Genomic DNA, 262,067 nt, shown 5'->3' with positions numbered 1-262,067 from the left:
ACAACGAACAAATCAGAGACCTCATATCAGGGACTCTCCCCGCTAAGAGAATACAGATCCTGAGACACACACTCAGAAATGTATCGGTGCCCCGAAATCCTGGGAAGACAGCCACACACACGTGGACAAGCAGCTCAGAGAGCCCACATTCTGGAGCACAGAAAACAAAAAGACAGACCAGAGACTTCAAATCCGCAATCAAGTCAGACACTCCACAAGCTGAAAAATGCACCCAGAAAATACACCGGATGGTAGACATGACATCTTACGACATAACCCACAAAGAGACCAGAGGATTCCTTGTTTCTGCTTCAAATCTCTTTCTTTCTCTCCCTCTCTGACCTCTGCTTTTGCCATCACATTGCTTTCTGTGACTACTTCCATCATCCCATGGCCCCTGTCTCAATGTCCATAGCCACTTAGTTTTCTGTGATTCCTAAAGGTCCTACCTCCCTCATATGAAGACATTTGTGATTAGGATGGGTCCTCCCGGGGAATCCAGGATAACTGCTCCATCTCACGGTGCTCCCTTAATACATATCTGCAAGATCCCTTTCTCCAGGTAAGACAACATATTAACAAGGTCCAGGAATGGGGTGAACACGTATTTGGCGATCCATTACTTGACGAGACAGAACACGCGTGCGCAAAGAGAAAGCTCACCTCCTGGGACATAGGCACATGAAGTGCTTGAAGACTTCACATCTGGAGTTCCACACCTCCAAAGAGATCAGAGACCTTCCACCCTGGGACATACCTGCAGACTGTGAGAGAGCTAGCTACATTCTGAGACATACACCAGATGATGCTTAGAGTCCTCACACTCTGGGAATTAAACCTACAAAGAGAGAAGAGAACCCACTCTCTGGGACATACACACCAAAAGAGAACAGGAACCTGATTATGATGGGATATACACCTACCCAAAGATCAGGGACCCACATTCTAGGACCCCCAAACAGACCAGACCTCTAACTCTGAGACACACACACACCAAAAGAGCAGAAAAGCAGCCCACATTCACACACACACACAAACACACACACACCAGGGACCTCACACACTGGGACACAGAAACACAAAGAGAACAGACCTCATGACCTTTACCAACACACTCAAGGAGATGACACACTCCCCTATGTGACATACACGCACCATTAGATCAAAGACCTGATCTGAGAAACACAACCCAAACCACACCAGACACCTTCCATCCTGCGACATGAATCAACCAACAGGTTATGGATTCCACATGCTGGTAAATGCATCCAGATAAATTTGGACACCTGAAATCTTGGGGCTTATAGTCCTCGAGATCAGAGAGCTCAGATCCTGGGATACGGGCCCACAAACAGAAATCCTCCCATAAAGAGGTGAAAGTCCTCACATGCACAGAAATACACCGAGGAACCTCAGAGAGCTGGCAAAACGTGGGACATGTACGCACCACCAGATCAGAGGCCTCCCATCTGAAACATACAACCAGAATGAGCTTAGAAATCTCAAACCCTGGATATATAGACCTTAACAGATAAGAATTGCACTTCGTGGCCTCTACACCAACAAACAAATCAGAAACGCTCGCAAATGTCCCCATAAGGCCTCAGACAACTGATGACCTGGAACATAACACCCACAAACAGCTCAGAGACCTAACACGCTGGGATGCGCATTCACAGAACATCACAGATCTCACATCCTGGGACACGCATCGAGAGACAGATCAAAGAACTCACCTCACGCATCGAGAGACAGATCAAAGAACTCACCTATCCGGATAAAAACACCAGAAACATCAAACAAGTCAGACACCTCATAGCCCTGTTCATTCACCAGTGAAAAGATCAAACGCTTCACACTATCAGACAAGTACCCACAAACAGATGAGGGAATTTCCATCATGGGATAGACACCCTGCTTCATTCATGCTTCAGTCACCAGCAAGCATACCAGAGGCTTCCACACCACGAGACAGAAACAAACACACGGATCTGGAAGGCTCGCATTCTAGGACATAATCCCAGAAACAGATCGAGCAAAGGGAAAGCCCACGCACGAATAGGTCAGAATCCTTACACCGTGAACACACTCATGACAGTCCAGAGAATTCACATCCTGGGCTCTGTCTACAAAAACCAGCTTCTCCTCTCCTACGACCATACACCCCAAAAGGGCTGGGCCCACCAATTCTGGGACACACACTATTACAGAGATCAGAGACCTCACACCCTGGTCCGTGCACCCGTACACGGAGCAGAGACCTTCCACCATCAGACACACGCTCACTAACAGAGGTGTTCACATTCTTGGATGTCTGCCGACAATCAGATGGAGACCTCACCGCCTGGGACACTGTAGTCCTTTCTTCCTGACACCCCCCCCCCCCGGCACCATTTTTTTTTTTTTTTTAAGAGAAGAAAGTTACAGGGTGCCTGGCTGGCTCAGTCAGTAGAGCATGCGACTGGGCTGGGGCCTACTAAAAAAAAAAAAAAAAGGAAAGAAAGAAAAGAAAAGAAGGTCATGTTTATCCCATTTCTTGAAAGTGCAGGCCTTTTTATCTCCTCAGGGCTCCGGACCTGCTTCTGTAACAAATCACCCCGATCTTACTGTCATAAAACAACACAAATTTATTATCCTATATTTCTGCAGATCAGAAGACTGACAAGGAGTCTGACAGGGTAAAAATGAGGCATCAGCAGAGCTGACTTCCTTCTGGAGTTCCCAGGGGAGAATCTATAGGACACCCGCATTTTCTAAGCTTGTGGCTCCTTGCTCCACCTTCGAAGTTAGCAGCGTTTCATGTTCCAATCTCTCTCTTTTTGCCTCCATCGATCTCCACCTCTGTTTCTCTTTGATTTCTACTTATGTCATGACGTCACTTTTTTTTTTTTTTGACTCTGCAGCTCTTCCTATACTGTGTTCTCGGACTCTTGCCTTCATGTGTCCCTCATATAAGGACACGTGTGATTACGTTGGGCCTACCCCGATAATCCGGGATAATTTTCCCATCAGCATGCTTAACTTAGTCATATCTGCGAAGTCCCCCTTTTCATGTAAATTAACGTAATCGTAGGTTCCAGGGATTAGGAAGTGGACATCTTTGGGGTGTTGCTATTCGGTCACCAGAGACATGTATGCCCAAACAGCTCACAGACCTCATATTCGGAGTCCTTCACTTCCGCATAAGTGAGACACCTTCCACCCTCTAACATACATCCAGAAAGAACACACACACACACATTTGGGGTCTTAGACCAAAAAATGCTCAGAGTCCTTGGAATTAAACTCACAAACGAAAGAGAACCCACCATCTAGGTTTCGAGAGCACCCTCGAACAGGTCAGAGGCTTCACACTCTGGTTCACTGAGCAGTGAATATATCAGACATTTCACACCACCAGATACTACCCACAAACACATCAGGAAATTCACATGTTGGGACATACACAAAGGGATTCCAGATCCCACAACTTGGGACACGTAGCCACAACCATATCAGGGACTTCAAATGCCACAAATAGCCCAAAGCCCTCACACCATGGGACATATACCATCAGATGGATCAGGGATATGAAATCCTGGGATATGCACCCATGAACAGATTAGACACCTCACAACCTAGACGTATAACCACAAAGAAACCACAGGCTTCAAACTCTGCAACACGTATCCACAAACAGATCAGAAACCTCAAGCCCTGAGTCATACATTATAAAGAGATCATAAAGCTCACATCCTGAGATATAATCCACAAACAACGCAGAGGCCATATGTACCCAAGGCGCAGACTCACACATGGACCAGAGACCTTAAATCCTGCAGTGCATAAGCATAATCAAATCAGACACCTCAGAGGCTAGGAAGATACCAGAAACAGATTATAGACCTGAAATCTTACAACGAAGATCCACAAACAGATCCGAGAGCTCATGTGTTGGGACGTTCACCAGCAAACAAATCAGAGGACTCAAGTCAAGGGACACACACCCACGAAAAGCTCAGAAACCTCACCCGTCCTGGACATACAAACCTAAATAAATCAGAGATCTAACATGCTGGCATATATACATGATCAAACAAATCAGAAACCTCCTAACACCAGAAATACACGCCCAAACAGATCTGAGACCTAACAACTGGAACATCAACCCACAAACATCTGGGGGACCTCAGAGAATAGAATGTATTCCCCAAATCAGCTCAGACACCTGATATCTTAGGACGTGCACACACAAACTGGAGGCCTCATATTCTAAGACATATTCCCACAAACAGCTCAGAGACTGCAAGTTCTGAGACATACCCCACCCCAAACTTTGTGAGACCTCTCATTGTGGTTCATACACCCGCACACGGATCAGGGACCTCCCACCATCAGACTCACGCTCGCAAACAAGACGGGGGAGTTCACATCCTGGGATGTGCACCCACAACCAGAAAGAGACCTCGCGACCTGGGGCACTGTATTCATTTCCCGTGGCTGCTGTGACAAGTCACAATTGTTACATGAAACAACACACATTTACTATCTTACCTTTCCACAGGTCGGAAGCTAAAAAAGGGTTTCAAAGGGCTAAAATCAAGTTGTTGGCAGAACTGCATTGCTCCTGGAGGCTCTAGGGGGAGGATCCATTTCCTTGCCTTTTGTAGTTTCTTGAGCTGCCTGCATTCCTTGGCTCGTGGCCCCTTCCTCCAACTTCAAAGCAGTGTTTCATCCTCAAATCTCTCTCTCCGATTTCTATTTCTGTCATCACATCTGCTTCTCCAATGGACTGTCCTGCCTCTCTCCTGTAAAGACCCTTGTGATTACACTGGACTCACCTGGAAAATAATCCAGGACAGTCTCCCCCATCTCAAGATAATTACTTTATCACATCTGCAAAGGACTTTTTTTTTTTTTGCAAAGGAACTTTTCACATGTAAGGTCCCATAGTCCCATGTTTCAGAGATTAGAACATGGACATCTTTCAGCGGCCCTTACCAATCTTAGATACACATACATGAGGAATTAAAAACATCCCATCCTGGGGGGTCTGGCTGGCTCAGTCGGTAGAGCGTGTGACTCTTGATCTCAGGATCATGAGTTCAAGCCCCACACTGGGCGTAGAGTTTACTTAAGAAACAAAAAAATAAAAACATCCCATCCTGAGATATACACCCATAAGTAGGTCAAAGACCTCACATCCCATATCATATGATTCCGAAGAGACAAAGAGATGAGAGACCTCCCACCCTTGGACATACATCCAAAAAAAAAAAAAAAAAGAGTGAGGTAGGTGTTCTGTGTCATATACCCACACACAGCGTAGGGACCTCTCAAACTGGGACACATAACCACAAACAGAAGACACCTCACACCCTTACACACACACACACACACACACACACACACACACACACACAGATCAGAAACTCAAATATTGTGATTAGAAAGGCAAAAACTGAAAAACAATAAGGTACCCACACACAGATGAGACACCTCACAGCCTGAGACACATACTCACAGATCGGAGATCTCAAGTCTTGCAACACATACCTACAATCAAGTAAGAGACCTCATAGTCTAGGAAAAATACCTTAAGACTGATTATGTACTTGACTTCTTCAGAAAACACCCACGAGGAGTTCAGAAAGTTCATTATCTTGGGACACAGACTCACAAAAAGATCAGAGACTTGAGCCAAATGAAAGACACCCCCAATGAGCTGCACACCTCACAGCTGGATATACGCATCCGAACAGTTCAGAGACCTCCCATCCTGGTACATATATAATCAAATGAATCAGAAATCTTGAAAATACCCATGAAATATCAAAGACCTAACAACCTAGACATAACTCACAACCACCTCAGAGACCTCACACGAAGAGACACACAAAATCAGCAGAGGGACCTCACGTCCAAAGACACGTACTCAAAAACAGACCAGAGACCACCCATCCCGAGACGTACACCCCACAAACCCCACAAATTTAGGGACACACACTCTCAAACAGGTCAGAGACTTCTTGCCCTGGCTCATACACCCACACACAGATCAGAGGCCTCCACCATCAGACACACTCACAAACACATTCCTAGGATGTGAACAGACAACCAGACAGAAACATCACAACTCAGGACACTGTATTTGTTTCTCATCGCTGTTGTAACAAATCACCACAATTTTAGGGTCATGGAAAAACACATTTATTACATTACATTGTGTAGGTTAAAAATCTGAAGATGGGTCTTACAGTATTTTTTTTTAAGATTTTATTTATTTATTTAAAAGAGGATGAGAGAGAGAGAGAGAGAGAGAGAGAGCGCATATGAGAGGGGGGAGGGTCAGAGGGAGAAGCAGACTCCCTGCTGAGCAGGGAGCCTGATGCGGGACTCAATCCTGGGACTCCAGGGTCATAACGGGAGCTGAAGGCAGTCGTTTAACCAACTGAGCCACCCAGGCGTCCCTGGGTCTTACAGTATTAAAGTCAGGTGTGAACAGAGCTGTGTTCCTTCTGGAGACTCTGGGCGGCGTGGGTGGGGGGGGGATTCATTTCCTTGCCTTTCCCAGTTTCCAGAGTGCTTGTGTTCTTGGCCCCTGGCCCCTCCTTCCACCTGCAAAGCCCACTGCGCTTCATCTTCAAATCTCTCTGATTTCTGCCTCCATCATCGCTCTCCTCCCTGATCAGGGCTCCCTGTTCACATGTCCTTCACTGGACATCTTCGGAGTCCTATTATTTAGCCAAGTACAGACACGGATGCACACCTGGAACTTTCACATCCCAGCACATACTGCCATGAATGGCTCAAGGCCTTCACAAGCTGGGACACACACCCACAAACGTCTCTGTCATCAGATCACTGTATCTGACTTGGTCTGTGTCATTACTTTTCGTTCAGTGACACTAGGCATCCTGTCCCCCTCATTGTAGGACTCTTGTGATTACACTGGACCCACCTAGAAAATCTAAGAAAATCTTCCCATCTCAGGATGTGTAATTTAATCACACCTTCAAAGTACCTTTTAACATGTAAGGTCACATCTTCACGCACGGTTTCCAAGGATTACGACACAGGCATCTTTAGGAGGCCTTAAGTCGGCAGAGACATACACACACAAACAAATAAGAGATCTCGAACCACAAAACACATACCTCCAAAAAGCTCAGAGACCTAAAATACTGGGACATATACTAGAAACAGCTCCCACCCCTCATCTGGAGTCATACATCTAGAAAGTGATCAGAGACCTCCTTCCCTCAGCCATACATCTAAAGACAGCAGAGAGACACACATTCTGGGACATACACCCACAAACAGGTCTGGGACCTCAAAAATTGGGACACATACCCACAAACAGAACAGACCTCATACCATTGACTAACAAGCAAAAGAGACCCCCCCAAAAAAGCCCACTTGCATACTGTGATATAGACACACAAATGGATCAGACTTCATCTGAGAAATACAACCAGAAATGGCTCAGAGACACCAAACCCTGCAACAAGAACCCACAACACATTAGAGACCTCATATCCTAGGAAATACATCATCCAGAGTAATTAAAGATGCTTGGCAGCTTGGGGCCCACACCCACAGGGAAATGAGAGAGTTCAAATCCTGGGGCACATACCTGCAAACAGATCAGAAGCCCCAACACATCCCACAAAGAGCTCAGAACCCTCAGACCTTGGATATGCACACTTGAACAAATAATAAACTCCACATCCTGTTACATGTCCAAGGATACAAATCAGAAATCTCATATACTTGCAAACAACACCAGAAAGCATCAGAGATCTAACAAGCTGGGACGGGCACCCTCAAACAGCTCAGGGTACTCGTGCCTGGGATGTACATCCCTGAATAGCTCTAAGACTTCACATCCTAGGACAGGTATTCTGGAACAGATCATGGAATTCACATCTTGGGAAAACACCCTGAAACATACCAGTCCTTTCAGCCTGGTTCTCTTACCAGAAAAGAGATCAGAATCTTCATACTATATACCCTCCCATGCACAAATGACCAGAGAGTTCACATCCTGGGATGCACTTCAATGAACAGATTAGGGACCTCGCAACCTGGACACATAACCATGGAGACCACAGACCTCAAACCCCGCAATATATACCGGCAAACAGATCTGAGACCTCACGCTCTGAGAAATATGCCAACAAACAGATTGGGGGGCTCACATCATGGGAGAGGCTCCAAAACGTATCAGAGACTGTATACAACCAGAGATACCCACAAATAGATCAGGGCTCTCAAATCCTGCAACATATGCTTCCAGGTACATCAGAGACCTGACATGCTATGAAAAAAGAGCCACAAACAGACCACAGAACTAATATTTTGTGCCATATATTCCCGAAGAGATCAGAGAGTTCACATCCAGAGACACATACTCACAAGAGATCAGAGGATTCGGGCCAAGGAACATACCCTCACAGCAAGCTCTTTCAAACCTCACACCCTAGACATTCACAACTAAACAGACTGAAGAACTTATATTCTGGCATATATACCACCAAAGCAAGTAGCAAGTTCATCATCATCGGAAAGATATCTGAAACACATCAGAGACCTAATAATCTCGAATACAACCCACAAACATCATAAAGACCTCACACACTGGATGTACACCCCAAATCAGCTCAGAGACCCCACGTCCGAGGACACGCACACACAAACAGCTCAGAGACCACAAATGTTGGGACACACACCCTCAAGTAGGTCAGAGACCTCACACCCTGACTCATCCACCTGCACACGGATCAGAGACCTCCTGCCATCAGACACGCTCACAAACAGATGGGGGAGTTCACATCCTGGGATGTTCCCCGACAACCAGACAGAGGCCTCGTGACCTGGGACACTGTACTCCTTTCCTATCGCTGCTGTGACAAGTCACTGCGATCTTGGTGCTATAAAACAATACACACTTACTACCTTACATTTCTACAGGTCAGAAACCCGAAAACTAGTCTTAGATAAAAACAAGTTGTCAGCAGACCTGCCTTCCTCCTGGAGGCTCCAAGACAGAATCCATTTCCTTGCACTTTCCAGTTTCAGGGGCTGCCTGCACTCCCTGGCTCGTGGCCCCTTCCTCCATCGTCAAAGCCCCTTCCTTCATCTTCAAATCTCTCTCTGATCCCTCTTCTCTCGGTTTCAGTTGTCACACCTCCTTCTCTCGGTTGGCTTCCATCTTTACATCACTGTCTCTGACGCGTATCACTCTCCCACAGCCGTTTCTGACCCTTACCATCCTGCCTCCCACATAGAAGGACAGCAGTCATTATGTTAGGCCTACCTGGTTAATCCAGGATAAACCCCCAATCGTAAAGTGTTTCATTTCATTACACCTACAAGGTCCTTTTTCCCAGAAAGTTAACATAGTCACAGGTTCTGGGGATTGGGACACAGATATTACTGGGGGCCAGTATTCAGCTAAACAGAGCACAGATGTGATGTACATGGCACCGACTGGTAGAGACATGACATTCTGGGAAATACACCCACAGACCAATCAGGGAACTCACACCTCACATACACACCCACAAACGGATCAGGGACCTAACAGCCTGGAAAGTCTAGCCATAAAGAAATCAGACTAGGGGGTGCCTGGTTGGCTCAATCAGTAGAGCATGCGACTCTCAATCTTGGGGTCATGAGTGTGAGCCCCACACTAGGGCTTAAAAAAAAAAAAAAAGAAATCACAGACTTCAAATCCTGCAACACAAACCTATAAACAGTTCAGAGACTTCATATGCTGGGTAGTACATCCAGCAACGGACTATGGTTCCCGCGCCCAGCACATATACTGTCCACCACGTGGGAGCCCCAAAGCCTAGAACATAGACCGATAAAGAGTTCGCATATGGTGCTTGCTGTCATTCACTCTGAAACAGATCAGAAACCTCACAACCTGGGATACACCCCCAAGCCCATTATAACCCTCACTCCCTGGGACACGGACACACACACACACACACACACACACACACACACACAGAGCTCAGACACCTCATACATGGGGACACTCACCACCAAGCAGATCAGAGACCTCATGTCCTGGAATATACAACAAACAGATCAGAGAACTTACATCCTTGACAAAATTCATGACCAGAGAGCGCATACTGACACATACAGGAAGGAACAGAGAAGAAGCCTCACAGCACACACACAACCACAGAGAAGTCGGAAACCTTACACTCTGGGCACACATACCCTAAAAGATCTAGGATTTCACATTCTATGACATACACCCACAAACAAATCAGAAACCTCAAATCTTGTCAAATAATCCCCCTAGCAGATCAGAGAACCTACAACCTGGGACACATACCTGTAAAAACTAAAGAGATGTATTCTGGGGACATGTGGGTGGCTCAGTCGGTGAAGCATCTGCCTTCGGCTCAGGTCATGATCCCAGGGTTCTGGGATCGAGCCCCGCATTAGGCTCCCTGCTCGGTGGGGAGTCTGCTTCTCCCTCTCCCTCTGCTTCTCATGATCTCTCTCTCTCTCACGTGCTCTCTCTCTCTCTCTCTCGAATAAATAAATAAAATCTTTTTTTTAAAAAAGAAAAAATGTATTCTGGGATGTACATCCACAAATGATCAGAGACCTTAAATCCTGGGAGTTAGACTCACAATAAGATCAGAGACCTTACATCCTGGGATATGCACGCAAAAATCTGATCAGAAATCTCACCTCCTGGAAAAACACACCCAAACAGATCAGAGACCTCACATCCTGGGGCATATACACACAAACATTACATCCTGAGGCATATATGCACAACCAGATCAGACCTTACTCTCAAATTGGGCCCCACCGCTCAAAAGAGAGGAGAGAGCTCCTCTATTGGGAATATACCTGCAAATAAATAAGAGGCCTCACACCATGGGACATATACCCTCACCCAGGTGAGAGACCTCACACATTTGGAAACACACAAGGAATAGATCAGATACTTCACACTGTGGGTCATGCACCCTCGAAAAGATCAGAGACATCACATCATAGGATATGAGACATGCATCATAGGATATAACACTTAACAATTTGACATTGCTGCTCTGTTTGCAAGAATTAACTCCACGAACTGATCAGAGACCTCACACCCAGGGCCATATAACCACAAATAGATCAAAGACCTTACACTTTCTATATACACCCATGTAAGAGACCTCACATCCTGGGATATACAATGATAAATAGTCACAGGCCTTGCATCCCGGAACATCCAACGATAAAAAAACATATGCCTCATATCTCAGTAAATAACCCCCAAACCAAATCAGAGACCTCACACCATGGGATGCAAACCCAAAAAGACCTCACAGACCTCACACACTGAGACATACACCCACAGACAAATAAGAGACCTCGCACCCACGTTCACAGAATCACAAACATATTGGAGAACTTATACCCCTGGCATACACCCATGAAAGACACTTCACACGTTGATAATTGTAGTAACAAGCATATCACAGACCTCAGATCCTGGGGCTTACATGCACAAACATCGGTGACCTCATGATCTGGGACATATACCCACAAACATCATCAGATCTCCCATTCTGGTGAATATACCCACAAAGAGATCAGAAACCTCACAATGGGAACATCCTTGCAGAAACAACGCAGACACATGATATTCTAGGACATACAGCCACAAACATAACACAGACAAGACACCTGGGAATTATAACCATAGGGATGAAAGACCTCCAGCTCCTGATACAGTTATGAGAAGATCAGAGACCTTACATACAGAGACATATCAGGGGCTTCTTACTTTGGAACATATACATAGAGACAGATCGGGGACCTCATACACTGAGAAACACACCCACAAAGAGACCTTGACGTACACCAGTGAAGACAGACTCACATATAATAACATATAACAACAAATAGATCAGAGACCTCATACCTTAGGATATACATCAACAAAGAGCTCAGAGACTTCAAATCATGGAACATACACACCCAGAGAGATTAGAGACCTATATGCTGGGCCATACAGACCTATATGCTGGGCCATCCCGGAATATACACCCATACTTGAGAACTCACATTATGTGAAATCCCCCCACCCCAAACAGCTCCGAGACCTCATTCCCCAGGAAGCACCAACACAACAGTATCAAAGAACTGGTGTCCTTGATCTATACCCATGCAGAGGGACCTCACATACTGGGACATACACACGACAGACAGCTCCGAGACCTCATGTTCTGGAACACACACTCTCACAAATAGACCATAGATTTCATTTTCTGGGACATACACCCACAAAGAGTTCAGGGAACTTACATCTTCGGAACCACACCCACAAACATTTTAGAGACCTCACAGTCAGAGACATATGCCCACAGACACAGCAGAGACCTCACACCTTGGGACATACACCCTCAGACAGAACAGTCCTTATATCCTGCAATACACACTCCACAAATGGACCAGAGTGGTCACACCTGCAGAACACATAACCGAAAAGGCTCAGAAACATACCAACCAGGAAAATATATCCACAAAGACCTCATATATTGGGAAATATACCCACAAACATGTCAGAGAGCTCACACATTGGCACATATACCCCCAGAGACCAGAGATCTAATATCCAGGGACATGAAACCAAAAACAGATTAGAGACCTCATACCCTTGACCTGCATCCAGAAAAGAGACCTCACATCCTGAGAAATACAATGACAAACAGATCAGAGACCTCATAGCCTGGGACATGTACCCACAAGTGGATCAGAAACCTTTACACCATTAGACCATACACCGATGGAGCAGAAACCTCACACCCAGGACATACACATCCAAAAAGATTAGAGAACTAACATCCTGGAATATACACCCACAAACAAATAAAACATGTCTCATCCTGGGAACCACACACCCAAACAGATCAGAGACTTCATAATCTCATGCACACACACTCAAAGAGTTTGGATACCCTGGTACATACACCTGTGAACAGAGACCTCATAAAATGCAACATACAGCTGTGAGCATGTCAGAGACCCCACACATTTGGGACACACACACTCACGAACAACTCAGGAACTTCGCATCTTGGGACATATACCCATAAACCGTTCAGCGAGCTGACACCCTGAAGCACAGATTTGCCCTGCCCTCAATACCAGAAATATCAATATCTGGACACAGACTCTCGAACACAGCAGAGACTTCGTATGTGGGGACTCACTGGCCCAAACTGCTCCAGCACCAATCAGCCCCGATGCAGATTCCAGTCACCTTCATGATACCTCTTCCTGGGACTTAAAACTCCATATACCTCAAGGAACAAATGGGATTCTCCAAACACAATCCTCCAAAGAGTTCATGGCTGTGAACACTGAGACACCCAGAACACTTCACACCTACAACACAGACTGCAAGGGAGCTCAGAGACTTCAAATTCTGGACCCAAGTACAAAGTATTTCAGAGACATCATACCTGGGGATTAAGGATCCCAAAAAGTTATGATCACATTCTGGACATGAACCCAAAACAGCCCAGAATCCCCACACTTTGAGGCACAGAACACCAAATAGTTCAGAGACCTAAAAATACAGATAGAGAGACCCCCCAAACAGATCAGAGACCTAAAAATGTGAAAGAGGGAATGCCCCAAACACCCAGATATGGATACAGGTCACAAAAGCTCAGAAATCTCAAACCCTAGACAAAGACCCTCAAAGAGCTCAGAAATGCCACAAATTAACCAAAACTTAGCAACTTAAAACAACAGCAAACACCAATCATCTCACACAGATTTGGGGAGTCAGGAATTCAAGAGCAGCTTAGCTGCATGGCTCTGGCTTTGAGTCCCTCAGGCTGCAGTCATCAGAAGGCTCAAGTGGGGCCGGAAGCTCGGCTTCCAAGCTGGATCACTCACATTGCTGGCAATTTAGCGATGGCTTTTGGCTGGGGTGCCTCAGTTCTTTGGTACATAGATCGCTCCATGCAGCTGCTTGAGTGTCCTCACAACATGGTGGCTGGCTTCCCCTAGAGCAAGTGATCCAAGAAAGAGCAATACAGAAGCCAAAATGCCTTTAAAACTGTCCTTTATATTAAGTACTGCTTTGCTGCATCCCACAAATTTGGTCAGTTTTATTTTCATTTTCATTTAGTTCAAACTATTTTTGGGGTGCTCGGTGGCTCAGTTGGTTAAACGTCTGAGTCTTGATCTCAGGGTGGTGAGTTCAAGCCCTGCCATTGGGCTCCGTGCTGGGCGTGGAGCCTACTTAAAAAAAAGAAAAGATACAAACTATTTTTTGACTTCTCTTATGACTTCTTTGACTCACCGAGGCCCTGCACCCTCCCCCAAAGCCTTTCTCCAGAGCTCAGACCCTGCTTCTTGCATAAAAGTACAAACCTGGGGGCGCCTGGGTGGCTCAGTCAGTTAGGCGTCCAACTCCTGATTTCGGCTCAGGTCATGATCTCAGGGTCGTGAGATTGAGTCCTGCACTGGGCTCTATGCTGGGCATGGAGCCTGCTTGAGATTCTCTCTCCTTCTGCCCCTCCCCCTCCCCCTCTCTAAAAAAAAAAGAAAACCCGTCTCTCTTAAAACCCAATTTACAGTTTTCACAAGAACAATGTTTTTTCTCACTGTGCACCCTTGCCTCACGATGCACAGCCTATTATGTATGTTCTCAAAGGAACACAGGAAGTAAAACTGTGGGTTTACTAGAGATGGAAACACAATTCTGGAGAATATTTACTCTTTATTGAACCCAACAGACATTTATATTAAGTGATACGTGCACATGACTCCCATGTTCCAACTGAGACAGTCTCAGACCCTGGACCCTGGCCAGAGACGGCATTTACCTGTATCTCATCCCTTTCCCCAGCCGTGAACTTTGCTTTCAGAAGGGATGTGTAATTAGAGGGGAGGGGGCTGAAATCAGGAGAGTGCAGGTGTGTGGACTGTCCTACACTGTCCTTCTGACTCAGAGTAGTCTTGCAAAACCTCAAGTAGGTCAAATTAAGGTTTAGAAAGATGCTCCAAAAAGCTGGACTCTCCTATCACCCAACCAGGACTTGGGGGTTCCAGGCTCTGAAATAGGTTCTACCAGGCCCCAAATACCCATGCGTACTGGGTGTGGACGAGGCCTGAGGGGAGACAGACTCCAACATCCATCAAGAGCAACGTCCATCCCAAGATAGGGCTCTCCACTCTGGAGCCACAGCCATCACCTCTCCACAACACAATCTCCACAAACGGTATCAAGGGAGACTCTGTGACCTCTAGAACAAAGGGCAAGACAGAGGTTCTGAAGGAAGTGGCCACCTGTATTTCCTGGTCTGGACAAGGAAGCTGGGGTGGCTGCGAGTCCATTTGGAGGCGTTCACTACCAATCACATGACTCCCAGTTCTCACTGCCTTTCTGAGCTGGTATGTAGCCAGGGCGGCGTGTGCGCACCATGGACACCTCACGTCCGAATTTTGGCAGGTGACGAGATCACTCTATAAGAGCACCCCAAAGAGCTTGGGGCTTTCAAACACTGGGGCAGAGACCTTGAGACAGATGAGTGACTTCACATCCTGAGAAACAGACCCAAACACTGTTCAGAGAACACCACGAACTTCAGACAAAGACCCCCAACCTGTCCAAACACTATATACCCTGGACCAGTAGTTCTCAACCAGAGGCAATCTGCCTCCCCCACCTCGGGAACATCTGGCAGTCCCTAGGGGACATTTTGGTTGTCACAGCTGGAAGGGGAGAGGTGCTATTGGCAACAAGTGGGTAGAGATCAGGGATGCCACTAGTCAGTGCCCTTTAGCCAAACCCCCCCCCCCAGGAACATACCTATAGTTGAACAAGTAGGGTTCATTATTCATTTCGGTGAGCGAGAATACACACCATGGGAGCCAAGGGATGTCTCAGTAAGAGGGTGTCAGGAAGAACCAGTTAGGGGTGCCTGACAGGCTCAGTCAGAAGAGCACGGGACTCTTGATCTCAGGGTTGTGAGTTCGGGCCCCACATTGGGTGCAGAGATCACTAAAAAAAAAAAAAGTAAGAACCAATGATAGGATCTGGGCTTCAGTTAAGTGGTTTGGGGGAGGCTACAAAGAAGGGGGGCTCCCTCTAGATTGGACACTATCAGAAAGGGAGGGCACTTTTATGACTGGGTATCTGCATAAATCTTATCTCTAGCGAGGGCCGACTACAAAAAACACAAAGCTGAATTTGGTGTAAAAAAAAAAAGCAGCAGTCACTCATTTTAACCAAGAGAGGCAGACATTTGGTACCTCGCAGGTGGCACAATGACCGGTTTTTGTTGGTGCTTAGACAACATTATAAAGTAGCTTTGCTTTGTCTCATTTTATCATGGTCTCAGAGTAAACTTGTCTGAGGTTAGTATTCTGTGAAGCCATTTATGTCTCACAGGAGAATGACATGGCTCAGCTGTAAATACCTGGACGACTCTGGGTGTTGGGGGCTGCTCCTTACTTTCCTCCCTCTTTCCTTTCTTGCTTATGCTAAACATCTTTTATGGGTTGATTTATATCCCCCCCCCGCTCAAATTCATATGTTGAAGTCCTAACCCTTAGGACCCCCAGAATGTGACCTTATTTGGAAACAGGGCCATTGCAGATATAAAAATGAGGTCATACTCCTGGAGTACAGTGGGCCCCTAATCCACTAGGACTGGTGTGTTTATAAGAAAAGGGACATTTGGACACAGACCCACATGCACAGAACACCGTGTGAAGATGAAGGAAGAAATTGGGGTGATGCAGCAGAAGCCAAGGAACGTCAAAGCCTGCCAGGAAACTACCAGAAGCTAGGGGAGAGGCATGGACAGATTCTCCTTCTCAGCCCTCAGAAGGAAAGAAACCTGCCAACACCTGGATCTCAGACTTCCAGCCTCCAGAACTGTGAGACAATAAATTTCTGTTGCTTAAGCAACAACCCCCCAACCGTTTGTGGTACTTTTTTTTTTTCAGCAGGCCTAGCTAACTAGTACAACATCCTACAACGCCCTCCATAACAAAAGAATTTTCTGGTCCTAAATGTCCACAGTGCTGAGGTTGAGAAATCCTGCCCTAGACACAGAATCCAAAAGTATTGAGTGACCTCGTTATCTCTGACAGAGACCAATAAAAACTGGCTGAGAGTACACATAGCTTTGAATTTAGACCCCCAAAGTGCTCAGAGACCTCCCACCCTGAACACAGAAGCCCAAACAGCTCAGAGAAGATATGCCCTGAAGAGACCCTAACAGATCAAAGATAACATTCTCTGGGACAGAAACCACCAAGGAATAAGAGACCTAGCATCCGGAAACATACACCAAATGCTCAGAGACATCACAGCATGGGACACAGAACCCAAGAGAGCCCTGGGTCCAAAAAGCTCAGATATTTCACACCTTGGTCACAGACACGAAACAGGTGAACAACCGCCCATGAACAATAGTACCCATTTCCTGGTTTTAAAGTCATCCTATGGTTATGTAAGTTCTTTACATTAGGGGAAGCGGGGCTAAGGGTATACAGAACTCTCTGCACTCTTTTTGCAATTCTAAGTCTAAAATGATGTTAAAATATTTTTTTTAAAAAGGAAAAAAGATCAAAAGATGTAAAAGGGAATTTAAGTTTTATAAACTTAAAAAACACATTCTGCCAACAAGCTCAGAAAACAGTGTGAAGCCCCTCCAGTGGTCAGAGAAGTGCCAATAAAACAAAAGGAAATTCAATTTTAAGGGAAAAAAACCCAAACCCTGCACATCCCAAGACAAAGACCCCCAAGCAGCTTAGAGACTTCTCACCCTGAGACAGAAACCCACAAACACCTGGAAGACCTACATCTCTGTGACACAGACCTCCACACTGCGAACAGCATGTAATAACTACCCTGGGATGTGAGCTGACTGACTTCAGAACCACTTTCCTCCTACTTACCTACACTCAGCCAAACACCTCCCCTGCCCGATGCCTAAAATCCCATCAGTAAGAAGTTGATCCTTGCAGTTACATCTTGCCCCCTTCAAAATTCCTCTTTTAAATGCCACACACCCCTCCATCCCAGAGCATGAAATCATGCATTTATGATGCATTTATGGCCCAAACCCTCTCCTTACTCCTCAACAAACACACACATACACGTCCACACACCCTTAATCAGGCCTGGTCCAGAGGGGGCAGGAAGCCTCCAAGTCATCCTGGGGGGGGGGTAGGAAGGGATGTCTTAGAGAAGGATCATAAGATCACCTTGAACCTTCTCTGCAGAACTCACACCCACAGGTAGCCTGAAATACAGATGTCAGGAACCCCAGTGAAGAATTTTTCTCAGTGCTGCTGTGAACAGTGAGTGGGTCCTGAAATCAATATAATGGGACACAATAAGCATTGTTCTAAAAAGAGTAAGAACAGGCAGAAGAGAATAGAAAAGGTTACCCGACACATTCTGTGCTAGCCAATAATGCCAGCTTCTTTACAGGTGGCGCAAATTGAAGTTCCCAGACGGGATTCGAACCTATGGTCTCCAGTGGCCAAAGCCCTGCCTCTGCAACCGCCGACGCCGACGCAGGGGCCATAGCGCCTGCGCCAAGTCAGCAGCCAATAGCAGCACGGAGCCAGCAGACCCGCTCGTAGCCTATAAGTGATTCCCGAAAACCTTGGTACCCTGGAAGAGCTTGGGTGGGCAGTCTTGCGACGACCAATCAACGCCCAGGACGGGGCTTGATCCCGCCCTACTCGCCGCGGAGCCAATCACTGCTCCGCAGCCTTCTGCCCCACACCACCCCTGCTGCTGATTCGAATCTTCAGAGCCAACCAGACGTAAGATCATGGTGGTGGCGGCTTCCAGATGGGTGGAGGCTTTAGGCCGAGGGTGGGGTCCACCATCCCTATCCCGGGGGCTCCGTTTGGTCAGGGCGGCGCCATTCTCTTCTCCATCCGGAGTGCGGCCGATGCACCTGCAAAATGAGGAAACTTTCACGTTCCTACACATACAGTGGTTTCTTCCAAAATACAGACCCCCACCCGTGGTACCTCCCGGCCCGACTGTTCCATCTCCATGTCGCACAATGGTATGTCCCCGAACGGCACTGTCTCATCATTAACTCTTCATTCCCACCCTTCCCGCTCTCCTTAGGTGTAAGAAGGGCTGTTTCATGCCAATGCCCCAGGAATCATTCCATCTTCAGTTCACTCCAACACAACGAAAGAGACCCTCATGTCTTCCTCCCCCGGCTCCCGTTCCATTCCAGGCTCCCCCTCACACATCCCCCAATGGACCGTCCCAGCCGCATACCCCGATGATCTAGCTGAAGGCGACGCCAAAGTGTCCCAACCCCTTGCTGCAGAGCCCCGGCCCGTGAAAAGGCATTCGTTCTCCTGATGCCACTGATGGAGGTGTGAACTTGTGTGGCAGCATCGATCAAAATAAAAATGGATATCCCTCCCTCCTCACTAGTACCACCAGAGTGTATGTGGATTTCTAGTCCCCTGTGTCTCCACAAGCACCTAAAAGTGTCCTGCACACAGTAGGTACTCAAAAGGGAGTTTGTTGAATAAATAACTTCTTTGACCCGGCAATTCCACTTATAAATATGTGCCCTACGGAAATACACATGCACTGGTCTGTGTGCAGAAGAAAGGGAGGAGAAAACCACTAGACGGTAAAGGGTAAATTGATCAAGGTGATTCACGTTATACCACGGAGTACAGGCTGGCTATGAAACAGAATGAGACCTCCCCACTGGAAGCACACCCCAGATGGCTCGGGGATGTCATATCACTGGACACAGGGCACCGAAAAGCTTGGAGACCTCGCACCATGGGACCCAGAGTCCAAGACAGTGCGGGGGGGGGTGGTTCTCATAGTGCGGACACAGATCACAAAACAGCCTAGAGACCTCACACTCTGGCCAAAGGCTGGCCAAAGGCTCCAAGGACTCACATAACAAGACATTGATAACCAGTTATTTTATAGATCTCATCATCTGGCCACAGACTACTACAAACATCAACAGGAACCTCACACCCTGAGACCCTAAAGCACCTCAGGGACCTTTCACACGGAGACACAAACCCAAACAACTTACATACCTCATACCGTGGACATGGACCCCCAAACAGCTTAGAGAGCTCACCACCTGTGGTATACATAAAACATCTGGGCAAAGACCTCACACGTTTGACAAAGATCACAGAACAATTCAGGGGCCTGGACACAAACAGTGAGGGTGACACACCTGTGTCTTCTGAAGGGACTGTCTAAAGGGCATACTGCTAATGGTGAGGGGAGCAAGTGGGGGAAAAATGCTCAAAGACATAAGATGAGCATCAGCCCTGCAAAGTATTGAGACCTCACACCCAAACAACTCAAAGAACTATGACATAAGCGTTGTGACCCATTCCCTGGGATACTGGCCCCAGACAGCCCAGAAAGGTGACACTCTGCACATAAGTTCCCAAAAAACTCAGGAACTTCACACCCTGGGACAAGACACAGCACAAAAATATTCCAGTGACCTCAGACTCTGGAAACATCTCTAAACAGCTTATGAGACTTTATTTTTTTAATTTAATTTTTTAAAAAAAATTTATTATGTTATGTTAGTCACCATACAGTACATCATTAGTTTTTGATGTTGATGTTGATCCACTGTTTTCGTAGAAAAAAACAGTGCTCCATGCAATACGTGCCCTCCTTAATACCCATCACCGGGCTAACCACTCCTCTGACCCCCCTCCCCTCTAGAACCCTCAGTTTGTTTCTCAGAGTCCATCGTCTCTCATGGTTCGTCTCCCCCTCCGATTTCCCCACCCTTCATTTTTCCCTTCCTTCTCCTAATGTCCTCCATGCTGTTCCTTATGTTCCACAAATAAGTGAAACCATATAATTGACTCTCTCTGCTTGACTTATTTCACTTAGCATAATCTCCTCCAGTCCCATCCATGTTGATGTAAAAGTTGGGTATTCATCCTTTCTGATGGCTGAGTAATATTCCATTGTTGAAGGCATCTTGGCTCTTTCCACAGTTTGGCTATTGCGGACATTGCTGCTATGAACATTGGGGTGCATATGGCCCTTCTTTTCACTACATCTGTGTCTTTGGGGTAAATACCCAGTAGTGCAATTGCTGGGTCATAGGGTAGCTCTATTTTTAAATTTTCGAGGAACCTCCACACTGTTTTCCAAAGTGGCTGTACCAACTTGCATTCCCATCAACAGTGTAAGAGGGTTCCCCTTTCTCCACAACCAACATTTGTGGTTTCTTGCTCTGTCCATTTTTGCCATTCTAACTGGTGTAAGGTGGTATCTCAATGTGGTGTTGATTTGAATTTCCCTGATGGCTAATGATGATGAAACTTTTTTCATGTGCCTGTTAGCCATTTGTATGTCTTCTTCAGAGAAGTGTCTTTTCATATCTTCTCCCCACTTTTTGACTTGATTATTTGTTTTTTGGGTGTTGAGTTTGAGAAGTTCTTTATAGATCTTGGATACCAGCCCTTTATCTGTAGTGTCATTTGCAAATATCTTCTCCCATTCTGTGGGTTGCCTCTTTGTTTTGTTAACTGTTTCCTTTGCTGTGCAGAAGCTTTTTATCTTGATGAAGTCCCAAAAGATCATTTTTGCTTTTGTTTCACTAGCTTTCGGAGATGTATCTTGAAAGAAGTTGCTGTGGGCGATGTCCAAGAGGTTACTGCCTATATTCTCCTCTAGGATTTTGATGGAGGTCTTTCATCCACTTTGAGTTTATCTTTGTGAATGGTGTTAGAGAATGGTTGAGTTTCATTCTTCCACATGTGGCTGTCCAATTTTCCCAGCACCATTTATTGAAGAGACTGTCTTTTTTCCATTCCATGTTTTTTCCTGCTTTGTCAAAGATTATTTGATCATAGAGTTGAGGGTCCATATCTGGGCTCTCTTTTCTGTTCCATTGGTCTATATGTCTGTTTTTGTGCCAGTACCATGCTGTCTTGGTGGTCATAGCTTTGTAATATAGCTTGAAATCGGGCAACGTGATGCCCCCAGCTTTGTTTTTCTTTTTCAACATTTCCTTGGCGATTCGGGGTCTTTTCTGATTCCATACAAATTTTAGGATTGTTTGTTCCAGCACTTTGAAAAATGTCATTGGAATTTTGATCGGGATGGCATTGAAGGTATAGATTGCTCTGGGTAGCATGGACATTTTAACAATGTTTATTCTTGGGCGCCTGGGTGGCTCAGATGGTTAAGCGTCTGCCTTCGGCTCAGGTCATGATCCCAGGGTCCTGGGATCGAGTCCCGCATCGGGCTCCCTGCTCCTTGGGAGCCTGCTTCTCCCTCTGCTTCTCTCTCTCTCCCTCTGTCTCTCATGAATAAATAAATAAAAATCTTAAAAAAAATAACAATGTTTATTCTTCTGATCCATGAGCATGGAATATTTTTCCATCTTTTTGTGTCTTCTTCAATTTCTTTCATGAGTGTTTTGTAGTTCCTAGAGTATAGATCCTTCACCTCTTTGGTTAGGTTTATTCCGAGGTATCTTATGGTTTTTGTAAATGGAATCGTTTCTCTAATTTCTCTTTCTACAGTTGCATTGTTAGTGTATAAGAAAGCAACTGATTTCTGTGCATTGATTTTGTATCCTGCCACATTACTGAATTGCTGTATGAGTTCTAATAATTTGGGGGTGGAGTCTTTTGAGTTTTCCACATAAAGTATCATGTCATCTGTGAAAAGAGAGAGTTTGACTTCTTCTTTGCCAATTTGAATAACTTTTATTTCTTTTTGTTGTCTGATTGCTGTTGCTAGGACTTCTAGTACTGTGTTGAACAATAGTGGCGAGAGTGGGCATCCTTGACGTGTTCCTGATCTTAAGGGAAAGGCTCTCAGCTTTTCCCCACTGAGGATGATATTTGCTGTGGGCTTTCCATAGATGGATTTTATGAACTCGAGGAATGTTCCCTCTATCCCTATACTCTGCAGAGTTTTAATCAGGAAAGGATGCTGTATTTTGTCAAATGCTTTTTCTGCATCAATTGAGAGGATCATAGGGCTCTTCTCCCTCCTCTTATTAATGTGTTCTATCACACTGATTGATTTGCGAATGTTGAACCTCCCTTGCATCCCAGGGATAAATCCCACTTGGTCGTGGTGGATGATCCTTTTAGTGTATTGTTGGATCCTATTAGCTAGGATTTTGTTGAGGATTTTGGAATCCATATTCATCAGGGATATCGGTCTGAAATTCTCCTTTTTGATGGGGTCTTTGCCTGGTTTGGGGATTAAGGTAATGCTGGTCTCATAGAATGAATTTGGAAGTTTTCCTTCTGTTTCTATTTTTTGAAATAGCTTCAGGAGAATAGGTATTATTTCTTCTTTGCATGTTTGGTAGAATTCCCCAGGGAATCCATCAGGCCCCGGACTCTTGTTTTTTGGAAGGTTTTTGATCACTGCTTCAATCTCGTTACTGGTTATTGGCCTATTCAGGTTGTCAATTTCTTCCTGTTTCAGTCTTGGCAGCTTATAGGTTTCCAGGAAGGCCTCCATTTCATCCAGATTGCTCAGTTTATCGGCATATAGTTGTTGATAATAATTTCTAATAATTGTTTCTATTTCCTTGGTGTTAGTCATGATCTCTCCCCCTTTCATTCATAATTTTATTAATTTGGGTCCTTTCTCTTTTCTTTTGGATAAGTCTGGCCAGTGGTTTATCGATCTTATTAATTCTTTCAAAGAACCAACTTTTAGTTTCGTTGATGTGATCTACTGTGTTTCTGGTTTCTAATTCATTGATCTCTGCTTTAATTTTATTTATTTTTTTTACTTTTTTTAAAGATTTTATTTATTTATTTGAGAGAGAGAGAGAGAACGAGAGAGAGAGCACATGAGAGGGGGGAGGGTCAAGGGAGAAGCAGACTCCCTGTCGAGCAGGGAGCCTGATGCGGGACTCGATCCAGGGACTCCAGGATCATGACCTGAGCCGAAGGCAGTCGCTTAACCAACTGAGCCACCCAGGCACCCTCTGCTTTAATGTTAATTATTTCTCTTCTAATGCGTGGCTTAGGCATCATTTGTTGCTTTTTCTCTAGTTCTTTAAGGTGTAGAGTTAGTTGGTGAATTTGGGATTTTTCTATTTTTTTGAGTGAGGCTTGGATGGCTATGTATTTCCCCCTTAGGACCGCCTTTGCAGTATCCCATAAGTTTTGGACTGATGTGTTTTCGTTCTCATTGGTTTCCATGAATTGTTTAAGTTCTTCTTTGATTTCCTGGTTCACCCAAACATTCTTGAGCAGAGTGGTCTTTAGCTTCCAAGTGTTCAAATTTCTGCCAAATTTTTTCTTGTGATTGAGTTCCGGTTTTAAAGCATTGTGGTCTGAGAATATGCAGAGAATAATCTCAATCTTTTGGTATCGGTTGAGACCTGATTTGTGACCCAGTATGTGGTCTATTCTGGAGAAAGTTCCATGTGCGCTCAAGAAGAATGAGTATTCTGTTGTTTTAGGGTTTATACTTAGGAACACAGACATTCATTCAAACCCTCAGAGACTCCACACCCTAGAAGAAAGGTTCCAAAACAGTGCAGAGACTTAACACTATATAACCAAGGCCCCCAAACATCTCAGACACCCCAAAATCTGCAACATGGAGTTCATAACAATAAAGATGTCACATCTTGGATGCAGACCTGGAAACATTTCAGAGAGCTTACAACTTGGCAAACAGGTTAAATAAATGAATAGATCAAAGACCTCAGGCCCTAGAAATAAACCCCAAATATCCTAAGAGACTTCATACTCAAAAACGCAGACATTCAAAAACGACACACAAAAATGCAGACACCTCACACCTTGGAAAAGGGACACTGAGGGGCAGCTGGGTCACTCAGCTGGTTAAGCATCTGCCTTAACATGATCCCAGAGTCCTGGATTGAGCCTTGTTGGGCTCCCTGATCAGTGGGGAGTCTGCTTCTTCCTCCCCCTCTGCCCCCGCTCATGTGTGCTCTCTGTCTCTGTCTCTCTCTCCCTTTCTCTTTCTCTCTCAAATAGTTAATTTTTTTTTTAAAAGAAAAGAGACACTGATACAGTTAAGTGACCTTGCTACCTGGAAACAGACCCTAATAGATCACATATATCCCTTGCTGGAACGGAGACCACCAAAAAGATCAGGAACCTCATGCCTGGAAACAAACCCCGAATTACTCAAAAACTTCACATCAATGGAACTTGGGATCCACATGAGCTGGCACAACTTGCCCACTAAGGCCAAGAACCCCAAACCACTCACAGATCTCCAGACACAGATACCCAACACCTCATAGACTTTACAAACTAGACACCGAACATCTAAAGCATTTCAGACATCGCACACTATGGGATACAGACCCACCAAGAGAACAGAGACGTCATACCTGTGACACATCCCACAAGTCATTGGAAACCGACTCCAAATAAGGCAGGGACATCACAATCAAGAAAGTAATCCCTAAGAGGTGAGAGACACCACACTCTGGGACTGACATCTCTGAAGGAAAAGCGATTTCACAGCTCAAGTGCCTCAACAAGGATAGCAACTCATAGAACTCAGAATCCAAAGAACTCATATACATCACACCCTAGAACACAGTCCGAAACTGCTGTGGGTACTTACACCCCAGACACAGACCCCAAACAGCTCAGAGATCACAGGTCCTGGGAGAGAGACCCCCAAACAGCTCAGAGAGCTCACAGGTCAGGACATGGAGCCGGAAACACCTCAGTGGCATCACACCAAGCCATACACACTCATAAAAGTATCTCAGAGATGTCAGACTCTGGGAAATATACCCAGAAATAAATAAAAGACCTCATTCTTGTAACCGAGACCCATACAAATGTCAAAGACCTCACACCTGGAAACATCTGCCAAATGGCTCCAAGACCTCATGTAATGGGATCTAGACCCACAAGAGCTATGAGGTCTCACACCCTTGATGGAGACTCCCACAAAGTTCAGAAACCTTAAACCCTGGACCCACATCCCCAAAGAGTTCAGACACCTCACATGCTGGGAAAAGGACACCCCAACAGCTTAGAAAATGTTCATTGAGCAAAAAGAAATAAAAACACCTCAGCAATCTCATTCTGTGGTACCAGACTCCAAGATGACAAAAATCTCACACACTTGGACACAGAACATAAAACAATTCCAAGGCTTCATATACTGGATGCAGATCCCCAAGGAGCTCAGAGGCTTCATAGACTGGAACAATGACCTACAAACACTGCAGATACCTCACACCCTGAGACACAGTGTCCCAAAGAGCTCAGAAATCTCAGACTCTGAGCACAGCACAGAACAATTCTTCGGCCTTAAGCTCTGAACACTGACCACTCCATACTACCCCCCACCCCCCAACAACTCCCACCCAACCTCACAGACCTCCTCAGAATAGAAAAACTCAAAAACAAAGAGATCTCACATCCTGTCACACACCTCAGAGACCAGAAGTGGCCACATGCCCCAGATAGCTCCGAAATTCTTATTCTAGAATGCACACCCCAAAAGAGCTCAAAAATTCACCCTGGGGCATAAACAGTAAGTACCTCAGAGATCTTATCTCCTGAGAGCTAACCAAAATAGCTCAGAGGACATGACACTTTGGACACAAAATCCCAGACAGCTCAGAAATCTCGGGTTCTGGAACCCAGATCCATGAACAGACAGTGATCTCACACAGTCACATGGATGGTTAAAGAGCTCAGAGACCCCACTCCTTGGAAACAGAGGTCAGAGACATTATAACCTTGACAGTGACTATCAATAGGGACAGACTCCTCACACCTGGAAACATATCCCAAATGGCCATCATGTGCCACAGAACCCAAAACAGCATAGAGACTTCACACCCTGGACACATACCACAAAATAATTCAGAAATCTCATGCCATGAACAGAGATGCCCATGAGCTCATAGATCTCACGTTTTGGGATTCAGATCCAGAAAAAAAACCCAAACTCGGAGATATCACACTTTGGGGTACAGACCCCAAAAAGAATCCTTGCAGCCTGCAAAGAGTTGCCAGTTACTCAAAGAGTTCACACACCCCACACCCTGGACTCAGACCACAAAACTAATCAGAAAGTCCCCTCTTGGTAACAGGTTTTGAACAGGTTCCTAAATAGCTCACGAACTCCATAGAAACCAATTAGCAAAGAAACCTCTTACCTGAGACACAAACATGATAAAATTCTGAGACCTTGTACCCTAGGAATAGACCATGAATAGGTCATAGGCATCACACCCTTATACAGAAACCCCCCAAAATGTGAAAGACCTCACACCCTGGAACAAACCCCAAATGACACAAGATTTCATGGCATGGAACACAGACCCAAAAGAACTCAGACATCTCATACCCTTCAGACAGCTCAGGTCCCTGAACCGCTTAGAGACCTCACTCCCTGGACACAGACTAAAAAAAATAATTCATAATCTTCACACCATGAACAAACATAATCCAGAGAAACTCAGGAACCTCAAATGTTAGGACATAGACACAGAACCACCTCCAAGAGATCACATGGTGGAACACACCCAGGGATGTAGTAACTCAAAACCAGAGACCTCATACCTTGGGACAGAGTCCCCACTCCCAACACTTCAGAGACCTCACACTCTGGGACAAAATCCTTACAATGGTTCAAATACCTCAAACCCTTGAGAAAAAAAAATGCATAACATTTCAAGATCTTATACCTTGGACACATGTCCCAAAAAAGCTCAGACACTGCATACGATAAGGCACAGAGCCAGTAAGTGTGTGTGCCCTCACAGCCTGGTCCACACAATCTCCAAAATGTCATATTCCAACCCTGGGGAATAGACCCCAAACACTTCATGTGATCTAGTTCACTGGGACAGCAACCACAAAGCATCCCAGAGACTTCACACCCCAGGTCTACATATATCCCAGAGACCTGATACCCTGATATACAGACCCCAAATATTCCAGAGACCACATAGCCTGTGCTGATGAACAGTCCAGATAACTAATATCCTGATTAATCACACAGCCTTGAATGAACCAGAGACATCAGCCCTGGAAGTGAGATTTCCCCAAAAGAACAGAAACATCATGCCTAAAAGCATACCCTTAATAGTTCAGGAACCTCACACCATGCAAGGCAGATGCCAAAAGAGTTCTGAGAATTTACATCCTAAGACAAACACCAAAACAGTTCAGAGACTTCACACACAAGTACACAAACTACAAAAACCTTAGAGATCTCATTGCTTGGGATAAATGGCTCAGAGACTGTAGTCACTAGAAACAACACCTTAATAAGACAAAAACGTCACATCTTGGGACTGATACCTCCAAAAGGAACAGAGGCTTCACACCTGGAAATATGCCCCTGACAACCTAGGGATCTCATGTCATGGGACACAGAAATCAAAGATTCTCAGAGACCTCACCCACTAGACAGACAGACAGACACACACACACACACAGACACACACACACAGTTCAGAGTTCTCAAATTCTCTGTCACAGGTGCCCAAATAGTTAAAATAAAGCCTAATTCAGATAAAACCCCCAAAGAGCTGCGAGACCACATATTCTGGGCAATGATCTTCAGACAGTATAAGGATCACCCACCCAAGGTGCTAGGCTGGCTCATTTGGGAGAGCATGTGATTCTTGGTCTTGGGGTTGTGAGTTCGAGCCCCACGTTGGTCAGAGAGATTATTTTTAAAAAATAAAATACTGGGTTTTTTTAAGGGAATATTATTCTTTTTTTAAAGATTTTATTTATTTATTATTTATTTATTTATTTAACAGAGAGAAACACAGCGAGAGAGGGAACACAAGCAGGGGGAGTGGGAGAGGGAGAAGCAGGCTTCCCACTGAGTAGGGAGCCGGATGTGGGGCTCGATCCCAGGACCACGGGATCATGACCTAAGCCAAAGGCAGATGCTCGATGACTGAGCCAACCAGGCGCCCCTATTCTTTTTTTTTTAAGATTGTATTTATTCTTTCGAAACACAGAGATACAGAGAGATAGAGAGAGCAAGCACACGAGCAGGGGGAGAGGCAGAGGGAGAAGCAGGCTCCCTGCTAAGCCAGGACCCAGACGTGGGGCTCGATCCCAGGACCCTGGGATCATGACCCGAGCCGAAAGCAGACGCTTAACTATCTGAGCCACCCAGGCGCCCCTAAAATGCTGTTTTTTTAAAGAACCAATTGGAAATTCTAGTACCCTAAAATATAACATTTGAAATAAAATATTATCCAGATAGGCTCAATAGCAAAATAGATATGACAGGAAAATATCCATGAACAATGAAGATAGATTAATAGAAATCATTGAACTTGTTTTTCAGAACCTGGGTGGCTCAGATAGTTAAGCATCTGCCTTCAGCTGAGGGTTCTAGAGGGGAGGGGGTGGGGGGATGGGTTAGCCTGGTGATGGGTATTAAAGAGGGCACGTTCTGCGTGGAGCACTGGGTGTTATACACAAACGATGAATCATGGAACACTACAGCAAAAACGAATGATGTATTGTATGGTGATTAACATAACATAATAAAAAAATTTAAGAAATGTTTAAAAAATTAAAAAAAAGAAATCATTGAACGTGAAGAACAAAGAAAAATATTGAAAAATGTGAGGAAGACTTCAGGGACCTCTTGGACAATATTAAAAGGTCTAATATTGATGCTACTGTAGTCTCAGAAAAAAAGGATAATATTGGCATGGAAAAAATTGAAGAAATAATGACCAAAACTCCTCCAAATTTGGGTGAAAGACATAAGTTAATAACTCCAGAAATGCAATGATCCCCAAGCAGCATAAACTTAAAGAAAATTATGCCAAGAAATATCATAAATCAATTTGCAAAAAACCCAACATATTCTTTTTTTTAAAGATTTTATTTATTTGACAGAGAGAGATACAGCGAGAGAGGGAACACAAGCAGGGGGAGTGGGAGAGGGAGAAGCAGGCTTCCCGCGGAGCAGGGAGCCCGATGCGGGGCTCGATCCCAGGACCCTGGGACCATGACCTGAGCCGAAGGCAGACGCCTAATGACTGAGCCACCCAGGCGCCCCAAAAAACAACATATTCTTCACAGAAGAAAAAAAATACAAATTCTACAATTTTCTTTTTCTTTCTTTTTCTTTCTTTCTTTCTTTCTTTCAATAGAGAGGACTTCCTTTTTTTTTCTTTTTTAAAGATTTTTTATTTGACAGAGAGAGAGACAGCGAGAGCGGGAACACAAGCAGGGGGAGTGGGAGAGGGAGAAGCAGGCCTCCCGCTGGGTAGGAAGCCCAATGCGGGGCTCAATCCCAGGACCCTGGGACCATGACCTGAGCCGTAGGCAGATGCTTAAAGACTGAGCCACCCAGGTGCCCCAACTTCCACAGATTTCTCATCATAAATATAGTGGCCAGAAAACAGTGAAACATTTTTATTTTTATTTTTTTATTTAAAAAAATTGTTTTTTAAGATTCTATTATCCATTTGAGAGAGAGAGGGATAGAGCACAAGCAAGGGGAGCAGCAGAGAGAAAGGGAGAAGCAGTCTCCCCATGAGCAGGGAGCCCGATATGGGGCTTGATCCCAGGACCCTGGGACCATGACCCGAGCTGAAGGCAGACGCCTAACCGACTGAGTCACCCAGGTGCCCCTGAAACAACATTTTTAAGGTGCTGAGAGTAACAGTCAACCCAGAATTCCAATCAGTGAAAAGAACTTTCAGAAATGAATATAAAATAAAAACATTCTCAGGGTGCCTGGGTGGCTCAGTCGGTTAAGCATCTGCCTTCAGCTCAGGTCCTGATCTCAGGGTCCTGGGATGGAGCCCCACATTGGGCTCGAGCCCCACATTGGGATCCACACTCAGTGGAGAGTCTGCTTGTCCCTCTCCCTCTCCCTCTGCCCCTCCCCCCACTCATGATTTCTCTGTCTCTCTCTCAAATGAATAAATAAAATCTTTAAAAATAAAGACATTCTCAGATGATGGAAAATGAAGACAATATGTCAACAGCAGATGAGCTGTGCAAGAAATTATAAAGAAAAATAATACCAGAGGGAAACAGAAAATAATAAAATGGTAGACCTAAATCCAGCCATATCAATAATAACATTAAATGTAAATGATCTATACCAGAGGTCAGCAAATGTTTCCTTTAAGGGCCAGAGAGTAAACTTTTTTTTATTTAAAGATTTTATTTATTTATTTGACAGAGACACACAGAGAGAGGGAACACAAGCAGGGGGAGAGGGAGAGGGAGAGGGAGAAGCAGGCTCCCCGCGGAGCAGGGAGCCCGATGCGGGGCTCGATCCCAGGACCCTGGGATCATGACCTGAGCCGAAGGCAGATGCTTAACGACTGAGCCACCCAGGCGCCCCCAGAGAGTAAAGAGAGGGAGAGGGAGTAGATTCCCCACTGAGCTGGGAGCTCCATCCCAGGACCCTGAGGTCATGACCTGAGTTGAAGGCAGCTGCTTAAACTGACTGAGCCACCCAGGGGCCCCAAAGATGAAACAATCTTAAGTACATATGTACTTCACAACAAATCTTCAAAATATACAAAGCAAAAACTGATAGAAATGTAAGGAGAATCAGGCAAATTCAATTATTATTGTAGACATCAATACCTGTCTTCTAGTAATAAAGTAATAAGAAGTAGGCAGAATATCAGTAAGGATATAGAAGACTTGAACAATATTATTAAACAATTTGACCTAACTGACATTTATAGAGTACTTCGACCAACAACAGAATATACATTCTTCTCAAATGAAATGCACATGGAACATTCACCGAAACAGACCATATTCTGTGGCCTGAGACAATCTTTAACAAACTTGAAAGGATTGAAATCACAGAAAATATGTTCTCTGACCGTAATGGAATTACACTAGAAATTGGCAACAGAAACGTGTATATATGGAAAATCTCAAAATATTTGGAAACCAAATAACACACTTTTAGGTAATCCATGAATCAAAGAGGAAATCCAAAAGGAAATTAGAAACTAGTGTGAATTGGATAAAAATAAAAATAAAATAAATCAAAATTTGTGGGATGCAGTTAAAGTGGTGATGAGAGAGAAATTAATAGCAATAAAATGCCTATAAGAGAAAACAAGAAAGGTCTCAAATCAGTAATCTAAATTTCCAACTAAGGAAACTAGAAAAATTATGCCCAAAGGAAGGAAATAATAAAGATACAAACAGAAATCAGTAAAATTGAAAACACAAAAAAAATAGAGAAAATCAATGGAACCAAATGCCAGTTCTAGGAAAACATCAATAAATTTGAGTCTCTAGCACCAAAAGTGGTACAATTTTTTTTCATTAACTCCTAAATCAATAAGAGATTATCTGTAGAAATTTTCTATTGTTTCTGAAATCTCAACTAGAAGGGATTTTACTCAAAGCAACCTAATTAGCAAGATATTTTCATGCAAAAAAATATTGTATAAGCAAAGGGAAATTTTTTCTCTGCATTGTGATTACTTGAATTCACAGTTATACCATAAAAGGTAAGGCATTTAGATTTTTCATAATATCTCTATAGTAAGTGGAGCTATTACATTCTTTTATTATTGCAGTAGATTTCATCCTGGCATTTGAAAGTTAGCTTGAAGTTTTGGAATCAGAAAATACTCTGCTAGCAATAATTTCAAGCAGTCATTTGAGCTGAAAATTAATGGTGATATAGTGTGGAAGGCCATTAATTTATTTTCTTCCACTTAATTTCTTTTTTTAAATTTATTTTTAGGGGCACCTGGGTGGCTCAGTCGGTTAAGCGCCTGCCTTTGTCTCAGGTCATGATCCCAGGGTCCTGGGATCGAGCCCGGCGTCGGGCTCCCTGCTCGGCGGGAAGCCTGCTTCTCCCTCTCCCTCTGCTGTTCCCCCCGCTTGTGTTCCTGCTCTCACTGTCTCTATCTCTCTGTGTCAAATAAATAAATAAAATCTTTAAAAAATAATAAAATAAAATTTATTTTTAACTAATCTCTACACTCACCATGGGGCTCCAAAGCACAACCCTGAAGTCAAGAGTCGCATGCTCTACCTACTGAGCCAGCCAGGCGTCCCTAAATTTCTTAATGACAATTTCATCATTTTATGAGTTTCTTTGGTACAAGTTGAGGAAACCATACATCTCCTATGCTTAGCTGTACTATGTTGGCTTATATCTGACTTCCTACCATTTTTTAAAAAGATTTTATTTATTTATTTGACAGAGAGAGACAGTGAGAGAGGAAACACGAGCAGGGGGAGTGGGAGAGGGAGAAGCGGGCTTCCCGCTGAGCAGGGAGCCTGATTCGGGGCTCGATCCCAGGACCCTGGGGTCATGACCTGAGCCGAAGGCAGACGCTTAACGACTGAGCCACCCAGGCGCCCCAGACTTCCTACCATTTTTGATATTGAATGAACAATTGGATACTGCTCAAAGAATTTCAAAAGGACTTTTCCTCATTTAGTGTCTACTGTTTAGTAAATTCACCACAAAATTTACACCCGTGTTTTAGCATTTAGGGGTTTAAACACATTAAAAATACATAACAATAAAAAAATTTTAAAAATACATATATATTATATTATATATATATATAACCACCACAACTGTAGTTGGATTTGATCATCTCACAGTGCGTCTGTTACACGTCAAATGCATAACAAACCATGAGCCATTGAAAGACCTGTGATCTAACAATAAATTGTGCTCGATATCTGCTGCAAATCAGGTGAACTTCACATTTACCTGTAAGGGTGAGCTGTACTTGTAAGGTGCACTTTTCCAGAACAAAGCCAGAGCTTTGGGAAGGTTTTGGAGACCCAAGCCTGCATGGATTGGTGGATGTAGAGAGGTAGAAGTGCAAAGACACTGAAGGACTTTCAGGGTGTTCCTGCTCTTGCTGGAGTAAGGCTGCTGTCAACCCCGGACTTTCAGAACAGGTGGCTAGAGTGAACGTGCTCTGTTTGGATGTCGCCTAGAAGCATGGGGTCGTCACTGATTGGCTGACTTTTCAGGAGGGCTTATCATTGATTGGCTGGCTTTGAGGACTAGGCATTTATCACCCAGGGATAATTAGATGTACCCCACAATTTGTCTATTCATTCTCTAGGGTACCTAGAGAAGTGGAATTTCTGGATTACACAAGATGCATATCTTTAAACTTTCTTAAATAATTCCAAATGGTTTGCCAAATTAGTTGAATCATTTTTAAAATATATATATATTTTAAGTAATCTCTGCACCCGACGTTTGGCTCGAACTCACAGACCCCACTGACTGAGCCAGCCAGGCACACCTAAGTGGTTGAAACACCTTATATTCTGACCAGCAGTGCATAAAGAATTGCCTTAAAAATAGTTTTTGTGGGCGCCTGGGTGGCTCAGTTGTTAAGCATCTGCCTTCGGCTCAGGTCATGATCCCAGGGTCCTGGGATCAAGCCCCACATCAGGCTCCCTGCTCCGCTGGAAGCCTGCTTCTCCCTCTCCCACTCCCCCTGCTTCTGTTCCCTCTCTTGCCATGTCTCTCTCCATCAAATAAATAAATAAATCTTTAAAAAAATAGTTTTTGTTACCATTCTGATATTATGGGATGTTCCTTAGTGGGATTTTAATTTGCTTTTCCCCAGTAAAAAATGAGGTTGAACGTCTTTCACAGTTTTTTAAAGATTTTTTTTAAATTTTGAAATAATCTCTACACCCAAGGTGGGGCTCGAACTCTAACCCCGAGTTCAAGAGTTGCATCTTCTACCGACTGAGCCAGCCAGATGTCCGTCTTTCACATTTGTCTTTCACATTTATCAAACATTTGAGCATCCTCTTCTTAAGTGCCTGTTCGGATCTTTTGCCTACTTGTCTATTGAATTTCACAAGCTTGAAGTTGTGGTTGATTTGTAAACTCTCAGAAGTGTAGTCACTAGAGTGAGGCTATCACCGATTGGCTGATTTTCAGAGCATGTATACAGATCCAAAGTTATCTCCAAATGGTGATTACTTGTTCACAACTTGGGACTTTGGCCATGAAACAGACTTTCACTTTCTTCAATATGTATGTTTAATTCTCAGTCACCCCTCTTGGTTTTCTCTCAACCAAACCTACAGGAGAGACATCCCAGTTCTTTATTTGAGGAGGTATGATTTTAAGTAGTGTTGCCATTTTAGTGATTTAAGAACCAGTTACTGTGGCAGAAAAATAGCTCCAACTGTCAAATTTTGGTAATTCATTGAAAAAAAATCTAAATACAGGATTTGGGGGCATCCTGACAAAGGTAATGCAGGTCATAGCACAAAATAATTAAATACAGGAAATGCCCTCTATATATTGGACACCTGGGAACACTATATGGGGCCCAGAGGGACACACACACACACACACACACACACAAATAGAATTGATGTACTATAGTATAAAGTGAACACCAACAAAACTGCCTCTCAAGTCAAGAAATAGAATAGGAGATACCAGGGTACATGGGTGGCTCAGTCACTTAAGCATCTGCCTTCAGCTCAGGTCATGAGCCCAGGGTCCTTGGATCGAGTGGGCTCCCTGCTTATAAATCCTTATTAAAAAAACAGGAGTTGTCAGCCAGTCTCTTCTGTAATGGGCCAGAGAGTAAATATTTTAGGCTTTGGGAAACATCATATGGTTTCTGTCACAACTAGTCAACTCTGCCATTGTGAAAGTAGCCATAGACAATACATAAATGAACAACAGTGGCTGTATTCTAGCCAAACTTTATTCACAGATCCTAAAATTTGAATTTTGCATAATTTTCACATGTCACAAAATATTTTTCATTCTTTTTAATCATTTTATTCTAGAATTTATTTTTTTAAGATTTTATCTATTTGAGAGAGAGAGAGAGCACAAGCCAGGGGGAGATGCAGAGGGAGAGGGAAAAGCAGACTCCCCGCTGAGCAGGGAGCCCGATGCGGGGCTCGATCCCAGGACCCTGGGACCATGACCTGAGCTGAAATCAAGATTTGGTTGTTTAACTGATTGAGTCACCCAGGTGTTCCAGAGCTTTTTACCTTTTAAAATGATTTTTTAAAGGTTTTATTTATTTGAGAGAGAGCGTGAGTTGGGGGGAGGGGCAGAGGGAGAGAGAGAAGCAAACTCACTGCTGAGCAGGGAGCCCGACACGGGGTTCCATCCCAGGACCCTGAGATCATGACCCGAGGCAAAGGCAGACGCTTAACCAACTGAGCCGCCCAGGCATCCCTAAAATGATTTTAAAAACACAAGAAACAACAGGTGTTGGCAAGAATGTAGAGATAAAGGAAGCCCCATGCACTGTTGGTGGGAATGCAAACTGGTACAGGCACTCTGGAAAACAATGTGGAGGTTCCTCAAAAAATAAAAAAAATAGAACTACCCTCCAATCCAGTAACTGCACTACTGGGTATTTACCCAAAGTCTACAAAAGCACTAATTTGAAGGGATATATGCACCCCTGTATTTTTTGCAACATTATTTACAATAGCCAAATTATGGAAGCAGCTCAAGTGTTCATTGATTGGTGAATGGATAAAGAAGATGTGGTATATTTTATATACACACAATAGTATATATACTGTATACATTGTATACACTATATACACACACACACACACACATACATACACACAATGGAATATTACTCAGGCATAAAAAAATGAAAACTTGCCATTTGCAACAATATGGATGGTTCTAGAGAGTATAACGCTAAGCAAAATAAGTTAGAGAAAGACAAATACCACATGATTTCACTCATATGTGGAATTTAAGAAACAGAACAAAGGAACAAAGATACAAAAAATACAAACGAAAAACAAGACTCTTAACTCTAGAGAACAAACTGCTGGTTGCCAGAAGGGAAGTAGGTGGGGGGATGGGTGAAATAGGTGAAGGGGGATTAAGAGTCCACTTATCTTGATCAGCACTGAATCATGTGTGGACTTGTTAAATTACTGTGCCCTTGGGTGTCTCAGTTGGTTAAGCATCCGATTCTAGATTTCAGCTCAGGTCATGATCTCAGGGTCCAGGAATGTAGCCCCACATCGGGCTCCTCGCTGGGCATGGAGCCTGCTTAGGATTCTCTCTCTTCCTCTCCTTCTGCCCCTCCCCCTCCTTGCACTCTCTGTCTCTCTGTAAATAAATAAACTCTCAAAAAAAAAAAAAAGGTAAAAAGCTCTTACCTTTCTTAGCTCAAGGCCATGCAGAAACAGGTAACAGGCTAGATTTGGCCCAAGGGTCGTGGTTTGCTGGCCCTGAAACAGAACATGGCCAGAACCACAGAAGCCTGAGGTGGGCCCCTTCCCTGGCATGTCGTTCTCTCTTCCCAGAGAGGACCACCCCCCTGACTTTCATGGTCATGATTTCCTTGCTTTTCTTGCTCTTTACCACCCACACTGTGAACCTAAACAGCAGAGTATCGCTTTGCCTGCTTTGAACAGTATATAAAGGAATTAAAATACATTATGCATGTTTTGTGTCTTACTTTTTTTCCTTAACATTATGTCTGTGAAGTACCTGGACGTTGTGTGCAGTTGTAACCTGCTCATTCTCATCACTTTGTAGTACTCTATCGGTAGATATCCCACAAGTGGTTTATCTAGTCTCTTAGGGTGCATCAAGGAGTGTAATTTCTGGGTCACAGAAGACACATACCTTTATGCTTTCCTAAAGAATTCCAAATGGTTTTCCAAAGTGGTTGCATCCATTTACACTCCCACCAACCGTGCATAAAGTATTACACTAAAAAAAATCATTTTACTAATACGATATTATTGTAAGTTTCCTCTTCATAGTTTTAATTTTCTTTTCCTTGATGAATAATGAGGCTGACCCAAACTGTGGAAAGAGCCGAGATGTCCATCGACAGATGAATGGATAAAGAAGATGTGAGATACACACACACACACACACACACACACACACACACAATGGAATATTAGGCAGCCATCAAAAAGAATGAAATCTTGCCATTTGCAACGACGTGGATGGAACTGGAGGGTATTATGCTGAGCGAAATAAGTCAATCAGAGAAAGACATGTATCATATGACCTCACTGATATGAGGAATTCTTAATCTCAGGAAACAAACTGAGGGTTGCTGGAGTGGTGGGGGGTGGGAGGGATGGGGTGGCTGGGTGATAGACATTGGGGAGGGTGTGTGCTATGGTGAGCCCTGTGAATTGTGCAAGACTGCTGAATCACAGATCTGTACCTCTGAAACAAATAATACATTATATGTTAAAAAAACAAAAGAGGAAGAAAAAGATAGCAGGAAGGGAAGAAGGAAGGGGGGGCAATCGGAGGGGGAGACGAACCATGAGAGACGATGGACTCTGAGAAACAAACTGAGGGTTCTAGAGGGGACGGGGGTGGGGGGAAGGGTTAGCCCGGTGATGGGTATTAAGGAGGGCACGTCCTGCGTGGAGCACTGGGTGTTATACGCAATGAATCATGGAACACTACATCAAAAACTAATGATGTAATGTACGGTGATTAACATAACATAATAAAAAAATAATAATGAGGCTGACCATCCACGTGTTTATTGGACATTTGGGCATCCTCTTCTGTAGTGTGCCACTTCAAATCTTTGCCCCCTTTTCTAGTGGCCGCAAAATAAAAGCTCCTCTAAATCCTAACATCAAGAAATAACCAAGTAGGACGCCTGGTAAGTTGGTTAAGGCTGAGCCTTCAGCTCAGGTCATGATCCCGGAGTCCCAGGATCGAGGCCCACATCGGGCTCCCTGCTCAGCAGGGAGTCTGCTTCTCCCTCTGACCCTCCCCCCTCTCATGCTCTCTCTCTCTCAAATAAAAGTAACCATTTTTTCTTACCATGTTCTTCTGCACATGTACAAGGAGGCAGATTGGTGGGTGGAGAGAATCAGCAAGGGGGAAAGAAACAAAAGCAGTTTCTGCGAAGGGGCTGGCACTATACATGGTAGTTTAAGTAAAAGGTGTTGAGCTTTTCTTCAATCAAATTAACAGAAAAAAGGGCGCCTGGGTGGCTGAGTCGGTTAAGCGTCTGCCTTTGGCTCAGGTCATGATCTCAGAGTCCTGGGATCGAGTCACGCATCGGGCTCCCTGCTCAGCGGGGAGTCTGCTACTCCCTCTCTCTCTGCCTCTGCCCCTCCTGCCTGCTCTCTCTCTCTCATGCTCTTTCTCACTCACATTCTCTCTCTCAAATAAATAAAATCTTTAAAAAGAATTAACAGAAGAAAAATAAATGGATGCTGTATTAGTTTCTTTTTGCCACTATAACAAATTACAGCAAATGTAGTGACTCAAAACAACACAAATTTACTACCTTCCAGTTCTGGAAGTCAGGAGTCTGGCACAGGTCTCAGTGGCTCCAATCAGGGTGTTAGCAGGCCTGGGATTCCCTTCCAGAGGCTCCAGGGCAAACTCTGTTTTCTTGCCTCTTCCAGCTTTGTGAGGCCTCTGCATCCCTTGGCCCATGGCCTTCTTCCTCCATCTTTAAAGATAGCAACCTTAGTTGGGCTTTTCTCATATCACATCTCTCCTGCCTTCCTCTTCCAGTTTTAAGGACCCTTATGAGTATATTGGCTCTACCAGATAACCCAGGATAATTGTCTTATCTTAAGGTCAGCTGATCAGCAACTTTAATTCTCTTTTGCAGTGTAACCTAACATTCACAGGTCTCAGGAATTAGGACGTGATCATCTTTGGGGGTCGGGGCATTATTCTCCCGGCCACACATGCAAAATGTAAAAAACTGCCAAACCTCCACTAAAGTTGTCATCACAACATCCTTTACATTTAAATTGTTCATAATTCTAAGCAAAAAAAAAAAAAGATTATGAAAAACCTTTATCAGTTAAGATGCTTTTGTCTGCAAGTAATGGAAATCAACTTGAACCACCTTGACCAGTTAAGAGAATAGATGGGGCGTGCCTGGGTGGCTCAGTCGTTAAGCGTCCGCCTTCTGCTCAGATCACGATCCCAGAGTCCTGGGATCAAGTCCCGCATCAGGCTCCTTGCTCAGTGCGCAGCCTGCTCCTCCCTCTCCCTCTGCCACTCCCCCTGCTTGTGTTCTCTCTCTCTCTCTCTGTCAGATAAATAAATAAAATATTTAAAAGAGAGAGAATAGATGAACTCACAAAAAGAGGAAGTGGTTTCAAGTTGGCTCAACGCTGTCTCAGAAGCCCCAGGTTCCTCCTACCCCTTTCCAGTGCAGCATCCTGAGGCTAGCAGTACTTCTCGGTGATTATAATAACTAACCTACTACCTCGAGTGGAGGAAAATGTGGGATGGGGGGGTGGTTCCAGGGAGGCCAAGTCACTGGCCCAAGGCCATCCCACCAGCGAGCGGCAGAGTTGAGATTGCAGGCCAGGCTGTCCAACCATTGCCCCGCCAGGCCCCTAACCATTGTCAGTCCACACTGACGTGTGCTGGTGGGGGCACTCTGGCCTGGAGGTCTGCCTTCCTGAGGGAGTGAGTGGGAGCTGGCTGCCCACGTCCCCAGGCCTGGCGAAGGGCTGCATTTTTCAGCCACAGGCCGGCCCTTGCCTGTCCATTCTGCATCACTAGGGAGCCGCATGGCCCGCCAACCACGGGCACATGGTCAGGCTGCCTTTTGCCTTCTCTCCCCTCTGCCTGGCTGGGCTAGCCTGGGCCTCTGGAAGCCAGAGTGGTGCTGAGGATGGAGCAGGCTCCACCTGGAACCTCGCCAGGCCCAGGGTCTAGAGAGGAGCTGGGAGGAGAAGGCTTGTACCCCCACAGGCCTCAGTGCAGCATCCTGAGCGACCTGCCCACCGATGTCCTGCCCGCCATCCTAAAAGTCTCGGTCACTCCCACATTGCTATTGTGCGTCCCCATCTCCAGGTGCTCTACACATGCTGTTCCTCCCTCCTGCTGGCTTATTTTGTCTTTTTCTTCTGCTCTGTTAACTCCCTATCCTTCAGATGTCGACTGAGATGTCACCGCCCTGAGGACTGCTTCCTGGCGCCCCCCCCCCCCGTGGTGGGCTGAATAGTGGTCCTCCAGAAGGTGTCTAGCTCCTCCTAGTCCCTGGAACCTGTGGATGTTCACTTATGTGGCAAAAAAAAAAAAAAAAAAAAAGACTTAGGTGTGATTAAGTTAAGGTTCCAGGGGCACCTGGGTGTCTCAGTCGGTTAAGCAACCAACTCTTTATCTCGGCTCGGGTCATGATCTCAGAATTGTGGGATCGTGCCTGGTATCTGGCCCCATACTGGGCGTGGAGTCTGCTTAAGATTCTCTCTCTCCCTCTCCCTCTGCCCCGCTCCCCCGAAAAAAGTTAAGGGTCCATGATGGGGAAATTATCTTGATTATCCAGGCAGGACCTAAATGTAACCACAAATGTCTTTGTAAGAGGGTAGCCGAGGGGGATTTGAGACAGAAGCGGAGAAGACGGGGCGCCCAGGTGGGTCAGTTGGTTAAGTGTCTGCCTTCAGCTCAGGTCATGATCCACCGCAGACCTTCCAAGCAATAGATCTTCGACGCTTCTCTTCCTCAGGCATCCCAGGTCCCCATGAAAAGAATCAGTCTATGGGGTTACGTGGCAATTAAAAGTGAAGCCCAGGGCGCCTGGGTGGCTCAGTTGGTTAAACGTCTGCCTTCGGCTCAGGTCATGATCCCAGAGTCCCAGGATCGAGCCCCGCATCGGGGTCCCTGCTCAGCGGGGAACCTGCTTCTCCCTCTCCCTCTGCCCCTCTCCTGCTTTCTCTCTCTCTCTCAAATAAATAAAATCTTTATATAAAAAAAGGTGAAGCCCAGTGCTCACTTTGGTGGCACAGATACTAAAAGTGAGGCCCGCATTTGAGAGCCTGTCCTGTGGGTGGCCCAGGTGTGTTAAAAGATAAACTGATAAACTGAGGCACGCTTAAATTTTCGGTTTCTTGGAGCCTAAGGCAATGGGAACTGGGCAGCGCCAAACCGGAAGTGGTGAGGAGCGCTCCGGATAGGAGCTGGGGGCAAGTCTTTCCTAGGGCAGATGGGAAGTGAAGGGAGGAGATTATTTGATTGGCTAGAGCTGAAGCGGTGGCCTTACTGGGAAAGCCTAGTTGGCTGTTTGTGATGGGTGTTCTGACATTTCGATTTCTTGGATACAAGTGCATTGCTCTGGCTTAGGTTTCGGTTTGCTTACTGAGGATACTGAGGTATCAGAACCACTTTGGTCTCATGGCCTCCTTGTCTAAGTACTTTTAACAGGTGGTATTCGAACTTTGCCCTCTTAATCAGAGTCACCAAATGGACACCTCTAGCATCATTCAGTCCCCGTCCTGTGTGACATCATGAACGGGCACACCCTTGTGTGTGATGCCAGAAGCATCCCCATCCCAGTGTATAACCCCAGGAGTGCCTACCCCCCAAGTGTGTGACACCAACAGTGTCCACACCCTAGACTATGATAGTGAGTGTTCAACGTGAGTGACCCCAGAGGTGTGTGACCAGCGTGTGTGACCCCAGTAGTGTCCAAATACCCATTTGGGTGACTGCAGGGGTGTCCACACCCAGTCTGTGGGACCCCAGAGATTTCTACTCTCCAGTGTGTGTGATGGATGCCTTGGAGTGTTCATACCTCTGCATGACCCTGTGTCTGTCCACACTCCAGTGTGAGTGACTCCAGGAATGTCCAAACCTCCATCTTGGTGACCCCATGTCTGTCCACACCTGCTCATTCTTACCTCATAGTTGTCTACACCTTAGGCTGTCTGAACCCAGAAGGGCTCCCGTCCCCGCCTGAGTGATCCCAAAAGCTCCACAATCCAGTCTGCTATCTGACCCCTGGGATGGCCACATCCTGATATGTGTGACCCTGTGAATGTCTACTAGCCAGGCTAGGTGACTCAGGAGTGTCTCCTCCCTAGCATGTGTGACTCTAGAAGCGTCCACACACAAATCTGTTTGACTGTAGGACCGCCCACACCCCAGTTTGTCTGACTACAATAGTGTCAACACACTAGTCAATCTGACTCCAGAAATGTCTACTACCCACTCTGGGTGACCCCAAGAGTGTGCAGTCTCCAGTGTGTGTGATTCAAGGAGTATCCACTCCCTAGTGCGTGTGACTTCTGGATTGCCCAGACCCCCGTTGGTGTAACCCAAGGCTGTCCACTCCCCAGTGCATGCTACCTCGTGTGGTGGCCACATCCCTGTCTCTGTGACCCCCCCCCCCCCAGGGTGTCCACAAAACAGTCTCACAGTGGTATATTCCAAGACAGTACTGGATTCCTCAGTGCCGCTGCTCCGGCCCGCCCTCTGTGGGTGTGACCTGCCAGGGGCTCTTCATGCCTAATTCAGTAGACCATTGTCCCTAGCTCCCGCCCACTCCATTAAGTGGCTTTTCTAATCCTATTTCCCCTCACTCTCTCCAGGGGACCATTGAAATGCCATATCCTCCTCCCCGACCACACACACATCTGTCCACATCCCCAAAGAGACCTTCCGAGCCCCAGACCCTGTGGATCAGAGAGAGAGCCAAGGCCAATGCAGCCGGCCTCCTGCCACAGACTCCGCCCCGCAGGGAGGAGTGGAGAGAAAGCCAATAAGTCACCGCTGATGGGAGTAAAACCTTCCAGAATCTTGTGAAACATCTAGGGAAAGCAACTTTTTACACCCTCTTCTTCCCCAACTAGAATGTAGGCTCCACGTGGGCAAGGACACTTGTCCCATCCAGGTCTTTGATGTCTCTCCAGCACCTACGCTCCTTAGGTGTTCGGCGTATGAATGAACCCTCTGACGCAGCAATTCCACTTCTAACTCCACCTAACACGTACACACATTCTCCGAGCTGTGTGCACAAGGCTGGTAGGAGCGAACAATTGGGACAACCTTATAAATCTGCACATAGAGCCGATGCCTATTGCAGAGTGAAAGAAATGCTGGGGGTTAGTGTTCTACCACAGGGCACCCACTGCACATGAGGCAGGATGGGTGGGACGTGTGGGTGCTTATGGGAGCGGGGGTGCCTTCTGCAGGACAGGCCATTGACAAGGAAAAGCAGGTGGGAGTTGGTCATGGTGGTGTGTGTGTGTGTAAGGAAACACCAGAAACTGACCTCAGTGGTAATTTTTGGAGTCTGGAGGTGGAAATGACCTTGTAGTCCATATACGGATATACTGTTAAAACCTTTTATTCAAACCTATATTCATGTGTTATAAGGGAAAATCATATGCCAAAATCAATATGCATAGCATAGAGAACTTGTATGTGTGTGTGTGGGGGGGTACTTGGGGTGTGCCTAGGAACAAGAATCTCAAACTCACATGTCCCAGGGGCTAGACCAGTAACCCCCAAGAGAGAGGGAACTCAGTTCAGGGGAAGGTCAACAGCAGTGGGACTGATGAATGGTCCCTGCCGCTCAGCAGTGCAGGGAGAGGGCGTGGTAAGGGGTGGATGGGGATGGGGAAAACCTCAAAGCTCACACCCCAAAAGAACTCAGAAACATTGCACCCTGGGACACAGAACACTTAATAGCTTAAGAGATCTTGGCTCAGAAACAGACCCCCAAGTCAGTGGTCATACCCTAACTCAGACAGCTTTCAACTTCACACCCTGGACACAAACTCTGACTCCCAAACAGATCAGCGCTCTCACACTCTGGGAACACAAGCCTACATAGACCAGAGGCCTCACACCCTAGAATAAAGATCCCCTCGCCGTACCTGGGATGGGCAGGTTTTTTATTATTACAATGTAAGCCCTTACACACACACCTTGTAATGGACTGTTTGTGTCCCCCCAAATTCATATGTTGAAGTCCCAGCCCCCAACGTGATGGTATTAGGAGGTGAAGCCTTTGCATGGTGGGGTGATTAGGGTTTCAATGAGGTCATGAGGGTGGGGTCTTCGATATGGGATTAGTACCCTTACAAGAAGAGACCAGAGGGCGCTTGGGTGACTCAGTTGGTTAAGCGACTGCCTTCGGCTCAGGTCATGATCCTGGAGTCCCTGGATCGAGTCCCGCATCGGGCTCCCTGCTCAGCGGGGAGTCTGCTTCTCCCTCTGACCCTCCCCGCTCTCATGTGCTCTCTCTCATTCTCTCTCTCAAAATAAATAAAATCTTTTTTTTTAAAGATTTTATTTATTTATTTGACAGAGATAGAGAGAGAGCACAAGTAGGCAGAGAGGCAGGCAGAGGGAGAGGGAGAAGCAGGCTCTCCACCGAGCAGGGAGCCCGATGCGGGACTCGATCCTGGGACTCCAGGATCATGACCTGAGCCGAAGGCAGTCGCCTAACCAACTGAGCCACCCAGGCACCCAAAATAAATAAAAATCTTAAAAAAAAAAAAAGAGAGACCAGAGAGGCTACTCTTTCTCTCCGCCATGTGAGGACACAGAGAGAAGGTGGTCATCCTCAAGCCAGGAAGAGAGACGTCACCAGCACGTCACCCTGCTGGTACCCCAATCTCAGACTTCTGGCCCCCAGAACGGTGAGAGAATTAATTTCTGTTGTTTAAGCCCCCCGGTCTGTGGTATTCTGTTATGGCGGCCTGAGCCGACGAAGTCAGACCTCAAGCTTGTACTTCCGGGGTCCTGAGTTTTCTATCAGAGCCCTTGCACTCGCACCGCCTACCTCTGTCACCACCAGCATTCCTCAGCCCGTGGCCCTCCCATTCATGCCCCTTGATCTCCGGGCATTGAGCCAGAGCGTTGTCTGGAGGCTCCAGGGCAAGGACACCTTGCCTGCCATGCTGTGCTGTCTGCCCTCCAGGCTGCCAACCAGGATGTGGGGCAGAACTTCCCAGAAGCAGGTGAGTGGGGTAGTCCCAGGGGCCTGGGGCATGGGTGTTCACACTAAGGTTGGGGATCCCCCAGCCCAGGCCTGCTAACCTGCTTTCCTTCTTTGTGGACTATCCTGGGGTGCTGACAACCATTTTTCCGTCCTCCTGTCTCTTCCGCTTTCAAAGACAAGCAGAGGGCAGCAGAGGGACACGGAAAGGCCCTGTTCCACTGTGGTCAGCAACATGCCTGCAAGAATGGGCCTGGGCTGAGGCCTGACTGCTCTGCCCCCTCAGGGTGGCTCCAGGAAGCCAGTTCAGCCAGGAATGTCATGATGGGGCAGTGTGGGAAGGGACCAGGGAACCGGGCACTGACCTTGAGGTTCATGGATTCTGTAGAAAAATAGGAGGCAGGAGAGAGGGCATCATGTTCTGGGCACTCTATTACAGAGTGTTACTGTGAGGAATAAAATGTATTTCATATAGTGCTTAGAATCAGGGCTTGGCACAGAGTAAGCCTTATATGATTACTACGTCCTGAGGATCCTTTTATTTCTTTTTTAAGATTTTATTTATTTTTTGACAGAGAGAGAGAGACAGCAAAAGAGGGAACACAAGCAGGGGGAGTGGGAGAGGGAGAAGCAGGCTTTCCACCGAGCAGGGAGCCCGATGCGGGGCTCGATCCCAGGATCCTGGGATCATGACCTGAGCCGAAGGCAGACACTTAACGACTGAGCCACCCAGGCGCCCCAGCAAGGATCCTTTTATAAACCAGCCTCCCTAATGTCACTTCAACAACCCTGAACTATCTGTCCCTTGCCTTCCCTGCCTGTTCAGCCTCACTCACTCTTGGATTTTAAACCACACTAGCCTTCTGATTCTTTAAGAGAACCAGCCCTGCTCATCCTTGAATTTGTGAGGACAGACCTCCTTGTCTGCAAAACAGGGTCTGTGGGCGTGAGTCTGAGCTGGCAGGGCACTGAGAAATGAGAGAAATGGGTTGAGTTGATTTCCAATATACTACCAAAATTGAAGGAGGGGGTGTGGCTAAAGCAGTGCATAGGGGGAAATCTATAGTTCTAAATGCATAGATCAGGAAAGTCGAAAACCAATGACCTGAACCTTAAAAAAAAAAAAAAAAAAGGCACCTGGGTTGCTCAGTTGGTAGAGTGTCTGCCTTTGGGTCAGGTCATGATCCCAGGGTCCTGGGATCGAGCCCCGCATCAGGCTCCTTGCTCGGCGGGGAGCCGGCTTCTCCCTCTGCCCCATCCCCCTGCTTGTGTTTGTGCTCTCTCTCACTGTCAAATAAATAAAAATAAAACCTTTAAATAAAAAACAAAACCAATTACCTGAGCTTCCATATCAAGAAGCTGGAAAAGGAACAGCAAACTGAACCCCGAGAAAGGGGAAGGAAGGAAGGAATTCTAAAGATATAAGCAGAAACGGGTGAAACAGAAAGCAAGCATCCATTGGATACAGTCAACAAGGTCATAACTTGGCTCTTTGAACACAGTAATAAAATATTAGTAATTTCTGTTTTCTCTCAAGCAATTAAGAGAAAAAATATAAACTACCAGTATCAGGAATGAAAAGGGGGTGCTGTTATAGATCCTACAGACATTAAAATGTTTTTAACATACAACTTTATTTTCAATGGAGCCCAAAGGTCAATTTCTCATTCTACTGCTTGTGTGTTCCCACAGATCATCGGTATCCATGAGGACAGCAGAGCTCAGCAACTTTGCTAATGCTTCCCCCACTGATGAGAATAGAACAGCACAGTATTTTTTTTTAAGTTGGGGCTCAGTGCAATCAATTGTGTAAAATGTAATGGTTTGAATGGACTTGAACACAGTCGAATGGAATGAATAAAATAGTATGGAATGGAATGGAATGGAATGGAATGGAATGGAATGGAATGGAATGGAATAGAATAGAAGTCAGACTTTGTGCTAGGCACTGGGCCTAATTGTTGTAGTAGATACCCACTAATTGAGCAAATATTATTGAACATCTGCTGGTTGTTTGGGACACAGTGGGGAACAAAACAGAGAGAAATATCTGCCCTTATGTAGCTTAGATTCTAGTCAGAGAGACAGATATTAGCATATGCATTAGATACGCATCCAACTCTGAGGCCAAAGATACAAAGATGGCCCTTATGAGGAACAGGCAAAAGGACAATGTAGCTTGAGATGGATGAGGCTGTAGAGACTAGGGGCCATGCTAGGGTGTCTGAAATTTAATTTAACAAGATGACCACGACAACATCATCATCATCACCGTGAACTCTTACAGCACTGGCTATGTGCCAGGCATTGTTCTAAGCCCTTAAAAACCCAACTCTTTTTTTAAATGTTCACAGTAATCTTATATGTCTAAAATCATGCACATTTTACAGAGGGGAAACCAAGGCACAGAGAGGGGACTGGGTTTAACTGGCCAACGGAGGGCTTGTACTCACAGGCTTGGGCCTCCTCTGTGTCTTGTCATTCCTTGCAAAAGAGAGGAATTCCAGTTTGGGGACAACAAGAGATGATTTGGTCTTGGTCTTCATCTTATCCCTTACCTTCATCTCTATCCCTCTACAAGGGGAAAGAAAGAGAACAGGAAAACAGTAGAGAGGGGCACGTGGGTGGCTCAGTCGTTGAAGCATCCGCCTTCGGCTTCGGTCACGATCCCAGGCTCCTGGGATGGAGCTCCACGTCGGGCTCCCTGCTCAGCGGGAAGCCTGCTTCTTCCTCCCCTTCCTCCTCCCCCTGCTTGTGTTCCCTCTCTCGCTGTCTCTGTCAAATAAATAAATAAAATCCTAAATAAAAAAAGAAAACGGTAGAGAGTGGTCATGGCGGACTCTTATGAATCCACACATGGGTGATAAGATTTGACTCAAGTGGGCACCTGGGTGGCTCAGTCAGTTAAACATCTGCCTTAGGCTCAGGTCATGACCCATGATCCCAGGGTCCTGGGATCAAGGCCCGCATTGGGATCCCTGTTCAGCAGGGAGTCTGCTTCTCCCTCTCCCTCTGCTGCTCCCGCTGCTTGTGCTCTCTCTCTCTCAGATAAATAAAATCTTTAAAACAAAACAAAACAAAACACTCTACTCAAGTTTCCTCTCAGGACTTTCCCCTGGAAATGGGGTTGAGGAGGAAGTATAGTCCTTGTGGAGATGAGGGGAGGTGAAGAGAAGGAAACAGGAAACATGGGTGTGACCAGAGGCAATGTGATCTCTTTCGAATTTTTTTTCTTAAGTCGCGGAGGAACAGCAGTCAGACTCTTTCACCATGCCTTATCCATAGGCTTGACCATATTGTGATGACGGTAAAGAGTATCAAAGACACCACCATGTTTTATTCCAAGATCCTGGGCATGGAAGTCACAACTTTCAAGGTAATCACTTTCTCAAGTACAAACTGCAAGTGAAGTAGAATTTGGTTATAATACTCTTAATCCCTCCCCCTAAAAACACCCCACAGGAAATCTGTGAGAAAAAAGGATCAATGCAGGAGATTCCAAACTCTGAAAAGTAGAACTTCCAGAGAGAGAATAGAGAAAAAGGAGGAAGGAGGGGAGGAAATTGCCATAAAAGTAATGCAAGAGAATGTTCCAGTTTTTATGCAGAAAGGGTTAACTGAGTATCCAGCACGAAGTACCACTACACAGAATAATAAGAATGAATCTTACAAATATAAGAGTGAATAAAAGAAGAAACAATATTGACATATTTATTTTATTATGTTATGCTAGTCACCATACATTACATCATTAGTTTTTGATGTCGTGTTCCATGATTCATTGTTTGCGTATAACACCCAGTGCTCCATTCAATACGTGCCCTCCTTAATACCCATCACCAGGCTCACCCATCCTCCCACCCCCTCCCCTCTAGAACCCTCAGTTTGTTTCTCAGAGTCCACAGTCTCTCATGGTTCGTCTCCCCCTCCGATTTCTGCCCCTTCATTTTTCCCTTTGTACTTTTTTTTTTTTAAACATATAATGTACTATTTGTTTCAGGGGTATGGGTCTGTGATTCATCAGTCTTACACAATTCACAGCACTCACCATGGCACATACCCTCCCCAATGTCCATCACCCAGCCACCCCATCCCTCCCACCCCCCACCACTCCAGCAACCCTCAGTTTGTTTCCTGAGATTGAGTCTCCTATGGTTTGTCTCCCTCTCTGGTTTTGTCTTGTTTCATTTTTCCCCTCCCTTCCCCTATGATCCTGTCTTGTTTCTCAAATTCCTCATATCAGTGAGATCATATGATACTTGTCTTTCTCTGATTGACTTATTTCACTTAGCATAATACCCTCTAGTTCCATCCACGTCGTTGCAAATGGCAAGACTTCGGGTTTTTTGATGGCTGCATAATATTCCAGTGTGTATATATATAGATAGATAGATAGATATCTGACACTGAGATATGTTGTTATGAAATTATAGAACATCAAAGTGGAAATGAATATCCTAAGATCTTTCAAAGAGGTTAAAAAGAAAAGTAGCTCTGTCAGTAGAGCTCGCCACTCTTGATTTCACGGTCATGAGTTCGAGCGCCACGTTGGGCATGGAGCCTACTTTTAAAAAAAAAGAAAGAAAGAAAGAAAAAGAAAAGTAATTCAACTACAAAGGGAAAAGAAATAATGCAGACACCAGATTGCCCAAGAGTCACATCAGAGACCAGAAGACAATTGAACAATTTCAAGATTCTGAGGGGAAATTCTATGTCCAGCCAAACTATTAATCAAGGTGAGTGTAGAATAAAACATTCTTAGATATATGGGGGCACCTGCCTGGCTCAGTCTGTAGAGCATGTGACTCTTGATCTCGGGTTGTGAGTTCAAGCCCCACATTTGGCACAGAGTTTCCTTAAAAAAAAATCGTAGATATAAAGAGAGTCAGAAACCTTGCCCACTTGCTTTGAAAATTACTTGAGAGCATCTACATCAAAATGAGTGATTAAACCAGGAATAGGGAAGACATCAAAGTCAGGACACATTGGCTCCCAAGAGGAAGGTCCCAGAAAGATACCTAGAAAACACTCAGTCCAGTTTGGAACAGGAGAAAAAAAAGGTCCCAAGAAAGAGAGAGAGCCAAAGGAAAAAAGCGAAATAAGGTCATTTTCTGGTAGAATGGATGTGGTATCAGCCACAGTGATAGAAGAGAAAGATGTAGGAAAATGATAAAAGAAAGGAAAGAGGTGGAGAGGGTGGGGACCTGAAGAGGGCGGGAGGGCCAGTGAGACATTAGCTGTAGTTCATCTATCAAAACATAAAGACGCAAGTGGGTCTTTTAAAAATTATAAAGGAACTAAAAGAGGAACTACAAATGATGATAGAATTCTATTGGGGGGGGAGTAATATGGATGAGCTAAATTCTTGTTTATCCGAGCAGGGAGAGGAGTGAAAATGTCTCAAGTTGCTAAATCAAGAAAACGGCTAAAGTTGCCCATTATCAGTCACTGACTGTGTCTGGAGGTACATAGGAGAAAACTCAACGAACAGTGGGTGAAAGATCGAGTTTTCTTTTTCCCCCATTTAACAACCTCTGTAGAAAGTTGGGGCTCAGCCAGAGTCTGGGAGGAAGAGAACATGAATGGGCCAGAGGTGCCGGTCAGTGGGACCCGGAGGTTTCTGGAAGCTCCATCCGCAACCTCTGCGGACATCTCATTGTCCAGTCCATCTTACATGCACCCCCCCCCAGCAAGGAATGCTGGGAAATGTAGGCTTTTTAAGCCGGGCACACAATTGACCCCGTTGAAATTTGGGTTGTTTATAAGAAAAAAGGGAGAAATGTGTATTATATTGTATACTAAGTAAATGTATATTAAGACAAATTGCTGTCTCTGCCACTCCCACTCCCCCTGCTTGTGTTCCCTCTCTCGCTGTGTCTCTCTCTGTCAAAAAATAAATTAAAAAATCTTTTAAAAAAAAGGAAACATTACATCCTTTTTAAAAAGATTTTATTTATTCATTTGAGAGAGAGCATGAGCAGGGGGAGGGACAGAGGGAAAGGGAGAAGCAGGCTCCCACTGAGCAGGGAGCCCGATGCAGGGACTCCATCCCAGGACCCCGGGATCATGACCTGAGCCGAAGGCAGACACCTAACCAACTGAGCCACCCAGGCGCCCCCACATTACATCATTCTTTTTTTTTTTTTAAGATTTTATTTATTTATTTGAGAGAGAGAATGAGAGAGAGAGAGAGCATGAGAGGGGGGAGGGTCAGAGGGAGAAGCAGACTCCCCGCCGAGCAGGGAGCCCGATGCGGGACTCGATCCCAGGACTCCAGGATCATGACCTGAGCCGAAGGCAGTCGCTTAACCAACTGAGCCACCCAGGCACCCCACATTACATCATTCTTGTAAAAAAAAAATACAAACTTAAATTCTTTTTACAGAAACACATTTCTGTAAAAAGCCAAAGTTTGACCAATTACATGAAAAGCCCATCATATCTTGACACAAAGGGAAGTTAACTTGTAAAACACAAACAGCTATAAAAATACCAGTCATGGGGCGCCTGAGTGGCTCAGTCAATTAAGCGTCTGGCTTCGGCTCAGGTCATGATCCCAGGGTCCTGGGATCGAGCATGGCGTGGGGGCTCCCTGCTCAGGGGGGGGGAGTCTGCTTCTCCCTCTGCCCCTCCCCCTGCTTGTGTTCTCTCTCTCTCTCTCTCTCTCTCTCACTGGCTCTCTCTCAAATAAATAAATAAAATCTTATCCACTTCCTTTCTCTGAACCCTCTGGGCCTGACATTACAAAGGGAGATTTGGCAAATGGTTGAGGAGGTGCTAAGGACTTGTTTAGCATCCACCAGAGCCTTGCTTCTTGATATAATCAGAAGAATTGAAATAGGGGGCGTCTGGCTGGCTCAGTCAGAAGAGTATGCAACTCTTGATTGCAGGGCTCTGAGTTCGAGCCCCACATTGGGTGTAGAAATTACTTAGTAAGAAAAAAAAAAGGACTGAAATAGGATTGAAGAGGGAATATTTAAAGGGGTGTCCCTCTAACACTTAAAATGATTTCATGTAAGGGAAGCATTGCTTCTCCTTTTGGCGAACACAGATTAAGGTTTTGCTTATAATCTTTCTTTGGAAAGTATCAGTGGAAAAGGCCGGTTCAGAAGTAAAGTGGGGAAAGCACAGGGGGTTAAAAGCATGGACTTTGGTCCAGACTACCTGGGTTTGAACTCTGACTCTGCCACTTACTAGCTAATATTAGGTATCACTATCATCCCCACTTTACAGATGAGGAAACTGAGGCACAGAGCAGTTAGGTACTGTGCCTGAGGCCGTACAGCTGGTCCATGGCTGGAGCAGAGTGAGGAAGGGGAGACTGGCAGGAGATGAAGTGAGAAAGATATCAGGGGCCTTCTGGGGATTAAATTTTGGTCTCACACATGAACTATGATGAATGACTTTTGTCTTTCCCTCCCATTTCAGGCTTGTGAGGTTCCCATTGAGGAGGGTCCGGTCCCCAGAACAGGGGCAAAAGGACCCATTATGTCCACCTACTTCCGAGACCCTGATGGAAACCTGATTGAGGTGTCCAACTATATCTCCTCATTATTGAGGCTGGCCCTCCTCCATTCTGTTCCCTGCCATGTCTCCCTCTCCCTTCCTTCCTGCAAGCTCTTACCCAAGCCCAGAAATCTCCAAGGATTGAGGACTTGGGCACTTCACTCTTCCTAGCGGGGGGCAGAGGGAGGGAGGGGAGACTGATTTGGGTTTGGGACCAAAACTACCTATCTGAATATCCCCCATCCAAGGTCCCCCCTAATAAATGAATAAGCTCTCAATGAATACGAGCTCTTCATTATTATTGTCTCAGTATTATGTATGGATGTTCGTCCAGGGTGTGAGGTCTCTGAGCTGTTTGGGGGTCAGTGACCAGGGTATGACATCTCTAAGGACCAAATCCAGGGTCATCCCCCTGGGATTCAGGGCCCTGATAGATTTCTCCTCGTTAGTTAGCCCATCCTTTTGGAATTCACCTCACTCCTTTCCAAGTGCTGTCTGCTGTGTCCTACACCCCAGATGCCTCACTGAACCTCAAGATCTCTGTGAGTTCCATGGAACCTTCAAGGACCACCCCAGATGATACGACCTCTTCCTGGAGTGCCTTATCTGACCACACCCCCAGGGTATGCGGTACTTTCTACCTTTGGATCTGTTAGGTCCAGACGCATCTCGATTGAGGCTCAGCTCCTGACAGAATAGACAGGACAAGTACAAATCTCTTTGTGTCTGTCCTCCCCCACCCCACCCCCACCAATACCATCCTTTCAATCAACTAATAAACATATATTGAGCACCCACCGTGTGCTTGGTCCTGTTCCAGACACTGGGGAGACAGTGTTGAACAGAAGAGAGAAGCATATCTAGGTTCGGGGATACAGAGAATGAATAAAAATAAAGTAAGGAAAATATGAAGTATGTTAGAGGATGAGAAAGGCTTTTGGAGAGAAAGAAAACATGGAAAAGAGGGAACGCAGCTGAAAATCGCTGGGGCAGTTTCTTTTTTTTTTTTTAAGATTTTATTTATTTATTTGACAGAGAAAAACACAGCGAGAGAGGGAACACAAGCAGGGGGAGTGGCAGAGGGAGAAGCAGGCTTCCCGCCGATCAGGGAGCCCGATGCGGGGCTCGATCCCAGGACCCTGGGACCATGACCTGAGCCGAAGGCAGACGCCCAACGACTGAGCCACCCAGGCGCCCCGCTGGGGCAGTTTCTGATGTGTAAGGGGACGGTCAGGGGGCCATCTTCACTGAGGAAGCCATTTGAGCACGGATCTGAGGAGATGAGGGAGGGATTGGCCCTGATAGCTGGAGGAAGAGCAGAACAGGCAGAGAGAACAACCAGTGCAAAGGCCCTGAAGTGTGCCTATGCCTGGTGCGTGAGGAACAGCGAAGAGGCCAGTGCAGAGGCAGCAGTGAGTTGCGGGGGGGCAGCAGGAGGTGAGGTCAGACAGCGGGTGGGGGAGAGATTGTGATTGTGTAGGGTCTCGGGGGCCTTGGAGAGAACTCTGGCTTTTACTCTGAGCGACTGGAGAGCAGGAGGTGGTGAGCGGAGGAGGGCCGTGATCTGACTTAGGATTTAACAAGCTCCCTCTGGCTGTTGTGAGGACAACAGGCTGTAGGGGCGGAAGCAGGGGGCACCGTGAGGGGGAGGCTACTGCAGAGGTCCGGGCCAGCGATGCCGGCGGGGGAGGTGATAAAAAGTGGTTAGATTATGGAGATATTCTGAAGACAGAGACTGGACGAGTTCGCCAAGAGAGAAAATGTCAGCAGGAGAAGAGGTCCGAGGACATTTAGAATTCTGAAACAAGGATGAACCAGGAAACGAGGCAGGCAGAGAGGAAGGGTAAGAGTACGGCTTCCTGAAGGAATGAGTGATGGATGAAGGAGCATGTCTGACGGTCTCCTGAGGTGAGCAAGCCCCTAGTCTTGTGGGCTCTGTCTCGAAACAGTCCCCAGCTGGTAGTTCAGCCAGACCCTATGAGTGAATCCCCAAAGAGCCCCAGAAAGGCTGGGAAGAGAGGATGTGTCAGGACGTGAGTTTCAGCATGTGGAAGGCTCTGCCAAAAGCTGTAGCAGGTCTCCTATTTTAATTTTTTTTTATTATTTGCTTAGTTTTATAATTAAATGTTTATTAAAATACTATAACCCAGGGGCACCTGGGTGGCTCAGTCAGTTAAGTGTCTGCCTTCGGCTCAGGTCGTGATCCCAGGGTCCTGGGATCGAGTCCCACATCGGGCTCCTTGCTCAGTGTGGAGCCTGCTTCTCCCTCTGCCTGCCACTCCCCCTGCTTGTGTTCTCTCCCTCTCTTAAATAAATAAAATCTTTAAAAAAATAATATAAACTCTGAGTAATACAGATTGTTTTCAGCATGATACTGATATCACCCACTTCTCCTAGTAATAGAGGACAGCCAGATGAAACACAATAGTAGAAGGATCTAGAATAATAAATTTTATTACTAGGAGTCTCCCTTGAAGTCAGGAAACCCAACCCACTCACAGCTGAGGAAATGAATGACCAGAGAGGCTGGCATTCTCTACTCTAGAAATGGTTAGGCACTTGCTTGGTGCTGGGCACATAAAAGTAAACAGAACGTGTTTCGTGTACTCAAAGAGCTCATAGCCAGGCTCATGGGTGACAGTTCCCAGAAAGCAGGAAATTAGCACACAGCCTAGTCAGTATTGCGAGAACAGTATGCTGAAGCTCCAAGGTTCACCCAATTTGGGCTTGGGAGCAGCTCTCCGAAGGTCAAGTGTGAGAGCTAACCTGGGCAGGATGAGCATGTCACATAGACGAAGAGCTTATGAAACAGTGCCCCAGGAAGGCCCCGGTGAGGGAAAGCATAGTGCATTTGGTTATTCAAAGGAGTTCAAGTACAAAGGAATTCCAGTCCCAGATTCTGGAGACCAGAGTCTCCTGGCTCCCAGGTCAATGCTATTTTTAGACTACCATCTGTCTTTCTAGGTCTCCTGACAAGTATGTAATGATTCACAAGTACCAATACTCTTACATAGAAAAAAGGAGGCATACATGGCTCACGCTTACCCAGGTAGAGACAGTAAGATTTTTTTGGGTGGCTGAGTAGGATTCCATTGTGTGTGTGTGTATGTGTGTGTGTATCACATCTTCTTTATCCATTCATCCAGACACAAAGATTTTCAAACCCTCTTGTCTGAAACATCTCCTTGAGGAATGATTGCTTTGTCTTATAGTCTTTCATTTCCTCCCCAAATTTACGTGAATTAGATCATGCCCTAAGTCCGGAAGGGACTTTAAGGAATCACTTTATTGGTAGCCAAGGGAACGAGAGGCAGGGCAGGCAATAAAGGAGTCATTGTCTGTAGAGAACTCAAATACTAATACTGAAGCTGACTAAAACTGTTCTGTACTTGAACATCACCACGTGGCAGCAAGCCAGCACTTGTCCTCCCTGCCAAGGCAAAAGGCTCCTGCTGACCCTCACTCCATCTATGTCCCTGCACACGCAGAAGGCCCGGCACCCCCACAAGCTATATATAAACGTCTGAAATCTCCACCTTGGCCATCTCTTCTGTTCATGTTACCGCATGTTCTCCAGTCCATTCCATTCCCTTTGGCAAACATAGCTTGAGCTGTCAAAATCACGTATACAAAAACAAAAACAAAAACAAAACAAAACAAAAAAACCTCACATCAATGTTTCTCTTCCTACAATTATGATATTGCTCTCCAGTCAAGTTTCTCGTTTCTCAAGTCTCAAGTCCCTTTCGAGCTGGGACGTGCACCTGTGCATTTGCAGGCTTACCAGGTTCAGTTCTGGCTCATCCTCTCTGGCCAGGCCATCTGGCAGGTGCTTGGTGGGGTAAACACTGAGGGGTCTTTAATGCCCAGCAGTACATTGAAAAACTGCGTGGACGATATTATGCTGTAACTCTAGGCGAAGGTTTCCTGGACAGGATAACCCTCTTTGACTGTATAAATGCCAATCCAGGTTTCATAACATCTAGCTAGCTTTCTGTCAGGCCCCTCCTAGACCGTGATCTGCTCCTGGGGCCCCCTATGGAGTACTTGTCCTCAGAGGTGGCATTCTGAGGAATGTCTAGAGGGTCCCAGGGGTCTGTCAGTGTGATCTTGGAGCACTGCTTGGTGGCTTGTTCAATCTGAAACATCAATCCATCCTTATAGAACAAAATATATTCAAATAACCTCTTGCAGGGGAATCCACACCTTTTGCCCATTCAGCACCCATACGTGCTGGTTGAGCCCGTCATAGGAGGGCAGGGCATGGTTGCTGCTCTGTGCGTACAGAACCCAGTGGGCCTCCCACCGCTGTGGTGCCTGGCAAGGGCGCAGGGTCCCTGGGGCACCCCCGGTCCCTGCCCCCAGTGCTGCTGCCCCCAGGCCACAGAGGTCACCCAGGCTCAGAGGCCACCCAGTAGCCAGGCACCCAGCGTCCCCTGGGCCACGCTTCCTGCCTATTTTTAAAAGACAGCTTGCCTTGGACCCAGAGTCATATGCCTGGAGATAGATGATTTATGAAAGGAAGAAGGAAGTAGAAAGGAGGGAGAGAAGGAGGGAGGGAGGGGGGAAGGAAGGAAGGAAGGAAGGAAGGAAGGAAGGAAGGAAGGAAGGAAGGAAAGAAAGAAGGAAAGAAGGGAGGGAGGAGGGGAGAGAGGGGGGAGGAAGGGAGGAGGAGTAGACAGCAGATGGGTGAATGAATGAATGGGTACATGGATGGGTGGACTGATATCCTCTGGCCCTGGAGAAACTCTTTCACTTGTGTGTGCATAGAGAGAGGAATATGAGTTTGTAAATTGCAGGTTTGCTGTAATACAGAAAAGACTAGAAACAACCCAAATGTCCAACAGCAGATGAATGATTAAACAAACTATGGTATAGCCATTCCATGGAATATTACTCAGCCACGAAAGGGAATAAACTTACAAAGCTAGCACTAACCTAATACCAAAACCAGACAGAAACATATTAAGAAAACTACAGACCAATATCTCCTACGGATATAGATGCAAAAATCTTCAACAAAATACTAGTAAATAGAATTCAGCAACATATAAGAAGGATTATACACCACGACCAAGTGGGATTTATCCCAGGAATGCAAGATTTGTTCAACATAAAAAATCAATCAAGGTAATATGCCATATTAATAAAGGACAAAAACCACATGATCTTCTCAACAGATGCAGAAAAAGCATTTGACAAAACTCAATACCCTTTCATGATAAAAACACTCAACAAACTAGAAGCAGATAAGAACTTCCTCAACCTGATAAAGTGAATCTACAAAAAACCTACAGCTAATATAATACTTAATGACGAAAGACTAAAAACTTTCTCCTGAAGATTAGGAACAAGACAAGGATGTCCCCTCTCACCACTTCTGTTCAACAATGTACTAGAGGTTCTAGCCAGGGCAATTAGGTAAGAAAAAGAAAAAGCATCCAGATTGGAAAAAAGAAGTAAAACTATCAGTATTTGCAAATAACATGATCTTATACAGAGAAAATCTTAAAAGAACCCACAACAAAACCACTCCCTATATATGTGTGTGTATGAGCTCAGCAAGGTTGCAGGATACTAGATCATACAAGACTTAATCATATTTCTATACACTAGCAACAAGTAATCCAAAAATGAACTTAAGAAAACAATTCCATTTATGATAGCATAAAAAAAAAGAATAAACTACTTAGTAATGCATTTAACAAAAGATGGGTAAGACTTGTACATTTAAAACTATAAAATGCTATTTAAAGAAATTAAATAGGGGTGTCTAGGCTCCTACTGCTTGTGCTCTCTCTTTCTCTCTGATAAATAAATAAATAAAATATTTTTTAAAAATCCACTTTAAAAAAAACAAAAACAAATGGTGCTGGGACAACTGGATAGCCACATGCAAAAGAATGAAACTGGATCCCTACTTCACACCATATACAAAAATTAACTAAAAAAAAAAAAATCAAAGACATGAATGTAAGAGCTAAAACTATTAAACATCTAGGAAAAAAAAGCATAAATCTTCGTAACTTTGGATTAGGCAATGGTTTCTTAGACAACACGTAATGCATAAGCAACCAAAGTAAAAACAAATTGCACTTCATCAAAACTAAAACCTTTTGTGCTTCAAGGGACACAAGAAAGTGAAAGGACAACCCAAAAACAGGAGCAACTATTTTCAATCACATTATCTGATAAAGGACTAGCATCCAGAATATATAAAGAACTCGTACTGGGACACCTGGGTGGCTCAGTCGGTTGGGCACCTGCCTTCAGCTCAGGTCATGATGCCAGGGTCCTGGGATCGAGTCCCATGTTGGGCTCCCTGCTCGGCGGGGAGCCTGCTTCTCCCTCTGCCTGTCTCTCCCCCTGCTTGTGCTCTCTCTCTCTCTGACAAATATAATCTTTAAAAAAAAAAAAAGAACTCGTATTACTCAACAGTATAGACAACCCAATTAAAAACAGGCAAAGGATTTGAAAAGACATTTCTCTAAGGAAGATATACAGATGGCCAACAAGCACACGAAAAGATGCTCAACGTCAATAATCATTAGGGAAATCATATCAAAAGCACAACGAGACATTACATCACACCCACTGGGATGACCAGAATCAAAAAGAGGAACAATATCAAGTGTTGGAGAAAATGTGGATAACTCGAAATCCTCATGCAACTACTGTGGAGAATACTTCTGCAATTCCTCAAAAAGTTAAACAGAGACTTGCCAAACGGCCCCACAATTCTGTTCCTAGGTGTATACCCAAGAGGACTGAAAACACATGTCCACATAAAAACCTTAATATGAATGCTCATAGCAGTATTATTCGTGACCCCCAAAACATCAGTTCGTTGGATGAATGGACAAGCATAATGCAGAATGTTCATACAATGAAATATTATTCAGCGAGTGAAAGGAATGAAGTAGTTTAATCCATGCTACAATGTGAGCGAACCTTGGAAATTTTGTGCAAAGTGAAAGAAGCCAGTCACAAAAGGCCACATATTCTGATTCTGTTCATATGAAAAGTCCAGAATAGGCAAATCCATGAGACAGACAGTAGATTGGTGGTTTCCAGGGACTGTGGGGAGGCGGATAATAGTATAGGGAGTGTCTGCTAATGGGTACAAGCTTCTTTTTGGGGTGATGAAAATGTCCTGAAATTAGACAGTGGTAATAGTGGTAAAACCTTATGAATATACTGACCACTGAAACGTACACTTCAAAGGGTGAATTTTGTGGTATGCGAATGACATCTCAATAAAAAAGAACTATTAATACACACAACAACGTGGGTGTCACAGACATTATGCAGAACAAAAGAAACATAAACTATACGATTCCATGTATATGAAGTTCAAAACCAAGCTGAAAACCGCTGGTATCGTAAGCTGTGTATGGATACATACATACGTAGTAATGGAATGAAAACACGAGGGAGACAAACACCAAACTTGAGGTCGTGGAAGGAGAGAGGAAAATGGACTTTGTACAAGAACTTCGGCTGGATCTGAATATATTTCTTTCAAAAGTATCTGAAGCAAATACATAGGGCAAAATGTTTGACCAAGGTGAATGCTTGTTACAGTATCTTTTATACTTTTCTCTCAGGAAAACAACAACAACAACAACAACAACAAAAACAGCTCAGTTCTGAGACAAACGTGGGACTCCTCAGCCAGGCTTTGGTTGATGTTTCCTCCCTGCGCGATTGAGACCAAGGGGAGTTAGGTTCTGCCTCTGGCCTGGTGGACTCATCTGGAAGAAGCACAGTTCACATGCTATGGGCTTGGACAAAGCTCTAGAACCTCAGAAGATGCCAGGAAGAAGGGAACCAGTCAGGGAAGCCTTCCAGGAAGAGAGGATGTTGGGGCTGAGCCTCAAATGGAGGCCTGACAGAGGGGATGCTTGGCCCGGACACCCCACCCCCACCCCCACCCTCTGGGTCTCTCCCAAAGCCTGGCCTGGCCCTGCTGATTCCCTTATCTGCCCACTCCCAGCTGCCTCCCTGCTGGCTGAACTGTCGCCGCAGACTTCTGTGCCTGTGCCCCCTCCACGGAGATGGGGGAGGGAATGGGGTGAGCCTGGCCTCAGAGCCTCAGAGCCTCAGAGCTTCTGGCTCTTGACGGAGCCTGGGTCCTGAGGCCCCCACTCCCCACCCTTTACTTCCCTTCCTAAGGCCTTTCTCTGCTCCAGTTATGAAGAAGAGTCCAGTGGCTGAGTCCAGTGGCCAAACTCTTGTCTGAGACATGCCTCCAGCTTGACCTTCCTGAGGAGGACAGATTTCCCTACCTTGCTCCCAATATTGCAACTGTTGTTTCTAATAAAAACTAACAACGAAGAGAGTTACCACTACAGAGTTCATCCTCTATGGTGTCCCGGGCAGGACCCGTGTCAAGTGGCCTTCTCAACATTTGCTGTGGGTTCTATGATTGTACCCATCATCTAGGCAAAGAAACTGAGGCTCAGAGGGTGGCCTGCCCGGGAACTACCCAGCAAATCAGTGTCAGAGCTGAGCACAGGCCCTTGGACAGACATCTTCATTTCTCTGAGCCCGCTCCCCGTCTGGAAGATACGGGCAATTATACGCACTTATACCACAAAGACCTGGTGAGAATGGGATAAAATTAGGCAGGGAGAGCACTTAGCACAGGGCCTGGGGTGGCTCGGTTAACAGTTGTTATGATGATATTAGTGCTAAAAAAAAAAAAAAAGTATTTGTATCAGAATTAGCATTCGTTATTAGTACGGTTGTAGATAGAATTAGAAAAATAATTAGATTTAGAATTAATATCAGTATTACGAGCACTATTAAGATTAGTATCGGGACGCCTGGGTGGCTTAGTCATTAAGCGTCTACCTTCGGCTCAGGTCATGATCTCAGGGTCCTGGGGTTGAGCCCCGCATCGGGGCCTGCTTCTCCCTCTCCCACTTCCCCTGCTTGTGTTCCCTCTCTCGCTGTGTCTCTCTCTGTCAAATAAATAAATAAAATCTTAAAAAAAATTAGTATCAATATTTGAATCAGGATTAGGAATTAAAATTGGTATGAGTGTCACACTGATTAGCATTATTACCGGAATTAGTAGTGCTAGTAAAAAAAGGGTCAAGTACTATCCCTTGTATACAGTAAGTACTCAGTAAATCAATAAGAGTACTTAAAGTTTATTAAGATCTCAGATTCAAGCGAGTTAAAATCACTTGATGGATTAAATCTCATTTAGCTGTCCCAATCACCCTATGGAGTAGCCACTATTATTACCCCATCTCCATAGATGAGGAACTGAGGTCCAAGGGGGCTGGTAACTTGCCCGAGGCCACATGGCCCCTCCGTGGCTAGGGCAGGCTATGAATGAGGGGGGCTGGCTCCAGAGTGGAAGCCCTGAAAACATCGCCCCTTAAGTCATAGGGGTCTTCACCCCCCTTGTTACTTAGGAGGGCTCAGCACAGGACATGGCACACAGCAGGAGCTCAACAAATGCAGAGTCATAGCCATGCTCTCTTTCCTCCTCAAACCTCCCATTTTGCTTCTGAGGACAACGAGGCCCATGGAGGCAAAAGGAGGATAGCAAGCTCCTTCTGGGGCGGCCGGTGGGGGAGCAGGCCCCACTGACCCAGGGCTCTGTCAGTGCGCTGTGCCCTTGGCAGGTCTCAGTCTCCCCATCTGTAGAATGGGTGGTCAGGAGGGTGCTCCGTCCTGTGGAGTCCTGGGGCCACCACTGGGTGCTCTTACCCCTGCTCTGTGGGGACCCGAGTTGGATGCCTCGTGTGGGCGCGTGTGTCCATTGAATTTACACGGAGCAAGTGCTCAGGACAGGCTTGGCCTGGGGTCTGTGTCAGCATGAAACACCGGTTGCCGTCACTGTTGTTCCTGTCTGGGGGAGGTGGGGCAGGGCAGAAAGGTGGGGACTGAGGTGCGGGAGTCCTGGAAGTCCCTCTCAGCAGTTGAGGGCAGAGCCACCGATCACGTGGGTCCACATCGACCCACATGGCCCTGTCCCACCCACCCCAGCACCACCGGCCCAGGGCTTACCCCAGACTGACACCTGGGGTCTCGTGGACTTCCTCCTAGACTGTGTCCGTGAGTCTCTCTCTGTCTCGGTCTCCATTCCCAAGTTCTCCACCTGTGTCCTTAGCCTCTGTCACTTTCGGGCTCTACCTTTTGCCTTCTGTCCTGTCTCTCATTCTCTTCGCTTCTCTCTGTAGATCTTCAATTGTCGCCGGCTTTCTTGGCATCTCTCCCCCCTCTCCGTACCCTCTCTCTGCCTCCTTCTAGCTGTGTCCCTTTTTCTGCCCGAGTCTCCCCCTTCCTGTCTCTGTCTCTGCTTCTGTCTCTTGCTATCTGCCTCTCTCCCTTCTCTACCCCTTCAGTTCTTCTTCCTTCCCTTCCCCAATCCTATCCCACTCCTCAAGGACCCACAGAGAAACCAACCCTGGGTCCCACCTGTTTCCCGCCTCCAAAGCAGCATGGCGGGCAACAAGTTGAAGCCGCTGTCCCTGGGTGCCCCCCCCAGCCCCGCCCCCCCCTCCCCGTCCCAAGACAGCCTGTTACCGCGGAGCCAACAGCCACAGTCTCCTCCATCTGATAAGACTTATCTGCTGCCCCAGGGCAGGCCAGAGCTGGCGTAAGCCCCAGTGGGGCACTGAGTGAGTGTGCCCCTGCCTCCCGCCAGCCCTGGCCTGGCCCAGCCTCCAGGCTGGGCCTGGGTCATCAGAATGTCCCATGGGCTCTGGTTCAAATCCCACCGAACCTCTGTGAGCCTCATTCTTCTCGTCTGCAAAATGGGTACAGTCACATCCCTCCTCTCCCTGTTGGCCAGTAAGATTCACGTACGTAAGTGGCCAAGCCCGAACCTGACCCAGCACACAGGAGGGGCTTTGGAAACACTCACTGAGAAACCTAGTGGAGTCATAAAACCGTATCTGCTATTTTTATGTTATCTTGGCTTCAGCCCATTTTGTTTGGCTGGACACTGAAGTCCACGGGAGCCCAAGTTGAACAGGGTCCAAGAATCCGTGGGGTGGGCAGATGGGGCAGAGGAAGGCCCCCACTGCCCAAGAGGTGCCCCACCAGCAGGGAGCCCGCCCCCTCCCCTGGTCCGCCCCACCCACTGGGGCACCAGCCACTCCCTGGGGAGGAGGGAGGAGGGAGAGAGGAGGGAGGGAGGGAGAGAAGGAGGAAGGGAGCCTCAAAGGCCAAGGCCAGCCAGGACACCCCCTGGGATCACACTGAACTCGCCACATCCCCAAAGCGGCCGAACCCTCTGCACCAACCAGCCCAGGTCAGTCTCAGCCCCCTAAGAGCCCCCAGCAAGGCAAACCCCAGGCCTGCTGTCCCTTACCTCAAGGCTACTCCGCCAGCCTGCTCCAGGGTCCCCAACCCACCACTGGTCCCCAAAGTGTCTACTGCCCCTGAAGCCCTTCACAGCTCCTCCAAACCATCTGTCTTTCCAACGCCCATCTCTGCCCTAAAACCACCCCCCAAAACCGACCTCTTTCTGCCCTGACTTCCATCCTCTCCTTCCAAGATATCTGTTCCCCTGATGGCTTAACTCTGCTCCCCACACCCCATTCCTGCCCCCTACAACATGCCTTTCTCCCCCAAATCCTAGCTCTGCCCCGAATCTGGCTTTCATGCACCTGGAATTGTTTCTGTCTCTGAGTTCTCCCAAAAACTCACTTTTGCTCCCCTATGCCTATTTCTGCTCCCCAAGTCCTTGTCTGCTCCCCATCCTGGTTTCCGCTCCAAATTCTCCAGTCCCCTAAACCCTGGCTTCATCCTCTTATCTCCGTCTGTGCTTCTCAAAGCCCCAGTTTGTTCTCTGTGACTTCTCTCTGAGCGCCCCAAACCACTACTCTCCCCCAGCCCTTTGCCCGCACACCAAAATGTCTGTCACTCTAAACGCCAAGTCTACTACCCCAAGTCTGTTCTACCACATGAATCCTCCTCACGCCCGCCTTCCCTAAACCCCATCTCAGCCCCCAAACGTTGTCTCTGGCCCCCCGGATCTCCTCTGGCCTCAAATTTTTCTCCACCCCAACTCCATCTCGGTTCTCAAACTCCTCTTCTGCTCCCATAATCCATCTTTATCAGACGCACTCCTGCCTGTCCAAACCCACCTCTGACCCCTAAACCCCGTCTCTGCTCCAGCAAAACCCACGGAACCCTCAAACATGTCCACGACCCTCAGAATCCATCTCTGAACCCCGAACTACATCCCCAGCTTCCCAACGTTCTCTCTGGCTCTCAACCTTCACCTCAGATCCCCAATCTTGTGATCTCCTCTTCCAACCTATTTCTGATCCCAAAACGTGACCTTTCAAATTTGTCTCTGCTCCTCAAACCCCATATCTGCTCTCCCCAAACTCTACAGCTATACCCCCAACCCCTCCCTGACTCCTCCACCCCATCTGATCCTCAAATTCCACCTCAAAGCCTCCCAAGACTCATCTGCTCCCAGACCCCATCTCTGCTCCCTTCAGTCCCAAGGGACCCTCCCTTGAGGGCTGGGACAGGGATGTTACCTGGGGTGAGGGGCTGGACCTTGGGAGAGCTGAGAGTGCCGGCCTGCTGCCTGCTGCCCGTCAGGGCAGCACTTACTCTAGTGGAGCAGCTGATAAGGAGCTTTCATATCCCCCAGCCTCGAGATAAACTTTTATCTCTGTCCGGAGAGTGATAACTGGGGCTGGGGGGCTGGGCCCCTGCCATAGGAGGGGTGGGCAGCCCTGGACCCGCCAAGGTGCTAGGTGCAAGGATGTGGGGCAGTGGGACTGGAGGGAGATCACTGGGGGGGAGGGGGGACTTGAAGATGAGGTGGGATAAAGGAACAGTGGTGACAGAGACAAAAAGAACGAGACAGAAAAGGAAGAGAGAGAGAGGGAGAAAAAGAGACAGAGACAAAGAGCAAGGGACAGACAGGAAGAAAAAAAAAGGAGAAACAGAGGGCCACCTGGGTGGCTCAGTCATTAAGCATCTGCCTTCGGCTCAGGTCATAATCCCAGGGTCCTGGGATCGAGCCCAGCATCGGGCTCCCTGCTCTGCGGGAAGCCTGCTTCTCCGTCTCCTGCTCCCCCTGCCACTGTTCCGTCTCTCACTGTGTGTCTCTCTCTGTCAAATAAATAAATAAAATCTTTAAAAAAAAAAAAAAGAAAGGAGAAACAGAGAGATAGCAGGAAAGTGAGAGACCCAGGAACAGAAAGAGAGCGCAGAAAGAGAGAGCCTCAGATCGAAAGAATCGTGGAGAGACACAGAGGAAAAGAGATGGAAATAGAGGAGGAGGCAAGACATCCACTCCGGGGAGAGTCAGAGGAGATCCCGGGGCCTGGACGAGGCTGGTGGTAGACACGGCCACGGGCTCCTCTCTTTGCCCGCACAACCCCCAACCCTGAGCCCAACCTTCAGCGTGTTCACACAGTGGGTCACGTAGGCTGGGGCTGTGAAGATGGCCTTCTACTGTATCTCTGTTACTCCACCCCAAGGACAGGGAAACTGAGGCCTTCAGATTCACAGGGCAAGTCAGGGGCAAGGGTAGCTTTTCTGGCTCCTCACCCGGGCTGTGTGTAGTGGGGCATGGGCAAGGATGTGGGACTAGTAAGACAGACATGGAAATAAAGCCAGAAGGCAGAGAGACAGAGAGACAGAGAGACAGAGAGACAGAGAGAGAGAGAGACAGAGAGAGAGAGAGAGAGAGACGAGACAAGCCGAAAGAGACTGAGTGGGAGAGATGTAGAGACATTCAGAGACACTACTGGAGAGGGAGGAAGAACTGAAATGGAAAGAGGTGAAAGACACGGAGATAAAGATGGAGAGAGACAACCAGAGATAGAGACATGGAAAGCCAGAGAAAGGGAGGGGAAAAATTAGGCACTCGTTAAAGCAGAGAAAGAGAGGGGCACCTGGGTGGCTCAGTCGGTTAAGCGTCTGCCTTCGGCTCAGGTCATGATCCCGGGGTCCCGGGATCGAGCCCCGCATCGGGCTCCCTGCTCGGCGGGGTGCCTGCTTCTCCCTCTCCCTCTGCCTGCCGCTCTGCCTACTCGTGCTCTCTCTCTATCTTTCTGTCAGATAAGTTAAAAAAAAAAAAAGGCAGAGAGAGAGGACAAGACATATCATGGCAGCATAGAAAGAGGGGACAGAAATATCGAGGGCCAGGCTGGGCAGGAGAGAGTATCCCAAGGAGAGAGACACGGGGGCATAGATACACACACAGGGAAGGCCAGAGACAAAGGGGCAAAGACGAAGCCGCCATCTCACAGGTCTTAGCTGGGCCCCCGTCACCACCACCTATCTGGCAGATAGGGAAACTGAGGCCTGGGGCTGGCTGGAACTGAAGGAATCTGAAAGCAGAACTATGGTAGGCCTCCCCAGGGCAAACCTGTCCCCCTCCTCAGAGGAAGCCAGTAGCCTTGGGGTGATTTCAAAAGTTGGGCGGGGATGGCAGAGATAAGCCGTGGGGGGTAATGACCCCCCCCATGGAGCAGGGAGGAACTGAGGGGGCCCCCTGTGTGCAGACCCAACGGAGGTGGGGGGAGGGAGGAGTCAAGCCGGAAACCATGGGTTTCTGAGAAAGTCAAAATATGCAACAGATAGGGATGAAGTTGGGGAGCACAAGAGGGTAAACCCCAAGGTCCCAGGGGTGACAAGTGGCTCAAGGGACTGTAGCTCTGCACCCCAGCCCGTCCCCCCCAGACTCCTCTAGAGGGAGAGAAGGGGAGGAGGAGGGAGAGAAAACGAGGAGAGGAGAAAGTGATGAGCAGAAAGGGAGGGAGAGGAGAAGAACGGAGAAGGAGGGGGGGGACAGGCAGGGGGGGAAGGAGAAAATGGGGAGGGGAGGGGGACAGGAGGAAGAGGCGGCTGGCTCAGAGGAGGGAGAGCAGGAGGTGAACAGGCGGGGGTAGAGAGAGGGGGAGGACCGGCGAAAGAGAGAATGAGGGGGTGAGGGGCCGGGAGGGGGGAGAAGAGGGAGGGGGAAGAGGAGCAAGGGGGGGGAGAGGCGAGGGGAAAGAAGGGGAGTTGTGGGAGGAGGGAAAAGAAGAGATGGGAGGAGGGCGAGAGGAGAAAGGGAAGCAGGAGGAGAGAAGAGGGACTAGAAGGAAGGAGGGGATGATGGAGGGGAAGACAGGGAGAGCTCGGGGACGGAAAGAGGGCCGTGAAGACTGAGGGCGTGGAGCTGGAGACGGAGAAGGGGGGTGGGGGAGGGGAGGAGGAGTTTGGAGTCTGAGGACCTCTCCTGTCCTCACAGGTCCCACCCGAGGCCCCATGGAGTTCCCTGGCCTAGGGGCCCTGGGGACCTCAGAGCCCCTGCCCCAGTTTGTGGACCCGGCTTTAGTATCCTCGCCCCCAGAGTCGGGGGTCTTCTTCCCCTCTGGGCCGGAGGGCTTGGATGCAGCAGCCTCCTCCACGGCCCCCAGCACCGCCACGGCTGCAGCTGCGGCTCTGGCCTACTACAGGGATGCCGAGGCCTACAGGCACTCCCCAGGTAACCCCTTTGGGTGGCTGTCTTAGCGCGGGCTGCCACGGTGACCCTTAGCTAGGGCAGAATCCCACCAAGAGGTCATCTTGAACATGGCCACTTCCCCCAGTTGAGCCCAGACCTAGGAATGCCAACGCTCCCCGTCTGCCATCTTGGGGTAGCCATACTGGAAAGCAACATCGGAAGTGGGTGGTGGTGGCCCTAGTTGTCAAGGGACCCATGGGGCTCCGAACCCCAACGGGCATCCTCAAAGCCCCTTTGGAAACGGGTGGAGGTTACCGCAGCTGCCAGAGTGACCAGTGGGGCTCGGGACCCGGGAGTTACCCGACGGCCAGCAGCTGCTCCGGGGGCCTGTGGGAAGACTGGAGACTTGGCTGCTCCCTCCGAGCTGCGGGGCAGCACTGCGCCCTGAAGGCGGGATGGTTTTAGACTGATCCCGCCTTCCTTCCTATACCCCGCCACCCTAATAGTCTTTCAGGTGTACCCATTGCTCAACTGTATGGAGGGGATCCCAGGGGGCTCACCCTACGCCGGCTGGACCTACGGCAAGACGGGGCTCTATCCTGCCTCGACCGTGTGCCCCACTCGCGAGGACTCCCCTCCCCAGGCCCCGGAAGACCCCAATGGGAAAGGCGGCAGCAGCTTCCTGGAGACCTTAAAGACAGAGCGGCTAAGTCCAGACCTCTTGACGCTGGGGCCTGCACTGCCTTCATCCATCCCTGTCCCCAGCAGTGCCTATGGGGGTCCTGACTTTTCCAGTACCTTCTTTTCTCCCACTGGGAGCCCCCTCAATCCAGCGGCCTATTCCTCCCCCAAGCTTCGTGGGACACTGCCCTTGCCCCCCTGTGGTGAGGTCCCCAAAAAGGAACGGGGAGGCTGAGGTGGGGGGGCGTCCAAGGCCAAGCAGGGCTGAGCCTGGGCTCCCCCACCCCCTCTGTCCACCCCATCAGAAGCCAGGGAGTGTGTGAACTGCGGAGCAACAGCCACTCCCTTGTGGCGGCGGGACAGGACGGGCCACTACCTGTGCAATGCCTGTGGCCTCTATCACAAGATGAATGGCCAGAACAGGCCCCTCATCCGGCCTAAGAAGCGCCTGGTAAGACCCCGGGCCCGCCTCCCCTGCCCCAGGGACAGCTGTTCTCGGCCTGTACAGGGACCCCCGGTCCTCCTGCTCCACGAGAACCCATACGCCCCCCGCCCATCCCTTCCCCAGCCATGCGGGCACCCAGCTTTGCGTAGGCGTGCCTATCCTCGACCTACCTTCATAGGGTACGTGCGGGAACCCCGTCCTGTCCCTGCGCAGCAGTGTTTTCCTCCTTGGCTTCACATGGGACTCACCTTAGGACACCCTGAACCACCGGGGCCTGGCGCCCTCCCCTAGATGTGTAGATTTCATTGGCCTAGGGTGCCGCCTGGGCCTCAGGATCGCCTTCGACTCCCTGAGTGATTCCAATGTATGGTCAAAGTTGGGAATCACTGGTGGAGTCTCACCCCCAATACCAAAATCCCCTATCCTGGCCAGGAGGCCCTGCCCCATGCAGAAAACCCACAGTCATCGTCCCGTGAGTACATCTGTTCTCGCCCTGCACGGGAAGCCCTGCCTTCAACCTGACCCTGACCTCTCGGGTCCTCCACCCACCCCCGCGGTGGGCTGATCCTCACATTCTCTCTCCCCCTAGATTGTCAGCAAGCGGGCGGGTACCCAGTGTACCAACTGCCAGACAACCACCACGACGCTATGGCGGAGGAATGCCAGCGGGGACCCCGTGTGCAATGCCTGTGGCCTCTACTACAAGCTACACCAGGTTTGCCCTGTCCCGTTCCCCTGCCAGCCTCCCCCCTCCTCCTGTCATCCCACTGCCCTCCTCCCCTGCTCCTCTTCTACCCCCACCTCTGCTTCCCCTCATAACCCTCCCTTTCCTCCCCCACTTTTCCTGCCCCCTCCTTCCCTCTCTATTCCCCTCCTCCTTGGCCCTCACCCCTCCCTCCTTCATCCCTTCGCACCCTTCCACGACCTCCTGCCCCTCCTCCCTCCTCGAGCTCCTTCATCCTCCTTCCCAGCCATTCGCTAACTTCCATCCCCCTGCCCCGAAACCGGAGGCAGCTCCATCAGCCTCAGAGGCTTTCCCAAGCTCAGGGCCTCACAACCTTGGGATTCCTTAGGACAATCCCTGCACCACATCAGGGTCACGCTCCCTAGTCCCTGAAGCAATTGTCCATGCTTAACGAGGTGGGACGGAGACGGCCTCCCTGGTCAAGACAGAGAGGTAAAGATTTGGAGTCGGGAAACACTCACGGCCTCCCTCTTGGCAGGTGAACCGACCACTGACCATGCGGAAGGATGGTATCCAGACTCGAAACCGCAAGGCGTCTGGAAAAGGGAAAAAGAAACGAGGGTCAAGTCTGGGAGGTACAGGAGCAGCTGAGGGACCGGCTGGTGGCTTCATGGTGGTGGCCGGGGGCAGCGGGAGTGGGAATTGTGGGGAGGTGGCCACCGGCTTGACGTTGGGCCCACCCAGTACTGCCCATCTCTACCAAGGCCTGGGCCCCGTGGTGCTGTCAGGGCCCGTGAGCCACCTCATGCCTTTCCCGGGACCCCTGTTGGGTTCCCCCGCAGGCTCCTTCCCCACAGGTCCCGTTCCTCCCACCACCACCACCACTGTGGTGGCTCCACTGAGTTCCTGAGGGCACAGAGCATGGCCTCAGGGTGGCGGTGGGGTCCCTCTCCTATGTAACCCACAGCCAATACAACCCAACCCTCTGGGCCCCAGCCATCCCCTGGCCTGGCCCTTCAAAGCTTTTGTAAAATAAAACCACCAAAGTCCTAAGAGCAGAGGTGTGAGCCTGTGTGGGACTGAATCAAGAACAACGGGAGGGAGGCTGCATGTCTGGGTGTCTCTGAGGACGGTGTCTGGCTGCAGCGTATGGCCACGGGAAGCTGAGGCCGCCGCCTATGTGACACTTCACGATCGTGGGTTGCGACGTGCAATTGTGAACACTGTTCATGAAGCTGCGTGTGACAGCTTCCGGGTGGCCTGAGACGGCGTGGGTCGCCACATACCATGGGGTGAGATACAGCGTGTGACTGAGGGGGTGAGGCTTTCCAAGACAGGGTGCGTGACACCAGGAGACGGCGGGAGCAGACGCTTCTGGAATGTTGAACGCAGGCTGTGGGGTGGGGGGGCGTGTGGAGGCTATAACAGCAGGACCGCGGGGGTCTGCACGTCCGGGGAGCTCTGGCGGTTGGGTACTGGCAGCATTTCTCTGCAAGTCTACGCATGTTGGGAGCGCAGATCACGTGGTGTGTGCCAGGCCACAGTGTCTCTGAGTGGCTGACGGCCTTGAGCAGCTCTGTGTGTACTTGTTCGTGGAAAGTACGAACATGCAGAGTTTCAGTTGGGCCTCCATTAGGGACCCCCTTCCAGAGGACACAAGACATATGCGGGACAGGAAAGGGGGGGCTGGAATGGGAGCCATCAAGAAGGTCAGAATGGCCAGTGCGGGACCACGGGGTTGTCCGGGGGGCCTTCCCTGTCAGTCATCTCTTATCTCTCTTGGCCCAGCTCAGCCTGCAGCTCTGTGGGAAATGGTAGAGGAGAGGGGAAGATTAGAAGGACAAAATAGCTTCTGGGGGTGATATTTAGACCCCGTAGGTGGGAGAGCTCCTCCCCATAGGGCCAACTCCCTCACCAACGCACCTATTCACCTGGGCCCACTTCTCACCCCCAGGGGGGTATCTGTTCTTCCAAAATGGAAAACCCTTATGTAGGAGCCTGTGTGGAGTCAGGTGACAGAGAGGTTAAGTGGCTCGCTGGGGGCCACACAGCGGGAGACGGGGGGAAAAGCCAGGCTCTGTGGCTTAGCCTCCATACTACCCAGCAGCTCCTGATAGCAAACAGCCCCATTCGCTGAGTGTTTACTGTGGATCGGGCAATGGCTGGGAAGCTTCAGTTGGTTTGGTTCATGAACACCTGAAAAAAAAAAAAAAACTCCGAGGAAAGAAAAGTATACTATGCACTTTACATTTTCATTTTACTAATGAGAAAGTAAGGCTCAGAACTGGCGTTACTTGGGGGCGCCTTGGTGGCTCAGTTGGTTAAGCGGCTGCCTTCGGCTCAGGTCATGATCCCGGAGTCCTGCGATCAAGCCCCACATCGGGCTCCCTGCTCAGCAGGGAGTCTGCTTCTCCCTCTCCCTCTGCCTGCCGCTGCCCCTGCTTGTGCTCTCTCTATCTCTCTGTGTCAAATAAAAATAAATAATAAAATCTTTAAAAAAAAAAAACAAAAACTGGCGTTACTTGCCCTGACCACACCGAGTTTAAGGAGTGGATTTTGGACGCCACTTTCCCCCACAAGAGTCTTGCTCACACTTAACTGGGCTGCCTCTCTCTCTCTCTCGCTCTCATCACTCACTCAATCCATTCACATCTGAATTTGCTTTTGGGCAGTTTCTCTTTATGGCTTTCCCCCAGAGCCCCAGAGATGAGGACCACAGGCCCTCAGATCCTGAACATAGCAGGGGTAGGCAGATGTCCTCAAGGACAGCTCTCCTTCAGCTACTCACCATGCTGGCCCGCTGCAGAATCACGGCAGTCCACGCTCATTACAGGGATTGTCCAGAACTCCCCTGGTCTTTGTAAAAGCCTCCTGCCTGCCTGGCCACCCCATAGAACCCCAGCCCTCTCACCCTATAGGAGCCCCTGTCCGCATCTTGAGCAGAAACCCCTCTCAGAACCTGTGCTGGACATGTGCCTGGCCCTACCTTGCTCAGGAGCCCCAGCCCTTGCCTCCCAGAACAGCTGCCCTCGCCTGACACTCTAAGGGAACCCTTTCTCTAATTAGTAACAGGACACCCATGCTGACCCTGGACAGGAGCATCAGCCCTCACCTTGCATCGGAAGAAGCCCTGTCCTCCCCTGGCACAGGAACCTTGGACTTAGCCCAGTTAGGAATCTTTGAGCTCACACTGTAAGGAAGCCCTGTGCCACCCCTTTAGAAACACCTGTTCTAGGGCATCTGGGTGGCTCAGTTGGTTAACCTGTTGCCTTTGGCTCAGGTCATGATCCCAGGGTCCTGGGATAGAACCCCACGTTGGGCTCCCTGCTCAGTGGGGAGTCTGTTTCTCCCTCTCCTTCTGCCCCTCTGCCTGCTTGTGCTCTCTCTCTCTCAAATAAATAAATAAAATCTTAAAAAAAAAGAAACACCTGTCCTGACCCTCTTCACTAGTCTCAATCTCTCTATAGAAATCCTGCCTTAACCTTGGACAGGACATTTCTGTCTTCACACTGTACTGGAGCTCAGACCTCCAGATAGCATTTTAGAAACACTTCCATCACAATAAAATCTAGTTCTGAACCACTGACCTAGCTCTCTCTGCAGAAACTCCATCCTCAACAGCTTCAGGAACTCCGATTGACTACAGAAGCTCTTGCCTCCATTGTTGACAATGACCCCTGATGTCACTCTGCGCAACAATCCCTGATCTCACACCCTAACCTGTAGAGTCCACAAGAACCCATGATCCAACTCTTTTTTTTAAAAAAAGATTTTGAGAGAGAGAGAGGAGAGAGCATGAGTGAGTGCGGGGGGGGTGGGGTGGGGTGGAGGGGCAGGGGAAGAGGAACAGAATCTTAAGCAGACTCCCTGCTGAGCACGAAGCCCAATGTAGGGCTCCATCCTAGGACCCTGAGATCACAACCTAAGCCGAAACCAAGTCAGACGCTTAACCAACTGCGCCAGCCAGGCACACCGCCCCCCTCCCCCCCGCCCCTGTAATCCAACTCTTAACAAGAACCTCAGACTTGAACTTACAACCCTTTCCTAAAAAAAGAAAAAAAAAAGTAAAAAAAAAAAAAACCTTTCCTGACCCTGTGGCAGGGATGCCTGTCCTGATCCTCTACTTTAAGCCTAGACCTCAGCTTATACAGGTACCTACGGCCTCACCTGGCACAGGACCCCCTACCCAGACACTGTCCAGGGCTTCCTCTCTTTACCATGTGTTAGCTCCACAGCCCTGACCCCTACAGGAAGCCTTGCCTACAACTGTTACTGGAACCCTCTGACTGGACTCTCCATAGAAAACCTTTTCCTCTCAACAGAAATCCTTAACTCCACTCACAGGAATCTCTGGCCTGATCCTTTATAGGAACTCCTAACCTTGCTTTCTAGAAACATTCTCCTGACCCCAAACAGGATGTCCTGATGTGACTCTCTCTGACAGCCCTGGCCCCGGCCTTGTCCTGGAAGCCCCACCCTCACACTGTACAGGAACCATTATTCTGACTGTGGATAGTGACTGCCACATTGGACAGAACAGCTCTGTGGGGTCTATAGAATCCTGCAGCAGGCAGTGCTACAGGCTCTTCAAACCTGTGTTCTCCTAAGCTCACTCACTTTTCTGATCTCCTTTACAGTGAGATGTGGACATGTGACAGAGTTCTGACCAATGGAGTATGGGCAAAGTGATACACACCACTTCCAAGCCTGGCCCATAAAAATCTCTCATGGAATCCTTCACTCTCTCTCTTTTCCCATCTACCAGCTCAATAGTGAGAACTCTAAGGATTCAGAGGAGAGCAGAGCCACAAAATGGAAGTTGCCTGGGTTCCTGAATGATCAGTAATAAATATACACATTGGACTTTGTATGAGTAAGAAATAAACATTTATTTGTTAATCCTCTAAAATTCTGGGTTTGTTACAGCAGCTAGCATAATTTGGCCCAACTGGGACGCCTGCGTGGCTCAGTCAGTTAAGCATCTGCCTTCGGCTCAGGTCATGATCCCAGAATGCCAGGATCGAGCCCCACGTCGGGCTCCCTGCTCAGCGGGGAGTCTGCTTTTCCCTCTGCCTCTTACCCTGCTCGTGCTCTCTCAAAGAAATAAAATCTTTAAAAAAAATTTAGCCCAGGGGTGCCTGGGTGGCTTAGCCGTTAAGCATCCGACTCTTGATTTCTGCTCAGGTCATGATCTCAGGGTTCTGAGATCGAGCCCCACATCAGGCTCCATACTCAGCATGGAGTCTGCTGGTCCCTTTCCCTCTGCTCTTTCCCCTGCTCGCTCTCTTTCAAATAAATAAATGAATAAGATCTTTAAAAAAATTTAGCCCAATTAATAACAATTTGATTGAATCCTAGACATGAGCACCTGTTCCTACTGTCTACGTTAACATAGCTCTGAACCTGTACAGAAACACCTGTGCTGACCCTGAACTGGACAACCTGATCTCTTCATAGGAAACTCTTTTTTTTTTTTTTTAGATTTTATTTATGTATTTGACAGAGAAAGACACAGCAAGAGAGGGAACACAAGCAGGGGGAGTGGGAGAGGGAGAAGCAGGCTTCCCGCTGAGCAGGGAGCCCGACGCGGGGCTCGATGACCTGAGCCAAAGGCAGACGCCCAACGACTGAGCCACCCAGGTGCCCCTTCATAGGAAACTCTTAATGCAGTCTAAGGAGCCTCATCCTGAACTTGTATGGGAACCCCTAATCTGGAGCTCTCCAGAAACAACTGTCTTGTCCTGTATAGAAATCCCTGCTTGGTTCAGGAAAGGAACAAAGCTATAGAAACTACAGGAATCCCTGTCCTCACTCTGTCCAGGAACACTGGCTGACCCAGTAAACACCAGAAGTGACCTGACCCTGTCCATGAATCCCAGTCCTCACACAAAGGGAATACCTCTCTTCAGGAAGCATAGAAACTCTGCACTCATCCTGTAAAAGAACCCCAGCCAGATAAAGGAAACCAAAAACTGACATTCTACAGCAGGATCAGAAAGCTACAGCCTTCAGGCTAAAGCCAGACTTCAGCTGGTCTCTTCGTGTTTAAAAAAAAGATTTTATTTATTTGACAGAGAGAAAGAGAGAGCACAAGCAAGGGGATCAGCAGAGGGAGAGGGAAAAGCAGGGTCTCCACTGAGCAGGAAGCCCGATGCAGGGCTCAATCCCAGGACCCTGGGATCACCACCCGAGCGGAAGGCAGACGCTTAAATGACTGAGCCACCCAACTGCCCCGCCGTCTCTTCATTCTTAAAGGAAAGAAAGAATATGCCACAGAGACCGTTATGTGGCCTGCAAAGCCTAAAATATTTGCTATCTGGCCCTTTATAGACAAGTTTACTGACCTCTGCTCTTCAGGAATCTGTCTTCTGATTATACAGAAAAATGGGCCATGGGTCTTAAAGGCTCCCTTCTCTATTACTCTGCAGGCATCACAACCCCAGAATGTTCCTCAGTCTGTATCACATTTTCTTTGGTGCACATGGAAGTTTAAAGGTCTTAAGACTTGATCCTCTTCCACTGGGACCGAAAAAAAAAAAAAAGTCCTGGTAGGAAGAGTGGAAGGAAAGAGAAGGGTGGAACTGAGGTTTTCAGAAGGGTCATAGGGCCAGGCTACTGGGCAGTGGGGCTGTCAATCTGTTTGTTAGTCAGCGATGCTGAACCCCAGACCGCTTATCTCTTCAGCCCCAGCCTACAGCCCGGTAGGAAATGGTGAAGAATGAGCGAGGGAGATTAGGAGGGCAAACCGGCCTCCTGTGGGGCTGATATTTAGACATCGAGACAAGGCGAGTGAGGGAGTTGGAGGGGCACACGGGTGCAACTCCCCCTACTTCCAAGGCACACGCTTTCTATTACAGTTTGGGGGCAGAGGTTACCCAGGGGAGGGGGCTGGAGGGAGAACTGCCGTCCAAGAAAAACTCCCCTCCTTGAGTCCACTCCAGCCCTGGGGACTATTATCACAATCGGCCAGATGAGGAAACCAAAGCACAGAGATGTTCAGTAACTTGCCGCAGGTCACGTGGCTAAGGCGCGTAACCTCAGTTTCCTTATCTGAGAAGCAGCCTTAATAATAGGAACTACCTCACAGAATTGTGGCTTAGCATGCCCGTCACATATTACTTGCTATCATCACAATTACTTGCCCCCGGTAAGACTCCTTCCATCCTACCATCCATTTTCCCGGCAGAATATCAGTCGCTTACATTTACTGAGTGCTTCCTGTGGGCCACCTTAGTGCATTTTAACTCAGAAAATCCTCACAGTATTTAACATCATCACCACTCCCATTTTGGCCGCCACCAGCCAACCTCCTGTGTCAACCTCACTCCGGGTCCCTGTCGCCAGCCCGCCCGCGCTACGTCATCACAGCGCGCCGCGCGGGAAGCCGCCGGGAGGAGAGGAGACGCCCCTTCCTAATTCCCTCGCTTGCTCTCTTGAGTCCTCGTGCGACACGACTGGCGCGGGTCCGGAGGACTCCCAAGGTGACTGGACAAGGACGGAGGGACAGCGGCCACGGCAGCCAGGACAACAGCGACGGTGGTTGGGGGAGGGGCGAGCTTGAGCCTGAGCACCGCCTCGAACCGCCGCCGCGCACTTCACGCAGGCGCAGCACGGCCAGCGTCGCACTGGCGCGCTGACGTGCTGACGCGCTGACGCGCTGACTTGGCGTTGGTGAGCTCGCGGGAGGTGGGGCCTGCGCACGGGGCGTGGCCCTGTGCCACGACACGCGGTGTGGGCGGGATAGGGGCGGGCAGTAGAGAGACCGGCCCAATGGAAAAGAAGGCCTCAAGCACCCGCCGACCCGCAGGTCGCCGGGAATTTGGCGGCGTGAGCCCTGGGCGGAGTTTGAGAAAAGGCTGTGCCCAGTGAGTGGCGCTGAGGGGATTGGTCGGCGTTGACTACGAGGGTGGGAAGGGGGAGGGGACTGGCGGGAGGCAGCCCGAAACTGACTGAAGGGGTTTGGTGGAGCTTGAGGGTAGGGTTTGAGCAGGAGGTGGGATCTGGTGGAAGGAAAGGGGCAGTCCCCCGAGGAGCGGGGCCCGTTGAAACGTTAGGGGCGGGATCTGGCCAAGTGGAAGGTGCTGGGCCGGCCCGATAAGGGGTGGAGTTAAGTGGATCGTTAAGGGTGGAGTCGGGGCCGGAGCTGGGTCTGGGTCTGGCTGAGTGAAAGGGTGGGTGATTATCCTGGGAGATTAGCTGGAGGGGGCAGATTTGTGAAGGGGTGGGGTCTTCGCGAGGCTTGGAGGACTGAAAGAATCTGGGAATGGGACTTGGGGAAGCGGAAAGGGCGGTGATCAGCTAGAGAGGGCCGGCCCTAGGACGCAGCGAGCCCGGGGGTTTATTGCTCCGTGAAAGGGCAAGACTTTTCGAGGGGAAAGAATAGTGTTAAAGGGGTGGAGCCTAGTGCGATGGGCGGGACCAGGTGGACACCCCAGTGGAAGGAGAGGGCCTTGGAAGGGGCGGAGTTTGGAAGGCGGTGGGGAGTAGGCTAGCAGAAGGGATGGAGACTGTGTAGGGGGCGGGGCCTGGGAAGGGTGTGCGGTGTGGGGTTCTCAGGGCACTTCACCCCTTTCGTAGTCACCTCCACCCCACCCCCCAGAACGGCGTCAGGGGTGAAGTCTCCCCGACCATGACCTCCACCGGCCAGGACTCCACCACAACCAGGCAGCGAAGGAGTAGGCATAACCCCCATTCGCCCCCCCATGACTCCAGCGTCACCTCGGTGAGGCCCCAGACCTGCCCAGATGGGGGTGGGGGGTGGGGAGGAGCAGTGGGCCGTGCGCTGGAATCTGACCCTTCTCTCTGTTTGGCAGAAGCGAGGTGTTAAGAAGGGTGCCTTACTCCACTCCAGCCCTAGTCTAGCAGAGGTAAAGAAGAAAGGCAGAATGAAGAAGCTCAGCCAAGCAGCAGAGCAAGACCTAATCGTGGGCCTGCAAGGGCTGGTGAGAGTGGCCTGGCCTCAATGGGTTTAGCCTCCTGTGACAATCAGAACCCTGTGGTTCTCCCTCCTTGACAGTGTGGTGCGTGCCTTCTGCTCAGGCCCTAACCGGATCGGTGTCTCCCCCCTTTTTTTTCCCCCTGCAGGATCTGAACCTTGAGGCCAAGACACTGTCTGGCACTGGCTTGGTGTTCGATGAGCAGCTAAATGAATTCCACTGCCTCTGGGATGACAGGTGAGGCTGCGTCCTCCAGGCTGTCCCCCTGACCGCACAAATAAACACTTAGAGGCGGTTAGCAAGAATGAAGCTATTCTTCTGCTAGGCTAGAGACTGGAAGCAGATGATTTCGAGAGGTGAGGCTTAGGCTTGAAAAGATTCTTTTCATTTGGCCAACACATACTGAGTATGCACTGTGTTCTGGGAGTTGGTGGTACAGACGTGTCAGACTGGACAGACAGGGTCCCTTCTCAAGGAGCCGATAGTCGAGTAGAAGAGCAAATCTTTAAACAGCCAACAGCAGTGGGAAGTGGTTAATGAAGGATGACTTCAGACTAGGGGATTCAAGAGTGTTTGATAGAGGACCCTAGACTAGCATCCGGGGTTCGCAGAAGGCTTCCTTGAAGAAGGACATTCACGCAGACCTGGAAGAATTATTACCTCCCATTTGCTCACACATGTTGTAATCTATCAGCAAATTCTTTTGGCTCCATGTTGGAAATGTGTTCACTGCTGCCGCCACCACCATCCCTCACCTGGCCTTGCGGAGGCCTCCTCCCTGGCCCCCCTGCCTCCACCCTCACCCCGCTGTCTGTCCTCCACACGCAGCCAAAAAAAAAAAAAAATAGGTACAAGATGACGTTCTCTTCTTTTTCTTAAGGTAGCTTTCAACTGAAATATAGTTGACCTACAGCATTACATTAGTTACGGTTGTGTTCTCTTTCTTAAAAATCCTTCAAGGGCACACCATTGCCCTCAAGGTAAAGTACACATTCTTCATTCTGGCCTCTAAGGTACCACGTGATCTGGTGGCCCGGCACCTTGGTGACTTCATGGGCCAATCACTCGCTTCGCGTCATTTCACCCACGCGGGTCCCTCTGCTGTTCTTCCACCAGGCCAGGCGCTCGGCCAGCTCGGGCCTTTCCCTGGCCGCTCCCCTTTTCCAGAGACTCATTTCCACCTTCTCCCCTCGCAGTTGATGTTCACATCTCAAGGAGACTTTCTCAGAGAAGGCTCTGGCCACTCCCCTTCCCCCACACCTGCTCTCTGAGACATTCCTAGTCCGTGTCACCATTTGTTCGTGATCGCACTTACGTGTGTCCCCAATCCCAACAGAAGGCTCGTGATGGCAAAAGACTTCATTATTGCGTACATGTCTACCATCTCCTGAGGAGCTAAGGCCACTGCAACAGACAAAACAAACAGAACCCCTGCCTTTGCGGAGATTGCAATTTGGAGGGGGAAGGCAGCCAGTGATCCCGAAAGTGAAATGATAGAGTGCTTTAGCAAGAGAGGTGCTATGGAGAGACACCAACGCGGGAGGGAGAGTGGCGGAAAATGGTCAGGGAAGGCCTCGCCGATCTTTGAGCAGGGATCGGAAGGAAGGTGAGGGAGTGAGCCACGGAGACACCTGGGAGAAGAGTGTTCTAGGCAGGGAGGGGAGCTAGCTGAAAAGTCCTCGGTTGGATGGAGGAACAAGGAGAAGCCAGTGCGGGAGAAGCAGGGTGAGTGAGGGGAGAGCACTGGGAGGCGGCGTTCGAGAGGCAGTGGGGCCAGTGGTTCCTGGCCTTCCAGAACAGGTGGAGGACTTGGGCTTTGCCTCTGTGCAACATGGGAGCCATAAGGTGGTTCTAAGTAGAGGAGAGACGTGATCTGATTTGGGTTTTAGCCAATGCTGTGCGGAGGAAGGGGCCGTTGGGGGAGCAAGGGCAGAAGCAGGGAGGCCAGTGAGGAGCTGAGGGCAGGAGCGCAGGCAGGAGGTTCTGGTGGCAGCAGGGGGGTGACAAGGAGAGGGGCAGGCTCTCGATGTATTGCAAGAACAGAGCCAAGCAGGCGCCAGGGTTGGCTCCAACGTCTCTGACGTGACCAGCTGTGGAAGGGGGGATGGGCAAGATGTGTAGAGCAGAGGGGCCACTCACCCGTATCCGTGTGTGTGTGTGTGTGTGTGTGTGTGTGTGTGTGTGTGTGTGTGTGTGTGTGTGTGTCTGGATGTCTTATCAACCCAGCTTCCCTGAAGGCCCTGAGCGGCTCCATGCCATCAAGGAACAGCTGATCCAGGAGGGCCTTCTGGACCGCTGTGTGTCCTTCCAGGTGAGTCCCTCAGCTGACACGCTGGGTGGGTGGCGGGCAGGAGCTGGTGGAGCTTGGGTGCAACCAGTGCCTGAGCCCTTTATTCCTTGTGTCTCCCCAGGCTCGGTTTGCTGAAAAGGAGGAGCTGATGTTGGTTCACAGGTGAAGGCTTCCAAGCCTTGTAGAGGTGGGGAGGAGGCTGCCCCGGGCCAACCAGGGCAGGCCAGACTCTTTGGGAAAGGATATCATGGGCCCTGTGGCCTTGGGCAAGTTGCTGAGCCTCTCTGAACCTGAGGGTCCTTGCCTATCACATGGGAGCTAGCAAACAGAAGTTCCTCAGGAGGGTTTGAGATGCGGTGGGTGCTTAGAACGGTGCCCGCTATGTCATCAGCCCACAAGAGGCTATTGTTATGACAGTCTAGTGTGTAAACAGACAGTGGGTGTGTGGACAGAGTGATCAGAGGTCCCCCCCCCAGGACATTCCTGGAAATGCGGCTGGCTAGGGAAGAAGCAGGGAATCTGTCCTATGTCCCAGCTGTCCCCCCAGATTGACAATTGAGGGGGCCTGACTTGACCAGGGTTCGGATGGGGAAGGGACAGGGCCCTGACTCAGGCCCAGGAGGGAGGCAGGCCCTTGAATCTCCTGTCTGTGTCCCCAGCCTAGAATACATTGATCTGATGGAGACGACCCAGTACATGAATGAAGGAGAGCTCCACATCCTAGCAGACACCTATGACTCAGTTTACCTGCATCCGGTATGGATAACAACTGTGAGAGCAGAGGGTGGTGGCAATCCCGGGGTTTCCCATCCCCACGCCCACCACATCCTGGGGAGGAGTAGCGGAGTGGGCAGGCTGCTCTCTCCCTTACTCCCTCTCTGGCTCCCCACTGTCTCTTCAGAACTCATATACCTGTGCCTGCCTGGCCTCGGGCTCTGTCCTCAGGCTGGTGGATGCGGTCCTGGGGAACGAGATCCGGAATGGCATGGCCATCATCAGGTAGGACCCACCAGCATTTGCTTTTTTTGTATTTAAAAAGATTCCTCCCCTCAAATGTAAAATGTATTGCTATGGGTGGTATATTCACAGGGTTCAAGAGTCAAAAAGTACAAAAGGGGGTACCAAAAAAGTCTCCCACCCCATCCCCCAGAGACCTGCTTCCTCTCCTGGAGGTAGTCGTTGTACGTGTGTTCCCTGAAACCTTCTGTGCCTATTCATGGAGTAAATGCCATATTTCGTCGATGCTAAGATCTGTATTTCATCGATGCTAAGATCCGTATTTGATCATCTTGAGATCCAGATTCATCTTACAAACAGTGGCGTCTTAGAATTCATTTAGCAGCATTCTCTGCTTTGTCGCTGGCACGTGAACTCACCGTACCTCTTAGCATTGTTAGCATCCTGGAACTGGTGAACTTCGGAAGATACAGCCTTTCTCCTCCCTCCCCTTTCTCTTAGCCACAAAGGGTGTTAGCACTGAACACGTGCATTTTTCACTTCTACATCTTGGCAAGCTCTTCTCGAACAACATATGCTTTAGACCCGCGTGGAACGCCGCTATGCGAATGCATAGGAAGTTGGCCAGCCCCCTTGCACTGGGTGTTTTGGTTGCCCCCTGTCATTGGCCGTTTCCAAAACCTGTCACAGCAAATACCGTTACCCATTTAGAAACATTGTAATTTCACCCCTTTTGTTATATGGGCTGTGGGCTAAGTCTCCAGGAACAGGATGAGTGTGAGGGTGTATCCGTTGATAATTTTTACTTTATTTATTTGCTTTTTCAATTTCAATTCCGGTATAGTTAACGTATGGCATTCTGCTGGTTTCGTGTGGACGACATAGTGACAAAAACATGAAACGGCTTCACTTGCATGTCGCCCTTCTGCAGGGGCCATGCTAATCTGTTTCCAATCTTAGTATATGTGCTGCCAAAGTGAGCCCTATGCATTGATAACTTTAATGAACATTATCAAATTTCCCTTGGGTAGAGAGCAGTAGACTGGGGGTGGAGGTCCCGGGGCCCCCGTCACTCAGTTCCTGGCCGATTGGCAGACATCGGCACTGGGGGCGTTGGTGGTCTCGAATTGGAGAGCAGGGGGGAGTCTGCCTCTGTAGAGGAGGACCCCCTCCCCAATCTGTGACCTCCCCTGTCCTGCCCAGGCCTCCTGGACACCATGCCCAGCACAGTCTTATGGATGGATATTGCATGTTCAACCACGTGGCCGTGGCTGCCCGCTACGCTCAAAAGAAGCATGCCATTCAGAGGTCAGCAGCAAGCTGCAGGGGGGTGTGATGCGGGTGGCGCAGGGTAGGGTGTCCTGGCCTGGGTCCTCCCCCGCCTCCAGATGCACCTTGATGCTCTTCTATAGTACCCCCCTCTGTCCTCCTCACAGGGTCCTTATCGTGGACTGGGATGTGCACCATGGTCAAGGAACACAGTTTACCTTTGACCAGGACCCCAGGTATGCTCCAAGGGCTGCCTTCGATGCTAGACTCCCAGCCGCCACCCCCTGCCCTTACGGGCCCAGCCAGAAGGGGCCCCGGAAAGGAAGGGAAGGCATTCATATTCATTGGGCCCGCCTCGGAACCTGGTTCTGTGCTGTTCCCTGCTCGTCTGCATTGTCGCTTAATTTCACTCCAAGGCAGGGTCTCTTGGGTTCCCCATTTTAGAGATGGGGGAACCGAGGCTTACACAAGGTCACACAGAGAAGTGGGAGAGACGAGATTTGAGCCCACGGGTACTTGGAGTTCTTGTTCACCAGTGGACCTTGGAGCTGGAGTGAACTTCAAATTACTACTTTATGTTTCTGATTAGTACAACTGCCAAGTGTTTGTTTAAAAAAAAATTGGACAATACGGAAATGTCTAAAGCAGTGAGTCTCCTGTAATTCCTGTCACCTCCGAATAGCTTATTGATAGTTTAGGTTATATTCTGACAGAGTTCTTCCTTTAGGTGTATGAATATTTAGTGTTATCACTAACACACTGCGTAATGGGACAGTCCTCTCTACGTTCTTTGGCAGCTTGCTTTTTGCATTTAACAGCATGTCGTAGACACCTTTTCATGTTAGTGCCTCTAAAAAAGACACCCCGGTCTTTGTAAGGGCTGTTCAGTGTCCCACTGTATGGCTGTACCTCTGCTCATTTAGCCCTGGGACACTGATGGTGCTTCCCAGTTTTTGCTAGAACAGACAGTTCTACGGTGAAAATATATAATTTTATATATTCTATAATCTGTAGTTTTAAAATACATAACTTTGCATTTCTCCAAGTATATGTATAGGATGGGTTTCTAGTAGCGGATTGCTGGGTCAGAGGGTCAGCGTGCTTTATTTTTTATTTTTTTAAAAGATTTTATTTATTTATTTTTTAAAAATATTTACTTATTTGATAGAGACACAGCGAGAGAGGGAACACAGCAGGGGGAGTGGGACAGGAAGCCCGATGCGGGGCTCGATCCCAGGACTCTGGGATCTTGACCTGAGCCGAAGGCAGACACCAAACAGCTGAGCCACCCAGGCGCCCCTATTTTTTTTTAATTTAAAATTTAATTAGCCGGGCGCCTGGGTGGCTCAGATGGTTAAGCGTCTGCCTTCGGCTCAGGTCATGATCCCAGGGTCCTGGGATCGAGTCCCGCATCGGGCTCCCTGCTCCTTGGGAGCCTGCTTCTCCCTCTGCTTCTCTCTCTCTCTCTCTCTCTCCCTCTCTCTCTCTCCTCCTCTGTCTCTCATGAATAAATAAATAAAATCTTTAAAAATAAATAAATAAATAAAATTTAATTGGCCAACATACAATACCTCGGTAGTTTTTGACAGAATGTTCAATGATTCATTAGTGGCACATACCAGACGTCCCTCCAGAAAGGTGGTACCAGCTTCCCCTTCCTGCAGAAAGTGATTGAGCAAGTCCTTGTCAGTAGGGACACTACTAAGTAGTTGTTTGATCCAGCCTTCTGCCAAACCAACTGCATAGAATCCCCTTGTCCCCCGGAGATCCTGAGTTGCCACGGCCCATTATTTAATCTAGGTTGGCTGTTCTGCAGACATGGCTTTGTTCTTTTCCAGCATTCAACGTTGCTGACAGATGTCTGCTTTGTATTCCTTTCTGAGTAATCCGTTTCCCTCTCCAAAGGTTTTAGTTTCTTCTTTCTATGCCTGGTGTTCTGAACTTTCACCCTGGCCCCTTCATTCTGCTTAGCGGTAGGTAGATGTTTTACCTCTGAAGACTCAGACCTTTCTTAAGTCCTTGGATGCTTTCTTCTTAATGGCCTTTGATGCTTTCTTCCACTGTATTCTGCTGTATTCTGCCTGGTCTCTTGGGTTGTATTCTCTTGTGTTTTCTTCTCCCTTTTGCTCTGTGTCCTGGGAGATTTCCTCAGCTATACCTTGAAGCCCTTCTGTTGGATTATGTATTTAGCCATTCTTTTCATCTCCAAGAGCACTTTCTTCCTCTGTTTCTATGCCCCCTCATTCCTCAGCTTGTTTTTAGAGAGGAGTCATTAGAAGTGCTTTAAGTTTTCCTCGGTTTGCCTCAAATGTCTAGCAGCTCTTGTTTGGCATTCAGACAGAAGGGTACAGCGCTGTTGCACGTGGCTGTCTTGGGCCAACTCTGCCGTGGCGCAGGGGAGTGTTTCCTGAGAGGTGTTTCCCTGGGATGGGGGCAGGACATGCATTAGGTCTCTGACAGGTCTCACCCTGTCATGTTGAGATGACATGCATTAGATGGGGTTCTGCCAAACACCAGCTAAAAGGGGGTCCCTTCTTGAGATGGCATCTCTTTTTTTTTTTTTTTACCCTCCACCTCCGCAAACATTGGTCAGTTTTACTTACTTTTTCAAATCTAGCTTTTGGCTTTTTTGGCCATCTCCACTGTTCTAGTGTTTTGGTTTTGTTTTTTTTTTTAAGATTTATTTATTTATTTTGAGAGGGGCACCTGGGTGGCTCAGTCGTTAAGCGTCTGCCTTCGGCTCAGGTCACGATCCCAGGGTCCTGGGATCGAGCCCCGCATCGGGCTCCCTGCTCAGCAGGAAGTCTGCTTCTCCCTCTCCCACTCCCCCTGCCTGTGTTCCCTCTCTCACCGTGTCTCTCTCTGTCAAATAAATACAATCTTTAAAAAAAAAAAGATTTATTTATTTTGAGAGAGAGAGAGAGAGTGAGCGGGGAAGTGGGGAGAGAAACTCAAGCAGACTCCATGCTGAGCCCGGAGCCCAACATGGGGCTCGATCCCATGACCCTGAGATCATGACCTGAGCCAAGATCATGACCTGAGCCGAAATCAGGAGTCAGATGCTCAAACGACTGCGCCATCCAGGTACCCCTAGTGTTTATTTTTTTTATCCTTCATTATTTTTTCTGTTTTTATCTTTATTAATCTCTTCCTCCTGTGTTATTTTGTTCATTTCTGGCTTCTTGAATGCTTCAACATTTATCAACTCAAGTGGTGGCCAATCTAGTTTCATCTGGACCTGCTCTCACTGCCATCCTTCTGTAATATTTTGAAGTTAATCCCAGATTACCGTATCGCTTTTTTCTGTAAATATTCTTGAACGTCTCTCTAAAACATAGACGATATATTTTAAATTAAAAAAAAAGAAAGAAGGGCGCCTGGGTGGCTCAGTTGGTTAGGCGACTGCCTTCGGCTCAGGTCATGATTCTGGAGTCCCGGGATCGAGTCCTGCATCGGGCTCCCTGCTCAGCGGGGAGTCTGCTTCTCCCTCTGACCCTCTTCCTTCTCGTGCTTTCTATCTCTCATTCTCTCTCTCAAATAAATAAATAAAATCTTTAAAAAAATAAATAAATAAATAAATAAAATTTTAAAAATGGTAAACAGTTTCATGCCTATAAAGATTTAAAAAAAAAAAAGAAAAAAAAGAAAGAAACATAACCGTAGTATTATCGCTAAGCAAATTAACAAGAATTCCCTGATGTCATGAATCATTCTTTTTCTTTTAATAAATGCATTGGAGGCTATCGCTGTGTTCTTTGGTGGATATGGTATTGACAATTATGCACGAATATGAAGAATTGTGAATATATTCAATGCATTCTTTCTCATGAATAAGAATGTATAATTGGGGGGAAAAAACATTTATCCATGCCCTTCAGTCTCCTAGCTCTCCATCCCTCGGGCTCTTAACTCCCTCAGCAGGGTCCTGGGTGGAGACAAATAGATCAGGCCTTAAAATACTACTACAAAGATGACAAAAAACAGGTAAACCAAAGCTAAGTGGTTAAAAGAAACAAGGAAATCTAGGGAATGGGTCCTTCAGTGAATTGGCCATTCAGAATTGATTTTGTGTGCATTGACCTGGATCTGCCCTTGATTTCTCAGAAGGGAAACCCCAGGTCATCTTGGGGGCCCTCCCTGATCCTCTCAGATTGAGAGAGGGACCCGTGGGGCCCCTGGAGCCTCAAAGACTATTTCCCAGAGATTTGTTGAAGTCTCTAATTGTCTGACATCCTTTCTTCCATTCTCCGTCTTTCTGGGATGATACTTGTTTAAACTTTCTCTTACTATCTTTTGACTGGGACTCTGGAAGAGCAAGGAGGTGAACCTGTGCTGTCAGTCCACCATTATTTCATTGGAAATCAGTGAAACTTATTTTAAAACTTCCTGCTGGGGCGCCTGGGTGGCTCATTCAGTTAAGCATCAGACTCTTGATTTCAGCTCAGGTCATGATCTCAGGAACGTGAGATTGAGCCCCGTGTCAGGCTCCTCAGGCTCCGTGCTGGGCGTGGAGCCTACTTGAGATTCTCTCTCTCTCCCTCTCCCTCTGCCCTTCTCTCTCTAAAATAAAAATAAATAAATCTTTCAAACAAAAATGCCTCCCACTGTTTGCTTTATAAACTCAGTTTCCTTGGGTGTTCATTCTTCCACTGGCTTCGGTGGCTGTCATGGGGTAGGCTTTCTTCAGATATTTTCTTTATTCCTTTCTTCCCCTGATGATCATCTTTATGTTCTACTGTGCATTTCTCTTTCTCTACTGGTTAACTTACTAAAAAAAAAAAAAAGTTTAGAACGATATTTATCAGATCAAAAGTAAACCCATCATCTCTCACCTACTCAAGACCACAGCTTTCACGTGGGTTTCATCCCCCCAGTTCCAAGATGCTTTTCTGCGATTTTAAGAATCTTTCTATATCAGTTGCATCAAATTTCGTAACCACGTTTTCAGCATTTATTAAAATGTCACTAAGTTGGTCTAGATTTATTGCTTACCACTATTTCTTGCATTTCCCTTAAAAAAAAAAAAAGATAAAACTGCTACCTTAAATTCTTCTGGAACAGGACAGGGAGTGGATGAACAGATGGATGGGTGGATGGATGGATGGATATGAGATTATTCATTTTGCTTGCCCCCATCAGAATTAAAGCCCTCCCACAGCCTCCTACTGGGCCTTTTTTTTTTTAAAGATTTATTTGTTTATTTATTTGTCAGAGAGAGAGTGTGTTCACAAGCAGGGAGAGTGGCAAGGCTGAGGGAGAAACAGGCCCCCCTCCTGAGCAAGGAGCCCGATGTGGGACTCGATCCCAGGACCCTGGGATCATGACCTGAGCTGAAGGCAGACACTTAACCGACTGAGCCACCCGGGGGTCCCCCTGCTGGGCTTTCTATCAGAACATGGACCTTTGTGTCTTTTCTGTGTCTGTTCCATATATCCGTCCTCACTGCTCTGAGTGCTCAGTTTCTCATCTACAAAATACAGGAAGTAGTAGAGGTACCCTGTACAGTATCGGAGAGAAGGAACTGGTCCCCACTTCAGCTCAGCTGCACACACACAACCAAGTTCCATGCCCCCTTACCCCTCACGCTTGAGTCTCCCCACGTCCTTCAGGGGAAGCACCAGGTTCCCCAGCCTGGCCTGCTGCTCTTTGCCACTTTAGCCGGATCCTGCCAGCTAAGGGCTGTGTGCCCCACTGTGGACCTCCAACATCACAGGATTCGTCCTGCCACCACCACCTTGGTCGCGGAGGCAGGGAAGGCAGGCCGGTATTATTTTGAGTCCCCCGCAGGGTCAGGAGCCCTCGGGGACTGGGATGGACAGACCCTGTAGCTGTCAGGGTCTCAGAGCTAACACAGAGGAGGGCAGGAGCGTGCGCCAAAGGAGGCATCCCAGTGATAGAGCGGGTGAACGAGTGAGGGAAGTAATGGAGCAATGGGAGAATTCGTGAATGGGAGGGCTGATAAGTTGTCGACTACATAGAAGAATGAATGGATGCAGGAGGTACAGACTTAATGGGGAAGTTAACGAGAGAATGAATGAGTGGTTGAGTAAACTGGAAGCTGTGGGTTGGGGCGTCTGGGGGCATTCACTCTCAACTGCCCCCTACCTCTTTTTTCTCTCCCTCTGCCTCCAGTGTCCTCTATTTCTCCATCCACCGCTACGAGCAGGGTCGGTTCTGGCCCCACCTGAAGGCCTCTAACTGGTCCACCATAGGTTTTGGCCGAGGCCAGGGATATACCATGAATGTGCCTTGGAACCAGGTCAGTGTCTGCCTGCCCTTTGCCCCCGAAGTTAGGCCCACCCCTGCCCTTCGGCCAGTTCGGGGCAGAGGGCAGAACGGTCCCCATCGTGCCTCTCTGTCCGCAGGTGGGGATGCGAGACGCCGACTACATTGCCGCTTTCCTGCACCTCCTTCTGCCAGTCGCCCTTGAGGTCCTGGGGGTCTGGGGTGTGTTGGGACAGGAGCGATGTTGAGGGATGGGCCGTGAGGGCAAGTGGCCTCATGTAGTCCCTTTCCCTCTCAGTTCCAGCCCCAGCTGGTCCTGGTGGCCGCTGGATTTGATGCCCTCCAAGGGGACCCCAAGGTAAGGCAGGCTCCCTGGGGTGGTATGTGGGCAGAAGGGGGTTTGCACGGAGCCAGGCTGATCCTCCACGTCCACCCCCCCCACCCCAGGGTGAGATGGCCGCCACTCCGGCAGGGTTCGCTCAGCTCACCCACCTGCTCATGGGTCTGGCAGGAGGCAAGCTGATCCTGTCTCTGGAGGTGAGTGACTCACTTCGTGTCTCGGCCCGTGGATCGAGGAGGACGTTAGAACAAAGCTTTCAGGTCAGGCAGGAGTTTCTGTCCCAGCATTTCTACTCACCAGCTGGACAACCTCATCCAGGTCACGGAACTTCCCCGTGCCCCTGCTTTCATTGCGTGAAACGGGCGCTGCAATCGCGGCCATCGCCTCGTAGCACTGTTCAGTGAACGAAACGGAAGTCACCCTTCAAATTCCTCGTTGCTTGATATGTAGTCAGCACCCCTAGTATTATTATTACTGTTCTTCCCTGGTAACGCCTGGTTCTGTCCTGACCCCCCCACACACACTCCTTTCCCAGGGTGGCTACAACCTCCACTCCCTGGCTGAGGGCGTCAGCGCGTCCCTCCACACCCTTCTGGGAGACCCTTGCCCCATACTGGAGTCTCCTGGTGCCCCCTGCCCAAGGTGAGCCCCGGTGGAGGAGGAGGAGAGCGGGACCCCCGCTGCCCACCCGCTGGCACATTTGGTCACATTTCCCCTCCCCTGCCCTCTAGTGCCCAGGCGTCACTCTCCTGCGCTCTGGAAGCCTTGGAGCCCTTCTGGGAGGTCCTTGTAAGATCAGGTAGGAGGCAGGGAGGGGGCTAGGTGGGGAGTCAAACATGGAATGAGCCCTTGGGAGACACTCTCTTCCCAGACCCTCCTGGGGCTTCCCTGGGCCCCCTTGGTGGGGGAGGGTCAGGCCCTCTCTCGCACTAGACCCTGGTTTCAGGCCTCCCGCCCCTTTCACGTTTTGGTAAACGGAGTTCCAGAGTATTCCAGGGATCCAGGGTGGGGGAGTAGGGTGAATGTGGCCTCCCCTTAACAGCTGAGACCCTGGAGGAGGACTTCCTGGAGGAGGAGAATGTGGAGAAGGAAGAAGAGGGACCGTGGCAGCCCCCGGCGCTCCCAATCCCGACGTGGCCGGTGCTACAGGCTCGCACAGGGCTGGTCTATGACCAGCGGATGATGGGTCACTACAACTTGTGGGACAAGTATGCAGTCAGAGGGCCACCGCCTAAGTGGACAGGGAGATCCCTCCCCCTTCCTCAAGCACTAAGCCCTGCCTCTGGTTCCTGCCCACCTCCCCCCACCCCTCCCCAGCCACCACCCAGAGATGCCTCAGCGAGTCTTTCGGATCATGCGCCGTTTGGAAGAACTGGGCCTTGCCGGGCGCTGCCTCACGTTGCCCGCACGTCCCGCCACGGATGCCGAACTGCTCACCTGCCACAGGTCAGGGACCCCACCCCCACCCCCACCCCCACCCCGTGCCTGGGGTGGGATGAGGCCTCGGGGCACACATGCCACCCCGGGGGGGGGGGGTGTGGCTGGAGTAAGGGCTCTCCTGTCCCTGTGGGACACGGGAGGGCCCGGAGCCACCTGACCGTCCCCTGTGCCCTGTCTGTGCCTCCAGTGCTGAGTACGTGGGTCGTCTGCGGGCCACAGCGAAGATGAAAACCCGGGAGCTGCACCGCGAGGGCTCCAACTTCGACTCCATCTACATCTGCCCCAGCACCTTCGCCTGTGCACAGCTGGCCACTGGCGCCGCCTGCCGCCTGGTGGAGGCTGTGCTGGCCGGCGAGGTACCTCCTCCGCGGGGTGGGGCGCCGCTCCGGAGAGGTGGGGGTGGGGGACCGAGAGAGGTGGCCCTGGGAGGGCGGGGCGGGGCCTGCGGAGGGGGATCCCCCCCCTCTGCTCCCCGGAGGCCTTGCTTGCTGGCCAGTGCAGCGGGGGGATGGGGGCTGCAGGCTGGAGGCCCCTAGCAGCTGGGGGTAGTGGCTGGGACGGAAGGGGAGAAGAAAAGGGAGAGAAAGCAGTGAGGGCAGGTGGTCTGATTTTGCTTCCTGCCCCTCCCCCCCAGGTTTTGAATGGCACTGCTGTGGTGCGTCCCCCAGGACACCATGCAGAGCGGGATGCCGCTTGTGGTTTTTGCTTTTTCAACTCTGTGGCTGTGGCTGCTCGCCATGCCCAAGCCATCAGTGGGCATGCGCTGCGGTGAGGGCTCCCTGCGCCGCGCTCCCCCTGCACCCCCGCACCCCCCCCCCCCCCGCCGCCGCCCAGGGCTTACTCAACAGGCCCCTTGGTGCAGCGCCCCCAGGACTTAGCCAGAAGCACCCAAGAGCACAATCGCCCAGCACTTCCCCAGAAAAGGACCAAGGATCTAGCCTTGCAGTACTTCCCCAGATAGGACCCCCAGACTGTGGCACCCAGGTAGTTATAAAACAACATCCAGGATCCCCCTGCCCCCTCATTTCTGGCCCCTGAGGGCTGTTGTGGCAGAATTCAGGGCCCAGATCCCCAGTGCTTACTAAAGAAGACCCAGTATCCGGCTGCCCACATTTACCCATCCTGGGGGCAGGAGGCTCTGGCCCTGAGCACTTGCTTGGGCCCACAGTGAAGACCTCAGGACCCAGGCTCTGGCTTTCACCCTTCCTCTGATGGGACCCGCCAGCCTGCCCCACACTGCTTTCCCCAGGGACCCAGAGTTTTGCCACCAGCAATAAAATGCCCCTGCAGACAGACCCCAGGGCTCCAGCCCCTGCCCTCTCCCCGAGTGGGCCAGTGTCCCAGGTCACTGAGGAGCCGTTCCCTCCCCAGGATCCTCATAGTGGACTGGGACGTCCATCATGGTAATGGAACTCAGCACATATTTGAGCAAGACCCCAGGTGAGGGGCCAGGGCAGGGGGGGCGGCCATGCCTCAGGGGTGGCCGAGCGGGCAGGGGCGGCCCACTAACCAGCCATTGTCCCCCTTCCCACCCCGGCAGCGTGCTGTACATTTCCCTGCACCGATACGATCACGGCACCTTCTTTCCCATGGGGGATGAGGGCGCCAGCAGCCAGATAGGCCGGGCCACAGGCACCGGCTTCACTGTCAACGTGGCCTGGAACGGGCCCCGCGTGGGCGACGCCGACTACCTGGCTGCCTGGCATCGTCTGGTGCTCCCTATTGCCTACGAGGTACAGTACGGGCTGTACGGGGCAGTAGACCGTGTGGGGGACCGCGGGCCCGCACCTGTCCCGATGGGCGGCCGTAGTGAGGGCTGTGTTGGGGGCCGATTCTGCGAAGGCCTTGGCCTATTCCTGCCTCCGCAGAGTGGCTCTACGTGACCGCCTCTCTGCGCGTGACCGTAAGGGACTCCTGGGTACTTGCGGGTGGTCTTCGGTGGGTACGTGTGAGGTGGCCCCGCGCGCCTGCCGGCTCTATGGAGCAGCGCGTGCAAGGCGGGGGGGGGGGTGTGAGTGCGTGTGTGAGGCTGCACAAATGGGTCTTGGCCACTACCGTTTCTCTCTCTGGTGGCTGTGACGCCCCATGTCGCTGCACACTGCGCTCTCGGCGACAGCTGGTGTGTGGCTTTCTTTGTGTGGGAGGGTGTGTGGGACAGGCCTCTCTCTGCCTGTCTGCCGCGGCTGTGTGTCTCTCTGACTGGCAGGGGCCTGTCCTTGCCTGACTCTGCGTGAGGGGCTGTTAGGTGACTGCCTTCTTGGGGGGCACCGCGTGTGTGTATGTGTGTGATTAGCACGATGTCGGTTCAGTCCATATGTCGCTGTCTGACCACATATGGGTATGCGACCATTTTCTGTGTGTAGCACTTGGGTTGTCACCTTCTGCGATGGAAGTGTGCGCGCACCTCCCTTTGGCGCCGTTTATATAAAGCGCTGTGTTGTTGTGCACATATGTCCCATGTCACCGTCTCCTGACATCTGAGTCTCTACATTGCACGTCTCTGCCTCATGTCCCCATCTGTCCGTTTCCAGAAGTGTCTCCATGTCTCTGTGTGTCACATCTCTAAGTCTCTGTTTGGTGCGTCCACGTCTCTGTTGATCTGTCTCCATGTCTCTGTGTCTCTCCAACCCCAAGGCTGTCCTGTGTCTCCACGTCCTCCCCTTTGCTATTTTCAGGGCCCTGGTCTTGTGTCCCCCAGTCTCCTGGTCTCCAGCTCTCTGACTTGCATCTGTGTGTGTCGGGGGCGCCCTCACCTGCTGGCTACCCAGGCCTCCGCACTCACGCCCATGTGTCTCTTCTCTCCCTGCTTCAGTTTAACCCAGAACTGGTGCTGGTCTCGGCTGGCTTTGATGCTGCACGGGGGGACCCGCTGGGGGGCTGCCAGGTGTCACCTGAGGGCTATGCACACCTCACCCACCTGCTGATGGGCCTTGCCAATGGCCGTATCATCCTAATCCTAGAGGTAACCCTCTCGGTCCCTCTTCCTACGGTGGGAGGAGGGCGGTTTGGAAGGCTGGAAGTCCTGCCCTTCCGGCTGGCTGGCTGAGACACTTGGGGCAATTTCCTAAAATCGGCTTTGAGTGTCCCCGCCTGGGACTGTCGGCACATACTGGGCATTCAGCGTAACACCAGCTTAACAGTCTTAACTGAGTGCTCAGTACGTGCCATTTGCTCTTCTCGGCACTCTGTGTATATTATTAATTCACTTACTTGACAAAGCAGCCTGCTGAGGTCGAGTCTGCTGGCCTTGTCATTTCCTTCTCTCAGGAGCAGGGAAACTGAGGCATGGCAAGCTGTAGTGACTAGCCCGAGGTCCCACGCTCAGTAATGGCAGAGCCAAGCAACCTGGCTCCAGCGTCTAAGCTTCTTACCACTACTTGAGCTGCCTCTAGCAAGCTCTCCAAAGTAAACCCACTGACCTTTTGTAAGTCACTCAGTGCCCCTGCCCCCCCCATGCCTCAGTTTCCTCATCTATAAGATGGGGCTGGCTACTCGTGGAAAAGTGCCTGGCATGCGGTAAGCACTGTCAAAGTAGTTTCTTATCGTCGTGAGTCATCGCACCAGGTTGAACCCTCTCAGCCACCTTACGTGCTGCTTTTCACTGCTTAGGGGATAAGGCCAGTTGCTGGCAGAGATTAATTGGCTGCTCTCAGGTCCCACGGTAGGCCCGGGCCTGCTTGTGGCAGGGCAGGGGAGTGGTCGAGGACATGAACTCTTCTATCTGGAAGCCCGGCTCCCAACCCCAGTGCTGCCTCCCACCAGTTGTTAGGACCTCAGACACATTATCTAACCACTCCGAGCCTCAGTGTCTTTATCTGAAGAAAGAGCAGAGACTGGGGTGCCTAAAGAATGTGAGAAAAGGGGGTTCCCGTGCAAATTGAGCACATGTGGTTGTTAAGGATCAAGAGAGTCGACACACATGACATGCTCAAAATAGGGTCTGACACATCGCAAGCACTTCATGCATACCCGCCATTACTGACGTTACCCTCAGTGTTACTGTCGTTGTGGTAATTATTCTCTTGCACTTGACGTCATAGTTTATCCCCCGCAACAACCACCTCACACGGTGAGTACTGCCCATCTGACAGATGGCACTTCCCCTCACTTCTCCTCACCCTCCAGACTTTCAGGGCCCCGAAGGGGGATTGGGAGGCAGAAACTCTTGCCTCCCAAATTCCATGAGGACCCCCCCCCCCATCATACCTTTTCCTCCCCTTTTTTCTTAACAAAGGGTGGCTACAACCTGACATCCATCTCGGAGTCCATGGCTGCCTGCACCCGTTCCCTCCTTGGGGACCCACCACCGCTGCTAACCCTGTCGCAGCCCCTGCTGTCAGGGGCCCTGGCCTCCATCACCGAGACCATCCAAGTCCATCGCAGATACTGGCGCAGCTTGCGGGTTATGAGTGAGCAGGCGTGGGGAACGGGGGGGTGTGGGGGGCTCAGGAGAGGGCAGGGATCAGGTGCAGGATAGGAGATAGCACCCACACTCAAGGATCTCCCTCCTGTGGTTCCAGAGGTCGAAGACAAGGAGGGACCCTCCAGTTCTAAGTCGATCCCCAAGAAGGTGACCCAGCCAGCCAACCGTGGGTCAGCTGTGGGGATGACCGCACCAGACGGGAACATTCTGGATGCGGACACAGGGAAGGCTACCTCAGCATCATCCGTAGAAGTGGCCACTCCAGACCAAGCTAAGTCAGAGACTGCCGTGGTGGAGCTCAATCAGGACCAAACCTCGGAGTCTCCCACCCGGGAAGCCACGGCGGACCAGACCCCCTCAGAGGCAGCCACGGGAGGGGCCGTGCTGGACCAGACCATCGTGGAGTCTGCCGCGGTTGGAGCCACGCCAGGCCAGACCCCCTCAGAGGAAGCTGTGGGGGGAGCTGAGGTGATCCAAACCCCTCCAGCCTTATGTACTGACAACCAGACTCCTCCAGCCTCACCTGCGCAAGGAGCCACCCGCCAGATATCCCCCAGTAAGCTGCCTGAGAATCTCAGGACCTTGGGCCTAAACAGCGAGGCTCAGGTAAGCCCTACCACACCCAGGTCGGGGGCGGGGGGGCGGGGGGGCGGGGGGAGGAAGAAGGGGCAAGAACCTGGCCTCTCAGAGGCATCTCTTACCTCTGTGCATCCAGGAGGCCCCAGAATCTCAGATCCCAGAAGAGGAGAGGCTGCTAGGAGAGGCAGCTAGAGGTCAGGACAGAGATGATTCCGTGCTGATTCAGAGCTTTGGGGACCGTGGCAACACTGACCAGGTGAGCTCGGGTCAGGGAGAAGACCGGCGGCCTTTTGTTGCCCATGTGTGCCTCCACGTAGGAGCGTGCGGTGTAAGAACACGTAATACGGAGATGGAGTCCCTAGCTGACTCCATTTCACCCACTCCAGGTCATGTTTTATGCCGTGACACCGCTGCCCTGGTGTCCCCATTTGGTGGCAGTACGTCCCATACCTGAATCGGGCCTGGACGTGACCCAACCTTGTCAGGACTGTGGAACACTCCAGGAGAACTGGGTGTGTCTGTCTTGCTATCAGGTACGCAGCAGCGGAGGGGGGTGGACGGCGGTGGGGCGGAGGTCGGCCCAGGAGCCGACTGCACGTGGCTGCTGATCCCTACCGGATGCTCCCTCCCCAACCTCAGGTCCACTGTGGCCGTTACGTCAGTGCCCATATGCTCCAACACCACGAAGTCTCAGGACACCCGCTGGTCCTCAGCTACGTCGACCTGTCTACCTGGTGTTACAACTGTGAGGCCTATGTCCACCACCAGGTGGGTCCTGGGCAGCCCCGAGAATGCGTGCACACGCGCATAACCCTCTCACACACACCTTCTGTGCTGGGGTAAGGGGAGATCGGAGAGTGCAGGAGAAGGGTTGTCGAGGGCTGGGGTGGGGCAGCCCCCTGGCTGAGGTAGAGGGGTCCTCACCCGCTCTCACCTACCCTCTCTTGCGCCCTCAGGCTCTCCTAGATGTGAAGAACGTCGCTCACCAGAACAAGTTCGGGGAGAACATGCCCCACTCACACTAAATCCCAGAACGTGCCCCTCTTCTCCACCTTCTGAGCACCTGGATGAGGGGCAGCCTCACTCCATCCCATCCTGAAGACTCTTTTCACCTCCCCAAGGGTGCCGATTTAAGCATAAATACCTGTAAGAGGACGGTGATGATCAATTGTAAATCTCTCTGCCCACTGTCTATTGGAGGGACTCCATCTTCTCTGCCCTGGAAGGAAAGCGGGGGGGTTCAGTGGTCCCAAGAGGGGGCTCATATCACAAAGCTGATGCTTTGGAGAGAGGGGCATCAACTGACAATATATAGCAGAGTTCCATTTGTAATAAAGGACAAGCTGTTAGAAAACCTGGAGAGAGCTTTTTAATCTTAAGCGGGTGAAGAACCTCACACCCCTGGCCAACCCCTGGTCTGCTGGGTAATGAAGCAATGAGGGCATGGGTTTCTACCAGGTCAACCCCCTGCCCATCCAGTGTCCAAAAAACAGACTGGAAATAGGGCAAGCAGCTTGACTGGCTCAACTATAGATTAAATGGTGGAATCGCAGAGCAAATGAGTGCCTGCCTTAGAAATAGCCTCACAGCCAGTCCCAGCTACAGCCCGGGCTGAGAAGGCAAGACAACCATTGGGAAGTGTCCACACCAGGCCTCAGTCTCCCCGTCTGTCTTTTTGTCCTGATTCGGGTGTGGGTGGTCTAGGTTTCCCATACTTAGATTTGGTGGTCATGGGTAACCTCCTAGAGGAAGGAGTGCCTGTCACTGGCCAGGGATGAGGAACTAGAGGTTAGTTTGGGGGTTTTATTTCTCCTACATAATGAGAACTTCTTTGGCAACTCAGAACAGTTCAGGCTGAGGTTTCTTAGGCTTTTCTTCATGGCCACCTTAAGAACCCAGGATACCCACTGGGTGGGCCACCAGAGCCCCACCCAGTCAAGAAGAAGGGGAAGGGGGCTGTGGCCAGCTCAGTGATCCCTCTTTTAAGGAACATTCTGGATGCCCCCCTCAACAACATGGGCTTCCATCTCATTGGTCAGACCTGTGTCACATGGCTGCCATAGCTGCAAGGGAGTCTGGGAAACGTTTGAGCTTGACACCCATCCACTTCAAATCAGGTTCCTAAGGCCCTGACACAGTAACCCCCCTGCAACTCTTTCCCTCCAGCAACAGGCACAACCCTCTCCCCCAAGCTGCTTTCCAAAAAGCCTGCTTGAGACAGCCCAGGCTCTGCTTGAGGCCCTCATGAGACCTACGCCAAAGCCTGGCCACTCAGGGCAAAAATGTGACACCCTCCGTAAGCCAAAAACATGAAATCACCTCCCAGAGCGGGGGCAAGGTAAGGGAGAGGTGCAGCAGGGGGGACACAGGGAGGTCCCGCCGCTGGCTCGGTGCACCCCCAAGACCACCTCCTTTGCGGCCGGTTGCTGGTTACTGGCGAGGGCACGACCCCACACCCACCCCGGGGGAGGGGGGGGCGTGCCGGCGGAGGGGCTTGGGAGCGCTGTTGCGCATGCGTTCTCCCTCTGCCCCTCCCGCCCCCCGCCTCCCCACACCTCTACCCTTTGGGGGCCGGGTGGGAACATCTCCTCCTCTGTCAGTCCTGTCAGAGCTGCGGTGGGTTCGCGTCCGAGCACTCCCGCCTTGCCCAGGACTGAGGTAAGCCAGGCCGCCGGGCCTCCAGCCCCCGGCCCCCGAGCGGGGAGGCCTTTCCGCGGTGGGCTGTGGGGGTGCGATGGAGGTGGCCTTGGAGGGGGACCCTTCCCCTACCTCCTCCCATTCTCGCTCAGCCACCTTAGTGGAGACAGACCTGGGTAGGGGTGTCCGTGAGTGCGGGAAGCGGGGGCTGTGGGCCCGAGCCTCGGGACTGGGCCGCCCCGGCGCCCTAGAAAGAACCGGACAAGCTGGGCCGGCCAGAGCACAGGCGACAGCTTTAGGGGAGAGCCTGTGGGTCCCCCAGCCGCACCTCCCCTGGCTGAGTCAAGGGAAGCGTGGCCCGGCGCGGGCCTCCCTCCCCTCGACGCGCACCCCTGGATCCTGGGCAAATCCACACGCCGTGGGCCACGTGGCTCCAGGCGGGGGTAACAGGGTCTCAGGGGCCTTTTGGGGACGCTCGTAGCTCTCGGCCCACAGCAAGTGGCTCAGTGTCCCTCGCGGAGGGGGAGACCCCCACTGCCGTCGGTCTGGACCCCCGCGGGGCCGTTTGACCTCCGGCTGGTAAACCACCACCGCCACCTCGCTTGCGGCGGCCTCGCTGTTCCGCGCGGACACAGCGGCCCGACAGGGGGTGGCCCAGCCTCTCGAGGGCGCTCGGAAGAGTCGCGGGGCCCTTAGGCGGCCCCCCCTGCTGCAGGCCCACGTCCCAGGAAATCATTCTTGCTGCTCTTTACTGCTACTGGAGCCCTTTGCCGGGGGGGGGGGTGGGGGGGGTGGGGAGGCGGGAGAGCCCGTCTCGCGTGTCCCCGGCCTCGGGCGCGGGCACCCTCAGATTCCCAGCTGCCCGGACCCCACACTCGAGAGTTAGCCTTCACCCCTCTCCTGCCCCGCGCGCCGCCTTTGGCTCTGAGAGCAAACCCTGGCAGTGCGTTCCACCTTAGGATCTGACCTCCCCATCGATGATGACCTTGGACCCCTGCAGCGGCCTCCTCGCTGCTACATCTTCTCCCTCTTTCTGTCCCCAAGGGTTCGGGGGGCCCCCCCACCAGAAATCTGTCCTCACTTTACCTCTCTTCACCGTGGCCCCCCTTCTTTCTGAGCCAGAGCATCTAATAATTATTGCCAGGAGTCTCTCTGGGCCGAGGACCTCACAGCTGCATCCCCACCTGGGACCTTCCCCGCCCCCCAACCCTGACCTCCAGATCCCAAATTCAACAGAACCCCCCACAGAGACCTCGAACCCACCAACTGCCCCCAAACTGCCATTCTCCCCGGGTTTCCAGAGAGACTCGGGGTAGCAGCCATTATGATGCATTTCCTGAGGCCACACACGGAACCGAGGCCAGGATGTGTATTGAATAAGTTTAATGGTAATTTGCTATTAATAGCTAACACTAATTGAGCACCTGCTGTGTGCCCATCCTCTCCTAACTGCATGATAATTTACTTGCTTATCTTGTTGATGGTCTCCTTCTCACTTCCAGAATCTAATCCTCCCAAGGGCAGGGATTTTAGTCTATTTTGTTCGCTGCCACTTCCCCACCCCCCACACCTCCCACCTTCCTTCCCCACACCCATCACAATACCCCGCTCGCCGGAAGACGCTGGAAATAATGCATGAAAATTAAATAATAATAAAGAGGCCTAACATTAACTGAGCATCTCCCACCTGTTTATCACCTATTGTTGCAGTATATTTTACTGATTTATCTTTGTTGTTGTCACGTTCCTTGGGGGCTGGTGTTTGTTAACTATTTTACCTATTTTTCCCAGTTGTTTGTCCTTGCCACACAGTGGGTTCTCAATAGCCGCATGCTGAATACGTAAGAAAGACTAAATTCTAATGTTAATGGCTAACCGACCTCATAATTTGCCGATTTATTTGATTTATTGTCTCCACCTTTTAGAATACAAACTCCCTGGGGACAAGAATGTTGCTCGGCATATGCTTTGTGACTGGCACGGTGCCGGGCTTGGGGCTCGACGGTGATACGATCCAAAACCAAAATCAAAACTGACCCAAATCCCCACCCTCCCTCGGGAAGGGGGAGGGGCTGCTAATGGGCAGGAGCTTTTTTTCCCCGGGTGAGGAAAATGTTCTTAGATTATGGCGATGGTTGCACAACAGTGTGAAAATGCTAAAACAAAACAAAACAAAACAAAACATTGAATTGTTTACTTTTAACTAGATTAACTGTGGTATATAAATTACATCTAAATAAAGCTGCTCTTAAAATCCCCGCCTTCACGTAGAGGGAATGAGACGGACAGAGATTAAGCAACATAAATAAAGTATTAGGCCTACTAGAAAGTGATTTGCACACACCTAGGCACTTAGTAAATGTTGATTCAATGACACCCAGCTGACCCCTTGCCCCCGAGGGGTCTTGCCTAACCTCCCCCCGCCCCTCCCCCTTGTCGTCTGTTCTCTTTCCCTAGGGCCTGCTGTCCACATCCCTTCCCTGAGCTGTGCACCAGGGGAATGGCGCTGCCGAGAAACGCGAACATGTTTGATCTGGGCCTGGGCACGTGGAGCCTGAGCTCCGAGGAGGAGAGCCAGAGGGCTCAGGCACCCTCCAAGAGTGTTGGGAAGCAGCTGCCCGAGTACAAGGCGGTCGTGGTGGGCGCGAGTGGCGTGGGCAAGAGTGCGCTCACCATCCAGCTGAACCACCAGTGCTTCGTGGAAGACCACGACCCCACGATCCAGGATTCCTACTGGAAGGAGGTTGCCCTGGGCCATGGGGGCTGCATTCTGAACGTGCTGGACACGGCAGGGCAGGCCACTCACAGGGCCCTGCGTGACCAGTGTGTGGCGATTGGGGATGGCGTGCTGGGGGTCTTCGCCCTGGATGACCCTTCGTCTCTAGCCCAGCTGCAGCAGATGCGGGCCACCTGGGGCCCTCACCACACCCAGCCCCTCGTCCTTGTGGGCAACAAGTGTGACCTTGTGAGCACCACTGCAGATGCTCGGGCCGCTGCTGCGGCCCTTGCGAAGAGCTGGGGGGCCCCCTTCGTGGAGACCTCAGCCAAGACCCGGCAAGGTGTAGAGGAGGCCTTTACCTTGCTCATCCATGAGATCCAAAAGGTCCGGGAGGCCATGGCAAAGGAGGCCATGACAGGGCCGGGTGGGGATAAGGCCCGGCACCAGAAGGCCATGTGCCGCTGTGGCTGTTCTGTGGCCTGAAGATCTCGGTCGAGAAGAGTGGCCTGCCCCCAGGCCAGGGTGGTGGATCCTAGACATGAGACCACCTCACCCCCCCACCCCACCCCCCACCCCAGCAACTAGCTGCGTGGGACACTGTTGGTGTACTGGGGATAGATGAATCCCTCTGTTGGGGAGATTTTCATTTGGTGATGGGCATTTGGTAACGTGGGGCATCGTATTGGTTATTGGCGAGCGAAGAGATTGTGTGCCAAATTAAATAAACGGTGTTCTCAGGTTTCAAAGCTGCCTCTGTGCCAAGTGTTACGTGGGTGGGAGTGAAACTGGGGAGAATGTTACTTGAGTTGTGACAATTCTTTCATTCAAGAAATGTTGGGGGGAGCCCACTGTGTGCCAGGCCCTGCTTTGGGTGCAAAGGACGTAGAAGCAAACAAGAGCCTTAGAAATCCCTGGCCTCGCAGATATAACATGAGGCTATGTATTAAAAAGCGACGGTAGGAATAGAGTGACAGGGAGGTGAAGGAAAGCCTTACTGAGTAGGTGACATTTGAGTAAAAACGTGCAGGGAAATAGGGCCTGTGCGAAGGTCGGAGCATAAACCAGCTCCCGCCACAACTCGAAGTATCTTCAGGTGGGGGGTGAGAATACAGATAGCACTCCCCATACTATATTACTGAATATCTAAACTTTACAAATCAAGCTAACAAATGCAGACAATGCGTCCTATCTCCCTGCCTTGAGAGGTACACTTTCTTCATGACCTGGAGGCCCAGGTTTGAATTGCTCAGACGCAGAGCCCCATGCCCCACGCAAGGAGGTGTGTGTTGGGAAGGCCTACAGCCCCCTAGCCTGCAGCCCACTCCCTCTCTTCCCACTGGTAGCCCTTACCCCCGCCCCCCCCCCCCCCCCAGAGCAGGAAGGCTCATGGGTGCCTGTGGACAGGGCCGGAGGCACAGCTCAAAACCACTCAGGCCTCACAGCCACCCCTTCCTTGGTCCTCAGAAGGATGGACCCCAGGAAAATGCTGCTGCAGGCCCTGAAAGTGTCCTCAGAGCCCTGTGGGGTGGGGCCCAGGATCTGGGTGGTTACTGCCATTGTCTTTACGGACGCCTCCCCCAGTGAGAAGAGAGGCAGAGAGTGGGGGAGGGGGGACTCTAAAGGGCCCACCCAGGGCAGGGGGCCCTCTGCCTTTGTCTAAGGGTCACCACCGCCACTCAGCCCACCAGCCCCCACCTTGAAACCGCCACTCCGGACAAGCATATAGCTGCTTCAGATTGCATTTATTGTGGGGCCAAAGGCGGGGATCTTGGGGTTCTAGGGCTGCAACTGCGTCTTAGGCTGACGGGGTAAGCCGCTCTCGATGTGCCAACGGGGAGCAGTCGGGGTGTTGGGGTGGGGTGGTCCTGGGCCCGAGGGTGCTCAGGGGGGCAGGAGGCGGCGAACCGGCGCCTGGGGCGAGGGGGTCTCCAGGCGCTTCACCCGCAGCAGGGCCCCCAGCACTCCCTCCGGCGGCACCTCGGGGCCCAGATCCTGGTCGGCGGCACGGCGGAGGCGGCGCGGGACAGCCATAGCCTCGGGGTCGGCGCTCCCCGCCAGGATTCGCCCCAACAAGTACCTGCCGGAGAGCCCGAGAGGAAGGTAGTGAGGCTGTGCCCGCGCATCAACGCCGCTGCCCTAGGGCCCAGACGGCCCTGCAACCCCATACTGCCCGGGGACCCGGCCGTCTCCAGCCCACTGCTTTCCAGTTGTCCCTGCCTCCCAGCCCGCACACTACGGTTTCCCTGCCTCCCACTCCTCCCCCCAGCAACCGGACATCGGAGCCCCCCTCCCCCGCCCGGGACCTGCAGTCCCGTTCCCCACTGTCTCCGCAGCCAAGCACCTCTGACCCTAACACCTTGGGTGGCGGTCCCCACTCCCTCCTAGGATCCCAGGGCCTAGGTGTTGGCACCACGCTGTGAGGCAGGCCCCCCCGCCGCCCCTCGCCCTCCTACCCCTGCCCCCCCCCCCGGCCCGCCACAGCCCGGGGATGCAGGCGCCGCCCCCTGCCCACCCCTTGCCGGGGTACCTCAGCAGCTCCGGGTCCACATCGGGCGTCTCGTCGCCGGCGTCCTCGGCCTCTGGGCCGGTGGGGCCGTCATCGTAGACCGGGGGCCGGGGTCTGAGCGCAGCGGCGGGGGCAGGGCCGGGGACGAGCTGGGCCGCGAGGGCGGCGGGGTCCAGGCGGGCGCGGAGCAGGGCGCGGGCCAGCTGAGCGGCGGGCGCGTCGGGGTCGTCCTCCAGGCCCAGCGCGGGGTCGTTGGTGCGGGGGGTGCTCCAGGCTCGCAGAAGCTGCGCCAGGACGCGCGCCTGCTGATCCTCGGCCTCCTGCGCCTCGGCCCGCGCCCGCTCCTGCCTCTCGGCCTCCAGCAGGTGCGCCAGCGCCCGCGCCAGCTCCTGCACGGCCCCCGCCGCCTCGCCCCGGGGCACTGCTCTCCGGAAGCGGCGGGGGCCGCCAGCCTCGGCCAGGGGCGACGAGGCTGCGCCCAGGCCGCGGGGCTCCTGCCGGAAGACGTGGCAGGGGGGAGATGTCAGCGTCTGTCAGGCCAGGGACACCCCCCCCACCCAGGGGAGCCCCGTGGACCTCAAACACCCCCAGATGCCACCAAAGGCACCGCGGCCCCTCAAATATACCCAAACACCCCTAAGGCCACCGGAGACCCCCCCCCCCCGACGATTTCCTAGTGATTCAGAATTTGCCCCAGGGTTGCCGGAGAACAGGTGTCTTTATAGGAGTGGTGGTGGCGTTTATGAGAGCCATAGATTTTTCTATGTTGATGCTGTGGACTATAAGAACCATATTTGCATTTTATAGGTTCCTACTGTTCACTTGTTTTGCCCAAAAGGTAGCAAACTGTTACGCACCTTGCATTTCGGAATCTATGTCTAGATCAGTACTTTCAGTACATCCTTTCTCTCTCTCTTTTCTTTCTCCTCCCTCCCTCCGTGTCTCTCTCCCTCCCTCTTCTCTCTCTCTCTCTCTGTTTTCCTTTCTTTCCTCTTCATTGAATCTCTTTTGTATGGATGTACACATTTTATTTAACCAGTCTTTGATTGATGGGCATTTACGGTGTTTCCAATCTTTTGCTATTGGTGGTTTTTTTTTAAGATTTTATTTTTTAAGTAATCTCTACACCCAATGTGGGGCTGGAACCCACAACCCCATCAAGAACCTGGCGCTCCACGCTGTGAATTGTGCAAGACTGTTGAATCACAGATCTGTACTTCTGAAACAAATAATGCAATATATGTTAAGAAAAAAAAAAGAAGAAGAAGATAGCAGGAGGGGAAGAATGAAGGGGGGGAAATCGGAGGGGGAGACAAACCATGAGAGACGATGGACTCTGAAAAACAAACTGAAGGTTCTAGAGGGGAGGGGGGTGGGGGGATGGGTTAGCCTGGTGATGGGTATTAAAGAGGGCACGTTCTGCGTGGAGCACTGGGTGTTATGCACAAACAACGAATCATGGAACACTACATCAAAAACTAATGATGTAATGTACAGTGATTAATATAACAAAAAAAGAAAAAGAAAAAGAACCTGGTGCTCCAGTGACTGAGCCAGCCAGGCACCCCCACCCCCAATCTTTTGCTATTCTTGTAATGTTGGGATGTATAATCTTGTTCATATATCATTTGGCATGTGTGTAAATCTTTCTGTAGAATAAATTACCCAATGATTAATTTTCAACTCAAGACAGTTTTAAAGCAATTTCAGAAAGTTTAAAGAAATAAAAACCGGTATCAGAAGTATGAGTAAGGAACAAAAGACCATAAAAATGACTATGAAGATTTGAAAAAGAAACACCTAGAACATCTACAAATATGTTTTAAGTGAAATTCAAAATGAAAAAGGCAAGGGGCGGGGCGCCTGGGTGGCTCAGTCGTTAAGCGGCTGCCTTCGGCTCAGGTCGTGATCCCCGAGTCCTGGGATCGAGCCCCGCATCGGGCTCCCTGCTCGGCGGGAAGCCTGCTTCTCCCTCTCCCTCTCCCCCTGCTTGTGTTCCAGCTCTCGCTGTGCCTGTCTCTGTCAAATAAATAAAAAACATCTTGAAAAAAAAAAAAAGAAAAAGGCAAGGGGCTCCTGGCTGGCTCAGTGGGTGGAGCCTGTGACTGGATCTCTAGGTTGTGAGATCCAGCCCTGATCCAGCCCTACGTTAGATGGAGAGATTACTTAAAAGTGAAATCTTTCAAAAGAAATTAAGTGGGCCAGTTGAACAGTAGATTCAGTCCAGCAGAAGGAAGTAATAGGATTGAACAGAGCTTGAGAACAGATCCACAAATATTGACACTAGCTACATGGCAGAAAGGACACTCAGCACAGTGGAGACAGGACCGACTCCTTCAAAAACCCATGCAGGAACAACAAATGACCCAAACGTGGGAGCAATGGAAAGGAAACGATAAATAGGGGCGCCTGGGTGGCTCAGTCGTTAAGCATCTGCCTTCGGCTCAGGTCATGATCCCAGGGTCCTGGGATCGAGTGCTCTCTCTCTCTCTGACAAATAAATAAAATATTTAAAAAAGGAAAAGATTAATAAATCTGACTACATGAAAATTAAGGATTTCTTTTTGTCCCAAGACACCATAAAAAGAATGAACAGTCATACCAGAGCGGGAGGGCGCCTGGGCGGCTCAGTTGGTTAAGCGACTGCCTTCGGCTCAGGTCATGATCCCAGGGTCCTGGGATCGAGTCCCGCATCGGGCTCCCTGCTCGGCGGGGAGTCTGCTTCTCCCTCTGACCCTCTGCCCTCTCATGCTCTCATTTTCTCTCTCAAATAAATAAATAAAATCTTAAAAAAAAAAAAAAAACCAGAGCGGGAGAAGATGCTTACAACACAAAGTCAATAAGGGATTAGTATCCAATATACCAAAAAAAATGCCTAAAAAGCAAAGAGAAAAACAAACTAATATAAAAATAGGGAGAGGCTCCTGGCTGGCTCAGCTGGAAGAGCTTTGGACTCTTGATCTCGGGGTAGTGAGTTGAGCTCCACATGGGTGTAGAGATTACTTAAATAAAAAATAAAAGCTAGAGGGGCGCCTGGGTGGCTCAGTCGTTAAGCGTCTGCCTTCGGCTCAGGTCATGATCCCAGGGCCCTGGGATCGAGCCCCGCGTCCGGCTCCCCACTTGGCAGGGAGTCTGCTTCTCCTTCTCCCACTCCCCCTGCTTGTGTCCCCTCTCTCGCTGGGTCTCTCTCTGTCAAATAAATAAATATAATCTAGAGACCCAGCGAGAGAGGGAACACAAGCAGGGGGAGCAGGAGAGGGAGAAGCAGGCTTCCCACTGAGCAGGGAAGCCCGATGCGGGGCCCGATCCCAGGACCCTGGGATCATGACCTGAGCCGAAGGCAGATGCTTAACGACTGAGCCACCCAGGCGCCCCAATAAATATAATCTTTTAAAAATAAATAAATAAAAACTAGATTAAAAAATAGGGAAAACTAATGATCAAGTATTTCACAAAAAAGGAAACAAAACGAGTTACTAAATATATGGAAAATAGTGAACCTCATTAGCCATCAGGAAAATGCAAATTAAAGTGCCAGTGAGATACTAAGCATAATATGTCCCAAAGATCGCCAGAATTCAAACCGCCTAATGATGCCCAATGTTGACATGGCTGTGGGAAAAACAGAAACTCTCATACATTGCCGGTAGGAATTCAATTGCCAAAATAACTTTGAAAAACAATTCGGCTTATGTCTAAAAAGCTGCACAAATCCTATGACCCACCCCTGGGGTGCTACACCCCCGGATAGCTTTTGTGTATCTACTACTGGACCCGAGTTCATGAAAAAGCACATCGGGCACTGTTTGTGACATCATAGAAGTGGACCGAGGGGGAAAAAAGCCTGGAAACCACCCAAATGTCTACTGACATGTTGAGAACGCATGTATAAACCATGATATACTCATATACTGATGATATTCTCAGAACATGAAATATTAGGCAGCAATAAAAATAAATGAATTATAGCCACGCACTTCAATGTGCAAATGTGGATGGTGAGTGCATCTCACAACTGATGCAGAGCCAAAAAAAAAAAAAGCAAGTTAACGAATTCCACTGCAGGCTGCCTGAGATTACCAGATGCCCTGATGACTTCCTAGTGACCCCTAGTGACTACAAGGAGCCTGATGCCTGGTACGATTCCATTTCTACGAGGAAAGGCTAAACAACATATTCAGACATACACACATATGTGATAAGCTACAAACAAAAGTAAGGAATCAATGAACAAAAAATACAGGATAACGATTATGGAGCAGGGGGGTTGCTGTGCGCAGGGGGCCCCCAGGGGCCTCTAACTATTGGTCATGCTCTATTTCTTAACCTCAGTGGTGGGTACACACAGGGGTTATTTTATCATTATTCCTTACATCATACATGTATGTTAACTATAGTAAGTCATATATAAAATATTTACTAATTTTTTAAGCCCCCCATCCTTTTTTTTTTAAGATTTTTTATTTATTTATTTGACAGAGAGAGACACAGCGGGAGAGGGAACACGAGCAGGGGGAGTGGGAGAGGGAGAAGCAGGCTTCCCGCTGAGCAGGGAGCCCGATGCGGGGCTCGATCCCAGGACCCCTGGGATCATGACCTGAGCCGAAGGCAGAAGCTTAAAGACTGAGCCACACAGGAGCCCCAAGTGGCCCATCCTGGACGCAGACAGCCCTGACAAGTTGAAGGATGATGTGCTCCAGGTGCCCTGGGCGCCCACCACGCCTTAGCTCCTGGGGAGTCACACACTCACCAGCAATCACAACCTCACACACACTCGCATGGACTAGCAGGCCTTGAGATGTCACAGGTGCAACGCGACACTGCCACATCCCCACGCGAGGAACTGCACACGTTCACATAGGCGGCTGCCCATGCGGTTACGATGGCCAAGCTGCCCAGATGCAAGGACACGCGCCACCCTTAAAGACACAATGCAGCACGGAGACATCATGGCTTCTCTCCCCAGAATGACACAGCTCCATAAAGGGGCAGGGAGAAGCAGCCTCGGGAACACCCATACAAAATCCTAGTCACTTAGGCCAACAGAACCAAAATGGGATGTGCGCATGGGGATGCAAAGACCACTCCCACCTAAAAAACGAAATCTCACACAAACACACACACGGACACGCCCATAGGCTAGCCATCACCATAGGATTCACAAACACTCACACGGGGTCCCCGAGACAAGTCAAATGCAGAACACCCCCAGCATCACACACACTGCCCACCCAGACCCACAACGGCGCGTCTGGAGGGACGCTCGGAAGCGCTGACATCAAAGGACACGCACTTACAGGGCCAGCACATTCTCACGCCCCAGTCATCGCCTCTCGGGCAGAGACCAGTGCGCGCACCCCCTTCCTTCATGCGCGCTAGTCCCGTGGACAGCGCCACAGGCGACCGGTGGGGCGAGGCCGGGCCCGCGCCAGGTGCCAAGGGTGGGCAGGGCGTGGCGGCCGGCCGAGCCCCGCACACCCGGACACCGAGTCCCGCATGGCCTGGGCGCGCGGACTGGCGGGGGCACCCGGGCCACCCTGGCCGATCTCCCCCGCACGTCCGGGAGCAGGCGGGGGGCCCGCGAGGACGAGGGGAGAGCAGCCGAGCACAGACCCTCGCCCGCAGCATCCTCCCGCCCACCCCCACCCCGTGCCCGACCGGTGTCGCACCTTTACCGGCCGTGCGCAGAACGCGGGGGGCGGCCGAAGTAAGCCGAACAGCAGCAGCACCAGAAGGCCGACGCCCCCGGCCCGCGGCCCGCCGAGCAGCGGCGACCACGCCATGCTGCCCCAGCGAGCCGGGCTCCGGACGGGCGGACTGGCTGGCAAGTGCGCAGCGCGGGGGCGAGCGGGCAAGGCTGCGGGGCTCAGCGGCTGCGCGCGCCAGGGAACCCGGCCCTCCCCCTGCCCGCACCCCCTCTCCGACCACTCTACGCAGGCGCAGCCGGGGAGCTCCAGCAGCCTCCCCATCCTGCCCGTCGCCATGGAGATGCCCAAGGGGCAAGGTGGTAAGCTGGAGCCTGCCATGGCGGTTGCCATGGCAGTCGGAGGGCAGTTACCGGGGCAACAGACCTTGCTGTCCCTTAGCAGACAGGCAGGCAAAATTGACTCAGTGGGGTGGAATGGGGATCCGGTCCCCACCTCTCCCACCCTGGGGAGGAGACATATGACTTTGTTCCCTGGATAAACAGTTCCTCGCTACTGTGGGTGAGGATAGATACATAGATAAATAGATTTCACCCATATATTGTTCCAGAAAGGGTTTCAAGCCACTTGAAATGACACATCAAAGGAGACAAAACTTTGGTAAAATTTGAGTATACACTGGGCAAAAAATGTTGGGAGGGGAAATGTTAGTGGTTATTTCTGGGTGGGGAGATAAATTATGGTTTGTCACTCTGTCCTTTACACTTCTCTCTGTTGTGTGAAAAAATGTTGCAACGAATATGTATTCCTATTAAAATCAGATAAAAATGAAGAGATTTTCATTTAGGAATTAAAACAAAGTATGAGGGAGCCTGGGTGGCTCAGTCAGTAAAGCGTCTGCCTTCGGCTCAGGTCATGATCCCGGGGTCCTGGGATGGAGCCCCACATCTTATCGCATTGGGCTCCCTGCTCGGCAGGGAACCTGCTTCTCCATCTCCCATTCCCCCTGCTTGTGCTGTCTCTCTATCAAATAAATAAATAAAATCTTTAAAAAAATTAATTAAAAAAAAGTATGGTAACATGGCACAAATTAAAAGTGAAGAAAAGAAAGATCCCTTTATGCTGCTGTGAGTATATCTAACCCATTGATTCTGTCTCCATCTCTTCAGTATTAAGAACAACTTTACAATAAAAATCATTATACACATCCCTTTATGGGCCTGAAGATGATGTACCCAATGATGGTGTGATGGACAGATGTTTAAGGTGGTTCCCATGATCCTTGCCTTCTGGTGTCCACAATCTTGTGTAATCCCCTCCCCTTTGAAAGTGTGCATGACCAAAGGTGACCAGATATATGTGATTACATGTCCATAATTACATCAGAAATGAGGTTGATGGGGCACCTGGGTGGCTCAGTCAGTTAAGCAGCTGCCTTTGGCTCAGGTCATGACCCCAGGGTCCTGGGATCGAGCCCCATGTCGGACTCCCTGCTCCTCGGGGAGCCTGCTTCTCCTTCTCCCTCTGCCTGCCACTCCCCCTGCTTGTGCTCTCTCTCTCTCTCTCTCTCTCTCTCTCTCTCTCTCTCTGTCAAATAAATAATATCTTAAAAAAAAAAAGAATTGAGGTTGGACTGTTACGGGCGGGAGAGTCTGCGTTGGGTGAATGGAGGTGTTGGTTCTTCGATTTCCCATGAAAGATTTACATGAAGATCTACACTCAAAGGCAGCCAGAAGGAAGGTAGCAAGCATGAAGCAGTTTATTAAGGACAATATATACTCAAGAATGGAGAGTGGGCAGGCCCAGAGGTGGCAACTGCACCAGGTTAGAGGTGTCTTTTCTTTTTATGGTTGTATAGGTTATGGGTCATAGCAGGGCGGTCTCTGACTGAGGTTGTTTCCAACCATCTAAGGGACTCCTCCTACCAGTTGGGAGTGGGAGTTTTTGGCCCTACATGGTTCTTGCTGGAATTGTTATGGCCATCTTTCCCTACAGTGTGGGGGGGGGCATTGAAACTGGGCACAGACTGGTGGCTGGACCCCAGGCCACCCTGGCGGTATAATATATAATGTAAATATATTATAATGAAGCTCTAGGTTACCCTAGCCTCAGGTGGCAAGAAAGAGAGGTAGCCTCGAGGAATCGAAGGCGGCCTCCAGCTGACAGCCAGCAAGAAATCAAAGCCCCCAGTCCTTCACCTGCAAGGAACTGAATTCTGCCAATGACCAGAGTGAGCTTGGATCCTTCCCCAGTCAGGCCTCATAGGAGACTGCAGCCCTTGTCAACACCTTCATTTCAGCTTTGTGAGACCCTAAGCAGAGATCCTAGTTAAGCCATGTCCTGACTCCTGACCCACAGAAACTGTGAGTTAATGTTGTTGTAAGTCTGTTGTTTTAAGCTGAGAAGTAACATAGCATCAACAAACTAGGAGTAGAAGAGAACATCCTCAACCTGATGAAGGACAAAACCCCACAGCTAACATCATACTTAACAGTGCGGGGCGCCTGGGTGGCTCAGTCGTTAAGCGTCTGCCCTCGGCTCAGGTCATGGTCCCAGGGTCCTGGGATCAAGCCCCACATCGGGCTCCCTGCTCAGTGGGGAGCCTGCTTCTCCCTCTCCCCCTGCTTGTGTTCCCTCTCTGTGTCTCTCTCTCTGTCAAATAAGTAAAATCTTTAAACAAAAACAAAAAACAGTGAAAGACTGAAAGCTTTCTCCCCAGGGATCAGGATCAAGACAAGGATGTTCCAGGGGCACCTGGCTGGCTCAGTCTTTAGAGCACCTGACCCTTGATCTTGGGGTGGTGAGTTCAAGCCCCACATTCCCGGGTGTAGGGCTTACTTAAAAAAAAAAAAAGATAAGGATGTTTCCTCTCACTTCTATTTCTTTTTTTTCTTCCAAAGATTTTATTTATTTATTTGACAGAGAGAGAGAGACAGCGAGAGAGGGAACACAAGCAGAGGGAGTGGGAGAGGGAGAAGCAGGCTTCCCACGGAGCAGGGAGCTGGATGCGGACTCGATCCCAGGACCCTGGGATCACGACCTGAGCCGAAGGCAGACACTTAACCGACTGAGCCACCCAGGTGCCCCACTCTCACTTCTATTTGACATTGTACTGAAGGTTCTAGCCAGGGCACTTAGCCAAGAAAAAAAGACATCCACAGTGGAAAGGCAGAAATGAAATTATTTCTATTTGCAAATGATGTGACTTTATACATGGATAATCTTAAGGAATCTACAACAAAACCATTTGAGCTAATAGATGAGGTTACAGGATGTAAGATCAATATTATAAAACTCAATTGTATTTCTATACACGAGCAATGAACAATCCAAAAATGAAAGAAAACAATTCCATTTGCATTACCATCAAAAAGAATAAAAACACTTAGAAACAAAGTTAACAAAATAGGTGCAAGACTGTACCCTGAAAACCACAAAAACCATCTAACATAAACTCAAATCCATAATCACTTACTTCCAACATCCATTTCTCAAGTACTCCATGGTTCCCCATGATGTATGGTCTCCCTCATTGTAGCAAGCTAATAAACCCAATTTGGTTCCTGATGGTCTTTGACTGATGGGCATTAACACAAATGGAGGAGGTTTCACTGAGATTCAGCAGAAACCCGCACTGCCCTACCCTGTGACCTTCAACTCAGTAATAGTGTACATATCTGAAACGCCTTGTGTCTCCAGCTAATTGAGTCACATCCCTGCCCATGCTTGGCTTGGGGGTAAATTCACAGTGACTTGAATATAGACATTTCAATGAGGTCCTCTGCATTGATTTGTTTTGTTTTCCTAGGAATAAGGATCCCCCGGAATTTGGTTATCTAATCAGATACATACTGTTACTTGGTAAAATTGTTTTCTAGCTTTCATCGATCCGTTCCTGTGGTCTGTCCAATTGTATATGTGAAACATATAAGAGTTATATTTAGTTACATGGTTGAGTGTTACTTCACAACAAAAGGAAAGTCTATAGAAAAAGAAAGAGCATAACCCTGACATTTATTCTCAAGCTGACCCTGGGGGCTGAGGAGTCCTGGTATCCAAGGCTTGTTTGTCCAAAGGATGCTGGTCTGGGGAAACCATTAGAAACCATTAGAAAATCTTACATGGAAGCAGCCTTAAATAGGTATTTGTACACACGTGTTCATAGCAGCATTATTCACACAGGTAAACATGGAAGCCACCCAAGTGTTCATTGGTGGATGAATGGGTAAGCAAAATGGGATATATACCTACAATGGAATATTATTCAGCCTTTAAGGAAGGAAATTCTGACACATGCTACAACATGGATGAACACCGAGGACATTATGCTAAGTGAGATAAGCCACTCCCTAAAAGAGGAATACTGAAGGAGTCCACTTACATGAGATACTTAGAAGAGTCAAAATCATAGAGACAGAAAGTAGAACAGTGGGTTACCAGGGGCGGGGGGAGGGGGTAGGGAGTTAGTGTTTAATGAGCACAGAGTTTCAGGGTTTTTTAAAGATTTTATCTATTTATTTGAGAGAGAACACAATCGAGCATGAGTGGGGGGGGCAGAGGGAGAGGGAGGGACAGAGGGAGAAGCAGACTACCCGCTGAGCAGGGAGCCTGTCGCGGGACTCGATCCCAGGACTCAGAGATCATAGCCTGAGCCGAAGGCAGACGCTTAACAGACTGAGCCACCCAGGCGCCCCTGGAGTTTCAGTTTTATAAGATGAAAAGAGTTACCCAGATGGATGGTGGTGATAGTTGCACAACATTATGAATGTATTTAATACTACTGAAATGTACACTTACAACGGTAAAGATGGTAAATTTTATGTGTATTTCACCACAATAAAACAAACAAACAAAACTTACATGAATTTCTTCTTCAGTCTTGTCTTTGTGTCCCTGAGAATTGCTTTGTTAATTTCATCTGCTCAGAGTCAGGAGGGTTTTTATTCCTGGCCCAGGATCATGACGGTTGGCCTTTAGCCAGAATCTGGAGACAACAGTTACACAAGCAAACCCTTATGGAGCACTGCAATTCTTATGGGATCTTCTCAGTCTAAAACTGTGCCTCTCAGGCCAAGCACCTTTGTCCTTCATGTTTTTTCACCGGAAAGTCAACACATATGTTTATCTAACTGAACTGACATAATTTCACCAGGGAAATTTCAAAATTGTAGTAACTACTTTGGGAAACTTCTGCCATGAACAAGATTGTTCATTTGAGGGCTGCCTTAGAACAAAAAGGGCAGCTGGGGCACCTGGGTGGCTCAGTAGGTTAAGCATCCGACTCTTGATCTCAGCTCAGGTCTTGATCTCAGGGGTCGGGAGTTCAAGGCCCTCAGTGGGCTCCACACTGGGCATGGCACCTACTTAAAAAACAAAATTTATAAAATTAAAAAAAAAAGAGCAAAAAGGGCAAGAAATCCACATGAAGAGATGGCTTGTTTCATCCATATAAGAGAGAGATCATTTTGTTTAACCAAGGAGACACGCTTCTCTTCATTTCTGTATTTGGAGGTTAAGGAGTGCTGACTATTAAGATTTTATTTATTTGTTTGTTTGTTTTATTTTGGAGAGAGAGCACACTAGCTCGAGCAGGGGGAGGAGCAGAGCGGGAGGGAGAAAGAATCTCAAGCAGACTCCTCGCCAAGCACAGAGCCTGGGGGCGGGGGGCAGGTTCCATCCCATGACCCTGAAATCACCACCCCAGTAGAAACCAAGTTGGACACTTAACTGAGCTACCCGACTTTATTTATTTATTTATTTGAGAGAGAGAAATCACATACGTGCTCCAGCTGGGGGAGGGGCAGAGGCAGAGGGAGAGAAGTAGACTCCCCACTGAGTGTGGAGCCCTACTTGGGATTGATCCCACAACCCCGAGACTATGACCCGAGTGGAAATCAAGAGTCAGCTGCTTAACTGACTGAGCCACCCAGGTGCCCCAAGGAGTGCCGACTTTATTTTTTAAGATTTTATTTATTTCGGGGTGCCTGGGTGGCTTAGTCGTTAAGCATCTGCCTTCGGCTCAGGTCACGATCCCGGGGTCCTGGGATCGAGCCCCGCATTGGGCTCCCTGCTTGGCAGGAAGCCTGCTTCTCCCTCTCCCACTCCCCCTGCTTGTGTTACCTCTCTCGCTTTAAAATAAATAAAAATAAAAAATCTTTTAAAAAAAGATTTTTATTTATTTCTTTGACAGAGAGGGCACAAGCAGGGGGAACGGCAGGCAGTGGGAGAGGGAGAAGCAGGCTCCCAGAGGAGCAGGGAGCCCGATGGGGGGCTCGATCCCAGGACCCCGGGATCATGACCTGAGCCGAAGGCAGCTGCTTAACCAACTGAGCCACCCAGGTGCCCCAGAGCGCTGACTTTTTTTAAAAATTTTTTTATTGTTATGTTAATCACCATATATTACATCATTAGTTTTTGATGCAGTGTTCCATGATTCATTGTTTGTTCATAACACCCAGTGCTCCATGCAGAACGTGCCCTCCTCAATACCCATCACCAGGCTAACCCATCCCCCTACCCCCCTCCCCTCTAGAACCCTCAGTTTGTTTTTCAGAGTCCATCATCTCTCATGGTTCGTCTCCCCCTCTGACATACTCCCCTTTTCTTCCCCTCCTGTTATCTTCTTCTTTTTCTTTTTTCTTAAAATATGTTGCGTTATTTGTTTCAGAAGTACAGATCTGTGATTCAACAGTCTTACACAATTCACAGCGCTCACCGTAGCACATATCTTCCCCAATGTCTATCACCCAGCCACCCCATCCCTCCCACCCCCCACCACTCCAGCAACCCTCAGTTTGTTTCCTGAGATTAAGAATTCCTCATATCAGCGAGGTCATGTGATACATGTCTTTCTCTGATTGACTTATTTCACTCAGCGCTGACTTTTTAATACTATGCCTTGATAAAATTGTCAAGGGCCTAATTTATTGTTTAAATCGGCTGTAATAACTCTCTTTTTTATTTTTTAAAGATTTATTTATTTATTTATTTGAGAGAGAGAGAACATGCACACGAGGGGGGCGGGGCAGAGGGAGAGGGAGAAAGAGAAAGAATCCTCAAGCAGACTCCCCACTGTGCACGGAGCCCGATGTGGGGCTACATCCCAGGACCCCCGAGACTATGACCCCAAACGCAACCAAGCACCTTTCACCTAACCAACTTGGGCACCCAGGTGCCCCATCTCTTTTTTTATTTTTATTTTATTTATTTTAAGATTTTATTTATTTATTTGTCAGAGATAGAGAGAGAGCACAAGCAGGGGGAGCAGCAGGTAGAGGGAGAAGCAGGCTCCCGCTGAGCAGGGAGCCCGATGAGGGGCTCGGTCCCAGGACCCCGGGATCATGACCCAAGCCGAAGGCAGCTGCTTAACCAACTGAGCCACCCAGGCATCCCATCTCTTTTCATTTTTTATTATTTTATTGGCTCTTTTAAGAGGGGGTTGAAGGGCAGAGGGAGAGAATCCCCTCGATCCCAAGACCCATGGGATCATGACCTGAGCTAAAATCAAGAGTCAGACTCTTTAACCAACTGAGCCACCCAGGTGCCCCTGTAATAACTCTCTTTTGAGTATGTTTATGTCAGATTGTATTTTCACGCAGCCAAAACTCCTCCCCTCTACTTGTGGAGGGAACATAACTAGCTTTTTGCAGTGATAATTTCTTTTTTTTTAAGATTTTATTTATCTATTTATTTGAGACAGAGCACACAAGCAGGGGGAGCGGCAGACAGAGGAAGAGGGAGAAGCAGACTCCCTGCCAAGCACAAAGCCCGACACAGGGCTCAATCCCAGGACCCCGGGATCATGACCAGAGCCAAAGGCAGACGGCCAACCGACTGAGCCACCCAGGCATGATAATTTCATGTTCATCTGAAGCCACTTCAGGAACCCTTATCAAAATGGACAACAAATGAAGGCAATTCTATATCCCTTGCCATACTTGAGATAGCCCTAAGAAGAATGGAAGGTAGCAAAGCTGCTTCATGGTATTAGCCACCATAGCAGAGATAAATTGGCCTTGATACTGAACCAACATTGATGGGGTAACTTTAAGGCTCTTGCTGAGATGGTCCCCTTGAATGTCATACCTCCAATAACACAATCATGGCAAAGACTGTAACGGTAGGACGTGGATAGGAACCCAAGACTTGAGGCCCCTTTGAACACCTCCAAATGGGTTATGAGCATGTTCTGGCTGTGGTTTACTTTCCAGGCCAACTGAGCTTTTCATTGCCAGAGAGCTTTTGCTGTAAGGGTAGGGGAAATCACTTGCTTTTGTATTTGACTTGGGGAATCTCAACTTCTCTCTCCAGTAATAGGGACACATAAGGCACTCATTTAAATAACTCTTATCTGAAAACTCTGTAAAGTTTTAACTTACAAACTCTACAGCCATTATCATCCATAATCCTCAGAAAAAGTAGAGAGACTGAACGGAATTCTAAAACTAAAAGCAACACAGAACAAACTGATGGTTGCCAGAGGGGGAGGGGTGGGGGGAACAGGCTCAAAGGGGTGCGGGGGAGTGGGGCATACAGGTTTCCAGTTATGGAATGAACCAGTCACGGGGATGAAAGGCACAGCATAGGGAGTAAGTCAATGGTGTTGTAATGGTCTTGTATGGTGACACAGGGTAGATATACTTGTGGTCAGCATAGCGTTACATATAGAGGTGATGAATCACTATGAATTACTATGTATACCTGAAACTAATGTGAGAGTGTATGTCAACTAAACTTGAATTACAAAAAATATCAGGGCGCCTGGGTGGCTCAGTCGCTTAAGGGTCCGCCTTCGGCTCAGCTCAGATCACGATCTCGGGATCCTGGGTTGGAGCCCAGTGTCTGGCTCTGAGCTCCGCAGGGAGTCTGCTTGTCCTTCTCCCTTTGTTCTGCCCCCCACTTGTGCTCTCTCTCTCAAATGAGTAAATAAATAAATAAATAACATCTTTTTAAAAAATTGCAACACTTCTGAGAAACCCTCAAACTTCCAGGGACTAAAGTATTATCATTAGCCTTGACGGTAATAAGATCTAACCGCTCCGGGGACTACTTCTGGCTAGTTACTTCTGAGTTAATAACAGACCATCGCATATGTTTTGTTTTTTGTTTTTGTTTTTGTTTTTAAGATTTTATTTATTTATTTGACAGAGAGAGACACAGCGAGAGAGGGAACACAAGCAGGGGGAGTGGGAGAGGGAGAAGCAGGTTTCCCGCGGAGCAGGGAGCCCGATGCGGGGCTCGATCCCAGGACCCTGGGATCATGACCTGAGCCGAAGGCCGGCGCCCAACGACTGAGCCACCCAGGCGCCCCACCCCATATGTTTTGTAATTTCATTTTAAATACTAGATTCTACCCTATTACAGGCCAATGTGACTTCATACTACTAGGACTCATATGATGCTTCCAGATGTCTCCTTAATAGGTTTGAGTTGCATTTACAAAATATCCACCTAGGGAAGCCTGCCTGGCTCAGTAGGAGGAGCGAGCAACTCTTCATCTCCTGGGTTGGAGCTCCACATTAGGTGTAGAGATTACTTAAAAAATAAACAAATTTCGGGGCACCTGGGTGGCTCAGTCGTTAAGCGTCTGCCTTCGGCTCAGGTCATGATCTCAGGGTCCTGGGATCGAGCCCCATGTTGGACTCCCTGCTCGGCGGGAAGCCTGCTTCTCCCTCTCCCACTCCCCCTGCTTGTGTTCCCTCTTTCGCTATGTCTCTGTCAAATAAATAAATAAAATCTTAAAAAAAAAAAGAAACCTTCCTTTAAAAAAAAAAAAAAACCAAAAAACAAATTTCAAAATATCCACCTAAACAAAGCCTGCATGATCAGAGGGAAAACTGCCCTCGAACTTCTTTTTTTTTTTTTTTAAAGATTTTATTTTTTTTTTTTGGTTTTTTTAAAGATTTTATTTATTTATTTGAGAGAGAGAGAATGAGAGATAGAGAGCACAAGAGGGAAGAGGGTCAGAGGGAGAAGCAGACTCCCCGCTGAGCAGGGAGCCCGATGCGGGACTCGATCCCGGGACTCCGGGATCACGACCTGAGCTGAAGGCAGTTGCTTAACCAACTGAGCCACCCAGGCACCCCAGATTTTATTTATTTATTTGAGAGAGAGAGAATGAGAGAGAGCACAAGAGGGAAGAGGGTCAGAGGGAGAAGCAGACTCCCCGCTGAGCAGGGAGCCCGACGCGGGACTCGATCCAGGGACTCGATCCGGGGACTCAATCCAGGGACTCAATCCCAGGACTCCAGGATCATGACCTGAGCCGAAGGCAGTCGCTTAACCAACTGAGCCACCCAGGCGCCCTGCCCTCGAACTTCTTGAAAAAGACGTTAGTAGGCATCAAACAGGATTCTTAGGAATTCTCTGGAAGCTAATGACCGCAGAGGTGCAGAACTTCTCCCCAAGATGACAAGATTAATTTTGATTCTACAGCACCCCTTTTTTCTTTTTATCCCACTATGAATCTTTTTTTAAAAAGATTTTTATTTATTTATTTGAGAGCGAGAGAGATCACAGAGGGAGAGGGAGAAGCAGACTCGCCACCGAGCAGGGAGCCCGATGCGGGGCTCCATCCCGGGCGCCCCTATCCCACTATGAATCTTGATTTTTATTGTATCTTGACACCCTCTAGTAACCAACTAAAATATCTTTCAGTATGATCTCCCTTACTTTTTTAAATTTAAATTCAATTCAATTAACATTTTACTAGTTTCAGAGGTAGTTTAGTGATTCATGAGTTGCATATAACGTCCAATGCTCATTCCATCCAGTGCCCCCCTTAATGCCCATCCTCCAGTTACCCCATCCCCCCACCCACCTCCCCAGATCTCCATTACTTTCACCCTGTTACTTTTGACCTCCTATGGTCTCCCTCTGTCACTTAAGGAAAAAACAAAACCCTCTTGGGTGTTTTCTCAGACCATGGCTACTATTCTGAATTTGATTTCTCTCTCTCTCTCTCTCTCTCTCCCCCTCAAGCACACACACTCATCCACCTGACAAAAAAATTCATAGCTGTTCCTCTAAATACCTCTGAAGGTAGCTTTCTTTTTTATAGGTCCCTTCTGGTCCTAACATTTCCCTCAAAAAAATTAATCCCAAACCTTGATCTTGTAAAAACTGGACACTGGCCTCGCAGAATGCTTCTGCTGAGGTCAGTACAACCCTATCAGCAAAAGCCCTAGAACCATGAGGAATGGGGGTTAGGGCATTTTTGTTCTTAGAAACATTCTAGCCTGTTTTGCTGCTACTGTTGAACTCCAATCAAGACATCTTCCCCTGTAGAGGGATAAAAATTGCCTTTCCCCTGCTGTAATAAATGATACATATACTCTCAATTCCATCTGTGCTCCGCTAGGATGCTTACCTGTACTGAAGCAGGGGACCCGCTTACCCCTGCCAGCTGCAACACTACTTTATCCTGTGCCTTCAGGATAATTGCTCCAGACATTCCGATAGTTAAAACTACCACCCTCCAGTGGACCATGTTTTCCTGAGGCTATCCAGAGATCTCCAACAATGAGGCAAGCAGAAACTCCTCGGAGCTCATGATCTCCGGGTCCCGGAATCGAATCGAGCCCCGCGTCGGGCTCTCTGCTCTGCGGGGAGCCTGCTTCTCCCTCTACCTGCCGCTCCCCCTGCTTGTGCTCGCTCTCCTTCTCTGTCAAATAAATAAAATCTTAAAAATAAAAAAGAAAAATGAAACACCTGGCTCCTCCTTCACGGCAGCTGCTGTTCCCGCGGTAGGGAAAATAGAATCGGAAAAGGTGGTCCCCAACTCGCCTCTGACCTTAGCAGATGCCACGCATGACACGATTTCTATTCTAGAAGCCCAACTAACCAGCTTAAATGTAAATTCGTTAGCCAGAGCTGTCACGAGCCATCTCATCACCTCAGATTTCTTTTGGGCTAGTGAAGGGGAAGGGAAGGGGGGGGGGATGATGCTCCGGGAAACTTCTATGGCACTTACAGAAACACTACAGGTCAGCTAGAGCACTTTCTTATGAGACTAAAAGAAAAAGCCAGCTGCCTGGCTCTTGAGAGACCAGCTGGACTGCGGGACATGTTTCCACGGCCTGAGTGTGATCATCTAGGCCCTGGGCTCCGAGGCTTATTATGAAGACTAATCATCATCTTGTTTTTGGCAACTACCTGTGGCACATTTGGTGTACGTACCCTGTCCAGAGTCTTAAACAGCCACAGCGCAGCTCTTGGCATGTCAGGGAATTCGACACAAACACATCTAACGCAAACCCAAATCCCATAATGTCCTTCCTTAGCTGAGATGCCCCAGCATTCTCCATGGTGTGTATTCTCCCTCGTTGCAATGAGCTAATACACCCAACTTTGTTGAATCACTGGTGTGTTCCTGGTGGTCTTTGGCTGAAGTCCGAGGACATTATTTACTTAAAGAATCCAAGAGAACCAGGGCGCCTGGCTGGCACAGTAGGTTAAGCGTCCGACTCTTGGTTTCTGCTCAGGTCGTGATCTCGGGGTCCTGAGATCGAGCCCTGAGTAGGGCTCAGCGCTTAGTGCAGAGTCTGCTTGAGATTCTCTCTCCCTCTCCCTCTCCCTCTGCCCTTCCCGCTCGTGCTCTGCCTCTAAAATTAATAAATAAATCTCTCTTTTTTTAAAGATTTTATTTCTTTATTTGAGAGAGCGAGAATGAGAGAGAGAGAGAGCACATGAGAGGGGGGAGGGTCAGAGGGAGAAGCAGACTCCCTGCTGAGCAGGGAGCCCGATGCGGGACTCGATCCCGGGACTCCAGGATCATGACCTGAGCCAAAGGCAGTCGCTTAACCAACTGAGCCACCCAGGCACCCTAAATAAATCTCTTTTTAAGAAATCCAAGAAAATCATCTAAAACACTTTTAGACCTAATGACGAAAGTGAGCAAGATGGCCAGAAACAAGACCGAATGTGAGACTGAATGGCTTTCCTTTACAGACACTTAAAAAAAAAATGTAATAGAAAAGGACATTGTTCACCATGGTAAGAAAATCCATCAACCTCCTGTGAATACCTTGAGCAAGAAAAATATGAGCTCTACACATTTTTTTAAAATTTTTGTCATTTGACGTGAGGTGGCATCTCGATTTATTTATTTTTTTATTTTTTTAAAGATTTTTTTATTTATTCATTTGTCAGAGAGAGAGAGCACAAGCAGAGGGAGAAGCAGGCTCCCCGCTGAGCAAGGAGCCTGATGTGGGACCCGACCCCAGGACCCCGGGATCACGACCCGAGCGAAGGCAGACGCTTAACCGACTGAGCCACCCAGGCGTCCCGAGCTCTACACATTTTTACAGAAGGAAAGAAAACGTGGCTGAAATGAATGGAAAGAGATGTTGTGTTCCAGGCATGAAGAATCAACACTGGAGAAATGGGTCCCCAAATTAATCTATATATTCAATTTAAGGCAAGTAGGATTCTTTTTTTCATCTCCTAAATTATGACATATCTTCAAATGAACAACAATCTGCAGAAGATAGTAATATAATGGACACCTGTGAACTCTCAACATTTTTTCATTTGCCCCAAATGTATTTCCTTTAAGAAATGAAATATTTCAGGGCGCCATGATGGCTCAGTCAGTTAAGCGTCTACCTTTTGGCTCAGGTCATGATCCCGGGGTCCTGGGATTGAGCCCCACGTTCAGCTCCTTGCTCAGCGGAGGAGCCTGCTTCTCCCTCTCCCTCTGCCCCTCCTCCCCCACTCATGTGTGCATGTGCTCGCTCTCTTATAAATCAATCAATCTTTAAAAAAAAGAAACAAAATATTTCAGCTCCAGCTGAAACCTACTAGGTTAGCTTCCTCTACTCCGTTCTTTTTTTCTTTCTTTTTTTTTTTTTATTTATTCATTTGAGAGAGAGAGCAGAGTGTGAGAGAGAGCACAAGCTGGGGGTAGGAGCAGAAGAGGGAGAAGCAGACTCCCCGCTGAGCAGGGAGCCCAACGTGGGGCTCGATCATCCTGGAACCCCAGATCAAGACCCGAGCCGAAGGCAGACACTCAACCGACTGAGCCACCCAGGCGCCCCTCTATTCCATTCTATCCTCCCTTCGTCCTCTGACGTAAATGCAATACTGAGATTCTTACTGACCATTCCCTTGCATCATTTTATTCTTTCATTATGTAATTAGGGATCCATGAAGTGCATATATTGTTTGTATGTGTTTACTACAAATATGGGACTCTACACAGCAGTCTTTGGCTTTCCTTCGTCTGTGCCATACTGCAGGCTCGAGAATGATCCATGTTGATACATGTGGCTCTGGTTCGTATTTAACTCTTTAGTGAGATATACATACAAAAAAAGCGTACGTTAGAAGGGTCCAATCTGATGAAGGTTCTTAACCTGAATGCACACGATCCTCTCACAAGGTGCCTGTGTGAATGCCCAAGATTGCTGCCAACCTGCTCTCCATGAAGTCAGTCCTTGAGTCCTTTGTTATTACTTTAACAAAGGGGGCTTGGAAATTGTTGCCTTGGCCTGTGAAAACCTTCAAAGGGCACCTGTAATGCTGATTGATAATGTGTTGGAAATTATGGTGCAAGACACGTCTCTCCAACTCTACGCACTATAAATAAGGGTAGAGATACCGGCTTTGCCACTTTCAGGCAGCATAGCCATGGACGAGTGGCTTTACCTGTTGGTGCCTTCCGTTTCCTCATATGTATAAGGAAGGTAACAAAAGGAAGGTTCCTCTGTCCCCTCAGAAGGGATCATTGGCACATCCTTCCTCCTCAACATGCTTGTGGGCCTTCTGGTGACACGGCAGATTCCCCAGAGATGGCTCCCGTGGGCCGGCTGCAGAGGCTGGCCCCAAATGGGCTCCTTGACGCCATCCTCCACAACAGCAGAGCATTGCCCTCAAAAAGCGTATCCCCAGGGGAGGCTGCCCTCCTCCCACCCACTTCGATGACCTGGGGTGCTGGGGCTGGGGCTGGGGCTGGGCCTGGCGGAGCTGCCCTGCCCCGTCAGGCCCTGTTCTCCAGCTGCCACTAAGAAAACAAAGGAAATAAGAACACTCAGGCCAGCAACCCCCGGACGCAGGGAAAGAGGGTATGGGTGTCCAACTCTCATGTCTCTCTTGCTTTCTCTCTCCCTCTCTCTGCTCTGACTCTATTTCTCTCACTTCTTTGTTTTGTTCTGATTCTCTCTGCCCCTTTCTCTCCCTCACCCCCGCTGGATGTCTGACTCTCCCAATCTTTATGTCTATCTCCCTTCTTACATTTTCTCTTTTCCCATCTTTTCCCCACTTGTCCTACTGTTTTTTTTTTTTTTTTCCTTTCTTGGTATCTCTTTCTCTGCATCTCTGTCTCTCCTTTGATACCTCCATAAACTCTGGCTTCGCTTTGTCTTGGTCCCTCTCTTGGGCTCTGTCCCAATTCTTTCTATTCTCTCTCGGTGTCTGATTTCTCCATGTCTCTCTCCCCAGCCTCTCAGCGTCTCTGCCTGAGGCAGTGATTCTCCACCTCACTGCCGGGGCTGGACCCCGTTGTACTTCCCTGATTCTTTCCATCTCACTAACCCTCCTTGTTCAGCAGCTACTTCCCCACGCACCTGCCCCACGCACACCGGTAGATGGCCACAAGCCAGGGAGACTGAAGTAGAGAAATGGGGAAGGAGGGCTGAGAGACAGAGCAAGACAGACGGAGGCCAACTTGGGCCTCAGGGGGTGGGGGGCGGGCGAAGCAGGGAAGAAGATGGGAAGGAAGAACCCAAGGGAGAGGCATGAAATCCTTGTGGGAAGCAGATGGGATTAAACCAGAGATGAGAGTGAGAAAGCGAGCCAGAGGGAGAAAGGATGCAGGTTGGGCTCCTCTCCGCTTCTCTGAGGCCCCTCAGCCGGACGGTAAGGGAGGGGCAGCCTGCTCGCCCTCTGTCAGCCTGGCCCTTCAGCCCAGCTCACTACTACTATGGGGCCTGGCCTTCCTCCCTGTGTTTGCCTCCGTCTGATGCTGAGGGTCTTCCCAGGTCCCACCTGCATTTTTTCTCTCTCTCTCTCTCTCTTTCTTTTTTAAGATTTTATTTATTTGACAGAGAGAGATAGCATGAGCAGGGGGAGCGGGAGTGGGAGAAGCAGGCTCCCCGCCAAGGAGGGAGCCCGATGCGGGGCTCGATCCCAGGACCCTGGGATCATGACCTGAGCCGAAGGCAGACGCTTAACGACTGAGCCCCCCAGGACCTGCACCTCTGACCTCACACAGCTTCCTGTTTCTGTCTCTTCGTAAATCTCTTGTGTGTCTCTCTCTGCCTCCCGCTCTTCCTAGTCTCCATCTCCTTTCGGGTATGTCCCTCGGCTTCTATTTCTCTCCGTCTCTGTTTCTGTCTCACTCGCGCCTGCTCCCGGTCTCGGTCTCCGTAGGCCCTCCGGATGGAAACTGCCTGGGGTCTGACCCCGCATTTCCTTCTTGGGCAAAGGGAAGCTGCCTGCGGACGCAGACCCGACCTGACCCCTCCTCCGTTGCCCCGGCTCCAGCTCCGGGGACCTGGGCGACCCCGGGCTCCCCAGGCCCAGCTAGGAGGCCCGACACCTCTCTCCCGAAGCCGCGAGCCTCCGTTGCTGCGCCGGGTCCCCCGCTATTCACCCCGGCCCCGGCCCCGCTCCCCCAGCCAGCGGCCCGAGGAGCCAGAGCGGAAGGGCCTGAAGGTTGCCAGGAACGGCGCCGAGGCCCCCGTGCGTCCCGCGGCCTCCAGGGACCGGAGACAGTGAACGGAGTCCCAGGGCCGCGAGAGGAGGGCGGAGGGCCCGCGTGTTCGGGTGCACCTGCAGGGGTCGACCCTTTAAGGAGCGGGAGGGGGCGGGGCCTGAAACCGGGCAGAGGTTCGGGCTAGAGGCTGGGGAGGGCGGGGGAGCTGCAGCTGGGAGGGGCCTATAGGAGCCCAGCCCACCTGGAGGGGACCGGGGAGCTACAGCAGGGATGTGGCCTCAGAGGAGCCAGAGTTGATACATGAAAGAGGTAGGGGCCTGCAGGATCCTTAGAGGACAGGGAGGAAAGACAGGAGGGGGTCTGCGGATAGTCTGCGGACACCACAGCCGCGTGAGTGGGGCCTTGTGGACTCGCGGATGGGAAAGGCTGGGAACAGCTAGCAGGGCAGTGCTTGATAGGCGCAGGATGGGGTCTGAAGACACGCCGGGGGTGGGGGTGGGGGTGGGGGAAGCAGGGGGAATGGGGCCTGGCGGTGAAGAAGGGGTCTTGCACAGAAGCGGCCCAGAAAGGATCACAGCCTGTTAGACTCTGGGTCCTAAACCAATGCGCCCCCGGAGCTCAAGGCTGGCGCCGGGGCCCTGGGAGGGCTGTGCTCACAGTGCCAGCAGGCCTCCCCCACCTTGCTTCCCTGAGTCTCCAGTCTGGCGGCTGCCAACTGCCTGGCACCAAGGCGCACAAGCGGGCCGTGTCGCAGTTCTGCTACCATGGGGGCACCCGGGCCGTTGGGAGGTCAGGGACTCTGTATTTTTACCCGCAGAAAGCCATTTTGTCTAAGGACATCACCTCTTTGCAATGGCTTGCACTAGAAGAGACGGCGTTTGGGGCCAATGTCCCTCCAGAAAAATCTCTTTCCCATAATGCCCCCACCCCAATACGAAAACTCTCTTCTGGTTATTTTATGGTTGCTCTTAAAAAACTACAACACTGAGCATCAGCAGAGAAGTAGCTCTGTGGTACAGAAGAGGAGACTGACACAGGGCATCTTCCTCAAGAAAGCTGGATCCTTCGGGGCGCCTGGGGGGGGCGGGGCTCAGTTGTTAGGCGTCTGCCTTCGGCTCAGGTCCTGATCCCAGGGTCCTGGGATTGAGCCCCTCATCAGGTTCCCTGCTCCACGGGAAACCTGCTTCTCCCTCTCCCATTCCCCCTGCTTGTGTTCCCTCTCTCGCTGTGTCTCTGTCAAATAAATACAATCTTAAAAAACAGCAAGCTGGATCCTTCTGACCCCTACTTCCATCCCAGGTCCATGGGGAAGCCACAGAGGGAGATCGTGAATTCACAAATGCGGTGACTGGGATCCAGAGAGCCAGAATTGACTGTGAGATCAGATTTCCCAGCCTTGGCAATGGGGGCATGGGCGGGAGGGCTCAGGGATGCAAGGTGCAGAACTACTCCCCTTCCCCGCCCCAGTAATCCTCCTGCTCACCCACTTCTTTCCCAAGCCTGTTCCTCTGTCTGCCCACGAGTCATCACTTGGCCCCCACACACCCTTATTCATGTACCTATTCACATCTTGATTCATTCCCTCTCCTGCTCATCCATCCCGCAGACATTTACTAGAGCCCACTCTCTGTGGGACTCCAAGTTCTAGGGCTTCTGAGTCTCTGAAGAGGGCTCTGCCCCCTGTCCTAAGGAGGGGCTCCCAACACGCATGGCTCAAGGAGTACAAACACAGGCATTTCAAAACTGGCTTTAAATACTCATCAGGGCACCAGGAAAAGGGGCTGGGGTGAGAACTTGTTACATGTGAACTTGGGGTTGGGGTGCCCTGAGAAGGGGACCCATCCGTTAGGGCAGCTGGGGTGCCCCACCCCCCACCCTGGGACAAGGGAGCAGAGTAGAGGCCCTCTCTGGAGGGTCCCAGGGCCAACTGGGAGCCAGCCCTCCCTTCGAGGTAGATCATCGGGGAGGGAACGGAGGAGGGGCTCCCACGGTGGTGATGATAGGCAGTCACTTCCTCAGTGGTACTGCTGATAGCTGGGATAGCCTGGGGCTGGGGTACCCTCCTTAGGGGGCAGCTGGCTGGGGTCCTCCAGGAATGGGGGTGCTGGAGAGGAAAGAATCAGGTAAGGGTGAGGGGCAATGCATTTTGCACCTCTCCCTGAGCTGCGTCTGCCAGATACTCACCGTTGCGGAACTGCTGGGCAGTGTAGCGAGTAAGGAGGATGCCAACGCCCTCTATGAGGGCCAAGAGAATACCCCCCATCATTGCTGAGCCCACCATGGCCAATGGGCCACCTGGGAGAGTGAAGAGGCAGGGAGAAAGAGGTGAGGGCAGGCAGAACAGGGAGGAAGGGGCTGGGGCTGGGGGCCAGGGGCTGGGGCACTCACTGCGGGCCGCCAGCACGGCCCCGGTCAATGCTCCGCTGGTGATGGAGTTCCAGGGGTCTTCCTTGCCCCGCAGGCGCACCAGGCCGCAGTCGATGGTGGAGAACAGGCCCCCCCACACCGCGAAGCTACCTGCAGGGAGACGGAAGCCGAATCAGTGTTCCTGAGGAATCCCTCAAAATCCACGGCTCAGTGTCTGGGGACTTTCCAAGGCCTCAACACTCTGGCAATGAACGGGGAGAAAAACCCGGACACAAAGGCAGAAAGTAAACTCCTAGGGGATATTCCGCAACCCCCCCCCCCCCCCCCCCCGTCTGCCCGAGGCTGCTCCTTCGTCAAGCGATCTCTAATTGCCACCGGCATTCCCCTCACCTTTGTAGGGGTTTGACAAGTGTTTACAAGCAGATTTATCTTGATGTGGCTTTGAACAGAGCAACTTTGATCTTCCTAACCATCACACCGAGTTGGAATTCCAATCTTGGTTCAAGGGAGACGAAAACAGGCTATGAGAGCCGGTTTACACTAGGGTAGTTAAAGTGTTTCTTGAGGCCCTGCTGTGCACCAGGACCTGTTCTAGGCACTGATTCTGAAGTCTTAAATTCGTTAATATTATTGAAGTGCTTAGCAGAGCAACCAGCACTTAGTAAGTTCTCTGTAAATGACATAAATGTAAACGACATAACTTACAAAACAATTTAGGTGGTTACTGCTATCACCATCCCCACGTTACCGATGAGGTTTGGAGAGGTGAAGCCACGAACCCAAAGTCATGCATCAGGGAAGATCCGGGGCCTGGATTTAAACTCCGGAATCCACACTCCTGCCCCTCCATATTAAATTACTGGGGAACATCACTGTCCTGGAAGTCCCAGGCAGAGCTGGGGCTGGAATGTGGACCCCAATTTGCAGTCTAGAACCACAGGAGCAACCACCCCCAACTCTGCATCCCAGCTCCTAGGTCTCTCCAAGCCTCTCACCTCCAATCTGGGGGGCTCGGATCCTCACAGCGTTGGCACTACCTCTCAGTCGGTGCCGAATTCCCTGGGAAAAGTGAGGAGGCAGGGAGTCAGAACAGGGATGAGGGCCCTGGCATGCAGGGTTTCTAGCTTTTGAGAGAGGGAACACGACAGGTCAGGGGTATCAGGAGTAGAGATGCGGAGCAGGGGTCGAGAACTCAAGAGGCTGGGGAGCACCCTCACATGGGCGTTCTCAGCCGTGGGTTGAGAAGTTCTCATTCATTCAGTGATCGATAGCACCTAAGCGCCAGGCACCATGCTGTAATGCAGGGATGGTGATTGAGACAGACCTAGCCCCTGCCCTCTCAGAGCTCACGTTACAGTGGGAGAGACAGATCCCCAGCAGAGGTACAGATCCCCAGCAGAGGTACAGATCAACAAGATAGCTTCACACAGCAATACACACCCTGGAGGAAATGGGATCAAGAGACATGATAATGACTGAGGGGTCAGGAAAGGACTCTAAAAGGGGGGGGGGGGTTTGTGCTGAGACCCTGAGGATGGGAACAGGAAATCTGGGCAAAGATCTAGGAGAGAGTTCCAGGAGTTGAGGGGAGGGACAGGACCAGATATATAAATTGCAGACACCCTGGCAAATGGCATGATGTTTGATAAGATCTTGGAAGAGGGTGGGCAGACAGAATTGATTAGGTTACATTAAACGCATTTTCTTAACTTTAAGGCTGTCCTCCTTCTGCCAGTTAAACTCCTGTCACTTCCCTGTATCCAGGTAATCTGCCTCTGGGGAAAATCTCTCTGGCTTTGCACATACATTGAGGATTTGGGATCGTTTTGACAGCACGGTATTTCCACAGAGGAGCCCCAGTTGGGTGGTGGGGGCGAAGGACACAGGGCCATATTTGCAGTTCTTCCCAAACCACAGATCCTGGAGCCAGGCCTGGCACACAGTAGGGTAGCAGGCACCAGAATGAGTAAGTCATGGCAGCTCCAAGCAGTTTTCAGCGCAGTATCCCGCCCGTGTGGGCAGGGCAGGACCCCTGCACCACCCAGGGACGGCCACTGACTCACGACAGGGGCATTGCGGAAGCCCTTGATGGCCTGGAAGACTCCACCGCCGATGACACCCATAGTGAAGGCTCCTCCGCAATCGTCCACAATTCGCCAGGGGCTGTAAGCCGAAAGGGGAGGGTGGGGTTAAGTGAGCCCCTCTTCCCCCTCCCATGTTGCATGGACTCTTTCCAACTGGGAGAAGGCAAGTCACTCGAATGGGAAGCAGCAACTCAGATAATATTAGGTCCCCCCCTCATTTCAGCAAGAAATGGTGCAAAAGGGGAAAAACATTAGTCTTGGCCCTGTCTGCCCCTCCCCTCGCAGCCAACCAAGGAATCAGCCAACTGCCTTCCTACTACCAAAGAGTCAATCAACTGATACATGCGGAGTGGGCACGTTTGGATCAGCGCCGTGGAAGCGTTAATTTGCTAGTACTGTTATTAAAGCAGGACGGGGTCGCACCCCCGTCTCCGGCCATGAGCAAGTCCGACCAAACCCCGCCCTCTTCCCTCTTTTTCAACCCGCCCCAACTGGGAAAAACCAAGAGCAGACGGAGGGGGAGGATCCGGCTTGTCCACAAGAGGTTCACCCAGGCCCCGCCCCCATTCGCTAAAGCGACCCTCGGGAAAGCCGCGCGCGTGGGGATTGCCGCTTGACAACCGCCACCACCCCCCCGGGCTGGAATGGATTCGACCAGCGCGTCTCTTTTCGTTATCAAAAATGAACTGGGGGAGATAACGGAGTCCGAGGACACTTGGGAGCGGTTGGTCCGGCACCGCACCGTCGCCAGGCACACGGCTGCAGCCCCTCTTAACGGAGCCCGAGTGGGAGGAACGAAGCGGAGGGGAGCGGAAGGAGACCACAAATGTTTAAGGGTTTCCCGAGTCTGGGACGTGGCGCGGTGTGGCCGGCGCCTCCCCCGCCCACCTCCCACAGCCGGCCGTGGCGCCGCAGCAACAGTCGCGGGGCCTGTGCCCATCGCCGTACCAAGGCTCCCGAGCGTACTCCTCCATGGCGCCGGCGTCCGGCCGCGCAGTCTGGCTAAGCCTCGGCCGGGCCACGCCCCCGCCGTAAACGCACACAGGCGCCCGAGCGCTCCACCCATTCCAGGCCTGCGATTGGGTCGCTTGGCGCTCGTCAGGCCAGGGCCACGCTCTCATTGGTCCCCCAGGTTTGCGTCATCTGTACCGCAGCCTGAGCGCCGGCCCAGCTCCTTCAAGCCTCGGGGAGGACGTCGTTCCGTGCTTTGGGAGAAAGCAGTCGTGTGGTGCTGGTGATCCTAGCCGCGACAAGGGAGGGGGCGCCGGTCTGACAGCCTTCCACTACTCGCGTGATTGCATTGGTAATGTCGGGGTGGGTGCATTTTTTGCAGCTGGAGGAGGTGCTGCACTCTGCTCCCCCCGTCCCAACGCTTTGGTTCCTCCCACCCGGCAGTCTTTGGGAGACGTTGGGTGAGCCCATTCCTGGGGCGCGGGGGAACTGAGCTTGGCCCCTTCGGCGGTGGGCGGAGCCTGGGCCCGGGAGGGGAACTGGGTCCTAGAACACCCAGCCTCGAGGCGGGGGTCGGTGGGAGCTTGGGTGGCATTGCACCTATCTTCCACCTTTTAGCGCATCGGTTCCGTCCAGCCAGCTGTTGGTGCAGGTGGGTAAGTGGGGGTCCAGATGAGTACATGCTGGGAGGAGGCGCTTGATTTTTAGGATCGGGATTTGAATCCTCATTGAGTTGTTTTTGTGTGTGTGCGTGCGTGTGTCCGTCCCTAGGTCTGTCTGCTATCCACTATGCCGCTGCCTGTTGCGCTGCAGACCCGCTTGGCCAAGAGAGGCATCCTCAAACATCTGGAGCCCGGTGAGCGAGCTTAAAGCAGATGGGCCTACCATGTGCCAGGCTTGGCAGGCACTTTGTTGTTGATACCGCCACTCGATACCTAGCATGGGCCTATTGCGCACCAATCAGTGGGGTGGCGGACATTGTTAGCAATATGGCTTCCTGACATCCATTCCTACTGCGGGCGGGGGTGGGGGTGGGGAATACATATTTCGTGCTTAATATTGATAGCTAATGCCTTTTTGGGGGGGCTATTGTATGCCACGTGCAATCCATCTACCAATCCGTGTAAGTGATTACAAAGTACCCTACGGTAAAGATAGCTTACATCTTCTGTAGACTGTAGCGGGATGCTGATACTTTGTTCTTTACCCTAGTGATTACATTTTTTTAAACCTACTGTGGTGCCAGGCGTGATGCTGGTGATCTATACCTTATTGTTCACCGCATCAGTAGCTGACATGTATTTTGGGCCTGAGTGCTTGGTATACACATTATGGCTAACGGTGGAAGACAATGAGAGGATCTATCATTTATGCCTACTGGGCTGCTCCTGCTAATATTTACACCTCATTGTCAGTAAGTGGCATCTTCTTTTTTCGGCATCTGTTTTGGGCTACAGTGTGCGAGGCACTGGAAAATCCATCTTATTTTCACCTCATTGATAAATGCCATCTGTTATAAGCTACTCTGTGCGTCGCATAGATCTTGTGGTTAATAATACTGATGAGAATCACTGATAATTTATTTTAAGCCTGTCGAGTACTGGGCCCTGCGCTGATGGAATATACATCTTACTAACAACACTGGTGATTATAGCTCACATCTACTTTGGGCATATTGTGTGACAGGCAGTATGCTGTTGCTGACATACACCTTTCATTGTTAGTTCTGTCCACAGCTGAAATCTGTGGTAGGCCTACTGAGGGTCATGTACCAAGCTGACAACATACGCCTTTTATTTTACCGATAGTAACTGACAGCTGCTGCGGGCCTGCTATGTGTCAGGCCTAGGACCTGAATGGATTCAGAGCAGTGTTTGGATATATCCCTTGCTGTCCAAACTTGCCACTCAATAGACAGAATCAGAAACCCCGGATTTGCCAAGCTTGGGAGCCGAATAGATTTGGACGTATTTTCAGAACAACCCCTTACTGTTCAAATTCATTTTATCCAAATAGATTTGGATAGCATGGTGTCACATGCTTCCTGAATGCAGGAACTGGAGGCTACGTTTGTCTTGATGAATCCTTGTATAAATCCTGAAATCAGATAGGTCGGGGTAACAGTATCAAATCTCAAATCTTATCCAAACCCAGAAAGAGAAGAGATTTAGGTACATTTTTTGGCAAATCCCCTGATGTTCAGACACTTGGATTTGGAATGTGATATTCGCCACAGCAGGTGAGACCTGATGCACTCCCCCGCCCCCCACACGTGGTCCACGTGGATTTGAGTGTCTCTCCAGGCTCTGACTATAGGATGAGAATCTCTCTGGTCCTTGACTGCTTTCTTCCACCCCGCTATTCTGCCAGAACCAGAGGAAGAGATCATTGCTGAGGACTACGACGATGACCCTGTGGACTATGAGGCCACCCGGTTGGAGGGCCTGCCACCAAGCTGGTACAAGGTGTTTGACCCTTCCTGGTGAGCCTGGGGAACTGGGGGGGAGGGGGGGCGGAGCTGACGGCTGACTTCACCTTTCCTGTGTCGTCCCTGGCCTTGGGGTAAACAGGGAACATAGGGAAGAGGTCTGGGAGTCCCCCCTCCGGGGTCCTGACATGGGGCAGGTATAGTAGAGACTGGGGAGACAGGAGTTGAGGCTGTGAGGAGAGGACGCCTGCGCTGACACCCCCCCCCCCGCCCCGCAGCGGGCTCCCTTACTACTGGAACGTGGACACAGACCTCGTGTCCTGGCTCTCCCCACACGACCCCAACTCCGTCGTTACCAAATCGGCCAAGAAGCTCAGGACCAGTAATGCAGGTGAGCTGGCAGATCTGGCGGTTCTGCAGTTCTCAGAGCGGGCTCGGAAAAACGACAGTGCTTTGGGGCAGGGGCAGGTGAGATAGGCAGGCCCAACCCCAGGCAAGGGGGCGCTGTTGGAAGGCAGAGGCTGCTGGGGGCCTGAGATGGGAGGACGAAGGCCACTTCAAGGCTTTTGCCTCCCCAGATGCAGAGGAGAAGTCGGACCGGGGCCACGAGAAGTCGGACCGGGGCCACGAGAAGTCGGACCGGGGCCACGAGAAGTCAGACCGGAGCCACGAGAAGTCGGACCGAGACCGAGAGCGTGGTTACGACAAAGTGGACAGAGAGAGAGAGCGGGACAGGGATCGGGACCGGGACCGAGGGTACGACAAGTCGGACCGGGAAGAGAGCAAGGAGCGGCGCCACCACCGCCGGGAAGAGCTGGCCCCCTACCCCAAGAGCAAGAAGGGTAAGCTGGGCAGCAGGGCCAGGACTCAGGCAGGTGGGGCGCCATGGGCGTGCCACGTGGGGCAGGCCCTCACTTTGCTCCCGCGATGGCCCGAACCCGGGGCCTGGGGCACGGTGCTGCAGGCCACACAGACATGCGCTCCCTTTCTTTCTGGGATGGGGAGCTTGGTGATCGGGGCTCCTTGGGCCTCTACCGAAAACCTCACTCTGCCACCTCCTTCCTCAGTGGCGAGCCGGAAGGATGAAGAGTTAGACCCTATGGACCCCAGCTCATACTCGGATGCACCCCGGTAAATGCGAACCCCTCACGAGCCCTTCCCTTTGCTCAGGACTCCCTTGCGCCGGTGACCATTCTTCTCCTATTTCCTTCCCCCATTTGTCAGTTGTTGGAGTAGAGGGGAGGGGGGAGAGTGCGGAGTGCCTACCACATCCCATATTCTCAAGCCCTGACCCCTATTTCCTAACCTCCGTCTCACCCCCAGGGGCACATGGTCAACAGGACTCCCCAAGCGGAATGAGGCCAAGACGGGCGCAGACACGACAGCAGCAGGGCCCCTCTTCCAGCAGCGCCCCTACCCGTCCCCGGGGGCTGTGCTCCGGGCCAACGCCGAGGCCTCCCGAACCAAGCAACAAGACTGAGCCTCCCTGCCACGCCATCCCCACCGCCCCCGGGGGTTTTTAATAAAAGCTTTTCGATGGATCGATGGATCGTGCCCATGAGGCCTGAGTGCTTCCTTCCCATGCGCTTTTGAGGCTTCCCAACCCAAGCCGGCAAGATGTGAAACACATTTTATTTGCAAAAACTCACCTAAGAAAGTGCGGGAGTGGCAAGGATATGGGGGCGACGGGGGCTGGAGGCCAAGATGGGTCCCGTCCATGCCCTCATTACCAGAGTTTGGTTGTGTCCCCCCCTGCGTGGGAGTGGGGTGGGGGTGGGGGGGCCAGGTTGGGGGTTCAGTGTCTACCTCCCCCCACCCCTAATACTGATCAGAATTTGATCCTGGTTGGGCCAGGGCAAGAGGGGAGGAGGCGGCCAGGCCAGCGTCTTCGATCCCAGCGGCTACGAACCCTTCACCTTGGTGAGCAACCTGTGGTGGGAATGGGGAGGAAGAGAGAAACACAGACGGCTGGGGTGGGCTGGCAGGTGGGCGTCCTGAGCAAAAGCGAAGGCGGCAGTTGTGAGGCTGGTAGTCCTGGGGTTAGTAACAGAGCCCACGCAGACAGTGAGTCCCCTGGGTCAGAAAGCTACACGTGGACTAAATAAATACAACATCTTTATTTGGCATTGGGTCTCCTGACATTTGTTCATTACAGTTCCTTAGAAAACAAACCAAAAAAAATCAGAACTTAATCAAAAATAAGGATCCAACGACCCTATTTACATAGAGCAAAGACAGCCCAGGCATCTCTGACGCGTGCGTGTGCGCACTCACACACAAACGCACGCATGCACACGCGCGCGTGTACACACACACACACACACACACACACACACATCCTGGGAGACAGTTAAGGGGTTAATAAGCTTTGGGGAGTGCAGGGGGCAGGTTCCACATTTCAGCGATTTTAAGACACCCTCACCCTATCACAGAGTAAGGGTGCCTCATCCAGCCAGTGCGTTATCAAGAGTGTGGTTGGCAGCTTTATTTTCCCTCTCGGGATGTCTCGGAAAAGAACCCTGCATCCAGCATCTGACCGTGTCTTAGATTCAGTGAGATTCAAGCCACTCCAAGGACCTCTCCCACCTGCCCCCCCTCCCCCCCGGCACCCTGGATCATTAATTATCTGATTATACCACAAATTCCCAAACCACTAAAAAACAGATGGCCCCTACCGCACCCTCCCCTGGACTGGGCTGATGCACAACCCCTCCCCTGGACCGGGCTGATGCACAACATCTCGGCTCCAGCCCCTGCTCTCTCCCGGGAGGTGCCCACAAGAGGTCCATTTCCAAAGGTCTCCTGTCAGGGAAGCTGCCCCAAGGCCACACACACAAAAAGACCGGAGCTGCTAACGCGATCCATTGTGGTTGTGAGGGAGGCCAGAAGGCCTCAAGCTACAGGAAGCTGAACCCCACAGGCGTCCGTCACTAAAAGAGCTGTAGGATTTTTGTCCAATTTGTCCTTACAAAGGTGGAGGGACTGCTGGGAGGGGCTCTCCCAGGCATGGAAGACAGGACACCTCCAGCTGAGGGCAGGCAGGCAGGCAAAGAAAGGCCTTGAATGACAATACCGCCAACCCAGCCCCCAGAGGGGTTGACTGTGGCAGAGGAGGCAGCTCTCAAAGCCCCCTCCAGGGGAGGGGGGCTTAGTCTGCCAGGAGGGGTTCGGGTGACGCCCCACCCAGTCCCACGCCCCTCCAGATGTCTCTGCGACCTGGGAGAAAACACTCTTCCAATCCCGGAGGAGCCAGGCCCAGTGGCAGCTTAGGTCCCTGCAGATGCCCAACACCCTCCACCCCAGCCCCCCTCCCTGTCGCTCCCCCCCCGACCAGCCCTCACTTCACCAGCACTGACTTGGGCAGAAAGGGCTCCGTGCTGAGGTCTCCACGATGGGAAGACAGCTTTGGGGGCGGCGGCTGCCCCGGCGGCTGCTGGTGAGTGCAGGGCCCCGAGGCGGAGGCGGAAGCAGAGGCTTTGGCTGCACCTCGGGGCAGGCTGTAGAGGTAGACGGCACCGATGACCAGCCCAGCGCCCAGGGCGAACAACGGGTCAACGTGGAAGCCGAAGAGGCGGACAGAGGCAACAGTGGACAGCACGATGGACAGGGAGGTGGCAAAGCCCTTGAGGATGTTGTCGGCGTACTTAACGACAACAGCCACCAGCAGCCCGCCGAAGGCCTGGTTGAGTACCACGCCCCAGACAGCCGGCGTGTACCCGAAAAAGAAGCCGCGGCGGGCCACGGCGGTGCCCTCGGCCCACCAGAGCCCCACCAGGCCCAGCGCCGTGCCGAAGAGGCCCAGCTGCAGGTTGCGCAGCCACACAGAGCCTGAGCTGCCCTTGAGGATCTTCTCAAAGTAGACGCCCGCAAAGCCCGAGGACAGACAAGAGGCCACGACGGCCGCTAGGCCTGCCCCGGGGTTCTGATCCAGTGGCCGAGGGCCCCCGCCGCCGGCTTGCTGTGCCTGGACGATGGCAACACCCGTGAAGAGGAGCAGCAGGGAGGCCCACTGCAGCCGGGAGAGGCTGCGGTTCAGCATGAGCACGGAGAACAGCGCCGTGGTCAGGATCTTCAGCTGGTACGTCACCTGCGTGCGGCATGCAGGCGGGAGGCACTAAGGGCTGTTCCCCGCTGCCCTCCCCCATGAGCCCGGCTGGAGGGGCAGGGCGGGGCAGGTGACCATAAAGCTACCCAGCCCTTCGCCACTGACTGGCAGGCCGCCAAACAGCCCTGCGGTGCCTCCCAGAAAGTCCACAGCTCCGCAAGGAAGTCCCGGGTCACACCCAAGCCCGCGTCCCAACCCCGTTTTCCGGCTGTGTGATGAGGAACAAAGCACCTGCCCCGTCTCGGCCCAGACATCACCATCTGTAAATATAGCTGTTGTCTGTGAACCAGCTCATGCAGCAGGTGAGTGAACGAGTGACAGGCTCTCTGACGAGGGCGGGGAGGGGGGTCTTGATAAATAGGTGCTGATGCAAGCAAATCAGCCACGATGATACCGTCGGCAAACATTGACACAGTGTCCGCCGTGTGCTAGTGTGGCTCTGAGCACGGCACATGAATCTACTCGTTCAGGGCTCTCGCAGATGAAGTGGGCGCTATTGTAACGTCCGATGGGAAGATGGGAAAACTAAGGCACAGAGAGGTGAAGTGACTTGCCGGAGATCACACAGCTGGGAAGTAGCAGAGGTGGGATTTGGACCCAGGGAGCCTGGCCCCAGAATCCAGGCTCTTTAACCGTTTTCCAAGGCGGCCTGCAAACAGCCAAAGGCCCACCTATTGCCAACCAAGGGCTCTTCCCAGGTATTATTATTTCTTTTAGCTGTCCCAGCATCCTGGTGAGGAGGCAATCCCATTCCCATTCCCAATTCTCACAGATGAAGAAAGTGAGGTCGAGGGAGAGCCAAGGACATTTCGAAGGTGACACAGCCCCAGCTCTCTGCAGCCCTCCCTCGTCAGCCTCCTACCTCCCTGACCCCAGCTGATCCCTCTGAGACCACGCTGGGCATGGGGCTCACCTGGAAAGTGGCAGCCGGCAGGTTGGAGATGGCAACATACTGGAGGTTATTCTGCAAGGTGTAGATGAGAGAGGGCACCGCGAGCTTGAGTGTGTCCACATACTGCACCAGGACAGCCTCGTGGAGGAAGAGCGCCAGGTGTTTCACGTTACCTGGGGTGTATTGGGGGGTAGGGTGGAGGACAGCCCTCTTTAGCACTGAAGATCCTCTGAGGGCCAGGACTGGGCCCGGGCCTGTGTCTCCCCCACCACGCTCTGACTTCCTGAGGGCTCGAATGAGGCCTGTGCTCTCAGTTTCCCCACATCTCCAGCAGGCCTCTTGGCTAGCAGTTTCATGGACACAAAACAATCGTCCTTAACTCTGCGGCTGAGGCTCACAGACTGTATTCACTCAGCTTATATTCAGGGCAAGCACTCAATACCCGTCTATCCAATGAAATCGTCAGCATGAACTAGCTTGTGAAGTAGAGGCCTTAGGAGTATGAATGCAAGGCTGCTGACCAGAGGGGAAGTTTGAGACTCGACTTTGACACTCCTCCTAGCTCCTTACTGGCCCTCAAGCTGCCTGAGGGCAGGGGCCATCTCCCACTCTGTCCGCCATACAAACAATGACACAGTCACACAATGATGTGGCCGCCCTCGCCACAGGGAAGAGTGGAAGCTGGACTAGTCAGCAGCCAAGTCTGGTTGGGACCTGCTCCCACCAATACACAAGAACACCTTCCTGGAGAGTTAAGGCCTCTGCAAAGCTCACCGCACTTTTTTGCAGTTCATCTTCTCTGTGAAAACCCCCACAACTCTGCACAAGGTTATCACAGGGACCTCGTGCTGAGGGCTCGTTCGCAAAACCCCATCCTGGCCCTTCACAGCCTCAATCCCAGGAGTAATAACCAATCTCGAACCCCTTAACCCCAATTCTCTGGGCCCAGGGGTTTGGGTGTTGGACATTTCGCAGGCATCAGAAAAGTAACATGGTAGATCGAGCACATCCTTCACGTAACACGCCCACAGACAGGGGGCTGCACACCATAACCACACATATTCCTATCTCTGCGGCGACTTGTGTAAATGTTCACACCAAATGAGAAAAATTAAAAAACAAACAAACAAACAAACACAGATATACAAATAGCCCTACATCACGTCAGGCCAAGTTTTACCACAAAACTGATTTAAGGAAAAAAAAAAACATGGGGGAGGGGTTGAAAGTGTAGATCTGAGGCGAAGGCCTGTGGTTAAGGCTGTGGCTCTTTGTTTCTCCCCATTTAAAATATCAGCCCCCCGAGGGCAGGATCAGCCCCATGAGGGCAGGATGCAGCCTGCCCAGCTAACCCAGCCACCTCCATCGGCAGAGCAGAGCCTGCCACAGTGAGCACTGGAAGTGTCTCACAATCAACTGAGAACAGAGCAGACGATGGACCTTGAGGGCATCATGCTAAGTGAAAGAAGTGAGACCAAGAAAGACAAATGATTTCACTGACTCCTGGAATCTAAAAAACAAAACAAACAAACAACAAAAATAGACACAGACTCCTAGAGAACTGGTAGTTGCTGGAGGAGGGGGGAGTGGAAGATGGGCGAAATAGGCGAAGGGGGTTACAAGGTACAAAGTTCCAGTTATAAAAATAAGTAAGTCACAGGGATGAAAAGTACAGCACAGGGAATACAGCCAATAATATGGTAATAACTTTGTATGGTGACAGATGGTGACTGCACTTATCATGGTCAGCACCGTGTAATGTAGAGAACTGTTGAATCAGTATGCTGTACACCTGAAACTAAGATAATATTACAGTTGACCAGTGAACAGCACAGGAGTTGGGGCACCAACCCCCCCCACAGTTAAAAATCTGCATAGAATTTTTGATTCTCCGACCCCCAAACTTAACTCCTAATAGTCTACTGTTGGCTGGAAGTCTTACTGAGAACATAGAGCATTTTCTATGTTATATGAATTATATACTGTAATCCTACATTAAACTAGAGAAAAGAAAATCGTAAGGAAAATACATTTTCAGTACTGTATTTATTAGAAAAAAAAATCTGCATCTAAGTGGGCCTGCATAGCTCAAACCCGTGTTGTTCAAGGGTTAACCATATATGTCAACTATACTTCAACTTAAAAAAAAAAAGAACAGAACAGAACAGGTGGGGTCCCAAACTGCTGCCTCCCAGGGCCCTGGAGCTAATGAATGGGCAAGATTGTTTTCTTCAGTGTAAATACTGAGAGCAGAGCTAGAACATACATCTGTATCCTTTACAGGCAAGGCCTTTATTTTTTTAAAGCTTTATTCACTTACTAGAGTGTGCGTGCACACGAGCAGGGGGAGGGGCAGAGGGAAAGGGAGAAAATCTCAAGGCAACTCCCTGCTGCTGAGCACAGAGCCCAATGCGCGGGGCTCGATCTCATGACCTGAGCTGAAATCAAGGGTCGGATGCTTAACTGACTGAGCCACCTGGGTGCCCCGGCAAGGCCTTTATAGAGAAACAATTGGCGGCAACGTTTTAAAGCAGGCCTTTAGGGAGGTGTTTAAATTAGTAGATAAATCCAACTTCTAGGAAATACAGAGGGTAGAAGAACATGTTAAATGATACCACAAGGAGGCAGCCAGCAAAATCCAGGCTGTCCAAAGTCTCAAAGACAAACGACCTGCTGCTCTCTTCAAGAAATTAACTGCAGATCACAAAGAGCTGGGGGGGAACCCTGAGGTTAACAGACCTAGAAGACATCAACCAACTGCAAGGCACTGACCTTATATAAACCTGATTGAAACACATTCTTAAAAACTTTTATGATATTTGAGAAACCATTGTAAGTGTGAACACCTGACTGGATATTTGATTATTTTATTAACTTTAAAAATTATGGTTCATTTTTTGATGTATGATTTTTAGATATTGCAATTATTTTTTTTAATGTACCAAAATATTTATTCCAGATAGTAAGGTGGGGGGCGGGGTTACTTCAAAACACTACTTACTTCATGTGGGACACACTGCAGTATAATAAGGCAGGGGGTGAGTTGGTAGGCAGACATGTAGACTGGCAGTGAGTGGATTATCACTGATGCTGTTTAATGGCAGAAGGGCCATGAGTTGACAACTGATGAATCTGGGTGATGGGTACACGAACATTTTATTATTTTGTTATTCTCTCTGGGTTTGTATATGCTTGAAATGATCCATAATGCAAAGTTAAAGGGAAATAAATGAACCACCCTGTAAGAGTCACCGGCTACCTTATGGGCACAGTCTATTTCACTCCTACAGTCCACACAGGCCAGCTTCCAAGGCATTAGGGGTATAAGAGTGTGGCTGCGGCTACTCATAGCTGGAGGGACCAGGCAGATTAGCTGCACTTACACACTCCCCAGGCGGTTGCAGACACAGTGATACAGTGCTATTACCCCAGCAAACCCTCCATGTGGGCCTGGGTGTACACACCCACATGCGCGCCCGCCCAGCCACCCACGCCCACGCGCGCCCACACCCAGTCCCGCCACTGCCCCCAGTGCATGCCCCCTTGCTGGCTCATACCCCTCTTCTGTGCGAAGAGCAGCAGCAGGCAGGTGAGACCTTTGAGCACTTCGGCCATGACCACAGCAGTGGTGGCAAAGAAGCGGTCCCCAGGCAGTGTGCGGGCGTAGCGGATGCTGAGGATGAGGGAGGCATTCTGGACCACCAGCACAGCTAGGGATATGTATTTGAGGCGCCGGTGAGCTGTGGGAAATGGAATGAGCAAGGCGGAAGAAGGGGTCAGAAGCTGCTGGGGCACAGCCACACCACCACCTTCCCCCCCACTCCTTTCTCAACCAGGACCCTCCTAGCCACTGCCACTTCCTCCCTCTGCCTCCCTGTCCTGACCCCAAGGAGGGTCTGACTCCCAGCTACTTCTACTGCCTCAACAGGCAGGAAGAGCCACAAAGGAGGAAGTGGGCCTCACCCTGTCCAGCCCATACCCGGAATCCTTTTGAGGTATCAGGAAATGGCTGGAGCAGGTGCCGGGACACACTCGGCCCCCTCTCTCCCTCCTCTGTGTGAGAAGCAACTCACCCCAAGGCAGAATACCAACCACATTCTCAACATTTATTGAGTGCTAACCATCTACCTATCACTGGGGTAAAGGATTTATGTGGATTACCTCAGCAGACCCCTATGTTGCTCTGATCTCTGAGTAAGCTACAAGGATTCCATTATGTGGGTGAGCAAACCGAAGATTTATATAAAATGATGCTTCTATTTAATGAGGGGTTGTCCTACGTAAAGAATGATACCTCAATACAGGGAATGAAACCACTATATAAGGCATGTCCACCCCCTAAAGAACGGTCTCTCTCCCATCTAAGGTATTATTCCATCCCCTCACACTAAGAATGGTCTCTCCCACTCCTGCCTTCTGTGACCACCAGAGTCCCTCCGACACAGAATGGTTTCACAAACTTAAGAAATAACTCCTCTACAGTCCCTAGGATTGAACCCCGTATAATAAGTGGTTACTGCACCAAGAATGGTCTGCTTCCCTCGAGGACATAAGGAAATATTTCCCTATACTTCATATGGTCCAGTCATCCTCCCACCACCGCACCTCCCCTACCTCCAGCCAAGGAATCATTCCTTGTTCTACTCACACTCACAACGAACTCTCCCCGCTATAAAGAAGGGCCCTGCACCCTTAGAACGTCTTTTCTCTGCCATGTAAGGAAGTACCCTCCCACTCCAACATACAATGAACTCTACCACCATTAGGAAGGGACCCCCAGGACGGTCTTATCTCCTTATAACGGACATCCCAATCCTCAAAATGGACCCTCTAAGTCGGGTAGGGAAGGACCCGCCTCACCCTAATTCACAATACCCCCTATTCCTTTATAAGGAAGAAACCACCACCCTCAGAACAGCCTCTCTCTTCTATAAGGAAGAACTTTCCCACCCTCAGAATGCTCTCTCCCTTCTCTAAGGACGGACCCCCCACACACTCAGAATGGTCTTAGCCTCCCCCGGACTCAGAATGATCTCCACTCTCTATATGGGGAAGGGGACCCCCATCACCCTCAGAATGGTCTCTTCCCCGCCTTCCAACACACAGTGGGCCGTTCCGTCCTCCCTCCCCCACCCGCCGCCACACACACATAGGTCGGTCCATACGGGATGCTCCCTCTCGCTTGAGGGAGGAACCTTCCTGACCCCCCCCCAGCGATCCTGACCCTCGCCCGGCCGCCGCCTGCTCGGCCACGGCCTGTCTCACCCGCATTCGCGGTTCCAGGCTCCAACGCCCCCGCGGAGACCGCCCCTGGCCCAGCCGCCGCGGTGGAACCGCCAGACCCAACCGCTGCCATGTTGGCATCTGCCTGGCCCGTCCCCTCGGCAACAGCAGGGCACTTCCGTGTCCGTCACTTCCGCTTCCGGGCCTCCGGGGTGGGGGTGGAGCGAGTGAGGGGCTGGCCAGAGCCGCGGCTTTCCCGGTCTGCTCCCGGACAGTGAACCTAAGACCGCGGCCTTGGGATTTCCAGATTCGGTCGGGATGGGGAGACCCAACACGCGGCCGACTCAGCCTCTTGCTGTCTCTACAGAGCCTCATTGGTTCATTCCCGTTACTAGACCCGCCCTCGTCTTCATTGATCCCGCTTTCCATATCACCCGCCCATCGTGTGTCCTTGTCTCATTGGTTCAGCTGATCCTCTTCTATCTCGGCTCTTCGTTGGCACCTTCTACAGATGATCCCGCCCTTTCCGCACCAAAACTCCTGGGTACCTTCGTGATTGGACTGAAGTTCCTCTTTACCCCACCTCCCGGCGAGGCCCCGCCCCCTGGAGAGCCCGCAGGCGTCTGGGAGGTAAAGGAGACTGAGGGGGCGGGGCAGGGGAGGGCCAGGCGGGTAACCTAGCCGTTAAAAGCGGAGCAGTTAGCCCACACGAGTGAGCAGGTGCTGGAGACGTGAGACTGAGTAGGGAGGTTAAGCGAGCCCCTATTGAGGAGGGAAAGGAGTACGAAGGGGCCAGGTAAGCCACCAGATGAGAGGCTTTCAGGTTAGCTTTGTGAAAGCGGGGCAAGAAAAGGGTACAACTGAGGTTAGGGCAGGTACGTCAGGAGGTGAGGAATGAGAGATGAGAGGGATGAGCGAGAGAGCAAGGGAGAGGTGAAAAAAGGTAGGGGCAAAAGGTAAGTAGGCGTGACTTACACCCTGGATGTTATTAGGAAACATGGAAGGGCTGGGAAGGTTTCCGTCAGTGCCCAACCCCGGCCCCTCCCTCACCGGTGCCCTGAAAGGCCTTTTCTCCCATGGGAGAAGAGCTTTATTTCCTCCAACGGGGTTGGGGGAGGCAGTTTTCTCTGGCCAAGCAAGCCCTCTGACTGGGGACATGTCCCAAACGTCTTCAGTGTCTAGAGTATCTCCAACGGAGCCCTTCTGCACATCCTGGGAGCTACATAAGAGCTGGAATGGGGGAAATCAAGTTTTTCTTTGTAGTCCTGCACAGACGAACCCATAAAAGAGCTTTAGGACAGTATCACAAGGCTAAGGCTTCCCGAGAGCAGAGGAGCGATCCAGCTCACCTCCCTCTTGGCTCAGCGTACAGTAGATGCTCCATAATTGCCTCACTGCATCTACAAATGGCCAGTCGCTTCTGATTCTATAACATTTATCAAATAGTGTGTTTCCTTGCTTCATCTACAAATGGCCAGTCACTTCTGATTCTATAACATTTATTAAATAGTGGGTTTCCACACATGGCTTTTTTAAATAATCCAGGCAGGGGGAGAAGGAAGAGGAGGACACAGTTGGAGCTCCCCTCCCACCAATACATAAGTATTTACATTTCAGCAACTGGACAATCCTGGCTCAGAAGGAGGCAGCAAGAATCCGAAAAAGATGGAGGGGGGGGCCCAGGAGAACAAACAACAAGAATGATTTCCCCCACCCCATCCCCCAAAAAACCATCCACCCCATCCTAGCGGACTCTGGTGGTGTCCATCTCCCATTCCTTCCCAAATCATGGAAGTAGGGTTCTCCTCACCAGAATAAGAGCACTTGGGATAACAGAGTAGGGTCCCCTCACCAAAAAATAAAAATAAAATAAAATAATAATAATAATAAAAAATAATTAAAAAAAAAGTCTTGGGATAACAATAGGGCATTACCTCCCCCAGAATAAGCAACCCTGGGCTGAGGTAGGCAAGCAGCTTGACTGAATATAGGACCCTGGGCTAGGAGAAAGGGTCCTTTTGCTAAAATAAGAGCTGCTGGGGCATTGGAAGGAAAGCACCCTTGCCCAAGTGAGAGCATTTGAACTAAGTGTGTGTGGTGGTAGCAGGAGGTGCCAGTGTAGGGGTTACAACTCATCAGAATAAGAGTCCTGGGGCTCAGAATGGAAGGAACTTCAACCAAATAAACACCCTTAGCAAAATGAGAAATAAGGAAGTTCCCCCCACCCTCCAGAATAAGAGACCATAAGTTCTGGGAGGAAGGCTCCTTAGCAGGATTGGGATGGGGAGTGGGCAGACTTGGCTTATGTCTCCTGACCCCTGATCCCCAATCTCTGACCCTAGTAACACTGGATTTTTAATGACCTGTATAACCAGGTCAACAGATGTCCATCTATCCCTGTGGCATGCCATGGGACGGCTATTCTGACTAGCGGGGGCCTGGCTAGGACTAGGGCAGCAGGGACCAGGCCAAAGGGGTGGGACCCCCCTTGGGGGCATTCAGGGGTGCATCCTCAGCTGGTGTCTGCATCCAGGGGTCCAGCAGTATCTCCTCCAGTGAGGGTCGGGCAGAGGGTTTGGGGGCCAGGCACCGGCGGATTAGGGCACAGCAGTCTGTAGATCAGAAGCACACAGAAGATTAGCAGTCAGTTGGGGACACTAGTCCCTGGGTAGGATGGAGTCCACTGAGCTAGGACTGGTGAAGGCCTCACCTGGGGACACATGGGCAGGGAAGTGGAGCTCAGCCTCCAGAATCTCCTGGTCCCTCTCGAAGGGAATGTCCCCACACACCATGTCATAGAGGAGGATACCCAGCGACCAGACAGTGGCTGGGAGTGCGTGGTACTGGTGACGAGAGATCCACTCTGGGGGGCTGTACACCCTTGTCCCTGCACATAAGCCAGAGATTAGACCACTCCCCGATAATGCCGTTCTCCCACATCCCCTCCCCAGGAAGTATGGTCCCCTCACCAGAATTAAGAGAACACACTACCTGAGTAGGGTCCCCTAACCAGAAGAGTTCTTTAAATATAACAGCAGAGTCTCATCATCAGAAAAAGAACAGTTAAGGTAACAGCAGAGTGGCCTCAACAGAATAAAAACTCTTAAAAGTAACAGTAGGATCCCTTTACCAGACAGAAAAGGAACACTCAGGATAATAACACAGTCCCCTCACCAGGTCTGGGCACTGTCAGAAGATGGACTTTAGCAAAGGACAAGGCTTGAGAGTCCCCAATATTAAAACTCAAGAACCTTATAAAGGTGCAATATAGACCAAGGAGCACAGACCACCCCAGCCTGGAGGTCAAAGATCAAGGGACTATAACGATAAAAGATAACCCACCCCCACTGAGATTTAGCGAAGACTTACCATCAAAATCAGTGTAGGGTTCATCATGAAGCAGGGCACCAGAACCAAAATCAATGAGTTTGGCACAGCCCCGGCGGAGATCCATCAGGATGTTCTCATCCTTGATATCACGATGGACAACTCCACGAGCATGGCAGTGCCGAACAGCTGCCACTACCTGGGCAAACAGGCAGCGGCTCCGGCCCTCGCCTAATGGGCCCTGCTCTGTGATGTAGTCAAAGAGATCCTGGGCAGGCAACGGCCGTTCGAGGACCAGCATGAAGCCTTCTGGTGTCTCAAACCAGTCAAGCAGGCGGATCACACCAGGGTGCCCACCACCTGCACCCACCTTCCATAGCAATGCGACTTCCAGTGGGCATGTGGCTGAGTCTGACTGTTGGGGGGGAGGGGGAGAGAAAAGAGAACAAAGACGTCAGGCCAGCAGCTCTGAGGCAGACTTCTCGCCTGAACTTAAATCATAGCCCCTCAGCCTCCTGACTGTGTGGCCTTCAGCAACCCACTTCTGTCCCCGAGCCTCAGTTTCCTCGTCTTAAGGGCTCAAACAAAGCCACTGGAACAGTGGTTTGAGCCAAAGGCCTATACACATCTGGCATATTATAGGAGCTCAGTGAATATTTCAGTAAATGAGTCTGTTTAAGGAAAAAAAAAAAAAAGGCCTTCTTGAGGCACCTAGGTGGCTCAGTCGGTTGAGCATCCGACTCTGGGTTTCAGCTAAGGTCCTGATCTCATGGGTCGTGGGATCAAGCCCCACGTCGGGCTCCATGCTCAGCCCAGTGGGAGTCTGCTTGAGATGCTCTCGCTCTCTCTCCCTGTGCCCCTCCCCCCGACTCTCATGTGCGCATGCACTCATGCTCTTTCTGAAATGAATAAATAAAATCTTTTTATTTAAAAAAAGACCTGCTGAAGAAGCAATTGATGAACACTATTATGTAATAGTATATCTTTTGTTCACTGGCATCTCAGAAGAGATTAGAACAGTGCCTTACATACAGTGGGTGCTCAATACATGCGTGTTAAATAGCTGAAAGCACTTTATAGCACAGTCTGGCACAGAGTTAGCACGCAATAAATACTGTTATTGTATACTGGTTTGTCTGTTTTTTTCACTGACTATAACAGTGCAAAAGCAATTAGTAGAAAAGGACCTGGCACAAAATGAGCTCTCAATAAATGTAATATTTTGCCAAATGCATAAAATTATGCCTGGCACATAGTAGGTGCTCAATATACATTTGTTAAGTAGCTGAAAGTGATTAATTGCAAAGGAACAAAGTAAGAACTCAATAATATTATGTGATGTTTTGTCTGTCACTAAACATCTAGAACTGTGTTGAACTCAAGTACTCAGTGGGACTTGGAACACAGTAAACTTTGATGATGAAGCAAAGCCTGAGACACACAGTGCTCAATAAAAGGCATAAATGCTTGGCCCCAGAAGCCGCCCCACGCTGGAAGCCCGGTGCGGGCTCATGGACAGCCAGAATCCGCCTTCCTGCCTGAGGTGGGGCCCTCTCCCGGCCAGTCCGCTGACTAGCACAGCCACAGACAGGTTTTCTCACGGTGATGAAAATTTCGCTACTGCGCAGGCGCAACTTCTCCCTCCGAGTCCCACAGCCAGCGCAGGCGCAGTCTCCCCCAGAGTCCTCCAGGGGGCGCTCCCACACCTACAACTTGCCCAGACCCGCCCTGTTGTCCGTTAGCGTTCTAACGGCCGGAGAGAAGCAGCCACCGTCACCATGGCAACCAGTGACCTATGCCCCTCTTTCCCCACCAGCATGCCCTGCGGGCAGCCCCTGAGGCAGTGTTTGGAGGGAGGAGGAGAAAGGAGGGTTGGAGGGGGAGAATCCAGGGCCCTAGGGGAGCTGGGGTGAGTCAGAACTGTATGGAGGTGTGGATGTCACCACAGGGGAGTAAACACAGGCTGGTAGGAGTGTTCTCCTCACCGTTACAGGGCCCAGGGAATCATACAAGCCCGAGAAAGGCAAGGGGTAGAGTCCATCTTCAGAGATGGCGTCGCCAGGTCAGGGGCTCCAAAGATACTCACCAAGGGGGACCAGCCCAGCACACGATTCCGGGGGATCACTTTGATGGCCACCTGGAGAAGAGGGCTGAGGTGAGGGGACCAGCAGACGACCCCCACACCCCTCCCAGTCTTGACCCTCACCCTAGTCTTTCTGGTGCCAACCTCGGTACAGCACAACCCAAAATGAGCTGGAGCTTCTCCCCTGCCCTCCAAGTCCCCAGAACCAAGTTCACCTCTCCCATCATCCTTGGCCCTGGGCTCTCTCTTCTCAGGCTTCAGGACCCCTCACTCCAAATCCTGGGCTCTGAATTTCCTAATACCCCAAGCCCTCAATCTTCCCACCCAGCTCCAAGACACCCCAACTCTGTACTGGGGTCCTGGTCCTAAGGACTCCACGCTGGACATCTGCCCTCGAAATCCCCCAAATCTCAGCTCTGGGTCTCTACCTTCCCACACAGATACACATCCCCTGGATCCCAGGGTCTAGAGTCCTCACGACCCCCACTCCTCAGTCTCACTCCCTGGACCTCCAGCATCCCTGCCCTGAAACCCCCTCCCCCCCCCCATACCCACCTGGATCGCCACACACACAAACAAGCGCGCGCACGTGCGCGCGCTCGGGCACCCCCACCAACCCGGATCCCGGTCCTCATGACCCTACCACGCACACATTGTCGGCTCATCCCCTGGTCAATCAGCATCCCAACCTCGGGACTCCCGCCCCCGCCACACGCACACACAACACACACGCACACGCGCGCGCACGCACACACAACACACGCACACACGCACACACACACACACCACCCCTGACCCACCCAAGACCCTCGTGGTTGATACCTGGAGTCGGTCTGTGACGCGATGTCCTGCGAAGACGGTACCAAAGCCCCCCTTACCAAGGAGGGGGCCGAGTCGGTACTCGGCCTCGAACGCTTCGCGATCTTTGCCTCCTACGCAGGCGGAGGCGAGGAAGTCAGGGTGGCTGCGCGCGGAGCCCGGCCGCGACCCCTTCCCCCCTCCCCCCGCAGCGCCCTCAACCACTTAAGCCCGCCCGGCCTAGTCGCGGTAGGGGAGCCTCGCTCACCTGGCGGCGGCGTGGGGGTCACGGGGGCCACCGGGAGCCCTTGCAGAGGCTTAGTCAACATGGAGGTGGTGCTGCGCAGATTGAGCCCGCTGAGCCCGCAGGGCGTGGATGCCCGGGGTAGCGAGGCTGGGGAGCCAGGACTTGGGGGCGCCAGGGTGGAAGGCAAAGAAGCTGATGGCCCCAAAGCGCCCGCAAAACAGCGCAACGTTAAGATTCGACGCGCGCGCCAGCCCCAACGCTACTGAGCCGGGGCACGCGCCTCCCGAGAGAGTCGCCCCGGGCGACAGCCCCGCCCACTTGGCTTTGATCAATCCGGACGCGGCACCTGCTGTACCCCAGCCAATCGGAGCCAATCCTTATTTGCATACCACCCTCAACGCTTCAAGTACCCCCTCATGCAAATACATGCCCGGATCTTCCGTGGGGGCCGGGCCCGCATGCAAATGTGAGGGGCGCGCGCGCGAAGAGGAAACCGGTTCTGGGAATCCCTTTGCAGCAACCGCATTTGTTTTGGTTGTTGCGCGGGGTTGTTTTTATATATGTGTGTGTATGTGTATATATAGATATAAACTTAAAAAAACCGCACCGCCTCCTTTCCTAGGAAGTTGGTTTGCAGCCGCTGCTTCGAGATTAGCGCGGAGATAATGCCAGGCCGGGCTTCTAAGAATCGGGGCCTGTGGCTACCCAGGACCCTGTCTCCAAAGAGTGCTCCTCACCCAGGACCAGAGCCCTCTAGGCGACCAGCGGCCTCTGCCCCAAAACTGAAGCCGGGGATCCTGGAAGAACCTGTCCAGCTTCCAGGGATGGATAACCCCCCTACCATTGCGGGAGACAGCGTTCCCATGCCCTGAGGCAGAGGCCTGTGGGGTGTTTTGGAGCCCTTAACCTGGACAGACCTGGCTAGGTCTGGCCGCGAGCCTACTCAGCACATCTGGAATCTGGAATGGCAGAGGGAAGTGGATCTCGGGTAGGCGGGGGTGCTAGCGAGCCAGAGTGATGGTGGCTTGGGGGTATGCTTCCCCAATGACAGAGACAGGGACGGAAAAGGCTCAGACAGGTGGTAAAACACCCTCCGTCACAAAATTTGGGAAAAATAGTCAATCCTCACGCCGCAGGAAGACAGATGCACTCAAGACACACAGAAGTACCATGTGATATACACAAAACCTCTACAGTCAGACACATTCACGTAAACTTGTCCTAGACACACATGCAGACATCTACTGTCACAGACTGACGTCCACAGTCAGGCAGGCATGCTGCCAGTTATGTCCTGGAATGACACCCAGAGAAACACTGTTACAGAAAGACAGGCACTCCAGACAGATTCACATGGACCGACGTTGCCAATGACACAGAAATGTCTTGTCAGACACACCACCAGAACTTGTCACAAAGATACTGGCACCATCAGACATGCACTGTCAGAGGAAGACTTGTACTGTCCCAGAAATGAGAGGCAAGTCTTGTCACAGGAAGACACACAGATGCTCCAGAGACACACAAGTACTGCTCCACAGACATACTTATTCGACAGAGCCACATAGATAGGCAGTGTCACAAAACAGACGTGGATGGACCCCCCCCACACACACACACCAGCAAACATGCAGCGTTGTCACTGAAACTGTCCGGAAATAGCTACCCAGAATCTGTCACAGGAATACAAACGGACATCCATGCGCTCACAGACAGACCCACGCAGACACACACTTATCTCAGAAACAGACATAAACTGTCAGAGTCCCACACTCAGTCACCATCTGACACACCTGGAAACAAGCCCTCATCACACACACTAGACACTGCAAGGTGCATGTGAAGATTGGAACTCACCAAAGTCAAACGCACACACACAAACACACGCACACACAAGACAGCACCCAAAAAGCAAATACACACATGTACGCTCCCTTATTCATCCAATATTTATTAGAGGTCTACTGTAAGCCTGCCAGGCCCCAGCAGGGGTGCAGATATTAGAGATACACGGATTAAGTCAGGCATCACAGCCCTTGCCCAGGAAGTGAATCACAGAGTTATTGGGGAAGGAGTAAAGACATTATCTGTGGATAGAGGTGAGAATATGGATGGGGTCACACAGGGCTTCTCCAAAGGTGACACTCTACCCATCTAGAAGGACAAGGTTGGGGGCTCAGGACGGGGGAAGGGCAAATTCCAGGCAGAGGCCAGTGAAATTGGACAGGGCAGCAAGAAGAGGTAGGCAGGGGCCAAACAGTGTAAAAAACTCAACATAAGGTAAATAAATATTTATCTGCTAACATTTGGGCTCTCAGAACATGCCAGGCACCAGGCCATCAGACATTATTTGACCACGTGCATTCTCTCTCATTGCTCACAACCAGAGAGAGCGTGAGGTAGTAGACATTAATCACTCCTGTCGTACACATGGTGGGACCCCTGAAACTTAGCCTGTGATTTGACCGAGGTCACAAAGCTAGAAAAAGCCAGAGTGGGTTCCAAACCAACTCTCCAACATGTGCATGCTTGACCAGTGGATTCCACAGACACCCCACAAGATGGCCACTCGACCAGCCACGCCTTCACCAGCAGCACCGGGCATGCATCCTTCCATAGGGGCCCCCATTGGCGAGGAACAGCAAAACACACTCTTGACAAGACCTGGGGGCCAGCCATCCTTCTCTGCTTTGGCTTTACCCCAAGGAAAGGCAGGGGCATGGGTGTCAGACGACTGAGAACATGAACAAGAAAGGGTTTAACCATTCCGTAGTTAAACCAGGGAGGCCCCTCCAGTCGATTCCACTAAACTTACGTTGATAAGAAGCATCTGTTGTGCCTTTCCAAAGCATTTCTGCATCAAAGATCACAAGGGAAGAGCAAACGTATATAGGGAAGGAGGCAGGCAAAAAAGTTGCAAGTTCAGTTCCAGCCCTTCAAGCTCCTAGTCCTCCGCTCCCACCACACCCCAGGACACAGGGTGGGCAGGCTACGTGTGCCAGTAAGATGGAGCTTACTTGGTGGGAACAGGTCCAGAAGTTGGTTTAGTAAGCAGTGATTCAAAGATGAACAAACTCTGGGCCCACACAGAGACCCTGCTGGAGAGCATGCAGCCCTCAGAGGTCAAGCCAAGGCCTATGCCATTGCCGCCTCTGCCCAGAGGCCCACCCACCCCGTGCCCCACACAGAACAGAAGCGCTCAGGGGAAACTGACATTTGGTTTTATTGTGCCAAGGACATTACAGATGGTGGATCTTGTCAACACCTGCAGGGCCCGGGTGCCCCATCTGCTGAGGCTGCTCCCACTCCCCACACTCAAATCCTGGGTGGCAGCAGCCACGATCCTCAAAGGTGCCCCCCACCCCAAGACTCCAAAGAGACCGGTGGCGGTGGCGTGGAAGCAGAAGGAATGCAGTGAGGTCAGAGTCTCATTGTCCAGAGCCCACAGGACACCTACCCCCTGCCCCCGCTTGTACTCTAGACCCTGCCCTCCTCCGCAGAGCTGGAGGCTAGAGACGGCAACCACGTCTTTGTGCCCCCTCTGTGCCCCGTGGCCTGCCTGCTCCCAAACCAGAGAGATGCCGCCTTCACAGAGCCAATGCTGTTGTCTACATCATTTTGGATTGGTTGAGTTGATGAAAGTACATTTTAATAAAGAAAAAATTCAACATTGAAGGCTCAGACATTCTTGGGGGTACTGGGAAGGGGGATTCCCACTTCTTCCTCCCACCTCCCCAACATCATTGTGGAGGTGGGGTGACAAGTATTTCTGATCTTGGAAGTAATGGGGGGCAGGGAAACTTTCCTCTGTCTGAATGTCTCTCCTCGGGGGCTGCCTGGCTGCCAGTTGTTCTGTCTCTGTGTGCCTCTCGCCTACCTTCGGCACCCTTGCCCAAGTCCCCTGTGGAATGCAGGGATGATGCTGTGCAGGGGGCAACAGGGCACGTCAGCTGGCGAAGAGACGGGTGATGGTGGTGGTGGCAGCAGCGATGAGAGGGGGCTCAGGGATGGGCCAGCCAGAGGGAAGTGGGGAGGAGCAAAAGGAGGGGAGAGAGGGAAGAAGGCAAGAGGGAAGAAAGCCAAAGAAGGTGGGGCGGCACCAGAGGGCAGGAGTGGTGGGGGTTGGGAGATGGTCTCCAGTCTCTGGGTCTCCATCAACTCTTGTCTGGGGGTGGATCTCTGTGCATTTTGTTTTTCTTCATACTGTCTAGGTATTCCTGTTGGGATACTGCCAGCACCGATGCTAGGATCTCGTCATCATCCCAGTCGTTCAGACCTGCTGGGCAAGAGGAAGGGGAAAAGGATGATGGAGCACTCCCAGTGCATCTTCTCACCCTTTGCTGATCCCTGGCTCGGGAGAGATCCCATCCAGGCCCCTCTACACTGATTTCTCTACAGAGAAGGCTCCTCTGGGCCTATGAAATCCCACACAAATCCCCTCTGGACACATCCCTTGGGCTTGAAAACCTCCCTTTTCCTGGGAAGGTGGTCAGAGGCTCTAGAAGCCCCCTCTCAGGACTTGCTGCTTCTTCCCATCTCTCCCTAACTCCCAGCTGGTCCCTGGCCCCTAAACAGAGGAGGCTTACCAAAGGCGGAGGGGGACATCTGCTGAATGAGGGCCCGGCACTCCAGAGCAGGGTAGAGGGACACGAGGGGGGAAGTAGCCCGGTCGGCCCCTGCTGAGAACTGGCTGCTTGTACCTGGGGCAGAGGGACAGTCAGAGGCGGGGGGGGGGGTGTTGGCGGGGGGGGGGGGGGCAGGACCTAGGCGGCACCTCCTCACCCCGGCATGCTTCCCTGTCACCAAGTCACTGACCTGGTGCACAGGGCGAAGGAGGTTTGGCAAGAGCTAAGACAGTGCCTGGGGAAGGGGGCTTGATGCCCAGCTCGGCGTGCAGCTCCGGGTGCTCAGGTGAAGAGGCTGAACTCCGCTGCCGCGGGGACCGGCTGGTCCACTCCTCCAGGCCACTGGAGGCTGCTGCTGTGGCGGAACTGCATGTGGCACTGGCCTTCCGCGGCTGCAGTGCGGGGGGAGGAGGAGGTAAGGACCGCCGCCAGGCGTGAGCCTCCTCTGCTCCATTCCTGAGGGCTGGCTCGCTCCCGGCATCCTGGCTGTGATACAGTTTCTACATAGGCCACCATCATTCCTAGTCACACGGCAGACCGCAGGATGAAGGCCAGCTCCTTAATCCCCCTCACATCCTTACAGCCAACCGGGCAGGAAACCTGTATCTCCCACTTTCAAAACACATTCAGACTCCATCCCCTTTCCTCATTCCTCCCTAGCCAGCACCACCATCTGCCACCACTGGGACTTCTCTAGTAGCTTCCACCTTACCCGTCCCCTGCTTCTCTGCCTAACCCCCTAGACTCCGTGCTGCACTCGGCAATCGGGGGGATCCTGTCCCTCCTCTGCTCACAGCCCTCCCAAAGGCTTCTGCCTCACTCACAGTAAAAGCCCAAGTCCTCAGCAGAGCCCACGAGCCCCTTCTCAATCCGGCCCCACCAACTCTCTGACTACTGCATCCTGCTCCGCCACACTGGCCCCAGGGCTGCTCCCAAATCACACCAGGGAGGGGTGCACTCCACTCCCCTCAGGGCTTTGCTCTTGCTGGCCTTCTGCCTGGCTTGGCACATGCACTTAGCTAACTGCCTCACCTTCTGCAAGCTTTTGCTCACATCTCACCTGCTCTGAGGCTTACCTTGACCATACTATCTCATCTCCCCATCAGCACCCTCTATGTGTTTCATCTGTCCCACCTCTCAACTCATCTACTCATTATGTTTTTACTGTTTCTTTTGTTCCACTCTGCAAAAATGTAAGCATCACAAGGACAGGGATCTGGGCCTGCCCGGCTCACCAAGATACCCCCATACACTGAGAACAGTGCCTGGCACAGACGTGCAATAAATATTTGTTGTAGAAATTACTCGACTCTTGCCAACACCTACAGTCACTCTAAACTCCTTGTGATTCCTCAAACGCCTGCCTGCTCTGCCCCATCCTTGCCCTAAAAATCCAACCTTCCTGTGTGAAGACTGACCAGAGCCCCCATGTCCACTGGTCTCCCAGCCAGGGTCAAGGCCTCACTGATGTATCTGTCTCCCTCAGTAGACAGGGGATCACTGAGAGTGGAACAGGCCAGACCTAATTCTACATCCTCAGCACAGAGCCTGACACACAAGGACATTCAACAAAAGCTTGTCCCTCTGGAACTATTCATCAATCCCACATGTCACCGCCAGTGGCTGGCCTCCCTCACTCCTTAAAGAGCTCGTTCTGCAAAGGTGTTGAGAGTTCTAAGGCACAATGCCAAGACTAAGGCTCAGATGTGGTACAGAATGGGCTGAGAGCTTCCTTCTCTCCCAGATGTCAAAACCGCTTAATTTCTTCTGCCTGTACGGGGGCAGAGCATATGAAGGGGTTCTTGGCCAGGCCAAAGACAGAGCCCAGGACTCACCTGGCTTGGGCCGCGGACCTGGCGGGCCTGTTTCTCCTGATCCCGCAGCCACTGCAGGTAGGATTCTCGAGCCACCTGCTCCTCGATGGCCTCATTTGTGGCCTCCCAGTCTGTGGCCCGCTTCTTGTCTTCCAGCATTTGCTGTTCAATCCATGACTCCTCTGATGTTTTTATGGCATTCTTCATCAGGGACTGCTCTGCAAACTGTAAGGCAGGGAGGAACAGGCACGTGGGGTGACACTCTGAACTCTGGCCAGGAACCAGAACTGGCTCAGGACTGTGGGCCTATAGGCCCAGAAGAGAGGAGATAGGAAGTCAGGTACTCTTAACTAAGCACGCCCTGAGCAGGCTGCCTAGTCATCAAGAATTGGGGGGAGGCAGGCTTTGGTAGTGGGACTTGTCATTCCAAACTCCCGTACTCAGAAGCCCTGCTCCCAACCCTAAGACACCTTGAATGAAGTACTAGGTCTGGGGCAACCAGGTGCTGGAATTTGAAGATGCCTCACCCAGCGATGGCTCAGGTTCGTAATACTGAGACCTTCCTCACCTACGCCCAGACGGAACAAGGAGAAAAGATCACCTGAGAAGTTAGCTGAGTGTGCACAGGGTGAAGGGAGTATTTGGACATTCAAGGGGACAAGGGGATGGTATCATCACGGGAAGGGGTGTCACAAATTGTGGGACATTGTAGGAGAGTGCTTTTGTCAGGCTATGAGACACAACAACATTTAAAAAAATGAAGTAATAAAAAAATACCAGAGCATATTCTAGGCATTAAGTTTAAGTATTGCTCTGTGGAATTCGAACAATTATTTTAATGCAAATACACACACTACACACCAATATCTGTGTGCATTAAGTTATGATGTAAAATATAATTTTTTTTTACCTATGTAGAATAATCCGAAAAGTACATAAAGCTCTATGTTAGAACAAACCAATTTAAAAATGGGCAAAAATGGGGCGCCTGGGTGGCTCAGTCGTTAAGCGTCTGCCTTCGGCTCAGGTCATGATCCCAGGGTCCTGGGATCGAGCCCCACATCGGGCTCCCTGCTCAGCAGGAAGCCTGCTTCTCCCTCTCCCACTCCCCCTGCTTGTGTTCCTGCTCTGTTTCTCTCTGTCAAATAAATAAAATCTTTTAAAAAAATAGTAATAATAAAAATGGGCAAAAATGGGCACCTGGGTGGCTCAGTCGGTTAAGCGTCTGCCTTCCGCTCAGGTCATGATCCCAGAGTCCTGGGATCAAGCCCCACATCGGGCTCCCTACTCATCGGGGAGGCTACTTCTCCCCCTCCCTCTGCCACTCCCCCTGCTTGTGCTCTCTCTCTAATAAATAAAATATTTTTTGAAAAAAGGGCAAAAAAGTCTAAACACACAATTTCCTCAAAGAAGATATACAGATGGCAAATAAGCACATGAAAAGATGCTCAACACCATTTGTCACCAGGGAACTGCAAATTACAACTCATGAGGTACCTTACCAGTTGGAGATATCAGTTAAGAACTGTAGCTTCACAGAGATATGGATGGTTACATGAGAAGTATTTCTAGATAAATGTATACACACGGGTTAGTATACACAAATTGATCTCCTTGCTCTGTCAGCTGAAAGGACCTAGAAGCAAGGACACCCCAGTAGTAAGAAGCACACTCAGCACCCAGATCTTGGTTTCTAATAACAAACTGCAATAAAAGGAACCAGGGCTCCTTGGACAAATGGCTGGTTCTAGGACTGGAGCAAGATATATACAAGATAAACCTGGAGCACCTCATAGTGCCAGAAAGTAAGAAAGTGCTACAAAATGAAACACAATAAACAAACCAAAACCAAAAAATAAATAAATAAATAAATAAAAACCCCCAAAAAACAAAAACAAACCCAACAAAAAAACCAATCCACCACCACAATGATGGGGATATGTCAAAGCGATGCAGTTGGGAACCAACTGAGAGCGCTCCCAATAGCCAAAACTGGAACAATGTGAGCATGAAAATAAATAAAAATAGTACTGGATTATAACTCAAAATATAGAAGCATAAAAAAATACCCTTGAGTCCACAGTGATATAAATAAATGGGGGACAAAAGACAAATCTCCCTTGCAGAAGAATTCTACATAATTTATGCAGATACTCTGCCCTCAAGAAGATGGAGCATAGGGGCGCCTGGGTGGCTCAGTCGGTTCAGCAGCTGCCTTCAGCTCAGGTCATGATCCTGGGGTCCTGGGATTGAGCCCCGCATCGGGCTCCCTGCTTGGCAGGGGGCCTGCTTCTCCCTCTCCCATTCCCCCTGCTTGTGTTCCTGCTCTCACTCTGTCAAATAAATAAATAAAACCTTTAAAAAAAAAAAGATGATGGAGCATAACCTCCACTTCTTCAGTGTGGGCTGTACATAATGACTTTCTTCCAAACAGGACAGTATGGAAAAAGGAATGGGGGGAGAGAGTAATTTTGCAGTGGAGAAAATTTGACCAACAATACTCCCAGGGGTCAAGGTCAACATCAACAGTCATAAATCATGTTCCCAGTATTTACCATTGATAAGATATGATGAGAATGGTATTTGACCACTGTGATCTTCCTCCCTAAAACCCATAACCCTAGTCTAATAAGAAAACATCAGACAAATTTCAAAAGAGAAACATCCTACAATATACCAGACCAGTACTCCTCAATACTGTCAAGGTCATCAAAAACATAAAAGTGTGACAAACCGTCACAGAACAAGGGACTCTGACAGGATGACTTTAGTTAATAATACTGTACTGTAACAAATGTATCACAGTCATCCAGTATGTTAATAAAAGTGAAACTGTGTGCAGGGGGAAGGAGGATACATGGGAACTCTACCTTCTCAATTTTTTTTGTAAATTTAAAATCATTCTAAACTTAAGTCTACAAACAAGCAAACAAAAATCCTTAAGGCATTCACATTTTTTTTAATTAAAAAAAAAAAAAAAAAGAAACGAGTGGGGCTGGGGAGCCTGGGTGGCTCAGTCAGTTGAGTGGTCTGCCTTCAGCTCAGGTCATGATCCCAGGGTCCGGGGATCGAGCCCCACATCGGGCTCCCTGCTCAGTGGGGGCCTGCTTCACCCTCTCCCTCTGCCCCTCCCCTGCTTGTGCTTGCTCTCTGTCAAATGAATAAATAAAATCTTTAAAAAAAAAAAGAAACGAGTGGGGCACCTGGGTGGCACAGTTGGTTGTTAAGCTTCCAACTCTTGATTTCGGCTCAGGTCATGATCTCAGGGTCGGGAGATTGAGCCCCAGGTTGGGCTGTGCGCTCAGCACGGAGTCAGCGTGAGATTCTCTCTCCCTCTCCCTCTGCCCCTCCCACTCGTGCTCTTTCTCTCTAAAATAAATAAATCTTAAAATCTTAAATCTTAGGGGCACCTGGGTGGCTCAGTCATTAGGTGTCTGCCTTCGGCTCAGGTCATGATCCCGGGGTCCTGGGATCGAGCCCCACATCGGGCTCCCTGCTCAGCGGGAAGCCTGTTTCTCCCTCTCCCACTCCCCCTGCTTGTGTTCCCTCTCTCGCTGTGTCCCTCTCTGTCAAATAAATAAATAAAATCTTTAAAAATAAGTAAAAAAAAAAAAAGAAAAGAAACAAGTGATCAGACCACAAAAAGTCATGGATGAATCTTAAATTTAAGTACGTGGCGTTATGTGAAAGACAGTCAGAAAAAAACTACATACTGTTATGATTCCAATTCCATTACATTCTAGAAAAGACAAAACTAGACTCTGTAAACAGATCAAAGATAAAAACAAGGAAATTCAGAGAAACTGTCAGAGCCAAGAAGAGCCAAAAGAGACATGACAACTAAATTGTAGGAAGGTCTCCTGGATGGGACTCTGGAACGGAAAAGATCTTTAGGGAACGACTGAGGTCATTTAAATAAAGTATGGTTTTTTAGTTAATGTATCAATACTGGTTTATTAATTGTGACAAATGTCCTATGCGGATATGTTCATCATAGTGGGGAATACGGAAATTATCTAATCTTGGTAATTTTGTAAATCTAAAACTGTTCTAAAATTAAGTCTACTTAAAAAACAAAATAAAAAAAACAACCCCTATGTTGGAGGGTGTGTGGTGTTAGGGTGTGCGTTTCCTAAAATGAGGCCGGGGCACTTTCTGTTTGTAGGAAGTGAAACCCCAATAGAAGACAGCAAAATCCCCAGAAGATGACTGTTTATGAGAGAGAACAAGAACCCGTCAGCATGGGCTGGAAAACCGTACTGCCACCTTCTGAGCACCTACTAGGCAGCAGGCCCAGTGTTAGGCATGTTCTGTAGCGGCCGAGCAGGCAGCCCACATTACTTGTATAATCCGCCCTAGGTCCCAGAGCCAGTAGTGCTCGGGCCAGGCCTGCACTTTTAAGTCTCTGCGACCACAGCTGTCTAGAACTGCTCAGTTTCGGAGGATCCATGCAGGTACCGAGATACCCAGACCAAGCCCGGGTTCACAGTTCCCAGATGTGCCTCCTCCATATCCCAAAATGCCAACCCTCAACAGGCACGAAAAATGGGTAAGCCAGCTCAGACGCACAAATGGAGAGCACCGAATGAGCCCCGAGAGATCACCTTGGGTAACTCCCTAGTTTTACAGAGGTGAGAGCTCAGGGGCAACTCAGGGGACATGTCATTTTTGTGGGATAGGCCAGAACTGAGACGTCAAAAGAGGTTTCCAGCCTCTCTATCCAGCAGCCATCCTGGGCATGGGGACCCACTTACCCCGGGTTTGAATGATGGCAGGCCTAGCCCCACACCAATGGTGGCCTTGTTGGGATTCACCACTGAATTGTAGTGGATATTCCGATGGTAGCTGACGCGGATGGGCTCATCCTCGGTTTGATGGATCCCATGGAATGTGTTGATGGGTTCTGCAGAGAAAGAGAAGAAAGGAGCACCCGCGGCGGGCTGGGCAGGGCAGGCCGCTCAGCTGCCCGCCGCAGAAGTACCTGTGCTGTACTGGTACACCTCCACGGGCCGGTTGTACATCTCTGCCATGGCCTGCATCTCAATGTGGTTGCCGTGGCAGTTGTTTTTCCTTTTCCTGTTGATGTAGGTGGTGAAGTCCTCGGTGACATAGTTGGAGAAGTAGTCCGCATTCTTCATCTGCGGAACAGATCGGAGGGTCGGGTCCGGGCGGGGAAGGGATGTGCCCACTCTGCGCCCCCCCGCCCCCTGCCCCAAGGCCTCCGCAAGGTCTCACCAGATAGTCCATGCAATGCTTTCGCACCACCTCATGCATGTCCTGGTCTCCGTACACCTGGTCAGCTGTGGGGACAGAAGGAGAGGCAGGGGTCAAGAGCTGCCACCGGAGAAGAGTTCCACGTTCTGGAACATCCTTGGGGGTGGAGGGCTGGGGGCCAGGGAAACTCCTTTTCCTATACTACAGCCTGGAGCGTGCTTGGCTTTGTGGGCTGGAATGGGGTCACGGAAAAAAGAGGCAGGCAGGGACAGTCTTTAGGAACGGGAGAGTACAGGCGAGAGGAACGCAACCCAGGCAGATGAGTTTGTCCGGGGCCTGCCCGGCCACTCAGACAAATCAACAAACATTTTAAGTCCCCTAAGTGGCCTCGAGCACCAGCAGCTCCACACTCCCCCTTCACTCTGCACATGAGGAAGCTGAGGCTGAGGGAGAGTTTGTGGCTTCACCAAGGTCACACAGCAAGTCAGTCTGAGAGAGTCAACTCTAGAATACAGTTTTCCTGACTCCTGGGAGCCAGCATGGCCTTCACAGGTCACAAATAAATAAATAAAAAAGAAGAAGAAACTAAAAACTGGGCTCCAAGCCCAGTTCTCCCAGGTACCAGTGAGCTAAACGACCAGAGGCAAGCAACCCAAGTGTCCTGAGCCTCAGAGGCTTCACGTGTAAGACAGGAACAAGCAGTAACTCCCTGGCAGGCCTCTTATAGGATCAACGAAATCATGGGTATAAGGTGATCAGTACGGGGTTTGGGACACAGCAGTCACTCAGTAAACCAGAGCCCCCTACCCGGAGTGGGGCCTGAATGTGGGGTACTGTGTAGGTGATAGATGTGAGTAAAATCCTGCCCCTGTCTTACAAGAAGCACATAATCTAGCAAGAGAAATAAGACACATATGAACATAACTTAAGTTTAATTCGGGAAAGGCAGCCTGCCTATGGCCCAAACGATCTAGGTGTCACAGGGTTTCGGTCAAAATAAGAACCAGGCTCCCCCTGCCTTACTTGAGGATCTTCACACATGCCATTTCCTCTTTTCGGGGCATTCTTTCCATCCTCCTCGGCTGCCTACTTGTCACACACCCATGTATTCTTTATACAGTTGCCCAGCCCTCCCACCCTCCAGAGCACTTCTATCATTAGATTTATCAAAGGTGTGTACAGACTTCCTCTGCCTGACCACTCTGACTCCCACTGAGGGCTGAGAGCAAGTCACATCCAAGTCCACCCCAGCTCAGGGCCCGATACAGTACAGGAAATCGGGACCAGCTTGCTGAGTGGATGGACAGGCCAGAGGAGCCAGGGAGTCTTCTCCCAGGGAAATTAAAGTGGGCTTCAAGATGGGGCACGCCTGATGTCCGCTGGCTAAGACGAAGAGGGAATTTCCCTTTGTCTCTCCAAAGGACCGTTGTTCTGATGGGGTCTCCCTGGGGCACTGGGGCAGGGGCAGGTCCCACTGTTTCAGGGAACACCGCAGAGGTCTTCCAGGACAGCCAGTCTACCTCTGAAGAATCGCCTTTGTTGCCCTCCCCTTCCCTCCCTGGAGGATTCTGTGAGAGGAGAAAAAGGCTGCTCTGAGACAGAAAATGGGGTCCATGCCTGTCTCACGTCCTCTTAGAGGTGCGGAGACCTGGGGGGGGGAGCTGTGAAGGCGGGAAGGGGTAGCCCCTTCACCGATGTAAACAAGGATGTGGGTTCTGTGGCCACACTCTCCCCCACCCCCCCAGCAGCATTTCCAGCAAGTCACGTGCCCTGCGCAGAGGCTGGGGGCCCCCTGCTGCCGCCTTTCTTAGAAGCCCGGGACCACAGAGGCCGCTGTGGCTGCAAGAGCTATTTATGTAGAATGAGCTTGGGGGGCTGCGGAGGCAGTGCTGCCAGCAGCTGCAGTAAACAGGGACTGGGACGGCGGCAAGGGGGTTAAACAGGGGCCGGCCTGCCAAGCTCTAGGAGGGGGCTGAGATGCTCCTCAGGAAGGATCGACAGGCATTTCCTGGGAGATGGATCTACCTGAGCTAGATGCCGGATGCAAGAAAACAGAGGAAAGGGGAGACTGCAACAGGGAAGGGAGCTGAGGGAAGCTCGTGAAGTCCCCCCCCCATTGCCCTGCCATTGGCCCCCTTGCCTAGCAGAAAGGCCCTGCTGCCTCCTAGCTGTGTGGCACTGGACAAGGCCTTCGAGCTCTCTGGGCTGCAATGTCTTCATCCGTGAAGTGGGGAGAGTACTACTCTTCCTTTCACAGGGGGCTGTCAAGATGACGGGTAGGGTCTGCTGAATGCCTACGACGTCCTGGGTGTTCAAGAAATGAACCTAGGGGCTCTGCTTGTCATGAGTGGACGACTACTCTCTCAGATAGCTAACCATCCCCGAGTCAGTCAGAATGTCACCGGAACCACTCATTAAGCCCTTCCTCATTTCTGTCGCACTCCCTCAACCAGAGGAAAGCCCCGAGCAAGGAGTCTAGGCTGTCCCGCCTCACACAGGCAGGGCGGGCTCTCTACCTTTCCTGAATCCAAAGGTCCACAGGCCTACCTCCTGTGTCCGTAGTTCAAATCTTTAGCAACCAAATTAACAGCAAATTGAAAATACACACTTCACGAAACAGGGTCCTTAAATGACTTTCTCTACCTACCTACCTGTAAGGTTTCCCCTTCTCAATCCTAAGATGCACTGATAGGTGGTACTGTACACACATTTAAATCACAGCTTTTGTTGGGGGTGGGCGGCATGACCCACCTCACTGATTATAAGATATTAAGCTGGTTCTGGGATCATCAACGCGGAAGAAAATGTGCATATCTGAACACCAAGGAAACCGAGCAAAAATACCTCCCCAATGGGGGTGAGAAGGATCTTTTCAATGATATTAAGATGGGATAACCACCCAAGGCAGGGCTAAAACACAGGAAGTCCTCATCGAGGCAGTGCTTGTCTGACTTTGCTAGCCCCACCTCTGTCCTCCAGAAAGCCCCCTCCTCCCAGAGGGTTGGCATATGGGACTAAGGGCTGGGCTGGACTTCCCTGTGGGGGCCAAGGTGGGGGAAAGGGCCCAATGGACCTGCAGAGGTAGGGGAATTCAGAGAACTTGTTTTGATAGAAACTGAAACTCCTCTTGCTGACGCTGCACTTGTGGGCAATCTGCACCTGCTCTCCCCTCCCAGAGTCCAGCTGAAGGGGGTCCCCCACTACCTCACCTCTGTCCCCAACCCAAAGAGGGCTCGGAAATCCTCAGGACAATACCACAATTGGTTCCACCAAGGCCTTTTCACATTCCAACTTATTTCATCTTCACCCCAAAAAGCCCTACTTTACATAGGAGGGATAGGGTAACTGAGGTACAGAAATGTGGCAGAGCTGGACCTCGGGGGAGGGTAAAGGCCAGGCTCTCAAGGAATACCTGGTAACTTCAAACACTGATGCTCCAGGTGATGTTACCACTACCCCTAATCCAGCTATCACCTTAGCCGCCTGCCTGCTGAGGGCAAGGCCTGATTCTGTCTGCCTCAGTTTCCCCACCAGCACAAGCAGGAATCAGCTGGAACCCTGGAAAGGCCTGCAAGTGGGCAGGACTTACACAGAGGTCAGCATAAACCTTACCTCCCCACAGCCTACGTCTGTCCTTTCTCTGAGCATGCTGAGACATGAGCAGAGAAAGGCACATGTGCACACACACACACACACAAAGCCAGCAGATCCTGCCAAAGAGGTTCCCTGAGGGGCGCCTGGGTGGCTCAGTAGGTTAAGCGGCTGCCTTCAGCTCAGGTCATGATCCCGGGGTCCTGGGATCGAGCCCCACATGGGGCTCCCTGCTCAGCGGGGAGCCTGCTTCTCCCTCTGCCTGCCGCTCCTCCACCTCGTGTGTGCGCGCGCTCTCTCTCTCTCTCACAAGTAAATAAAATCTTAAAAAAAAAAAAAGATGTTCCCTGACCAAATATCCACACCACCCTCACAACTACAGAGACCTATCGCATTCAGCAAGTAGCTGTCCTTACCGCTAACCAAGATTAAAGGTTGGGTAAGAGGCAAAGCTATATAAAGCGAGGACCCTTACCTCCTTCCTATCCTTTGCCAGGGGTTAATGGGAGGGAGGAAGAGCCAATAGCTCTTACAGGCTTGCCTCCACCTCCTTCCCCTGCTGCCTGGGGGAAGGTCCCTCAAACCTCTGTAATCCCTCCTCCTCAGGCTCTCTAAAATAGTCACTATTTGCCTAAGAGTTATGTGGAGAAGCAGGACAGCAGAGCCTGGACTACCTACAGGAGTTTAATTAAGCACAGGGCCCTACTATTTGTTTGAGAGGCACCTGGGAACTGTCTCCCCACCAGGCTGCCTGCCCGCCTGCTAGATGAGCCGCAGCAAGTTCTGCTGAGGACAGAAAAGGAAGCCTGGTGTCTGCAGGCAATCTAAAAACAAACCACACAAATGTGTGTACACACAGCAGCAGGGGGAGACAGGAACCTGATCTGTTCCCCACTTGCCTCCTGGCCCCACTGAGGAGATGAGCCAGGAAAAAGGCCTCCCCTGCCTGTCAAGCGGCTGTGGTGTGCACCTGGCCCATGGCCCCAAATGGCACACCCTCAATGGGGGAGACACCCTAGGTGAGGGGAGACAGAACTCCGTTCTCTTGATGGCCTGGTCTCCGAGATGCCCGCTCTTCTACTCAAGGATGCCCATGGCCAAGTTGGGGAAACTGGGACAGAAAGAGCCCAATGGCCATGGGTGTCCATGGGAATCTTCTCCTTCTGGCCTAGTTCAACCTCAGACACCTATGTCCTGAGGCTGCCTATGTGATCTAGGTAATAGGGTGCTGGCTTTCTCGCAAGGCCTCAGTTTCCCCATTCATAAAACAGTCAAAATTAATCGAAGATCCACCCCCGCGACACGTGATGGTCCAGGCTAATGTTTCTGGGCCCCATTGTTCTAACATGTACAGCTCCAGCTGCTTCCTCGTGGCCCGTGCAGACAGACGCACATGTGGCTTCCACTTTGCCCACAGAGGCCAGGGCCAGGGCCAGAGGTTTTCGCTGAGTCAAAGTCCTATGGGGAGAGGGCCGGAGAGATGCAGACCCATGTTTCCAGGAGGAGGTTATCTGAGCCTAGCAGGGGCAGGGTGGGCCACAGGGTACCTCAGGAACGTGGGCTCCTCCTTCCACCCAAGCCTTCACTGATGCTCACAAGTCCCCAACAGGAGGTTGTGGGAGAGAGCAGTGAGTACTGGTTCACATGAGGGACACCCAGACCTCAGAGGCAAAAAAGAGGGTAGAAAGCCACCTGCCTCAGGATTCCCAACAGTAGAGGACCACAGGCTCCTAGTTAGAGGAAGCAAGGCCCAGAGAGGTCAAGGAATATACCTGAGGTCACCCAGCCAGTCGACAGCTAAGCTGAGAAGCTAGGGCTTTCCCAGGGTCATAGAAAGAACATGTCCTTTGGACACGTCTGGGCTCCCATGCCGGCTCCGCCACTAATGACCCCAAGCATGTCATTTCCCTTTCCTGAGCCTCAGTCTTCTCACCTGTCTCATGGGATAACGATCCCAATTTTGCAGGTGAATCTGAAGCACCCAGCTGAATGCCAGCAAACAGTCAGGGTCAAGGAACAACACTGTGGCCTCTATGTGTGCAATCCCCTCTCCAACTCCAGCCTTTGGTTATGTGCTCCTTCCACTATGCAATGCGTGGCAGGAAGCTAGAACCTGTAGGCCTTCTCATCAGAGCTCAGGTGCTCTGCCCCTGCTGCCTGTCCCTGCACAAGCTAGGCTGGAAGCAGAGGGACATCAGAAAGCCCGAGCACAAAGTCCCCTTCCCAGGCACATGTCCTGTGCACTCTGGCCCAGGGAAACCTCCAGATGAGGCCTAGAGACCCAGGAGCCACATACTTCCAGGGAGTGGCCATGGGGCTTCTGAGGTTTTACAGAGAAAAGCCAAGGGCAGTCCAGTTGGGGGAAATGGGTAGCCATAGTGCTGATAGGGAAAGGCCTTCAACCTGCTGCGGTCAGCTCTTCCTGTAAGCTCAGGCCCTTTACTGGAAGGCCTTTGAGGGGGGTGTCAGAGGGTGTTTGGGGAGGTCAACTGGATGGACACACATGAAAATATTGCTGTTTAGGGGCGCCTGTGTGGCTCAGTTGGTTAAGCGACTGCCTTCGGCTCAGGTCATGATCCTGGAGTCCCGGGATTGAGTCCCACATCAGGCTCCCTGCTCAGTAGGGAGTCTGCTTCTCCCTCTGACCCTCTTCCCTCTCGTGCTCTCTATATCTCTCATTCTTTCTCTGTCAAATAAATAAATAAAATCTTAAAAAAAAAAGATTAAAAAAAAAGAAAATATTGCTGTTGAAATGAAGGGGGGAAATCGGAGGGGGGAGACGAACCATGAGAGACTATGGACTCAGAAACAAACTGAGGGTTCTAGAAGGGAGGGGGTGGGGAGGATGGGTTAGCCCGGTGATGGGTATTAAGGAGGGCACGTACTGCATGGAGCACCGGGTGTTATATGCAAACAACGAATCGTGGAACACTACATCAAAGACTAATGATGTAATGTATGGTGACATAACATAATAAAATCAAATGAAAAAAAAAAGAAAATATCCCTGTTGATATGGATTACTGCACAAGCCAGGTCCTTACTAGCTCCAACATCTGCCTCAAAGGCGGCCTGAGACCAAGGTGCCCAGATGCATTCTCTTACACTCACTCCACCAGCAGCCCCGTTTGCCCCACATCTAGCCTGAGGCTTCAGCACAGGGCCTAGCACCTAACAGGCCCTGGCCTATTCTTTCTTTGCCTTCCTTTTGTCCAAGATGCCCCCAAACCCAGCTCTCTTTCTAGGAAACATCCCAGGGAGAACACAGGATTGAGCCACAGGGTTAGAAAGGGTGGCATTTTCCTAGCCCAGCAGAGTCTACTGCCTGAGCCTCTTCCGCTTGGTAGAACAGGGAGGCAAGCACTCAACCCACCTAAACTTCTACTCATTCAACAAACATTTGTGGCTCTGAGACCCCACTGAAAACAGCGTTCAAGCTTCACCACTGCTACTGTTCCCTGAGGGTCTACCAGGTGTCAGGCACCAGAGGGATTTACTGAAGTGATCTCATGTAACCATTACCACTCTGGGTCTTCTGCCTCCTGTTACAGCCTCGGAAACAGGCTCAGGAAAACAGAGCTGCTTGCCCAAGTTCGCACCAAGAATCAGTGGCACAGTCAGAAGTGGAGTCAGTCCAGGCTACCAGGAGACACGGGGCTAGCCACATGGTGAGAGAATAGCAGACCTTGTAAGGATTCAAGGAGCCCTTCACAATCAACACCATTTCACAGATGGGAAAATGGAAGTTTTTGAATCATGGCCAGAACTGGAAGACAGGGCGTCTGACTCCTACTTCAAGGCTCCTATCAGAGGGCCCTTCTCCCTGGTAGATAGCAGAGCCCCAACGGAAGGGTCAGATCACATTTCCAAATTCCCCTGGACAAGGGCCTTCAAACTGCCTGTTGGGTCACAAGATTCGGAGCCAGAGCGGCCTCAAGGATGTCGCTCGGACTGGATAGATGTTATTAAGGAATTATGAATGTTGTTAGGTAGGATAACAACACTTTGGTTATGTTAGAAAAGAAAGAATCCTTATCTGTTAGAGAAACATACATAAATATTTACAAATGAAACGATCTGATGTTGGGGTTTTGCTTTAAAAATACTCTTGTTTCAGGAGAGCAAAAAAGAGTGGGCAGGGTAGTGACGAAACAAGGCTGGCCAAGTGTTGACGACTATTTTGAAGATGAACGATGGGTGTACATGAGAATTCACTATTCTACTTTTCTGTAAGTTTAAAAAAATTCTATGATCCCAGGGTGACAGCAATGTGCTGTGGTTAAGAACATGGGCCTCAGGTCGCCTGAGTGGCTCAATCGGTTAAGCGGCTGCCTTTGGCTCAGGTCATTATCCCAGGGTCCTGGGATCAAGCCCCATGTCAGGCTCCCTGCTCGGTGGGAAGCCTGCTTCTCCCTCTCCCACTCCCCCTGCTTGTGTTCCCTCTCTCGCTGTCTCTCTCTGTCAAATAATAAAAAAAAAAAGAACATGGGCCTCAGACTAACCCAACCCAGAGACTCCCAACTCTATTATCTGACCCTGGGCAAGTCACTTCCCTGCTCTAAGCTGCTTTTCTCTTCTGACACATGGAAACCACAATAGTTCCTACACTTAACCTAGCTCGGAGGGGAATGAAAAAGGGTTTCCTTTAGTGTCTGACAGTGCAATCTGTCCCTAAGTAACATTTTTTATCACTATTATTGTTATTACTTTCACACCACCGCACTGCCTCATGACCAAAGGATAGCGGCCAGATACTAACTTGAAGCTGGGGTCTGGAGCCCCTGCAACACCAGTAAACTCTACCCTCAACCCCGTCTCAGGGGTTACTCCTAAACACCAGAAACAGCTCAGGGGCAGTCCTAGGCCCTTGAAAGCTAAGGCACAGACTCACCTACAGCCCGGAAGAGACAGGCACCGTCCTCCTTCATCTGCTTGATGATGAAGCCCTTCTTGTCTCTCAGGGCCTTTTCAAACCAGTGCTCCTGCTGAAGGGAAGAGGTGGGAGTCAGCAACAGGAAAGACCTGTACCCCCTCCCCAGGGCCCTGCCCTCTAGGTTCCCAAAGGGCCCAGCTAACTGGCTGAGAGGACACTGGGCGAGGTCAAGTTCCCAGCCCTGCTTGACACTCCATGCACATGGAGGAGGAGGAGACCCTTTCTTTTAGGGAATCAGTCATTGTGTGAGCAGAATACTTGGTCCCAGAGGGGTCTCATCTGTTTTCTGACCGGCCCTGCTGACCATATTGGGAATCCAATACTGGGCTCCTACAGGCAGCCAGAGGCCCAGACCCGGCAAGTACCCGGGGGTGGGGCCTTGGGGACAGGGATGGACCTGGCTCTATCTCAAGGAGTTCCCCAGTTCACCTGGGGACCTTCTAGCCACTTAAGGTAGGGAAGATGTTGAGGAGGGAGTAACTGGCTAGAGCCTAGATCCCAAGCCCTACACGTATAGCTAGGGACTGTCAAAATATATCATACAAGGCAAAATGCATACGCTGTATGATCTCACTCATAGCTGAACCCGTTTAACGTATATATGCATGTGCATACAAACACATGAGAGTTGCAAAGACCATACAATAAAATATCCCTAAAAGTTGGTATTACACAGGATTTTGACTTTCTTCATGAAAAGTATGCAATCCCTTGTCCAAAATTCCAAAACTAAAAAAGCTTTGAAAACCAAAGTCTTCCTCTAACTCATTTGCCATCATTACCTGACCTGAGCTGGCAGGAACCTATTTATCCCACTTGGCGGTGAATATTCAAACATTTCTATGCAGAAACATTCAGGTGTATGGTTATGAAGTATTACCATAGACCCCACCAGAGGTGATACATAACACACAGTACACATACCAGGTTTTTCTAAATTCTGAAATTTCCCTAAATTCCAAAGCACATCTGACCCCAAACGTTCAGGTTCAGTGAGCCTGTACAAATGTTTATCTTCAGACTTAAAAAAAAATAATGGAGAGATGAATAGGCAGAAAAGAGGATGTTTAGGGCAGTGAAACTACTCTGTATGGTACCTTAACGGTGGTTATGTGTCATTATACATTTGTCCAAACCCACAGAATGTAGAACACCAAGAGTGAACCCTAATGTGAACTGTGGAATCTGGGTGATTATGATGTGTCCTACATGGACACTGACTGTAACAAATGCACCACTCAGGTGGGGGGCTGTTAATAATGGGGGAGACTATGCATGTGTGAGGGCAGGGTACAGTATGTGGGAACTCCCTGTTCAATATGGGAACTCTTGTTCAGTTTTGCTGTGAACCTAAAACTGCTCTAAAAATTTAAGTCGAGGGGCGCCTGGGTGGCTCAGTCGTTAAGCATCTGCCTTCTGCTCAGGTCATGGCTCCGGGGTCCTGGGATCGAGCCCCGCATCGGGCTCCCTCCTCAGTGGGAAGCTTGCTTCTCCCTCTCCCACTCCCCCTACTTGTGTTCCCTCTCTCGCTGTCTCTGTCAAATAAACCTTTATAAAAATAAATAATTAATTAAGTCGATTAAAAAAAAGTCCATGTGTCACTGAAAACACATTTTCCATTTCAAAACAAGATCAGAAGCAGCAGACCTTTCCCAGGCCCCTCACGCCCTCTGCTGGCCACCAGAAGAAGCCAGCCTTATCCAGCATATGGGCTAGGGACCAGGAATCCCAAACCCCCTCCTTTGGGACACTACCCTGCCCAGGGATTTAGAGGATCCGGGCTCTGACTAGACAGAGGGGATCACTTCTCTGCAGTCCACTTTCCCCCAGCAGAGTAGGAAGTACAAGGTTCGGAAGCTCTGCATTTCAACCCCACCCCTGTCACTCACTCGCTGTGTGATTTCAGGTAAACTACCTGAATTCTCCAAGCCTCAGTTTCCTATCAAACGAGGGATATGTGATCTACCTGACAGAGCTGTGAAGAAGCTCAGAGCAGCTTCAGGGCCTAAAAAGGCTTGGTAAATAACAGGTCCTCAGCCACAGAAGGGGCAAGACTGGCACAGACACAGACCACGTACAACTGAGAGGCCCTCAACAAGCCCCACTGGAGTAGCCGGACAGTAGGGGATGCAGAGGGGGGTGATGAGGGAATGCCGCCCAGTAGCCCCACCATTAGGGCCCACACCCCAGGAAGGTGTGGCTGGCTTGCCAGAGATGACAAAGGCACCTGGAAGCCCTTAATGGGCTTCCATGGACAGCAGAGAGACTCTTGTTTGTGCACAACACTCCAGCACGTGCCTCACCTGCCCCAGAGGCTGTGAACTAGCACACTTCAGCCAGTTTCCCCCAGTCCATCCCTGCCCTGCAGGGATACCCATCTCCCAACACCACGGTACCTGCCCCAATCAGGGGTCACCAGCAGGGAAGCTGCAACTGTGACTACAGGCCCACACTGAGCAGAAAGAAAAGTTCTAAAGAAGGGCGCATAGTAACCTCCTGCCCTCTAGTGCAGGGGAGAAGATTGGGGGGGGAGGGGATCAAAGAGGAGGAGAAGGGCTCCTACTTATTCCTCCAACAAGGGTCTACCAGGCAGCTGCCAAATCAGACCCCGACTGTAGTAAGCCAGGCAACGAGGACAGCGCAATGAATCAGACTCGGTCTCTACCCTCCGTAAGCTTGCTGACTGCTGGAGGGCATGGGCAAACAGGGAATGACCATGCACAAGTGTGAGCAGGGCAGTGAAGAGCTAACACAGTGCTATGAAACACACAGGAAGGGACCTAACCAATCATTAAGGTTGGCACCTGAGAAGAGGTGCCACCTGATGGAAGGGTTAAAACACGAAGACCTCCAGAAATGCTTGTTAACTGGGTAAAAAATCACTTCAGGGGGTGCCTGGCTGGCTCAGTCGGAGGAGTACGCAATTCTTGATCTTGGGGTGGTGAGTTCAAGCCCCACATTGGGTGTAGAGATTACCTAAATACATTTAAAAAATCACTTCTACCACAAAGCACCAGGGATGCCAAGAGAGGCCCAGCAGTGAGTCCAGCACAACTAAAGTTCTGGGTGGGACTAGGCAGGTAAACAGGGTGGGGCCAGGAAGAAAGATGAACTCATATTAGCCAAATGCCTGCCCCGTACCAGATGCCTGATGCAAAAGGTGACTTCATTTAATTGTTCTTACCACAGCCCAGGTGGCAGTGAGCTTTATCCTCATTTGACAAAAGCAAAAAGAGCTGGGGTTTGGGCACCAGCAAAGCCTAGTATAGAGGCAAAAGGGGAGGCCTCATGAGCCACAACATGGCGACATACCTGGCAGCCCATCCTGGGAAAATCCTGGTTTGTCCCTAAAAATGAAGGAGGCCTAATGAGCATACCCTTTGCACAAGTAGGGCTTTGGTACTGGGACGATCCGGGCCTGGATCTGGAGGCCAAACCACGACCCTCCCACTGGCTTTGGCACCAGCAGCCTTAAGGGCTTTGGGTCTGGCTGAAACCCTGCCTCTCCTTTTGGGGAGAGAAAACAGGGATGCCATGGTCCTGGGCTCCAGGAAGAGTTTAGAGTCCCAGAAGCCCCTAGCTTAGTCTCCTCCTTCCCCTGGCTAGACAGGAGCCTCTGAGAAAGGTGCCAACTTGGGAGTTGTTTAGGAAAGTGGCCCAGGAAGGAAACGCTGGTGGGAGAGAGGGATGGGGACTAACCCTGCCATTGGTAAGTTTAAGCTGCATCAATGCTCTGGCCTGAAAAAGTCAAGTCCAGACAGTGAATCTCACAAGCCCACTGCTGAGCCTGCGGGCGAGTCCCTCCACATCCCTGAGCCTCCACAAGGGGGCTGGGCAAAGCTCTCTGACATTAGGGGATCCCAGGTGCAAGACTCTGCAACCTACTGGTCCAAAGGCCCAAGAGAAGTTGAAGCAGACTGTGGGACCCAATTGACTTGGGTTCCAGTGCAGCTCCACCAATTATCAGCCATGTGATGAACCACTCTGAACACTCCACAGTTTTCCAATCTGTGAAATGGGATAACAAGCTTCCCAGTAACAGGGTAACTGGAAAGACTCAAATGTTACATGACTTTGCCCAGTAGGAAAGCACTTAATGGGTTCTGTTCTCCTCCCTGGAAGGGAAACAAGAACGCTCCCGTAGGAGGCCTAATGATGACCACCCAAAGATATCAGGCCCTAATCCCTGGAACCTGTAAATGCTATTTAGTAAGGAACAAGGGTCTTCAGTGTGATTAAGGATCTTGACATGGGGAGATTATCTTGGAGTTTCTGGGCAGGACCTAAATGCAATCACAAGTGTCCTTAGAACAGCAGAGAAGACCTGACACAGAAGAGGAGACTGCACATAAACAGAGAAGACGGTGTTGAAAACAGGGAGAGGATGGAGTGATGCAGCCACAAACCAAGGAGAGCCGGCAACCACCAGAAGCTGAAAGAGTACTGGATTCTCCCTAAAGCCTCTGCAGCGACTACAGCCCTGGCAACATCTTGATTTTGGCCCAGTGAAACTGATTTTGGACTTCTGGCTTCCAGCACTGTGAGAGAATAAATTTCTGTTGTTCTAGACCACTCAGTTTGTGGTAATTTGTCACAGCAGCCACAGGAAACTAATACAACTCCCTTGAAGCACTCGCTGGTGGGAGCCATGGGGCAATATGGCATGGTTCCACTCCCACAGGATCCACCTCTGTAGCATCCCCCCAGGGAGAGAATTAAAATGAAGGCAGCAGGGGCCTGGAATTCCCCCTCCGAGTCTGGGAAGCTACTGACCCTGCCTATCAATGAATGAGCTGCCACCGAAAGGGGAGGGGGCAGGAGGAATAGCCGCTCTCAGGCAGATGTCTTCTCAGAGCCCAGGGCCAAGAGGTGTTTAATATTCTGGCCTTCACAGCTCTGTCCCAGGAAGCCTGATGCCAAGACCACCCTTCTCTCCCCCCAAAACACCCAGGAACACTGGCTCAGCTCCATGGGCAAAACACAGGCAACCCATCTGATGAAAAACAGGCGCACTGCTCTCTTAGGAGCAACACAAGCTTCTCCAGGGCGAAGGAATGGGAAAAGACCAAGGCCCCCGAACCTACTGCCGGGCCACTGATGGGGAGAAGGGAGAGGAGATGGGTTAAAAAACGAAGATTCTATTATTCTGCAACGACAAGAAACAGAGTACTGGCGCACGCTACAACACGGATGAGGCTTGAAAAGAATATGCTAAGTGAAGCCCGATACAAAGAACCGCACATTGTATGGTTCCATTTACATGAACCATTCAGAACAGACAAATCAATCAAGACGAAAAGTAGATTAGTAGTTGCTGGGAGGGGATGAGGGCACTAGGGGATGGTGATGGTACAGGGTTTCTCTGCAAGTGATAAAAATGTTCCACAAGTGATCATGGCAGTAGGTGCACAACTCTGTGAATACGCTAAAAGCTACTGAATTGTACACTTTAAATCGGCGAATTCTACGGTGTGTGAATGACATCTCAATAAAGCTGTTAAAATTAAACAAGCCCAAGGGCCTATAGCACTACCAGGGGAGAAGAAAGCCAAACACTGCTTGAAACTTTACAGCACACCCCCACAAGCCAATGGGCCTCACCCAAAACTTTCAGAATGGGTAGGAGGAGTGGGGAGCAGGGAATTAAAGACGAGATCACAACTAGCTTCCGAGAAATGAGTCCAACCTCCCTCCTCACTGTTACCATTTTAAGGCTGGAGAAACTGAGGCCCAGATAGGGGAAGTGCCTGAAGACAGAGGACTCAAACCCAGACAGCCAGGGAAGGGACTACTTCCTGCTGTAGGACTCTGTCTCCCCGCCAAAGGAATCAGCAGGTTTCCTAGATGCCAAAGCTCGGCTATTACAAAGGATTCCAGGAAGAACCAGATGATCCCGGGAAAACTGCAAGAGAAGATCAGCCAAATTGAGGTGGGCCAGGTCAGGTATTCATACACTCAATAACCCCGGGCATGGGTGGCCTTTTGGGGAGAGGGAAAAAAAAAAAAAAAAGCTGAGAGTTTGCCTAAAGCCATGAAACAGCCAAGCAGGAGATCCTGGGGTTTGAACTCAGGCCTGCCCAGCTCCAAAGCCCAAACTTTTTCCACACTACCCCCACACCATCCAGTAGGCCCCCTGACAGGCAACCCCCAAGCTTATTATTCACCGTAACACAGGTGGACATAAAATTCACTGTCTGCCAACCCCAAGCCTCACACTGAACAGACACCTGTCCTGCCCACCAAGCTTGGATGGTGGGGAGGGAAGAAAGGGGCGGGGGGGGAACCCAGATTTTCCTCAAAAGACACCCACCATTCTCTGTCACCTCCAACTCCAGAGGGCTTTGGCATGAGTTCCCTAAAATCCCAGAGCTAAACGACACTTCCCCAGCTCCTTCCCTGACCAATGAGGAAACGGAGACCCAGAGAACACAGACCTAGCTATTCTGGTCCATCCAGCAAAGCTCCAGCAGAGCCAGTGGGAACCTAGGTATCCTGACTACAGTGCCAGGTCCAGCTTCTCCCACCACTGGAGCATGCATGTCCCCCTCTGAAAATGCTCTGTGGGGTCCTCAAGCCCAGGAGACTTACAAGCCACTCTCTTCACAGGGTAGACTCAGTAAGGCAGCCATGCCTGGAAAAGGAAACCCCTGACATTACCACCAACGCCGCACCAGGACCCCAGGGTGCCAAAAGGGCTCCTCAAGTCCTACAGTAGTCACAGCACCCGAACAAACAGGAAATCTGAGTAGTCAGAACAAGGATTCACCATCTGGGCCTCCTCTCAACAACTCCTCTCTTTCCCAGGAGATCTAATGGGCCTCCAAGGCTACAAATGCCCCAGGGGACAGTTCAGGACCAAGACTGGAACAGCAGGAAGCATCTTCCCTCTTCTCATCCCCAAAAAGTCCCAAGTTGGATGAGGCGAGGCAGGGAGAAGCATCTTAATTCTCTCGTCCCAAGAAGTGCGAGAACAGGAAAAGCCTTTCCTCTGTCATCAGGAAGATGACATGCAGCCACAGAGCTTTACTTCCATGTTCTGATGGGAACAAGTATGAGGGAGGGAGCCTAGGACATGCACAAGGGGTGTAAGGAGAGGTCTTTCTAGTCACCATGGCAGCACACAACTTTCTTCCTTTATGTCCTTGTGCTTATTTCTGTGGAGAAAAGGCAGACTCCCCCAACCAGGAAGAGAAACGATTCCTGGTCCTGACCCTATGGGCTCCGACAACTGACTTTACCTGCATAGTCAAGGGTAGAAAGGGAGCAAGGACAGGGTGCTCAAGACAAGGCCCTGGCCCCTGTGAAGTGAAGAAAGATTTATCTGAACCAAGGGGACGAGAGATATGGGTAGAGAATTTCCCTGGAGTGGGGCTATCTCTGGTGAGAACAAAGCTTGTTGAAAGCAATTCAGGAAGCTCAAAACATTTCCCTGATCCTGGAAATGAGAGGCCAACAGCTGGGTCAGGGAGAGACTCAGGGGAGGCCTCAGCCACCACGTCCCCAGTACCTGGCAACCTTCTCATAGACAGCAGGGAGATCTTCCTGGTAAGGGGTTCTTAGGACTATGAAGAGCACCCACGTCTTTCTGTTTAATGGAGGAGGCCACAGGCCACACTGGAGAAGACCTCATGTCCCTCTCACTGTTGAGAAAGGACTGCCTGGTTGCAGGGTGGTGGAGAGAGCCTCATACTCAAGGGGGGAGCTCAGGCCCCTCCCTAAGGTGAAGAATCTCTTGTCCCTGAGAAGCTTAGGCCCCTGGGAAGAGGCTCAACTCTTCCTCAGAATCCCATCCTATCCATGTCCCAAGGGGAGTGGGTAGTTCTCAGGATTTAGCTCACAAATGGTCTGAGGCTCAAGTCCCCAAGGCAAAATATCTTAAGTCCCTAAAAGGTCCCTATGACTGGGGTATACATATGCTATCTGAACTGAGGTGACAATCACTCTCAGGGAAGACTCAGGTCTCAGGTCCAAAGGTGGGCTGCGTTGTCTCACACACCAAAGAGAAAGTTTAAACTCTTGAGGGGGAGACCCAAGAGCCTACTCCCTAGGGACTTAGGGCCCAAGGTGGAAGGAGACTTTCTGTTCCTGAGGTATACCTTAAATTCCTTGAGGGGGAAGCCCAGACATCATCTCTAGAGACACACCAGTCATTGAGGTATGTATGGGTCTCTTGTCCTTGAGGGCAAGTTCAAGTGTCCTTGGCGCAATGGGTCTCAGGCCCTGAAGGCAGACTCAGATCCATGGGGAGGCCTCAAGCTCCATCTCTGCGACTCCATGCTGCCCATGTTCCCTGAAGAGTGGTATCAGGCTACAGTTCCCAAAGCAGGGATCTTACATCCCTGACAAGAAGCTCAGGCCCAAGGCGCCTGGGTGGCTCAATTAAGCATCTGCCTTAGGCTCAGGTCGTTATCCTGGAGTCCAGGGATGAGCCCCACCTCAGGCTCCCTGCTCAGCAGGGAGTCTGCTTCTGTCCCTCTGCTCCTCCCCCACCCCCCCAATCCCTGCTTGTGCGCGCTCGCTAGCTCTCTCAAATAAATAAATAAAATCTTAAAAAAAAAGCAGCAGCTCAGGCCCTTGGGGTAGGGGGTGCTCAGATCCCTGTTGCAGGGAGAGAAGGAGCTGTTACGTACCCAAGGTGTGTTCCGGTCCTTCATAATTAGAAGGATCTCATATCCCTGTGTTTGTCTGTGTGTGTTGGGAGGGGGTCAGACCCCCCAAGGAGAACACTCAGATACCAATCCCTGATGAGAAAGGACCTCTGAAGGCCTCACCTTGCCTGGGACCTCTGGCGGGGGGGGGGGCAGTATCCATCTCCTGAAGAGGCTTCAGACCCTGTCTCTGTAAGCCCCCATCCATAAACAGGGGGATCTTGGGCTCAAGTGCCCGAATCAGTGAGGCTTATTTTCTTGAAGAAAGGTTCAGGCTGGTGAGGTTGGGGGAGAGAAGAGCTGAAAGCCTATCACTTAAAAGAAGCTTAAGCTCCTAGAGAGAAATTCAAATTCAGACTCTCGGCCCCAAGAAGGTCTCAGACTACTGAAAGGAAGCATAGACCCTTGTCACTTAGTAAAGGGACAAATCTCATGTACCTTAGTAGTTTCTGGTCCCTGAGTGTTAGTTTTGGCTCTTGTCCCCAAAGGGAAGAGAATCTTGTCTCCCTGGAAAAAAATTCAGATCCACCTTCTCTAAAGAGAATATATACACACGCATGTATCAGGCTCTTGATTCTAGAAAAGGGAGTCTCAGGCACTCGAAGGCAGGCTTAGGACCCTTAAGGAAGTCTCAAACTCCACTGCAGGGTGGTCCTGAGCTGTGTCCCCCTGAGAAGGAAAAGGACGGGAGATTGTCCTGTAGACTCCTGAAAAGGGTTTATGTATCTTGGGGACGCTCAAAATTCCCCTGAGGTCTCCACCTTACTTGCGTTCCCTGAAGGAGAAGTCTTAGACCCTTATCCCAGGGGAAAGGAAATCTCAAGGCACGGAACACAAACCAAGGTCCCTTGCAGTCACGAGACTCCCCTCTCAGGAGGCAATCCCATCTAATGGCCCTACATGATGAGGTCTCATGGCCCGGAATAATGGCTCTGGGTCCCAAAAGAGACCACAGACTCCATCCTTAAGTCCGCCATCTTATCTGGGGCCTCTAACCCCCAAGTCCTTGGTGGGCGGTGGGGAAGAGGGTGCCTCAGGCCCCCACCACCAGAGAAGAATGCCAAGCTCCGGGAGCAGACGTAGGTCCCTCGGGACGATCTCAAACAGCCTTCTTTGGGTCCCTACCCGGTCTGGGGATCCCACCCACCATGGGGATCCCACCCACCATACCCACTCACCTGTTACCCCCAGCCCATACCTGCTCAACGGTTGCGGGGTCCATAGCCTCGATGCGAGCTGCAGCCGCTTCATACTCGTCTTCACTGTTATAACCCGCGCCGACCTCCTCACGCTCTGGACTGCCCCCTCCAACCGCTCCGACCCCGGGGGCTTGACGCCGCCGCTTGCTGTGGCCCGGCCCTGAACAGCAACCGCCAACGCCTACGGCTCCGCCCACGCCCACCACCACGCCCGCCGCGCCCACACCCGCCGCCGCTGCACCCAGCGCGTCGCCGGGACCGCCGCCGGGACCAACAGGGCCCCCGCAAGGAGGAGGTGAAGCCTGCTGTGGCCGCGGACCCGCCACGGCGCCAGGCGGCACGGCCAGCGCCCAGCGGTGAAGCGCTCCCGGTGGCCCCGGTAGCGGGCCCTGAGGCGGTGGCGAGGCCCGGGGACGGGCCCCCACGACGCCCGAGTCACGGTCGCGGTCGCCACCGCCCACACCCGTGCCGCCGCCGCCCACGCCCACACCCCCGCCGCGACGCGGCGCCGGGGGCAGCGGCCCGGGCGGCGGCGGTTCGTTGGCGGGGTCGGCGTCGGGAGGCGGCGGCTTCTTTTTGGGGAGAATAGTCATGGCGGCACCGCCAAGTACCCCCCAGCAAACCCGGCGCGAGGCACGCCGGGAGAGAACCCGGATGAGGGGGCTACTGTGGTGCGCGAAGCACGACGGGATCGGCGGGACCCGGATAAAGAGATTGATGATGCACCGGTTCGAGAACCGTCGGTGGCGCGCGGGTCACGCGGCAGGAGAACCCGGATGTGAAGTCCTAGATGAAGGCACCGCGGCGGGTTTGTCGCAGCCTTCTCTCCAGTCCAACAAGTTTATTGCTACACTCGCTCGTTCCGGCCTGCTGCTTCAAAGGAAACAGAACCAAAACAAGCACCTCTTCGCCCCGCCCCCTCGCAGGTTCTTGAACTACCGGGTGGGGCCCCGGGGCGCTGCGCATGCGCGCCAGGGCACGGCCCCGCCTCTCGTTCGGAAGTACGTGGGCAAAATCTTCGCCGCCGCCACAACAATCGCGGGCACCAACCAATCGGGGCAGCTGCGTGGGTGCTCGATGATGCCCACGGGCCAATCAGATGCGAGCGATCGCCCTCCCGTGCCCTCTGTCTCAGATTTCAGTCAAAGTCGGCACCCTCGTTCCTTGCCTTCCTTCTCGTCCGCCCTGTTGCGCTCTCCTCTCCTCTCGGCTGTGACTCGTAGGCGGGGGTACTAAGACAGGACAGCGTGGCCGGCCCCGCGCACGACAATTTTGGAAAGCGCCTCCCTGCCAGGCTTCCAACTTGGCCGCAGTCAGCCGGACTGGCTGGAAAATATCAACACTCCCAGAGCATAGCACTCCCCTGAAGCGTCAGTTCCGGTCCCACCCACCTGCAAATCCACGTCCGGCGGGGAGGCGGGTTCCGCTTCACCCTGGCAACAGACCGAGTTCTGGGGTGATTGGTTAAGGGGAGCCGTCATTCACGTTGGGCCGGCCAACCCTGGGACAGACGTGCACCGTGGGGACCTTGGGTGTTTGGGAAGCAGACACACCTTCTTTGGCTCCGCAGCACTCTCGCCCTCGCGTTGACCTCCCCGCCCCTGTGGCTAGTGCGCAAGCGCAGCACAGCCTTTCCACCGCCCCTCCCCGCCCTCCGCCCCCCGCCACTGAGTTTACCCGGGTTGAGCAAAAGTTTATGAACCAGCGCTGTCACCAGCCAGTGCTTTGCAAAGGGGGTTGGTAAAATCCCTGGTATTGAGCGGTTGGAGAGCTACAAGCTAATCGGAGCTCTGCCCCTCCTGTCTGAGCGATCTTTGGCAAGTCATTTAACATCCATCCCACCCACAATTTTTCAAGAAATTTTATTTTTTTAGTAATCGCTGTACCCAGAGTGGAGCTTGAACTCACAACCCCCGAGATCAAGAGTCGCATGCTCTTAGGACTAAGCCAGCCAGGCGCCCCTATCTGCAATTTCTACTTCTCTGTAACATGGCAATGATAATTATGATTTAAGGATCAGAGGTTAATGCTTGTAAAGGGCCTAGTGCTGTGTCTGACACATAGTAAGTGCTCAATAAATTAGTCTGACTGGCAGTGCAAGGAAAAGGATCCCAGGCTTTTGGAGTCAGGAAGACCTCAGTTCCAGAACCTGATGGACCGTTACCAACTGTATGACCTCGAGCGAGTCATTGTGTCTCAAATTTGAGGTTAATTTTTTTTTGAGAGTTAATGATTTATTTCACATGTCGTTTTAAGATTCAGACAACTACAGAGATTCAGAGTCATACAGGGAAAATCTCCTGCACATAGCAGATGGGCATTAATGTCAGCCATTGTGACGTCACCATCGCTTCTCCCCTCTCTTCCCATTCCTATTGCCCATCTTTGGGAACTCTCGTGTCCCAAAGTCTGCCCAGACTACCTCAGGGAGTAGTTATGGGGTTCAGATGGGCTTATGAACCAAGAAGTTGTTTCGAGAGGTGAGGGCTTGCTGCCAGTCTTGGGAGTCAAGCCATACATGTTGACCAAAAGATGATCAGAAAGCTCTTCTGAGTGCCATCTAACCTTCTTCCTTCAGATGCTGACCTTGGTTGAAGTTCTTCCCCGAAGGGTGTCAGTTACAAATGGCATGTTGTGTTTTCTGCTCTGAAGACTTAGTGGGAGAGGACTCACGTTTCCTGGGCCTATTGTGTTCAGGGCACTATGCCAAATGCCTATGCATGTTATCATATTGAATCTTCTCATGATCCTCTCACTTGACCTATATTTCCTACTAGATATTTGTCCAGCACTACATGTCTAAAATTGAATCTAGGGTAACGTTGTAGCTAATCTTCACCAAGTACTTTCTATGTGCCTGGGGCTGTGTGCTAATGGGTTTGAGGTTCCTTTTGACAGTGAGTGCCACCCCCCACTCAGGCTTTGCCCAAGCCAGAACCTGGGAGTCACCCTTGTCTGCTCCCTCTTCCTCAACTCCCACATGCCTGTCAATCCCAAGTCCTGCCAATTCTACCTCTCAAATCTCTTGATTCTCCAACTCTTACCACCACTACACTTCCAAGCCAGCATCACCCACCAACTGGACTACTGCAAAAGCCTCCTCACCACCCTTCCTCCCGCCAGGACTGTTTCTCTAGAATCCACTGTCCACAGCCAGAGCGATCCTTCCGAAATGCAAACCTCAAGATGACTTTCCCGTCTACAAGCCTTCAGAGGTCCCCGTTATCCTTAGGATAAAGTCCAAAATCTGCATGTTAGCTTCAAAGGCTTTTTGTGATCCGGCCTATCTCCACATCCTTACTCTCATCACAGCCTCACACTCTCCTCCCCAGCTGAACTGAACTAATTTCAGTTTCCCAAAGGCCCTGAGCTTGCCTCCTAACCTCTAGGTCATTGCACATGCTGTTCCATCTGCCTGAAACATTTTTATCCTTTTGCCTGGCTAACTCCGCCTCATTCTTTGGGTGTTGGCAGGGTTAGGTCCTCCTGTCATCTGCATGCTTCTGCAATCCCATCGATTTTAGTTCTACAACACTACACTGTAATTGCTTAATTGTCTGCCCTCCATGCTCACCTCTGTGGATCAGAGACAATGTCTTCTTTGCCCATCTTTGTATCCCCAGGGCTAGCACATGGTACGCGGTTAATAAATATTTGGTGAATAAATGATTATTATTTTACAGATTAGCAACCTGAGGCAAGAGAAGGTTTAAGTGACTCTCTCACCTGGGGATTGGAACCCAGGTCAACCCAAATCCAAGGTCTGTCTTCTTGGTGCTCCACAGGGCTCAGTCACACACTAGCCTAGTGTACCCAGTAGCCCAGCAGAGAGAATGCAGGGGATGTCCACAAGGAGGGGGAATTTACCAAATTTGAGAGATGCTTTCTTTCTTCTTCTTTGTAAATCTTGAGTTCTTTCTTTCTTTTTTTAAAAGCTAGCTCTAGGCCCAATCCAATATGGGGCTTGAACTCACGACCCCGAGATCAAGAGCCGCATGTTCTACTGACTGAGCCAGCCAGGCGCCCCTGAGAGATGCTTGTAATTAGGGTTCAGTTCAGAGTCATTTGCTGCCAGGAAGCCCGGGGTTTAAGTCTCCTCTAACCAAGCGTGTGCTGCTGTGGGTCTCAGCTCTTCAAACCACCCTCTTTAATTCCTCCTAGATCCCCATCTTCCAGAACATGTCACCAACCATTGACCTCCCAATACCTGTACCCACACCTGCCCTTCTCCTGGTTGAAAGGAATTGAAACCAGAGTACTTTCAACTCCCCCCCCACCAGCCCAACCCAGCCTCCGAACCCACAGAGCCAGGAGGTGCTCATCCCCATCTCTCCTCTCAGGTTTTATTGACTGATGGAAACTACATCTTTGTCAGCCACCCGCTCCACGGGGACAGTGCTGGGGACAGGGAACCTGAGATGATGCCAGATTTCAGCCTGAGAGCAGACACAGAGTTCTGGAAGGTGACCCAAGAGGGAAAAGAGAGAGGAATATGTGAAAAGGCTTTGTGGGGTTGGGGGAGGGAGGAAGAGGAGATCAAGAAGTTCCTCCTGCCCCCAACAACTCCCAGAGTTCAGGAACAACCCAGGCCTCAGCCCCTGATGCTTCTGGACTCCTGCCCAAGAACTTGGAATCAGCTATGATCTCCAAACACAGCCCAGCTCTCGCTGGCTGCTAGGCTCTTATCTCAGCCAGTCCAGACTCCAGCTGAACCCAGGAAGGAAGCAAACCAGAGGAGAAGAGAGGAGGAGTGGGTGGAGGCGGCCCCTCTGATTAGGGCAGATGTAAATGCTGCAGCAGACTGGGCAGAGAGGCTTTGCATAATTGTCATGGCAGCAGCTGCTATTGCTAGAGTTTGCTGGGGGCCCAGCGGAGGACGGGGTTGCAGGCACCCGTTTCCAGCAGCCAGGAAAGGGGAGTGGTGTTTGTGCTATCTGTGTGGATTGGGAGAGGCAGCCTGACCCCTGAGCCAAGGCTGGGGGCTGGCAAGTCACTGCTGAGGCCACAGCCCATGAAGCCTGTGGTTGCATTCCAAGCTTCAGAACTGGGGATTTGTGGGGCTCGGTGGAGGGCAGGGACATCTCCTAGAGGCCAGATCAGAGGCGAAGGTTCTCTTCTCTGAAGCCCCAAACCTCCACAGCCCAGCCACAGAGAAGAGGGAATCTCATCTCTCCTTCTCAGGCCAGAGCTCAGATGTCAGGTGGGGCCCCCGGGGGCCCAAGAGGAGGAGCATGCAGGAGGCCAGCTAGGGGAGAGAGGCCAGCCCCAGCATGCTGGGGCAAGGAGGCCGGGGGGGGGGGGGGGCGGGGGGGCCTGAGGAGGCCCAGCACTTCAGCGCCCCCTGGAAAAACCATCGGGGGTGGGGAAAGTTTCCCCTTCCCTGGCTGCTTCCCCACCAGGTGAGACGTTCCATCAAACTCCATTGCATAGTTCTCAGTGGGGGGCAGAAGGGGTCCCCAGGCCTGCCCCTCCCAGCCTCCCCAAAATATGGCTTTGGAAAGGAGTCCCCAAAAATCGAGAGGGCCCTCTGGACGGGCGGACCCACCGCTCACAGGGAAGAGATCTTGACAGTCTCCGGGAGGAGGCAAGGGGTGCCCAGGCTGGAGTTCCTGAGGGTGCTGCTGGCCCCACCACCACCACCAGGGGAGGAAGGTTGGCTCTCGTCCGGCGTGTTGGCAGGAGGGGTAGGGATACTGATGATGGCAGCCACAAAGTCCCGGCTGTCGCAGTTCAGGTCGAGGCTGTCATGGGGCTTGGCATTGAGGCTTGAGCGGCTGTGGATAAGGGTGGGGAGATGGAAGCTTCTTAAAAGGTCCGCTTAATACTTGCCCCAGCAATCGTGACATTTATTGAGCACCTGCTGGGTCCCTAGCACTGTGCTAAATGCTTCGCCTGCATCCTCAATTATGGCAGTGCCCAGTGAGGGCCCTGGGGTCAGGTGCTCCTGGGTCGAAATCCTGGTTTCACTTTGGCCCCTCTGAACCTCTCTTCTCTCTTTCATCTCCAGCATGGGAATAACAATATTTCCTACCTCATAGGGTCACTGTGGAGATTAAATGAGATAAGAGGTACTACAAAGTGTTTGGAATAGTGCCTGGAACATAATGAGAACACATGCAAAGATGTTCTCCATTACGGTTACTCCTTACAATGCCAAAATCCTCACAAGGATCCATTGTGAGAGCTGCACAACCTGGTCCCTGTTCCTTTCTGATTTGGCTTCCTACCACTCTCCCCCTCACTCACTCCACTCTGCTCACAGGAGCTTCTTGGCTGTGTCTCTGACATGCAGACCCATTCCTGCCTCAGGGCCTTTGCACAGGCCGTTTGCTCCCTCCCTCACCTTCTTCAGATGTCACCTCAGCAAAGCCTCCCCTGACCACACTATTTAAACTGCGTCATACTCTGTTCTGTACTCTCTGCCCCCCACCCCCGATTTCTTTTTCTTCTTGGCACTTAACACACCTCATCATCTGTGTCTTTGTTTGTTTATTAACTGTCTCATCACACTAGAATATAAATTCCAGAAGGTCAAGGATCTCTCTCTGTTCTCTTTGCTGCCTGAAGTGAACTCAATTCCTAAACTCCTACAGGGAACTCCAAAGTGCCTAAAAGTGTGCCTGGCATATAATAGGTGCTCAATAAATGTTTGCTGAAAGGACCGACAAAGAACAAGCTCCAGACAAGAGAAGCCCAAGCTCCCAGCATAGAGGAGTTTGGGCTCAAGCTTGGCTTGCTGGGCCTGAAGTCATGACATCTCAGAACCCCCACCCCTGGGGCCAAGCTCTGAGCTCCCTCTCGGGGGGGTAGCCAGCAGGTGGGGGTGCTTACCTCTGAGGGGCAGGGCTCCTGCGCAGCCCTGCCAGTGTGTCCAGCTCCTGCATGCTGCCGCGACTGACTGAGGCCGTGGAGTTGGCGAGGCGAATGGCACGGCGCTTGGCCCTGCGGGGGCAGCAGGAGGACAGCAGGCCGCCGGGCCCCACTGCCTGGGAGGACACGGAGGTGCTGCGGCTGGTGCGGCCCCCCAGTGAGACGGCGCCCAGAGCCTCACTGAAGGTCAGCTCATCCGTGAACTCATGGCACTGGGGGCAGAAGGGAGGCACGGTCACCAGGCAGCACACGGGAACTGACCCCACTCCTGGGCCTTTGCTTAGGCCGCTCCTTCCTTTCCGGAAGTCTCTCTCGCTTCCCTTCCCTTGCCCAACCTTTGAGGCTCAGCTGTACTGGGGCCTCTTCCAGGAATCCCTGTGGGATTTCCACAATTAGTAGTGAGCCTCCCATCCTGGGGGCCTGGGGGGAGCTGGCTTGGCCACAGAGGAACGCCCCTCCTTCTGCCACGCCGCCACCTCTCCTTAGGCCTCACCGTTGTCTTCTCTAGACAGTGCAGGAGGTGGTGATGTTGTTGCTCGAAAGCAGACCGGTTCCGGACACACAGCGCCTGTTCCTCCCCACTGCCGCTGTCCTGGGTTGGGGGGCGGGGACGGAGCAGAGCACTGAGGTCAGAACCTTCTTCCTCCCGTCACTGCTCCCCTCCCCCCAACCCCAAGGCAGGCCCCTCCCCACCTCAAGGCCCCCATTCTGCTTGTACTGCAGGAAGGCATTGGTGGTACCACTCTTCGCCAACCGGATCCTTGCCAAGCGCACCTTCTACAGAGAAAGGAGGAGACAAAGAGTCAGGTGGGTAGACACAAGAGTAGACTGGCTTGGGATGTGGGGAGCAGGAGGTACTCAGAGGGAAGAGGCAGTTACCTGCTGTGCTCGGCGCTTGTCAGCACGCTGGTTCTGGTGGTAGATGCGGCTAAAGTTGGACACGATGACTGGCACAGGCAGTGCAATGACCAGGACACCGCTGAGGGAGCAGATGGATCCGAAAATCTTGCCAGCAATGGTGCTGGGCACCATGTCTCCATAGCTGGGGCCAGGGGAGGGAAGTCAAGGTCAAGAAAAGTGCCCACCCACCCCTCAGTCTCCCACTCCGTCCCATCCAACCCGACACGCTCTGCAACCCTGGCCAGGCACTGAAACTTTCTGAGCCTCAGTTTCCTGCTCCGCAAAATGTGGGGAAAGACCTCTCTGGCCACCATTGGGGGTCAAATGAGAAACTGGCCCTTGGCCCCTGCCATCTGCTGCCCCCCATCTGAGTTGCACACCGAGCATCTGAGTCAGCTGGAAATCTATTAATATCAAACAGAGGGGAGAAGGAGGAAGTCATAGGCAGTAAATATAGTCTCCTGGGGAGAGAGTCCCAGCACCACAAGCCAGCTGAGGGGCTCTGAGTCCCAGGAGCAGTGCTCTGTTAGTTTTGCTTACATCTGTCTTACCTTCTCTAGGTAGGACCCCTTCTTATTACACCAGAAGAAGCCTTGAAACTGTCCTCCTATGAAAAAATAGGGGGGAGCCTTGCAACTCCCTCCTCCTTTTCTCCATGCCACCTCTTCCCAAGGAGATGGAGAAGTGCCGATCTTACCAACTTGTTTCACGGGGCCGGGGTGGGGGGACCAAAACTCAGGGAGGTTCCGTAGCTGACTTGCACAAGATCGCACAGCATACTTCTGTTCGGACCACGGGAGCAATTAGATCCCCTCCCCTCTGCAGTCCCAGCCTCTAGGCCTTTGCTCAGTCCATGTCCCCCTCCCCCGCCCCAAGGATGGCTGTTCCTTATTTCTTTGTTTTGACTCATTTAAAAGTCTCTCCAACTTGGCCATTTCTGGTCTGTGATGTGTCATCTCAGACTGTGTCCTCAACTATGAGACGCAGGCAGCTGTCCACCCTCCCAGCGTTGCTGTGAGGACTCGCTAGGGTAAAAGGCACCCAAAGACCCAGTTCCAACCCACTCTCAGGGCTCAGTATTTGTATGTCGATCCAATTCTGAACCTCCAACCAGAATTAATTTCTACTCCTTAGAAACCTGAAAGCCATTTTTCTGTACCTCTATGAAAGCCCGGAGCAAGCCCAAATCACCCGTTCGACAGATCCTGAGCAGCAACTGCACACCTAATCCCAGCGATGGAAATTTAGAGAAGGAGCACGATATCTGCCCTAGACAATGTCTTTAAGAACAACATGAGTTTGGTGATTCCATTTGATGCCTTTTATCCCAACTGTTTCCTCTCAAGGACTGACACTAAAAACATAATGCCGAAAATACCTTGACCTGGAGAACATCAAGGAATCACAAAGCCACAGAGGTAGTACCCCATATGGCAGATGATTCTGGAGGTTTGGGAGACATGGGTCCTCAAGGTGGGAAAAGGAGGTGATGGAAAGCCAGTACCTAGGTATCCTACACCAGAAACTTTCAGAGAACTTTCGCAACCATGAGGTCACGGAATCCCCTCTAAATGATGGAGGGATCACCATTTCTCATTTGACACGGGGGGGGGGGGGGGGGGGGGGCAGGCCCAGAGAGAACAAGGTCAACAGAAAGAGTGTAGCTAAGACAATCCTTGGAACCCAAGTCTCCTGACCCGGACAGTGAAGGCATCGTCAGACCTGCGAGGGATTTGGAGATTGGTCCAACTCCCTCTGTTTTGTTTTCTTTTTTTTTTAGAGAAGAGCAAACAGAAGTGCAAATAGAGAAAAAAGAGATCGTTTATCTACCCTTCTTACTCTTACAGAAAAAGGTGAGTGTAACTGGTCGGGCAGCTCCCAAGACAGGGTCTGCACTCACCCAAGTGTGGTCATGGTGACAATGGTATACCAGAAGGCCGCAGGGATGCTAGTAAAGTTGGTCTTGTTTGTGCCCTTCTCGGCATAAAACATGACAGTGGCGAAGATGATGATGGCCATGGTAAGGGAAAAGAGGAGAAAGCCGAGCTCAGAGGCACAGCTCTTGAGGGTGTAGCCCAGAATCCGCAGGCCCTGTGAGTGCCTGGAGAACTTGAAGATGCGGAACACCCGGAACACACGTAGGGTGACGAAGGCGCCCGAGACATCCTCGTTCTTGGGCACGAAAAGCCCGATGTAGTAGGGCAGGATGGCCACGACGTCGATAAGGCTCATTACACTCCGCAGGAAGCGGCACCGGCTGGGGGCGGCGAACAGCCGCAGGAGGTACTCGCCCGTGAATATGAGCACACAGGCCGTGTCCATGCAGAAAAAGGCCAGGGGGAAGCGGTCGCCGCAGGGCTGCTCCCTCGGGGGCCGCCGCGCGGGACCGCGGCACGGGATGGTCTCCACCACATTGGCGATGACCGACACGGCGATGAAAAAGCCCGTCACGTAGTAGAAAACGAGGGCCGCGGTGCTCGTGTGCGGGTTCTCGAAGGCCCGCCAGAGCCGCTGCCGCAAGGAGCTGCCGGCCGGCAGGGCTGGGCCATCGCTGGCCTGCTCGGCCTCCTCGTCCTCGGCCAGGCGCTCGGCGTTCTCCTTCTTGCGGTCCCGGTACTCTTCGAGGCAGCAGTCGCCCACGAGCTCGGGCACCAGGCCGTAGAAAGCCAGCTCTTCATCGAAGGCCTGGATGCACTCCTGCCGCGGGCAGTGCAGGCGGCCCGTGCGGTAGAAGTTCAGCACGTGCCGGAACATGTCCGGGTCGCGATCGAAGAAGTACTCGCCCGAGTCCGCGTCATAGAAGAATTCCTTCTCCGAGCTGCCTAGCAGAGTGTCTGGGTAGCGGTCCAGCGTGTTCTTCCAGGTCTCGAAGCGCCGGCCGCTCACATTCACCACCAGAACCTCGTCCCCTCGGGACGCCTTCACCCCCGGCGCGGGGGGCAGGGGCTGCTGGGCCAGGGGCAACCAGCCCACCGCGGCCGCCCGCGCGAAAGGCAGCCACGTGGCCACGCCTGCCGCCATCCTGCCGCGCCCCAGGCCCACGGAGACTTGGGGGGGTGGCCTTTAGGAGAGTGTGGCTGTCTCCAGGATGGTGGGGGCTTGGAGAGGCCCTGGGCCACTCGCACAAGCAAACTGGGGGTGTCTACAGAGGCCAAGAGGAACCAGGAGGAACTAGAGAGACAGGCAGGGGCTTGGGGGGCATTTAGAGGGTCTGGGGGGGACTTGGGGGTTGTCTTGAGGGACCTACGGAGGAGGGGCTAGGGCACATGGAGAAGAACAGCAAAGGGGCGCCTGGAGGGGCGGAGAAGGATCTGAGGGAGTGTTTAGAGAGACAGAGATGGCTCTCGAGGGGTCAGCATGTGCCTGCGAGATGTCTGGGGTGCCTAGGGGGGCAAGGAACACTGGGGAGTTGTCCACACTCTCAAGAGTTCTGAGGGAAGATGGGGCTGGGACCCCTTAGTGGGCTTGGAGAAGGGACCGGGGCGTCCAGAGGGGTGGAAATGGGAGCAGAGGTGTTTCAAAGAGGCCGAGAGTGTCTAGAGGGGGGTTCTAGAGGGGCCGAGAAAAGTGAGGCGGGTCATCCACACCCTCAAAACTTCTGAGGAAAAGATTAGGGGATTGGAGCTCCCTCATGGATCCAGGAAAGGGGTTCGTGCACGGAAGAGGTGGCTATAGAACCAGGAGGTTGTAAAGAGGCTGCCAGGTGTCTTGGGAGTGCCTGGAGCTGCCAAGAATAGCCTGGGGGGGGGTATCTACACTCTACAGGAGTTCGGGGGAAGGAAGGCAAGGTGGGGCCCCCTAGAGGGGCTGGAGAAGGGAGTGGGGCATCTAAAGGGGTAGATATGGGGCTAGGTTATTTTTCAGAGACCGAGAGGTGTCTGGGAGCGAGGGGTATGGGGGTGGTGCTGAGAAAGTCTGGTTCACCCTCTCAAGAGTTCCACGGGGGGGGGGGAGGAAAGGGGCCTGAGGAAGCCCCCTGGGGCTCAACTGGAAGTTGGGCACAGCCCCAGAGCACCCAGAGGTTGGATAAAGACTAAGAGGAGGGGTCCCCCTTCCCCCCAGCAAAATGGGTTGGAGAGCGGGTGGGGTGTTAAAGGGAGTTGGGTGTGTCTCCAGGGAGGGGGGCTGGCGGGCCTTGCGGGGGGCGGATGGGGGAGGCCGAGGCGAAGCTGCGTCCCACCGTTAGGGGCTGGTCTGGGGAAGCCACACCCCGAGGGGCCGGCGGTGGAAGCGGCGGCGGCGGCGGCGGCGGCGGCGGCAGAAGAGGGGAAGCAGCCACAGTCAGGCCCGGGAGAGGAGAAGGTGGCACAGGCAGGGGAGGGGGCCGGGGCCCTGGAAAGACAAGGGCCCGCAGAAGCCCTGGGGACTATCCCAGGATGGGCTAGGGCGTGAGGGCCGGACCAGGGAAGGGACAAGGACAGCGCTGTTGGTGGCCCCCTCGCCCTCCCCCAAGGGCCGTCCTCACCTGTGTCCCCGCTGCAGCGGCGGCCACAGCGGTGGGGCTGGGGGTACCAAACACCGGAGCTCCTGCCCCCCGCTGCAGAGCTGCCCGAGTTCTCCTCCTCCTCTGCTTCTCTCTCCCCGCCCCTCCGAGCTTGCCGGGAGCTGGAGAGAGAGGCAGGGAGGGGCCTCGTGGCTCCCGGAGCCCCCTCCCCTAGGACAGCCTGAGAGGGACCCTGGGGAGACTCCGCCTCCTACAAAGCTGGTTGGGCCTCAGTCGCGTCATCTGGAAAATGGGGGTGGCAGGGAGCTCTGCCAGTTCTCCCCACCTCCTTCCTGGACTCCCCCCTCTTCCTGCCCAGCTCCTACCCCCTCTGCCCCCGGGGGCCCCCACCCCCACCCGTCTGAATCAGCAGCACTTAGCAGATCCGATCGATGGGGAGGCGTCTGTTAATGGCCCCAGAGCGGAGTGCCATGGGGAATGATGCAGCGCTGTGTCCCCTCCCTGCCCCCATGCTGGAGAAGGGCTGGAGAAGGGGATGGATGGAGGGACTGGTGGGGGGCATTTCTCTAGATGGCCAGGTCCCCAAAGCTGCTCCCTGGGTGGGGGGGGCGGTGCATGCGTTAGAGCCCAGCTCTGACCAAGACTGTTGCTATGGGACTGGAGCACCAGCCTGAAATAGGGGGTAAGGGGAGTGTGGATGGGGGCAAGCCAGGTCCCACCCCCATGCCAGGGTCTCTCTCAGGCAGGACCCACTCTGAGGGGCAGTCTGCCTCATCCCTCTGCGTCCAGGAGCCTTAATTCACGCCGCCTCCCCTAGAGGACTCTGCTCCCGGGTGGCATAGAGTACTGGGTACCGAGTGCCTCAGACCACGGATGGGTTCAAACCCCAGCTTTGCTGCTGACTTGCTGTGTCCTTGAGCAAGTGACTTGCCTTGTATCCTCAGCTGTCAGATGGAGAGTTACTCCAACTTGATAGTATCATGGGGGGCATTAAATGGAGTCATGTGAGAGGGGATGGCACAGGGCATGGCGCACAGGGGAAGCCTCATTTTTTAGTAATTAAAAGTGTGGCGAGAGGGGGAGCACTAAGGGGGGACCAATTTTCCCCTTTCAATCAATCTACCCACCCGCGTAATCCTGTTTGCTTACTCATCACACTCCCGATTTGTCTGTTTCTCCATCCCTCCATCCACCCACCACGCACCTATCAATCCATTCTCCCACCCCACAACCCAGTGCTCTACCTATCCCTCCACCCACCCGCTTGCTCATCCATTTGTATGTTCACCCCATCCACCTATTTGCCACCCTATCCTTATGTACCCCCGGCACCCACCTATCTGCCCATCCATAGCCGTGCCCATCACTTACTTACCTACTCTTCACTCTTCCTCATCCATCCATCCATTCCCCTGGCCATCCGTCTACTTACATCTCCGACCTATCCATCTATCCATTTATTCATCCAATTGCCTATCCATCCATCTGCCTGTGTATTTCTCAACCTCCCTCATCATTGATCTGTGCAACCTTCCACTTATTTATCCATCAGTCCGCCTAACCACTTATCTATCCTCTCACCTGCCCACTCTTATCCACACCCATACCCCACACACATCCACCCACATACATATCTGTAGGTATTTCTGTGCCACTCAGTTGGAGGGGCGGGCCCACGGTAACCGGAGACAGATAGGGGAGGGTGGGGGAAGGAGAGTAAAATTACAGCCACAGACCTCCCTCCCCATTCCAATGGTGTGACCTCCCCATCCCCAGCACATCCCTCCGGGTTGGAAAGAATGAGAGTAGACAGTCAGTGGGTGGGCCCATCTGGCCAGATGGTATTTTGGCTGCAGCCTTTACACACACACACACACACACACACACACACACACACACACACACAACACACACACACACACACACACACACACACACACACACACACACACACACACACACACACACACACACACACACGTTGCTAGAACGCTGAACACGGACCACGCCCCACCCAAACATCCCCAATCCCAGATGCAGAGTAGCCAGGCTTCCAGACATAAATTAAAAAATAAAATAAAATAAAATAAAAAAGAGTTGGTCTCTGGGGAGGGAGAGCTCATGCAGAGATGAAGGCAAAGGCCTCTGGGAGCCAGGGCAGAGAAAGACGAGAAATCCCTGCCCCTCCCCTCAGGATCCCCACTTCCCCGAGGGCTTCTGCCCTCAAACAGGGTCACTAACACCAGCCAACAGGCCTGCAACCCCTTTAATGTCCAGTCTCCCAACCTATTTGATTTTGGCCCCATTTTCCCACCACAGCCCAAGGGGATGGTGTCCTGGAGGCAGGGGTGGGGAGGGGAGGGAGTAGGTGCAGCCTTCAGGTCTTTAGCTGGCTTCTCCCGGTTCTAGGTCTGGGTCAGGGGACCCCACGCACTCCTTGCTGAGCCGCACAATTTCCTGGGAGAGAACTTCGATGTCCTGAGAAACAAATGAGCCATCAGGGGCCAGGGAAAAGAGCAGGCGACGCTCCCTCACCAAACCCAGGGTGTCATCCTTCTCACCTCGTTCATCAATGCCCAGCTATGTCTAGCCTGGCACAGAAAGGTATTTGGAGAGGCTCACAGAACCCCAGCAGTGGGTTGGGCTTGGAAAAGATGGGGGGAGGGGGGCGGGAGCCTCCCAGGGGAGGGGGACCTAACGATAGGGATATAGGAGCAGATCACCCGCTGCATGTGGTGCGGCTGGAGGATACAACCCTCCCCTTGCCACCAGCTTTTCTACTAAATGGTGAGCTCACTTCTCAGAGGCAGGGGCTGGGTCTGCCACCTTTCCGACTCCCCCAGAAATGGGGGAAATATTTGGGGGGGGCAGGATGGGCAAGCAGATGTACGGGGTGATCCATGGTAGGTAAATGGGCGAGCAAAGGGACGGTTCAGAGGACGGATGGAGGACAACGGCTAGGAAGGCAGGTCACTGGGCAGGTGGGTAAAAGTTCAGACAAGGGGTGACGGATGAGGTGGTGTGAGAGAGAGAGAGGTATGTCAGGAAATGGGTGGAAAGACACGGGGCAGATGATTAGATGGGCAAGTAGGGCAGGTTGATGGGTGAGCTGGGTGAAGTGTGCATGAACAGATGAGCGGGTAGGTGCAAGGACAGAGCGAAGAGTGAAAGGTACAAGGGAGAGCAGGTGAGTTGACCGGAGGATGGGGAGGTGGGGATGGAGGCGCGGTCAATGAACGGGTGGGGGGTTCTGGGTGCTGGCAGATGGCCCGGGGGCTGTGTGGCACGGGAGGCAGGCGGCGAGATGGACAGATGGGTAGGCTGGTAGGCCACACTCGCCTTGTGCAAGTGCATATTCTTGGTGAGTTGCTCCTCCAGCATGTTCTGGAGCTTCTTGTTCATCTCCCGAAGGTTCTCGTCACCTGGCTTCACGAGGTCTCTCAGGACGCTGCCCAGTCCACTGCGGTCCGTGTGGCCTGCTGCCACAGACACATCTGCAAGGGCCCATGCTGAGAACCAGCGCTTCAGCAGAGCCGGAGCACAGAGGACAGAGACGGGGCGGAGAAGAGGGAAACAGAGAGCGGGGGCCAAAAGCAGCGGGGAGAAGCCGTGTGATGTCGGGGCCGAGGCTTTGCCACGTGAAACCCCGGCCATCACTTACTAGAAATGGGGATAATAGCCAACTCGTGGGGCTGGAAAAAGGTCTCTGACCGCATGCAAAGCACAGAGCACCCAGCTCTCAGCATGCATCAGTCCATGTTATTCTGACTCCTAAAGGAAAAACAGGGGTAGGAGAAAGTGTGAAAGAAAGGAGCAAAGAAACAAAGAAACGACGGGGGGCGGGAGGGAAAGAGGAGAGAAAGTGGGAGAGGAAGAGATAAGGACCCCCCAAAGGGGTACACGTGCAGAGGACGAGAACTTCCAGAGGAGACCCGGTACAGACAGGCAGCAGGAGCAGTGAGACGAGATGATGGGGTGCGGCAGAAAGAAGAGATGGGGAGAGGAGAGGAGGGAGACAGAGGGGACAGAGAGCCACACCAGAGAAAGGAGAGTGGAGTGAGGACAGAGACCCAGACCGTAGGGAAGAGCCGAGGTAAGAGACAGACACACGGGGGACGGACAGGCCGGGCCTGCTCTTCCCTCCAGCGGCTGTGGTCTTGTCAGTACCTTTGCTGAGTCGCAAGAGGAGAGGGGACAGTGGGGGAGGAGGAGGCAGGTCAGCGGCCGGGGTGAGGGGGGGTGAGGCTGGGGAGGAGGCACTGACCGATCCGGCTATCCATGACATAGGTCTCGATGATGGCGCTCTTCCGGCAAAGGTCCTCCGCCATGGAGGCGCTGCTCACCTCCAGGTGCTTCACCTGCAGGGCGGCCCCGCATGTTCACACATAACGAGGGGCCCAGCCACACATCCCCCCTCCACGCTCCAGCCTCCCCTCCAACGGTGTGTCAAGTGAGGACATGCAGGCAGCACCTTCTCCTCCAGCATCCACTTCTCTTGCTGCGTCTCTGCCAGGCGCTGAAAGAGCTCAGCCACTTCCTCATCTGACAACTCTGCTGGCCGAGGGGGCTGGGCCTGAGGGCTGCTGGATAAGGACTGCGGGGAAGAGGAGGGGAGAGGCCAGCCCAGGGTCAGTGCTGTCGCCCACCCCCAGTTCGGATCAGGGGCTGAAAGGGAGCCAGGGCTGGGTGGGGGTGGGCTCTGTGACAGGGGCTGTAGACCAAGTCTCAGCACCCCCGGGGGACTCTGGATCTCCCTTTGCCTAGAGGGACACAGGAACCGCCACATCATTTCCTCATTGAGAGGATGAAGGGAGAGCCTCTAGCAAATGAGATCTCGTTTCCAGTCGACAGGAAAACTAGAGGACAGAGGAACAAGGTAAATGATACCACTAGGAAGCCAGCAGGAGAACCCAAAAGGTGGGACGTTTTCTTCAGGTCAACTGGCTGGTTTCTTCTACAGGTTGGGTCATGAAAAAAAAAAAAGGACCACACTAGACTCAAGAGACTTAAAGGGCATAAAGCAACCAGATGCGACATGTGCTCTGAAACGGAATGCTGGTTTTTGAGGACATTTTGGGACCAACCAGGGAAATCTGATTAAGATCAGAGTACTAGAGAAGATGAACATTTACAAAATCGGGAGGATAAAGATCAGCTGAACAGGGGCGCCTGGGTGGCTCAGTCGTTAAGCGTCTGCCTTCAGCTCAGGTCATGGTCCCAGGGTCCTGGGATCCAGCCCCACATCAGGCTCCCTGCTCGGCGGGGAGCCTGCTTCTCCCTCTCTCACTCCCCCTGCTTGTGTTCCCGCTCTCGCTGTCTCTCTCTCTGCCAATAAATAAAATCTTAAAAAAAAAAAGATCAGCTGAACAAAAACAGGTTACTTACAATCTCATTTAGGTTTAAGAAAGAGAGGGGCGCCTGGGTGGCACAGTTGGTTAAGCATCCAATTCTTGGTTTCAGCTCAGGTCATGATCTCAGGGTCGTGAGATGGAGGCCCACGTCGGGCTTGGAACTCAGCATGGAGTCTCCTTGAGATTCTCTCTCTCCCTCTCCCTCTGCCCCTCCCCCCACTTGTTTGATCTCTCTCTCTCTCTTTCTCTAAAATAAGTAAATAATATCTTTTTTTTTTTTTAAAGAGCAAGATCTAGAAAGGCGTGAACCCAGGGTTTATAGTGGTGATCTCTGGATGGTGAAGATGTGGTTTCTTTGGATTAAAAAAAAAAAAATCTTTGCTTCTGTGTGTTTTTTAAATTTTTCTACATGGCACACATACTACTTATGGAATAATCACAAATGATTTCCAGAGAAAAGTGGCCGGCCAGGAAGCTGACACAACAGACGACAGTAACGAGTGATAATTACAAGTTGGAAAAAAGGACCTCCTACCTGGGTGGTGCACCTGCTATGAGCTACATATTTTATGACACCGGGAAAGGTGGAATTAGCTCACAGATGAGGGAACAGAGGGGCAGGGAGAATAATTTGCCCACCCCCCATTTGGCAATCTGAGTCCCAGTTGGCGAGCTTAGAGAAAAGTTGGTAAGAAAATGTGTGTGCTGGGCCCAGAGAGGTAGATGGCTGCAGGGGAGGGCAAAAGGTGGGCCCCAGAACTGGGGTAGGAGAAGCTGGACTGTCGGCTCCTCCTTGCCCCTTACCCTGGCTGGAACAGTCGAGCTTTCCTTCTCCCGCAAGATCTCCCGGTAGCTGAAAGAGGAGACGCTACTGCTGTCCCCAGTTTGGGTCCGGCTTGGTGAGTTCATCTCTGAGAGAACCAGCTCCTCGAGGCCTTGGGCAGAGAGGGAACAGAAACCTGAGCCCCAATCCCCCAGGGTCCCAGGGCAGCGACTGGCAGGAAGAGGCAGAAATAGATTGGACAGAGATGGAAAGAGGCGAAGTGACACTTGGGCGTGGGGAAGGTGGAGGCAGACAGTACGACAGGGAGAGGCAGAAACGGAAAAAGGAGCTGCCTCTCCGGGCAAACACACATGCCAGAAGAGAAACAAAGGTGAAGAGGCTGGGAGAGAGTGGGCAGTGTGGACACCTACAGGCATTAAGGGACGTCTGCACTTGGACTTGGGGTATGCACAAAGAGGACCGACAGCTGGGGAGAGCACGGGGCGATGCCCACATGCAGAGAGAAAACCCGACAGGCAGCGAGCCACAGCAGACGGGAGAGGCCAACAGAGACCGGGCATAAGGACACGAGTCAGCAGAGACGAGAAGGGGGAAAAAAGATGGAGAGAGACATGTAACCATGACCCTAAATCCTCATTTCATCTAACGGACAAGGACAATGTATGGCACCACCACTGGAATCTGCTTGTTGATTCATACATTAATCTGTAGCAAAACAGAAACCAAACCCCTCTGATAAAGAGAGGTTACGGGCACCTGGGTGGCTCAGTCGGTTAAGCGTCTGCCTTCGGCTCAGGTCATGATCCCAGGGTCCTGGGATCGAGTCCCGCATTGGGCTCCCTGCTTCGTGGAGAGTCTGCTTCTCCCTCTACCCCTCCCCACTGCTTATGTTCTCTCTCTCATACTCTCTCTCTCTCAAATAAAGAAATAAAATCTTTAAAAAAATAAAGAGAGGTTACTTCAGGATAGACAGAATGCCTCAGGGAGACATAGATTGGGTGAGAGATAGATCCATTTTTGCCATGTCACTTAAAGCAGGCCCACTGAGCTTGGGCCTCTGCTCCTGCGGCTGCTTCTGGGTATCAGGGGGTGCTGACATCCCACCCCAAGGATCTCCAGCAAGAGCCGATGGCCGCAGGGGGACAAGGGAGCAAGTATTCTCTGAGCCTGAGATATAGGAGATGCACCAGTACCCTCACCACTGCGTCATATCCATTTATTTAAACATATTTATAGGCCATTTCCTTCCAAAAAAAAAAAAAGGTCCAAAGAAACCCAAGGTTTTTGGTTGCATCTTCTGCCTGAAGTGGCAGAAAGAACATGGATTTTAGCTGCATCGGGAGAATGCCACAGTGTTGCTGTCTGAATGTAAGTCTGTCTCCCTAGCTCAACCCGGGGCTCCTGGAGGACAGTTTGGGGGGGGTTTCCTATCAAGGACCCTGGATGTGAGCATGGGGGCTCAGTCCACATTTACAGAATGAGAGAATGGACACGAGAGATTTACAGACACCAGGTGAGGTGTGGGGATGTGTATGAGAGGGTTGTGGGGATCCAGAGACAGAGAAGAGAGAGAAAGAGAGAGTTAAAGGGACAGAGAAGAAAAAAGCAGCAGGAGAAAAAAAGAGAAAAAGAAAGCAGGGAGAGGGAAAGACAGAGACAGAGAGAGACTAGCGCAAGGTGTCACAGAGAGACCAAGAGGAGACACAGAAAGAGGTAATGCAGAGAGCAGGAGAAACAGGGAGACCAACCGACTGACCAAGTTGGAGATGGACAGAAAGCACAGGAGAGCCGGTGGATAAAGGTGCAAAAAGCAGCTCTGGCCCTTGGGCCCAAGCCCAGCTGCCCCTGCACCCCAGCGCCCCCTGCCCTCCCGGTCCCTCACCAGAGCGGCTCTTGCTGTTGGTAAGGATGTCCTGCAGCCGCTCCTGCAGCTTATCGGCCCTTTTCCGCTCCAGGTGCAGCTGCCGCTTGAGGTCCTTGAGCTGTGGGGGACGGGGGGGGGGGGAAGAGGCGGGCTGAGGCCCAGTGGTCCCACGGGCGGGGGGGTAGGGGGACTGTGCCTGGCCATCTCCGCATCATACCGCAGCACTGCCCTTCTTCTCCAGGATCCGCTGCCCGTCCACCGTGTCCTTCACCTCCTGTGCGGCAGAGAAAGCATGGCTGGCAGCTGCCGCAACGGCTGCGGGCAGTGCCTTCCCTCCCTGCCCCAGGACTCTGCGCTGGGGCCCGGGGTGTGTCCAGGACGGTGCGGGGGTGGGGGTGGGGGACAAGGGACCTGTTTCAGGTTGCTGATGGTCTTCAGGTGGCAGTCCCGCTCCTCCTGGGCCTGCTGGAGCTGATCCCGCACACCCTGTAGCTCCTCCTCCTTGCTCTGCAAACCAGGGGGCAGCTCAGGCCTCTGCCTGGGGAACCTCCGTCCTCCCTCCAGGGCCTGGCCCTCCCGGGAGAGAGGAATGGCGGCGGGCGGCGGGCACCTTCAGCTCGCCAGCATGCTGCTCCCGGCACTGCTGGAGGGTTTCCTCTTGCTCTTGCTGCTGCTGCTGCAGAGACTCCTATGGGACAAGTGTCGGGTCCGGCCATGCCCCCACCCCTCGCCCCCGCACACACACACAGGACACCACGGCCCATGAGGGCAGTGATGGCAGCAGGGGCCACCCCTCCAGGGGCCACCGTGTGCCCTTAGGCAGGACACGGAGGCGGCACATCTAGGGCTGCGCTGTCTGTGCCACCGACCGACGTGTGCATCTGATTTGATTTCACAAAACATAACACGGCACTCACTGCATGCCAAGAACGTCGTAGGGATTTTACGTCCACTGACTCGGTTTATATAATCTTCCCACACCACCCACATGGCAGGTACTATGATTATTCCTTTTTTTTTTTTTTTTTTTTTTACTGATGAAGAACACAGGCCGCAGGCCAGGTGAGTTGTCCACGGTGAGCAAGCGGCCCAGCCAGGACTCGAACCCACACAAACGACCGCCTCCAGCACCTGTGCTCTTCACTACCGCGTGACACTTCCTCTTAGGTATTATGATGAGTTTTCCCCCCACAATGGCAGTAAAAGTCCTTGTTCGAATAAAATCAGGATATTATAATGATTTCCTGACGGAAGCGGTTCCAGAAGGAAGGGATGCCTTTTCAAATCTGCTCATGTGGCATTCTGCCTCACTGATGGCCAGCCCCTGATCCCCTCTGGAGGGCTGCCGTAGAGCTGGCGGGCGGCGGGGCTACCCTAATCCAGAGTGTTTCAGAAAGTTCCAGGGCCTAACCACTCCCGGTCCACTGGTGTGGCATGGGTGTCCCCCCACCAGGCGTCTGTGCCTCATCAGGCACCAACTCACCTCAGCCTCCTTCAAGCGCCGCTCAAACCAGCCCTTGGCTCCATCCATAGAATGTACCTGAGCTTGAAGTTCTTCCACTGTCTGCTGGAGATTCTCCAGCTCTCGTGTCCGGGCCTGGGAGAGGCGAGACTGTCAGGGCGAGGCAGGCGGACGAGTGGGCCCCTCACCTGCACCATCCCCGAACCCATCAGCGATGCTGTGCTTCCCCCTAGTTTAAGAGAAGAAGGACATCGCCACCCACCCACTCACCTTCTCCTCACGGATCTGCCCACGGAGCTCCTCCTCCTGCCGCTTCTTGTCTTCGTGCAGCTCTCGGAGCTCACGCTCATAGCGCGCGCGCACCCCCAGCACCTCCTTCTCGTGCCTTAGTCGGACGGCTCCCAGCTCTTCCTTATGCTGGGACTTCTCCTGCAGCGTCTCCATCGCCAGCTCATCCAGCATGGCCTTCCGCTTTTCAGCACTCTGGGGGGCAGGAGAATGCCAGTCAGCCTCCTCCCTCAACGTTAGACAGGGCCTCCCACCCTCTCCCCAGGCCCAGGGAACGAGCCCAATTCTGCCTCCTCCCCAGACTAGCTAAGTCACTCACCTAGCCTCATGGCACTGGTCACTTTCCACCCTCTGCTGGTCCCGTGTGTTGGCCTACATCACCTGCGCCCTCCCCACGGACCAGGGCCGATCCCTCCCCACCCACGCTATCCACCTTGCAGAGCTGCCCACCTTCCGAGCCTCCTGTAGTTCCTGGGTCAATTGCTCTTTCTCCTGCCCGATTTCTTGAAGTTGTTCCAGGAGCCGACTATTGGCACGTAATGACTCCTAATGAGGGGACAAAGGAGAGGAGTTTGATAGAGCCTCCAGGAGGTGATCATCGCCCAGGACACCTCTGGTGGACGGGTCTCCCTTAACCCCAGTGAAGTTGGTATTGTTCTCTCCGTTGAGATGAGAACATGGCAGACGTTGCTAGGCGGCTCCCCAGTGTTCCGTGCATTCCCCTCTCTGTCCCTAGCAATAGATTTCATACTTGGACACATGGCTGTCGAGCTGACTTTTCCTTGCCTCCTTCGCAGTGAGGTGTGGCCACGTGACTAATTCCCATATGCAGAAGGGGTGAGCATGAGGTAGGTTATACTCATAAAGGAAAGGGGCATGCTGGGCCCTTCCCTCTTCCTTCCTTCTTTCCAGACGGAAAACATGATGAAGGGGGGGCCTGGGAAGCATCTCGGCTACCAAGATAGAAGTCTTGCGTTGAAGGTGGCAACGTAGAAGGAACCTGGGTCACTGGTCGTGGCACAGCCATCACTCCATCCCTAGACAGCCCACCTGGACTGTTCCATGAGAGAGAACTAGCCTTCTATCTTATTTCAGCCACTATGATTCCGGTCGCTACCATGGACTCAGAATGGCTATCCTGTCTAACTTAGGAGGCTCAGTGTCAGCGAAGGAGAGCAACATGGTCTAGGACACGAGGTGCTAGTGAGTTAGACCAGACTGGAACCCAGATCCTCCCGATCCCACAGTGTCCCTCCACTCCACCGCACCTCGAGGAGGGCTCCCCTGAGCTTGCACGAGGGAACTGGGAGAAGCCAGGTCAGAGCCAGAGACGTCACCTGCAGTTGGGAGTTGAGGTCATCTTTCTGTCCCATGAGGTCCTCATACTCAGTCTGCCGCTGCTGCAAATCAGCTGTCAGCCCGGCATTCTCGTCACGAAGCGTATTGAGTTCTTGGGTCTTTGCTGTTTGGATCTGGGATGAAAGGGGGTGATGGGAAGCGGAGTGAAAAGGGCCCCCCGGGGGCCAGCCACAGGGTTTGAGCCTCCTGGTCCAGGGAGACAAGGAGGGAGGCGGGAAGAGAGCCAGGAGGAAAGAGAAAGAATTTCAAAGGGAAAAGGAATGAGAAAAAGAGATCAACGGGGGAATGGATAAAGTAGTCTAGTCATACAGTGGAATAGTAAACAGAGATGAAAGAACAGACCAATGCTACATATGGATGAGCCTCACAGGAAAGAAGCCAGACACGAAAATGGGTGTCTGATTCCTCTACATGAAGTTAAAGAACAAGTAAAACTAATCTGTGTCGCTAGAGGTCAGAGGAGTGGTTATTTCTGGGGAAGTATTGATTGGGAAGGGGTAAAAGGGGCCTTCTGGGGGTGCTGAAAACGCTCTACATCTTGATCTGGGTGGTAGCCACATGGAGACAGACAGACAGACTGCCAGACAGATAGGATTCACTGAATGTACACTTAAGATTAGTACACTTCTTGTACTTTACTGGAGAGAAACTAGAAAATGCAAGAGAAGCGGGGGTGGGTGGCCAGAGAGAAGAGGAGTGGAAGCCATCGGAAAGGGAAGCCAAGAGGGCCGCCTGGGTGGCTTGGTGGGTTAAGCATCCGACTCTTGATTTTGGTTCAGGTCAGGATCTCAGGGTCGTGACATCCAGCCCTGAGTCAGGCTCTGGGGCTGGGTGTGGAGCCTGCTTAAGATTCTCTGTCTCTCTCTCTCTCTTTCCCTCTGCCCTCCACCCTGTTTCCCCACTGCTGCTCTGGCTCTCTCAAAAGAGGAAAGAAGAAAGAAAAAGAGAAGAAGAAAGAAAGAAAAAGGAAGGAAGGAAGGAAGGAAGGAAGGAAGGAAGGAAGGAAGGAAGACGAAAGAAGAAAGGAAAGAAAGAAGAAAGGAAAGAAAAAGAAAAGAAAGAAAAAGAAAAGAAAGAAAAAGAAAGAAAAAGAAAAGAGAAAGAAGAAAGAAAGAAGAAAGAAAGAAAAAGAAAGAAAAGAAAGAAAGAAAGAAAAAGGAAGGAAGGAAGGAAGAAAGGAAGGAAGGAAGGAAGGAAGATCAAACAGAAACAGAGGCAGGAGAACGGCATGAGGTCCAGAAGACCCTGCCCTAATGTGGATCAGAAGCAGGAGGAGATGGGAAACCGGAGAGGGATCAGTGAGGGCTCCCAGGTATCCTGTACCTGCTCCAGGGCAGCCAGGCTGGTCCTCAAGGCATTGTTCTCAGCCAAAAGTCCTTCCATTTGTTCCTGTGCATCTGCACTCTGGATGGACACCTGGCCCCACCCCACACCAGGTGAGAGTGGGTCCAGAACAGGGGGGACAGGACCCACCCACAGCCAAGAAAGAAAACACATGTGCACTCGCACCACGACCAGGGGGAAACAGGACTCCTGGGGCCTTCCCTGCCTGTATAATACCTGCCGAGGCTGGCCCCGCCCACGTCACCCTCCACCTCCCAGAAGCTGCCCAGTACCACATACCTGATCCTGTAGGGCTCGCAGAGCTGCTGCATGCTCCAGGCGCTCCCCCTGCCGCTGATCTCTCAGTTCTGCCAAGCTCTGTAGGGACCAGGTCAGGGGAGCCCATGCCAGACCTCAGCCTCCCCTGAGGTACATATAACCATACAGACCCCCCTCTCTGACCACCTGACAGCGTGTCCCCAGCACTTGAGGGTCCCAGACTACCCAGCCATCAGACTCAGGCTCACCCAAATTCTAAGTCATTAGAATTTAAGATTAGTACACTTCTTGTACTTTACTGGAGAGAAACTAGAAAATGCAAGAGAAGCAGGGGTGGGTGGCCGGAGAGAAGAGTGGAAGCCATCGGAAAGGGAAGCCGAGAGGGGTGCCTGGGTGGCTCAGTGGGTTAAGCATCTGACTCTTTTTTTTTTTAAGATTTTTTTATTTATTTATTTGAGAGAGAGAGAATGAGAGATAGAGAGCACGAGAGGGAAGAGGGTCAGAGGGAGAAGCAGACTCCCTGCTGAGCAGGGAGCCCGATGCGGGACTCGATCCCGGGACTCCAGGATCATGACCTGAGCCGAAGGCAGTCGCTTAACCAACTGAGCCAACCAGGCGCCCCAAGCATCTGACTCTTGATTTTGGCCTCGGATCCCATATCCCGGGTCTAAGAATCTTAGAAAAACACCTAGGTTTTGGGGGATTTCAAAGTCACCCACCCCCATCCATAAGAGGGCTCACACTCACCCAGATTCTAGCTCGGAGGCCCCAGGATTCTCAGACACACTTAACCCCCAGGGACTACAGCTTCACCCAGACTCCTGACCCCAACGCCCATGGGTTTCAGACACACTTCATCCCTGTGTCTCTAGCTCCCAAGAGTCCCAGGGTCTGCCCAAACTTGTAGCCCCAAAACCTAGCAGTCTCAAACTCATACAGTCTCCTAGATTCCAGCTCCTGGTGAGGTCTGATTGACTACACCCCCCCGCCGCACCTGCTACTTCTGTCCCCAGTCTCTGGCGATCTTCAGACCCAGGTAACTAAAGATCCAGTCTTACCCAGACTTCTGTCCCCAGCTCTTAGGGACCTTAGACCCACAAACCACTATATCCCTTAATCCAAGGGATTTCAGATTCACCTGCTCTAGGGGGAAGCCTAGAAGCTTAAAAGTCCCCTAGCCCCTAACCCTCAGGAGCCTGAGACCCATCTAGACTTTTGCTTCAGTCTCTAGACGTCTTAGACTCACCAATTTTTTTTTTATTCACAGCCTCCAGAGGTCTCAGGACCACTCAGCCCAAGTGATCCAACTTATTAGTTGTCTCAGCCCTCCAAACCAGCCCCCATACCCTGAGGGCCTCAAATAGAGTCAGCCTCCAGGCCCACCTGTCCGTCCTTGAAAAGTCTTGTATCTATCCAGCTCCCACAGGTCTCAAAGTCTCCCAGCCTCCAGGGAGTTCAGGCTCATTCCAGCTCCTCGTCCCAGTCCCCAGTGACCATAGATTTCTCCAGATTCCTGTCTCCAGTCCCCCACAGTTTCAGATTCATCTGAACTTTGGCACACAGCCCACAAGTCCTCAGCCTCCCTGAGATCTCTAATTCATGAAGACTCATAGGCCAACTCCTAAGGCTCTCGGGACTCCCTAGGTCCCATTTTCCTAGCTCCTGGGGGGTCCGGGACCCATCCAGTCCCGATATTTCCAACACAGGAACTACTGGCTTCCCCAACTAGTCTCCGCAGACCTCAGGGTTCCCTGGACTCCCAGCCCTGGCCTCTACCCCAGCAATCCCAGAATCCAGCCACTCACCTGATTGGCAGCCTCGAGTTCCTGTTGCAGCTTCTGAGTACGAGCCAACTGGGCTTTGAGATCCGCTTCCTTCCTTTGTTGTAACTCCTCAATCTTATTCCTGGGGGTGATGGGGGGCGTGCTGTCCATGGCCTGAGACCCTATCCCCCAGCTCTGCCCCTGTGGTCTTCAGGCAATTCTGCTGGGCGGTCCCCACTGTCTGCCCATACGCCCACCCCTCCTAGTTACCGGCTGTCGTTGAACAGCGTCTCCTTTTCTGTCTGCAGCCGGCAGAAACTGGGCGCGGAAAGATAGACATAAATGGGTCAGTTCCACAAGTCGGTTCCCCCCCCGCCCCCGCCCCCGCCGCTGGTCCCTCCAAACCCCTCCCCCCGCCTTGGGAAGAAAAGAAATTTACCTCTCTTGTTTCTTTTTCAGTTTCTCAGAGAGCTGGTGGTGAGGGACAGGGGTGCAGACAAGTAATAACATATTAGTAAAGACAAAAATAAATTTAGTATTTATAGACACTTCTCACTGAGTCCTTTTCGGAAGCTGGAAGTTACTTATGTTATCTCGTGGAATCCTCGAAACAGTCCTGAGAGGCGAGGACTACTGGTTTTATAAATGGGTTTTATAAATGAGTCTCAGGAGGGTTAAGTAATTTGGTTGCCCAGGTGGTCAGTAGCAACGACATGATCTCCACCCAGCTCCCTTAGGCTCCAAAGGCCGGCATTTACATCCCCAACATATGGACTGACAGCCACATCAAAGAATGGCTAGGGCAGGAGGCCTGGAAAGCAGGATCATGACTGTCTGCCTCATCATTGGGTTGCCAATACCTAAGATAAGAGCCAACAGTCTATAAATGCTTGGCTGGCTGGGTGGATGGATGAACAAGGAGAGCTGGGAGGATACAGAAGGGAGGGATGGGGCTTGCCATCCACAAGACAGAGGAACCACATTAGCTTATTCCATATTGAAAGCAACTATGGGCTGTAAATGTGAGTCTCTCCATTTCACAGATGACAAAACTCAGGCTTTGAGGGGGGTACTCTGGTCCTTCTCTCCTGCCAGGAGAAGCAGGGCAGGTGGGGAGTGGGGTGGGGCAAAGTCCCGGGAAAGCTCAGAAGCCCTACCTTAGCAAGCTCCTCCTGCAGCCTGGATGTTTCAGCCTGCTTTGAGCTCTGCAGGGAAGGATGAGGGAGGGGGTTAATATCAGCAAAGGGAGAGGTAAGGCCTGTGCCTTCCCCTGCCCTCCTGCCTCCCCAGTCTGTCAGCCCACGAGTTGGTGATGTCACAGACATCTCCGTGGGACCATAGGCAGAGCTAGGGCATCTGCCTGCCTCCTGACCCCCCGGCCCCAACAGACCCAGATTCACCTCCAAGCCTTGCAGTTGCTCCCAGAGCAATCTCTTTTCTTCCTTCTCCATTTCCCATTTCAACTCTACTTCTGCCAGTGGCATGGGGGCCAGGACAGCGGGGGCTGGGCCCCCCGAGGGGTCCCCTTGGCCCTCACTGGCAGCTTGGGATCTCCCGGCCTCTTTCCCATAGCGCTCCTGCAGGGCTGGTGGGCAGAACAGAAATATATGATGGAGGAGGTGGTCTCTGAAGACCCCTGCCATGCCTCAAGTAGATGGAAGGGTTGGCCTTGGATCCCTCAGGTAGAAGAGACCCTGCCCCAAATGACCAAAAGCCTACAAAACAAAGGCTCAGCCCCATCCACACTCCTCACAAATCTTTTAAGCTCTCCCATCCACTAAAATCCTGTCTACAATCAAACCAGCCCAAGCTAGTTTCCCCAAGCTCCACCTTCTATCCCCAGGCCCCGCCCATAGCCCTCCAAGGTGCTGCCCACCATCCTCTAACCCCCCCCCTTACAGCTGAATCCTATAACCTCCCGATCCTCAGTCAAATCTACAAAGCCTCCCTCCTGATCACCAAACTAGCACCCACCACACCATAAGCCCCAGCTACTCTCCAAACATCCCCATGTTGGGACCCTCCCACACTCTACCAAGCCTTCTTTGAGACTTCCTCCCAGACTCCACTGACAATCTGGGCTCAGAGTCTTCCGAAAGCTCCTTCATTCACTCTCTCCATTTAGCAAAGAGCTCCTTTCCGATGTTCAATCTGCTAATCGGTAACATTTGCTAGGTACCAGGCACTGAACTGAACTCAGAAAGATACCACCTCTTATCTCAGCTCTACCGCGATCTTCCACGTGGTGGACATCCCCACGAGCACCTTGTTGATGAGGAAGCTTTGGCTCAGAGGTGAAATGGCTTGTCCAAAGTTACACACTGGTTCATGGCAGGGCTGAGCCTCATTCTGAAGCCTTTCCCCTCCCCCCAGGGGGGAAAACACCCTACTCAATCCCCAAGATCCCCACATCCCCAAGGAGGGCCTGCTTGCACCTGCCACATTTTTCTGCAAGGCCATGTTCTCCGCCTGCAGTCTCAGCAGCTCGCCATCCACAAGACTCCCAGCTTGGGCAGGGCCTGCCCTGGCAGCTCCATCCTTCAATTGCTGGTTCTCCCGCTCCAGCTGCTCCATCTGGCTGCAGAGCTGAACAGGGGAGGAGTGAGGGAGCAGACAAGCAGAGAATCATAACAATGTTGGCTGCAATATACACAGCACTTGGCTGATGCGCTTTACAGTTGATGTAATTCCCATAATGCTCCCGCATTATGTAGGGTGCCGTCATCACTCATTATCCCCACTTCACAGATAAGGACACTGAGGCACAAATGTCAAATGACTTCGAATTCACCCATCTGTTAAGAGGCCGAGTCACAGAGGACGGAGGCCACTGAGGGCAATTTTCTGCTTGCCCAATCGCAACCTCACAGTCGTAATCAAAGACCTCAGGCAGGCTCCTACTGGAAGTTGCTGGTCCAGGATGTCAGCATCACAAATTAGCCCCACTGCCAGACCTCTTCTGTGAGGGCGAGGTCTGTGTCTGGGAGCCTAGGCACCACAGAAAGCTTTTGGGGCATTTCCAAAGCCAGCGCTACCCACAGCCCCTCATCGTCAGCCCTCAGCCTTGGAGAAATGTACAATGCAAATAAAACTAGGCCAGCCCTTGCTCAACTCCTGGCTATAAGAGTTCTCACAGTGGTCCTGACAAGATCCTTTGTCCCCGGGGCACCTGGGTGGCTCAGTCGGTTAAGCGTCTGCCTTCAGCTCAGGTCATGATCTAAGGGTCCTGGGATCGAGCCTGAAATTGGACTCTCTGCTCAGCGGGGAGCCTGCTTCTCCCTCTCCCTCTGCTTGCCACTCCCCCTCCTTGTGCTTTCTCTCTCTGTCAAATAAATAAATAAAATCTTTTTCTTAAAAAAAGGTCCTTTGTCCCCATTTTCAGATGAGAATACCGAGGCTCACAGAGAATTTTTATTCTCTTGCCTGGGTTATTTTCTACCCAGAACACTATTCCTTTCATCCAGTTCTTCACACGACTGGCTCCTTTGCATCCTTCAGTGCTCTGCTCAAATGGCACCCTTGAAGTGGTATCCCCCAACACAGAAATTCCAAAACTCTCTTGGCACAGCGCTCTGTTCATTTCTTTCTTACCTAGTACTAATTGCAATTAAATTGACCTAGTATGTTTTTAATTTCTTTTTTTAATTTAATAGTATATTTTAACAGGATTTTTTATTTAAAAGCAATATATGCTAAATTTTAAAATGTAGAAAATAAAGAAAACTGTAAAAAATCATCTAGACAACATCCATTTCCCCTTTGTCTTACAGATAAAGCTCTGCAAATGTTTGGATTCTAAACTGTGATTGACAATTACACTTTGTTTTGTAATGTAGGGTCACAAGCACAGATTCTGAAACTAGCCTACTTGGATGTGAACTTCTACTCTGCTGTTTATTAGCCATGTGACCTTGAGACAAATGACTTCATCTCTCTGGGGCTCGGTTTTCCTCATCTGCTTGGTAAGGATCTTAATAATATCTTGTTGGCCTGTTTTAAGAATAAATGAGTGGATAACGTAAAGCACACCAAACAGGACCTGGCATGCGGTAAGCACTACATAACTGTCAGTTATCTGTACTATTACTATTTTTAATTTTTATTTTATTTCAGATTTTATTTTTAAGTAATCTCTATACCCAACGTGGGGCTCGAACTCACAACCCTGAGATCAAGAATCACACGCTCTTCCAACTGAGCCAGCCAGGTGTCCCATTATCATTTTTTAATACATTATCTTTCTCCCCATCCCACAACCAGAATGTAGGCTACCCAAGAGTGGGGGCCAGGTTGTGCTGCTTACAACTATCTCCAGAATGCAGAGCATGCTGGGGGTGCTCAATTACTATTTGTCGAAGGAAAAATGGAGCTGAAATATCTTGGCAAGTAAGTGGTGGAGGCAGGCCTTGAAACCAGGTCTCTCTGTGAGCACTACCAGTTCCCAGGAGGAAGAGGGGGAGTGGGAAGGAGGTTCTATACCTGGTCCAGTGCCTGGCCCAGGACAGGTGCTGAGAAACACAAGTTGGACTGATGGAAGAATGCTTGCCCCTGCCTCATCCTAAAAGAACCACGATACCATTGAGGCTGGAGGCAGGAAGCAGTGAGAAGTGAGACAGTGAGGTCAGCTGTTATGTGAGCACCAGGGGCTCTGAACAGTCAGGGTCAAGGACCCACTCGGAGCTGTTGCTTAAAGGAGTGATGTGAGAAGGCCTGCAGGTCAGGACAAACTCTAGGGCATGGGCTGGTAGGAGAAACTAGATGTGGAGACACCAGCAAGAACGCTATGGGAATAGAGCAGATAAGAGGTAGTAAGGGCTGAGGCAGAGCAGGGCCACAGGATGGATCTAAGATTTTTAAATAGTCAAAAAACATTTTAGCGGGAAAATTAATCAGTAATAATAAAAGGATACTATTAGTAGCTAACACCTAGGGCACCTGGGTGGCTCAGTCGGTTAAGTGTCTGCCTTTGGCTCAGGTCACGATCCTGGGGTCCTGGGATCAAGTCTTGCATTGGGCTCCTTGCTCCGTGGGGAGCCTGCCCCTCCTCCCACTCGTTCTCTCAAATCTCTCTCTCTCAAATAAATAAATAATTTTTTTAAAAGTAGCTAACACCTACATAACCAATACTATGTACAAGGCCTTTACAGACATTAACCCATTCAATCCTCACAAAAATCCCGGCAAGGCAGGCACTGTCATTATCATTTCCAATTTAAACATCTGGGAACCAAGAAGCAGGCAGGTCAAGTGACTTGCTCAAGGTTACACTTAGTAAAAAGTAGAGCCAAGAGTTTAATCTAGGCCTTACAGCTCTTAACTATTAGTTGTCAAATCACCTCTCCTGACATTGTACCTGTTTAAAGGTTGTTTTCATATTTTGTTTGTTAAGGTCTTAAGTTCTCACATGGAGTCCTGGAAATACCATTTTTGTTGCCATGAGAATTTTTTCCTTAAAACACACTAAAACCTTAGAGACTTCTTTTTTTTTAAGATTATTTATTTATTCGTCAGAGAGAGAGCACAGCAGGGGGAGCAGCAGTCAGAGGGAGAAGCAGGCTTCTTGCTGAGCTAGGAGCCATATGTGGGACTCAATCCCAGGACCCTGGGATCATGACCTGAGCTGAAGGCAGATACTTAACCAACTGAGCCACCCAGGCCTCCCCCTTAGAGACTTCTTGACCATGGACACAGAAGATAGATAAGGAAAGAAAAGATAATATCTCTAACTCCCTAGTAGGTTTAAGAACAGCCAGGACACTAAAATCAGTGAGAAGACAGAATTATCTAATCTGGGATGAATTATCTAGAAGAACTAGAACTCCAGGCTCAGGTCAGATGAAGGGGAAGGAAGAGAAAAGGGAAGCAGCTAGAACATTTTTCTATTTCATGCTAAGCATAAGAACTTTACCTTAGACCCTCTAATAACCAGGAGCTCCCTAGCATCAGCTACCAAATATATACAAAGGGACTTGAAGCTTAAAGAAAAAGAGTGCTTTGGTCTGGAACCAGCTGTCCTCAGGGCTTGCAGCCTTCTAATCCCAGCACAGCGAGTGGCCCCATTTATCAAATCACTGCCCCCCAGCACAGATCCAGGATCTGTTTCAGCACCATGGACAGTTATCCAGGGCCAGCCTCTGTCCAACCACCTTCAGCAGCCCTCCAGCTTCAGCCCAGGGGGCCCCTACCCCTCCGATCCCGCTTGGCTGTCCCAGGCACCAGTACCTTGCTGAACTCTGCCATAAGCGTGCTGTTCTGCAAACGAAAGTCCTCTTCCTGGCTGTGCAGCTTTGCCTGCAGCATCTCATTTTCACTCAGCAGCCCCTCGACTTCCTGCAGTGGCAGACATGGGCCAGGTCTCGAACAAGGGTAGAAAAGGACAGAGAGATAGGGCAAAGAAACAGAGATGGAGAAAATGATGGGGGCGGGAGGCGATCGTAAGGTACAGAGAATGAGATGGGTGAATCAGGAGATACAGGGAAGGAGAGAGACAGACATGGAAGGGTAGAGAGAAGGAAGATGGAAATGGGGGGAGAGAGGGACATGAGGGGAGAGAGTGGGAGGAAAGAGAGTGGTAGATAGAAATAGGTGAGAGAGGAGGTACAGAGAGATGGGGAAAGGGAGATAGATAGGGAAGGAGAAAGGGATGGAGAGGGAGAGAGAAAAAAGAAAAAGCAGGAAGAAAGAGAGATAGGAACAGAGAGATCAATGGGAGGGAGAACAGAACAGAGGGAAGAGAGAGGAGGTCAGGGAAATAAATGAGTCAGGAAGCAACAAAGGAAAGGGTGGGAGAGAAAGAAACAAGGAGTCAGAGAGAGAAAGAAAGGGAAAGAAGAAAAATGATGGCAGATAGGAACAGGTGAGGGAGAGAAAAAGGGAAGGTTGGGGAGAGAAGCAACAGTCAGAGAGGAACAGGAAGACAGGAAGAGAGAGATTCAGAGAGAAGGCCAGCCAGAAAGGGAAAAGGAACGATGGAGAGGCCCGCAGTGAGACAAACACGGGAAAATACAGACAGACTTACAAACACATGACAGTGAGGTAGTCACAGATGCAAGTGCACACACAGAGAAAGAAAGGCCAGTACCAGGAGATCCCAGCATACAGAAATATTGACTCTTGGTCTCCCAGACACATTCACCCACCATGGGTCCCCTTACCTGAGCTTTCTTGCTCTTGCTCAGTGCCTAAAGGTGAGGGGGGTGGGAAGAGAGATAAGGTGAATGGAGATGGACTCCCTCACTAGGGTATGGAGATATTGTGGCAAGTGTCAAGGGGGGACAATGATGACAGGTTGGGGGATGGGAGCATCTTCAACCACAGAACTTGCATGAAATTTGTAGTCCACGGAAATGATGGAGTGAATAAGTGAGTGAGTGAAGGGCATCCTGCTTACATGCTTTCCTCTTAGCTCTTGAGACTGTTCATGAGTCTTAGTATTTAACCCTTCATGGGCTGGGTTTCCAGGCTCAGAAACTGTGGCTGCATTGCTACATTGGTCCAAACACGCCTATGTGGATCCCTCCCACGCACCGTGAAAACTGCTCCTCCCTTGTTGGGCAGCTGAGGGCATTGCCACATTCTGCAATCAGCACCCTACCAAAGAGAAACCCAGCTTCCTGACTGCCAGGTTTTCTGCATTCTGTATGCCTTCATCTAACAAATATTTATGGAGCGCATAACGTTGAGCTATGCGTGGGGACAGAGCAGTGAAGAAAGAGACAAAAGAGGGCCTTGAATGCTTTGAGGGGCCATAACAGGTTATACACTATTTCATCTTCAGATGATCTGAGAGGTAGTTCTAGTCTCATGTTACCAACAGGACCAGGACAGGGATGGGAAGTGGGAGCACAGGCAGGAGTTTGAGTGGAGGACAGAAGGCAGATTCAAGGCAGATTCACCTATGGAGGTGACTACTTAGTTAGAAGTTAGTGAATGAGATTGAGTAATTGAAATTGAAAATGCATTAAGAATAAATTAAAATTAATCAATAACTAAGCAGGATTAGATAAAATTAGCAAACTAAAGAGATTCCATGAGAGTTGTTTGAATGACTGATGACAGCATATAACATTAGGCCTGGTTTCCTGTAGGGGCTCCCTGGATAGATGAATGAGTCAGATGGTTACAGGGAAGCATGGGTGGGTGAGTGGGTGGAGGGAGGTACCTTCTGAGCTTTGTTGAACTCCTTATCCAGGTAGGCGACCTTCTGTCGAAGACTGGTGAGCTCTGGTGTGGGGAAAGCAGGTTGTCTCAGCCTCAGTCAGTGGCAGGAAGCTGAAAGGTCTTCCTGCCAGGCCTCTGAGGTTTTTTCCCTTGGCCTCTGTCCCCCAAAGCCACCCCCATCTAATGAGACCCTCTTGGCTCACCAACACCATTCTTGCGTAATTCATCTGAAAGCTGGTAGTTATTTGTCCGGAGTTCCAGGAGCTGAGCCTTCGGGGAAGCAGAGAAGGGAAATGACTTGGTTAGGAATGTGCCCTTATTTTCACCATGAGGGAACCAATCCCCTGAGTCCCACGGACCCTGCTACCCTCCCTGTAGCTACTCCTTAAGACCGATGCACGCTTGGTCCTAAATGAGCCTCCAGCCCCTCAGCCCCTGTCCCACCTTCTCCAGCTCTACTTATAACCACAGTCAGCCTCACTCTTCCATCCCTCCCCTTCCATCCCTCCCCTTCTTCCATCCCTTTGCACTCAGGCCATAGAGCACTGATGCAGTCAAGTTCTTGCTCATGCATGTTCCATGGCTCCCCACGCCCACAGGATAAAGTTCTCCCTCCTCATCCTGGCTCATCTCATCAGACACTAAACACTGTTCTATCTTTCTGTCATAGTAGAGTATTGTTTATCCTCTTGGCCACCCTTGGAGGGCCCTGAGTATAGGGGGCAGGGGCCTGTATTCCTCCCTTTTTTCAAGGGAAGAGGGCCTGGTATTCTCCTGTCCAACTTACACTAAGTTGGGGGCTGCCTGGGATCCTCACCCCCAAGGCTCGAGAGAATTAACCCCTTTCAAGAATTAAGAGAAAGTGAAGTATGGGCCACTCCAAACAGCATACCCCTTCCTAACAGCCCTGTAGGGCACTGAGGCCAGTTCTTCCCAGACCTACTGTCCCTTACCCCATCAGGACCTTTCCCTCCTCCCATGGCACCAGCCTTCACCCCCTGGTGGTCTACCTAAGGTCAAAGGGCTTGGCCCCTACAGAATCTTTCCTGCCCCATTAGTCTACCAGATCCAATGATCTGTCTCCCCAGTCTTGATCCAATTTGTACACCCTTGGCACCTATAGAAGCCCTATCCATCAGAGCCAAATGGTTTTTCCCTCACTCATGGCCCAGTGAAATCAATCTTCACTCAAGGGTCCCCCACATCCCTCAAGAACTCCCCAGTCATGATCCAATGGGATGACCCTACATCCTTCAGGGTCTCTCCTCCACAAAGCCTTGGGTGGGCCAACTGGATTACTTTTACTCACTTAGAATCTCCCCTCACAAGTTACAGGTTGTAACTTCCCCTTTCACGGTCCAGTGATCTCACCCATTCACCCTAAGCGTGCCTCGCACAGGAACAACTCGTTTCTCTCATTCAAGGATCAGTGGATCACCTATCCTCACTCGGAGTTCCTCCTCTTCTCCCACAGGATCCTACTCAGGGCTTCCCCCTTTTCAGAGTCTCCCCAAACACAAAATCTAATGGTCTTCCCCAGTGAGGAACTCTCTCAACAAGGGCCTACTCTGGCCTTTCATCCCAACTCAGAGTCGTCCCCAAAAGAATCGAGTGGTCTGGGTACCCAATTGGGGTACCTCCCCAAAGTCCAGTGATTTCCCCTCCATGTGGTCCAAGGTATCACTCTTTAACCTCTTCTGGTCCTCTCTCCAACAGGAATTCATGGTATTATCCATTCGGTGTCCTCTTCACCCCAGGCCTAATGGATCACCCCTAATCTAGATCCAAAGGTACCGCTCCCTCTTAGGATCCACTACCAGCATTCACACAGGATCTCCACCTCCCAGGAACAATGACGACATGTGGGGTCTTTCCCCAATTCCCTGGCATAGTGGTATCTCCCACAAACATTTCCACCTTCCACCGGGTAATGGTACTGCCTTCTCAAGGGCTCCCCCCCACCATGACGCAAATGGCCCAACGCCTGCTTCCTTCCTCTCCAAACAAAATGGTTTCGCCCTCTCAGGATCTCCTTCTCTCAAGACCCAATGCTATCATCACCGATCCATGGTGTCCCCCGCACGGGCCCAAAGGTCTCGTCCCCTCCAGGGTCTGAGTAAGGTATCGCCCACTCTAGGACTCTCTCCGCCCGCAAAGCTAACAGACTCCAACCCCTCTGATCCCAACAGTATCTCGGAATCCAAGAGTCTCACCCCACAGAGCCTCAGTTTCCCTTCTCCAGGCCAACCCCTTAGACTCAAGGTCCACCCCGACCAACCCCTTCTCAGAGCCAGTGGCACGACCTCTCTCTACCCCGCCCCCCGTCGCCTAGCGCGGTGGTCTTTTCCCAGCGAGCGGCACCTGCATCCGCTGAAACTCCTCCTCAGACAGAGCTTGCGCCATGTTCCTCCCCCCCACCCCCCCAACAGCCTTCTGCGCAGACGCAGCTCGTCCCTCCTGTCAGTATTAGGGTCGGATCAAACCACTGGCCAGGAATGGAGGGGGAGGAGTCTACCCCGGAAGTTCAGTGTTTTGGAAACGGAGAGTAGAGAGTGAAACTGACAGGTCGGGTGAATTGCAATTTAATGTTTTACCGCAAACTAGGTCATCTGATCTGGCTTTTGAGCTCTCATAGACCACCCATTATGATGCGACACTGTGGCATCCCTATGTCATGGGTGGACTTGTCGCTAGGGAAGTGTTTGCCGACAGAAAATCACCCTTCCGCCGTACTCCTTTAATGAGAATGGTTGACTTATAACCCTAGAAATGAAAGCGGAAGCTTTGCGTTGGTCTTGTTCCCGCCCTCCTCGGAGTGACCCCGGAGGGAAACCCCACCTCTGGTGAAGCCCTTGGCTTTTTTTGGGGGGGTGGCAAGATTTGATGCTGATTTTCTTAACATGACGCCGTACATCCTGTTAGGTAAAGGACCTAGCCACAAATAAATGAAAAATACCCAAGAGGAAAGAATGGCAGTGAATCAAACGAAAAAGCTTCGTTTAAAAAAACAAAGCAAAAACAGGATGGCGAAACCCCAGGAACATCCAAATAAGTAGTAAAATGCATTATAAGCCTCTCTTGTGCTTTCTGGCTCCCTATACAAACCCCACCACCCAAGCAGTAGTTTTTATCTGGGAAAGAAAAAACATTAGAAAGCATGTTTAGAGACATTATCAATACTAGCATACTCTATTTTCTTTATCTTTCTTTGGTGGGGGGCGGTAACTTAATTTTTATATCATTTTAAATGTACCCCAAAGCAAGAATGGTACAAGGAAATTCCAGGTACCCTTTACCCAGATTCATCCATTGTTTACATTTTACCGCCTTTGCTTTATCATTCTTTCTCTCTATATAAAATTTCTGAACCATTGGCTTCAGTATTCAGTGATGATTTTCTAACACCAACATTCCTTTGGTATTTATTAGTTGCCATTCTACCGTAAGGAAGAATTTTCTCTTCTCCTCCATTTATGTATGTATATCTGTACAGACTTATTTTATTCAATGAATTATAATAACTATCATTATTTCCTTTGGTGCTCAAACTGTCCCAGATTTGGCCAGTGGGAGCTCCTTCAAGTTGACTTTGGTGTCCCTTTGACATGTCTGCATCGTTTTGGGTTGGGTTTTTTGGGGGTTTTTTTTTGCACTTTCTTGTTGGCACTATAAGATGCTCCAGACTCACCTTATTCCTTTTTTTTAATTTAAATTCAATTAATTAACATATAGTGTATTATTAGTTTCCAGAGGTAGAGTTTAGTGATTCATCAGTTGCATATAACACCCAATTCTCATTACATCAAGTGCCCTCCTTAATGCCCAGCACCCAGTTACCCCATCCCCCCCGCCGCAACCCTCAATTTGTTTCCTAGAGTTAAGAGTCTCTTATGGTTTGTCTCCCTCTCTGATTTTGTCTTATTTTGTTTTTCCCTCCCTTGCCCTATGATCCTCTGGTTTGTTTCTTAAATTCCACATATGGGTGAAATCAAATGATAATTGTCTTCCTCTGATTGACTTATTTCACTTAACATGATACACTCCAGTTCCATCCATGTCGTTGCAAATGCTAAGATTTCTTTTTTTTTGATGGCTGAGTACAGACTCACCTTATTCTTTTTCATCCCCAGTTGACAAAGTGTTCATTGCTCCTAGGGTGTAATTGTGTCTGGGCCCTCTCAGTGTACAAAGCTAGGAAATATATGTATGTATCCTAATCCGTCTAGCCATACATATCTATTTATATATTTTGCTATAGGTATATATATTTTGAAAACATAAATTCATTACTAATACCTTACATTTCAACCCACCAATGCAAGGTTCATTCTAGTTGTCTCACTTTCCATATTTGTAAATCCCTTCTTCAATGGAAAGAAACCTGGCTGTCATTATCCACAATAAATTTGCTTATTTGTGCAATCGTATAATACCCATTAGGTAACCAGAATTGCTAAACCATAAGAATGCAAAAAAACAAACCTACCAACTAGAGGTCAATATAGTTGTTTTACAGTCTCTTGTCTTTAGGCTCATGGCAGTCTATAGTCAAAATACTGGGTTTAACAAGCTTCAATATTTGATGCAGTTCCTTTTGTCTTTAATCTGATGATAGTCAAAATACAGTGTTCAAGAGCTACTTGGATTAGTTCTCCTCCTCCTCGCCCCCTTCAATTAGGCTGTGTGATTCATTTGAAATATAGTCAGATTCCTTTGTTTCTGTTAGAATTCCATTTTGCCCCTCCCCACCGTGGTTGAGGTAACCAGTCTACTTACTTTCTGGTTTAGCCTTTCTGTGTTTCTTTTTGCTCAAATGAACAGATATATGTATATTATCTTATTTATCATATATGAAGGGGTATATGCGATATCATATAAATATCATATATTTATCATATATAAAGGCTTTGCATTTGTCATTTGATACTATATCTTGTCTCTCTTGCAGCTACACAGTACTGCATTTTGTAGGTGTATCATAATTTAACCACTCTCCTATGTTTGCCAATGTAGGTTGTTTCCGATATTTTGCAATTATAAACAATGCCAAAAAGAATGCCCTTGTACATGTATGTAATTTTGTATTATCTGAGGTGTATCTTTAGGGTAAATACATAGAACGAGGATTGCTGCATCAAAAAGTGCAGATGTAGTTTCATTAGGTATCTCTAAATTTCCTTCCCAAAAGGCTGTTCCAATTTCATTCCCACTAGCAATGCATTTGACAGCCTGTTTCCCCCACAGCCTTTCCAACAGACTGTGCTGTCGTATTTTAAAATTTTCTCTGATCCAGGGGCACCTGGGTGGCTCAGTCGGTTAAGCGTCTGCCTTCGGCTCAAGTCACGATCCCAGGGTCCCGGGATTGAGACCCGCATCTTCGTTGTGCTCCCTGCTCAGCGGGAAGCCTGCTTCTCCCTCTCCCGCTCCCTGTGCTTGCACGTTCTCTCTCTCTCTGTCAAATAAACAAGTAAAATCTTAAAAAAAATTTTTTTCTCCGATCTGAGAGGTAAGAAATGGTATCTCATTGAAGGGGTAAGTAATTTGCCTGCTGTGGGAAAGTGTTTTCAGCCAGAACTCCTTTATACCTTTTATAATTTCATGAACCTTATTGAGATGCTCTCCCTCCCTCCACTTATATATAGTTAAAAGATAAACTGAGGCATATTAAAATTTTTAAGAGTTTATTTGAGCAAAAACCTATTTGAATTAGTCAGTATCTAATCTAGCAGATGGAAAAGAGCCCTGAGAAGCTGTACAAAATGCCATTTATGGCCAGAAGGGAGCAGGAATAAGGAAATTTTCTAGGTAGAAAACCCAGGATGGTTATTGCAAGGTTACTTTCTTTTAAGGCATGACAGAAGTTTGTCAGAAAGACTACCAAACTAGTGCTGAGCAGGTGATTCTTGATCGACTGGTGTAAGAATCCATATCTGGGAGAGCCAAAACTGTAATTAAGTCTTGGTTTGGTGATGTGGGGCTTAGCATAAGCAACTCTATTTTGGACATGTTGTCTTGTTTGTTTGTTTAACAATACATGTACTTAAGGGTACAGTTCAGTGAGTTTTGACAAATGTATTTAACCTTATAACCACTACCACAATCGAAACATAGACCATTTTCACCACCCCCTAGAGGTTCCTTTGCACCCCTTCCCAACACCCCCCCACACCTCACAAAACCACTAATTTGTTTTCTGTCACTGTAGATTATATTTGTCTTTTTTAGAGTTTCATACAAATGGAATGAGACAGTATGTACTCTTGTATCTGGCTCCTTTCACTCAGCATAATGCTTTTGAGATTCATCCAACTTGCTGTGTGTATCAGTACTTTTTCCCTTTTAATGATGAATAGAATTCCATAGCACAGATATTTCACAATCTGTTTATCCATCCTCTCAGGGTAGTTTTAATTTGTGTTTCTCCAACTACGAGTGAGATTACACTTTTCATATATTAAAGGGCCATGTTAATATCCTTTTCAAATGCGTGAATTGTCTGTTCACATCTTTTGCTCATTTTTCTATTGGCTTTTTTGACCTTTCTCCCTCAATTTTCAAGAGTTCTTTGGATATTGAGGATATAAATGCTTTACTGTGATAGATGTTGCATGCATTTTCTCCCAGATTGTCAATTGTCTTTTGACCTGTTTATGATCTCAGAGATCATAGGATCTCAGAAATAGAAGTGTGTATACTAACCCATGTATACACACATATCTATAATGGTTTCTGTATCTATCCGTCTGTATATATTTTAAGACAAACATGAATTCATACTGATATTCCAGTACCACATGGTTCATTCTATCTCTTCTTGCTTATCAATGTCCTCCCACTCCAACCATGAGAAACCAGGCTCCAACCATCCATCACCCATTTACTTAATTATTCAGTTGCAGTAAACGTGTATAGCAATATCAGAATTGTTAATCTGTACCTCTGTGGGAAATAACTTGACCAAAATTGAGCTAAATGCTTTTCTATGGTTCTTTTGTCTTTAAGTTGGAGTTTTTTTTTTTTAAAGATTTTATTTATTTATTTGAGAGAGAGAATGAGAGACAGAGAGCATGAGAGGGAGGAGGGTGAGAAGGAGAAGCAGACTCTCTGCTGAGCAGGGAGCCCGATGTGGGACTCGATCCCGGGACTCCAGGATCATGACCTGAGCCGAAGGCAGTCGCTTAACCAACTGAGCCACCCAGGCGCCCTTTAAGTTGGAGTTTTCAGTCAAAGTACCATTTTCCAAGGTTACATAGGTCAGCATGTCTTCTCCTGCCCCCTTCAGTGAGGTCATGTCATTCCTTAGTAATACAGTTAGATTATGTTGTCACAGTCTGCATTCCATCCAGGGATTCCCTGACCTCCTGGTTGATTTTTTTTTAAATTTTCGTACATTAAGATTCATTTTTTGTGCTGTAAAGGTCTATGAGTTTTGACAAACAAATTTTAAAGTTTTCTTCACATAGATTTTTTTTTTCATTTCTTGTTAGGTTCCTTCTTAAGGTATATTATCTTCATTGCTGCTATTGTAAGTGGGGTTTTCTCTATCATTAGATCCTCTAACTGATTATTATTTGTATATATGAAGGCCATTTTTAGTAATCTCTACACCCAACGTGGGGCTTGAACTCACAACCCTGAGATCAAGAGTGGCACGCTCCACCAACTGAGCCCACCAGGTGTCCCATGAAGGCCACTGACTTCTTTATGTTAATTTTATGTCCCTCCACTTTGCTGAATACTTTTATTGCTATAGTTTTATCATTAATTCTCTAGGGTTTGCCAGGTATAAAATAATATCATCTGAAAAATAAAGATACCTTTATTTCCTCTTTTCCAGTTAGTGTACCTCTAATGAATTTCTCTCGTCTAATTACCGTTTTCCTCTAACAGGAACCAGAGCTCCTTGATGAAATGGTTGATTGCAGGGCTGGGGCAAGGAAAGTACAAGGTGAATCTGGAGCATCTTGTTTTACCACCCATTGAATGAATTTGAATTTAAAAAGAATCCATGAGGGGCGCCTGGGTGGCTCAGTCAGTTAAGTATCTGCCTTCCACTCAGGACATGATCCCGAGGTCCTGGGATTGAGCCCCACATCAGCCTCCCTGCTCAGCGGGGAGTCTGCTTCTCCCTCTGCCTGCCGCTCCCCCTGCTTGTGCTCTCTCTCTCTCTCTCAAAAATAAATAAATAAAAAATCTTTAAAGAAAAATAAAAAGAATCTATGAGTCTGGTTAAGCGTCTGCCTTTGGCTTAGGTCATGATTCCAGGGTCCTGGAATTGAGCCCTGCTTCAGGCTCAGGGAGCCTGCTTCTCCCTCCTCCCCACTTGTGCTCCTTCTCCCTATCCCCATCACCATCTCTGTCTCTCTCTCAAATAAATAAATAAAATCTTAAAAAAAAAAAAGGAAACCATGAATCCCAACTAATCTAAATAAATGAATGGAAGACAAGGGAAAACTCCCTTACAGTGGATTAGAACTACTAAATGTAGAAAAAATGATGGAATTAGAAAATAACTATAGGGCAAACACCACTGCAGTAATTATTTCAGGCAAGAATCATCAATGGGTGCTAAAACTAGTGGGTAAAAGTATGCTGCAAAACACTGCATTTACATAGTATTAAAAGATCTCCCCACAAATTACTTCTTTTTTAAAAATTTTTAAAATATTTTATTTATTTGCCAGAGAGAGAGAGGTTGAGGGAGAGAGAGAGAGAGAGCACAAGCAGGGGGAGCGGTAGGCGGAGGGAGAAGCAGACTCCCCACTGAGCAGGGAGGCTGATGTGGGGCTCGATGTAGGACTTGATCCCAGGACCCTGGGATCATGACCTGAGCCGAAGGCAGACGCTTCACTGACTGAGCCACCCAGGCGCACCCCCCCCCCACAAATTACTTCTTAATTATAATGAGGAAAAGGGTAACTTTATAGTGGAGAAACCTGGTGGACACCACCTTCACCAAGAGGACAACATTAACATCATCAATATGGGGACAAACTGGTATTTCCTGCCCCCAGATATGATGCACTGAGAAAGACGCTTCACCTCTGCAGTGTTGCTGCCAAAAATTCAAACCTAATCTAATCATGAGAAAATATCAAGCAAACGCCAACTGAGGGGCATTCTACAAAATAATAGTTTGTACTCTTCAGAAATATCAAGGTCATAAAAAGAAAAACAAAGAAAAACTGAGGAAGTGATCCAGATTTAAGGAGATTAAAGGAACATAACAACTGAACGCAACATGTGATTCTAGATTGAATCCTGTACTAGAAAAAAGGTTTTAATTTTACTATAAGGGATGTCAGGGGCGCCTGGGTGGCTCAGTCGTTAAGTGTCTGCCTTCTGCTCAGGTCATGATCCCGGGGTCCCGGGACCGAGCTCCGCATCGAGCTCCCTGTTCAGCAGGGAGTCTGCTTCTCCCTCTCCTCCCCGCTCTTGCTCTCTCTTGCTCTCTCTCTCTCTCTCAAGTAAATAAATAAATAAAATGTGTCAAAAAACAAGGTGTCAGTGGGACAATTGGCAAACTTTAAATAATGTCTGTAAAATAGATAACAGGAATATATCAGTATTAATTTCCTGATTTTGATAATGATACTGTGATTATGTAAGGGAATGTCTTTCTCTTATATATCTTTGTACAGGAAAGAGTTAACACAGTGGCCCAAGACTGGCTATCCTTACAAAGACTTGATTGCAAGGTTAGCCCTTGACTGGCATCTGGTAACTTGGCTGATAAACAGTTCCCTAGACTGATATAAAAGTTTTTCTTTTTCTTTTTTTTAAGATTTTACTTATTTATTTATTTGACAGAGAGAGAGAGAGTGAGAGCAGGAACACAAGCAGGGGGAATGGGAGAGGGAGAAGCAGGCCTCCCGCAGAGCAGGGAGCCTGAGGCAGGGCACCATCCCAGGACCCTGGGATCACGACCTGAGCCGAAGGCAGATGTTTAACCTACTGAGCCACCCAGGCACCCCTGTAAATCTGAAATTATTTCAAAATAAAAACTTTAAAATGGAAAATGAAACTAAATCTGTATCTTAAGTGGGTACATTGCTTATTGCTAGAGATATATCTACTTTCAGGCTCTCTCCGTGAACAAACATGGGAAATACACACACACACACACACACACACACACACACACACACACAGAGTTCTCTTTCTCTATCTTATCTAAAATCTTGAGATCATCTTGTTACCTCCAATTCCAATTCAATACTTCAGGGTACATTCTTCTCTTCCTCCATCCATATTTATAACTTCCTTCTTATATTTGTAACTCCATTAGTAAGTAACCTAGCTCCCATTATTTCTAATATATTTACATGTTTCCTGAAGCCTAGATTATATAGAAGGGATTTTTGGAATTGTTAACCCATACCTCTACAAAAGCAAATCTATTTATTAGAGATCAATATTTATTTATAGGCATTTTAATTTTATTTATTTATTTATTAAAGATTTTATTTATTTATTTGATAGAGTAAGAGAACAAGTGCACAAGGGGGAGTGGCAGGCAGAGGGAGAGGGAGAAGCAGGCTCCCGCCGAGCAGGGAGCCCGATGTGGGGCTTGATCCCAGGACCCTGGGATCATGACCTGAGCCAAAGGCAGCTGCTTAAACCATTGAATCACTCAGGTGCCTCTATTTTTATTTTTTTAAAAAGGGATTGAGAGAGAGGCCTGGGTGGCTCATTCAGTTAAGCATCTACCTTCAGCTCAGGTCATGATCCCAGGGTCCTGGGATCGAGTCCTGCATCGGGCTCCCTGCTCAGCGGAGATCCTGCTTCTCTTTTTCCCTCTGCTGCTCCCCCTGCTTGTGCTCTCCCTCTCTCTGTCAAATAAATAAAAAAAAATCTTTAAAGAAAAGAAAAGACAATATTATCCATTCAAGGGGTGCCTGAGTGGCTCAATCGGTTGAGCATCTGACTCCTGATTTCAGCTCAGGTTGTGGTCTTGGGGTCATGGAGTTGTGGGATTGAGCCCCAGGTTGGCTCCGTGCTGGGCCTGGAGGCTGCTTGAAATTCCCTCTCTCCCTGCCCTTGCCCCCCACCCCCACTTGTGCTCTCTCTCTAGAGAAAAAAAGAAAGAGAAAGAAAGAAAGAAAGAAAGAAAGAAAGAAAGAAGAAGAAAGAAAGAAAGAAAGAAAGAAAGAAGAAAGAAAGAAAGAAAGAAAAAAGAAAGAAAGAAAGAAAGGAAGGAAGGAAAGAAAGAAAGAAAGAAAGAAAGAAAGAAAGAAGAAAGAAAGAAAAAGAAAGAAAGAAAGAAAGAAAGAAGAAAAAAAAGAAAGAAAGAAAGAAAGAAAAAGAAAGAAAGAAAGAAAGAAAGAAGGTATTATCCATTCTGCACTGCCTTTGTACCTTTTTCAAGTCAATTGACCGGGGTACCTGGATGCCTCAGATGGTTGAGCGGCCGACTCTTGATTTCAGCTCAGGTCATGATCTCGGGGTCCTGGGATAGAGCCCCGCGCCAGGCTCTGCACTCAGCATGGAGTCTACTTGAGATTCTCTCTTTCCCTTTACCTCTGTCCCTCCTCCCTCTCTCTCTCTCTCAAATAAATAAGTAAATCTTAAAAAAAAAAAGTCAATTGACCATACATGTGTGGATCTATTTCTGGAGTTTCTATTTTCTTTCATTGATATATGTTGCTGTCTGGACACCAATACCAGAATGTCTTGACTGAGAGAGCTTTACAATAAATCTTGAAGTCAGGAAGTCCGCCAAATTTGTTCTTGCTTTTCTAAGTTGTTTTTTTTTTAAGTTTTTTTTTAAGATTTTATTTATTTATTTGACAGAGAGAGACACAGCGAGAGAGGGAACACAAGCAGGGGGAGTGGGAGAGGGAGAAGCAGGCTCCCCACCGAGCAGGGAGTCCGATGCGGGGCTCGATCCCAGGACCTGACCTGAGCTGAAGGCAGACGCTTAACGACTGAGCCACCCAGGCGCCCCTAAGTTTGTTTTTTTTCTTTTTAATTAATCTCTAACCCATCATGGGGCTTGAACTCATGAACCCAAGATCAAGAGTTGCATGCTCTTCCAACTGAGTTAGCCAGGCTCCCCTCTAAGTTGTTTTGATCCTTTTCATTACATATGAATTTTAGAATCTGCCTGTCAATTCTACAAAACAAAACATGCTAAGATTTTGACTCAGATTGCATTGAATCTATAGATGAATCTTGAGAGAATTTACATCTTACTATACTGAGTCTCCTGATCCAAGAACCTGGTTATCTCTCCACTTATTAAATCTTTAATTTCTCTCAGCAAAGCTTTGTACTCAATGTACAGGTCTTGTACTTCCATATTTTTGATGCTACAATGAATGTGATTTTAAAATTTCAATTCCCAGGGCACCTGGGTGGCTGTCAGTTAAGTGTCTGCTTTCAGCTAAGGTCATGATCCTGAAGTCCTGGGATCGAGCCCCACGTTGGGTTCCCTGCTCAGCAGGGAGTCTGCTTCTCCCTCTCCCTCTGCCCCACCCCCTGTTCATGTTGTCTCGCTCACTCTATCTCAAATAAATAAAAATCTTTTAAAAAAATTTCAATTACCTATGGGTCACTGCTGGTATATAGCAATACAGTTAAGTGTAGTATATTGATCTTGTATCATGCAATCGTGCTAAAGTCACTTATTAGTTCTAGTGTTTTTTTGTAGATTCCACATGATTTTCTACATAGATGAATACATACATACACGTCACTTCCAAATAAAGACATCTTTGTTTCTTCCTTTCCACTTTGTATGTATCTTTTTTTCCTTTCTTGCCTTATTGTACTGACTAACCCTCCAAAACAATGCTGAATTAAAATGATGAGAGTGGACATCCTTGCTTTGTTCCTGATCTAGGGAGAAAGGCATTCAGTCATACACCATTAAGTTTGATATTACTACCATTTGCAACATGGATGGAGCTAGAGAGTATGACACTAGGCAAAATAAGTCAGTCAGAGAAAGACACATACCATATGATTTCACTTTTATTTGGAGTTTAAGAAACAAAACAAATGGGGCGCCTGGGTGGCTCAGTCAGTTAATCCTCTGCCTTCAGCTCAGGTCATGATACTGGGATAGAGTCCCGGGTCAGGGTCCCTGCTCAGTGGCGAGTCTGCTTCTCCCTCTCTTTCTGCCACTCCCCTGCTTGTGCTCTCTCTCTCACTCATCATTCTCAAATAAATAAAATCTTTAAAAAAGAAGCAAAACAAATGGGCGAAGGTGAAAAAGAGAGAGAGAAGCAACCCAAGAAACAGACTCTCTCTTTGTATCTCTCTTTTTTTTGGAAACAGATTCTTAACTATAGAGAACAAACTGATGGTTACCAGAGGGGAGGCGGTGGGGGAACAGGTTAAATAAACGATGAGGATTAAGGAGTGCTTTTGTAAGGAACACCAGGTGTTGTATGGAAATGTTGACTCACTCTGTTGTACACCTCAAACTGCTATTACGTTGTATGTTGACTAAATGGAGTCAAAATTAAAACTTAAAAAAAAAGTTTGATGTTACTATAGGCTTTTTAAATGCTCTTTTTAAGATTTTACTTATTTGACAGAGAGAGACACAGCGAGAGAGGGAACACAAGCAGGGGGAGTGGGAGAGGGAGAAGCAAGCTTCCCACTGAGCAGGGACTCCGATGCGGGGCTCGATCCCAGGACCCTGGGATCATGACCTGAGCCAAAGGCAGACGCTTAACTGACTGAGCCCCCCAGGCGCCCCTTAAATGCTCTTTATCATGATGAGGAGATACTACCTTTCATTTCTAGTTTTCTAAAAGCTTTTTTTTTTTAAATCAGAAATGGATGGTGGATTTTGTCAAATGCTTTTTCTGCATTTGTTGAGATGATCATATGGTTTTGCTTGCATTCATGGAGTAAATTCAAGTTTCTCTTGATGTATTCTCTTTTGTATATATTGTTGGATTTGATTTACTAAAATGTTGGTAAAAACTTTGGCATCTCTGGGATGTTTGGGTGGCTCAGTCGGTTGAGCAACTGCCTTCAGCTCAGGTTATGATCTTAGGGTCCTGGAATCGAGTCCCGCATTGGGCTCCTTGCTCAGCGGGGAGCCTGTCTCTCTCTCTCTGACAAATAAATAAATAAAATAAAATAAAAACTTTTGCATCTCTGTGAAGGATACTCATGTTTACAGTTGACTCTTTTTAAAAAAAAAACTTTTTATTTAAGAGTGCCTGAATGGCTCAATCATTAAGTGTCTGCCTTCGGCTCAGGTCATGATCCCAGGGTCCTGGGATCGAGCCCCACGTCGGGCTCCCTACTCAGTGGGAAGCCTGCTTCTCTCTCTCCCACTCCCCCTGCTTGTGTTCCCTCTCTCGCTGTCTCTCTCTCTGTCAAATAAATAAATAAATAAATCTTTAAAAAAAAACAAAAACTTTTTATTTATTTTTTTTAAGCAAGCTCTATGCCCAACGCGGGGCTTGAACTCACAACCTGGAGATCAAGAGTCACATTCTCCACCGACTGAGCCAGCCAGGTGCCCCTACAATGGGCTCTTGCACAATGCGGGGGTTGAGGAACTGACCCCCTGCACAGTTGAAACTCCGCATATGAATTTTGACTCTCCAAAACCTTAACTTCTAATAGCCTACTGTTGACCTGAAGCCTTACCGATAATATGTACAGTTAACACATATTATGTATTATATATCATATTTTTACAACAAAGTATGCTAGAGAAAAGAAAATGTTATTAGGAAATTCATAAGGAAGAGAAAATACATATACAGTACAGTACTGTATTAATAAGAAAAAATTCACATATAAGTGGACTGGTGCAGTTCTAACCAATGCTGGTCAAGGGTCAGCTGCACTTTTCTTATTTTTTAAAAAGATTTATTTACTTATTTGAGAGAGAGAGGGACAGACAGACAGCACAGTGGGAAGGGGCAGAGGGAGAGAGAATCTTCGGTGGACTCTGTGCTGAGCGCGGAGCACAACGTGGCACTCGATCCCATGACCCTGAATCACGACCCTGAGATCACAAACCCAACCTTAAACCAAGAGTCAGACGCTCAAACGACTGTGATACCCAGGCACCCTAACTGTAGTTTTCTTTTTTTTTTTTTTTTGTAGTTTTCTTATAATGACATTCTCTGGTTTAGTATCAGAGTAATGCTAGACTCATAGAATGAGATGGGGAATATTCCCTCCTCTTAAATCTTCTGGAAGAGTTTGTGTAGAATTGATATTATTTCTTCCTTAACTATTTGGTAGAATTTCCCAAAAAAGCCATCTGGGCCTGGAATTTCCTTTGTGGGCAGATGTCTTAATATAAATTCAATTTCTTTAATAGATAACAGGGTTTTTCAAGTTATCTATTTCTTCCTGAGTAAGCCTTGGTATTTTGTGTCTTTCAAGGAATTTGTTGCCAGAATTATTGTGATAAAGATGGTCATAATACTCCCCTATTTATTATTCTTTTTAAAAGTTGTGGTTAAGGGCGCCTGGGTGGCTCAGTTGGTTAAGTGACTGCCTTCGGCTCAGGTCATGATCCTGGAGTCCCGGAATCAAGTCCCGCATCAGGCTCCCTGCTCAGCAGGGAGTCTGCTTCTCCCTCTGAGCCTCTCCCCTCTCATGTGCTCTCTCTTTCTTTCTCTCTTAAATAAATAAATAAAGTCTTTAAAAAAATTTAAAAAATTGTGGTAAAATATGCATAACATAAAACTTAACCATTTTAACTATTTTTAAGTGTACAATTCAGTAGCACTAAATAAATTCAGTGTTGTGTAACCATCACCACTGTGTATTTGCAGAACTTTTTCATCTTCCCAAACAGAAACTATGCACCCATTAAGCAATAACTCTCCATTCTCCCCCAACCTCCAACCCCCAACCCCTTTTAACCTCTATTCTACTTTCTGTCTCTGGGAATTTGCCTACCCTAGACATCTCATAAAAGTGGAATTACACAATACATACAATCCTTTTGTGTCTGGCTTATTTTACTTAGCATAGTGTCCTCAAGGTTCATCCATGTTATAGCATGTGTCATAATTTTATTTCTTTTTATAGTCAAATAATACTCCACTATATATATCTACCACATTTTGTTTATCCATGCATCTGTTGATGGACACTTGGGTTGTTTCCACCTATTGGATGTTGTGAATAATGCTAAGAATGTTGGTGTATGGGGCGCCTGGGTGGCTCAGTAGGTTAAGCGTCTGCCTTCGGTTCAGGTCATGATCCCAGGGTCCTGGGATTGAGCCCCCTGTCGGGCTCCCTGCTCAATGGGAGCCTGCTTCTTCCTCTCCCCCTGCCCCTCCTCCCACTCATGCTCTCTCACTCGCTCTCACTCTCTCTATCTTAAATAAATAAAAAAATTTTTAAAGATTTTATTTATTTATTTTTGTGAGAGAGAGAGAACGGAGGAGTGGGAGGAGGGGCAGAGGGAGAAGCAGGCGTCCCGCTGAGCAGGGAGCCCGATATGGGCCTCCATCCCAGGACCCTGAGATCATGACCTGAGTGGAAGGCAGACATCAACAGACTGAGCCATCCAGGCGCCCCAATAAAAATCTTAAAAAAAAAAGATGTTAGTGTACAAGTATCCCCTATTATCCTTTTAATACCTGTAGAAACTGTAGTGATGTCCACTCTCTTGTTCTTGTTATTGGTCATTTATATCTTGTCTCTCTTTTTTTTTCCTGATTAATCTGGCTAGAAGTTCATCTGTTTTACCAATCTTCTCAGTAATACTGGTTTCATTGATTTCCTTTATTGTTTTTCTGTCTGCCACGTCACTGATTTCCACTCTGACCTTTATTATTTTGTTTCTTTTGCTTATTTTTCTCGTTTCTTTTTTTTAAGATTTTGTTTATTTATTTGAGACTGAGAGAGAGCACAAGTGGGTTGGGGTGGGGAAGAGGCAGAGGGAGAAGCAGACTCCCCGCCGAACAGGGAGCCCGATATCGGGGCTCCATCCCAGGACCCTGGGATCATGACCTGAGCCGAAGGCAGATGCTTAACCGTCTGAGCCACCCAGGTGCCTTAAACCTTCCTTTAATATAGGCATTTTTGTACTATAAATTTGTAAGTATTGCTTTAGTTGCATCCCATACGTTCTGTGATATATTGTTTTCATTTATTTAGTTCATTTTATAATTTCCCTTTATAATTCACTTTATAATTTGCCCTTTGATTTCCTCTTTGACCCATAGATTATCTAAAGATGTATTATTTAGTTTCCAAACAGTTTTTTGTTTCCTCTCTCTTTCTCTTTCTCTCTCGCCTTCTTTTGAATTTACTATTTTTTTATGATACTTTCTTATCTCCTTTGTTAATTTATTAGTTATAACTCTTGGTCTTATTTTAGTAGTTGCTTTAGCATTTATCTTTAACTTATTATTAAGCTTTACTTTACAGTTTACCATCCAATGGTAGTGTACTATTTCATGTATAGTATAAGAAACTTAACATATACTCTTTTTTTGAAGATTTTATTTATTTATTTGGCAGAGAGAGAGACAGAGAGAGAGAGAAAGCGCCAGAGAGCCCAAGCAGGGGAAACGGCAGAGGGAGCCAGAGAAGCAGGCTCCCCGTGGAGCAGGGAGCCCGATGTAGAGCTCTATCCCAGGACCCTGAGCTCATGACCTGAGCCAAAGGCAGAGCTTAACCGACTGAGCCACCCAGGCGCCCCTATAGTATAAGAAAATTAAAACTGTCTATTTCCATTTCTCCCCTTCCAACATTTGTGCTATTGATGGCCATATATTATTTCTACATGTTTATTTCTCCATGTGTTTCTCACAATACGGTGTTCTTCCTCTGCCTCTCTCTCCTGCTTTAAAGTTATGTTGCCTTCTAAAGATATATAAATAGTAAAAAAAAGTCTTTATGTTTACCCACGTAATTATCAATTCTGGTGCTCATCATTCCTTTGTGTAGATCTAGGCTTCTATATGGTATCATTTCCTTTCTGTCTGAAGGACTTCCTTTAACATTTCTTGGACTGCAGGTCTTCTGGTGATGAATTCCCTCAGGTTTTTCTTTTTGTCTTCCATATTCGGATAGCTTTTATTTTGAACACTTTATCATCAGAATTACATGTTAACATCTTTTTAGGTTTTGTTTTAATATATTTTTTAAAGATTTTATTTATTTATTTGACAGAGGGAGACACAGAGAGAGAGGGAACACAAGCGGGGGGAGTGGGAGAGGGAGAAGCAGGCTCCCCACCCAGCAGGGAGCCCGATGCGGGGCTCGATCCCAGGACCCTGGGATCATGACCTGAGCCAAAGGCAGACGCTTAACCATCTGAGCCACCCACACGTCCCTCTTTTAATATTTTTTAGTTATTTATTTATTTAAGTAATGTCTATACCCAGCTGGGGCTTGAACTCACAACCCAGAGATTAAGATTCACATGCTCTTCCAACTGAGCCTGCCAGGTGCCCCTTTTTGTTTTAATTTTTAAATGTTATTCTTTTTTTTTCTGTCAACTTTCAATACTTTTATTGAATTGTTGTCCAGTATTTTGTTCTGTATCCTGCCCCCTGCCAAAAAATGTCTGATATCATGGTTTTATATTATCATTCCTTGGGTACCTCTGCAGATATATTTACCATTATCATTATGTTCACTGATCCTATTTGCATATCAGGTTTCCATCTGGAATCATTTTTCATGTGCACAAAGGAGACAATTTAAGATTTTCCCTTAGCTCCATAAACTCTGTTTTTGTTTTCCAAAAATATTTATTCTTGCCTGTAGATATGAAACATAGTTTTGGGCACCTGGGTGGCTCAGTCGGTTAAATGTCTGCCTTCAGCTCAGGTCATGATCCCAGAGTCCTGGGTTCTAGTCTCATATCGGGCTCCCTGATCAGTGGGGAGTCTGCTTCTTCCTCTCCCTCTGCCCCTCCTCCCTGCTCAGGCTTACTCTGTCTCTCTCTCTCTCAAATAAATAAAATCTTTTTTAAAAAAATGGGGCACCTGGGTGGCTCAGATGATTTAGCATCTGCCTTCAACTCAGGTCATGATCCCAGGGTCCTGAGATTGAGTCCCACATCAGGCTCCCTGCTCCACGGGGAGCCTGCTTCTCCCTCTGCCTCTCTCTCTCATGAATAAATAAATAATATCTTTTTAAAAAATTAAAAATTTTAAATTTTAAAAAAAGAAACATAGTTTTTGCTGTTTATGGAAATCTAGGTTAAAAATTTCTTTTCCCTCAGCGTGACAAGGATATTACTCCTCTGTATTCTGGTCTCCATTATTGCCATTGAGACGTTATCCATTAGGCTGTCATTCATTTGTAAATAATCTAATAATCTACCTTTTCTTTCTTTTCATGATCCCAGGGTCCTGGGATCGAGTCCCATGTCAAGCTCCCTGCTCTCGGGGAGTCTGCTTCTCCCTCTCCTCCCTACTTGGGTGCACTCTCTCTCTCTCTCAAATAAATAAATAAAATCTTAATGAAAACAGATGTTGTTTTCAGTTCTAGAAGTTCAACTTGGGTTTTTTATATATGTTCCACATTTCTACTTAACATGTCCAATCTTTCTTCTAGCTTCTTGAACATACGGAATACAGTCACAATAACTCTTTTAATGTCCTTGTCTACTAATTCCCTCATCTGTGTCATTTCTGGGTCTGTTTCTATTGAGTTTTCTCTTCATTGTGGGTTGTATTTTCCTGTTTCTTTGCATACCTAACAATTTTGTATTGGATGCCAGACATTGTGACTCTTAACCTTGTTGGGTACTGGATATTTCTGTATTCCTCTAACTATTCTTTTTTTTTTAAGATTTTGTTTATTTATTTGACACAGAGAGATACAGTGAGAGAGGGAACACAACAAGCGGGGGAGTGGGAGGGAGGAGAAGCAGGCTTCCCGCCGAGCATTGAGCCGGATGCGGGGCTCGATCCCAGGACCCCGGGATCATGACCTGAGCCGAAGGCAGTCGCCCAACCAACTGAGCCACCCAGGCGCCCCTCCTCTAACTATTCTTGAATTTTGTTTGGGGATGTGATTAAGTTACTTGGAAACACTTTGTTACTTTTAGGTACAGTTTTAAGCTTTGTTAGGCAGGATCACCACAGTGTTGAGACTTGGGTTAAGTGTCCCCACTACTAAGGCAAGACCCTTCTCAGTACTCTACCCAATGAGTTTTTCCCTCTCTGGCTTTTGGGAAAAGGTATTATTTCCTGCTCAGTGTGAATTCCAGGTATTGTTCTTTTTAATCTTTTTGTGTATTTTTCTCTGCCCTTGGGTAGTTTCCTCACAAGCCTGTGATTAACACTCAACTGAATACCAGTGGAAATCCCCTGGAGGTCTCTGGAATTGCCTCTCTGTGAATCCCTCTATGCTCTGATATTCTTCCCTGCTAACTTTAACTGCCTTGGCTTCCACTAGACTCTCAAGATTTGTCTCCTCGGACTCCTGGGTGGCTCAGTCGGTTGGGCGACTGCCTTCGGCTCAGGTCATGATCCTGGAGTCCCGGGATCGAGTCCCGCATCGGGCTCCCTGCCGCTCGGTGGGGAGTCTGCTTCTCCCTCTGACCCTCCTCCCTCTCATGTGCGCTCTCTCTCTCTCTCTCTCTCTCTCGTTCTCACTCTCTCAAATAAATAAATAAATAAAATCTTAAAAAAAAAAGATTTGTCTCCTCAACACAGACAGACTTCTAAGTTGTTGTTGTTGTTGTTGTTTTAAGAAATGTTTTCTTATTAAGTAAACTCTACCCCCATTGTGGGGCTCAAACTCACCACCCTGAGATCAAGAGTTGCATGCATGCTCTACAAACTGAACCAGCTAGGTGCCCCTAGGCTTATAGGTTTTGCCCGAGTTGGCCCTCTCTGTCTTAGGCAGTAAGCTGGGCAATCATAAGGCTCACCTTGTTTATTTCCCATCTCCTCGGGGATCACTTTCCTTCATTGCCTGATGTCCAATATCTTGAGATTTGTTGTTGCATATATTTTGTCTAGATTTTTATTTGTTTCAGGCAGGAAGGTAAATTTTGTCCCTGTTACTATATCTTGGTTGGAAGTGGAAATCTCTTTATTTTTTTGTTAATCTTGTAATTCTACCTACTACTAAAGCAGGGGTATTAAAATCTCCGATCATGATTGTAGATTTGTGTATTTCTCTCTTTATGTTTGTGTTGTATCATGTATTTTGAAATTCTGTTATTAGGTGTCTTACATATTTATGATGTTATGTCTTCCTGATGAATTCCCCTTTTATCATCATGAAATGTCTCTATCTCTGGCAATACTCATAGTCTTAAAGTGTATTTTATTAATTTATTGATACAACCATTCCAGCTTTCTTTTTTTTTAAAGATTTTATTTATTTATTCCTGAGAGACAGAGGGAGAGAGGGAGGAGAGAGAGAGAAGCAGAGGGAGAAGCAGGCTCCCAAGGAGCAGGGAGCCCGATGCGGGACTCGATCCCAGGATCCTGGGATCATGACCTGAGCCGAAGGCAGACGCTTACCCATCTGAGCCACCCAGGTACCCCCATTCCAGCTTTCTTAAGTTTAATGTTTGCATGATATATGTTTTTCTATGCATTAAATTTCTTTTTTTCTATTTTTTAAATAAATCATTCTGTTTTTAAAGATTTTATTTATTTGAAAGAGAGAGAGACAGAGCACAAGCCGGGGAGGGGCAGAGGGAGAGGAAGAAGCAGACTCCCCACTGAGTAGGAAGCCCAGCTTGGGGCTTGATCCCCAGACCCCGAGATCATGACCTGAGCCAAAGCAGCTACTTAACGACAGAGCCACCCAGGCACACCCTATGCATTAAATTTCAAACTATCTGTGTCTTCTTATCTAATGTGTTTCTCCCGAAGACAGCACATAGTTGGGTATAGTCCCATGCCAAGCCATATTGGAGCCTGAAACAGAAGGAAAACTGTGTGCCCCTATATATTTTTAATTAATTTAATTTAATTTGCTCTAGAACATTAAATTTGTGGGGAAAAACTGACAAATGGAGAAGTAGATGTATTAAAATACACTCCATTTAAATACATAAATACATAAATACATAAATAAAATACACCCTATTTTAAGTTTGAATATTTTATTTATACCAAACATAGAATTTATTATAATTTTGCATTCCTTGCTTTAATAGAAGCAAGCTCACCAATAATCGTTTCAAAATACTGTTTCTTGCTTATCTTGTTTTCAGTTGAGAGAATTGCCATGTTTGACAATTTCTCCTGACCAAGTAAAAATCTTTTTTTAAAAAAGATTTTATTTATTTATTTGACAGAGAGAAAGAGCACAATCAGGGGGAGCAAAAGAGGGAGAAGCAGGCTCCCCAGTAAGCAGGGAGACTGATGTGGGGCTCGATCCTGGGACCCCAGGATCATGACCCCAGCTGAAGGCAGACGCTTAACGACTGAGCCACCCAGGCACCCCTGACCAGCTAACAAACAATCTAAAATAATTTTTAATCAACTTCAACTTACAGAAACTTCTTTTGCAGGACACCACTGTGACTCGTACTGTTAAAATTTCTCAAGGCGGGGCGCCTGGGTGGCTCAGTTGGTTAAGCAACTGCCTTCGGCTCAGGTCATGATCCTGGAGTCCCTGGATCAAGTCCCGCATCGGGCTCCCTGCTCGGCAGGGAGTCTGCTTCTCCCTCTGACCCTCCCCCCTCTCATGTGCTCTCTCTCTCTCAAATAAATAAATAAAATCTTTAAAAAAAAAATTCTCAAGGCCATGTATGAACTCACAAAAGACCCTGGATAGACAAAGCAATCTTGAGAAAGAAGAACAAAGCTGGAGGTATCACAATCCCAGATTTTAAGATATACTACAAAGCTGTAGTAATCAAAACAGTATTATACTGACACAAAAATAGACACAAAGATCAATAGAACAGAATAGAGATTTCCTGGAATAAACCCACACTTATATAGTCAATCTATGACAAAAGTGGCAAGAACGAACAATGGGGAAAAGACAGTCTCTTCAAGAAATGGTATTGGAGTGCCTGGCTGGCTCAGTCACTACAGCGTGCGATTCTTGATCTTAGGGTTGTGAGTTTGAGCCCCATGTTCTGTGTAGAGATTACTTAAAAATAAATCTTAAAAAAAAAAAAAGAGGGGCGCCTGGGTGGCTCAGTCGTTAAGCGTCTGCCTTCGGCTCAAGTCATGATCCCAGGGTCCTGGGATCGAGCCCCGCATCGGGCTCCCTGCTCGGCGGGAAGCCTGCTTCTCCCTCTCCCACTCCCCCTGCTTGTGTTCCCTCTCTCGCTGTGTCTCTCTCTGTCAAAAAATAAATTAAAAAATCTTTAAAAAAAAAAAAAAAGAAATGCTGGGGGCGCCTGGGCAGCTCAGTTGGTTAAGTGTCTGCCTTCGGCTCAGGTCATGGTCCCAGGGTCGTGGGATTGAGTCCCACATTGGGCTCCCTGCTCGGTGGGGAGTCTGCTTCTCCTTCTCCTTCTGCCTCTTCCCTTCTCTCTGTCTCTCGCTCACTGTCTCTCTCTCAAATAAAATAAAATCTTTAAAAAAAGAAATGGTGTTGGGAAAACTGGACAGCTACATGCGAAAGAATGAAACTGGACCACTTTCTTACACCATACACAAAAATAAACTCAAAATGCATGATAGACCTAAACGTGAGACCTGAAACCATGAAAATTCTAGAAGAAAACATAAGCAGTGATTCCGTTGACATCAGCCATAGAAACATTTTTCTAGGTATGTGTCCTTTGGCAAAGGAAACAGAAGCAAAATTAAACTATTGGGACCACACCAAAATAAAAAGCTTTTGAACAGCGAAGGAAACCATTAACAAAACAAAAAGGCAACCTACTGAATGGGAGAAGATGTTTGTAAATGATATACACAATAAGGGGTTAATATTCAAAATATATAAATAATTTATGCAACCTAACACCCAAAAAACAAATAATCCAATTAAAAATGAGCAGAAGACCTAAATAGACATTTTTCCAAAGAAAATACACAGATGGCCAACAGAAACATGAAAAGATGCTCAGCATCACTAATCATCAGGGAAATGCAAATCAAAACCACAATGAGCTATCACCTCACACCAGAAAGAATGGCTATTATCAAAAAGACAAGAAATAAGAAGTGTTGACAAGAATGTGGAGAAAAAGGAACCCTTGTGCACTGTTGGTGGGAATGCAAAGTGGTGCAGCCACTGTGGAAAACAGTATGGAAGTTCCTCAAAAAGTTAAAAATAGAATTACCATATGATTCAGTAATTCCACTGGGGCGCCTGGGTGGCTCAGTCAGTGAAGTGTCTGCCTTCGGCTCAGGTCACAATCCCAGGGTCCTGGGACCAAGACCCACATTGGGCTGCCTGCTCAGCAGGCAGTCAGCTTCTCCCTCTCCCTCTGCTGCTTCCCCTGCTTGTGTTCTCTCTCTCTCTGTCAAATAAATAAATAAAATCTTTAAAAACAAATTCCACTACTGTATATTTACCCAAAGAAAATGAAAATACTAATTAAAAAAGATATATGCACCCCATGCTTATTTTTTTTAAAGATTTTATTTATTTATTTGACAGAGAGAGACACAGTGAGAGAGGGAACACAAGCAGGGGGAGTGGGAGAGGGAGAAGCAGGCTTCCCACTGAGCAGGGAGCCCGATGCAGGGCTCAATCCCAGGACCCCGGGACCATGACCTGAGCCAAAGGCAGATGCCCAATGACTGAGCCACCCAGGGGTCCCACCCCTATGCTTATTGTAGTATTATTTACAACAGCCAAGGTACGGAAGGAACCCAAGTGTTCACCGACAGTTGAATGGATAAAGAAGATGTGATATATGGGGCACCTGGCTGGCTCAATTGGTGTAGCATGTGACTCTTGATCTCAGGGTTGTGAGTTCAAGCCCCAGGTTGGGCATAGAGTTTCCTTAATAAAAATTTTTTTTAAATGACAATAAAAAATTGGGGCACCTGGGTGGCTCAGTTGGTTAAGCGTCTGCCTTCGGCTCAGGTCATGATCCCAGGGTCCTGGGATCGAGTCCCACATCGGGCTCCGTGTTCAGTGGGGAGCCTGATTCTTCCTCTGCCTGCTGCTCCCCCTGTTTGTGCACTTTCTCTCTGACAAATAAATAAGATCTTTTTTAAAAAAGAAACTAATATAACACTGTATGTTAATTATACTTCAATTAAAAAAGATAAAAGACCATTAGAGATAAAAAAAAATTCTCAAGGCGGGGCGCCTGGGTGGCTCAGTTGGTTAAGCGACTGCCTTCGGCTCAGGTCATGATCCCGGAGTCCCGGGATCGAGTCCCGCATCGGGCTCCCTGCTCAGCGGGGAGTCTGCCTCTCCCTCTGACCCTCTTCCCTCTCGTGCTCTCTATCTCTCATTCTCTCTCTCTCAAATAAATAAATAAAATCTTTAAAAAAAATTCTCAATTATTTCCAAATTTGGATAAGATTGCACTAAGCAGGGGTGCCTGAGTGGCTCAGTCAGTTAAGAGTCGGCCTTCGGCTCAGGGTCCTGGGATCAAGCCCCGTGTCCGGCTCATGCTGAGCATGGAGTTTGCTTGTCCCTCTCCCTCTACCCTTCCCCCTGCTCATTCTCTCTCTCTCTCTCTCAAATAAATAAAATCTTTAAAAAAGTAAAAATAAAAGATTGCACTAAGCACAATTGGTAAATCAGTTTTAGAAGATCTAAACATAAGGCTGAATTTATATTACAAATTATTGATATTCCATGCTGCTTCAAACTATTTTGGATAAATTTCTGCAGGACCTAGATCGAAATATTATGAACTAAGTCAATGGCTGCCTTTTGTAAATCAGATGCGTTTGTAGAAAATAACTTATCTCTGGATAAAATCCAAAATCTGAAGCCACTAATTTTTCTTATCACCATTTGAAATGTGAAATTAGAGTATTTATGATCTCGTTAATTTCTGTTGGATATGCACTTTTCCTATTATAAGTGATATTCCCAAACAGTGATTCATACATTTGCAATTTCTTTTTTTTTTTTTTACATTTTCAAATTCTGTACTATCCTTTTTAGTTTATTTTAAAATTTGTTGGGCGCCTGGGTGGCTCAGTTGGTTAAGCGACTGCCTTCGGCTCAGGTCATGATCCCGGAGTCCCGAGATTGAGTCCCACATCGGGCTCCCTGCTCAGTAAGAGAACCTGCTTCTCCCTCTGACCCTCCCCCCTCTCATGTACTCTCTCTCTCTCATTCTCTCTCTCTCAAATAAATAAATAAATCTTTTAAAAAAATAAAAAATAAAATAAAATTTGTTAATTATAGGGTTCCTGGCTGGCTTGGTTGATGGAGTGTAGGACTCTGGATCTTGGGGTTGTGAGTTCAAGCCCCACACTGGGTATAGAGATTACTTAAAAAAATAAAAGAAATTTGGTAAGTATATTCATATCTTGTGCTACCATTGTACATTCAGCAAAATTTCTTTATTTTTTTAAGATTTTATTTATTTATTTGACAGAGAAAGACACAGTGAGAGAGGGAACACAAGCAGGGGGAGTGGGAGAGGGAGAAGCAGGCTTCCCGCTGAGCAGGGAACCCGATGCGGGGCTTGATCCCAGGACCCTGACCTGAGCCTAAGGCAGATGCTTAATGGACTGAGCCACCCAGGTGCCCCAGTCATGTTTTTTTTTTCTTAATTAAAGAGCTTTACTAACTTTTCCCAACTGACTCAAAATATCACCCCACACAGATAAGTCCCATACAAATTTGTAATTGATTTTCGCCAAGATGCTTTTGTTTTCAGAATAATGTATTTTGTCATTTCATAGTATATATCTTAATATATGATAAATGTTTTCTATTTGTGAGCAAAATGCCTTGATTATATTTGATCTTGGTGCCCATTAAATATCTGTACCTGTTTTTAATGTTGTTTTTAGGGCAGACATAAGAATATCCCATCTGCTAGTTGGATTCACAAATAATTTCACAATATATACATATAGGACATAATCATGTTATACCTTAAACATACACCCAGCCACCAGGCATCCCAATTTTGATTCATTTCTTTTTTTATATAAAAGATTTTATTTATTTATTTGACAGAGAGAGACGCAATGAGACAGGGAACACAAGCAGGGGAGTGGGAGAGGGAGAAGCAGGCTCCCCACTGAGCAGGGAGCCCGATGCGGGACTGGATCCCAGGACCCTGGGATCATGACCTGAGCCTAAGGCAGATGCTTAATGACTGAGCCACCCAGGCACCCCTTTGATTCATTTCTTAACACATTTTTCTTTTTTCCTGAACATTGTACCACTTGGCTTTTTAAATGCCATATTTGTCTAGAACATTTCTATTGTAAATTTAAAATATATTTATTTCTACTAATATAATATTTTGAGTAAATATACATAATATATGCTTAATATATATTAAGATCCTATAAATTGTAATGTTTAATAAAACAGGTGTGCATAAAAATTTATATCAAAAATACAAAAATCAATCATTACAAATAGCAGAAAACTATGTACCCGATTTCCAGACAAAGTTAGTGAAAAACAAGTATTGAAAAATAATTTTTTGGGACGCCTGGTTGGCTCAGTCAGTTAAGCGTCTGCCTTCAGCTCAGGTGATGATCCCAGGGCCCGGGGATCAAGCCCCACATCTGGCTTCCTGCTCAGCGGAGAGTCTGCTTCTCCCTCTGCCCCTCCCCATGCTCGTGCGCTCTCTCTCAAATAAATAAATAAAATATTAAAAAACAAAGAAAAATAATTTTTTATAAAAGAATTTAATAATAGCAAACTATCACTATTTTAAGTGAATAAAGTATAAATGTTTCCTGGTCAATTTTTTTTTCCTGGTAAAAAATAGTTTGTTCAGAAAATGTTTGATATTTGATCAAATTTAATTTGTGAAAAGTCAAATAAAACAATAAATCAAATTTGTATTACTTACCCAAGTGCTCTCATTATTTAAAACATCACACAAACATGTGTTTGTAATAAAATAAAACGTTCCCTTTTACCTTGAAATACTATAGATGGCAGCTATAAACAATGGAAAAAACTTGTCAACTTCCCTCAGGATGAACTATGACCTTCAAAAGAAATTGCAAGTGAGAGTTTTTTTTTAATCAAAGTATAGTTGACATACAATGTTATATTTGCTTTCTTTTCTTTTTTTTAAAGATTTTTATTTATTTATTTAACAGAGAGAGAGAGAGAGAGAGACAGCGAGAGAGGGAACACAAGCAGGGGGAGTGGGAGAGGGAGAAGCAGGCTTCCCGCGGAGCAGGGAGCCCGATGCGGGGCTCGATCCCAGGACCCTGAGACCATGACCTGAGCCGAAGGCAGATGCTTAACGACTGAGCCACCCAGGCGCCCCTATATTTGTTCTCTGTATAATATAGTGATTCAACAATCCTATACATTATGCAAGGCTCACCATGATAAGCATAGTCACCCTCTGTCATCATATGTTACTATAATATTATTGTTTATATTTCCTATGCTATACTTTTCATCTCTGTGATTTATTTTATAACTGTAAGTTTCTACTTCTTAGTCCCCTTCACCTATGTTGTCTGTTCCCTGCAGCCTGTCCCCACTGGCAACCACCAGTTCATGAGCGATTTTTTTTGTATGTCATTAAGCTTACCCACCCCCCATAAGTTGCATGATTCCTGGGTAGTACAAGTGTAGTGTGGAATTCTGTCTTGATGTCATGGATTGCTTTGCATTAATTAATTAATTAATTTTCACTTTATTGTCAGAATTGAAGTGAAATGTTAGTTATCTGTATGTTAACCATACTGGAATTAAAATAAAAAACCAAGATGTTATTTATCTTGGTTACTGACTTTTTCTAGTAGTTTCCTTTTTTTTTAAGTAGGCTCCCTGCCCAGCATGGAGCCCTACACAAGGCCTGAACTCATGACCCTGAGATCAAGACCTGAGCTGAGATTGAGTCAGACACTCAAATGACTGAGCCACCAGGTGCCCCTACTGACTTTTTGACACCCCTTTAAATTTTGCACCCAGCTCTGTTTGGGTATTATTTTTTTTATTTTTCTGGTCTTAAAATCCTTGCCTTTAAAGAGGGTTTTTAGTCCATTTACACTTTTTGGAGTTACTGATATGGTCAGATTAAGCTCTATCATATTGTTATATGCTTTCTATTTGTTCTTTCTGGGTTTTGACCCTCTGTTCCTCCTTTCCCACCTTCTTTTGCATTAACCAAATATATTTTAATATTCAATTGTTATTTTTCTATTGGCTTTTCACCTGTTCCTCTTTTCATTATTTGCTTTAAAGGTGGCTCTGTTAATTACAGAGCCTTAACTTATCACAGTGAACTGAAAGTTAATATTATACCATTTCACACGAGATGCAAAAGCCTTGCAATGGTATAGTTTCCCAAAACCTGTCCTTTGTGCCATTATTATGTATATTGTATCTACAGACATTGTAAATCCCACAATTTGGCTTGATCCTCTTTTTTTTTTTAAGTAAACTCTAGGGGCGCCTGGGTGGCTCAGTCATTAAGCATCTGCCTTTGGCTCAGGTCATGATCCTGGGGTCCTGGGATCGAGCCCCACATCGGGCTCCCTGCTCAGCGGGGAGTTTGCTTCTCCCTCTCCCAGTCCCCCTGCTTGTGTTCCCTCTCTTGCTGTGTCTTTCTCTGTCAAATAAATAAATAAAATCTTTTAAAAAAATAAACTCTATGCCCAATGTGGGGTTCAAACTCAGGACCCTGAGATCAAGAGTCGCATGCTCTACTAACTGAGGCAGTCAGGTGCCCCCAGCTTGATCCTCTTGTGACATGTTTTAGGGATATGTTAGAGAGGGGCGCCTGGGTGGCTCAGTCATTAAGCGTCTGCCTTTGGCTCAGGTCATGATCCCAGGGTCTTTGGATGGAGCCCTACCTCGGGGTCCCTGCTCAGCGGGAGGCCTACTACTCCCTCTCCCACTCCCCCTGCTTGTGTTCTCTCTCTTGCTATCTCTCTCTCTGTCAAATAAATAAATAAAATCTTTAAAAAGAGAAAGGATATGTTAGAGAGGACCTACAATAACCCTTACTCTAGCTAGAGCTGAAGTGGCCTACTCTTAAGGCATGGCCTTTCTGGGGTGTTTGTTTCTCATTAGGGTATTGGATGAGGACTCTCTACTCAGGCTGGTCAAAAGACCTATGTCTCCCAGAACTGTGCAAGCATCCATTTAGTTCAAAGAATCCCAGGACTGATCTCTGCTTGGCCTCCCAGTGTTTTATTGTAAGACTGCACAGCCTAGTATTTGGCCAAAAACCTACAGGAATGCCTATGGTGATTTCTGGAAGTCCACCTCTAAAAAGCTGCTTTTTCTCCAGTAGAATGAAATCCCAGCAGCCCTGCAATCTGATCTGTCCCTCCCATCTCAGCTATATTGCTATCCTCTGCTTAGGCTCTCCTTCCCTACAGGGAGGTCCTGAAAATGACCCAGGTGGAAAGAAGGTACAGTCCAGGCTCACTGCATATTTCTCTTATCTCAGCCATCACGTTCCATCCAGTGGAGCATAGGACACCAGATAACCTTGATAAACTTATCTGTAGAATGACACCAGCTTTTGGGTCTCAGTGCCTCTCTCCAAAAAAAGCCAGAATTGACAGATGGAGACAAACATGACTGTGTTTGCTTAAACATATAGCCAGTCTTTCCTTGTCTTATGTGATCTTGACACTTGAGGAATGCGGGTAAAATATTTTGTAGGACGTCCCTGTCCCGACTTGGTTTTCTCTGCTATTTTCTCATCGTTACTCAGGGGTTATGGGGTTTTGAGGAAGAATTCTATGAAAGTGAAATGCCTTCTCATTGTATCACTTCAGGGGGTATATGACAGCAATGTGTCTTAGAACTGGTGATGTTAACTCATCTCTTCGTTAAGGTGGTGTCTGTCAGATTTTTTCACTGCAAAGTTACTCTTTTTCACAGTCCATACTCTTGTCATTTGATGCAAGTGACTGAGCCCAGCTCGGATTCAAGAGGAGGGGAATTAAGCTCCAACTCTTTCAGGTCGGTGGGGATCAAGTATTTAATAAAAATTTTGGAGGCAATACTTTAAGGCCGCGCAACTATCGTGTTCACCTTAAAGCTTTGCTCACTAATATTTGCATTTAGTGGATCAGGTCTGCAGCAGTTATTACTGTGGTATTTTAACAATAATTTTCTATTTCCCTCATTCCTTCTATATTTATTATTATTTGGAATTTTATGCATGGAGCTGTCCAGTAGCCAGCATTTATTTATTCAATCATATCATTGATTTATATAAGTACGGATCACAGATATTTCATTTTGGGGACTATAAACCAATACTATCATTATTTTTTGTTGCTCAAGCTGTTCTAGCTTTGGCCATTGGGAGCTTTCAGGATGGCTCTTATATCCTTATGACATGTTCCTTTTTTTTTTTTCTGGTACTTCCTTACTTTCTGGGACTATAGGTCGCTCCAGGCCCATCTCGTAGTTCCCTACCCTGGCCTTACGACCAGCCATTTCTCCAAGGATCCCTGGTTCCTTTTACTGGAGAGTGTCATTTAGAAACCAAGATCTGGGTACTAAAGATGCTCATTGTTTTTAGAAGAGCAGCGTCTAGCCCTTCTCAGTGGACCAACCACGAAACCGTCAGAAGAAACCAAGATATGGCAGCTAAATGCAACGTGGTAGGGAGCTGCTAAGATGGCCCCTCATTGGTCCCTGCTTACTGATATTCATGGTCTCTTGTAATCCCCTCCCCTGGAGTAGCTTGACTCTAACCAAGAAAATGCCTCGCCTTTGAGGAGATGTCACTTCCCACGATTAGATTACAAGAGACTGCAACTTCCGTATCGCTGGTTGACTCTCTCTTGCTGGCTTTTTTTTTTTAAGATTTTATTTATTTATTTGACAGAGAGAGACACAGCTAAGCCAGCCTGGATTCATGACCCACAAAATCTGGGAAATGAACGTGTGTTGTTTTTAGCCACCGAGATTGTGGTAATTTGCTACACAGGAAGAGATAACAGAGTTTCCTTACTTGGATCCTAGAACAGAAAAAAAATTTTTTCATGGAAAAAACAGTCAAATCTAAATAAAGTCTGAAGGTTGAGTTCCTGGTACTGTTCCAATGTTATTTTCTTAGCATCGATGAATGTGCCATGGTTCTGTAAGATATTTACATTAGAGGGAGCTGGTTGATGGGTATGGGAACATCAATGTCTTTGCAGCTCTTCTGTAAAGCTAAACTAACTTCAGAATACAAACTTTGAGAAAAACACTTCTGGGCATTACATGTTATGTTCACAAAATGAAAAAGAGAACATGGCAGATTCGAGGAGAAATAAGCCCAGGAAAGGTTATCAGGGAGCTGCCAGTCTGGTGCTAGAGGCTCAGCAACCAGGCCTTTAGGGTCAGTGTGACAGGCCAGAAAGGAGTAGGAAGGGTGGTGGTTCCAATCCTCTGGAGGAGACGCAGGGCCAGGCCTGATCCCCGTCCTGGGAGTCAGAGTCTGGTGGAGGAGTTCCAAAAATAATATTTTTTCCCAGACTTCAAGATTATTTGTTTGTTTACCTCCATTTAAATTCCCCCCAAATGTCAACATTTGTTCCAAAATGGAACTGCTTGCCGGCCCCTCCACCTTTACGGTTTTTGTTTGTGCCCTTTGGACCATCTGGCAGACCTCTACTGCCTGCCAGGAGATATCCTCATATGCTTCCTTATCGGTTTCCAAAGTGAGCGTGTGAGAAAATCTTTGCCCCCTCTGCCCTGGGTGGTGACATGCTTCAAACCAGATCTCTCACTCTCCTAATTTTACCCTTTAGCTCTTCGTCCGTCTACCAGCTGTGTATCTTCAGGGAGTTAAACTCTAGTTCTTGGTTTCTTCCAACATGAAATGGGAATAAGCGGCACTTTCTTGATAGGTAGTCCTTAGATTCAACAATTAGGTGAAACACTCGGAACAGGAAGGTATCTGGCAGGTAGTTAAGGACTGACTGCCTTTTGCTTACAGGTTGTTTTCCTCCAGCCCCTCTAAGTTCTTTTAACCATCCCACTTAAATCTATTTCTTCCAAAACCCTTTCCTCCTCCTGGCCAGCCCCGACCGTGCTCATTGTACAGTTAGATGCAAGGATAGGAGACTCTTTGCCAAAGTTAAAAGCGCATCAAACACGCCTAGCATTTATTATTTTAATCACAAACCTACAGACCCCTTAGTACACCCTCCTTGGGGCTTGACCCTAAGGATCCGAAGCTGACAACCTTGGGTGTATGTGGTAGGAAGGGTGAGGATGGGCAGGGAGTGTCTCTTAATAGCTCTGAAATGGGGAGGATTCCTCCAAATGGAGAACTGGGTGGAGGCCAGAGGTTGGAGGTGACCTAGCTTCTGAGAAGGGGAGGGGGGGTCAATAAAAAAATCAGATAAACCAAAAAGGGGTACATATGCTTTTGCAACCCTCCCTCCAAACCTCTGCTTTGGTGGGGTAGGCTTCCACTTTTTTCCTGGACTTGGGAACTCCCAGAAAGGCCCCTTCCTTCATCCTGTTCCTCTACAGACTGTAAGAATGCTGGGGTGCTGGCTTTGGGAACCTGGACTCAGGACCCCTAATTTCTATCACCTCCCCAAACTGCCCTTCAAGGTAGGAGGCAGGACCCTACCCAAGGGTGAGGGTCTAGCTCTCACTCCTGATGGAGGTCTGGAATGTCGACCCACAAGATTTCAAGATCTGCCCCCTTCTCCAAGGGCGAGGTCGGCTCAGAGCCCTCCTGGGTTAGGTCCCATTGGTCCCAGGCTAAGGCTGGGGAGCTGAAGGACCACTCCCCCCTGCAGCATGGAATGCTTGGATGGGATGTTGCTAAGGGACAAGGTCTGCGATCTCCTCATGGCCTGATCTCACGGACTCCGTGCCTGAAATACCTGCGAGTGGCGGTGCCTATAGGGAAGGGGCGGGGCCTAGCTCCTGCCTTGCTGGAGGGCCAGGACTGAGCTCCCAGGTGAAGGGCTCTCTCCTCCTCACTTCTGTTCCTCGGCTGGACAAGGCGGGGATCAGGGGAAAGGGGCAGGGCTTAAACCCCCAGGGTGAGACCTCTATTATTGTAACTCCTCTTCCTTGCCAGGATGGACTAGACTAGTGGTTCCAAGAGAGGGGGTGGACCGGTATCCTGCTACCTCCTTATCCCAGGAGACCTGGCTAGGAAAGTCCCTAAGCGACAGGGGCCTAGCTCCTCCTGCCTCCTTCCCACACCTGGGCAAGGGCAGGTCCCACGGGGCAGGGGTGAGGCTGTGATCTCCAGGGGACAGGCCCAGAGGTTACCGCCTTCTCCATGGCTGAAACACCTCATCGGTTGGTATTGTGGGGAGGGGGCGGGGCCTCATCTGACTCCTCCTCCTCGCCTGGTTACGGGGGTGGGACCTCATCACATCTGCTCTTCCCCCAGAACACCTGGGCAGGGCAGTCTCACGGGAGGGTGGGGGGGGGAGGCGGGGCCTCATCCTGACACGTCCTCCTTTCCTGGGTGGGGAAGTCCCAGGGGAGGGGTGAGGCCTGATCAGGACTCCTCCTCCATGCTGAAGCTGCTGCGGCGACTGCTGGCCTTGGAGACAGCGGGGGATACCGAAGACAGCAGGGGGTCAGAGGCAGCCCGCAGTGGGGACAGGGCGCCCGACAGTCCCCCCACCCCTCCCTCCTCCTCCTCCATCAGAATGTCCTCCAGCCCCAGGTGGAAGGGGTCCCCCAGATCCCCCAGGTGGTCGCTGGGAAAGTGCAGGTCCAGAAGGGCATCCGAGGGTGGCGCCGGGGGCTGCTGATGGGGAGCACTCTGGGCAGATCCCCCCGCTGCGGGAAATGGTGCTGTGCCTGGCCTGCCCTCCTCCTCAACGTCCAGCTGCTCTGGCTTGAGGCTGTCCGAGGCAGAGGTTGTGGCCAGGGAGAGCAGCCCGGGGCTGGGAGGTACCGGCAGACCATGGATCTGCGCCTGCAATTCTAGCTCCTGCGGAAGGTAGGGGGTGGGGGGGCGGGATCAGATGGGGTTCACAGCTCCTCAGGGGCGGAGAAGTCTGACGGTTCCAAGGGCGGGCTGCCTGGGTGCCAAACCCACCTCTGTGGCTCACTAGTTGTGCGACTCGAGGCAGGTTTTGCTTAAGCTCGCGGGGCCTCCGAGTTGCGCTCTGTACAACGAGTACGAAGCGGGTCCCCGCCTCCGAGCATCAGAGCCAGGACTACCTGAGCAAACGGAGCCAGGCTCCTGGCACGGCGCGCGCGGCACGGGACCTACACCATATGCACGAGCCAATACTCGTCGCTATTCCCGTTAAGGTTCTGGGGACTACTTGTCACCAGCACGCCCGTCGGGGCAGCCCGGGGATCCCCCAAGTGTGCCAGGAAAATGCTGGCCTGCTCTGCCTCTGCCTGTCGGAAGCCCCCTGTCACCTGTGCCCCGGCCTCCTCGTCGCAAACCTGGATCCGGAGCTGCAGGCTGCGGTTGGTTTGCTCCAGGGAGCGCTGCCGGCTCTCCAGGTCTTTGGAGCGTTGCTGCTCCTTCTGCAACTTGCGGATGTAATCCACAGAGGCCTTCAGGATGGTGCCCTTGTTCCAGCGCATCTCCCTGCAGGGCCCGACGGGGGACAGGAGGGAGCGCTGCGTCGTCGGGGGCGGCGGGAGCTGAGGGGGCAACTGTACGCAGCAGAGCAGCCCGCCACGGGCCTAGACCCACAGTTCGGGGGCTGCGGGGTACATCAAGGGGACGGAATGCCCTGCCCAGTTGTTCCGGGGGAAGAGCAGATTCAGGCTCCCGCCTCAGGGCCTCCAGGCCAGCTGTGCCCTCTGCCTCGGACACTCTTCCCCAAACACCCAGAGAGGTGGTTCCTGCCTCACCGCAAACGTTGCCTTGTCGGTCCAGGCCTGCCCTGTGCCCGCCCTCCTCACCCCGAGTTGTAACCCTCACCAACAGTTCCCCCATCTTCTATTCTTTTTTTAAAGTCAGCTCTACACCGAACGTGGGGCTTGAACTCACAACCCTGAGGTCAAGAGTCGCACGCTGGGGCGCCTGGGTGGCTCAGATGGTTAAGCATTTGCCTTCAGCTCGGGTCACGATCTCCAGGTCCTGGGATCGAGCCCTGCATTGGGCTCCCAGCTCACTGGGGAGTCTGCTTCTCCCTCTCCCTCTCCCCCTGCTTGTGCGCTCTCTCTCTCTCTCTCTGACAAATAAATAAAATCTTTTAAAAAAGTCACACGCTCTACCAACTGAGCCCGCCAGGCACCCCACCCCCCATCTTCTCTTCTTTATTTTTCTCCACAACACTCCTCCTAACTGCCCAGATTTTACTTATGTATCTTGTTTGTGGTCTGTCTGCCTCCACTAAAGTATCAGTTCCAGGAGCTCAGGCATTTTTGTCTGTTTTGTCCCTCTGGTATCCTCAGGGCCTAGCGCGGTCCCTGACACAAAGCAGCTCAATGCGTCTCTTGAATGAATAATTAGGAAGTACTAAATGAACCAAAAGCAAAGTGCCTGTGTCATATGGGGACCAGATGAGGCACACAGACTGCAATGTCATGCACCTAAAATTGTAGGTTGGGGACAATGGAGGGCTGTGCCCCTGCTCAGGGTGATGAAGGCTGGATGGGCCAGGGCCAGGAGCGGAAAACCCCAGGCGCTTCCCACCCAGGAACAGCTTTGGAGGAATGGGGCCCTTGTCCCACTTTCCGCCAGCCCAAGGCTCCCCGGCCCAGACTCACGGGTCACTGGACTTGGGGATGAGGGTGCCCAGCTCCTTGATCCTGTCGTTAATGTTGAATCGCCGGCGACGCTCAACTTTGGGGGGGGCGGGGAGAAGAGTGGGAAAGTTGTCAACAGGCTGAGGAGGGAAGAGGAGCTGGGGGGTGGGGAGGCTGTTGAAGGGACAGCCCCCCCCCCCCAAGGAAGGCCAGCATGGACTGAGACAGGGCTACACAGCATGCTGGCAAGGGCGCGGAAGCTCACTCACTTAGGTTGTGATTGTCTTTCTTCTGTCGTTCCTTCAAAAGGGCCTTGGCCTCCGTCTCTGGAAGAGAGTGGGGTGGGGGCGCCAGTCAGGGCCTCTGGACATGGGAGAGAAGGAGGGCAGCAGGCACGGCTGCCGGGGATAGGATCCGGTGGGTGCAGGCAGGGAAGTGACTTTTTTTTTTAAAGTGCCACTTTTATGATTTTTTTAATAAAGATTTTATTTATTTATTTGACAGAGAGAGACAATGAGAGGGGGAACATAAGCAGGGGGTGGGCAGAGGGAGAAGCAGGTTTCCCGCGGAGCAGGGAGCCCGATGCGGGGCTCAATCTCAGGACCCTGGGATCATGACCTGAGCTGAAGGTAGACGCTTAACAACTGAGCCACCCAGGCGTCCCTACGATTTTTTTTTTTTTTAAGAAGCCCTGGTAACAGGTCATTTGTTAAACCCGAGACGAGAGGAAATGGGGTAAAAGCAAGCCCATGGGCCGTGTGGAAGAAGAGGGCAAACAGCCCCTTTCTGTCCGCTTAAACCCCTTCCCCCGGCATCAGGCCCACCTGGTTGCCATGGGGCTCACCCCGGGGGGTACAGAGCGGGCGCATGGGGCCAAGAGCCTGGCCCTTACCAGAGATCTCCCGTTTGATGTTGGGCAGCTCGGCCGGGCAGGAGTTGCTGACAGTGATGGCTGGCGTGGCCACGCCCTGACTACTGTACACATCAAGCAGATTCCCTGACACAGGCAGCTGGGGACAGGGAAGGCAGAGACGACAGCTAGGACCAGTCCCAGGCCTGGCCCCTTCTCAGAACCCAGCCCCCACCCCTCCACACGCTCCACAAATAACCTAATGCAAGGAGTGGCTGGCTCAACGCAGGGACCCTTCCTTCTCGTTCAAGGGAACTTTGCGTGGCGACGCAATAGCGGGGGACAGGCTCACGCAGACCCACCCTGCTTTGCCAGGGGACCTGAGTCTGCCAGACCTGTCCATCATGCCCCTGCACACCCTCAAATACCTCAGCGACCTCTGAATCCCCTCTACCCAACTCTGGGGGTAGCTCTGAGAAGCAATGCTGGAAAACCACCCGTTCACAGGTCTTTGTCGGCTACGATGCACATTCCAGCCCGTTAGCCCCTCCTAGCACAACATTCCAAGTCGGCATTCTTGGAACACTCCAGCTCAATCTTCTCAGACCTTGGGAAATTGTCATGGTAACGTTCCATCCAAAAGCTGGCCTTCCGGAGAGTTCCAGCACGATCTCTAGTCTTCTGCCATGACTGTGTCGCACATGGTCATGCACCAAGCTCCTGACTTCTAGTATCTTCTTACGCCTTCTGATCTCTCAGGATTTCTTGTCCAACTACTCAATGAGCGCTGCTTTTATGCCAGTCTTGATTTTTTTTTCTCTCTCCTTCGCCCTCTCCCGGATATACTCTAGGGCAACACACTAATCCCTAAGGATTGGTCCCACCTCTTGATGAGTTATATCTCTTGAAACTCCTGCTAGTCTGCTGGATCCATGTGATATAACGCCCCAGTCTCTAGCTGTTTCCAAATCAATAAAAAGTTCTGATAAACTGGTGCCAAATTTATACACGCTTCTGTCTTTTCGGTGTGTCGGAAAGAAACAAAGCCACAGCCCCTTGGTATGTCCCAAAGCAAGTTATGGGACTCCTGGAATGTTCCAGAACCAGAATGGTATAATTTAGTGGCACATCCCTTGCTCTAGAGAGTTTTATCCACTCTCTACAAGGACCCAGCCTCTTGGCATGGTTCACTGAAAGAGATGTTGTACGTTCCAATCACCCCAAGGTTCAGCCACACTGGGTTTTAAGACTTTTGCTATGTTCCAATCGCTACATGGTTTGGGTATGTCCCAACGACCTGAATCTCTTGGTACATTCAAATTGCTACAAGAGTCCCATTCCTTGGTCCCTCCCACATGGCAGCTTGAGGGCTTGGGTATAGCCCTGATTATTTCCATGGAGTCCCTGCCCTTGTATCTATCAACGTCTACAAGGTCTACCTCTCCCCGAAGCCCAACACAAGGTACCAGGGCCCTGGTATGCTCTCTTTTCATCCCACGGCCTTCTTCTCTATCTTAGTATGATCCAAAGTAAGGGTCTTATATACACAGCCAGCCTGGGTGTCATCTCAGGGATAGAGGGATGCGACTAATGGTCAGCCAGCCTCCCATCTCAGGGCCTCACCGTGCTGGGGAGCTGCAGCCCTGCAGTGCCTCCGGGCAGATAGCTGAGCATCTCATCGTTGTAGCTGGATTCCAGGCTGATGATCTCATCAATGACATCGTCAATCTAGGGGAAGAAGGGAACATGGACGAGTGTTAGAAGAAGCTGCACGAGGGAGAGCACGGGAAGGTCGTCTGCAGCCGCTTACCTCCTTCTCTGAGCTGGACCCAATGGTGAGTAGTGCCATGGGGCTGTTGGGAGCGCTGCCTGCGGGGCCCGCAGCATGGGCAGCCTCGGGCGCAGGGAGCGGCTGGGCACTAGCAGCCCCTGGTGGTGGGGTGAGGGCCTGGGAAGCCAGCTTGGGGCCGAGCGTGGTGGACAGGTACTGTTTCACCTGTTGCCGGCGTGCCTGCTGTAGGTGGTAGCGTGTCGGGTTCTCTAGATGGGTCTGCACCTGTAGGACGAGGGCGAGGAAGGATGGAAGGGGACAAGGTAGGATGGGGTGACTCTGAGCCCCAGGCTGACCCTCAGAGGTCATCTGTTTCTAGGCTCAGGCCAGCAAACTAGGCCCAGAATCTGAGATGCCCCTACCTCCCCAAATCCTGGGAAGTCTCCCCCAGGACCCAAACTCTCTTTCTCAGAAATTCCTCACAGCCCCCCAAGAGCCACCCATGGCTGACCAGAAACCCTCAATTTCTGGAGCACCCTGTCACAGTTCCCAAGAGTCCCCGCCCCCCATCTCTGACATCACCTAGGAGAACTGAGAACCACACATGGCTTCCCAAGTCACCCCAGTGGCCAAACTCCTAATGTATCACACGCACAGGAAGCTCTTCCCGCGAAGTTCTTCCTGGGGTTACTTCACAGGAGGCCCCAGCGCCCATTCGAGGCACTCACCACCTTCCATGGTCCACCCAGACATCCTGTGGCTCCCAAGAACCCCTCGGAAGCCCTAAACACCAACGGGACACTAACACAGCCTATCTGAACAGTAACTGGGACCATCTTTAGAGCCCCTAGGACCTCGGCACAAAAGCCACCACGACCACTCCTCAGTCACTGAGACCCCTCCCAGGGCCTCTGGGTGTCACCTTACCTTGAGCACCTCCCTGGGCACCTGAGCAGGGGGAGGACGGCCCAAAGTGTGGCCCCCCGCAGAGACGCCAACGACCGAGATGGCGGGAGAGGCAGGGGCAGGGCTGGGGAAGGAAGAGGCTGCGGCCTGTTCCCGTCGCTCACGCCTCTCCTGCTCCTGGGCCTGGGCCCGCATTAGCTGCTGCCGCAGCAAGACCCGTGATGAAGAAGAGGCCGACATGGCAGGGGTCCTGGAGCCCCCTGCAGAAGATGATGCAGAGAGTGGAGCTGGGGTGGCTTGCAGTGATATTGGGAGGCTGTGGAATGGGAAATACGGGGCCACAGGTAAGCTAAAAGTCTCATCCCATGCCTAAGGGGTCATTGTGGGATACAGCAGATGCCGGGCTTCGGCCTGTTGTCCGCCGTCAGGGGCCACAATGTGGAGGGGGGGTACCCAGGAACCAGGCCTGGTCACGGCTCTCAGGGGTCACAGTCTGACAGGGGAGACACAGGAACTGAGCCCAGGCCCAGCCCTCAGGGGTCACTGTCTGATGGGGGAGACAGTGGAGCCAGGCCAAGTCCCAGCCCTTAGAGGTCAGTCTGGGGGTGGGGGGGGGAGTTTCAGCCCTTGGTCCTTATGGTGAAGGCTGGATCGGGGCCTGTTCAAACATTGAGGAGAGATGCCACTGCTAGGCTCTGGGAGAGCGGTTCATCCTATTTAAAGGAGCGCAGAAGGATGCCAAATTGGGGCCGTGGCACTAGATTAGGATACACAGGGCTCTTAAGCTCAATTTGGGGCTGAGGATGCTCCCTGAACTCCTGGTCTTGGGCATCTGGCTACAGGGGCAAGTGCAGGCGCTTCGTCTGCCCCTGCCTGGGCCTCTAGTCCCAGGAGCTAGTCAGTCTTGAAAATCTCAGAGATTTCACAATCCTCTCTTCCTGCCCCTCTTCCAGGTCCCCTCCCCTCTCTTAGAGCCCAGGCCGATGACTCAGCACATTTAGACTTCCAGGCTGGGGGAAAGAAGAGACCAGCAGGGGTTCCTCAAGGGTTGGGGGTGGGTGAGTCTGTTGAGTGGGGGAAGGGGTGAGCAGGGGTTGTGGGTATGGCTCCGCGGGGTGGCTGGGCACACACAGGCCATCCCAGGTTCCCTGCAATATTTGTGTATGAATGGGTATGCGGGTTGGGGGGCGGGGGGGGGGGGAGTGGGCACAGGAGGTCTGGCTCAAGCTAATGGAATCCCAGCTTGGCCACCTGCTTTCCTGTGTGATATACTCTCAGGCCCCTAATTTTCTGATCAGGAAAATGCAGGCTGCCGAAAGGGTTGGCCTGGCACTGAGGGCCTCTGCCCCAGAGGGGATGGAGGGGCCTGAGGACTTGGGAGGGGAGTCAGAGGAGACAGACCTTGAGCGTAGTGGTGGGGGCTGGCTTTTGAGCTCGTAGTAGCTGTCCGGATCGAGGACGCTTTCTAATTCGATGTCGGCAACAATCCCAGATTCCGGAAGCAAAGAGTTGAGGCTGAGGGTGAAAGGGAGCGAAGGGTGATGGTCAGTGAGTGTATGGAGACCTCACTCCCCTCCAAGAGAGAAAGAAAGAGTGGGCAGTGGGAGGAGAGAGACACCAGGGGAGAGGGGAACAGAGTGCATCCCTCAGAGGAGGCCACTCCTCTGGGTACCACCATCGGGAATTCCCAGGTCTTCCTCCCTCCCCACACCCCTCTTCCCTCCCCACTCTCTTTTGCTCTGTTACCCATAGTCCCTTAGGATTAAAAATGGTAAGAGTGCCTGGATCCCAACTCCTCACTCTTAACACAATCAAGCGTAACAACCTGGATTTGAGGGAAAAGAGAAGTGAAGAGTTTGGGAATGACAATTCACTTTGCAGGAGTCCTGACTTTGCATTCAGAGTTCTTCCAGTCCCCACACCCCCTTACTGGGGTCCTGGCAGCTGAAGGTGAGCCCGTGTGGGTCTATACACTTAACAGCACGGTAGGAGCATCCTTCGCACAACAGTCCATTGTAACACAAACTGAATGCATCACAACTAGGGTCGATGATTCACTTGAGGGAAGGATCCACGACTTTGCAAATGGTTCCCCCCCCCAGCCAGAGTTCAGGGGATGCCAGTACACACACAAATACAAAACAGAAATATCAAGGGCTCTCCTCATTCCAGCAATTTGGATTTAAAAGAGAAGTGGGATGGATGATCCGCTTACACGAGCGAGCGTTCTTTTCTTGGCGGGAGGAGCCTGTCCAGCGCTCTCCTGTTTTTTTGGATAGAACCACACACACACACACACACACACACACACACACACACACACACCCCTCTAATACCAACACCCACTGACACAAAATAAAAAGCCACGTGCACCCCCCCTTTCAACTATTCCCACTACTGTGATGAGCCAGGTTGTTATGAAGGCATCAGAAGATGGGGAAGCATTAGGTGCAAAGGCTCCTGATCAGCCCTCCAGGCCGGGGGCGGGGGGGTGCGAGGAGCAAGACCCTAGTGTGTAGGGGGCATTCACAGTCACATGTTAGAATCCTGAGACACTGTGGGTGACTTCGCTTGACGAGAACTCTCTCCCCTCCCAAGGATCTGTCTTCTTCCTTTCCTCACCCTCAGATGGGGACCTAAAACAACCCAGGAAGTCGGGAAGAGGAAGCTCGGGGAGCCGCTGAGCTCAGCACAACCCCAGGAAGAAAGCAGGCAAAGCCCCATCTCCTGCTCACACCCATTGCCCAGAAGTTCGAAGAGATGGGCCCTGGGGTGGGCAGGGTGTGGACAGAGAGGGGCTTACAAGCCTGCTGGTGGAACTGAGGATGCGAAGAGGCCACAGAGGACCCACCCAGGCAGGGATGGTGCAATTGGTGCTCATTCCAGCTCTAGGGACAGATTCGAGATTATTTCCAGGGTCTGACAGACAGACTGGGAGGGGGAGAAAAAGAATGTATGCGCGCGCGTGTGCGTGTGCACATGTATGTGCGCGCGCGCGCACGCGCGCGCAGGGGGTAAGCCAGGCTGGCTGAGAGGCTAGGATGGGTGGCAGCAGGAACAAGACCCTCGTCTGGGTTCCCAAATAAGGTCTGAGGCCTTCTTCCCTGACCTAAGAAGTAGCACCATCTCTGTTGCCTCTGTCTGCCTCGCTGTCTCCCATTCAAGCCCCTAGGGGTGTGGGAAGAGGGCTTTTCCACTATCCCTGGGATCTGACCCAGCTGGGTGGGTGGGCAGGGGTGAAGTGATTACTCGGGTCAAGTCCTGAATGTTGCTTCTCTTGCTCACTCACACACACACAAAGCTGGTCCCGCGTAGCATATCTGAGATACCCCCAAATCCCTCCAGAGTCCTGTTATCCCCAAACAGAGCCTCAAGCAACCGGCCACTGGGAATCAACCAGCTTCCAAGACAGCACTTCTGTCTCCCAGTGTCTCCCAGGACCCCTTCTCTGACACTGAGGGAAAAGTCCCTTCAGATCAGTGCCTCACCTACAGAGTTCCACCTCAAATTCATTCCCCTCACACCTGACTCAAGGAGCCCAAATTCAGCATCAGTCCCCCAAGTTCAGTTACCCTAGACCAGGCTCTGGACACAGCAGAATCTTCCCCCTCTAAACCCAGTCAAGAGCCCCCCAAATCGGCACCAGGCCTCCCTTAAGGCACTTCCATGACTTGTTTAAGCCTCAGTCCAAGCAGGCCACCGCCGGATTCCTTAGGTACCCCCGCCCAAGACCGGCGCCCCGACGTCCTCCAAGCCTAGGCCGAGGGCCTCCAATCCCAGTCCAGGGCTCCCGTTGTCCCCCCCAGATCAGATCCCCAGGAACCCCAGTCGGCACTACCGGCCCCAGGCGGCCCCGCACCTGAGCAGCTGGGCCGAGTCGGCTGGCCTGCGCTCCTCCAACAGCACGAACACGGCACGAGGGCCTTCCGCGCTGGCCTCTACGCCGTCCCGAGCTGGCTCGGCCGCATGAGACATGACGCCCGGCCCCGGGCGAGCCCTGCCAGGCCGGTCGGGCCTCGGCCCGGTCCCCCTAACAAAATAAGAGTCCCCCTCCCCCCGCTCGCCACCGCCTCCTCCGCTAAGCCATGGAGCGAGCTCTGCGCGGGCGGGCGGCGTCGGGGCGATGGGATGGGCCGTGAGTCATCCCCCGCCCTGAACGGACCAACACCCCCCCCCAACCTAACCCCGGACGACCGCCCTCCTCCCCCTCGTCCTCTTCCCCCTCCTCCCTGGGCTGGGGAAACTCCACAGGAAGTGACCGCACAGAAGATGGACGGCTCGTCGGGCCACCCCCTCTGAGTGAGGCGGCCAATCATCGAGGGGTGGCTCGAGGGCCCGCCTTAAACTACGCCTCCGACGCGGAGGGAAAACTAGATTCGGCCGGCCCTCATTCCGAGAAGGACGCATCTAGGCCACGCCCTCAGAGACAGAGGCAAATCAGCGAGAGATACTTTGATTACGCCACGCCCCCTCCCGCAAACGATCCCTCCGCAGGATTTTTAAGCCGCTCCTTGAGTCCCCTGCGCCTGCGCACCGATGGCCTGTCAGCGCGCAGAGGGTCTCCAGGACAGGCTTCTAGCGGCAGGACCGCGCCCCCTCTTGGCCAGTGTTCGTAATATCAGCTCCCTAGATCGCGCTGCAGCCTCCATCTAGCCGTGCCTCCTCAGCCGAAGCCTTAACTAGGAGGCCGAGACAGCTACATTCCCTGGAGGTGCGCACCAGAAACCCCGCCCTTTCGGGACCCATAAACTAGCCGCTCAGCTGGTCTTCCCGGGAGCACTCCGCCTACCCTGGGTCACCTAGAGCAGTTGTTGTACTAGGTCGTTGTGCTACAGAGTAAGTGCTTAATAAATCCTTCGCAGGTAGGTGAATGAGTGGAAGGATGGAAATTAGATCTGGTCCCTTCGGTGAATGACTTCTAGAATCATAAAGATCCGGGTTTGGATTTGAGCAAGGGATTGCCCCTCGCCAAGCCTCAGCTTTACTGGCCTGTCAGATGGGGGTCATAATACCTGTCTGGCAGGGTTGTTATGAGGATTAGAGATAATTTATGGAAAGTGCTAGCAGGTTGTTTGGCATACAATAAGTTCTCCAAAACTTGATTCACTCATTTGTGCACTGATTGAACAAATATTTATTGAGTTCCTCTGTATTCCGGATACAGGCAAGTTGGCTTGCACACAGGAGAGGGTCCCCGAGCCCTACTTTCAGGGGCACAGTCAGCTCACAGAACACCTGGACCTGTAACCTTCCTTTCTTCCTTCCCAAAATTCCAAGACCCTGCCCAGCAGTTGGACTTCAGGGAACTTCACTGAGTTCTCATCTGTCTTGCACGTTCCTGTATTGTCACAGGAGGTTGGCTTGGTAAACATGCATATCCCCACATGCACAACCCCATTATCTACATAATAAAGATGACAATTCGTTCCCAAATTAATCTTTTTTTAAAAGATTGATTGATTGATTGATTTCGGGGAGAGACAGAGAGAAAGA

At 50.2% G+C, this 262,067-nt stretch overlaps 14 protein-coding genes, 1 long non-coding RNA gene and 2 pseudogenes across 46 annotated transcripts; 6 read left to right on the top strand and 11 right to left on the bottom strand.

Annotated features, from left to right (window-relative positions):
- The first annotated feature begins 45,622 nt into the window (after window positions 1-45,622).
- GLOD5 (glyoxalase domain containing 5) lies at window positions 45,623-53,442 on the top strand. The gene is made up of 3 exons (XM_027609107.1): window positions 45,623-45,711; window positions 48,928-49,065; window positions 53,118-53,442. The coding sequence occupies exons 1-3, from the start codon at window positions 45,649-45,651 to the stop codon at window positions 53,364-53,366; spliced, it is 450 nt and encodes a 149-aa protein (XP_027464908.1). The 5' UTR covers window positions 45,623-45,648; the 3' UTR covers window positions 53,367-53,442.
- Window positions 53,443-56,975: 3,533 nt separating this feature from the next.
- LOC113930378 lies at window positions 56,976-61,556 on the bottom strand (annotated as a pseudogene).
- A 1,266-nt stretch (window positions 61,557-62,822) lies between these two features.
- On the bottom strand, window positions 62,823-71,913 carry LOC113930965. Its single transcript, XR_003522635.2, has 3 exons — window positions 71,720-71,913; window positions 70,955-71,029; window positions 62,823-63,063 (listed from the first exon to the last, which is right to left on the bottom strand). It is a non-coding gene; the product is annotated as an uncharacterized LOC113930965 (long non-coding RNA).
- On the top strand, window positions 63,739-71,486 carry GATA1 (GATA binding protein 1). Its single transcript, XM_027608632.1, has 6 exons — window positions 63,739-64,470; window positions 68,428-68,664; window positions 69,129-69,506; window positions 69,609-69,754; window positions 70,338-70,463; window positions 70,972-71,486. The coding sequence occupies exons 2-6, from the start codon at window positions 68,445-68,447 to the stop codon at window positions 71,341-71,343; spliced, it is 1,242 nt and encodes a 413-aa protein (XP_027464433.1). The 5' UTR covers window positions 63,739-64,470; window positions 68,428-68,444; the 3' UTR covers window positions 71,344-71,486.
- A 5,885-nt stretch (window positions 71,914-77,798) lies between the features above and the next one.
- HDAC6 (histone deacetylase 6) lies at window positions 77,799-98,246 on the top strand. Of its 10 annotated transcripts, none has more exons than XM_027609222.1 (29): window positions 77,799-77,914; window positions 79,011-79,155; window positions 79,247-79,375; window positions 79,518-79,606; window positions 81,596-81,680; window positions 81,781-81,821; window positions 82,319-82,415; window positions 82,561-82,658; window positions 83,820-83,924; window positions 84,053-84,121; window positions 90,018-90,144; window positions 90,251-90,316; window positions 90,409-90,468; window positions 90,558-90,647; window positions 90,986-91,092; window positions 91,182-91,249; window positions 91,493-91,658; window positions 91,768-91,896; window positions 92,078-92,246; window positions 92,525-92,658; window positions 93,262-93,330; window positions 93,431-93,623; window positions 94,703-94,852; window positions 96,125-96,299; window positions 96,411-96,919; window positions 97,029-97,148; window positions 97,279-97,425; window positions 97,532-97,660; window positions 97,849-98,246. In XM_027609222.1, exons 2-29 carry the CDS (start codon window positions 79,063-79,065, stop codon window positions 97,915-97,917), a joined length of 3,483 nt encoding a protein of 1,160 aa, XP_027465023.1. In that variant the 5' UTR covers window positions 77,799-77,914; window positions 79,011-79,062; the 3' UTR covers window positions 97,918-98,246. The 10 variants fall into 10 exon arrangements, with proteins under 10 accessions (XP_027465023.1, XP_027465031.1, XP_027465030.1 ...); XM_027609230.1 differs by having other exon boundaries at window positions 77,814-77,914; window positions 79,033-79,155; XM_027609229.1 differs by lacking the exon at window positions 77,799-77,914 and adding an exon at window positions 77,937-78,104 and having other exon boundaries at window positions 79,033-79,155.
- On the bottom strand, window positions 83,506-83,600 carry LOC113931657 (annotated as a pseudogene).
- Window positions 98,247-99,219: 973 nt separating the features above from the next.
- Window positions 99,220-102,946, top strand: ERAS (ES cell expressed Ras). Of its 2 annotated transcripts, none has more exons than XM_027608834.1 (2): window positions 99,220-99,230; window positions 101,987-102,946. In XM_027608834.1, exon 2 carries the CDS (start codon window positions 102,030-102,032, stop codon window positions 102,729-102,731), a length of 702 nt encoding a protein of 233 aa, XP_027464635.1. In that variant the 5' UTR covers window positions 99,220-99,230; window positions 101,987-102,029; the 3' UTR covers window positions 102,732-102,946. The 2 variants fall into 2 exon arrangements, with proteins under 2 accessions (XP_027464635.1, XP_027464633.1); XM_027608832.1 differs by lacking the exon at window positions 99,220-99,230 and adding an exon at window positions 99,477-99,550.
- Window positions 102,947-103,975: 1,029 nt separating this feature from the next.
- On the bottom strand, window positions 103,976-110,696 carry PCSK1N (proprotein convertase subtilisin/kexin type 1 inhibitor). Its single transcript, XM_027608545.2, has 3 exons — window positions 110,424-110,696; window positions 104,776-105,248; window positions 103,976-104,325 (listed from the first exon to the last, which is right to left on the bottom strand). Exons 1-3 carry the CDS (start codon window positions 110,535-110,537, stop codon window positions 104,130-104,132), a joined length of 783 nt encoding a protein of 260 aa, XP_027464346.1. The 5' UTR covers window positions 110,538-110,696; the 3' UTR covers window positions 103,976-104,129.
- Window positions 110,697-128,784: 18,088 nt separating this feature from the next.
- Window positions 128,785-132,635, bottom strand: TIMM17B (translocase of inner mitochondrial membrane 17B). 11 transcript variants are annotated; one of them, XM_027608138.1, is made up of 7 exons: window positions 132,393-132,493; window positions 131,484-131,583; window positions 131,227-131,352; window positions 130,416-130,479; window positions 129,442-129,570; window positions 129,238-129,348; window positions 128,785-129,157 (listed from the first exon to the last, which is right to left on the bottom strand). In XM_027608138.1, the coding sequence occupies exons 1-7, from the start codon at window positions 132,476-132,478 to the stop codon at window positions 129,069-129,071; spliced, it is 705 nt and encodes a 234-aa protein (XP_027463939.1). In that variant the 5' UTR covers window positions 132,479-132,493; the 3' UTR covers window positions 128,785-129,068. The 11 variants fall into 11 exon arrangements, 7 of the variants coding, with proteins under 7 accessions (XP_027463939.1, XP_027463938.1, XP_027463943.1 ...); XM_027608137.1 differs by having other exon boundaries at window positions 129,238-129,570; window positions 132,453-132,635; XM_027608142.1 differs by lacking the exon at window positions 131,227-131,352 and having other exon boundaries at window positions 132,453-132,592.
- A 30-nt stretch (window positions 132,636-132,665) lies between these two features.
- PQBP1 (polyglutamine binding protein 1) lies at window positions 132,666-136,458 on the top strand. 3 transcript variants are annotated; one of them, XM_027608146.2, is made up of 8 exons: window positions 132,666-132,807; window positions 133,074-133,107; window positions 133,227-133,311; window positions 134,826-134,937; window positions 135,162-135,274; window positions 135,462-135,725; window positions 135,951-136,014; window positions 136,207-136,458. In XM_027608146.2, exons 3-8 carry the CDS (start codon window positions 133,245-133,247, stop codon window positions 136,361-136,363), a joined length of 777 nt encoding a protein of 258 aa, XP_027463947.1. In that variant the 5' UTR covers window positions 132,666-132,807; window positions 133,074-133,107; window positions 133,227-133,244; the 3' UTR covers window positions 136,364-136,458. The 3 variants fall into 3 exon arrangements, with proteins under 3 accessions (XP_027463947.1, XP_027463945.1, XP_027463946.1); XM_027608145.2 differs by having other exon boundaries at window positions 132,672-132,807; window positions 133,074-133,111; XM_027608144.2 differs by lacking the exon at window positions 133,074-133,107 and having other exon boundaries at window positions 132,668-132,807.
- A 38-nt stretch (window positions 136,459-136,496) lies between these two features.
- On the bottom strand, window positions 136,497-145,631 carry SLC35A2 (solute carrier family 35 member A2). Of its 2 annotated transcripts, none has more exons than XM_027608135.2 (5): window positions 145,146-145,631; window positions 143,438-143,620; window positions 139,902-140,053; window positions 138,240-138,380; window positions 136,497-136,812 (listed from the first exon to the last, which is right to left on the bottom strand). In XM_027608135.2, the coding sequence occupies exons 1-5, from the start codon at window positions 145,234-145,236 to the stop codon at window positions 136,702-136,704; spliced, it is 678 nt and encodes a 225-aa protein (XP_027463936.1). In that variant the 5' UTR covers window positions 145,237-145,631; the 3' UTR covers window positions 136,497-136,701. The 2 variants fall into 2 exon arrangements, with proteins under 2 accessions (XP_027463936.1, XP_027463935.1); XM_027608134.2 differs by having other exon boundaries at window positions 138,240-138,970; window positions 145,146-145,622.
- A 957-nt stretch (window positions 145,632-146,588) lies between these two features.
- Window positions 146,589-151,827, bottom strand: PIM2 (Pim-2 proto-oncogene, serine/threonine kinase). 2 transcript variants are annotated; one of them, XM_027609623.1, is made up of 6 exons: window positions 151,580-151,827; window positions 151,336-151,445; window positions 150,517-150,567; window positions 148,473-148,845; window positions 147,814-147,990; window positions 146,589-147,715 (listed from the first exon to the last, which is right to left on the bottom strand). In XM_027609623.1, exons 1-6 carry the CDS (start codon window positions 151,638-151,640, stop codon window positions 147,552-147,554), a joined length of 936 nt encoding a protein of 311 aa, XP_027465424.1. In that variant the 5' UTR covers window positions 151,641-151,827; the 3' UTR covers window positions 146,589-147,551. The 2 variants fall into 2 exon arrangements, with proteins under 2 accessions (XP_027465424.1, XP_027465425.1); XM_027609624.1 differs by lacking the exon at window positions 147,814-147,990.
- Window positions 151,828-153,511: 1,684 nt separating this feature from the next.
- On the bottom strand, window positions 153,512-182,209 carry OTUD5 (OTU deubiquitinase 5). 3 transcript variants are annotated; one of them, XM_027608568.2, is made up of 9 exons: window positions 181,582-182,209; window positions 171,694-171,784; window positions 163,233-163,297; window positions 162,979-163,135; window positions 162,752-162,900; window positions 158,019-158,222; window positions 156,374-156,575; window positions 156,145-156,258; window positions 153,512-155,837 (listed from the first exon to the last, which is right to left on the bottom strand). In XM_027608568.2, exons 1-9 carry the CDS (start codon window positions 182,173-182,175, stop codon window positions 155,713-155,715), a joined length of 1,701 nt encoding a protein of 566 aa, XP_027464369.1. In that variant the 5' UTR covers window positions 182,176-182,209; the 3' UTR covers window positions 153,512-155,712. The 3 variants fall into 3 exon arrangements, with proteins under 3 accessions (XP_027464369.1, XP_027464367.1, XP_027464368.1); XM_027608566.2 differs by having other exon boundaries at window positions 153,514-155,837; window positions 171,694-171,787; XM_027608567.2 differs by having other exon boundaries at window positions 153,515-155,834; window positions 171,694-171,787.
- LOC113930934 lies at window positions 182,203-182,887 on the top strand. The gene has a single exon (XM_027608569.2). It carries the CDS (start codon window positions 182,237-182,239, stop codon window positions 182,816-182,818), a length of 582 nt encoding a protein of 193 aa, XP_027464370.1. The 5' UTR covers window positions 182,203-182,236; the 3' UTR covers window positions 182,819-182,887.
- A 2,529-nt stretch (window positions 182,888-185,416) lies between these two features.
- On the bottom strand, window positions 185,417-194,150 carry KCND1 (potassium voltage-gated channel subfamily D member 1). 3 transcript variants are annotated; one of them, XM_027608552.2, is made up of 7 exons: window positions 191,253-194,150; window positions 189,332-189,494; window positions 189,146-189,229; window positions 188,946-189,044; window positions 188,414-188,664; window positions 187,128-187,356; window positions 185,417-186,038 (listed from the first exon to the last, which is right to left on the bottom strand). In XM_027608552.2, exons 1-6 carry the CDS (start codon window positions 192,371-192,373, stop codon window positions 187,131-187,133), a joined length of 1,944 nt encoding a protein of 647 aa, XP_027464353.1. In that variant the 5' UTR covers window positions 192,374-194,150; the 3' UTR covers window positions 185,417-186,038; window positions 187,128-187,130. The 3 variants fall into 3 exon arrangements, with proteins under 3 accessions (XP_027464353.1, XP_027464352.1, XP_027464351.1); XM_027608551.2 differs by having other exon boundaries at window positions 185,417-187,356; window positions 191,253-192,494; window positions 193,818-194,150; XM_027608550.2 differs by having other exon boundaries at window positions 185,417-187,356.
- A 1,569-nt stretch (window positions 194,151-195,719) lies between these two features.
- On the bottom strand, window positions 195,720-218,869 carry GRIPAP1 (GRIP1 associated protein 1). 2 transcript variants are annotated; one of them, XM_027608548.2, is made up of 26 exons: window positions 218,791-218,869; window positions 216,633-216,699; window positions 216,431-216,492; window positions 215,424-215,450; window positions 214,492-214,599; window positions 210,705-210,855; window positions 209,670-209,854; window positions 209,427-209,474; window positions 208,709-208,740; window positions 208,540-208,587; window positions 208,312-208,411; window positions 206,528-206,605; window positions 206,228-206,320; window positions 204,883-205,017; window positions 203,996-204,091; window positions 203,528-203,740; window positions 203,279-203,392; window positions 202,406-202,483; window positions 202,207-202,302; window positions 202,013-202,069; window positions 201,814-201,913; window positions 199,952-200,082; window positions 198,268-198,390; window positions 198,061-198,154; window positions 197,136-197,290; window positions 195,720-196,274 (listed from the first exon to the last, which is right to left on the bottom strand). In XM_027608548.2, exons 1-26 carry the CDS (start codon window positions 218,830-218,832, stop codon window positions 196,182-196,184), a joined length of 2,526 nt encoding a protein of 841 aa, XP_027464349.1. In that variant the 5' UTR covers window positions 218,833-218,869; the 3' UTR covers window positions 195,720-196,181. The 2 variants fall into 2 exon arrangements, with proteins under 2 accessions (XP_027464349.1, XP_027464350.1); XM_027608549.2 differs by lacking the exons at window positions 195,720-196,274; window positions 197,136-197,290 and adding an exon at window positions 197,348-197,567.
- Window positions 218,870-249,477: 30,608 nt separating this feature from the next.
- Window positions 249,478-260,757, bottom strand: TFE3 (transcription factor binding to IGHM enhancer 3). Of its 3 annotated transcripts, none has more exons than XM_027608870.1 (10): window positions 260,434-260,757; window positions 257,976-258,089; window positions 256,596-256,890; window positions 255,708-255,953; window positions 255,521-255,625; window positions 253,940-254,057; window positions 253,317-253,373; window positions 253,069-253,144; window positions 251,764-251,938; window positions 249,478-251,323 (listed from the first exon to the last, which is right to left on the bottom strand). In XM_027608870.1, the coding sequence occupies exons 1-10, from the start codon at window positions 260,547-260,549 to the stop codon at window positions 250,883-250,885; spliced, it is 1,743 nt and encodes a 580-aa protein (XP_027464671.1). In that variant the 5' UTR covers window positions 260,550-260,757; the 3' UTR covers window positions 249,478-250,882. The 3 variants fall into 3 exon arrangements, with proteins under 3 accessions (XP_027464671.1, XP_027464672.1, XP_027464673.1); XM_027608871.2 differs by having other exon boundaries at window positions 251,791-251,938; window positions 260,434-260,755; XM_027608872.1 differs by having other exon boundaries at window positions 256,596-256,834; window positions 260,434-260,461.
- Between the last annotated feature and the right edge of the window lie 1,310 nt (window positions 260,758-262,067).

This window comes from Zalophus californianus, chromosome X (assembly GCF_009762305.2).
Source record: "Zalophus californianus isolate mZalCal1 chromosome X, mZalCal1.pri.v2, whole genome shotgun sequence".
Classification (NCBI taxonomy): Eukaryota; Metazoa; Chordata; class Mammalia; order Carnivora; family Otariidae; genus Zalophus; species Zalophus californianus.
This window is presented reverse-complemented; position numbering and strand designations above follow the sequence as displayed.

Coding starts and splice junctions, on each gene's coding strand:
- GLOD5 (XM_027609107.1), top strand. CDS start 45,649: ATGCTGTGCTGTCTGCCCTCCAGGCTGCCAACCAGGATGTGGGGCAGA. Junction 45,712..48,927: donor GCAGAACTTCCCAGAAGCAG/GTGAGTGGGGTA, acceptor TTTTTTCTTAAG/TCGCGGAGGAACAGCAGTCA. Junction 49,066..53,117: donor TGGAAGTCACAACTTTCAAG/GTAATCACTTTC, acceptor CTCCCATTTCAG/GCTTGTGAGGTTCCCATTGA.
- GATA1 (XM_027608632.1), top strand. CDS start 68,445: ATGGAGTTCCCTGGCCTAGGGGCCCTGGGGACCTCAGAGCCCCTGCCC. Junction 68,665..69,128: donor GGCCTACAGGCACTCCCCAG/GTAACCCCTTTG, acceptor CCACCCTAATAG/TCTTTCAGGTGTACCCATTG. Junction 70,464..70,971: donor TCTACTACAAGCTACACCAG/GTTTGCCCTGTC, acceptor CCCTCTTGGCAG/GTGAACCGACCACTGACCAT.
- HDAC6 (XM_027609220.1), top strand. CDS start 78,204: ATGGAAAAGAAGGCCTCAAGCACCCGCCGACCCGCAGGTCGCCGGGAA. Junction 84,122..90,017: donor ACCTTTGACCAGGACCCCAG/GTATGCTCCAAG, acceptor CTCTGCCTCCAG/TGTCCTCTATTTCTCCATCC. Junction 90,317..90,408: donor TTCTGCCAGTCGCCCTTGAG/GTCCTGGGGGTC, acceptor TTTCCCTCTCAG/TTCCAGCCCCAGCTGGTCCT.
- ERAS (XM_027608834.1), top strand. CDS start 102,030: ATGGCGCTGCCGAGAAACGCGAACATGTTTGATCTGGGCCTGGGCACG.
- PCSK1N (XM_027608545.2), bottom strand. CDS start 110,537: ATGGCGTGGTCGCCGCTGCTCGGCGGGCCGCGGGCCGGGGGCGTCGGC. Junction 105,249..110,423: donor TCTGCGCACGGCCGGTAAAG/GTGCGACACCGG, acceptor GTCTTCCGGCAG/GAGCCCCGCGGCCTGGGCGC. Junction 104,326..104,775: donor GTGGACCCGGAGCTGCTGAG/GTACCCCGGCAA, acceptor GCTCTCCGGCAG/GTACTTGTTGGGGCGAATCC.
- TIMM17B (XM_027608137.1), bottom strand. CDS start 132,625: ATGAGAGCGTGGCCCTGGCCTGACGAGCGCCAAGCGACCCAATCGCAG. Junction 129,571..130,415: donor CCGAGCCCCCCAGATTGGAG/GTGAGAGGCTTG, acceptor GTCTCCCTGCAG/GTAGCTTCGCGGTGTGGGGG. Junction 129,158..129,237: donor TGCCCAGCAGTTCCGCAACG/GTGAGTATCTGG, acceptor TTTCCTCTCCAG/CACCCCCATTCCTGGAGGAC.
- PQBP1 (XM_027608146.2), top strand. CDS start 133,245: ATGCCGCTGCCTGTTGCGCTGCAGACCCGCTTGGCCAAGAGAGGCATC. Junction 135,275..135,461: donor GCTCAGGACCAGTAATGCAG/GTGAGCTGGCAG, acceptor TTGCCTCCCCAG/ATGCAGAGGAGAAGTCGGAC. Junction 136,015..136,206: donor TCATACTCGGATGCACCCCG/GTAAATGCGAAC, acceptor TCTCACCCCCAG/GGGCACATGGTCAACAGGAC.
- SLC35A2 (XM_027608134.2), bottom strand. CDS start 145,236: ATGGCAGCGGTTGGGTCTGGCGGTTCCACCGCGGCGGCTGGGCCAGGG. Junction 140,054..143,437: donor GCTCTTCGCACAGAAGAGGG/GTATGAGCCAGC, acceptor AATACACCCCAG/GTAACGTGAAACACCTGGCG. Junction 138,971..139,901: donor TGCCGGCTGCCACTTTCCAG/GTGAGCCCCATG, acceptor TGCCGCACGCAG/GTGACGTACCAGCTGAAGAT.
- PIM2 (XM_027609623.1), bottom strand. CDS start 151,640: ATGTTGACTAAGCCTCTGCAAGGGCTCCCGGTGGCCCCCGTGACCCCC. Junction 151,446..151,579: donor GACCCCCACGCCGCCGCCAG/GTGAGCGAGGCT, acceptor CCGCCTGCGTAG/GAGGCAAAGATCGCGAAGCG. Junction 150,568..151,335: donor GCGTCACAGACCGACTCCAG/GTATCAACCACG, acceptor CCTCTTCTCCAG/GTGGCCATCAAAGTGATCCC.
- OTUD5 (XM_027608566.2), bottom strand. CDS start 182,175: ATGACTATTCTCCCCAAAAAGAAGCCGCCGCCTCCCGACGCCGACCCC. Junction 171,788..181,581: donor ACCCCGCAACCGTTGAGCAG/GTATGGGCTGGG, acceptor TCTTCCCTTCAG/CAGGAGCACTGGTTTGAAAA. Junction 155,838..156,144: donor GATGTCCCCCTCCGCCTTTG/GTAAGCCTCCTC, acceptor CCTCTTGCCCAG/CAGGTCTGAACGACTGGGAT.
- LOC113930934 (XM_027608569.2), top strand. CDS start 182,237: ATGAGGGGGCTACTGTGGTGCGCGAAGCACGACGGGATCGGCGGGACC.
- KCND1 (XM_027608550.2), bottom strand. CDS start 192,373: ATGGCGGCAGGCGTGGCCACGTGGCTGCCTTTCGCGCGGGCGGCCGCG. Junction 189,495..191,252: donor GTCACCATGACCACACTTGG/GTGAGTGCAGAC, acceptor CCCTGGCCCCAG/CTATGGAGACATGGTGCCCA. Junction 187,357..188,413: donor AGGAGCCCTGCCCCTCAGAG/GTAAGCACCCCC, acceptor CCTTATCCACAG/CCGCTCAAGCCTCAATGCCA.
- GRIPAP1 (XM_027608548.2), bottom strand. CDS start 218,832: ATGGCGCAAGCTCTGTCTGAGGAGGAGTTTCAGCGGATGCAG. Junction 209,855..210,704: donor CTTGCAGAAAAATGTGGCAG/GTGCAAGCAGGC, acceptor TCTGCCCACCAG/CCCTGCAGGAGCGCTATGGG. Junction 203,741..203,995: donor AACTACAGGAGGCTCGGAAG/GTGGGCAGCTCT, acceptor CCTGCCCCCCAG/AGTGCTGAAAAGCGGAAGGC.
- TFE3 (XM_027608870.1), bottom strand. CDS start 260,549: ATGTCTCATGCGGCCGAGCCAGCTCGGGACGGCGTAGAGGCCAGCGCG. Junction 255,954..256,595: donor TGCCCAGGGAGGTGCTCAAG/GTAAGGTGACAC, acceptor CTCGTCCTACAG/GTGCAGACCCATCTAGAGAA. Junction 251,939..253,068: donor ATCCCCAAGTCCAGTGACCC/GTGAGTCTGGGC, acceptor CGGGCCCTGCAG/GGAGATGCGCTGGAACAAGG.